At 38.0% G+C, this 273076-nt stretch overlaps 19 protein-coding genes and 9 non-coding genes across 31 annotated transcripts; 17 read left to right on the top strand and 11 right to left on the bottom strand.

The window, feature by feature from the left end:
- Positions 1–3050: 3050 nt before the first annotated feature.
- On the bottom strand, positions 3051–3548 carry LOC119766478. Its single transcript, XM_038251042.1, has one exon. It carries the CDS (start codon positions 3546–3548, stop codon positions 3051–3053), a length of 498 nt encoding a protein of 165 aa, XP_038106970.1.
- A 2236-nt stretch (positions 3549–5784) lies between these two features.
- On the top strand, positions 5785–9869 carry LOC6045410 (zinc finger protein 660). Of its 3 annotated transcripts, none has more exons than XM_038255619.1 (6): positions 5785–5906; positions 5969–6451; positions 6512–6700; positions 8957–9181; positions 9237–9440; positions 9615–9869. In XM_038255619.1, exons 1-6 carry the CDS (start codon positions 5793–5795, stop codon positions 9807–9809), a joined length of 1410 nt encoding a protein of 469 aa, XP_038111547.1. In that variant the 5' UTR covers positions 5785–5792; the 3' UTR covers positions 9810–9869. The 3 variants fall into 3 exon arrangements, with proteins under 3 accessions (XP_038111547.1, XP_038111546.1, XP_038111548.1); XM_038255618.1 differs by lacking the exon at positions 8957–9181 and adding an exon at positions 6762–6986; XM_038255620.1 differs by lacking the exons at positions 8957–9181; positions 9237–9440; positions 9615–9869 and adding exons at positions 6762–6986; positions 7045–7248; positions 7311–7564.
- LOC6045409 (oocyte zinc finger protein XlCOF6) lies at positions 8054–13636 on the top strand. 2 transcript variants are annotated; one of them, XM_038255617.1, is made up of 7 exons: positions 8054–8201; positions 11779–12078; positions 12141–12617; positions 12678–12872; positions 12931–13155; positions 13212–13415; positions 13477–13636. In XM_038255617.1, exons 2-7 carry the CDS (start codon positions 11779–11781, stop codon positions 13543–13545), a joined length of 1470 nt encoding a protein of 489 aa, XP_038111545.1. In that variant the 5' UTR covers positions 8054–8201; the 3' UTR covers positions 13546–13636. The 2 variants fall into 2 exon arrangements, with proteins under 2 accessions (XP_038111545.1, XP_038111544.1); XM_038255616.1 differs by lacking the exon at positions 8054–8201 and adding an exon at positions 11679–11715.
- A 644-nt stretch (positions 13637–14280) lies between these two features.
- LOC119767305 (zinc finger protein 91-like) lies at positions 14281–15144 on the top strand. Its single transcript, XM_038255624.1, has 3 exons — positions 14281–14367; positions 14420–14744; positions 14893–15144. The coding sequence occupies exons 2-3, from the start codon at positions 14439–14441 to the stop codon at positions 15142–15144; spliced, it is 558 nt and encodes a 185-aa protein (XP_038111552.1). The 5' UTR covers positions 14281–14367; positions 14420–14438.
- A 68-nt stretch (positions 15145–15212) lies between these two features.
- LOC119767306 (zinc finger protein OZF-like) lies at positions 15213–15840 on the top strand. Its single transcript, XM_038255626.1, has 3 exons — positions 15213–15446; positions 15502–15615; positions 15676–15840. The coding sequence occupies exons 1-3, from the start codon at positions 15270–15272 to the stop codon at positions 15775–15777; spliced, it is 393 nt and encodes a 130-aa protein (XP_038111554.1). The 5' UTR covers positions 15213–15269; the 3' UTR covers positions 15778–15840.
- A 1122-nt stretch (positions 15841–16962) lies between these two features.
- LOC119766477 (zinc finger protein 425-like) lies at positions 16963–18969 on the top strand. Its single transcript, XM_038251041.1, has 6 exons — positions 16963–17109; positions 17268–17447; positions 17509–17621; positions 17925–18273; positions 18327–18600; positions 18944–18969. Exons 1-6 carry the CDS (start codon positions 16963–16965, stop codon positions 18967–18969), a joined length of 1089 nt encoding a protein of 362 aa, XP_038106969.1.
- Positions 18970–23284: 4315 nt separating this feature from the next.
- On the top strand, positions 23285–24949 carry LOC6045408 (putative zinc finger protein 840). Its single transcript, XM_001862751.2, has 6 exons — positions 23285–23332; positions 23603–23846; positions 23919–24095; positions 24153–24374; positions 24433–24621; positions 24674–24949. Exons 2-6 carry the CDS (start codon positions 23616–23618, stop codon positions 24947–24949), a joined length of 1095 nt encoding a protein of 364 aa, XP_001862786.2. The 5' UTR covers positions 23285–23332; positions 23603–23615.
- Positions 24950–26145: 1196 nt separating this feature from the next.
- Positions 26146–28501, top strand: LOC6045407 (zinc finger protein 2 homolog). The gene is made up of 5 exons (XM_038251040.1): positions 26146–26442; positions 26715–26946; positions 27022–27332; positions 27389–27592; positions 27648–28501. Exons 1-5 carry the CDS (start codon positions 26146–26148, stop codon positions 28443–28445), a joined length of 1842 nt encoding a protein of 613 aa, XP_038106968.1. The 3' UTR covers positions 28446–28501.
- Positions 28502–31422: 2921 nt separating this feature from the next.
- On the top strand, positions 31423–39992 carry LOC6045406 (zinc finger protein 184). The gene is made up of 8 exons (XM_038255610.1): positions 31423–32067; positions 32122–32259; positions 32325–32375; positions 32461–32742; positions 32799–33341; positions 38890–39318; positions 39387–39575; positions 39642–39992. Exons 1-8 carry the CDS (start codon positions 31438–31440, stop codon positions 39729–39731), a joined length of 2352 nt encoding a protein of 783 aa, XP_038111538.1. The 5' UTR covers positions 31423–31437; the 3' UTR covers positions 39732–39992.
- Positions 39993–44821: 4829 nt separating this feature from the next.
- LOC6045405 (zinc finger protein 761) lies at positions 44822–47525 on the bottom strand. Its single transcript, XM_038255611.1, has 5 exons — positions 46442–47525; positions 46173–46385; positions 45878–46093; positions 45172–45807; positions 44822–45102 (listed from the first exon to the last, which is right to left on the bottom strand). The coding sequence occupies exons 1-5, from the start codon at positions 47411–47413 to the stop codon at positions 45043–45045; spliced, it is 2097 nt and encodes a 698-aa protein (XP_038111539.1). The 5' UTR covers positions 47414–47525; the 3' UTR covers positions 44822–45042.
- Positions 47526–49425: 1900 nt separating this feature from the next.
- On the bottom strand, positions 49426–58748 carry LOC6045402 (zinc finger protein Xfin). The gene is made up of 6 exons (XM_038255608.1): positions 57590–58748; positions 57320–57532; positions 50811–51017; positions 50106–50753; positions 49659–50039; positions 49426–49588 (listed from the first exon to the last, which is right to left on the bottom strand). Exons 1-6 carry the CDS (start codon positions 58559–58561, stop codon positions 49538–49540), a joined length of 2472 nt encoding a protein of 823 aa, XP_038111536.1. The 5' UTR covers positions 58562–58748; the 3' UTR covers positions 49426–49537.
- A 162-nt stretch (positions 58749–58910) lies between these two features.
- On the top strand, positions 58911–70040 carry LOC6045404 (zinc finger protein 84). The gene is made up of 11 exons (XM_038255607.1): positions 58911–60010; positions 60066–60203; positions 60272–60364; positions 60418–60555; positions 60623–60745; positions 63561–63758; positions 63825–64286; positions 68630–69196; positions 69256–69447; positions 69512–69781; positions 69852–70040. Exons 1-11 carry the CDS (start codon positions 59090–59092, stop codon positions 69936–69938), a joined length of 3189 nt encoding a protein of 1062 aa, XP_038111535.1. The 5' UTR covers positions 58911–59089; the 3' UTR covers positions 69939–70040.
- A 10702-nt stretch (positions 70041–80742) lies between these two features.
- On the top strand, positions 80743–87428 carry LOC6045399 (zinc finger protein 709). Its single transcript, XM_038255612.1, has 5 exons — positions 80743–80919; positions 80985–81844; positions 81910–82005; positions 82066–83056; positions 87291–87428. The coding sequence occupies exons 1-4, from the start codon at positions 80868–80870 to the stop codon at positions 82984–82986; spliced, it is 1929 nt and encodes a 642-aa protein (XP_038111540.1). The 5' UTR covers positions 80743–80867; the 3' UTR covers positions 82987–83056; positions 87291–87428.
- On the top strand, positions 87429–88038 carry LOC119766476 (zinc finger protein 888-like). The gene is made up of 2 exons (XM_038251039.1): positions 87429–87548; positions 87607–88038. The coding sequence occupies exons 1-2, from the start codon at positions 87429–87431 to the stop codon at positions 88036–88038; spliced, it is 552 nt and encodes a 183-aa protein (XP_038106967.1).
- Positions 88039–88264: 226 nt separating this feature from the next.
- On the bottom strand, positions 88265–92947 carry LOC6045431 (zinc finger protein 62). The gene is made up of 2 exons (XM_038255615.1): positions 92791–92947; positions 88265–89850 (listed from the first exon to the last, which is right to left on the bottom strand). The coding sequence occupies exons 1-2, from the start codon at positions 92849–92851 to the stop codon at positions 88319–88321; spliced, it is 1593 nt and encodes a 530-aa protein (XP_038111543.1). The 5' UTR covers positions 92852–92947; the 3' UTR covers positions 88265–88318.
- A 3752-nt stretch (positions 92948–96699) lies between these two features.
- Positions 96700–101055, top strand: LOC119767302 (zinc finger protein 260-like). Its single transcript, XM_038255614.1, is given in 4 exon segments — positions 96700–96893; positions 96957–97909; positions 100301–100814; positions 100817–101055. Coding segments are annotated over 4 exon segments (1758 nt in total). The 5' UTR covers positions 96700–96841.
- Positions 101056–102723: 1668 nt separating this feature from the next.
- On the top strand, positions 102724–103454 carry LOC119767307. The gene is given in 3 exon segments (XM_038255627.1): positions 102724–102885; positions 103029–103256; positions 103259–103454. Coding segments are annotated over 2 exon segments (363 nt in total). The 5' UTR covers positions 102724–102885; positions 103029–103036; the 3' UTR covers positions 103402–103454.
- On the bottom strand, positions 103448–228638 carry LOC6034332 (NADPH oxidase 5). The gene is made up of 16 exons (XM_038255630.1): positions 227765–228638; positions 155394–155488; positions 137585–137696; positions 137363–137460; positions 128856–128976; positions 128713–128778; positions 128450–128534; positions 126630–126715; positions 112598–112722; positions 112297–112517; positions 111908–112096; positions 110444–110637; positions 110169–110290; positions 109288–110109; positions 107019–107793; positions 103448–103892 (listed from the first exon to the last, which is right to left on the bottom strand). Exons 1-16 carry the CDS (start codon positions 228545–228547, stop codon positions 103695–103697), a joined length of 4092 nt encoding a protein of 1363 aa, XP_038111558.1. The 5' UTR covers positions 228548–228638; the 3' UTR covers positions 103448–103694.
- On the top strand, positions 122613–122685 carry Trnav-cac. The gene has a single exon. It is a non-coding gene; the product is annotated as a tRNA-Val (tRNA).
- Trnav-cac lies at positions 126947–127019 on the top strand. Its single transcript has one exon. It is a non-coding gene; the product is annotated as a tRNA-Val (tRNA).
- LOC6034334 (zinc carboxypeptidase) lies at positions 140392–142019 on the bottom strand. The gene is made up of 3 exons (XM_001844612.2): positions 141881–142019; positions 141610–141819; positions 140392–141530 (listed from the first exon to the last, which is right to left on the bottom strand). Exons 1-3 carry the CDS (start codon positions 141958–141960, stop codon positions 140561–140563), a joined length of 1260 nt encoding a protein of 419 aa, XP_001844664.2. The 5' UTR covers positions 141961–142019; the 3' UTR covers positions 140392–140560.
- On the bottom strand, positions 169125–169196 carry Trnat-cgu. Its single transcript has one exon. It is a non-coding gene; the product is annotated as a tRNA-Thr (tRNA).
- On the top strand, positions 171615–171686 carry Trnat-cgu. Its single transcript has one exon. It is a non-coding gene; the product is annotated as a tRNA-Thr (tRNA).
- Trnam-cau lies at positions 197268–197339 on the bottom strand. The gene has a single exon. It is a non-coding gene; the product is annotated as a tRNA-Met (tRNA).
- On the top strand, positions 203273–203344 carry Trnam-cau. The gene has a single exon. It is a non-coding gene; the product is annotated as a tRNA-Met (tRNA).
- Trnam-cau lies at positions 210856–210927 on the bottom strand. The gene has a single exon. It is a non-coding gene; the product is annotated as a tRNA-Met (tRNA).
- An 8829-nt stretch (positions 228639–237467) lies between the features above and the next one.
- On the bottom strand, positions 237468–237541 carry Trnan-guu. The gene has a single exon. It is a non-coding gene; the product is annotated as a tRNA-Asn (tRNA).
- A 13551-nt stretch (positions 237542–251092) lies between these two features.
- Positions 251093–251166, bottom strand: Trnan-guu. Its single transcript has one exon. It is a non-coding gene; the product is annotated as a tRNA-Asn (tRNA).
- Between the last annotated feature and the right edge of the window lie 21910 nt (positions 251167–273076).

Raw genomic sequence — 273076 nt, 5'->3', positions numbered from 1 at the left:
AAATAAAAACCGCGTGTACGTTTGTCAAAGTTATATTCGAGAGTGGTTACAGCAGAGTGAAAATATCTGACAGGAGTTGAGCTACACGCTAAAGGGCGTTTACTCATTTCTTCTTGTTTACTAATCTACCACAGACAAGTGGACAGCTTAAATCTCCAACACACCTCCTTAAGCTGATCCGCTGATCCCCATCGCTGATCGGTTGCGCTCCAGCTTGATCCGTTCCAGAGACTTTGTCAGGCCGTCCGCCGTCTGCTCGTCCGTGCTGACGTAGGTCAGCTGCACGATCTTCTTGTCGAGGGCGTCACGGATATAATGGTGACGAATGTCGATATGCTTGGTACGTGTAACCTCCATTCTTGGCGATGCAGATGGCGCTTTGGTTATCGCAGCGTAGCTCGATCGGTTGCTTTCGTCCCAGTTGAGCCAACAATCCGTGCCACCACGAAGCTTCCTGAACAGTTGCAGCCAGAGCCATATACTCGGCTTCACAGGTTGACAGCGCGACAGTCGGCTGTCGTTTGCAGCTCCAAGCAACTGCACCTCCTTGCAGCATGAAGATGTAGCCACTTGTTGACTTCCGGTCGTCCAAATCCGATGCCCAGCTTGCGTCGGCGTACCCGACTAGCTCTGTGTTGCCGTGCTTCCTGTAACGCAGCTTCAACCCGCACGTGCCTCGTAGGTACCGGAACAGGTGTTTGACTGCTTCCCAGTGCTTCGGCCCAGGATTTGCGTTGAAACGACTCAGTTGGTTCACTGCGTGCATGATGTCCGGCCGGGTACAGGTGGCCAGGTACATCAGACTTCCTACGGCTTCGGGGTAGGGAACTCGTTTCATCTTCTCCGCCTCGTCCGCCGTTTTCGGCGCCATCTCCTTGATCAGCTTCACGCACGGGTTCGATGGTGTCGACACGGGCTTGGCGTTCTGCATGTTGAACCGGGTGAGCATCGATTCAATGTATGCTTGCTGGTCTAGCGCGACACAGCCTTGTCCGCGGGTGACGCGGATGCCCAGGCAGCTGCTGACAGGTCCCAAGTCCTTCATCCGGAATGTGCTGCTCAGCTTGGCCTTGATCTCGTTCTTCATCCCTTCGTCATTGGAACGATCACGACGTCGTCGACGTAGATTGCAACGAACAGTATCTTTCCGTCGGCGATCCGGTTGTACAGGCACGGGTCGTACTTCGAGGAATGCAGGCCAAAACGTTTCAGTGCGGCGTCCAACTTTCCGTTCCACACTCGACTTGACTGCTTCAATCCGTAGAGCGCTTTGTTCAAGCGGCAGACCAGGTTGCGTCTGGTCGGGTCCTCGAAACAGGGTGGCTGCTCCATGAAAATTTCCTCTTCCAACTCGCTCTGCAGGAAGGCGGTTGTGGCGTCCATCTGGTCCATCGACAAGTCATATCTGGCGGAGAGCGCGAACAGATATCGCAGGGAACTGTGACGTACGACTGGCGAGTAGGTTTCGTCATAGTCTTCCCCCTTTCGCTGCGAAAATCCTTTCACAACCAATCGCGCCTTGTGCCGATCTACATTGCCACTCGCGTCGTGCTTGGTCTTGAAGACCCACCGACACTTGATGGCCTTTCTGCCCTTCGGTAGTTCCGTCAGCGTCCAGGTATCGTTCGCCATCAGCGCCTCGTACTCGTCGAACATGGCCTTCTTCCAGCTTGCAGAGTCCTCTCGAGACAGCGCATCCTTGTGGGACAAGGGATCGCCGTCGACTGCCAGACTCCTGGCTGTGGCCACCACGCAGCTCATGTCGCGACTCGGCGGGACCGGGTCATCGGATTCCTCCGACGATTTGTCCTCGCTGGCGTCGTCGTCGCTGGTATCGGTTGGTTCGACCTCCTGTAAGGGATTGGGACGCGGCAAACCTCTGAGCGAAACATGGAAATCATCGTACTTGCCTGGAAGTTTGTGCTCCCGACCGCTGCGCCTCAACTCCGGTGACAACGGAGGATTTGAAGATGATTGCGGTGGGAGCACGGAGGTCACGTCGGTCACTGAGCCAGCTGTTTCCTCGAACCCGAGAAACTCGTCTTCGCTGTTGTCGACATCCGGGACACGGTCCGTGTCGGGATTCTCCAGCTCGTTCTCGGCGGCGTCGTCGATTTCCACAAAGCGATTCGGCGAACCACTTGCTGTCGGCGGCACGTACGGTTCGATGTCCAGCCGCACCACTTGCTCTTGACGTCGATCCTCCTGCTTCTCCAGTACGCCTTCGTTGATGAAGCGGACCTCGCGGCTGCTGAAGACTTTCCGTGACTGCGGGTCGTAGAACCGATACCCTTTAACGTGTTCGTCGTAGCCGACAAAATGTACTCGTGCGACTTCGGGTCCAGCTTCCGTCGTTTCTGTTTGGGGATTTGGACCATCGCTTTGGTGCCGAAGATTCTCAGGTGCGACAAATCCGGCTTCTTGCTTGTCCAAACCTCTTCCGGCGTCGATTCGTGACCTTGCGTGGGAGACCGGTTGAGAAGGTAAACAGCTGTGCCCACGGCCTCCGCCCAGAACTTCTTCTCCAGTCCAGCTCCGAACAGTAGACATCGAGCGCGCTCAACAATTGTGCGGTTTCCGCGCTCGGACATGCCGTTTTGTTCTGGGGTGTAGGGGTTCGCCGTCTGGTGCACGATGCCGTGCTGTTTCAGGTAGCTTCTCATACCGTTGTTCACGTACTCCTTCCCGTTGTCACTTCGCAGCACCTTCAGCTTGCGCTCGGACTGGCGTTCGACCATCAGGTGGAACTCCTTGAAGGTTCTCAAGACTTCCTCCTCCGACTTCGTCTTCAGGAAGAACACCCACATCTTCCGGGAACGGTCGTCCACGAACAGGATGTAGTATCTGCTTCCAGCCATAGATGGTACTTCGAACGGTCCGCAGATGTCGGTGTGAACCACATCGAGCATCCCGGTAGCGCGCGAACCCTTCTTGTTGAACGGCTGTCGTGTGCTTCCCCATCGGGCACACCTTGCAGTCCTCCTTGTCGGCTCCGACGATCTTGATCCCGTTGGCGAGTCCACTAGCTAGCTTTCGAACGCTTGGCAAATTCAGGTGTCCCAGGCGCTGGTGCCAGACCTCGAGATCAACCGCAGACGAGCAAGCGAGTGCGCTCTTCGTTCCTGCGATCGCAGATCGAGCTTGAACAGTTCCCGGTAACGAGTTCCAGTTGCCATGACGTCACCGTCCGAGTTCAGCACCTTCACTCCAGCGGAGTTGAAGATTACCGTGCAGCCTCGCTTCACGATCTGGTTGACTGACAGCAGGTTCGATGACAGCTCCGGGATGACTTGCACGTCATTCACGACGATCGGGGAATCCGGGCAACTTTTCGGGGTGAGCTGCATCCGCCCCTTCGCCACGACCTTCATCGCCCCTCTGTTGGCTGCAACCACGGTTCCTCCATACTGCTGAAGATCCTCCAGCATCGCGTCCGACTTCGAAAAATGGTTCGATGCGCCGGAGTCAAAGTACCAGTTGTCATCCTCCTCGTTGAGTGCCGACAACACGGTGCACCAAGCACTTCCGTCCTTCTTCGGCTCCTTCATCTTGCAATCACGAGCGATGTGACCGTAGTTGTGGCAGCGCCGACATTTCGGTCCTTTGGATGTGCTCGGGTGACTGCTGGGTGGATTGCTCTGGTGGCTTTTCGTCGACTTCTTGTGCTGCTTGTTGCTTGCGAACGCCCCTCCGACGGAACAGACACCTCCTGCAGCAGCTTCGTCTTGATTAGATCCCCTGTGATTGCTTGGCCGCAATTTTCCAAGGCCATAATCATTGGACGATACGATGCTGGCAATCCGTTGAGCAGGAACGATCCGACCCACTCATCCGTCACGTCAAAGCCGATTCCGCGCAACTGGTGTGCGGCATCCAGGATGTCGGACACAAACGCTTGCATCGACTCGCTGTTGTCCAGCCTCGTCGACGTCAATTTGTTGATAAGCGCCATCCGTCGAGTCAATCCGGAATCCTCGAAGACATTTTCGAGCTTCGTCCAAACTTCCTTCGCCGTTTGCACCCCCCTGAGGTGGTGGAAGTTCGATTTGTGGACCATGAGGATGATCCGCCCCTTGGCCAGCTTGTCCATCACCGGGTCGACCACGGCGCCTGCTGCCGGTTCAACTGCGTCCCAAAGGCCTTCAACCTCCAACATCGTCTGCACAGCGAACTTCCAATCCGGCCAGTTTTCACGGCCCATCAGGAGCTCCATCGGCGGCAGATTCGACAGGGTTTGCTTTGTGGCAGCGCGCCCGGGAGCCTCAGCTCCGTCCCCGCCCGTGGACATTTCGATCGCGAAACTTCCGAAAACTCGCGGCGAAAACTTTTTAACTCGAACAAACGCGTTCGAACAGGCCCATAACCTGTAAAAGGTGGAGCGCGCAGTAGAAATAAAAACCGCGTGTACGTTTGTAAAAGTTGTATTCGAGAGTGTTTACAGCAGAGTGAAAATATCTGACAGGAGTTGAGCTACACGCTAAAGGGCGTTTACTCATTTCTTCTTGTTTACTAATCTACCACAGACAAGTGGACAGCTTAAATCTCCAACAGTTACGTTCCCCAAGGGGTACACCAGCCTCAAGCAGCTGAGTGAAATCAAGCGCTTGAGAAGATTTCACATCCGATGGGAGGCCTACCGGAACAAGCGACCCAACCAAAGCGGTGTGCCAACTGCTTTGGTGCCCACGAAGCTACCCAAGCGCCAAGCGTGCGGAATTCATCCAGCGGCGACAGCAGGCGTCGAAATCAAAACCGTCGGCAAGGAAGGCGGAAAAGCAGAGTCCAGCAGTTCCGGCGTTCACGCCGGCGGAGTTCCCTCCGCTGCCAGGCGCAGTTCCGGACGGAAAATTGAAGGATCGCCCTCGACTCGCAGGAAGCAGTCAAGGTGCCCCGAGACGGTGGACCCACGGAGAAGGAAGCCGGGGAGGTACTCTACAGTTCGGCTGAGCTGTGGGGTATTTTCTCCGAGTACATCGGCAGGTTCAAGGCCTGCAAGACCCGCTTGGACCAAGTAACGCTCGTCAGTTACATGATCTCCAAGTATGGAATTTAAAATGTTTTTTTTTTATTATATATTGTTTTACTGATCCTCGGTCCCAACCTGGTCACAGCACCTAAAAAGACCTAATAAAAATAAGTTAAGAAAAAAAACCTCGTACAGGCTGATTTTACAAAACATTTTCTGCGTGTAGTGTGCACCCATTTTCAAAAATCATTATTGTCTGAGTTTGTTTCCCAGTTTTTCATACAATTTTTCAGCTCAACCCATACAACACTTTTACTTCTAGTGATTACACAAACTAAACCATTCGTACAGCCGCCGGTTGATTTCATTCGTCTGTTTAGCTGAAATATAATCACAAATAGGGTAGATAATATTGTCAGTGTACCTGTCATTATTATATTACCAACAACATACAATAACGCCAACAACAAAAGTTTTGAAAGTCTTCCAGTTACTTTCACTTATCTAGTAAAGACGAAACGAACGTGATAGCCAAGATTCATCTGGAATATTAACTTAAACACAGAGATATCCTGTAATCTCAATTCGGCAATGTACGTATTTTGAGCAACTTGCTTGTTCCGAATAGCATTTAGAAGCTTATAACCCCATTTTCCATTCAGATGAAAGAATTCTCAGTGAAAACGGAATCCGACTTCGAAATGAAGTCCACCCTGGAGGATAGCCAAAACCACCCAGAATCTAAAGAAACGGCCTCTTTCTGTTACGAAACTGTGGTCAAGGAGGAAGTTATCCTAGAAGACGAATGTGTTCCAACAAAAAAATCATGGTTTGCGAAGAATGCAACAAATCGTACACCAATCGAGAGCTTTTTAGATCGCATAAATATAAACATAGGATGCTTAAAGAGGGAAAGTTTACCTGCAAAATTTGCGATAAGGTAAAAGCGTATAAAATTCGTTGAGTGGCAACAATTTATTAATTTATGTTTAATGTTTACAGAGATTCAGAGATAAATATGCTTTGACCATTCACCTGCAGGGTATTCATTTAGTATCCAAGCTTATTAAACCAGTATCAAGTAAAAAGGGTGATTTGAACGAACCGGATGTTAAACAGTTTCCAAAAACCATCACGAACGAAAACGGACAATTCAAATGCACAGAATGTGACGAGAAATTCGAGTTTCTGTACCTACAGCAGCGACACATTCGACGGCATACTGCTTTGAAACAAGAGTTGTACAAATGTGAAGAATGCAATAAGGCTTTTGCCTCGAATCCGGAATTTCTCAGTCACATGAAACGAGTTCACGAGCAATATGCAAAAAAAGCTTTGCAAGTTTCCGTGAAGGAAGAGGATGGAGTCTTCATCTGCAGTAAATGTAACAAAACGTTTGAGGAGCGACACTTGTGCCAGCAACATATTTTGAAACATTTATTAGTGACGAAGGAAAGAACTGTTTCCTGTCCCAAGTGCCCTAAAGTAAGAATTTATCCAAGCAGATTTTGGTCACGTTTGTTATTAATCGATAAATATTTTCAGACTTTCATATCAGAAAAATATCTTGTAAAACACGAGGCATGGCACGAAGCATCTATCAAAAAACTAAGTGAAGTAATAAAATGCGATGAGTGCAACAAGACATTCAAAACAAAACGCATCTTATCTAGACACCTTAGAAGGCACGCGGCCATGAAGGAAGGCAAATATCAATGCAAGATTTGCAGTATGGTAAGTTTCAATGGCACTCCATGTTATTTATCAACTTTAGTTAATTCCTATCTGTATTTAGCGACACGCATCTGACCGCGAGTTGAAAATTCACACAAAGAAGCACGAAATGAACGTGGAAATGCCGTCAGTTCCACCTCCAGTTATAATTGTAAGAAATGATCACAGTGCATTCCAATGTCCCGAGTGCGGTATGGTGTTCACCGTCCGGCGTGCCTACAACAACCATGCGCAAAGACATATAAATATACGAAATGGCATGTACAAGTGCGATATTTGCGAAAAGGTAGGAATAAATTAGTTACAGCGCTGTTTCACCATTAAACGAATATGTTTCTTTTTAGCTTTGTGGATCTGCCCAAAACCTTGACACGCACATGCGGAGACATCGAAAGGGACAGATTAAAGAAGTCACTCAACCTAGAGAACTGTCGTATGAATGCTCAAAATGTGATAAAAAATTTGGCAAGAAGCTTCTGTTAGCCAGGCACGTCAAAATGCACGAGGCTATCGAAAAAGGTCTTTACAGGTGCAAGTTATGTGGAAGGGTAATACGAATTTACTTCTTTTATTGATAAAGTTATAATAACATTTTATTTCATTTTTGCAGTATTTAGGATCACCCAAATCGCTCGCAGTACACGAGCAGGGACATGACGACGATAAAAGCAAAAATGTACATAAATGTACCGAATGTGACCGCACGTATTTTCGCAAGGATTCCTACCTCACTCATGTTAAGGCGAAACATGGTGAAAACAAACCGAAACAACATGAAAATGTAAAAATGGAGGAAAGTTGATATTTTGTTACTTCAGTTTTCGTTATATGGAATAAAACAGGAGATTTATGTAAAATAAAAAAGTCAGCCGACTTTCTTGTAACAGTGTGAATGTTTATTTGTTAGTTTATAAGTTTGCATGTCATCCCAGTCAATTTAATTTTAACTTGATTTGACGCACGTTAACGCATTCCGTTTAAAAAGCAACAACCGATTCCGTGTTCTCTGAACATAACACATTTTTGGTTCTAGTACTGAAGCCCCGATGGTTTGTCACCATTGGTTTTAAAACAAACGGGGTAACTTTTTAGTTTGATCCCGTGTAAATAAAAACAGTTCGTCACATTTTGAATTAACTTTGTCAAACCAATCGGGTATAAACTGTAAAGTGTAAAACGAAGAAGCGATCAATCACCGGGGGTTGAGTGTACTAGAACTCCAAAATTCGAATATGAAAAAGTGTGAAAAATCTTTCAGTGAATCGTGATCCATTTAGAGTGTAATTTGTTTTGTGCAAAAAGCTCATTTTCCTTTTACTGTGTATCACACATCTTTTAGTTTTGACATTTCTATTTGTTTGTAAACATTTAAACACAACAGTTCGCTTATCGTTTGGGTTTTTTTTTGTGCAAAATAACTTTGTAAGACGGCACTATTCATCACATAAACGAACATATTTCGTTTCTTTCTGACGACTTTACTTGAAAATCAACCTCCACTGTAAGTATTTACTCATTTCAAAAGAGCGTTTAACAAAACCTTTCCCATACAGATGGCCAAAATCACGGTGAAAACGGAACCCGATTACGAAATGCACTCCACCCTGGAGGATCAGCAAACGCAGCAGGAGGGATCTGAGGATATGACTTCTTTCTGTTACGAAACTGTGGTCAAGGAGGAAGTTATCCTGGAAGACGAATTTATTTCACCAGAAGAGGAGAGCGCCAGAGAGTGTAATAAGGCATTTGCCACGGAAAACAAAAGCCACATCAAACGAGCTCACGAGAAACATGCACAGAAGAGCTCGGAGGTTTCCGTGCTGGAAGAGGATGGAGTCTTCATCTGCAGTAAATGTAACAAAACGTTTGAGGAGCGACACTTGTGCCAGCAACATATTTCGAAACATTTTTCATTGACGAAGGAAAGAACTGTTTCCTGTCCCAAGTGCCCTAAAGTAAGAATTTATCCAGACAGATTGTGGTTACGATTGTTATTGGTCGATAAATATTTTCAGAAATTTTTATCTGAAAAACATCTTGCAAAACACGAGGCATGGCACGAAGCATCTATCAAAAACAAAGTGAAGTAATAAAATGCGATGAGTGCAACAAGACATTCAAAACCAAGCGCATGTTAACCCGACACCTCAAAAGGCACGAGGCCATGAAAGAAGGCAAATATCAATGCAAGATTTGCAGTATGGTAAGTTTCAACGGAACTCCATGTTATCAACTTGAACTAATTCTCTATTTTAGCGACACGCATCTGACTACGAGTTAAAAATTCACACAAAGAGGCACGAAATTAACGTGAAAATGCCGTCAGTTCCACCTCCAGTTATAATTGTAAGAAATGATCATAGTGCATTCCAATGCTCCGAGTGCAGTATGGTGTTCACCGTCCGACGGGCCTATAAAACCCATGCGCAAAAACATATAAATATACGAAATGGCATGTATAAGTGCGATATTTGCGAAAAGGTAGGAATAAATTAGTTACAGCGCTGTTTCACTATTGGACGGATTTTTTTTTCAGATATGCGGATCTTCCCATAATCTCGACACGCACATGCGGAGACATCGAAACGGAGAGATAAAAGAAGTTACTCAACGTAGAGAACTGTCGTATGAATGCTCAAAATGTGATAAAAAATTTGGCAGGCAGCTTCTGTTAAGTAAACACTTCAAAATTCACGAGGCTATCGAAAAAGGTCTTTACAAGTGCAAGTTATGTGGAAAGGTAATACAAATTTATTTCTTTTGGGACCATCCATAAACCATGTGGAAAATTTGTGGGTTGACGGTTGTGTACGCCTCATACAAAAAAGATCTTGTTTGTATGAAAGTTGTCCAAGGAGGGTGGTCCCATTGTTGATTAAGTTATTATAACAACTTTTTTATTTCCTTTTCGCAGTATTTAGGGTCACCCAGATCGCTCGTACTACACGAGCAAAGACATGATGCCAATAAGAAAGCAAGAAATGCACATAAATGTATCGAATGTGACCGCACGTATTTTCGCAAGTATTCCTTTATCTGCCATGTTAAGGCGAGGCACGGTGGAAATGAACCGAATCAACGAGAAAATGTAAAAATCGACAAATGTTGAACATATGTTACTTCAGTTTTTCTTCTTATGAAATAAAAAGGAGATTTATGAAAAGAAAAACAAATCCACCTTCTTTCTTGTAACAGTGTTTATTTGTTAGTTTATAAGTTTGGATGTCATCCCAGTCAGGTTAATCAGAATTCTGAACACGCATCCAATTTGAATTGTTTACGCAATCCGTTCTAAAACCAACAACCGATTCCGCGTTCCCTGAATTTTTCAATTCAATCAAAACACATCTCCACCAACCGGACAGGGGCAGAATGGGCCATCCTTGGTTTTGGGCTTTAGAATGGATTTAGACCTACTGTAAGGCAAGAGTCTTATAAAGGACGTCAAATACCATCACCACACGGAAAACGACGTTTGAATTAAGTGTATTTTTCGAATAACATTTTTGCTCAAAATTAGAAAAATGTTGTTTATTTCGAGGTTCTTATATAAGCTTTCTCAAAAGTTAGATTGTTTGAAAAAGTTTGTTGAATGTTTAGAATGTTACCAGGAGCTATTACGAAGGTAATCAAACAACAACGGAACCTTCAAATCATTTAGAGGCTTGGTGGAGGAAGTGTTAAATTAAAATCCACTTGGGGGCAGAATGGACCACCCTTTTCCTGCCTTGTAAAACAATCAAAAGTTACGAAATTCGAGCTATTATTTCACTCCTGGTAGCTTCGCAAAACACGTTTAATGCAACATTAGTTGATTTTTTAGTTGTTTTGATGTTTATTTGTAAAAATAGTGTCTTATTTAAACATATTAACACTTTTTTCAAAAATGTTTGTTTTGGAAAGTGATTTTTTTTATAAAAGTGGTCTAACTTCATAGAAACTATGTTAGAAAGGGACATTAACGTGAAGACTTCCATCATTGTCATGATTTTTCGTTCAAAGATATAAATTTTGCGTCGCTTTCAATATTTTGACAAAATTCCTTCAACAAGTTGTTTAGAATAGTGCCCTACACATGCTGATTCCTTTTGGTAACGATTATCCCATTCCTTGTAAAGTTATGCAAATCGTCATTAATCAATGATTGCCAACTAGGACGTCAATGACTGTGCCACAAAAGTATATAAATTTTGAAGCACAATAGATTTAGATCAAACATCCTTCGGTGGCCTCGAGAAGGCAACAACCGGCACACGCTGATTCCTTTTGGTGCTGAAATTCGTTAAATTGAATTTTTATACAGAATTTTTTATAGTGATGATCAATTTTCTTCGAAAATGATCAACGGCTTCACCTTAAGTCATTTATTATCTCCCTTCAACGTTGTATTAGACGAAATGGCTTGTTTTCTTAAGGTGGCCCATTCTGCCCCGCACTCTGAAAAGTAGTCGAAAAACATTTTTAAATTGCATCAAAAATAGTTTTCAGCTAAAATTTTCATCAACCAAGCATACAACACTTCATGTTCCCTTCAGGGAACATCCCAAAGCATAGGCCTACTATGCTGAATTTATAAATTTGTATGTTTTTATATCATTTTGCTTGGGCGGGTCATTTTGCCCCCTGCCCCTATTAACTAAAAATGTAAAACGCAAAAGTGACCAACCACTGGAGGTTGAGTTTACTTGAACTCAAAAAATCGTATGACAAAGTGAGAAAACGCTTCCAGTAAATCGTGATCCATTTAGGGTGTAATGTTCGGTGCAAAAAGGTTATATTCCGTTTACTGTGTATATTATAAATCTTATGTTCTCTGACAGTTATATTTGTTTGTAAACAAATAAGCACTGCAGTTCTTTAATCGTAACGATCGTAACTATTTGTTACAATTTGTTTGTGAAAACTGATCGCAACAGTTCAGTTTTTACAATCTTCCTTGCTAAATAACTTTGTAAGTCGGCACTGGAACATATTTCGTTTCTTTTGACAACTTGACTTAAAAAACAACCTCCACTGTAAGTATTTTACGCATTTCAAAATAAGGAGAACTTTTAATAAACTATCTTTTTCCCATTAAGATGGCCGAAATTACGGTGAAAACGGAGCCCGGTTACGAAATGCACTCCTCCCTGGAGGATCAGCAAACGCAGCAGGAGGAATCTAAGGCCACGACTTCTTTCTGTTACGAAACTGTGACGAAGGAAGAAGTAATACTGGAAGACGAATTTGTTTCACCAGAAGAGGAGAGCGCAACCAAGCAAGATATGTTTTGCGAAGAATGCAACAAATCGTTCACAAATCGAGCGCTTTTCAGAACTCACAAGTATAAACATAAGGTTGTCAAAGAGGGAAAGTATACCTGCCAAATCTGCGATAAGGTAGAAGCACCGATATTCATTAAGTGGCAACAATTAATTAATAATATTTGTAATATTTACAGTGCTTTAGAGACAAATATGCTCTGACCATTCACCTGCAGGGCATTCATCTGGTGTCCAAGCTCACTAAAAACAAAAAGAACGAAGAATTGAACGAACCGGATGTTAAACAGTTTCCAAAAACCATCACGAACGAAAATGGACAATTCAAATGCACCGAGTGTGACGAGAGATTTGAGTTCCAGTACCTGCAGCAGCGACACATTCGAAGGCATTCGGCATTGAAGCAAGGGTTGTACAAGTGCGAAGAGTGCAATAAGGCCTTTGCTACGCCCAGTGAAATCAAAAGTCACCTCAAACGAGCTCACGAGAAACATGCACAGAAGAGTTCGGAAGTTTCCGTGCAGGAAGAGGATGGAGTGTTTATCTGCAGTAAATGTAACAGGAAGTTTGAGGAGCGACACTTGTGCCAGCAACATATTTTGAGACATTTGGCACTGATGAAGGAACGGGTTTTCACTTGCTCCAAGTGTCCTAAGGTGAGAACTTATCAGATTTTTTTTTTGTACGTACGTGAATCTAATTGTTTCAATTTTTAGAAATTCATATCAGAAAAATATCTCGAAAAACATGAAGCATGGCACGAAGTTAAAGCAGCTCGTGTCGAACAATGTGAAATGGTGAAATGCGACGAGTGTAACAGGGAATTCCGAAATAAGCTCCTGTTGTCTCGACATATTCGCAGGCACAAGCTCATAAAAGAAGGCAAATTCCTTTGCGAGATTTGTGACGCGGTAATTCTTGAGAACGACAAAGATTAAGAATCAATGTTAATTTGTAGCGTTATTTTAGCGATACACAGCCAAGCGGCAGTTGATGAAACACGCAGAGAAGCATAAGAAGAATCCGTACCTGCCGTCATTCGAGCCTCCCGTTGTAATTGAACGGAACAACCACAGCGCGTTCAAGTGTCCGGACTGTGGCATGGTATTCACCGTTCGACGTGCGTATGACAATCATGCGCAGAGGCATGTAAATTTACGAAATGGCACGTACAAGTGCGACATTTGTGAGAAGGTAGGAATATGTTTATGGTCTTATAATATTAAATCTAACAAATATCTGCCTTTAAGGTGTGCGGATCAGAAAACAATCTGTACAATCATATGCGGCGCCACCGAATTGGCGAAATAAAGGAAATTTCTGAGCCGAGAGATCTTCCGTTTGATTGTCCCAAGTGTGATAAGAAGTTTGGCAAGAAGCATCTTTTGAAAAGACACACCAAAGTGCACGAGGCGATAGAAAAGGGTCTCTACAAGTGCAAGACTTGTTTGAAGGTAAAAGGTGGACGGTTTAATCTTTCAAAGTAGTTTTTATAATGTCCTTTTATTCTTACAGTACCTAGGATCATCTGCCTCGCTTGCGATACACGAACAGGGACACACTGGCAAGACCGCAAAGGATTAACACGTTCTGGATGTTACTGAATCTCAGTCGCTCAAAGAATTACGTCGAAATGCAAACTTAATTAAAAATAAATATAATTCATTGAGATCAATCTTTTTTTTTTTTAATTTAAACTAACGCCAACTTATGTTCTATTTAAAAAATAACAAGGCATAGGCATAAAGTGGATGACGGGTAAAAGGGTGGAAGTAACCCTCAAAAAGGGTTTGTCTACCTTATTTTGACAGATAAAGCGAAGACAGAACCCTTTTTGAAGGGTACTTCTGATTTTGAGTGTAGGGTGTAAACAAAATCATGGCTAAATTCGTTATCCCACCTTTCCAAAAAAGTTCGTATGAAAAAGTGGGAAAACGAACTCAGCCAATCGGGATTTCGGTTGGGTTATTTGCGGCGAACTCGCAAACAAGGCAAAATGTATACAGGCTGACGTTTGTACAAACAAATCCAGGCAAACATACAAAGCTGGGAAACTGTCAGAGAGTGCGAGCTTGTTTGCCGTAGTGTAATAGCTACTTAAATTTTGTTTTATGGTCGTGACCTTATATCAACCTTATATCACAAATGGTAGCCATACCAGAAATAATTCCCTTATGATTTCGACAGTTTCACCTTTGGTATTTGATTATGCGGGTTGTTTAGCATAAACACACTTATTTATTCTTCTTTTGTGGTAAAGTGAACTAAAATTTATTTAATAATCTGTAATGCTGATTCTAAGTGTAGGTTGTTCAAGCACGCAGCCAAGAACCTGACAAGAACAACGGACAAAAAAGTTGTTTGTAAACAAAGTTGTTTGGTTGTCACGAATTTGTTTAAAATCAGGTAGGGAACGGCATGTGATTCCGTCGGGCACCTAACGCTGGCATAGCACTAGCATAACACGTTCATTCTAGATGTCGAACACACAAAAGTCAGAAAACTCGAAGGAGAAACCCGAAGGCTCGTCGTTCTCCTACGAAACCGTTGTAAAGGAAGAGCTGATCATCGAGCACGAGGATGGACCGTTCGGCGAACCGGATTCACCGGAGCCGGACAATTCCAGCGAGGAAACTGCAAAGATTGATAGACGACGAAAGTTTGAAACCTTGCGCTGTGAAGATTGCGACAAAACTTTTACAAACAATTTCACGTTTTACACGCACACCCTGAGGCATAGGAATCTCAAGGCTTGCAAATATTTCTGTGAATATTGCAAACAGGTTAGTAAAATTTGTTTTTTTTTTTTTTAGCAGGGGTGAGTGTTGTGGTACCTCAATGTGTTAATTCAAGGTCTATCAACTTTGAGGTAACCGCAACGTTGAGTTGCAAACTGTCAAAAAGGCGTTTAACGACTCCTATCATTTCTAGCCTTTTATATCGGGATTTGCGCTTAAAAAACATGAACGAAATTTCCACGCCATGCACCAAGATGACGATGAGCCTGCTAAGGGGAAACGTTCGGCAAAATCAATTTCCCCCAAAGTTGTGGTAAAACGCAACGAGGACGGTCTTTTCAAATGTAGCGAGTGTGGCAAGAGTTTTGAGCAGCGCTGCCAGTACACGCGACACTTGAATTCACACGCTGCCAAAAAACTGGGCAAATTTCAGTGTGAAATGTGAGAGAGTAGGTCATGGTGGACCGTAAAAATTAAAATTTCACTCAAATGTTTCTACACTTTTAGTGCTTCGGATCACGTGCCGATCTGGGCAATCATAAGCTGACCCACGAAAAGAACGAGGCCGCCATGACGGATTACACGCTCGCGAAGCAACGCCCCTCTATCGACGTCCGGGAAGAGGGTGGCCTGTTCAAGTGCTCCGAATGTGGCAGCGTCTTTGAGCAACGGTTCATGTGCGTGCGGCACATCTGGAGGCACAATTTGCAGAAGCCGGAGTTTTTTGTGTGTGGGACGTGTCAGAAGGTTTGTCACTTTTTAATTCATTTGGATGAAGTTGTTTAATGTTGCGTCATTTTAGCAATTCAATAAGAGGTCCAATCTGGTGCGGCACGAAGCAATGCACGAGAGAGAAAAAGCGGAACCTCCGAAGCCGAAGAAACCGCCCAAATTTCATTGTGATAAATGTCAAAGGGTAAGCTTATAAATTTCAGTACATGATGGCTCCGAAATTTCAATGTTTATTCATTTCTAGCCATTCTGGAAAAGACACAATCTCAACAGACACCAGTTGGTGCACGATAAGGAGGAGGCCAATTCGAAAGGGCAAACAATTGAAGCATATTTGAAATCTTGAAACGATTACTTATTTCAAACAGTACATGCATTCCAGCGTCAATAAATGAGTAAACAGTGAAAACTTTGACATTGCTTTACATTTACGAATTAAGAATGCAACAATTAGGTCCTAAAATTATGCATACATTTGTGTTATCACAACGATAAAGCTTATTTTTCTGAGTAAGTTCAATGACCCTTTAAACGACCTCAAAAGATTAAAATTGATTTTTTTATAAACTTCACGGCTCTTCTTGATGAAAAAGGTCCTAGGGAGCGTTCTTTTATTACGTAACGCAAAAATTTGATTTTTAGACCCCCCCCGCTCGTAACAAAATTTCCATATAAATTTAAAAAAATGTATGGAGCGTAACACGGCCTCCGACCCCCTCCCTCATCAGCGTTACGTAATAAAAGAACGCTCCCTACTTGACAGCTTGTTTCAAGGGGACCATATTTGATCCATAAAAAAATATGTCTTGTCTATTTTTCTTTTTTTTTATTTTCATCAAAATGAAAGTTATTGGTCAGAAGTGGTTTTTAATCGTGTTTTTTATCATTTTACATAAACATTTGCATAGGGCTTTAGTACCCAATTTCTGATTTTTTTTCTAAGCGCAACGAATGACCAAGAAGGTTAAAGCTGCCAGAGGCTGAACAAATAAAAGAACAAAACATTTTTTAAACTTTGAATAAAAATGTTGAATTGGGTCCTAAAATGAAGCTTAGATTGCTGATATTATTGTTTACAGCGATAAAGCTTATTTTTCTGAGTACAATGACCCTTTGTACGACCACAAAGAGTTTAAAATTGATTTTTAAATCAATTTTGAAAAATTATCCTCGTGGTCCCTCTTGACAGAAAAGCTCCTACTTGACAGCTCGTTCCATAAAATGGAAAAAAGTGATTAAAAATGGTTTTTAATCGTGTTTTTTACCGTTTTACATAAAAATTTACATAGGGCTTTAGTACCCAATTTAGATCACCCAGGTTCAAGTAAGTTTGGTTTTGACGAAATCATAGTATTTTTTGAGGTGCGTGTACATTTTTGCAAACTAACAAAAGGGCAAATTTTTTTTAGAGTGTGGGGAAAGAAATGTAATCAAAAAAACAACTTTTGAGTCGATTAAATTGCAAGGATTTCAGTATTTGGCTGGAATTCAGTTGGAATATTTTCAAACTTGATGAAATATGGACCAGAAAATGCCGGGAGACGAACCAGAATTTGAAACAGAAGTCATTGTTAAGCAAGAGCTAATTCTTGATGACGATGAGTTGGTTCCTTTGGAAGGAGAAGACGAAATTCCACCTCCAAAGTGTCCATTAAATGTGTTCAAATATCGGTGCAAAGTTTGTGATATATCATTTGCAAACAAAAATCAACGGAAGTCTCACGTACGAACCCATCATAAACCATCAATTTTTACGTGCGCTATTTGTCCAAAGGTAATTTTTGTAAATTTCTCAAATTTTTAAGTTACAATTTTTAATAGTTGGTTTTACTTCAGACCTTCAAGGAGAGGTACCTGCTCGCCAAGCACGAAAGAGCTCACGAACGATCCAACGAAAAGGTCATCTCTGAATTCCCGTGCCAACATTGCAACAAAGTCTTTCAGGTCCTCTATCTCTACAAGCGACACTTGAGGACGCATGGTGCGGTCCGTTTCCGGTGCAGCGTCTGTCCAAAGGTAAACTTTTGAATCGGCGTTTATTGAGAATTGTTGCTCACAGTCTAACTTTAATTTACAGTCCTATAAAGGCCGTACAACGCTGAAGAATCACGAGCAGGTCGTTCATAACATTGTTGCACCAGTAGCTGACAGTCCTAAGCCCGATCCGGATGATCCGAATCACTGTAAAGAGTGCGGTAAAACTCTTCTAACGAGAAAGAGTTTCGTTGACCACATGCGAAGGCACAAAACCTTAAGGAAGGTGTTTTCAAATGTATTCCATGCAAGAGGGTGAGTTATTTTGGTTTAATTGTAGTTACTTACTCTCATCCTAATTGTACCAATTTCAGTCCTTTAGTAAAACTACTTACTGGTGCTGCACGAGAATCGTGTTCATAATAAAACTAACGCTGAACTGGACGAACTCGTGGAGATTCAGTGTAAGCTATGCAACGTAGTGTTCCGTTCTCAAACGCCCCATTCCGACCTGAGCAGGCATCAGAAGGAAGTTCATAGGGTTTTGAAAGGAACTGTGAGGAACGTGGAAGGGCAGTTCGTGCCAAACCAAGACTTCCAACCCGAAGCAATCGTGAAGGAAGGGCAGTTCGTGCCAAACCAAGACTTCCAACCCGAAGCAATCGTGAAGGAAGAATTGATCATCGACGATGTGTTCCAGCCCTGTGAAGAAATTGAAGATCAGGAGTTGCCACAGGTGGATGGTCCCACGGAACCGCAATCATTTCACTGCCCGGTATGTGATAAATCATTTACGTGTAACAGAAAGTACTACACGCACCAACGAAGGCACAGGGATCAAGCTTACACGTGTATCACTTGCAAGAAGGTATTCACCGTAAAGTAACAATCCAACCCAAACCTAACTCATTTCCGTTGCAGTCCTTCAAGGAAAAGTTCGAGCTCGATCGGCACGTCAAACAGGTGCACCGGGAGCGACCGAAGCGCGCGCCTCCAGCGATGAAATTCCACTGCTCCGAGTGTGACAAAACGTTTACGCTGGAAAAGCTGTACAAGAACCACATGGTGCGACATGGGGAGCGCATTTTCAAGTGCACCCTTTGTCCCAAGTCGTTTGTCCTAAAATGTGACCTGCGAAAGCATGAGAAAAGTGGTCATAAAATTTTCAATAAAGAAACTACGGATTGCGCTGAAAGTAAGATGGTGGATCCGGCTCTTCATTGTGTGGAATGTAATAAATATTTTATCCAGAGAGATACCTACTTGAATCACGTGAGAAGGCATAGAAGGCGGAAGGAGGGCGCGTTCAGGTGTGAAGCTTGTCAGAAGGTGAGATGTCTTGTATTATTTATCCATCGTCTTGTTAAAGACAGTATTATTTCAGGTATTTACTAATAACTACGAGATGACTCTACATGAGAATGGAATTCAGCATAAGAATAACGTGAATGATCCGGTCAAGTGTGATATTTGTCAATTGGTATGTGTTTATAACGTATTTCGATTAGAGAGTTCTATAGATGTATTTGTCTTTTCAGATTCTTTCATCAAGACGCAAGCTTGAACGGCACAAAAAGGAATTCCATCCCCGCTCCCCCTCTGCCAGGGGGTCGACATCTATATCTCACTACAGGTAGCTTCGGCACCAGAACAAAAGGGAGCTGTCAATTACGGCGCCAGCACAAAAGAACAGCTGTTCGTTACGGAACCAAAACAAAGCAACTGCGCACTGCAAAAACTGCAGGCATAAAATGGAAATAAAGTAATTATTGTTTTATGTAAAATTTTACCGCAATGTACGTTTAAAAATTAGTGTATGTTTTTGAGGTGATTTTTTATAAATTTATTTGCGAAATAAACTCCTAAAGTTGGGTTGGGATTATTAAGCACACATCGGGCCGATAACCTCATTTAGAGTTGTACTTTTATCACATGAAACGTTTAACTTATCTAATGTGTAATTTGACTTTTACTACAGTAATTCTTATAACAAAAATGGAATTATAAATAAAAAAATATTTGTGTTTTCACTGTGCGTAGTTTGCGCGCGTTATTAATCTCAATCACTCAAGATGGCGGCCTTTAGCATCCCCCTGTCCTCTGCATTGAATGATGATATCAAGCAAAAAGACGTGCTGATGCCGATGTGCAACAAATTGGTGTTAAAAAAGAGCCAGATGAATCACCTTTCAATCCAACGTAAATTCTAAAATGATTTCTAATAAAATAAAAACAAGATTCGAGGTCTCTAAGTCTCTTAATTTATTGATTTTTAAAGTTGGAAAAACTTTTAAATCTTATGGTGTGGTTAAAGTTAAATCAAGAACTAAGCACTGTGCTCAGATGGAACGCGGTGAAGATAAAAATAATAACAAGATTTAAAAACTGATGCAAACAAACAGAAATTGTAAAATGATTTAATTGTAACAAAAAAAAAATAAAAACATAAAATTTAAAATTAAATAGTTTTCAAATTCAGAAATTAAAATTTCTTAAGTTCGATTAAAGAAATCCTGCATTCGAAAATTCACACATTTCAAATTAACTTAATTCAATTCCTGATTTTTAAATTAAAAACTTCTTAACAAATTAAATTAAATGCTTTCGAAAATTCTTTGAAAAATAGAAAAAATCATAATTTTAAATTATCTAAATTCAATTTCTAAAGTTTTGAATGCTGAAATCCTTAACAAAATAAATAAAATGCTTTAAATCTAGAATTTTGTTTCATTTCAGAAACTTATGACCTATTGAATTTGGGGGGAGGTGTCCACGTGCTTCCATCCCGCCAGTCCATATTAGAGAGCCTATATGGAGAGGCGAAATGTTTCTCTCAGGGTTCCAATCGAACTGTCAAATCGGGGTTCCAATCGAGCAACAAGACCATGCAAGAACAAGGTCAGAATCAATTTAAAATAATTTTGGGCAGAAAAATGAGATTAATACCATTTACAAACATTGTAACACTGTTGTTTTTACTAAAATGATCGTTTTTGTTAAGTTTGTGCTAGTTCGGTACAAGAAACGTGCCAGCACCAAAAAAATACTACAAGTTTTTCAACCTTAAATTTGAATGACTTTGGGTGTTTAGAATTTCTCCCAGAACATTTCATTTCCCTATGTAGGTCCCTAGTCCATATGTATAGCCTTAGTGTTGTGTTTGCTGTATTTGATATTTTGTGAACCACACCGTATGCTGTACTCGACAGATATGGACTGGTTCCCGGCCGGGCTGATGGGTCTCGCAGCTGGCTAGTTGAACGTACCTGTTAGAACATCAAATCATGATGCTTTATCCTTTTGTTTCCTTAGTAACAGTAGCATAGTTAGTTCAGCAAGGGAAGCAACAGTTTGGTCCGTTCAGCTGTTCAAGCAATTGCTTTCGATTCAAACTTGTGCTGAACATTGTTGGACTACCTAGACTACTGTTCAAAGGAAACAAACACGAGGAACAAAGGGATAAGCTCCCCCCGGATGGGGCTAAATTGTGGAACGCTCCCAGTGTGTTTTACTGAGCTGCTTTGGACATTTTAGGTAATAGTTGTACAAAAAAAAATAGTTAAAGCTCGGTATTAATTCACTGGGAGGTCGTATGCAAATTCCCGTGCTTGTGAAGTTCTGTTTCTGTGTCACGGTTGTGTTAACTAGTAACATGTTCGACATGACACTAATAACCAGCAGTGATTAGTTATGCGGAATTCTTCAAGTGCGGGAACACGACGAAAATTAGACGACCCGAAGAAATAGTGAAAGTGATAGTGATAGTGAAAGCTAACTAAATAAAGTGTCAATAAATAATCGTGAAGTGAAAATATTATTATAAATATATTTAATATTATATAACACTTTATATCTGTGTAAAACTCATTATCAGAATCTAATGTTTTCTTGTGTTCTCTTTTGTTCTTTTCGTTTCAAACTGAATGAGCGAGCATCTGACTTGCTACACAGCTGCAGGACAAGTTAACATCAGCTGTGATCAATACCACACCGACTGACGAGGTTTGCTACCAAGCTTGGTGTCCACGGCTATATGTCCAACCGAGAGACCTCCAAGGTCGCAGGAAGTATTAATTAGTATCGCCTTTTCTATTTTTGACCATTTTGTTAATACAAATTTCTTTGCAGATACCACTTTAAAAGTATGGCTCGCGCTCTGCTTTGATGTTTTGCTTATTCTATCCGCTTTCTACCCCCAATGTGTCCTGCACTGGGGTGCCTGGGGTAACTTCGAGTTGACCTGGGCCGCCCGAGGAATTATGTCGTAGGTGGCTCGTGTACAGGTTCACTCACCTCTCCTCGCGGCAAGGTTTTCCGTAGGTCTACACTCGAACATGCAACATGGGACAGCATGAATCTTCAGCTGAAGCCGGACGAATGTATTCCGAAATTACAGAATTACAGAATTACAGAAACTTATGACCTATTGAATTTGTAGTTTTTTTTGATTATAATTTTGTGACTTTTTTAGTTTCAAATTCTCACAACATAACTTTTTTTTTTTTAATTTTGGAGTTTACTTTTATTTTTTGAGATTTTTAGGCTGGTACACATATTTTTAAAAGTTTTGTCACCCCCTTCAAAATTGGCCCGAAAAATCAGGGGCAAAAAATATTTTTACAATAAACTTCAAAATTTCAATGAAAATTCAAGTGCAGCCAGCTGAAATCAAATTAAAATACATTCTTCTGCGTTTAAAATCATTTTTAGCATGTTTGGGTTTATTAAAAAATGTTAAGATTTTTGAAAATTTTCGAAGCAAAATCTTTTTTCGATACAATTTTTGTTTTTGACAGATCTTAGATTTTTGAAAACTAATGATTGCAAAACAACTGAACTAGTGTAAAATGCATTTTAAAACACTTTTTCATTTAAATGTGAAGACTATGGATTGTTATTTAAATTTTTATTTTTTTAATTTTTGCCCCCTTGACCTCGGCCAGGGCCGAGGGACAAAAACTTTTTTAAATATTTGCATCGGCCTAATCATGATTTTTAATAAGTAACATAAACAAAATCTCTGCCATTCGCAGTCCCTGTTTATATAGCCCTGTCAACCTGTCAAATAAAAGACTACATGAACCTCGTGATGAAAAAAAAGCATCTTGAAAAAAGCGCCATGTACATTCGGCGAAGAAAAACGAATCATAACAAAGCGCCCCCCTCAATGACAGCAGGGTGATATCGACGTTGGTGATTTCCAAAGACTTTATGTTTGTTTTTCTCAAATATAATGACGGAAATAATGTTTTATTGAATATGGATGATCAAGTATCAATAAAAGCAACGTTTTTAATCGTTTGTTATCATTAGAACTTCTTCTTTTGATTTTATATTAAAATGGGAATTGAAAAATGATGCCTGACATTCAAATCTAGACTTTTTGATTAGGTCCTATAAACAAATGTAAACATTGAGTGTATCCCGCTTACTCCGATGGGCATTGACGTATGGTGTGAAAGGGATACACTCAATGTTTACATTTGTTTATAGGACCTAATCAAAAAATGTCAAGAAATGCGTTTTTCTCAAAATGGATGGTTTGTACATGATGCTTTTGAAATGTTGGCATCGAAATATGTCTCTCAAACTAATTTCTGAGTATCTGAATCTGAGTAATTATGGATAAGTGTGTACTGATAAATTGGCTACACCTTAACGAAAAATCATGATTTTCTGAGTTTGATATCCCACTTTTTCATACGATTTTTTGAGTTCAGGTACTACAAACATAAAAATGGTTACATGGGTTGAAGTGAAAAATTCGTTTGTAAAGTAGGATGAACTCAGAAAATCATGATTTTTGGTTAGTATGCCATGTTGTATGAGCATGTACGCAGCCAGTGCCGATCTGTCAGAAAGGTAAACAAAACAATCCTGGAAATAAAGGCTAGGAGTAGCATTGATTCGGACTTTAATTTTAAAAAGTAAGTTTAATATAGCTTTTATTAAAAAAAGCCAAAGTAGTTAAACACATAACCACAATGCCTTTGAATAATGTAGTTATTGTCAATTTAGTATGGGTTAGGAGACCACCGTGGCACTTGCGAATTTGACGATATTTACTTAACTGGAATCAGACTAGCTGAAAGTAGTTGTACAATAAGATATCTTGAAATAAAATTATGTGTTTGGAAAGCTTGATTTTCTGTAAAAATTTATATAAATTTAATTAACTTGATTTTTCTCTAAAATAGGAAACAAAAAACGATGGCTGAACAGGCTGCAACTAGCTCATGTTATGAGATTGTTGTAAAGGAAGAGTTAATCATTGAGGATGAGCTGGATGTACATGACGAAGGTCAACATTCGATTGTCCACGAGGAGTTGATCATTAAGGATGAGCTGGATCTGCCGGAAGAACAAGAGGAAGAAACGGTTAAAGATTTGACCCCAGCGGAGAGTAAGGTTCCCCTATTTGCTTGCAACATTTGTCATGAAGTAAGTTATTCCCAGAATACATTCCAAAGAATCATAAGTTTTAAATACTTTTTGATGTTTTTCTTTTCACAGGCATTTGAACATACTTATGAGCTTGCAAGACACATCAAAGCTCACAAATATGAGTCCAATCAGCAGAAAGAGTTTCACTGTGAATTTTGTGGAAAAGTGTTTGAAATGAGAACGATCTACAACAAGCATTTGAGGCGGCACAGACCGCACACCTTCAAGTGCCATCTTTGTCCCAAGGTGAAAAGAATAAAATAAATATTTTAATTTCTCAATTTATCAAACATTTACTTGCAGACTTTTCCAGAAAATTGTAACTTGACGCGGCACCTTAAACTAAATCATAACATTCAAACACCAACCGTGAAGGTGGAGCGCGTTAACCAGAGTGAGATAGATCCTACCCGTTACTGTGAGCAATGCAACCAAACCTTCAAAACGAGACAGAATTGTGACAATCATAAGAGGAAGCACAAAAGCGTCGAAGAAGGACGTTTTAAGTGTATTCCTTGTGGGAAAGTATGTGTGTTTGTGTGTGTGTAAGTTAGAATGGTGCTGATTGCATTTTTATTTTCAGTCCTTCAGCAATCACTTCGCCTTGGTTCTCCACAAGAAAAGTGCTCCTCACAAGAAGATGGTAGAGCCGAAGAAGGACGTCGAGTTTCACTGCACTGTCTGTGATAAGGTGTTCCAAGCGAAAGTACAATTCACCAAGCATCTGAAGCGGCACAGGCCACCAAACTTTCACTGCAGTCACTGTCCAAAAGTGAGTAGAGATTTGTGGTTTGAAAAATTCTTTTCCAACAATTGGTTTGCAGTCTTTTCCAGTTAATTGCGATCTGACACGACATCTGCGACTCGTGCACAAGGTGTCGAGTCCGGATTTGGGTGGATCAAATGATGCAAGGCAGGACGAGCCAACCAGCCAGTCGGAAACTCTTGTAAAGGAAGAGCTCGAAGATGGGTCGAGTTCTCTGGATGAGGTGAAGAACTGCTTGCGGAAATGGCCCAACCATGCGAGGAATGTAATTAAGTTTATCCGTGATCATCCTTCTCATGCCTTCAGAGGGCATATTTTGTACCGTAAGCCTTAGAAAAAATAAACTTTAAAATTTAATTTTCTCCACTCAACGAACTGCTTCCATCTGTTGCTTTTCACAAATTTTGTGGATCAGCTCTTAGTTTGTCACATTCCCGACAATACCGGTCCTTAGTTTTAACCGCCGATTTATGGGGACTCTCGTGGACTATTATGACATGTTTGACCAGCAAACTTTTCTCCTTAGAAAGCTGAATTTATAAATTAGGGGAAATTCTCGTAGGTTCGACAGGTTAAGCACTCGCTCCTAATTCCAACCAGTTTGCTGATTTTCACTATTTAAACAACTAATTTTGCAAAACTTTTGGTAGAAACTTGCTTGCTCACTTCTTATTGAGCTATTTATCACTCGATTTCAGTTGAAAACGCTTTTAATTAGCTTTAATTGCATGTCAAAGTTCTGACCTGCCAACATTAGAGGCACGCTGGAATTAGATGCTGTTCCCCTAATGATCAGTTACAATTTTAACTGATTTTGTTGAATAAACCTTGTGACAAATGTAACACTCGATTGTGGCCGGATTGTGCGCCCTTCCGTGATCGTTTAAGGCTCTTCTACTCGGATACGATTTGAGGCAAATTTGGCAAAAATATCCAAAATATTAAAATTTGGTTCTATTTTTTTGGAATTACTTCGTCGTTGAACGCTGAGGTTTTCAAACTCAAGGACCTATTAGACTATGACAAACAAACTTGCACTTTTTGTGTGTATGACAGTTTGCCAAACTCGCAAACAAGTTTGGTTGCCATAGTCTATTAGCTCCTTCATACTGGGCGATTGGTTTTATTTTAACAGCAATTTCACTGCTGATGACAGAACTATCCTCCATTTCAATCGGTTCCTGCTTAATTGTATTAAATTAAAGGTAATATTCCTAGAATTTCTAATAAAATATACTGCATTAAGAGAGATTTCTAGCTCAGACGATCTTGCTACGGGTTGTTTACTTTTTTGTGTACGTTGAAATGAAGTTGCGCTTAACTTTTTATTCGTTTAATTTCTTTGAGTATTTCCAGTTAAACGTGTATTGTAACAATTTTTTTTGACATCCCTGACATCCCTAGTCGCAATCTGTCAAAAGCACAGTAACTGTTTCTTTTACATTTGTTTACAAACAAACGACTTGGTCCGGTATCCAAATGTGGATCGATTTGATAAATTTAATTTAGTTTCAAATTTCTTCACAAGAAATGGAACCCGAACCTTTGCAGTCATCAAATTTGGAACCAGTTCCGGAACGTTGCTCTCCCGTGCCCTGCGAAGGCGTTACCGTAAAGGAGGAACCGCACAAGGACGACGACACATCGAACGAGAGCGTTTCCCGGCAGATTAAGCTGGAACCGGAAACGGTGATATCCGAGGATACGTCGTGCTCGTTCCAGTTCGAAACAGTGCAAAAGGAAGAACTGGACATAGCAGACGATGAGCTGTTCGAAGAGGAAGAATGTTCCGAATCGTCCAGCGATGATCAGGATTCGGCCGGAGAGGTACGCAATTTTGATCGAATTTTAAATGTTGTAGGATAAAAAAGGTCTTTTTGAAAAATTGGTGAGGAAACAATAATATTGTTTATAAGAAAAGGCAGTTTGGCAACACTGGTTTTATGCAAAATCAGAATTTGACGTAGGACTACGTTTTTTGGGCATTTTTCTGGCTAAAGATTTGTTAACAAAAATATTACTGATTAAAAATACCAGCTTAAAAATGTACAGAATTTTGATAATAATCAGCAATAAATCAACACCTAAAATACTTCAAGGGCTTCGAATCGCACGTGAACTTTGTGCTGCACCAGCGCTGGCGAAAGCAACTGATAGTGAAAAAATCAGCACGAGAACCAGCTCAGACCAAACAACCGCTGCAAAAGACTGCAAAGGAGCAATTCTTCACCTGTCACAAATGTGACGCGACGTTCACGTCCTGGAAAGAGTACCGCATACACCTGCGGAAGCACCAAATGCAGCACATTATCGCCCAAGGCATCTACAAGTGTGAGCGCTGCGAAATGGTAAATTTAAAAGGGAAGGTGATGTGGTACTCGGAAGTTAGTTTTTCTATTTTTTAAGGCGTTTGCATCGCGAGCAAGCTTGACGCGGCACACCGAGCGGGGAACCGCCGAAAAGTGTCGGAAGAACGTGCTAAGTTCATCTGTGGTGAGTGCAAGAGGTCATATTACTCGCGAATTTTGTACGAAAAGCACGTTTTGCGACATCAGAAAGCAAAAAATAAGGTTAGGGTTGAAAAGAAGGCAGGGGCATCGGATTGGGAGTGTGAAGAGTGTGGCAAGAAGTTTCCGGTCGTGGACTATTTCCGCAAACACCAGCGGATGCATGATGCCATAAAAAATGCCAAGTACAGGTGCGATGTATGCCAAAAGGTAAGGTTCGCCAGTTTATTTCAGCTTGACGCAATTTAAAAAATCGTCTCTTTTAGTTGTTTGCAGAGCAAAGATCGCTGTGCAGACACGTTAAAAGTGTGCATAACAAGAGTCAGAAGAAAAGAGATCTCAATTCATCAAGGGAAGCTGTTGATTGTCCCGTGTGCAACAAATCCGTCTATAAGGACGGGTTGACAACTCACCTGCGATATCACAAGTATCTCACAACGGAGAGATATAAATGTAACGAGTGTAGTAAGGTACTTTATATTAAAACTTTTTCATTGCCAAAGCTTTAATCAATTGTTTCACCAGGTATTTTCAAATAAAGCCGGCTTAGCTGCCCACCACCTGCGTACAGCTTGTGCACCGCCCAGCAATGTAGTGCAACTGCACGACGAGCGAAAACCTTATACTTGCGCTGAATGCGACAAATCGTTCTTCAAAAAAACGTATCTCAACACGCACATCAAGCGGATCCACGAAAATAAACGGCAAGGCGTATTTCAGTGCGGAACCTGCCACAACGCTTTTGGCTCCAAGTCACACCTAGCGACACACGAGCTGACCCACGCCCCACGGGAACAACGAGCACCAACAGCTAGACAGGAGAAACCGCCGGAAGAGCCGCTGAACCTGGTTTGCTCGGAGTGCGGCAAGGGCGGCTTTCCCACCCGCAAAAGCGTCATAACGCACCTCAAGCGCGTTCACGAGAACAAGTCCAAGGGAAAGTACCAGTGCCAAACGTGCCAGAAAATTTTCGGCTCACGATCCAACCTGTTGGCACACGAACAGACGCACGACCCTCAGCAAACGGAAAGGCGGTCCACCAAAAAGAAGAATCCACCGGATGACGCCGCCGAGCAGACGAATCACGTCTGTACGGACTGTGGCAAATGGTTACCGAACCGGAAGAGTCTCCTAACACATAGGAAGCGGGTTCACGAACATAAGCGGAACGGCACGTTTCGGTGCCAAACGTGCAGCAAGGTGTTCGGGTCGCGGCGAAACTTGGTGAATCACGAACGGAGTCATGTGGGGAAGGGGAGGGAGACTAGCGCGGACGGTGATTCGGATGATCTCTCGGGAGCGTTGTTGGTGTCGGGTGTGTGAGGGTTTGGGAGCTGGGCCGAAAGTGAATTAAAATTGGCTTCAAGATGTTAAAAAGATTATTGGATATTTTGCTGCATCCGAAAAAAGAATAGATATCCACTAGGGTGGTCCAAATCCGGGATTTCTCGGGGCTACCCTCTGATATCAAAGATTGACCCATCACTAGGCTAAATTCCAAATTTGAGCTCATTCTGACCACGGGAAAAATGTATCGAGAAAAGTCACTGTTTCAGTTTTTTTTAGCTGAGGAGGGCGCAATAGTCATCCAATATTTATCAATTCTTAGATGTAGCCCCTTCATGAATTTTTGAAAAACTTTCTCCAAGACACCATATTTTCAGGATTTTTTTTTTTGCTGAAAAGTTATTAGCTTCCGAAAATGACCATTTCTGCGCAGCAACATAACAGGCGCACTGCCAGGCAGGCACCCAGTCAAATCAATCCGGATTCTGAAACGGAATCTAATTAGAATCGTATACAAATTCCGTTTCAAACGCAACAACCGGTTCGAACACGGAACCGGTAGTTGCGTTTGAAACGGAATTTGTATACGATTCTAATTAGATTCCGTTTCAAAATTCGGATTGAGTTAACTGGGCAGGCAAGCGCGCACGCACGTGCATTTAAAAATCATTGTTTCTAGGTAGCCCCTTAGAGCCGTCTGTGCAAATACGGTCCTTTTCGGAAGCTAATAACTTCTCAGCAAAAAATCCTAAGAATATGGTGTCTTTGGAAAAGTTTTTCAAAATTTCATGAAGGTCCTATACATCTGAGAATTGACAAAGATTGGACGACTAATTCGCCCTCCCCAGGTAAAAAAACTGAAACATTTTGAGGATTTCTAGAATAAATATTATTGTGCTGCTATCGAATTCTTGATTTCACATGTCTAATTAAAAAATGTTAAAAATGGATGATCGTAGTAATCGGGGCGCGCGGGCGTGGAAAATTTTTGCTGCGTCATGTTTTTTTCCTTCAATTTCAATTTTTTTTTTTTCGACATTGTGAGTGAATTTACAGGAATTCAGGATCCGTTGGCCATCGATACCGGTAGTGGCAGAAGAGAATAACTGGTAGTTTTGGTGAAATTGAAAAAAAAAACTTTCACGGTTTGTCGTTAGCGGGAAGGAAGAGACAACTAAAAACAGTGACCATCGGCGAAGGCATTTTGTGGTTCTAGCCTGGTGCAGCCCGAATTCAGTGAACAGCTGCATTTGTTTGAGGAATGGTTTCAGCAGTTCGCTTCCAAGAACTGCTTCCCGTTTGCATAATCGCCACAAATCCTAGCAGCAGAAGAAATTGCCGAGTGATGACCATCTAACGGGTGATGCATGCAGTCGATCGTGCAGTACGAACCAGATGAGCTGCAGGAACTGCAGATGGAATTGGATATTTCAACCTTGAACATTTGAAGATTCTGGCAAAATGTGACGACATGTGACACGAGACGATCAAATGGGCTGAAGTCAAAGATTCCTGATTTGGTGAGATCTTTCCATTTTGAATATCAGAATATTCTTTTATTTACACTGACATACACGCATTCCATTTAAGACAATATTTCTATCATTTCAAATGAATTGTTGAATATTTTTCTATATCTTTGTGAGTGGAGATTGCAATTTGCTCTCCATTCGCATTTACTATTTCTTTTTACTGATTTTCTGTTCTTCTTTTTCTCTCCCTAACTTCTGTTTCTTTTATGTCCTTGTGAGGGGAACATCGATCCATCCGCATTGACACACTATCTTTTCCTTTTTTCTTCTTGTCTTTCTTCTTATTTTTCATTGTTTTTTCACACTTACTACCAGTCTTTGTGAGGGGATACTGAGCTCGATTTGCTCTCCATCCGCATTGACCTTTCCTCATCTATGATTTTCCTTTTAAATAGTAGTTAGAACCAAAGCCGGGGATTGGGGAGGGAGCATCAGGGCAGTGGACGGTATGCTGTAATGGCGGAGACTGGATGTGGATAGTGGAAGACCAAAACTACGTCACAAGGGAAAATAGTTTATTAATTGTACAATTCTTAAGGATTGTACAATTACTAAGTCTATTGACCTCTGTCAGTCTCCAGCTGTCTGCCGCGCCCTTTTAGGCCCCCAACAGGGTGCGAGCCCTGTTTTTCAGCTTTGTCAGACTTTTTTCGGAGTTATTGGAGGTTACTGTCGGAAGGAGTTTCTCTTCCCCTGAGGACACCGTGAGTGATTTTGCTTGTTCGCGTCCAACCACCCCCTTTTGGCCCTTCATACGGCAGTAATTTGAAGATGCACTCTTTAAGTCTGAGCCACTGTAATTCTAGGCAACCGCTACATAGGTCATCCTTGTGGCCCTGTTGGTTATCTCATCAAATCAAATCAAATCTAATTAAAAAATGTTAAAAATTCATTAACGTAGTCATACGCCACACAATTGTTTTGTTTCGAAACACGCAATCTGCCAGCACTGATGCATCGAATTCGCTACACGCAAAACCAAAAACATGTTAATATTTGAGATCGACTTTCTTTTTTTAGATTTTAACCAAAACTTAACAAAACCTCCTTAAACGTGTAATCTTTGTTGTTTTGAACTTGAACTGTCAAAAAATGCGAGAAAGCGAAATTTATAAACAAACAATCCTTGCTCAGCGGCTTGTGAATTTGATTATCTTCTTCTATAAATATAAAAAATTTCGACGTTTTTGTTCGAACGGAGCGTCGGATCGAGGTGCTCTTTATTGGGTTGGGTTCGTGTAAGTCCAAGGAAGGTTCTTACGCCAAATAGTGACAACTTTGGCCACTCTGGAACCGATTCCGGAAAATCTGCAGATTGTATGGGAAAAGTTGCGTAAAATCAAATTTTGATCACAGGTGGCTGAATAAGCAAAAGAGCTAAAAACGTCAACAAACTAAAAAAGGGCAGGACGAAGTTTGCCGGGAAAAGCTAATTTTTTATGTTTCTGTAGTTTGAAGCGTTTTGAAATAAATTACAAAAATACTCATCACGGGTGATGGAAAATCCACCACCTACCCGGGTGAAACCTCCCCAGCTGGATGACTTTTGCCGCATTTGTATGCTGCGAAAGCCTTCGCTCCGTCCGCTGGCGGTCCCGCTCTCCGGCGTAATGGTTCCGGAGATGTTGTACAAGGTAACCGGCACGATGCTCAACTTGCAGGAACAGCTGCCGCGGGTCATTTGCGAGCGGTGCCTCGTGAAGCTTGAGCTAGCGTTCAGCGTCGCCGAAGAGTTCCGCCGGCAGGAGGAGAAGCTACGACTGTTTTGGTTTAAGGGGGGTGTGCTAGTGGATGAGTTGGTGGCGTACCAGCGGACGGAGGAGTCACGGGTGAAGGGGCACTCGGAGGAAGTTATAGAGAGGTTGACGGTTGGCCGATTGGATCCGGTTGACAATGATACGATTCTTAAGCAAGACCTGGAAGTAAAACAAGAAGCATCGGAATTTTGTATTGAGATCCTGTCGGATGATTCTGCGGACGAACAGCAGCAACCCGATGTTGGCGACCCTCCGTCCCCAGCGGAATCCGAACTGGAACAGGACGATAATGTCAACGATTCGGATTACGTACCTGATGACATGGTCCAGCTCGATGAGGACGGTTACTCCGACTCTTCGCATGCCGATGTGAGTTAAAAATTGGTTTGATTCGAAGTGGGTCACAATTATTCTTCCCAACAGGTACCGAGACTTGGAAAAGAGGCAACGAAATGTCCGGTGTGCAGTAAAGAGTTTAGTACGACGTTGTCTTTGAAGCGCCATTACAGACGGCACGTTATCCGAGCGAAAGAGAAATTCAAATGCACAAAGTGCGATAAAGTTAGTAAAAATCATTGGTGTTCTGTAAATGAGATAATTTTAAGTTATTTCTGTTATCGTTCAAGGCATTAGCATCCCAACAAGAGCTGGAACTCCATCAATTGTCTCACTCAAACGTAAACAAGAAGACATTCTATGAGTGCAAATACTGCCAAATTTAATTTTTAATTTTTTGATTGGCTAAAAATATTTATTTTCCAGCCATTCAAGTCCCAACCACGCCTGCGAGCGCATCAGAAGATTCACGAGCAGCGGAAGGTTCCGTTGCCGTCTCCATCCTTTACCGGAAAGAAGAAATTTTGGTCCTGGTGCAAGTTTTGTGGGAAGGGCTTTGGCCGGGAAGATCGTTTAGAGCAGCACGAAGCAACGCACGAAAAAGGGCGGTCCGACGGAAACGCCCCGGTAAACGTTTATCACAAGTTGGAGCAAATACTTGCGAAGCAGAGACAAAAGCAGCAAATGGAGTGCGAGTTTTGTCCAAGGGTAAGTTTGAGAGTTTGAGAAAGAAAAGAGTACCTAAAACTATTCTTCTTTCCAAGACACTCCGGAACGAAACTGAACTGGCGCAACACTTGGAAAAGCGTCATAACGACCAGTTGTACGAAAAGTCTGACAACGCTGACGGTCGCCTAAAATGCTCCAGATGTGGACGAACATTCGAGAACGATTATAAATTCGGGATGCACATGAAGAAGCACGCAAACGTTGACAGTGGTAAATTCAAGTGCGTTAATTGTGACCACGCATTCGGAACCAAATTCGAACTGCTGAGACACATGCTCCGGTACGAAAAACAATCGGAGTGGCAAAAGGCTTGTGAGAAGATGACGCCCCCGCTCACGATCGACACAGGCGGAAAACCCTTCTTCAAGTGCCCCGTCTGTGACAACGTGTTCGTCTCGCGATCGAACTACTTCCAGCACGCGCAGACTCACACCGAGGGCTGGCCGAAAGCGCAAAGAAAGTCCAACTCGGTTGGGAAAGCAGAGTCATCAGGCGCCACGACGGTTCTGTTTTCGTCGCAGGAGAGCTACGAAATCCATCTGCAGCAGGGACATCGGGACGAAGGAGCACCTGGAGAGGTTTGTTTCTTTATGTAAGGTATGCACTTCGGAAGAAACCGGTCAAGAAAAATTTCAAATGGGAAGCAGCGGCAGCGCAAGCAAGTCAGAGAGGGTGAAGAAAAGCCCCAAGAAATCACTCCCTCTCCTTTGTTCTGCTGTTCGTAAAGCTGTTTCTTGACCCCTTTCCTTCCGATCTGCAGACTAGCCTTTAGTCTTGGTCGATTGAAATTTATGAAGAGATCTTAATTTTTCAATCTATCATCATCTATGTTCGAAGCATAAACATTTCAAAAATTAAAGAAATTGCAAAGTTCAACCATTTTAACTTTGTGAATTTTTAAAAAAATATGAAATTTTCCCTATACCTTAAAAAATTAGATGAACAATCTCAAATATTTTTAAAATTGTTTTTTCGTAAGTAGGCCGAGTGCGGTTGCAAAAGGGCTTTGTTAACCAATGGCTCTTACGTCTTTTTGAAAACTTATCCGAGAAATATTAAATTTAGTTTTAAAATTTGGGAAAATTAAAAAAACATTTGAATTTAAAAATAAAATTGCTTTAAATTTGGAAAATAATAATCTAATTTTAACCTTCTAAAATATATTTTTGTGTTAAAAGTCAAATTTAAAGAAATCAAATTGTTTAAAATTTTGAATGTTTTAAAACATTTTGAAGTAAAATTTCCAAAGTTTTAACTTGTTACAAATTTGTGATATTTCAAAACGTTCTTTTTGGGTCTCAAAGTTTGTGTTCTAAAATTAGGATCTCTTTTTAATTTTTTATAAAAATAAAAGTTTTAAGAGTCAAAATTATATATTTTTATTTTTTTAATTTGCATGATTTTGGGTTTTTTATGTGTTGGTTTTTTTTAATAACAAGTTTTAAAATTTAGGAGGTTTTTTAATTTTTTATAAATTTTAAAATAAAAAATAAAACAAAATTTTAAAATATTTTTTTTTGTTTTGACAAATTTTAAAATTAAGAAAAAGTAAAATTTTAGAGAACTATTATTTATTTTATATTCAAGTTTTTTTTTTTTTAAATAAAACAGGTTTTAAAATTTGTTGATTTCAAAATTTAGAGAGAGCTTTACATTTTTTTTTATAAATTTGAAAATTTGAAAAGCCTCAAAATTATAAAAAAAAATATTTTTTTGATCTTTTTTTTTTTGTTTTTTAAAGCTTGTGTTCTAAGATTAGGATTTTTTTTTTAAATTTTTATAAACTTAAAAATTTTAAGAGTCAAAATTATATATTTTTTAATTTTTTGAAAATCTGCATGATTTTGGGTTTTTTTATGTATTGGTTTTTTTTAAATAACAAGTTTTAAAATTTGGGATTGATACCTAAGAGCATACAATGGCACTGACCTTGTTACGTGCTCTTCGGTTGACGTCCACGTAAGGAACATCCTGGAAGGAGCGTAACTAACTACATCCGTAGTTCTGTTAGATCATCCGAATTATCTTGATCAGAACAGTATAGCTCTGGTTCCTTGCGAGTGTCCTATTTTCTTACCTCCACGTTGGCTTGGTTTTCATGATGACCTAGCTGGTGGCCTGTGGAAACGGATCGTAAACCCACAGACAAACAGACGTAAAACATTGATCAAATTTAACGAAAATCCATCAATCACAAAAAAAATGGAAAAAGGTTAGCTAGTAGCTCGATCTGGTGGCCAATACTAGCATTAAGCATCACTGTATATGAGAATTGGTAAGTGTGTGAGTGAACGCGGTCACTCGTGTTGTAGTGAGAGGAGGGAGATTTGTTTACTAACATTTACATTTGTTTACCAACATGTGAGAAGAATGCAAGAAGTTCAAATTCTTAACTCACGCAGACGGTCCACGTCTGCGTCCGATTGCGGCCATGCACTAGGTAAATCTTGTCGAGGAAACATTCGTGTAGGCTGCAGAGGTTGATGGAAAGATGCACCAGTTTGAGGGTGGTTTGGGTATTACTGCGCTGTTTGTGAACAATGCCCACAAATTGGCCATGGGTTTAAATAATAAATTTCTTGGCGTGAGGTTAAGCTACCTTCTCGGCAAGCAATTTAGTCCACTTGCAAGCAACCAAATAATCGTATGAGACCAGGTTGACCTTGTTGTCGACGGTCTATACCTACATCTTCAACCTTACCAGTGGCCAGTTTCTGCCATCCAGCTTTCCTGGAGACCAACATCGGCGATTTGGCGTTGAACGTGAAAAAGCACAGCCTGCTGCTTAGTTTTAAGTGACCGTAAACGACTTGCACTTTTGAGTTTTTCATATCGTAATGAGCCCTTTAGATGTTTAACATTCCGCTGCAATTCACGATTGTGGCGGCTTTTCATGTTGTACAATTGTTTGTAGTTTATTGGGCCGAAGTCATCATAAAGAGTGGGGTCACGAGGTGGCTCCGCGTGGTCTCGTTTGATGATATCAACACGGTTCGGAGATTGCGGGGATGGCCATACGATGCTGTAAACGATCGACTCTTCACGAGGAACGCTGTTTGGTAGACTCGTGCTCGAAGCCGGCCGGGTCGCGCAATTGCCATCGCTGGACAACCGTTCATCCATGAGGGACGGATTTGAGGGCCACGACGGAGTCAACATTCTCGAGGTCGGCCGGGTTGTCAATACCGAGTTGCTGAAATCGTGGTAAGCGCAATCGCCATCGCTGGACACCGCGTCATTCACGAAGGCCGGATTTGAGAACCACGACGGAGTCAAGATTCTCGCGGTCTCTTGCGTGCTCGAGGTTGGCGAGGCGATTCCGGTGGACACTGCATTGCCTAACCCATTCACCTGGTCAAGTTGGGGTACACCATCTATAATGTAGACCAAATTCAGTTTCTAATTGCATTCATTCAAGATCTAGTTGAAATTTACCAACGCCGACGGATGAAATAACAAAATCAGCTGAATGGGACGGCGTCTCGTTGTTGGAATTGCCTAAGAATCTTCCGATGTTCAGAACACCGGAATCGTTACAAATAGCTTCCGGCATTTCTTCGTCCAGTGGCTCGTGTCGGTCTAGCAGTAGACTTCCGCAGTTCGCATCCGGCATATCTTCATCCTGTAGCTCGTATTTTGTGATAAAACTTTCAAACCAATCCGGCGTCTCTTCTTCTAACGGTTCGGCCGGGAAGGATTGAGGATTATCTAAATGCTCAACAGACCATTCAGCGGAATCCACACCCGGAGGCGGGTCCGGATCCAAAAATTCCACCGACCAATCTTCTCCAAACTGGTCCATCCTCACACTCAAGTAGCAGCAGAAAAAAAAAACAAAACTTTTGGCGCGCTAGCTTAAACGTCATTTGAAAGTGTGCCTTGATTGCAGCGCCATCCTATTCTGGTGGATAATTCGAGAACTAAGTTTAAATTCAAATCAGCCGTTATATTCCTGATTGATGGAATTAAAAAGAGATTTACGTCTGTTTGTCTGTGGTAAACCTTTGACCACTGCGGGTCAGAGTCGAGACGGCTAAAAGAAAGGGGCGCGACAATGTGATACTTGATTTATATAAAATAAATTTTCTTTTACTGTCTAATGTTTTCAATCTTCACCCTTTTTTCAAACAAGTGAGGTTTGAGCCCTTACTCAATTTATGGAATGGTTAAAGGATTAACACAAATATCACTATTGCATTTTCGTAAACTTTTATAACATGCTTAGGACCAAAAATTGTAACAAAACACCGCGACAATAGAAATAGCAACAGATAAACAGACTCAACAATAGGGAAGATTTCAGGAGAAAACAATACACAGTAAAATAACAACTAGTTTTTGAATTCAAACTAAAAATAAAACAGTTTTTGCTTTAATGAAAGTTGATAGGCACACTATAAATGGTTAGGCGCTTATACTTACATCAAACCCTACTTAATGTACCACCCCCGGCCGAGTTAAAATGCGTAACCGGAAAAGAAGGTGTGCATGCCTGGCACGAACACTCAAAGCGTGTTCTAGCGTGCTGCTCGTACTGACTCAGAGCAAGGGTGAGATGTAGGTGTAAGGGCAGTGCGTGTTCGTCGGGAACCTAGTGCATAAGATCGGTCAAGGCCCGTTCTTACACTGAAAATTGCGAATTGCGAATTTTTTATAAACTTAAAAATTGTAAGAGTCAAAATTATATATTTTCTGTTTTTAATTTTTTTTGAAAATTTGCATGATTTTGGGTTTTTTTATGTGTTGTTTTTTTTAAATAACACGTTTTAAAATTTAGCAGGTTTTTTTATATTTTTATAAATTTTAAAATAAAAAAAAATCAAAATTTTTAAAATGTTTTTTTTTTTTTGGTTTTGACAAATTTTATGATTTAGAAAAAGTAAAATTTTAGAGAACTTGTATGATATTATTTTTTTTATATTTAAGTTTTTTTTAAATAAAACAGGTTTTAAAATTTGTTGATTTTAAAATTTAGAGAGAGATTTACATTTTTTTTTATAAATTTGAAAATTTTAAAATTCTCAAAATTATTAAAATTAATAATTTTCTTGATTTTTTTGGTTTTTTAAAGCTTGTGTTCTAATATTAGGATTTTTTTTTATTTTTATAAACTTAAAATTTTTAGAGTCAAAATTATTATTATTTTTAATTTCGATTTTTTTTGAAAATTTGCATGATTTTGGATTTTTATATGCTGTTCTTCTGCATGTTCGTTCGTAGATCGCAATATGTTTACACTCTAGACCAGGGTGGGTAAACCATCACCATCGCACTATCATTGATGCATATATCGATGCGTTCCTCGTCTCTTAACATTTCTCTTCTCTTTCGCAACCGAGTGATGGTCGGCTTGCTATCGCGAATGCCGAAAGCCCATCACATCGACAAGAAATATACTATCGCTGGCTCCGATGGAACTATCGTTCCAACCGGAGAGACACGCACACGAAATTGCTCACGCACACAAATGAACGCAATTTCTACAGGGCTTACGGGCGAGAGAACTTTACGATTGCTCTTTCTCTTGCTTTTTGAGCGAGGGGACTGGCTGTGTGAGAGATTTTTTTCCGTCTTACGCATCGGTTTGTTCGTTGCTCGCTATTTTATCGGCGTCGTTTTCGCTTCGCTCTCTTGATGCAGTTTTGGGAGAACGCCGAAAATTTGATGATTTGAGCGAGGGACGACATCTAATAGCCCTCGCCATCGGCGAGGAAACGAGAAAATACCAGCCCTGCTCTAGACTAGATTATCCGAAGGTTTTTATGGGACTTTGAATAATGGAACGACGAACAAAGCTTTTTTTTTTAATTTTTCTATATTCTTACTTATAACATCATTTTTGAATTCTAGGACCCCATTTTAGTCAAATTTGAATTGATGACTGTCAATTATCAAATGTATTTTTTCAATATATCTTCACCGCCATTCGCCATCAATTGATTTAGATTCCATACCGTCATCAGGGGTGACATTGGGTTTGGGGGGTGAGATTGGGTCATACAAATTGCTGCAATTTTGTATGACCCAATCTCATCCCCCGGATACAATGTCACCCCTGTTGACGGTACCTTCAACATCTTTACTAAACAGGATTTCGTAAACTGACAAAAAATTTAAACTTTCTAGCCGGCCAACCAAGAATCTGACCATCCCTCCGATCTACCCATCATTCGAGAAGTGGCGGGTTCTTACGTCAAGGAGGAAGTACCTATCGAAGAAAGTCACACTGCTCACGAGATCCTCCCAATGGCTGAGTATGAGCGGGAACCGCCGAAACCGGAGCAAATCGTTAACAAAATGGAAACCGATCACGACGAGGTCGATAACCTAGGTTCAGAATATGCGACCGAGTTTAGCATCGAAATGCTGTCGGATGATTCGGACGATGAAGCGCTCGAACCGCCCACCAGTGGCGCCGAGTCCACGTCCAAATCATGGAAGTGCAACATCTGTGGCATTGTAATCAACACGACAACGGACGCTTCCGTCACGAGGCACATGCTGATGCACGAAAACATCCAGAATGGGGCGTACGAGTGTGAAGTTTGTAACAAGGTACGTCGGCGTGGTTGAAGCAGGTCGGTAAGATCAAAATAATTAATTAAATTTACTTGTTTCTTCAGCGATATGGTTTCAACCCGGGCCTTCAGCAGCATAGACGAATTGTTCACAATTTGAAGCCACAAGCGTCGGATGATTCCTTTGAGTGTGAGCAGTGTAAGAAGTACATCAAGAAGACTAAGTACACCTTTCATCTCAGTTGTCATAGAAATATTAAGTTGCGTACTATCGTGTGCGAAAAGTGTGATAAGGTAGGGCCTGATTTAAAGATTACGGATGATCCTCAATACTCAAGAAAATCTTTCCAATCTAAATAGGCGTTTGGCGCGAAGCAATATCTGCAGAGCCACATGATGACAAGAGCGTGCGAAAAAATCAGCCGAAGTCAGAGCCGGAACACGCTGTAGATGGTGCATTGGAGGAGGGCTCTCACAGGGAGTTTATTGCCGTGCAATAAACTGCATTACCAAGAATTCCATACAAGGTTAATGCAAAGTTGAATATTCCCAAGCAAAATTTACTTGAGGATACCGTGGAGATTTTCCCTTAACCTCTTAAAAAAGTGGTGCATCAATCAATGCAATTCTGAAACGAAATTCAATTGGCCTAACGACATGCGACACCTACGTGGTGATTATTGCATTCGATTGTAATTACGATCGTTATTTTTAATACCATTTTTTGAATATAATAGCATTTTTTAAATATATATATTTTTTAAACTTCATCATTCCGGTACGAGAATTGAACTCACGACCTCTGGATTGGAAATTCAGCACGTCGCTAGTCGAAACACATCCCATAGGGACGTGGCGTTACATCGTGCTGCCATCTGGTTTTTTTAAGCGCAAGAGTGGAAAAGTGCTGAGTCATCGTCTAAAAATAGACGGCGTCCTATCTCGCCCAGCAAAATGAAGTCGATAAAGTAGTCGGTTTCGATGAGAAAAAGTGGAAAACGTGGTCTAAAAATAGCGACGCCATCCCCCTATACCGGTAAGTATTCCCAGTGAGTGGATTTACTCTTTTAAGGGATCTGACTTTGCCGAGCCAGACAGGAATCGAACCCATCACCTTCCGCTTACAAGGCGAAATCCGTAACCTCACGGCCATGGTAGTTCAGCAACTTTAAAAGGAATATTAAAAAAAATACCAGGTTAATTTGTTTTAACGTAAAAAAAATAAAAACAAACAAATTAATTTCTTTTTAATTTCAAACCATCAAAATTTTTTTTTTTAAGTTTCAAAGTTCAAAAATTAATGAAATGTTTAAAATTATAAAGAAAATCATAAATTGGAAAAATTGAAAAAAAAAATGATAAATTGAGAAAAAAAATCCAAAATTTAACAAATTGAAAAAATAAATAAATAAATTATTGCAAAAAAATAAAAATTTTAAACATAAAAAAAATAAAAATAAAACAATCCAAAAACCTTTAAAAATTCAAAAAATAGTATTCTTATGCTATGAATTATGTTCCACCAGTGCAAGCGGATGGTTGTGTTTGTGTGCTGTATTCGCGATCGTGAAAATCAGAAGTGAGTTGCGCTGTAGCTATGAAACAAGATCGATCTTGGAATTTATTTATATAAATCGGTGAGTTATTGTGTGCTCAAAGTCCTTTCTTCATCAACGCTGGTTGGAAGGCAATTTGACGGTTGAGCTCGTTAGGTTTATCGCGAAAAAAATTATTTTGGTTCATCAAGAACGTTGTGTGGTGCGCCATCTTTTTTTTTGTGTTGAAAGGACCTTCCCATAGCTCCGTAGCTTGGAGGGCTCGACGTCGGTTGTTTGTGTGTAAAGCCCTCTCCATAGCATCGTAGCTCGAGAAACAACGAAAATCAATACCTCATTTAGCTAACAGAAAGAAGATCGGAAGGCACTTGATGGTTGAGTTCGTATCGTCTATTCCGTAACAAATTTATGAATTAAATGATTATATAATTACAAATCAGACTACGCTATCGTTGCAGCATTGCGTTTAACACCTCATTTTATAAATAAATATTATTTGGTTTTATCTTTCCACAGCCAGCTGTATAATATTAAACCATTTCATTAAAAATTTAACAACAGTTGAACGGGAAATGTCTCATCCGCAGCATCCGATTGTATGCCTTGAGAATAATACAGCAATTCCCCACGAAAACAGCATGATTCGAAAAAAAGGTTCTCCGATCGGGCTCAAAATTTTTCTGGGGGTTCCTTGGTCGAAATGATTAGACCCGTATTTTTTTTTGTTTGGCCATTAGGGTGACCTACGCCGTGTTAGGGTGGTCCGAAAAATGACAATTTTCGTTGATTTTCGCAAAACGCACTTTTTTCAAAAAATCATATCTCCGCGCCATTTCATCCGATGTAAGCTGTCTTAGACGCAAAAGAAAGGTGATTAGTTTGACTATTTAGGAAAAATAGCAAGAGTTTCAAAAATCTAGCTTAACATTTGAAAAGGTCGTATGAAAACATAATATGCTGTTTTGAAGGTCTCGGGACCAAAGGACCTATGTCTAAAAATATTTTTATAATCCGTAGTGCTGAAAGGATATTACGGTTCGGTTCAGCAACGAAGGGGCAACCATGGGTGGTCTCTCAAAAAATAGTATCCTTTTAATCTTTTAATTTTTGAAAAAAAAAATCAGCATTTAAAGTTTTTGCTATATTTGCAATTTATTAATTTTTAGGAATTTTAATCTCGAAAAAAATTATAATTCTTTTTATTTCATTTTTTTTTATATTTCAAGCATAACATTGTAATAGGGCCGAACCAAAGTGTTAACAAAGATTCTATCCTGCTCACGTCAGTATATGTTTACATTAGGAACGAGCAGGATAGATTCTTTATTTACATTTTGGCTTCGGCCCTATTACGACGTTTTGCTTGATTTTTAAAATTTCATTTTTTTACATTAAAAAAAATAAATTTCTGAAATTTAGAAATTTAAAAGAAAAATTTTAAGTTTTCAAATTTCTAATGTTTTTGAAATTTTTAAAAGATTTGAAATTAAAATAAAATTGAGAATTTTCTAATGTTTTTAAATTTTTAAAATCCTTAAGGGGTTACATAAATGTTGAAATTCAAAAATTTCATATTTCAGAAAATTTAATAAATCCACTAAAAATATGATTTTCAATCACTCCAGAAAGTTTCATAAAGATATTTCATGATTAAACTGAGTAAGAGACGATTTACGTTAAAAATTTTGCTATGCGCAAATCGAACTGTCGAACTTTGTGAGCGTTTTTCTCTCAACTCCGAGTTGATTTACGGGTGCCACGATATCTCGAGATGGGATGGACCAAATTGGCTGAAATTTGAGGTGAAGACTTACAAGACATATTCCGTGTGCATGACAAAGCCTGATTTTGAAATGTTGCCTTTAAAAAAATACAAAAATAAAAAAACTAGCGATTTTTTATATGAAAACACAGAAATATTTTTATCTTTTTTTCAAACAAACTTTTTGAAAATCGGGCTTCATCAGGACCGGTTTAACGAGGCTTCACCAAAAATTTGAGCCAATTTGGTCAAAGCAGTGTGGAGATTTCGTGGCACCCGTTTTTTGAAACTGCTAACTTAAAATGGCTATATCTCGGCAATGATACAACCAAATATCTTCAAATTTATTTTGATATTAGTTGAAAATGTGTATTTTAATGCCCTTAAAACATAATTAAAAAAAGATTAAGTGTGTGCCCAAACCAACCTCTTACATTTTTGTCGATTTACATATATGTAACCCCTTAAATTTTTTAAAATTAAAAAAAAATATTTTTTTCAAGATTTGAACTTTTTTTTGAATACTTGAATTTTTTAAACACATCGAGATTTTCGATCGTCATTCGTAATTTCCGTTGTATCATTTCAATAGGTAGAATCTGCGTTTGTAAACAAGCAGTCTATCCCTTTTGCTCAAGTGACAGTTCACGTAAAGTAAGAGAGGGATGGACTGCTTGATTACAAACGCAGATTCGTCCTATTGAACTGTTACTACGGATTTGTCAATGGTAGATCGAGAAATTACGGTCGAATGATCGACAAATTACGATCGAGACATTGAGTAGAATAGAGCAATGCGGAACGGTTGAAATTTTCGCCTTTTGAGGTTATGTATGCGAATTCTGTTTTGTTAAACTCCCGCGTTCAAAACAACTTTCGAGCAAAAATTTGAGCTAATCCTGTTTAGACTTATGATGCTTTTTTATTTTACAAATTATTTATCAGATTTTTTTCAAAATCTTATTTTATTGCGTTAATTTATAGAGGGCAAAAAGTTCAAACTCGAGCTACTTGTATTTTTTCTCAAAAGTTCTTCTAAGAGCTGTAAATTCAATTTTAAGTATTCATTCCTGTCACCAAACAGCGAAAATTTTCATTCTTCGACGCTTCGCGCCATCTGGCGGAATTATGAAGCATTTAATCGCGAATTCGAATCGTATACGTATTCCGTTTCAAACGCAACAACCGATACGTACAGTATGTAAAAAAAGTATTTACACCCCTCGGGCACTATGCACATTTTGTGATGAAACATGTAAAAAATTTAAAGTTTGACAGGAACCTAGTACTACGTTTTGTTCAGAAACTCATGCCAAACATTTTGCTACAAAAAGCTCATGAAAAGATGATTTCCATAAAAAGTTATATAACAAATACTATTACGAAAATAAAAAAGGTGCAAAAAAGTTTGTACACCTATCGAAAAATTAACATAAATAATGTTATTTGTTGACAAATCACCATAAATCCAGTCTTCCAACTCCAAATAGGCATCCTTGACTGGTTAAAAAAATAATTTGGATTGAATATAAAGTTTACTAACTACTTAGTATAAAAGTTTATGTAGTTTATATAAATCTAAACTTAATTTTGCAAACTTTTAATTCAACTAAATGTCAATATATTACCATAGAATTGCTAAATAAACATTTTGGAGTGGGTATAACACCATTTTGGGGGTATTAGTATCGATAGAATAGATTTTTCGTTGGAATTTCGTACCAACCCGGAATTACGTCGTCGGAAAATCCGCCGACATCCGAACCGGTCCACAATTCACAAGTCAACCTATGTGGAATCGGAAAGGCAACTATGAAAAACACCCATTGAGTGAAATTTTAAATCAAATTACATGAAGTATTTTGTCAAAAAATCGTTAAAATCAGAAAAATGTTGAAAAGTGTTACTTTTCGAAACAAGTGCTGAAAAGTTCAACTTTTCAGCACCCATTTCAGTTCTGAAAAGTGGAACTTTTCAACATTTATTTTGAAAATTGTTGCAATTCGATTCTGTTAATTTTGGTACAGGAAAGTAGGCTATTTTGCCGTCTAAGAATGACAAGAAAAGTAAGTAGTTTCACGACGGAATTGCAAAAATACTTTTTTTACATACTGTACGTTGTTGCGTTGAAACGGAATACGTAAACGATTCGAATTGAATTCCGTTCGAGAGTTCCGATCGAGTAGACTGGGTTGTTTGAATCAGGACACTGTGACGAGAAGTTCGCCTTTTTTGGGTTAAATTATATTTTTTCACTGAAACTTTTTATCTTTGAAATGATTTGCTTTTGTTTTTCTAAAAACGGCATAGTCGCAAAAAGCGGAAAAAATCAACAATTTCAATTAAGGCTGGACGTTGTCGTACGCCTTGATGTGTTGTTCCATCATTTCTATTTCGATGGGCTTGTTACACAGTGGACACTCTTCCGTGTCTGCCAAGGTGGTCAATTTAATTCATGGGTTCCTCTTCGATGCCTTCTAATTTCCCAAGGTGCTGAAAATGCCTGCAAAAGAACAACGCGTTAGCATCACACTTGTGTTTTTTTTTTAAGATCATAAGAAAGATTTCTTACAATTTTACAAACTTCACACTTGTACTTGAGCAGTTGGAGATTCGTGTGTTTACGGTGGTGCGCTTTGTGATTCCTGTAGGAGGACGAAGTAACGCCACAATCGTTGCAATTCCACAGACCTTTGCTGGGATCTGCCGTTGGTTGATCATCTTCGGACATTCCATTGGGCGACGACTCTTGGTGGGTTAGGACTTTGTGGGCTCGCATGTGCAACCCGTAGTCTAGCTGGTTCATAAAGTACGCATCGCATTGACCACAGTGAGGAAGTCGTTTCGTGATATCCACCGGAGCAGGTTCAGCGTTAGTTTCATCCTCCTTTTCGTCGTCGGGTTCAACCTTGATGAACAGCTTGTGAACCGTCCGCTGGTGATGTCGCAGATTATTCTTGATCATGTAACGCATCCCGCAATCCTGACACTGATAAGGACTAGCTCTGGGAACGATGTGTTTTTGGGCATGTTGGAAGTATTTCAATCGGGACGCGTACACGTTTTGACAATCGCCACATTTGTACATGACTTTATCGTTCTTTTCTACCACAATCGGTTGCTTAATCTTGTCTCGAACGTTCCGCCACACCGGATCGGTCTCATGTATGCGCTCGTGTCTTCTTTGATCAGACCCTTTACCACATGGCTAAAAAAAAAATAAACAAAGTCTCATTAATACATCAAACACACAGCAGGTCAACAGGCCCCCCTCTTACATGGCCGCAGATTCTGCAAGCGAATCTTCCGTGCGCTACATCCTTGTGCCTTCGCACGTGGTCGGAGAGTTTGTTACGCCTTACGAAGCTCTTTCCACAAATTGGGCACTTGTAACGACCAGCTTCATTGCGCTGCTTGTGCACCGGAAATCCGGCCGCACGCCGCTGCTCGTGGTATTGGACGTGCCTCTTGAGAACAGACAACCACTGGAAGCTCTGAAAGAAAAAAAAAAACAAGTTTTTCGGGTTAAGCTTTTTCGATGATTAATTTTAAAAACATAATTTGAGAACTCACTTTTTGGCAGTGTTCGCATTGGAATTTGCCTTTTCCTTTTTCAAGATTATCCTGGTGGTCCGATTCTAGTTCTTTCGGCTCCTCCAGGGATGCAGAGAACTGTCCTTCTTTGCGCGCATTGTGCTTTTTGGCATGCACGTACAAGGTACGCCTCGAGAGGAAAACCTTTCTGCACACTGAACATTCAAAATCGCCCTTTTGGTGCCAATATCGCTGAAAAGCGATAAACTTGACGAGTAAAATCAAAAGATAAAACAGTCGCCATTTACCTTCTTGGCGATAACTCGGGCTCGATCCGGATGAAAATCAACATCGGCCACGTCGACAGCCAGATCAGGGTCGGACGCGACAGATTCGTCGTCGCGAAGTTCGACTCTTTCATCAGCCCCGCTCGGTTCTAGCTCGGATCGCATCGAGAGCAGCAGAAATTCGTCATCCTGGCCGTCTAACTCATCTGGCACGTAATCCGTATCCTTGTCGTTGTCGGTTTGGTCGTACTCCGAATCCGACGGAATAAACGTGACGCTGTAGGTGGGCTCATCTTCGGGGATTCCATACCAGGCTAGTTGTTCTAGTAGTTCAGCTGAAAGGGCTCCGATAGTCTGCAAATCTTCTAGTTCCAGAACCATTTCGAGTCCATTATCGAAAAACTGGTCTGTTGGCTCCTCCTCCTGACCATCCGAAAGCATTTTAATTTCGAAGCCTCTTGCACCGAGCGATTCTGGCTTAACCAACGGTACAAGCTGTTCTACTGGCAGTATCGTTTCCTCCTGATCCGCTCCAAAGTCCTCGTCCAAATCCGCGAGGCCGGACCCGACACTTGCATGGTCCTGCTGCTCCACTTGCTCAACCAAAACCTGCTTCCGCCGCTCTCCAGCCAATCGCTCGATAATCTCCTCCGAGTGCGGCTTCCGACGAGAATCCTCCGTCCGCGAGTACGCCACCAAATGGTCCACCAGCGCGCCCTTCCACCAAAGACTTCGCAGCAGCTCCTCCTGCCGGCGGAACTCCTCCGTAACGCTGTACGCCAGGTCCAGCTTCGTGAGGCAGTCCTCGCAGATGACCCGCGGCAGCTGTTCGTTCAGGTTGAGCATGGTTCCGGTCAGTTTGTACAGCATCTCCGGAATCATAACGGGTTCGATTTGAGCCGAAAGTGGCCGGAGCTGGGCCTTGCGGAGTAGGCAAATGCGGCAGAAGTCATTGAGCTGGGGCGGATGGTTTGAGGGACAGCTTTTCATCATCTCGAAGATATATTTTTTGCCCAATTTGGTAGTGCGAAGTCGGTAGGTTATCTCATAAAATTTAGAATTTTAAAAAGAATGTTGAACACAGCATTTTTCGATTTTTTGTTTGTTTACATTCAGATTTGATTTCACTTTTTGAAGCATCTGATTACACGCAAAACTAGAATCATAGTTTGGCAAGTTCAAAAAGAATCACTACACGCTAACCGAGGGAATGTCATTTTGGGGTGATATCGTTAAAAGGTTCTTTTACTGATAATCAACATTACACACTTTTCAGTTCACTTTTACACACTTGTATGGGATTTTTCAGTTCAAGTATGATTACACGAAAGTGTGTAAACAGTGTTCTAGAAAAAAAAATAAAGCCCACACTTTTTTGTGTAATCGCAGTCGAACTGAAAAAATCGTATGAAAAAGTGCGAAAACGAACTCAGCAAAGTGCGATTTTCAGTTACAGTGCAAGAGAGCGTTCTTTTGGGAGCGTTCTTTTATCACGTAACGCAGTAGGGGGGGAGGGGGGGGGGTCGGAGGCCGTGTTACGCTCCATACAATTTTTTTAAAAAACGTTTGGTTTGATAATATATGTGAGCTCCGCGCAAAAAGTGACAGACACTTCTTAGTTTGACTTTGTCAAACCAACGAGGTTCAAACTAAAAAGTGACCAACCACCGGGAGTTTAGTGTACGTACGTTCGTTCCTCATGTCCTCGTGTTCGTTCCTCATGTAAACATTACACCCGAATCCCAGAGAATCATGATTGGCTGAGTTCCAGAGCCGTTAAATTCTTAAATTCTTTCAATTTTGTAATTCGGTTTTATTAGTGAATAATCATGTTACAATAAGTTCTTTTGCAGTTCATAACAGAGTTTTGGAGTTCCTTTTTAAGCTGTGTGTTGAATCTCAATCCATTTTGGAAACGATTTTTGCTTATGACTAAGAGATTATCAAGAGTAAGAAAAAATGTAGAAAAAACTTGCTAAATTTTCAGTGTGATCACTTGCACTGCCGACTTACCGATTTTCAGACAATATCCGAGGCCTTCCAGCAACTCGTCAACATCGTCCGCCAACGTGTCCATAACAAAAATTGAGGTGGTCTTGGTTCCGTTGGAGAATTATTCTTTTTGGCGTCGGCACTTTTTCCGTGCACGACCATCGTCGTCGTCGTCGGTAGTGCTGCTACCGTCGGTGTTGTTGTTGTTTTCTTCGTCGTCGCTCAGCATCTGGAACTCGTTCCTGATGGGAATGTTGGCGGATGTTGATGTGCCACTGGTCGTGGCACCGGAGGTACCCGAACGGGTTCGCACTGGTGATCTTGGAACATATCCGGGGTGTAGTAACTTTTGACGATTCCTTCTGCGCTCACGCTCCCTGCGCAATGGCGGTCGACACGGCGTTGGTTTGTTTACCTTTTGCACAGGGCCGGTAGACGAACTTCGCGGGTTTTTCGAGGCCGCACTCGAACTGCCACGGCCGGCCGGCCTTTGGCATGCTGGAGAGGCAAACTCGCGGGTAACCACAATCAATTACGGCGAAAAAAAATCGAAAAAACGATGGAGCACTGAGCACTAGCTGCATGCTCTCGTGCGTACACGGAGGGAGCTGATATTTTCAATATTATTATATCGAATACAAGATTATTGAAACGTTTGTAATTTTCACGCCACTGTGTGTCAAAATCGCGCAGTGTTACCAACATAAGAAAAAAAGTGTGGCTGTCATGCCATGGGACACTTTTTTGTAAGATTGGTACCACTGCGTAATTTTGACATTTCGGTCGTGCACCATTCGTAACGCCCTCCTCGCTTAAAAATCTGGATATGGATTTTTGCGTTCCTTCCGAGCTGCATATTAGCCTTAACCCTTTAAAAATTTATGTTAAAAAAAACCAAGTTCGGCCCAGATGCTAGTTTTATATGTACAAACAACCCCTGAATATTTCAGGCAGATTAGCGAGGTGAGGATTAGTGGAATTCGGACTTTGTATTGAGAAATTAAAAAGAGAGATTGGATAACTTCACAGAAGCTTGACGGGAAGAATCATTTCCTTGGTTTGATCACCCTTTAATAAATGGTGCAATAAATGCTGTCATAAACAGGAACACCATTGGGCTCGGTTCTAATGTGCATTCTTCATGTGATTTTCTCGTTCAAGTCGTGCACCAAATGCCTGATGAAAAGGAAAAAAAAAAACAGTTTAATTAGTTAGAACGTAAGAACATAAGCTCAAATCACCCAACCTGCTGGCACACTTCGCAGGTGTAAATGCCCGCTTCAATGATTTTGTGCCGTCGGGCGTGCGTCGCAGCGCTCTGGATACTGTTGAACGTTTTGCCGCACTTTGTGCAGTGGCACGAGCCGTCTTCGAGCTGCTCCAGCATCGTCACTGCTTCCGCCCTCGTGGGAATTACTGGCGGTCTATCACTGGCGGAATCCGGAATCGGTTTGCGCTGATCTTCCCAGGCGAAGTACGCGTTCAGATTGGCTTGTGGCAGCGGTTTGGCTGGCTTGAGAATGTATTTGGAACGTTCACACGTTTTCGTGACACCGTAACCCCGCCAGGTAGTCATTTCATGGGCTCCTCTTAGATGTCTTAAAAGAGCCAAACGTGATGGAAGTGCCTGAAAAAGAACATGGCATTAGCATCACGTTTGTGTTTTCAAGATTCCATGGGAAAGGTTTCTTACAATTTTACAAACATTACACTTAAACTCGACGGTTTGGAGATTCGTGTGTACACGCCGGTGCTGGAAGTAAGCTTTTTTGGTGGATGAAGTAACGTCACACTCTTTGCAATGCCACGGACCTGACGATGTCTGGCCACTGGTTGGTTGATCATCTTCGACAATTTGGACTTCGGACTTTACATTGACTTCAATGGGTGACGACTCTTGGTGGACTCGCATGTGCAAGCCATAGTTGAGCTGGTTTAAGAAGTACGCATCGCATTGAGCACAGTAAGGAAGTCGTTTCCCAATATCCACCGGAGCAGGTTCAGCGTTAACGTCAGCCTCCGTTTCGTCGTCGGGTTCAACCTTGATGAACAGCTTGTGAACCGTCCGTTGGTGATGTCGTAGATGCTTCTTGATCACGTAACGCATCCCGCAATCCTGACACTGATAAAGACCAGCTTTGGCAACAAGGTGTCTTCGGGCATGGGTGAAGTAGCTGGCTTGGGACACGTACACGTTTTGACAATCGCCGCATTTGTACATGACTTTATCGTTCTTTGTGACCAAAATCGGTTGCTTTATCTTGTCTCGATCAGCCCGCAACACCGGATCTTTTTCATGTCTGCGCTCGTGTTTTACTTTTTCAAGTCTAGCACCAAATCGCTAGAGAAAAAAACGAATTCTCATCAATACTTTAAACACACAGCCCCCTCCTCTTACATGGCCACAGATTCTGCACGCGAATGTTCCGTCCTGTATTGCCTCGTGCCGACGCATATGCTGGGTCAATCTGCCAGCCTCGGCGAATCTGCTTCCACAAATTGAGCACTTGTAGCGACCGGTTCGATTACGCTCCGGAATACCGGCCGCCCGAAGCTGCTCGTGGCGTTCGACGTGCTTCTTGAAACGGGACAACAACGGGAAGCGCTGTAGGGGTGATGGTTTTTTTTTGGAAAATTGATGAATAAAACCGTGATGAATAAAATCGTCTTTTTAAATAAATGCATGCATTTTTGTTTAAATTTGTATAAATAGAGTATTTGTCCCTATTTTGGGCCTACTAAGCCGAACGCACATTTAATAGGCTCCTAAAGCCCTAAGCAAATGTTTATACACTCAAACCCTGATGGTTTGACACCAACTGATGTCAAACGACCGGGTCACTTTTTTAGTTTGACACCCCTTTTACACGGTTCACACAAATTACCAAACGTTGGTTTTGATAGGGTGCGTGAGCTCCGTGTAAAAAGTGACAGTTCGCCAAACAGTTCAGTTAGTACAAACTAAAAAAGTTTCAAACGAAAAAGTGACCAACCACCGGTTGAGTGTATACAACGGTAAAAAAAAAATACTAGACAATATTTTTTCGATGCTTAAACTATGGTCCCCTAGGAACGAGCTGTCAAGTAGGATCTTTGCTGTCAAGTAGGGCCGCGAAGTTAATTTTTTTAATTGGTTTAAATTTGTGATATTTTTGTTCACAACGATAAAGCTTATTTTAGATTAGATTAGATTAGACAACGATAAAGCTTATTTTTCTGAGTACAATGACCCTTTGAACGACCGCAAAGGATTTAAAATGGATTTTTAATTCAATCTTAAATTAACTTCACGGTCCTCTTGACAGAAAAGGTCCTACTTGACAGCTCGTTCCAAGGGGACCATAAATTTTTGTGTACAACGGTAAAAACACGGTTAAAAACCATTTTCTGATCACTTTTTTTCATTTTAATGCAAGAAAAGTTATTGACAAGACAACATTTTTTAATGGATCATCTATGGTCCCCTTGGAACGAGCTGTCAGGTAGGACCGCGAGGTTAATTTTTCAAAATTGTTTTTAAAATCCATTTGTGGTCGTACAAAGGGTCATTGTACTCAGAAAAATAAGCTTTATCGTTGTGAACAATAATATCAGCAATCTAAACTTAATTTTAGGACCCAATAGATATAAAAATCCATTCTAAATCCTTTGCGGTCGTAAAAAAGGTTATTGTACACAGAAAAATAAGCTTAATCGTTGTTAACAATAATATTGCGCGTATAACCCAAAAGGACACGCGGCATACCAGCCTAAAAAAGACGCGCCGCACTTTCAGCCTTTTTGTTTTTGTTGATCTTCTTCTTCGAATCGCTTGCCATTGTTGCCAGGAATGATTTTTATTGCACTAAAAGTGCAGAAAGTCGCTAGTAACAATGTGAGTTGGCAGCACTGGTTCCAGCTAGTCGACCGTCGCGGGTGCTCCGAGATTTTTAGTAAATTTTCGTGTATTTTGCCATTCTGTAGTGCTGGAGATGTTGTGAAGATATAGTTAGTGACGCGCCTTCCCCGATAGAAGTGTTTTCCAGATATGTTTTGCTGTTTTAAAAGGCATTCCATGCATTTTTTGTTTTTGCAGCATGTGTTGTTTGTTTTTATTTACGCGTAGCTTTTTCGCTACGTTTCATTTCCACCGTTCCTTCGAGTTGGCTATTTGACAACAAGTCAATGAAAGCTTCTGCTCTGTTTGCTGAGAGTGAGCTTTTGTGCAGTGGTGTCAGATCGATTTAGTGAGTTCATTTTGCTTGAAAAGGTGAAATCGGTGAGTTAGCAGTCCTACAGAGTGAAGTTTGATGAATGTGCGACATGCTCCATTCAGGCTTTTGAGTGTATTAAAAATTATATTAAGGAAGAACCGACGCAGTTTGGAAAAATATAGTGATAAAGAAGAAGAAAAGAAAGTTTCGCACTGCCAGGGGTAATGAAAATAGGTGAAGCTTTTTCTTTTGTTGGTATACGTTGGTTCAATATTGGTGCAAGGAGGAGCACCCGAGAGCTGTAAGCGGTGCTGGCGCGGTTCCGGTCGACGGGAGCATGACTTGCTGAGGTTGGAGAGAGAAGTTTTTGCTCTCTCTAGCGAGCTTTGCAGCGTGTTCGTGGATGCCAAATCATTGATGTGGAAATCTGCATCAATGAGGAAAAAGTCTGCAAATGCCTTGAAGCCGTCTTTGCAGACTCAGCTGTATTAACATTATTCCTGGTGAGTTTGTTCCATTTAAAGCCCAGTGTGTGTGTGGATGTGAATGACTGTATGTGTGTATGGAAGTGTGTGAAAATGGAACTGTTGTGGTAATTTAAATCATAATGCTAATGTTCTTCTTCATCATTTTCTTCTTTTCTTATTACTATAAACTTTTAATTGTATTCTATACTAATACGAAGTTAGGAAGCGTTCTTTTATTACGTAACGCAATAACGGGGGGTAGTAGGGTGTCAGTGTCTGCTACGAAATGTTACGAAAATTGGGTAGGGGAGAGTGACGAAAAATGCTGTTACGTAACGCAAAATTTTCATATAAGTACTCATAAAAATTTGCAAAAAGACCTTTCGTTACGCGTTACAAGGGGGGTAGGGGATCGCTCATCTGTTACGATTTGTTACGCAGGGGGAGGGGGTCAAAAATAAAATTTTGCGCTACGTTATAAAAGAACTCCGGTCATGCTTGCTCATACTTGGCTAAGGGAGGGTTCTTTTATTACGTAACGCAGTTGGGGGGGGGGGTCGGAGGTCGTGTTACGCTCCATACAAAATTTTTAAAATCTGTATGGAAATTTTTTACGAGGGGGGAGTCTAAAAACCGATGTTTTGCGTTACGTAATAAAAGAACGCTCCCTAATCATCCCAATTTATTACGTCACTCTTTAATTTCTATTTAACAATAATTTCTCCGCTAAAAAAAATTCTTTTCTTTTGATTATAATTTTTCACAAAGTTGTTTTTAAGAAACTATCTCGTGTAGAATCGAGTCTTTAATGCTCTTCTATTTTCTTAATTTTCTTTCTCTATCAAATGTTTACCTTTGCCTACTGCCGGTTCGCGTCGCGTCCGTCGCGCTTGATTTTCGTCGTCGTCGACTTGTTTGTTGTCTCCCCTTATATGTGCGTGCATTTTTATTTTCATTTTTTGAGTGTTCCTTCCGGGCGGTTTGCGTGATTTGACAATAGAGCTTTATGACGTTTCGCGTACACACACTAGCGCACCATTTGATTTTGCTGGCCGGACAAAATTTAACCTCACTTTTTTTCGTGTACGTACACGCAATACATGCGCACGTAAATAACTCTATTGATTTTGTGCATTCTGCCGGTTTCGCCGTGACCGTCGGGTTTGTAGAATTTTAAGTTTATTACAGATGAAATTCGTTAAATACAGACATCTCGTCATCGCCGCGTTTTTGATTAAAGATCGATCGTTAAATAAAAGATATTTTTGATATTATAGCCTTTGTTTTCAATTATATCTTCACGATTTCGCGATTTCAATAGATTCCCTTCCGTTATGTAGCATTTATGTCGCATCGCAGATTGTCACGATAGTACGCTTTACGTTTAATTAAATAATCAAGTATGTAGCTCGCTCCAAATCACTCACTGAGATTAATATTTTACCCTCTTTTACATATCGCTTTGGTTTTATCTTTCCACAGCCGGCTGTCTAAGATCAAACCGTTGATATAAAATTCAACATATAAACGGGAATTGTCTCAACAGCAGCATCCGATTGCTTGCCTTGAGAATAATACATCATCCCTCCAAACAAAACATTCGATTTTGGGTCGCATCATCATCTTCTATGATGAATCCTGACCAAACACCCTATCCTACTAACCAATTTTCAGGTTCCTGGCGCTCGTGGGGTGTAAGCACAGAGTAAATCAGCTGCCCTAGTAGCAACCTGCGCTAACTAACATTCCCGTCCCTTAAACTCGAGGTCTACAAACTGACATGGCGGGCGCCGTTGGTGGCCAATGACTGTTACCTATTCGCAACTGATCTAGCTTTGGCAATCATGGTGTTTTATCTTTTCAGCGCATTCATACATGCTGTTGATAAGGGAAACACCACTAGATCGTCGAAGCCAATGATCAGTAGTGCTGAAAGGATATTACGGTTCTGTTCAGCAACGGAGGGGCAACCATGGGTGATCTCTCATGCTCATGCTCATGCAGAAAGTCGCTAGTAACAATGTCTACGGCACGTTCTGAAATGCCGCGTGGCGTGTACCTTTGAAAGAAACGGACAATATCACAAATTTAAGCTTCATTTTAGACCCCAATTTTATGTATTCGCAAAGGCTGCTATAGCAGGCAGCCTTGATAATATTACATGAATAAGTTGGTTTTTTAATGCTATTGCTCGTACTTAATCACATCTCCCGAAAACCTAAAAAAATTGTCCTTATTTTGGGTCTATTGCTCCTAGGATACGACCTTTTTTGTGCCTTTTTTCGACCTAAATCTCGAAATCTCGAAGCACGTGGTGAACTTTTTTGACGAACGGTTCAGCCCCAGCTCGTACAGTACAGCCGCAAAAATTCGGTCGACAAACATGCTAAATCATTGTGGTGTTTTAAGCCACAAATCAACATTAGAATGATTGATTTCACTTACATTACGTGCATAATTAGCATGGACATCGTTTTTATCATGCATTTATGACTTTAAACATAATTAAACATTTGTTGCGTAGCCAAACAACAAGTCCGTAGTATACAAGACAGACTGTAATATGTGAAAAGCGCACACACACACTGTCACTGTTTGTAGAATTGGGTCCTAAAATGAAGTTTAGATTGCTGATATTATTGTTTACAGCGATAAAGCTTATTTTTCTGAGTACAATGACCCACAAAGAGTTTAAAATGGATTTTCAAATCAATTTTGAAAAATTAACGTAGCGGTCCTTCTTGACAGAAAAGCTCCTACTTGACAGCTCGTTCCAAGGGGACCATAGTTGATCCATCGAAAAAATGTTGTCTTGTCATTATTTTTTGCATTAAAATGAAAAAAAAAGTGATCAGAAATGGTTTTTAATCGTGTTTTTTTACCGTTGTACATAAAAATTGACACAGGGCTTTAGTACCCAATTGTCAAATGTACCGTAAATATATCCATGCTCTCCGAGATGGACGGAGTAACTTTAAACAGTTATTTTATTGATTTGGTGGCAGTTTAGGGATTGTTTTTGCAACGGGATTGTGCAACCCACCAATAAAAACATATTGCCGGTGATTGCTTGGCTGGTTGGAACGCCGTGACGCTGAGTGTCAAGAAGCTGCAAGCAAAAGTGGTGAACATTTTGGACCTAATGGGCAACTAGCAATATATTTATAGCATTATTTCCAATTTAACCCTCTACAACCTAACCCCGCCTCTAGACGGGCTTCAATCTAAAATATCGCCAAAAATCAATTTTCCAACCGATTTTTGATCTTTAAAAAGCATTGGAAAGAAGTACTCTTAAAATTTTAGAAAATTTCATGGTTGGGAGTTTAACTTGTTTTATGTGACTTAGCCAGTGTTTTTAAAAATGTATTTTTTTTAGGGGTCAACTTTGGCTGTGTTTTTTACTAACATTTCCTATACTTTCAGTAAAAAGAAGTATGCAGTAATTTTTGTAGTGTCCCAGACTATGCCTCTACGCATTTTTTCGCAATTTAAATGATGATGGTGCCATTCTATAGCAGAAAATGTGAAAAACATGCAAAAAATTGAAAAAAATGACTGTAAAAACGTGAAAAATTAGATAGGCAAAATGTAATTATATTAGATGGTAGAATAGGCCAAATACTACCAAAAACAAACAAACTAAACAAGATAAATGCAAATTAAAATACAAAAAATAAAACAAGAAAAACATAAAACAAGAGAAGTAAAGTTTTTCGTAGAACAAAAGTTGCTCAAAATTACCTCCTGAACACGGGAAAAATAAATATTTTCGAAAAAAAAATTTGGGCAGTAGAGGGTTAAGAGGAAAAAATGAATTATTCTTGCCCACCAAAATGAAGAAAATGACAGCACGAATCATTCTCAAGTGGCAGATTCCTGCCAGATTTGGTGAAATACACAATTTCGTTGAATAAAGTTTGGTAAAAGGCTCAAAATAGGGACAAGTACCTACGCTTTTTAAGTGACCAATATCTTATATTTTTTCAATAGTTAAACTATTTTGCCAGTGATGAAGTTTTAATAGTAAGTAGCTGAATAAATCTCGAACCAAAAATGGTGTAAAAATTGAGAACGAGAACGACGTTATTCAACATCATTTTTTAAGTAAAATGAAACGTCTAAAAACTTCTCTATTCAAGGCAGCATATCCGTTGTAGATATACTTCATCATAAGCTCACTTAGAGCTTGGAATTCCAGAGTATATTTTTTTAAAGTACCAACAAATTGGAATTTGAAAACTCACCTTTTGGCAGTATCCGCATTGGAATTTGCCTTCTCCCTTTTCAAGCTCATCGTGTTGGTCCGATTCTAGTTCTTTCGGCTCCTCCAGGGATGCAGAGAACTGTCCTTCTTTGCGCGCGTTGTGCTTTTTGACATGCACGTACAAGGTACGCCTCGAGGGGAGAATCTTTTTGCACACGGGACATTCAAACTCGCCCTTTTGGTGCCAGTATCGCTGAAAAGCGATAAACTTGACGAGTAAAATCAAAAGATCAAAACAGTCGCCATTTACCTTCTTGGCGATAACTCGGGCTGGATCCGGATGAAAATCAACATCGGCCACGTCGTCAGCCAGATCAGGGTCGGACGCGTCAGATTCGTCGTCGCGAAGTTCGACTGTTTCATCAGCCCCGCTCGGTTCTAGCTCGGATCGCATCGAGAGCAGCAGAAATTCGTCATCCTGGCCGTCTAACTCATCTGGCACGTAATCCGTATCCTTGTCGTTGTCGGTTTGGTCGTACTCCGAATCCGACGGAATAAACGTGACGCTGTAGGTGGGCTCATCTTCGGGAATTCCATACCAGGCTAGTTGTTCTAGTAGTTCAGCTGGAAGGGCTCCGATAGTCTGCAAATCTTCTAGTTCGAGAACCATTTCGAGTCCATTATCGAAAAGCTGGTCTGTTGGATCCTCCTCCAGACCATCCGGAAGCATTTCAATATTGAATTCTGTTGCTTCGAGCGATTCTGGCTTAACCAACGGTACAAGCTGTTCTACTGGCAGTATCGTTTCCTCCTGATCCGCTCCAAAGTCCTCGTCCAAATCCGCGAGGCCGGACCCGACACTTGCTTGGTCCTGCTGCTCCACTTGCTCAACCGAAACCTGCTTCCGCCGCTCTCCAGCCAATCGCTCGATAATCTTCTCCGAGTGCGGCTTCCGACGAGAATCTTCCGTCCGCGAGTACGCCACCAACTGGTCCACCAGCGCGCCCTTCCACCAAAGACTTCGCAGCAGCTCCTCCTGCCGGCGGAACTCCTCCGTAAGGCTGTACGCCAGGTCCAGCTTCGTGAAGCAGGCCTCGCAGATGACCCGCGGCAGCTGTTCGTTCAGGTTGAGCATCGTTCCGGTGAGTTTGTACAGCATCTCCGGAATCATAACGGGTTTGGTTTGAGCCGACAGTGGCCGGAGCTGGGCCTTGCGGAGTAGGCAAATGCGGCAGAAGTCATTGAGCTGGGGCGGATGGTTTGGGGGGCAGCTTTGCATCATCTGGGAGATTTGGTGGGTCGATTTGGTAGTGCGAAGTCCGTAGGTTTTGCTGACACTTTTTTATATCTAACGATAAAACTTAGGTAGGTATGTTATTCAATTTATAAGAGAAATTTGGATACAAATTTGTTTTGAGAAAGTGTTGTGTTTGCGTTCAGATTTGATTTTGTTTTCGATTTCTTTGTTGACAGTTGAAAGCAGCTGATTACACGCAAAACTAAAATCAATGCTGAACCAAACTATAACGTACACGCTTACTGAGAAAAGGTCTTTTTTTGGTGATATCGTAGAGAAAAAGGTTTTTCGCGGTTACAGGAAAGAGTGTACGCTGCCAACACTGGACTTGTTGTTCATCTGTCAAAATTTACGGGACGAGGACGCAGCATTTATAAATAAACTAATTATCTGATAATTGCCTTGTCAATTTGATTTTTCAGCAAGATTTCGCTATTTTTTCAATGAAACGCTATCAATAAGTTGAACAGTAGTGCGCCTTACTGTGGAATTACAAATATCTCCTCACAAGCGATGGAATTCCCACGATCCAGCCAAAATGATCCATTCCAGCAAGTGTCGCTTTCTCTCCCCAATCCGGCGGAGAAATCTCCCCAACTGGATGACTTCTGCCGCATTTGTCTGCTCCGGAAGGTCCAGCTGCGCCCGCTGGCCACCCCCTATGCCGGCGTTATGATTCCGGAGATGTTGTACAAGGTGACCGGGACGCTGATCAACATGCAGGAACATCTGCCGCGGGTCATCTGCGACCGGTGCCTCGTGAAGCTGGACCTGGCCTACAGCGTGACGGAGGAGTTCCGCCGGCAGGAGGAGAAGCTGCGCCGGTTCTGGTGGAAGGGAGGAGTGCTGGTGGATGAGCTGGCCGCGTACCAGCACACGGAGGAGTCGTGGCGGAAGACGCACGCGGAGGAGGTCATGGATCGGTTGGCTTCGGGTCGATTGGATCCGGTTCCGGTTGCTTTGGCGGCTGCAGTGCCGGAACAACCTGTTGCGTCGGTGGATAACAAGCAACTGCTGGTTCGGAAGGAAGAACCGGAAGTTAAGCAGGAACCAATCGATGCGTCATCGTTCTGTATCGAAATCCTGTCGGATGATTCTGCTGACGAAGCGGGCCCAGAGACGACGCTGCAGGACAAAATTGACAACGTGATCGAGATGGAACTGAAACACGATGTTCCGGCAGCCGAGTCGCAAGAAGAGTTGTTGGTCGAGCAAGAGTTCCCTGAACAGCAGCATGAACACGAAATGGACACTTTCAATGCGGAAGCTCCACCGTCTCCGGTGGAATCGCTTTCAGAGCATGACGATAACGACAAAGATTCAGATTACGTTCCGGATGGCGCCAAAGACCGGGAAGGGGGCCCTCGCTCGTCTTCGGTGGCTTCTAGGACCAAGCAGACCGAAGAGGCGAACGATGCCTCACTCTATGACTATGTGAGTTTCGATTGATGTGATGGCCATAAATTCATACTTATTTCCCACCCCGCAGGATGAGAAGCTCGACAAAAACGCGACGGAATGTCCCGAGTGCGGTAAAAAGTTCGGCAGTTGGGCGAATTTGAAGCGGCATCACAATCGGCACGTTCAGATAGCCAAAGGAAGATACAAATGCAGTAAATGCGTCTGCGTTAGTTGAAAACAAAAAGTTTGCACAAATGATATTGCTGTTTCAATGTTTCGTTGTTACCTTTCTAGGTGTTTGCCACTAAACAAGAAATGAGAGGCCATACGTTGAATCACATTAGAGCGGAAAAGCTCAACTACTTTGAGTGCAAATTTTGTAAAATGGTAAGATAGTTGCTACTTGCTGCTGTTCACGAAAATAACCCTTCCTTCTCCAGCCATTCAGATACAGATCACGTTGGATAGCGCATCAAAGGATGCACGAGATTCAGAAAGACCCGTTGCCAATTCCAGCCGAACAGCAACAGAAGAATGAGGCGCCAAAAGTATACTTTGAGTGCCGATATTGTGAGATGGTGAGAAGACCTGCGTCGATCGTCGTGGAACAAAAACTTTAATCCTAATAAACATCGCTTTTTTCAGGTCTTTGAATGGGAATGCCGTTTGAAGCAGCACGAAGCAGCGCACCAAAAACGGAATCCCGACGGCGGTAAGGACCTGGAACCGAAGAAAAAGCCAACCATCCAGTGCCAGTTTTGTCCAAGAGTAAGTTCACACCCTGTTTATCGTTTAATTGCATTTCAAAAAAACATAATTTCATGGTTTGAAGAAATCAATAATATTCAGTTTTGTTAACCCTCTACTGCCCAAATTTTTTTTTCGAAAATATTTATTTTTCCCGTGTTTTACGAAAAACTTTACTTCTCTTGTTTTATGTTTTACTTGCTTCATTTTTAGTATTTTAGTTTGCATTTATCTTGTTTAGTTTATGTTTGTTTTTGGTAGTATTTGGCCTATTCTACCACCTAATATAATTACATTTTGCCTATCTATTTTTTTTTTTTACGTTTTAACAGTCAATTTTTTTAATTTTTTGCATGTTTTTCACATTTTCTGCTATAGAATGGCACCATCATTATTTAAATTGCAAAAAAAATGCGTAGAGGCATAATCTGGGACACTACAAAAATTATTGCATACTTCTTTTTACTGAAAATATAGGAAATGTTAGTTAAAAACACAGCCAAAGTTGACCCCTAAAAAAATGACATTTATAAAAACATTGGCAAAGTCACATAAAACAAGTTAAACTTCCAACCATGAAATTTTCTAATATTTTAAGAGTTCTTCTTTCCAATGCTTTTTAAAGATCAAAAATCGGTTGTAAAATTGATTTTTGGCGATTTTTTAGATCGAAGCCCGTCTAAAGACGGGGTTAGGTTGTAGAGGGTTAAGAAGGTATTAGACTATAAGTTTGGCTACATTTGGCTTTGTTTGCTAGTTTTTTTTCAAACTGTCAAAAAAGAAAAAGTGCGTGTTTATTTGTTTGCCATAGTCGAATACCTCCTTGAGTGATTTTTAAAAGATTTTTTTACAATTATCTTGGGAAATGGGATGTGAACAAACCGAGCAAGAAAGCATAACAGGAAAAAAATCAAAAAAGCAAAAACAATAAAACAAAAAACATGAAAATGAAATTAAATTATTTGAAATTTTTAACTTGTTTGTTTTTTTTTGTTTAAAATTAAATTTCTGAATTTGATCAAGTTTTCTGCAATCTAAGATGGTAACAAAAATGGCAGCATTCAAGAATGTAGGACTTCAAGAATTTAAGAATTTGAGAATTTAAGAATTTAAGAATTTAAGAATTTAAGAATTTGAGAATTTAAGAATTTAAGAATTTAAGAATTTAAGAATTTAAGAATTTAAGAATTTAAGAATTTAAGAATTTAAGAATTTAGGAATTTAAGAATTTAAGAATTTAAGAATTTAAGAATTTAAGAATTTAAGAATTTAAGAATTTAAGAATTTAAGAATTTAAGAATTTAAGAATTTAAGAATTTAAGAATTTAAGAATTTAAGAACTTAAGAACTAAAGAACTTAAGAATTTAAGAATTTAAAAATTTTAGAATTTTAGAATTTTAGAATTTTATAATTTTAGAATTTTAGAATTTTAGAATTTTAGAATTTTAGAATTTTAGAATTTTAGAATTTTAGAATTTTAGAATTTTGGAATTTTAGAATTTTAGAATTTTAGAATTTTAGAATTTTAGAATTTAAGAATTTTAGAATTTTAGAATTTTAGAATTTTAGAATTTTAGAATATTAGAATTTTAGAATTTTAGAATTTTAGAATTTTAGAATTTTAGAATTTTAGAATTTTAGAATTTTAGAATTTTAGAATTTTAGAATTTTAGAATTTTAGAATTTTAGAATTTTAGAATTTTAGAATTTTAGAATTTTAGAATTTTAGAATTTTAGAATTTTAGAATTTTAGAATTTAGAATTTTAGAATTTTAGAATATAACAACTTCAGAATTTAAGAATTTAAGAATTTGAGAATTTGAGAATTTAAGAATTTAAGAATTTAAGAATTTAAGAATTTAAGAATTTAAGAATTTAAGAATTTAAGAATTTAAGAATTTAAGAATTTAAGAATTTAAGAATTTAAGAATTAAGAATTTAAGAATTTAAGAATTTAAGAATTTAAGAATTTAAGAATTTAAGAATTTAAGAATTTAAGAATTTAAGAATTTAAGAATTTAAGAATTTAAGAATTTAAGAATTTAAGAATTTAAGAATTTAAGAATTTAAGAATTTAAGAATTTAAGAATTTAAGAATTTAAGAATTTAAATTTAAGAATTTAAGAATTTAAGAATTTAAGAATTAAGAATTTAAGAATTTAAGAATTAAGAATTAAGAATTTAAGAATTTAAGAATTTAAGAATTTAAGAATTTAAGAATTTAAGAATTTAAGAATTTAAGAATTTAAGAATTTAAGAATTTAAGAATTTAAGAATTTAAGAATTTAAGAATTTAAGAATTTAAGAATTTAAGAATTTAAGAATTTAAGAATTTAAGAATTTAAGAATTTAAGAATTTAAGAATTTAAGAATTTAAGAATTTAAGAATTTAAGAGTTTAAGAGTTTAAGAGTTTAAGAATTTCAGAATTTCAGAATTTCAGAATTGAGGAACTTAAGAATTTAAGAATTTAAGAATTTAAGAATTTAAGAATTTAAGAATTTAAGAATGTAAGAATTTAAGAATTTAAAAATTTAAAAATTTAAGAATTTAAGAATTTAAGAATTTAAGAATTTAAGAATTTAAGAATTTAAGAATATAGGAATTTAAGAATTTAAGAATTTTAAAGTTTTAGAATTGAGGATTTTTAGAATTAAAAATTTAATTTTTGCATTTTGAATATCCCATTTCGTTGATTTGTTAGGTTTTGTTATTTAGATCGCCGATCCAGATATTCAGGTCGCTTAAACATTTAGATCGGTAATCTAAACAAAACGATCGTTGAAGTACCAACTCAATGTGATCGCCAATTAATCAAGGTTTTTTTTTTCTCAAGAATTTCCGGAAACAAAACGAGCTGGATCGTCACATGCTTCGGCATAAGGATTTGAATGAACCAAAAAATACCGATGATAACTTTTATGAATGCGCTAAATGTGACCTAAAGTACGCAAATCCCCATCATCTCGTTCAGCACATGAAAAAGCACGAAAACATCGAAAATGGTAGATTCCGGTGCAAGAATTGTGACCATGTAAGTGAACCGAACCGCTCAACGACCCTTGGACCTTCATTACATAAACCCCTTTCCTCCTCGCAGGCATTTGGAACCCACTACGAGCTGAAACGGCACATGATCAAGTACGAAAGAAACCGATCCGAATCGCTGAACCCGTTCGACAGGGTGCCGCCTCCGGTCACGATCAGCCGCGACGACAAAACGTTCTTCAAGTGTCGCGAGTGCGCCAAGGTGTTTGTCTCGCGACCCAACTACGTCCAGCACGCCCGTACTCACGGCGTGCCCAAGTCCGAGTCGTTCCACTGTCCGGACTGTGGCAAGCGGTACGCCCAGCGGATCAACCTTCGGGTGCACCAGCAAGAGGCGCACAACTTGTTCATCAAGCCGGAGCCGGGCGGGGATGGTGTCGCGACCCTGGGTGCGGAGCTGCACTGCGCCAAGTGCGACACGCTGTTTTCGTCGCAGGAAAGCTACGAGCTGCACATGCAGAGCCATCTGGACGAAGTGCCGGTGGTCACTGCGGACGATGGCTTATCTCAAGAGGTATGTAAGAATATTACACAGTGCGAAAGTAGTTCGTTGTCAAGACGTTTTTTTTTTTCGAGTTCGAATCGGTGGAAATGATTTTTTTTCTAATTGTCACCTTATTTTAGTCTGTAATTTTGAACTGAACATATACCTATCTAGAAAACTATTGGTTCAGTTTTCAATGTTAAAAACTGAATGAAATTGTATGTTCTTTTCAATAAAAAATAATTTCCAAATGGATTTTTTTTTCCTAGAATTGGGTCTTTAAATGAAGCCTAATTTTGTGATATTATTGTTCACAGCGACAAAGCTTATTTTTTTGGCGACCGCAAAATTTTTATTTCTGTACGACTGCAGAGGTTTTAAAATGGATTTTTAATCAATTTTCAAATTTGAAAATTGAAATTTATTTGACAGTTCTTTCCAAGGGGACCATAGTTTACCGGTCGTTTAATGTTGTCTTGTCATTTTAATTGTTTTGCATTAAAATAAAAAAAAAGTGATCATAAATGGTTTTAAATCTTGATTTAAATTGTGTTTTTTTACCGTTGTACATAAAAATTTACATAGGGCTTTAGGGAATTTCAGAATCGGTTCGAGTTGCCAAATTTTAAGCTCAAATTTTTTTAAGCAAACGGTAGGTGAACAGCATCTAAAGGAGCTATTATACAAACTTGCACTTTTTCGTGTTTGAAAATTTGCGGCAAACTCGCAAACAAGAAAAATGTATGCAGGCAAACAAACAAAACAGGCAAACTGGCAAAAAGTGCGAGTTTGTTAGTTTGCCGTAGGGTAATAGCTCCTTAACTCCATCGTGCCTCAAATGTTGCCATATCAGCACTTTAACGTTCAATTACAGCTCTTATAATGCGTTTTCAACTGAAATCGAGTAATAAATAACTCAATAGGAAGTGAGCAAGCCAGTTTCTATCAACAGTTTTACTAAATACAGGGTTGTTACGGACGGCGCGGATCGCGCGGATAACGCGGATTTGGCACGGATTTGCTAACTAATTTTGCTCAGGCGCGGATTTCGCGCGGACGGCAATTTTGATAAATAAATAGATAAATAGATAGAATTACTTTCAGGTTATTAAGAAAAATATTATCAATAATTACGAGAATTGTTTTTTTTTTACATTGAGTGCAATTTCAATTTTTTATTTATAGATTTTTTCTGAAAATGTTTGTTTGTATTTTCTTAATACGAACCGTCGGAAAATTAAGAGGAAGACTATGTAGATATTATTTTTAAAATGTATGGTTGAGTATTTCCTAAATAAAATTATTACTACACTTCTTAATATATCTGGCTCTGAATATGTAATTTCTTTTGAGTTTTGAGTAATGTTTTTTTACCCTTATGTATTTTTAATTTTATAGTGGATATATTCAATTTGCCTTTGAATTTTAGATGGGATTTAACAGTAGAATTTTTTTTTTTCTAAATTTAAACATTCTTGGCGAAAAATAAAAAGATCTGAACATTCAAAAATTAATGCTCCATCATTCTAAATTTAAAAAATATGAAACTTTTTTTACATTCTTATAGTTTTTTAAATCAAAATTTTTAAAATCCAGATCAATTTTTTTTCTAATTTCTAAAATTGTAATTAAAAAAACCTGAAATTTCGAAATTCCGAATTTTAAAAATGTGAAATTCAAAACTACAAAAAACTAAAAAATCAAAAATTTTAAGAAAAATTCAAAATTTTAGATAATCTAAAAAAAATCAAAATATCAAAATAATAAATATAAAACAATTTTGAAAACAACCAAAAACGGAAATCTAAAAATCTCAAATAAAATTTAAATTCTTAAATTCTTGAATTGTTAAATTCTTAAATTCTAAAATTCTAAAATTCTAAAATTCTTAAATTCTTAAATTCTTAGATTCTTAAATTCTTAAATTCTTAAATTCTTAAATTCTTAAATTCTTAAATTCTTAAATTCTTAAATTCTTAAATTCTTAAATTCTTAAATTTTAAATTTAAATTCTTAAATTCTTAAATTCTTAAATTTAAATTCTTAAATTCTTAAATTCTTAAATTTTAAATTCTTAAATTCTTAAATTTAAATTCTTAAATTTAAATTCTTAAATTCTTAAATTTTAAATTTAAATTCTTAAATTCTTAAATTCTTAAATTCTTAAATTCTTAAATTCTTAAATTCTTAAATTCTTAAATTCTTAAATTCTTAAATTCTTAAATTCTTAAATTCTTAAATTCTTAAATTCTTAAATTCTTAAATTCTTAAATTCTTAAATTCTTAAATTCTCAAATTCTTAAATTCTAAAATTTTTAAATTCCTAAATTCTTAAATCCTTAGAGTCTTGAATTCTTAGTTTTTTAGAAGAAAATATTTCAAATATTGGAAATGCAATTTGTTTCGGAATGAAATTTTGGTGAGGAATTTTGAATACAACCGGCATTAAAATTAATAGATTTTGAATTTTTAGAATTTAGAAGTCTAAAATATAATTTAATTACAATTTTACATTTTTTAAGCTAATATTTTTGAAGTTAAATTTCATTTATTAGATTTTTATATTTTGTTTGTATTGTTTTATAATTTTCTATTTTGTTTATATTGGTCAAAATTATTGTAGTGTCCCTCTGATTTGCAAAAAGATTTTTTTTTTGGTGAAACTGTTCTTGACGTCTTTTTTTGCTTTCATTCTGTTTACACACAAGACGATGATTCTAGTCAGAAACTTCTGTACTGTACTGTTTTCGTGTAGTTTTTGCCACAGTTTATGTTGTCTAGTTTTCGCACTCTACGTTACATGTAAACACACACATATTTGTAAATAACAGAACACAAACAGGACGAAAAGGTCAGTGAACTTGTCCTGACCGTACATTTTCTTGTAGGAAAACCACCTCAGAACAGTCTCATTCCCTGACAGACCTCAGAGCAGGTCAGAACAGTTAATTTACTGCCAAATACAGCCTAGTTTACGCGAATAAAGTCTTGTTGTATTAAACAGTTTTGTTCTTTGAAATCTGAGTGTTGTAATTTGTATTTACCGGGAAAGAAAGTGCGACAGGATCAACAGACGTTCTTATGTGCGCAAACACATTCCTTCAAACATAAAACGAGTTTTTTTTTTATAAAATACTTGCTGTATTAGTTTTTTTTCTTTTGAAATAGCATTTCTTGAATGTTGGCCGCGATTTTTTTTATATGGCGTTGATTGAGGTTTCGGTCGGCGCGGATTTAGCGGGGATTTTTTTTTCGATTTTCCCGTAACAAACCTGTAAATAAGTAATTTATAAAGTGAAAAAATGATCAAATTGGAAGGAGTTAGGAGCAAGTGCTTAACCGACCAAACATACACGCAGAAAAATGTTTTGTAGAATCAGCCTGTACGAGGTTTGAATCAACAAAATTTTTGTTGAATATAATCAACGCAGATTTTGCGTTGAAACAAACCTTTATTTTCTCAATTCCACAAAAGTCTTTTGTTGTTTCGAAAAAGCTGCTTTGACGTTTAGCGTTGATTCAACAAAATTAATTATTTTCAAATCAACAAAACGTTTTGTTGATTCAAATATGCCTTATTTTTCTGCGTGTACGAAAATTTCTTTTATAACAAAATTCTTAATAGCTTAATATCAATTAATTTATAGAAGTTTTTTCATATTTTTTTACTTCTTTTTTTTGCTTTAGGATACCAAAAAAAAAAAAACAAATAAAATTGGCAATGGGCTTACAGGCATTTTATGGTGAAATTTTTCAAAAAGCGTCCCTGCAAAACATTTTTCAAAAAGCTGAGAAAATTTCCTACATATTTTCTTTATTCTGACTTTGTCGGCTGGACTGCTGGACCCATCCTGGGTACATACCAACGTTTCTGTCCCCTTCTCCCGAGATCTACAAACTGACATGGCGGGCGCCGTTGGTGGCCAATTACTGTTACCTATTTACACACATTACCGAGTTTTGGCGACTTTGGTGTTTTATCTTTACGCTCATACATGCTGATGATGAAGGAAACATCACTAAACCGTTAAGGAGCTATTAGACCCTTTTTGACAGTTTGCCTGCATTTGTTTGTGGATACGTGGTCTCTCAAGCTCAAGCTCTGACAGCCTCTTAATGCTTTAATTTTGTGAATGATTGCATGGAAAACTAATTATTTTGCAACATGACTTCTTTTGGCATAGGAAATGTTCAGTGTTCTACAAAGTCTCATCCAAAAATACGAAACAATGTGAAATTCTATAGAATTACCTTGTAGTAGGGAAAACAAATAAAAAATCATTGGTTTGGCTATTCAATACCTTGATACTATGTAGCATAAAAATCTTTAAAAACAATTTCAAACATAAATAAAAAAAAATCAAATGTTTCAGCCGACCATGTCTGTGGCAGACCATCCCTCGGACTTACCCATCATCCAACAGGTGACGGGTTCTTTCTTCAAGACCGAAAGTCATGCTCAGCAGACCCTACCAATGGAAGAATCTCACCAGATACCGTACCCGGTGAGCGCTACCGAACCAATGGTCGTCGAGGAACAACAACCCGAGCAAATTCCTGCCTTCGCCACCGTGGCGATTCCAGCGGACAACATTCCGGAATGGGCGGACGACCAGGCCAGTGCCTCCGGTTCGTGCTTTTCGGAAGCGATGCTGCCGGATCGGTCCGAGCTAACACCATCCGTTGCGTCGTCTTCGGGGCCACTCGACTCGACCGGCTACAGCATCGAGATCCTGACGGATGAATCCGACGACGACAGCGAGGCGGTAATCGAACTGTCCGAGGACGATGAGACGGTGCCATCCACGAGTGGGGACACCTGGAAGTGCACCCTCTGTGATGTGGTGCTGGTCAAGAAGAAGAAGAGTGACATTCAGAAGCACATGCTCATGCACGAAAAAATCCTGAACGGAACGTACAAGTGTGAAGTTTGTGACAAGGTTGGTAGAATGCTAGATCAAGCAAAATCGTTATAAAAATGTTATTAATTTTTTTTTAGAAATTTGGTGAAAGCTTGGAACTTGCTAAGCACAGACGACTGATCCACAATCTGAAAGAACCCCACCCGGACGAGGACACGATGGAGTGCAAACGGTGTTTGAAGCGAATCAAGAAGAAGAAGTTTTCGTTCCATCTCAGTTGTCACAAGAACATTGATATGCGTGCTATTGTGTGCAAATTTTGTGATAAGGTATTCAAGCAATTTACTGTTTGATCACAGCAAATGGTTTCATACTTTAATTTCAAACCCCCAGGCGTTCGGCACGAAGCATCACCTGAACTGGCACCGAAAGTCCAAGTCATGCGGTCAAAGACAATCCGACTGCCAGAAGCAGCGTCCGCCGACGGTGGCCCTCATCCAGAACCGGAACACGCTGCAGACGCCCGAGCAGCGCCAACAGGAAGGCCGGTACAAGTGCACCGAGTGTGACAAGTCGTACGCCAACGCCCAGACCATTTACCTGCACATGCAGAAGCACCAGGCGATGCGGGAGGGCCGGTTCAAGTGCGAGGTGTGCAAGCTGGTGAGATGGACATTTTTTCTGTGTAATTGTTGTTTCTTCTAAATTTGAGCGTTTTTTTCGATATTCACAGGCATGCGCGACGCAGCGACATCTAGAAGCGCACATGCAAAAGCATCCGGAGGTGTCCCAGCAAGGTGCTGCTTCTTCGACGGAGTAACGTGTTTCGACCACGTGCACAGAATATTAACCGTAGTTATGAACTTGTATTTTTCAAGAGTGACTTTTTAAATTGAAAAAATATACCCTGATGTAGTACCAATCTCCTTCGTTTGGCATGGCAGATTTCTTTATTTTTCGAAAACCAACATACAAACAACTCATTTTTTTACCTTTTTTAATGTAAAAAGTGTCAAGAAAAATAAGCATAATTGTTGTGAGTAATTTAGGCAATCTTAACATTTAGAATTCCAGATCCTCCCCTCCCTGTCATGCGCTTTTCCTATACCTTTAAGGGTGCCTACAGAGTGGACGCTACAAGCGATGCTACAAGCGACGCGACTAATTTGACAGACCAAGCGACAACGCGCGACTGGATTTTTGCCCCAGAGTGGACGCGACTAGAAGCGACTCCAAGCAACGCGACTGAAAGAAGCAATTTCGATGCAAACATAATATCTTTTGATGTTAAATGCAGTATTTGTTGTGCTCTAGTTCCAGAAATGGTTCTCCGAAATAATTTGGTGGCCACTGGCCACTCCAGAACCGATACTGAATGTCCCCCGGGGAACCACCGAAGAGGCCAATATCTGATCAGAGCAAAACCTGTCATTATTGGAATCTTTTTTTCATTTTGGAAGGACATCTCAGACATGGACAACCTAAATAATTGAATAGCCACTGGCCACTTTGGAACCGGTTCTGAATGTCCCCCAGGGAACCACTGATATGACCAGTATCTGATCAGAGCAAAACCTGTCAAAATTGGTATTGAAATTCTTTATTTTAAAAGAACATCTCAGAAAAAAAATATTTTGGAAGAACATTCTGAAAATTTAGATTGACTTGGCCACTCCGGAACCGGTTCTGAAACACATAAATTTAGAAATTCAAAAATACAAATACAGAGCAAATGTTCGCTAACTGAAACGAATTCGAATTAAAAAGCACTCAAAAGTTATAACCAGTTGTCAAACTGGCTTCGACATTTCAACCCCATTGTTCGACGATATCCGAGCACGTTGTTTTGCTTTTTAATTATCCGCACAATCCGTACTATCCGGATATTTGTAACAAAACATAATAGTTTTGGAGATTTTGCCTAATATTTTTTACTTTAATCATTATCTGGGGTGGATATGGTAGAGCACCCAGAAATCGTCATGCTCCAGTATTCACCCACTTACAGAGTCTAAACTGTGTTTAACTAACTTATACAATTTTTGGATAGAATGCAGGTACTTAGCCGGGTCCGGTGGCGCAGTGGTTAGCGTGGTAGCCTCTCACCCCAGTATGGCCTGGGTTCAATCCCAGACGGACCCGGTGGCATTTTTCGAGACGAGATTTGCCTAATCACGCCTTCTATCGGATGTGGAAGTAAAACGTCGGTCCATTAGCGTAAAAGAGGTTTTGAGTGACTCACCACACATAACCTTCGGACGCCTAGAAATGAGTAGAAACTTGCAACAGAGCCCACAAAAGACCCGGGGGTCGTTAAAGTGGATTGCTTTTTTTTGCAGGTACTTATTTATTGATTTCCAACACTTATCAAACCTGAACTAATTAATTTATTCATGAAACCGGTAGAGGGGTAATTTATAAAACTTGTGTTAATGCAAAAATGGATATTTTATATCGAATTAACACAGCGTTGCTCAGTGGGTCAAAGTATCTCGAAAAGATTTTACAGACTTTTAAAATTTTATTTACTCCACTTAAAGTTTTTGCTTTGAAGGCACAGTCTACCTTATTTTTAAATATTTTTTTTTTTTATTTTTAAATTTACAAATAAAAAAAAATATTAAAAGAGGAGCAAAATAATCAAAAGTTTAAAATTTTCAAAAAGTTATAGGTTTAGAACATAAAAATTAAATTTTTTATCAATGCTATATAAGAATTAAAAAAACGAAGAAATTATAATTTCAAAAAAAATAACTTTTAAAAATCAATATTTAAAAAAAATTTAAGTACATTCAAATAATAAGAAATCTCAACGTTTCGTACTCCGTAGTTAATTTAAGAATTTAAGAATTTAAGAATTTAAGAATTTAAGAATTTAAGAATTTAAGAATTTAAGAATTTAAGAATTTAAGAATTTAAGAATTAAGAATTTAAGAATTTAAGAATTTAAGAATTTAAGAATTTAAGAATTTAAGAATTTAAGAATTTAAGAATTTAAGAATTTAAGAATTTAAGAATTTAAGAATTTAAGAATTTAAGAATTTAAGAATTTAAGAATTTAAGAATTTAAGAATTTAAGAATTTAAGAATTTAAGAATTTAAGAATTTAAGAATTTAAGAATTTAAGAATTTAAGAATTTAAGAATTTAAGAATTTAAGAATTTAAGAATTTAAGAATTTAAGAATTTAAGAATTTAAGAATTTAAGAATTTAAGAATCTAAGAATTTAAGAATTTAAGAATTTAAGAATTTAAGAACTTAAGAATTTAAGAATTTAAGAATTTAAGAATTTAAGAATTTAAGAATTTAAGAATTTAAGAATTTAAGAATTTAAGAATTTAAGAATTTAAGAATTTAAGAATTTAAGAATTTAAGAATTTAAGAATTTAAGAATTTAAGAATTTAAGAATTTAAGAATTTAAGAATTTAAGAATTTAAGAATTTAAGAATTTAAGAATTTAAGAATTTAAGAATTAAGAATTTAAGAATTTAAGAATTTAAGAATTTAAGAATTTAAGAATTTAAGAATTTAAGAATTTAAGAATTTAAGAATTTAAGAATTTAAGAATTTAAGAATTTAAGAATTTAAGAATTTAAGAATTTAAGAATTTAAGAATTTAAGAATTTAAGAATTTAAGAATTTAAGAATTTAAGAATTTAAGAATTAAGAATTTAAGAATTTAAGAATTTAAGAATTTAAGAATTTAAGAATTTAAGAATTTAAGAATTTAAGAATTTAAGAATTTAAGAATTTAAGAATTTAAGAATTTAAGAATTTAAGAATTTAAGAATTTAAGAATTTAAGAATTTAAGAATTTAAGAATTTAAGAATTTAAGAATTTAAGAATTTAAGAATTTAAGAATTTAAGAATTTAAGAATTTAAGAATTTAAGAATTTAAGAATTTAAAAAGAATTTAAGAATTTAAGAATTTAAGAATTTAAGAATTTAAGAATTTAAGAATTTAAGAATTTAAGAATTTAAGAATTTAAGAATTTAAGAATTTAAGAATTTAAATTTAAGAATTTAAGAATTTAAGAATTTAAGAATTTAAGAATTTAAGAATTTAAGAATTTAAGAATTTAAGAATTTAAGAATTTAAGAATTTAAGAATTTAAGAATTTAAGAATTTAAGAATTTAAGAATTTAAGAATTTAAGAATTTAAGAATTTAAGAATTTAAGAATTTAAGAATTTAAGAATTTAAGAATTTAAGAATTTAAGAATTTAAGAATTTAAGAATTTAAGAATTTAAGAATTTAAGAATTTAAGAATTTAAGAATTTAAGAATTTAAGAATTTAAGAATTTAAGAATTTAAGAATTTAAGAATTTAAGAATTTAAGAATTTAAGAATTTAAGAATTTAAGAATTTAAGAATTTAAGAATTTAAGAATTTAAGAATTTAAGAATTTAAGAATTTAAGAATTTAAGAATTTAAGAATTTAAGAATTTAAGAATTTAAGAATTTAAGAATTTAAGAATTTAAGAATTTAAGAATTTAAGAATTTAAGAATTTAAGAATTTAAGAATTTAAGAATTTAAGAATTTAAGAATTTAAGAATTTAAGAATTTCAAATGTTTAGATTTTTAAAATTTCAGGTTTTAAAATTCTATAGAATTTTAGAATGATGATCTCGATGATGGTCTGTTTTCCTTGAGAATTAGTGACGGCTTCACCTGAATTGCTTACTACATTACCACACCAGCCCTACATTTTTACCATTGAATCAAGATTTTGCATTGTGTCCAATGTCCATACAAAAATGTTTTCAAAATAAAAATTCAAAAGACGCTTACTGAAAATTTTCTGATCGATACGATTTCTTTGACAAAGTTATGCAGTCCAGCCTCGATTATCCGAAGGTTTCTATGGGATTTTGGGATTCTATGTGGACTTCCGATAATCGTATGAAATTTTTGTTTTGTTTTTTTTTTTTGTATTTTGTTACTTTGAACAAATTCAAGTTCTGCAACTCCATTTTATTAAAATTCAAATGGTTGATTGTCATCAAGTACATTTTCCTTATGAACGCCATGGACCATTTCCGAGATGTCCTTCCAAAATGAAGAATTTCGATACCAATATTGACAGGTTTTGCCCTGATCAGATATTGGCCACTTCGGTTGTTCCGGAGAACCAGTTCCGGAATGGCCAGTTTCCACCAAATTATTTCGGTGGACCCTTTTTGAGATGCCCTTCCAATATGAAGAATTTTGATACCAACATTGACTAGTTTTCTTCTGATCAGATATTGGCCACATCGGTGGTTCCCCGGAGGACATTCAGAACCGGTTCCGGAGTGGCCAGTGGCCACCAAATTATTTCGGTGGACCCATTCTGAGATGCCCTTCCAATGTGAAGAATTTTGATACCAACATTGACTAGTTTTCTTCTGATCAGATGTTGGCCACATCGGTGGTTCCCCGGAGGACATTCAGAACCGGTTCCGGAGTGGCCAGTGGTCACCAATTTATTTTGGTGGACCATTTCTGAGATGTCCTTCCAAAATGAAGAATTTCGATACCAATATTGACTAGTTTTCTTCTGATCAGATATTGGCCACATCGGTGGTTCCCCGGAGGACATTTAGAACCGGTTCCGGAGTGGCCACCAAATTATTTCGGTGGACCCATTCTGAGATGCCCTTCCAATATGAAGAATTTTGATACCAACATTGACTAGTTTTCTTCTGATCAGATATTGGCCACTTCGGTGGTTCCCCGGAGGACATTTAGAACCGGTTGCGGAGTGGCCAGTGGCCACTAAATTATTTTGGTGGACCATTTTTGAGATGTCCTTCCAAAATGAAGAATTTCAATACCAATATTGACCGGTTTTGCTCTTATCAGATATTGGTCACTTCGGTGGTTCCCCGGAGGAAATTCAGAACCGGTTCCGGAGTGGCCAATGGCCACCAAATTATTTCCGTGGACCCTTTCTGAGATGCCCTTTTAATATGAAGAATTTTTATTTTTTTATTTTTTATTTACAATTTAAAATTCATTTCGAACCATTTTGCATTTTTTTAATTAAATGTACTTTATTTATTGCATTTAACAATTCTTCTGCTCATTTTGTTCGAAATTTTGAATAGCGAAAAGCTGAACAAAACAGAACCAATTTAAATCGCTTGATTTGCAAGCGACTGACCTCGGTTTGCACAGGTCGGTCGCGCGACCAATTTGACAGTTGCTTGTTCGTCGCTTGTAGCGCAGCGAAAAATCGCTTCTACTCTGAATAGGCGAGCGATTTCTGCTGGCCGCAAATGAGTCGCGCGTAGTCGCTTCGCCTGTCAAATTAGTCGCGTCGCTTGTAGCGTCGCTTGCAGCGTCCACTCTGTAAGGGCCCTAAGGTGGTAGAAGGTGTCCTTCACTTTTGGGGCAATGACTGTGAATTTGTATTTGTATTTGTATTTTTATTTCAAAAATATACATAAGGGCAAGCCTTTTATCGTATACAGAGACATCATTTAGTTCGAATATGATAAAACTACAAACAAAAAAAACTTAAAACTAACTAAAAATTAGGTTAGAGTACATGAAATGATCATTGTATAAACAAAGAGAAATAATTTAACCTAAAAACAAATGAAAATGACTTCAACAAGAAGAATTTAGGTGAGAAAATAAACTGGTCAAGAAACTGTTTCTATCAAGTGTTCCTTAAATATTCCCTACACTGTTGCTTGAAATCACTAATAGAAGTAAGATTTTTCAGACGATGAGGCAAAGCGTTCCACAGGCGTGCGCCACGGACTACGAATGAATTCCCCAGATAATTAGTATGATGAGTTGGAATTAGAATGTTATGTGTACGTTGTGATCTACTAAAGGAAAGTTCTTCATATAGATAAGTTGGCTCTTTGAATTTAATAAGTTTAAACAAAAAAACAAGAAGCTGCAAATGAAAATATTTTTGTAAAGGTATGCCAAGAATTGACGACTGATATTGAGAAACATGGTCATATCTGCGTAAATTGTAAATGAATCTAATACAACTATTGAAACAAACTTTTAAATGACGTTCAGTTTCTGCTGACAAATGAGAGAAAATTACATTACCGTAAATAAAGTGAGGTAAAAGAAGAGTTTTTACTAGTTTTGTTTTAGTATCAATTGATAAAGTGTTTCTATGTTGGTTTAAAATTCGTAAAGTTGTATAAACCTTCCTAATAATAAAAGATACATGATCGTTCCAGGTTAGGTGTTTGTTCATAACTATTCCAAGATTGTTTACTTTATCAACTATTTCAATTATATCGTTGTCTATTGTAATGGGCGGTAATACAGGTAGATCAGAATTAGGACGAGTAAAAATTATGGCTTTTGTTTTAGATGCGTTAAGTACTAGACCATTATTGCGACAAAAATTTAAAATGGATAAAAGATCAGCGTTTAGCAAAGAAATATAGTGAGGAAGTTCTGAAATAGGACAAGATAAATAAACTTGGGTGTCATCGGCAAAAGATTGTATACTACAATAACGAACATGTCTTGGGAGATCATTAATTGACATTGTAAAGGCTAAGGGACCTCCAACGGATCCTTGTGGAACCCCTCGTTCGTTTTGTCTAAATTGTGATCGACTTCCATTGATTTCAACCAGTTGATGTCTTCCTCCTAAATAACTCTTAAACAAATTACAAGCTTCTGCTGAGAAATTATATTGCTTTTCCAGTTTAGCTACAAAAATGTTATGGTCAATCAGATCAAAAGCTTTCGTGAAATCTATGAGGACAAGTATTGTTGCCATGTTACTGTCTAAAGCTTTATTTATGTCCTGACAAACTTTAATAACGGTTGAAGATGTACTGTGATGTTCCCGGAAACCAGATTGAAAAGGGGTTATAAGCTTTTGAATGTTAAATATTGTACTATTTGATCCTTAAAAGATTCTCACATGCCTTCGATAATGTTGGTAAAATGGAAATTGGTCTGAGATCATTCGGTGTTGCTGGAAATTTAACTTTGGCTAAAGGTCTAACTATAGATAATTTGAAAACTAAAGGAAAAGAACTTGTAACAATGATTTTGTTGAAGATTAACGTAACATAAGGCAGTAATATATTAATGAACATTTTAACAAATTTAAGTGGGATGCCATCATAACCTATTGCATCAGATTTTATTTTTAATTTTTTTTTTTATTTTTAATATGGCTTTATGAACTTCATCGGCTGAAACTGCTCTAAACTTAAATTTATCATCATCGTCATCATAAATGGGTGAGTTTGCAAGAGCTGCTTGTAGATTTCCAGATGGGTAGCTGTTGACTTTATCAATAAAAAAATTATTAACTAAATCTGAATTGAACTGATCGTCTAAAGGGCTGATTTCCTCTTTGTAGCCAAGTTTTTTAAAATTGTTCCAAAGTGCTTTTGCTGACAGGGAAGGATCAAACATTTTTGCTGAATGACTAACTTTGGCATCTCTGATTAACTGGTTGGCTCTGTTACGAAAACGTCTGAAAATAATTTTATTTTCAACTGTCCTGTTATGTTTCCAATTCCTGTATGCAAGATCACGATCAACACATGCGTTGTAAGCTTCATGACTATACCAAGGACAATCATTTGAACGGATGCGTTTCGTTTTAATGGGAGCATGTTTATCAATTAAATTCAGTAATTTGGAATTAAAATGAGCTACTAAAATCATGAGTCTGAATTCAGGGTCCAGAAATAGTAAATTGAAATAAATAAAAAAAATAATAATGACTATATGTAAAATGCTTCTACAAACCACAGAAACCCACTTTTTGATTGAACAATTCTGAATCAAGATTTGAATGTTTTTCTAAAACAAACATGGCCGTCAAATGTCCGATTGAGAATGATGCCTTCCAGATCCTTAAAGCTGATACGCAGACCGGAAAGGAACGCAAAACTACATGTGAAAAAACTATTAGGTTTTACAGCGTGACGTCACGAGCGCACACGCACACACATTTTTACAGAGACACACGTGCAAAAAATGTAAACAGTGCAGCCAAGCTGTCAATTTTCTAACCTCAAAACCGAGTCGGCGTAAAACCTAATTGTGATGAAATTTATACAATAACTGAAAAGAACTAAACCGGTAGAGTGCCTTCTGGTCAACGATGATAAAAGAAGGACGTATGAAAAATAAAATATCAAATAAAAGGCTCCGAAAAACACGATACAGAGTAACCCCGGGGTCCCGCTATTCACAATCCAATCTTAACAGCAATACAACGAAAATAAAAGAGATTGAAATGCAAAAACGAGACTTGGCGTCTCCGTGACCAGCGCACTAATTTTCTATCCTAAATGTCAGCGTGTCTTTCGATAAACGATCCTATAGAAATGACTTTTTTCATTTAACACATTATTTGAATAATTAATGCACAATTTACCCGACGCCGTGCCTTCTGATCAACGATGATATAGGAAGGGATTTGAAAATCACAAAACAATCAATATAATTTTAATTAAAGCACAAAAAAACCAATCACTGAAAAAATGACGCCCGGAACACGAATAATCATGCCATGCGTGCGCGCTCCTCCAACGTCCATAATCGCCTCACACAAAAACTTATAGGACCTTTTTTTCAAAAAAAAAAAAAAAAAACTCTGGAATTCAAAAATAAAAATTCGAAAAAAAAAACAAACATAAAAAAATTTAGAAATTTTAAATTCAAAATAAATTTAAAAAAAAAAAGTTTCTTAATCCACCATTAGCTGGGTGGTGCCTTCCTCACATTTACAAAGTAATAATGAAAATAAGTTTATGAAAAAAAATATATACCTGATACAGACTTTTCCAGAAAACATGTAGACTCTCATTTGAAGCAATATGGCAACCGGGCGTTTCGCATCTGGCGCGACTCTCGCACGTAAACAAAAAGACCCGGCCTTTTGAGGTTAGGCAAAAAATAGCCCTTTTTTGTATCTATAAAAATCTTTTTCTAGGCATAGCTTTTTAAATACTTAACTAAACAGAATAAAATTTAATAGGATCTTAGGGGACCCCAAAACGAACAGAATAAGGCGGATCCGGCCAAAATCGGTTCAGTCAGTTCTGAGATAATCGTGTGGAAAAAATCGTGTCTACACACATCCCCACAGACATTTGTTCAGAATTTGATTCTGAGTCGATTGGTATACGTGAAGGTATATATAGGAGTCGAATTTAAGAAGTTCATTTTTCGAGTGATTTTATAGCCTTGCCTCAGTGAGGTGAGGAAGGCAATAATAAAGGAAAGAGAAAATTTCAACAATTTTTGACATCTGAAATATGGAAATTCAAAATAAAAAATATGCAGAGTTGAATAATAATTTTAATGTGAAATTATTTACAAATTATTTATTTTTTTCAAAAGCTCAAAAAATGCAAAAATTCGGAACATGAAAAATGTCAGAAATATCAAATTGTCATTCCAAAAGTTTTGAATATCTGACATTCAGAAATTGAAAAACACAAATTTACGAAAAACACGTTATTCTATCATTCAAAATCTCTACACAGTTAGATTTGTTTTACCGAATTCGGTAGTTGAAAAATCAGTAAACTTTAAATCGATAAACATCTGTCAACAAGAACAAAATTTCACCGCATTTCGGTTGTACGTTGAACAATAATGAACTTAATTACCGAAGCTTTTCCGAATTCGGCAATTTTCAGTTTACCGAACTGCTCAGCAATTTAAAATTCGGTTAATTTTACTGAAATCGGTAGAAAAAATCTATGTGTGTATTTTTTTCCAAAATATAAAAAAAAATCAAATCCTAGAATTTAAAATTAAGAATTTAGGAATTAAAAATTCAACAATTTAAAAATTTCAGAATTTACAAAATTTAGAAAAACTCTTAAAATTATTTGTAGGTACTAGCCTAATTTTACAGTTTAGCAGTAATACGCACTTCGGAAGGAACCAGTCAAAGCCCCAAGAAACCGCTCACTCTCCTTTGTTCTGCTGTTCGTTCTGCTTTACGTAAAGCTGTTTCTGGACCCCTTTCCTTCCGATCTGCATACCAGCCTTTTCATAATTTTATAATTTTATATAATTTTGTATAATTCTATATCATTTTATAATTTCTGATTTTATAATTTCATAATTTTGTAATTTTTTAAGCTTAAAATTTTATAATTTTAGTATTTCAAGTTTTAAAATTCAAGGTTTATTAATTATTGTTTATTCTTAGTAAAGTTTTGTTTAATACTAAACTAAAAAAAAACCTTAGTTTTTGCTTTTGAGTATTTTTGTCGAAAGTTTTCAAAAACAGTCTGTGTGATGTGTCCCTACACCTGTTACAAATTTCCGTTGCTTTGGGGGGTTAGAAAATTTCTTTTGATATAAGCACTGGTATTTGTAACAACAAAATTCGTACAAAAAAACATATGTACGAGGGTGTACAGATTACTGAACATAAGATGACGATTTGTTTGATCAAGCGTACACCTGTGAACTGGACCAAGCCGCCGGCGGGTATGAGAATTATTCATTCATTCATTCAAGTTTTCAAAAACAGCCAAAATAAAAAAAAATATTGAAAAAAAAAAAACAGAAACGTAGTTCTACGACATTCCAACTTCCAATTCTTGCTGCAGGTCTGCCAACACTGGCTTTGTTTTTGTTATCGCAGCATCTGTCAAAATTTGTGCAATCAAATTGGTAAACAAGGGCGAACTTTCTTTTCGCGTTCTGATCACAATTTTTTGCTTAAACAAGTTTTAAAAACTAATTTCATGTGAAATTTTCAAATTATTTGGTTTTCTCCCATTAAAATGATGCATGTTGCACAATGTAGCAGAGAACCAGCCCGTCCGAATTCCCTCGGTAAGTCCAGCAATCCGAATTGCTTACGTTGCGCGACAACAAAAACCTACCTCCACCTTCCCCAGATGACTTTTGCCGGGTCTGTCTGCTGCGGAAGCCTTCGCTGCGCCCGCTGACGGGCCAGTCGTCCGGCGTCATGATCCCGGAGATGCTGTACAAGCTCACCGGCACGATGCTGAACGTGCAGGACCAGTTGCCGGCGGTCATCTGCGAGCGCTGTCTCGTGAAGCTGGACCTGGCGTACAGCGTAACGGAGGAGTTCCGCCGGCAGGAGGAGCTGCTGCGTCAGTTTTTGTGGAAGGGAGGCTCGTTGGTGGGGCAACTGGTGGAGTACGGGTCGGGGGTGGAATTGCGGCCGAAGTTGCACTCGGAAGAGGTCATTAGGAGGTTGGTGGAAGAGAGTAGAACTGTGGATGAGCCGAAGCCTACCATCAAGCGAGAGCCGCTGGATGTGGTCGACGACTTTGTCGAGCACCGCTCGGAGGAAGATTCGAATCTCAATGACGGAATGGCCGTGAAGGAGGAATTACCCGATAAGGAAGCTGATGGGGCCACTTCTTTCGAGGTGAAAATTCATTCCTCGCCGATGGAGTCCGAACAGGACGATGGCGACAAGGATTCAGATTATCGTCTGGGTGAAACTGAAACCCGGGAAGATGGATTTATTCAATCGCCGATGGAGTCCGGCGCGGACGATGATGACTTTGAAGAGGAAGATGACGAACGGGACGTTGATTTTCAACCCAATCGATCGACAGTTTCTGTTACAAGTGTAGAAGATGAGATATCCGAGGTTCTCGCGGATGATGCGACAAAGTGTCCGGATTGCGGTAAAGAGTTCCCCACTCCGTTATCGTTACGACGACACTACAGAAGGCACATTGTCAGGAAGAAGGGAATGTTTCGGTGCGAGAATTGTAATAAGGTGAGGGTAATTGGTTTCATATTTGATCGAGCGTTTTGTTTGAATTGTTTTGTTATATTTTCAAGAATTTTGCCTCGAAAGCCGATCTCAGACTACATGATGTGACTCACATTAACAAGGCTAAAAAGAGCTCGCTTTATGAGTGCAAATATTGTTGGAAGGTGAGTGAACTAAACGCTCTTGTTTGGGTAAACAGATTTTCAAAAAGAAACTTCTTCCAGATCTTTACACGTAAATATCGCTTGGGTTTGCATCAGAAACGTCACGAGCAGGAGAACGATGTGGCAATCAAACCGAAGCTGGTCGAAGAGCTTAAAGCAACTCCACAGGAAACCGAAAGTGAACCATCTGCTTCTGGCAGCAGTTCAAAGCAAAAAATCTACGAATGCAAGCATTGTCAAAAGGTTTTCGCCTGGCAATGTCGCCACAAACAACACGAAGAGCAGTGCGAAAAGCAGAGACCATCTGAAACCCACCAACAGGAAGCTCCAACAACCGACCCAGCCTCCACCATCGCTCATCCGCCCTACTTCGAGTGCGCCCTCTGCCCGAAGATCTTCCTCTCGGGAGCTCGCTTCCGGCACCACCTAAAATTGCACGAAAAGAAGCAAGCCGACGAGGCGGCAAACCCCACCCCGGCAGCCCGCTTCCCGTGCCCCAAGTGCAAATGCTCGTACGAGGAAGAGTGGAAGCTCGAGCTGCACCTGCAAAGGCACGCCACCGTCGAAAGTGGCAAGTATCGGTGCAAAACGTGCGACCACGCGTTCGCCACACCGATGGACCTGCGAAGGCACGAAAAGAAGCACGCCTCCCGGCCGGAGTGGCGAACCCCGCCGGAGGAAATCCCCGCCCCGCTGATGATCGTCAAAAACGAGCGCAAGTTCTTCAAGTGTCGCAAGTGCGTCAAGATATTCGTCAACAAGTCCACCTACTTCTCGCACGCGCAGATCCACGTGGCGATCAAAACGGGCGCGTTCAAGTGTCCGCACTGTCCGAAGCGGTACGGCCAGCGGTGCCGGCTGCGGATGCACCTGCGGGAAAAGCACGACGTGTACTTGCCGAAACAGGGGAGGGGAGGAGGAAGAAGAAGGGGAACCTTCCGAAGAGCAGGACGCGATGTTTTCGACGGAGGAGAGTTATGAAGTGCATTTGCGGGAGCATCAGAGCGAAGGTGGGGCGGAAGGGGGATCCGGAGGGGAGCTGAAGCAAGAGGTAAGAGACGTTTGAGCAAATCGATTTTTTTTATGTATTTTTTATTTGGATGAAACTTAGTTTATATTTTCCCTTTGTCAAAAGCCCATTTTATATCTTTGTTTTCCCATAAAAGTCTCCATACAATATTGGAGGCTGGTCATCCAAATAGGCATGGAACTATACGAAAAACTGTCGTGGTGATTATTGCATTCGATCGTGATATTAGTAAGATTACGATTTACCATCAACAAATCTCGATCTACCATCGACAAATTACGACTTACCATCGAGAAATTACGATCGTAATTTAACTGTTGAGAAATCTCGATCGTGGATCGAGAAATTACGATCGTAACTTGTAATATTTTTTTTTTGATTTTTTTATTTAAACGGAATATTGAAATAAATCCTAAGTTATTTTTTTAATGTGAAAAAATAACAAAATTAAAAAATCGAAACGACTTTCTTTTTGATTTGAAACAATTTTAAACATTTCAAAAATTTAAAAAATTTCAAAAATAAAAAAAAATTAAAATTTCAAAAAAAAAATTTAAATTTCAAAAATTAAAAAAAAATTGAAAATTTCAAAAATTTCAAAAAATTTGAAAATTTAAATTTTTTAAAATGATCAATATTTCAAAAAATTTAAAAATTTTAAAAATTTCAAAACTTTCAAAAATATCAAAAATTTAAAAAAATAATGTTTCAAAAATATTAAAAATTTAAAAAATTTCAAAAATTTAAATTTTTTTAAAAATCTTTTAAATTAATTTTTTTTTAATTTCTAAAATTCAAAAAAATTCAGAATTTTTGAATATTTTAACAATTTAAAAAAATTCTAAAATTTCAAAAATTTAAAAAAATTACAAAATTTCAAAATTTAAAATTTTTAAAAAAATTCTTTGATTTCAAAAATTTAAAAAAAGAAATCAGCTTATACTTTTAATGTAGTTATTTTTAAAACCTTTAAAATTTTTAAATTAAAAAAAAATAAATTTTTGAAACTTTAAAAATTTCTAAACATTTTGAATTTTCGGAAATTTTTGAAATTTTTTGAAATTTTTGGTATTTTTGAAATTTTTAAAATTTTTGAAACTTGAAATTTTTAAAATTTTTGAAGGCGAGTTTCAAACCCATATCGAGATTTTCTCGATCGTCGGTCGTAATTTGTCGATAGTAGATCGAGAAATTACGATCGAATGATCTCAATCTACTATCGACAAATTACGACTTAGCATCGACAAATTACGATCGTAATATTACGATCGAGAAATCTCGATCGTGAGTCGAGAAATTACGATCGAAATATTACGATCGAATGCAATAATCACCACGTGTATCTTCAGATTTTCTAATCCAGTCTTCGGCTTGCAGGCCAAGGATTGATACCTAAGAGCATGCAATGGCACTGACCTTGTTGCGTGCTCTTCGGTTGACGTCCACGTAAGGAACATCCTGGAAGGAGCGTTACTAACTACATCCGTAGTTCTGTTAGATCATCCGAATTATCTTGATCAGAACAGTATAGCTCTGGTTCCTTGCGAGTGTCCTATTTTCTTACCTCCACGTTGGCTTGGTTTTCATGATGACCTAGCTGGTGGCCTGTGGAAACGGATCGTAAACCTTTGACCACCGCGGGTCAGAGTCGAGACGGCTAAAAGAAAGGGGCGCGACAATGTGGGAAAGGGAAGTAATTTGTGATTGTAGACGGTATTGTTTTGATTCGCAGTATGTTGAGTCAACTGCTGTGGATGTACCTGAAACATCGCACAACGGGGTTGCTCTTCTCTTCATTCTCAGCTATCACCTATCTCCTATTTTTATTTTGCTCTTCTGATTCTCAATTCTTCACTGATTCTTCTATTTAATATCCAACATTTGATTTTAATTTTACTAACTTTTGATTCTCTTATCTCTCAAAGCTTTTCCACTCTTTTCTATCAATTGATGCTGCTGTAACAAACTTTGTTTTGTCTTTTTTTTTTCCTTAAAAATATACTTTTCCTTAATGTACTACACTCAGAAAAAAGTACTGGCAAAATCCATAAGAACGTCTTATGACCTTTCGACATCAGGATTTTATTCGGATGTCATAAGATTTTCTTATGGCTGGGGGGGAAATTTTACAAAGCCGTCAATTAAGATTTCCATTGAGTTATCTTATGACATTCATAAATGGAATTGTGTACAGAATATATGGCAATGCTCATGGAGATCATATTAACAAACATCGTTTTTCATAACCATTTTTCCTTATTTTTTATTGAATGAAAACAAAAATTAATTTCAATTATAAACGTATATATTTTTAAATTATCGTATTATACCCAAAACTTCATTTCCTTTTTTGCTTCGAGGAGATGTTTTCTCTAACCTTCGACCAGTCGCTGCACGGAACTGTCCTCATCGATGCTATTTTCCGGATCCTTCCGGAGGATGCTGAGGAGGGCCGCCGTCGGAACCAACGGTTGTTAATGTTACCTGAAAATACCAAAATAAAATATTCAACTTCGAACCAAAACCCACGAAACACCCGCCACAGAACTTACCTGAGTCTTGGAGGTCGCGGTAAACAAGAAAATTGATTCGTCCGATCAGAAACTCATAGCGGCGGCAGCAGCTTTGTGTAGTTGTTACCGGAACGGATTACGGGGCGATTTGAAGTCGCGAGGGTTTAAAATTGGCTGCACGAGACCGTCCGTCCTTTCGCCATCTTGAAATGTCAAAAAATTTCACACTAGCATCTTACGCGAAAACCATTGACAAATTATAGATGAATTCCATAAGAATTTCTTATGAAGTCCATAGTCTATCAACAGTGGACCAAATACATAAGTAAAGTTTAGTTATAATCATATGAATTTATAGTGACGGTCATAAGATTGTCTATGAAAATCGCGAGAGGCTAGTGGATCAGGCAGCACATAAGATGTGTACTTATGAAAATCTTACATTCTTTTTCCTCAGTGTAGTAATATCAAGTCTATTTATCATTCGCCTAATCTTTTTTGATTTTATTGCGAATTTATATATTTGAATAATTCTTTATCTGTCCTATAAATTATCATTACTGTAATCTAAGCTTGTTTTGTATCTCTATTTATAAACTATTGTTTAATTTTACATCTAATACATCTAGCTCCTCATTTTTATTCTTCAAAATACGCTCATCATTCTCTTACTATTGATACTTGATTTTTATAAAATAAATTCTTTTTTACTGTCAATTGTTTTCAATCTTCACCCTTTTTCACACAAGTGAGGTTCGAACCCTTACTCAATTTATGGAATGGTTAAAGGATTAACACAAATATTACTATTGTATTTTTGGTAAACTTTTATAACATGCTTAGGACCAAAAATTGTAGCAAAACACCGCGACAAAAGAAATAGCAACAGATAAACAGACTCAATAATAGGGAAGATTTCAGGAGAAAACAATACACAGTAAATAACAATAAGTTTTTGAATTCAAACTAAAAATAAAACAGTTTTTGCTTTAATGAAAGTTGTTAGGCACACTATAAATGGTTAGGCGCTTATACTTACATCAAACCCTACGTAATGTACCACCCCCGACCGAGTTAAAATGCGTAACCGGAAAAGAAGGTGTGCATGCCTGGCACGAACACTCAAAGCGTGTTCTAGCGTGCTGCTCGTACTGACCCAGAGCAAGGGTGAGATGTAGGTGTAAGGGCAGTGCGTGTTCGTCGGGAACCTAGTGCATAAGATCGGTCAAGGCCCGTTCTTACACTGAAAATTGCGAATTGCGAATTGCAAAACACGATTAAAAACCATTTCTAATCACTTTTTTTTCATTTTAACGCAAAAAAAAATAAAAAAAATATGACAAGACAACATTTTTTCGATGGATTAACTATGGTCCCCTTGGAACGAGCTGTCAAGTAGGACCTTTTTTGTCGTGAAGTTAATGTTTAAAAATTGAATTAAAACCCATTTTAAATCCTTTGCGGTCGTTTAAAGGGTCATTGTACTCAGAAAAATAAGCTTTATCGTTGTGAACAATAACATCACAAATTTAAGCTTAATTTTAGGACCTAATTACCCCAAACAAAGTTTCACTGAAATTGAAGAGGAGTCGGGGCAACTGCTGTATGAGTTGTCGGAGAATCACGTCCTTCGACGGCGTGCCTCCCGAGTTACGATGCTATGCTGTAGGCCTGATATCGAATTATTGCTTAATAGACATTGCAATAATTTCTATAATTCTAAAATATTTGTTTTGCTTTAGTCACCTACCAGCGCATCTGATCAACACTCAATCGCCATCGAAGAAGTGAAGGTTCCTTGCATCAAGCAAGAGCCAACAATCGATGATGACAGCAGCCAAACGCAAGACAGCTTTACGCGGGTAAAGACCGAGTCCCCGATGGTCGTGCTACCAATACAAAATGTTGAAGTGGTTCAACAACCTACTCCCGGCAGTAGCGCTTTTGGCAACGAAACTTTCGACGAGTCAAAAGAGTTCAAGTGTGAACTGTGCGGAAAGGTAACACCTTTATTTAAATATTTATTGTACAAATATTTAACCAGTTTGATTTTTCCAGTGTTACTCCCAGCGAGGCGTCCTCAACCGGCACATCCGACACGTGCACAAGCTGGACGGGTCGACTGCCGTCAGTGCCGAAGGTCCTCCGGCCGATACGCGCGAGTGTGACGAGTGCAAGAAGTACATCAAACGGAAGCTCTTTAGCGAACACCGCAAACACCACGAGAACGTGCGGCTGAGGAAGTTCGTGTGTCCCTTGTGCGATAAAGCGTTTCGTACAAACCATCACCAGAAGGAGCACGTGGCAACGCGAGCCTGTGAGAAAACGTCCGAGGTGGCGAAATACGGTGGTGCTGATGCCAAGTACAAGTGCGTCGAGTGTGGCAAAGCGTACAACAACAGCCAGAGCATTGATTCGCATATGAAGCGGCACAAGGTGCTGCGGGAGGAGCGATACAAGTGCGGTATTTGTCAAAAGGTAGTGCGTTAGAATTGTGTTGGATGATTTTAAATTTTGACATCTTATTTTCATCAATAGGTATTTGGAGCGAAACGGGAACTAGAAGTTCACAATATGAGAATGCACGAGACTGTCCTTTGAAGAGTTGATTATCGATAGATGCAGCGTAATGCATTTTTTGCATGCCAAATACCCTATTTAATAATGTTTACAGTTTAGGCCACTGTCATCGAATAAATGAAAATAATCTTACAGATTCAATCATATTGTAGTGCAATTTAATAGAGTACGTTCACATACCTCCCACCTTCTACTGCTTCTCATCAACGACCTCCACTTCGTACTCCAGCTTGAGCTGCTCCTCGTCCAGATATTCAACCACCACTTCATTCTCCCCTTCACACAGCTCCGAATCTTCCTTCACCGTCGCTCCCGTTTCCGCCTTCGTCGTCGTCGTCGTCGTCACTCTCCTCCTAACCTTCCCACTGTGCATCGCCTCCTGATGCTTCCGGACCAGGTTCGGCTCGGCGAACCGCTTGCCACAGTCCCCGCAAGAGTACCGCTTGACGTGGCGTGCCTTGTGTCGGGAAATTGAGGTGTTGCTTGTGGTCGTGTAGGAGCAACCTTCGAATTTACAGCAAAACTGCTTCCGTCCGTCGTCGGTCATGGTGAACGGATTGCGCTCGACTTTCGGAACCGGGGCTGGTTTTCCCAGGTGGAACCGTTCGCGGTGTTTGCGCAGCGTGACGCTGTCCCGGAAGGTGTTGCTGCAGTCCGGGCATTTGTGGCACCGTTCGTTGGTGTGGATTCGTTTGTGGGTCAGCAGATTGCAAGCCCGGCTGAAGGACTTTCCACAGAAGTTGCAGGTGAATGCCTTTTCCCCTGTGTGTTTGAGCCGATGACGGTTCAGCAACAAACTGGAACCGCACGTTTCGCCACAGGTTTCGCACTTAAACTTTCCGGTTGTTTTGTATTTGTGGCGGCGGACGTGCGCCTGGAAGGACCGCTTTTGGGTGAAGCTCTTGCCGCAATAATCACAGGTCATGCCATCTGTTGCGCCCATGTGCATGCTCCACACGTGAGTGTACTGACTTCCGGTTGAGATGAACCGCCGGAAGCAAAAGTCACACTTGTACGGCATCCGGTGCATCAGCAGGTGTCGATTCAGCGTGAGGACACTTTTCAAGATGACCGGCACGGCGTCCGAACTGCAGTCATCACACCGATGCGGAACCATCGGAACGTGACAGTTCAGGTGGTCATCCCGTTGTTCCAACGTTTCGTGCGGTGTATCGCAAATGTAGCACGTCGTCTGCGGAAACTGAGCCAGCAACTGTTCGTCTGCACGAGACTTCCGGTTGATGCCGGTCAGCGCATTCGGCGGCCGTTCCTTCTTTATTCGTTTCGGCTTGACCAGTTCCTTCCACGAGTAGACAAACTTTTCCTTAACCACCTCTTCCCCATCAACCTCTTCTTTCAACGTTTCCTGAACTTCCGGTTCATCCACCTCATCCTCCGGTAAAATCTCATCCTCCACCACCCCGTAATACGCCGGCAATCGGTCCTCCACCGCCATCTTCAGCAGCAGTTCCGCGCTGTTCAAAAACTCCTGCCGCGCCCCGTACGCCTTGTCCAGCTTGGTCATACAGTCCGGGCAGACCCGGGTCGGATAGAGCGGATTCACTTCCAGCTCGAGCCCCGTGATGGCATCGAGCATATCCATCACGGACACGTGCTCCAGCTTGGCCGCCAGTGGAATCAGGAACGCGTCCGACTGCTTCAGACAGAGCCGACAGAAGCGGTCACGGGCTGCTAGGAGAATGGGCGAGTAGGTCATCGTGGCTATTCGGAGATTTGAGAGTTTGGCAAAATAAAGAGAAACGATGAGCTTACAATTCTTGAATTTAAAATTCGGAAACTCTAAAATGTAAAATTTTAAAATTCTGGAAATAAAAAAAACTAAACCATTGTATTCTAAAAAATGAAATTCCTATGTTCTTAAAGACCTAAAATTCGTTTTTTTTATTTCTCAAAAATATTAAATAAAATCCTAAAATTCTAAAATTCTTAAATCCTTAAATTCTAAGATTTTAAAATTCTGAAATTAATAAATTCTTAAAATTTTAAATTCTTAAATTTTTAAATTCCTAAATTCTTAAATTCTAAAATTCCTAAATTCTAAAATTCTAAAATTCTAAAATTTTTAAATTCCTAAATTCTTAATTCTAAAATGTTTAAATTCTAAAATTCCTAAATTCTTAAATTCTAAAATTCTAAAATTCTAAAATTCTAAAATTCTAAAATTCTAAAATTCTGAAATTCTAAAATTCTAAAATTCTAAAATTCTAAAATTCTAAAATTCTAAAATTCTAAAATTCTAAAATTCTAAAATTCTAAAATTCTAAAATTCTAAAATTCTTAAATTCTTAAATTCTAAAATTCTAAAATTCTAAAATTCTGAAATTCTTAAAATTCTAAAATTCTAAAATTCTAAAATTCTAAAATTCTAAATTCTTAAATTCTTAAATTCTAAAATTCTAAAATTCTAAAATTCTAAAATTCTAAAATTCTTAAATTCTTAAATTCTTAAATTCTTAAATTCTTAAATTCTTAAATTCTTAAATTCTTAAATTCTTAAATTCTTAAATTCTTAAATTCTTAAATTCTTAAATTCTTAAATTCTTAAATTCTTAAATTCTTAAATTCTTAAATTCTTAAATTCTTAAATTCTTAAATTCTTAAATTCTTAAATTCTTAAATTCCTTAATTCTTAAATTATTAAATTCTTAAATTCTTAAATTCTTAAATTCTTAAATTCTTAAATTCTTAAATTCTTAAATTCCTTAATTCTTAAATTATTAAATTCTTGTTAAATTCTTGTTAAATTCTTAAATTCCTGAATACTTGTATTACTAAATCCTCAAAATCTTAAGTTTTCAAATTATAAAATTCTTAAATTCTTAAAATCTAAAATTCTTAAATTCTTAAATTTTTAAATTCTTAAATTATTAAATTCATAAATTCCTGAATGCTTGTATTCATCAATTCTAGATTAAATTTTCAAAAGGTTCTATCTGCATAGAAAACCCATGTCTTATAGGTTGTTCTGAAAATTGACTCGAGAATTCTTAAAATCTTAAGTTTTCAAATTCCAAAATTTTTAAACTCTTGAATTCTAAAATTCTTATGTTTTAAAATCTTAAATTCCAAAATTTTTAAATTAAACTAAATTCTTCATTAAAAAAGTTTGAAATTATAAAAATCACGAAATTTCAAATTCTTCATAAAATTATTATATTCAGAAATTCTCAATTTAAAAATTCTCAATCTAATATTCTTAAATGCCACAATATTTAACGTTATTTCAAATTACAGAAAATCAGATGACTTTGGAAGTTATATTAAATATCATTTTCAGGACAGAAACCTAAATTTTGACAATGATAAAAATTTCGTGATTTGATTATCCAAAGTGAAATTTTGACAAACAATTTGGTTTATTGAGTAGGAACTGTTTTGCATTTTTCAAATCTCTAGATTTTTTAATTTCGATTTTTTTTCATTTTATATAATTCTAGATTAAATTTTCAGCATAGAAAACACATGACTCAATTGACTCATAGGTTGTTTTGAAGATTTACTCTAAAAATCAAAGTTTTTAGGTTTTTAATACAGTCGACTCTCTGGCTGTCGATCTTCTCGATATCAATAATGCTCCATGTACCGATGAATTCTTCAGTCCCTTCAAACTGCATACTTCGATTGTCTTTATTCCTCGATATTTTCTCTTGCTTGAAGGATCTTTTCCTCGACGGTCCCTTGAATTCTATTTGCTTTAAATATCTATTCCGGTTGTCAATAATTTTACTTTCTCATGGCTTGCATAGACATTTTTCTTTGAGAAACGAAGATTTGAAGGGTGTTTGACATTTATTTGTTTTTGTTTGCTGGACGTTGCCATGATTCTTCCCTATAGCTGGTCAGCAAGAAAAAACAAATTTCAATCGAGTCTTCATTTTGCATCGTTCTGTAAACTGATGATTCTCTTCCTCGACGGTCCCTTGGATATTGACAACCAGAGAGTCGACTGTATCTTAGTTTTAAAATTGCAATATTTTAGATTTTTTAATTTTTGAAATTAATTCAATATTTAAATTTGTGTTTATTTGTAAATTTTGATATCTTAATTTTCCGATTTTTAAAATTTCTAAATTTTGTTTTATCTATGCAAATTTTTGAATTTCTATTCTTCTGTTTTCCGAATATTACAATTTATGATGATAATTGTTATGCTATTCCCTTTCTTTTCTTTCATAAAAAAAGTTCGCGTCTTTCAACTCGAGTATTACAACAAAAACTGAATATTTTACACAAAAAAATCTGTACAAAATCGCGACGTTTGAAATCCATATTGAAAAAAAATTATGAAAACAAGAGTGTTTATTAAAAAAGGTATCTTTTTCAAAATACAAAAAAATGATTTGCTAGGCAAAAAAAAAAACGTAACTTATGGGACCCGTTTAAAAAACTCTAGAAATGATGAAAAACTATAAACCTAATTCTGAAGTAACATTTGAACGCGTGTAATGAAAGGCCGTAAGAGCAATGTCGTACCGCCCCTTTCAAATGTTGCTCCAGTAATGTTCTCAAACCTTATTTTTATGTCACCAAACAAAACCCACATTGTGATTTAGAAAAATGTAGTCCTACGTCAAATCAATTTCTGACACACAAATTTCGAACACAAAAATAATTTATTTTATTTTGCGAAAATCAGCTCACCATCAACAGAGTTCACGTTAACTTCAGTGGAATAGCTTGAGGCAACATCGTGACTTTGCATAATTCACAAAACACTTTTTAAAACTTGGTAATTTCACTACAATTTCAGCAGAAAATTGATTTTCCATCCGAAACGGTCATCTGCCTTGCTCCAAACATAAACATTGTACGGTGTGGCGAAATTACCCAAGAAATGGGTGAATCGCCGGATTAGGACGACAGCTTTCGACCTCGGAAGCCGACGCCTCTCCTTGAAACGTCATCTGCAGAGTCGACCCAAATCGCTTATCACGCAAAGCCGACATTAGTCTTTTAAGACTTAAAATTAGGCTTTATCGAACCTAACCGTGTTAAGTCTTTTTAAGCCTAATGATGGGTTAGTCTTTAAAAGACTAGTTTCGTTTTAGTACGAAAAAGCCTAAATTTTAGGCTTTGTGTTATCGTCAAAAGCCTAAATTTTAGTCTTTTCGAGAATGCGAGGGGATCAGAGCGGACATAATCCAAGATGGCGGAACTTGATTAGGACTTATTTTTAGGCCTAAAAAGACTTATTTAAAGGTTTAAAAGACTAATTTTTAGGCTTTTGCTGGAAATGGGAGGGGTCAAAGCGGACAAAATCCAAGATGGCGGAACTTGATTAGGACTTAATTTTAGGCCTAAAAAGACTTATTTATAGGTTTAAAAGACTAATTTTTAGGCTTTTGCAGGAAATGGGAGGGGTCAAAGCGGACATAATTCAAGATGGCGGAACTTGATTAAGACTTATTTTTAGGCTTAAAAAGACTTATTTATAGGTTTAAAAGACTAATTTTTAGGCTTTTGTAGGAAATGGGAGGGGTCAAAGCGGACATAATCCAAGATGGCGGACTTGATTAAGACTTATTTTTAGGGTTAAAAAGACTTATTTATAGGTTTAAAAGACTAATTTTTAGGCTTTTGCAGGAAATGGGAGGGGTCAAAGCGGACATAATTCAAGATGGCGGAACTTGATTAAGACTTATTTTTAGGCTTAAAAAGACTTATTTATAGGTTTAAAAGACTAATTTTTAGGCTTTTGCAGGAAATGGGAGAGGTCAAAGCGGACAAAATCCAAGATGGCGGAACTTGATTAAGACTTATTTTTAGGCTTAAAAAGACTTATTTATAGGTTTAAAAGACTAATTTTTAGGCATTTGCAGGAAATGGGAGCGATCAAAGCGGACAAAATCCAAGATGACGGAATACTTTTTTCATGCCTGAAAAAGCCTAGGGGATCAAAATAGCAGGAATAAACAGTAGAAAATAAAATATTGTTATATATTATTTAAATAAATATAAAAATGTTTTTATTCGGTAATTCGGTAATTTTAAAATACGACAGATTCACGATGCGTTCAGCTTTAACCTGAAAATAAAAAATCAATATTTTGAGGATGAGTTGCGAGAGTTTGATAGTTATTTAAAAATTGGGTGATATCATTTAAGAGTTTATCTCAGAACTCGATTTGCGTAGTTAGGCAAGTTCGATTTTTAAGAAATTTTTAGAATTTAAGAATTTAAGAATTTAAGAATTTAAGAATTTAAGAATTTAAGCATTTAAGAATTTAAGAATTTAAGAATTTAAGAATTTAAGAATTTAAGAATTTAAGAATTTAAGAATTTAAGAATTTAAGAATTTAAAAATTTAAGAATTTGAGAATTTAAGAATTTAAGAATTTAAGAATTAAAGAATTAAAGAATTTAAGAATTTAAGAATTTAAGAATTTAAGAATTTAAGAATTTAAGAATTTAAGAATTTAAGAATTTAAGAATTTAAGAATTTAAGAATTTAAGAATTTAAGAATTTAAGAATTTAAGAATTTAAGAATTTAAGAATTTAAGAATTTAAGAATTTAAGAATTTAAGAATTTAAGAAATTAAGAATTTAAGAATTTAAGAATTTAAGAATTTAAGAATTTAAGAATTTAAGAATTTAAGAATTTAAGAATTTAAGAATTTAAGAATTTAAGAATTTAAGAATTTAAGAATTTAAGAATTTAAGAATTTAAGAATTTAAGAATTTAAGAATTTAAGAATTTAAGAATTTAAGAATTTAAGAATTTAAGAATTTAAGAATTTAAGAATTTAAGAATTTAAGAATTTAAGAATTTAAGAATTTAAGAATTTAAGAATTTAAGAATTTAAAAATTTAAGAATTTGAGAATTTAAGAATTTAAGAATTAAAGAATTAAAGAATTAAAGAATTTAAGAATTTAAGAATTTAAGAATTTAAGAATTTAAGAATTTAAGAATTTAAGAATTTAAGAATTTAAGAATTTAAGAATTTAAGAATTTAAGAATTTAAGAATTTAAGAATTTAAGAATTTAAGAATTTAAGAATTTAAGAATTTAAGAATTTAAGAATTTAAGAATTTAAGAATTTAAGAATTTAAGAATTTAAGAATTTAAGAATTTAAGAATTTAAGAATTTAAGAATTTAAGAATTTAAGAATTTAAGAATTTAAGAATTTAAGAATTTAAGAATTTAAGAATTTAAGAATTTAAGAATTTAAGAATTTAAGAATTTAAGAATTTAAGAATTTAAGAATTTAAGAATTTAAAAATTTAAGAATTTAAGAATTTAAGAATTTAAGAATTTAAGAATATAAGAATTTAAGAATTTAAAAATTTAAGAATTTGAGAATTTAAGAATTTAAGAATTTAAGAATTTAAGAATTTAAGAATTTAAGAATTTAAGAATTTAAGAATTTAAGAATTTAAGAATTTAAGAATTTAAGAATTTAAGAATTTAAGAATTAAAGAATTTAAGAATTTAAGAATTTAAGAATTTAAGAATTTAAGAATTTAAGAATTTAAGAATTTAAGAATTTAAGAATTTAAGAATTTAAGAATTTAAGAATTTAAGAATTTAAGAATTTTTGAATTTCTGAATTTTTAAATATTAGAATTTTTGAATTTTTAAATTTTTGAATTTTTGAATTTTTGAATTTTTGAATTTTTGAATTTTTAAATTTTTGGATTTTTGAATTTTTGAATTTTTGAATTTTTGAATTTTTGAATTTTTGAATTTTTGAATTTTTGAATTTTTGAATTTTTGAATTTTTAAATTTTGAATTTTTGAACTTTTGAATTTTTGAATTTTTAAATTTTTGATTTTTTTTTAATTTTTGAATTTTTGAATTTTTGAATTTTAAAATTTTAAAATTTTTGAGATTTTGACATTTTTAATTTTTGAATTTTTAAATTTTTGAATTTATGAATTTTTGAACACACACACACACACATACATACGGAGTAGCACACACGCAAATTTTCAAAATTTCGCTCATAAACACACACACACACACACACACACAACCACCACCACCATAATTTTCACCGCCACCGTCGGTTGTCCACTCCCGCTTCGTTGCCCTTTTCGCTTCCACTTTGGATTTCAATCCCCGGCGGATTCATTCCGCGATTTTCTGTCCACACGTCCACGCCGTCCACAAAAAAAAGTTGCTTCCCTCCTGCATCCGCAAAAAACACTCCTTCCCGTCTTCCTCCACCGAACCGAGAACCAGAATTTGGGAACCCGGTAAACAGCAGACATTCCGTTCGGCCGCCGTCTCACTCCGGCCGAACCTTCCGGCAGGAAAAACACAAAAACTTACCTGCAAACCGGCCCAAATCCTGCCCCTTTCCGACGAACAGCAACCACCACCGGCAACTTCAACTTTTCTGATTTGACAAGTCAAATCGTGAACCAAAGTTTATAGTACAGAAAAGCCTTAAATTTAGTCTTTTTCTAAGTTTTGCACTAAGTTATAAAAAAAGCCTAAAATTTAGGCCCAAAAAAAGACTAATTTTTAGGCCTTTTTCTGACAATACTGACCGAACTTCAAAAAAGGCTAAAAATAAGTCTTTAAAGACTAATGCCGGTTTTCCGTGTATCAGCGTTGTTTACATCAACAAGTTGCAATTTCGAGTCAAAACAGCTTCAAAATTTTAGTTTTCCGCGTAGAATATTCTCCAAAATCCCCGTTTTCCTCCCCTCGTGCTTTGTTATGTTCAACTGGACCTCGCAGCGATGAATCCTATAGTGGTAAGCGTCCCGGGTTTGCCCCGGGACAATCCTCCCGGTAAGTTGCGTTCGTCTTCTAATTTAGAGTTTGACCTTAACTCGCTTGACCCCTCCCGAACAGCCAAACTGCCCCAGCTGGACGATTTCTGCCGCGTCTGTCTGCTCCGGAAGCCGCAGCTCCGTCCGCTGACCAGCCAGTACGAGGGCGTCATGATTCCGGAGATGCTGTTCAAGGTTTCCGGCACGTTGCTTAACATTCTGGAGCAGCTGCCGCGGGTCATTTGCGAGCGGTGCCTCATGAAGCTGGACGTGGCGTTCCACATCTCGAACGAGTTCCGCAAGCAGGAGGAGCTGCTGCGAAGCTTCTGCTGGAAGGGCGCGCTGGTGGACCAGCTGGTGGAGTACCAGCAAACGGAAGAATCTCACCGGAGGTCGCACTCGGAGGGCGTCATTGACAAGTTGGCAACTCCTGCTGCTGCCGCGACCGAACCGGCCCCAATCGAGCAGGTGGAACTATTGTCCGAGGAACAGTTTGACGAAATGATCGAAACAGAGAGCGTCGGTTCCGAGCCGCCAGCACCGGCCGCCGTCGATTCCGAGGAGGTGTTCGAAATGGTGCTGGAGGTGGACCACCTGGAAACGGTCGACCAGTCGTCATCGTCGTCGTTGTCGCAGCCACCGCAGATTAAGGGCGAAAAGTCCCCCGCGGAAGATCCGCCCGAAGCGACCACTTTTAGCGTGGAACTGCTGCCGTCCACGGTGCCTTTGAAGGCGGAATGGGTTGAGGAGGAGGAAGCGGAGGAAGACGGGGACGTATCCTGCTCGGAGCAGGGAGAAACGCAACAAAATCACGACGAAGATGGAGAGGAGTCGTGTGGGACGGTAGATTTCGAAAGCCGGAAGGGCCGCGTCAGATTTTATCCTAGAAAGTACAAAAGTGTGCCGAATGAAAATGGCGAGTTTGAGTGTAAGGAGTGCGGGAAGAGTTTTGCGGTGCGGAAAACGTTTCTGAATCATCTGCGACGGCACGAGCAGGTGCAGGCGGGGACGTTCGAGTGTTTTAGGTGTAATAAAGTGAGTTGGTTCATCTTATTTCCACTTTCAGACGGAGTAAATATTTCTCTAAAATTTGATAATAATTTCAACCAAAATAAGCATTTAACATATAATTTTCTCTGCTCCCTAAAACTTAAAAAAAATCTTGGATTAGTAATTTTATTTTTTTTAATATTTGAGTTTTAAAATCTAAGGAATTTCAAGAATTTTAAGAATTTTAAGAATTTTAAGAATTTTAAGAATTTTAAGAATTTTAAGAATTTTAAGAATTTTAAGAATTTTAAGAATTTTAAGAATTTTAAGAATTTTAAGAATTTTAAGAATTTTAAGAATTTTAAGAATTTTAAGAATTTTAAGAATTTTAAGAATTTTAAGAATTTTAAGAATTTTAAGAATTTTAAGAATTCTAAGAATTTTAAGAATATGTCAAAATTTTAAGATTTCGAAAAATTTCAAAAATTTTAAGAATTTAACAATTTTAAAAATTTCAAGAATTTCAAGAATATCAAGAATTTCTGGAATTTCAAGAATTTTAATTATTTTAAGAATTTTGAGAATTCAAGAATTTTAGAAATTTCAAGATTTTTTAGAAATTAAAGAATTTTTAGAATTTTAAGAATTGTAAAAATATTATATATTTCAAGAATTTTAAGATTTCAAAAAAAATCAATAATTTCAAGAATTCTAAAAAAAAATCAAGAATTTCAAGAATTTAATGAATTTCAAGAATTAAAAGAATTTCTAGAATTTCAATTTTATGAATTTCAAGAAGAATTAAAAGAATTTGAAAAATTTCTGGAATTTCAAGAATATTTGGAATTTTACAATTTTAAAAATTTCAAGAATTTCAAGAATATCAAGAACTTTTGGAATTTCAAGAATTAATTTTAAGAATTTAAAGAATTTCATAAATTTTAAGAATGTCATACATTTTAAAAAATTTAAGAATTTTACAAATTCAAAGACTTTAAAAAATCAAGAATTTGAAAAATTTTAAAGATTTCAGAAATTTCAAGAATTTTAAAAATTGAAAAGATTTCAAGAATTTTAAAAATTTCAAGAATTTTAAGAATTGCAAGAATTTCTGGAATTTGATTAATTTAAAAAAATTCAGAATTTAAGACTTTTAAAAATTTCAAGACTTTTAAAAATTTCAAGAATTTTAAAAATTTCTGGAATTTCAAGAACTCTAACGAATACAATAATTTTAAAAATGTTAAGAATTCACGAATTTTATAATTTTTAAGAATTTCAAAAAATTAAGAATTTTGCGAATTCAAAGAGTTTCAAGTATTTTAAAATTTTTAAGAATTTCAAAAAATTTTAAGATTTTAAGAATCTTAAAAATTTTAAAAATTTCAAGAATTGCAAGAATTTAAAGAATTTTAAGAATTTCAAGAATTTTAATAATTTTAATAATTTTAAGAATTTTTAGAATTTGAGGGGTTACATACAAATAGATCACAAAATTTCATATTACAGAAAAATTATTAAATAATCTCAAAAGATGATTTTCGATCACTCCTGAAAGTTTTGTGAAGATATTTTATGATTATAGTTATTTACGGTTGATTTAAGCTGCAAATGTTGCCATGCGTAAAGCGAACTTTGCGAGTGTTTTCTCTGATCACCGAGTTGATTTACGGGTGCCACGATATTTCGAGATGGGATAGACCAAATTGGCTGAAATTTGGGATGAAGACTCGCAAGATATATCCCGTGTGCATGACGAAGCCCGATTTTGAAATTTTGCATTAAAAAAAAATATATACAAAAATCGAAAACTTTCGATTTTTTATATGAAAAACATAACAATGTTTTCTATCTTTTTAAAAAATAAACTGTTCGAAAATCGGCCTTCGTCATGCAAACGGAACCGGTTCAACGAGTCTTCACCAAAATTTTGAGCCGATTTGGTCAAGGCAGGGTTGAAATAGCGTGGAACCCGTTTCATATAGCTGTATCTCGGCAATGATACATCCAAATGTCTTCAAATTTATTTCGTTAATAGTTGAAAATGTATTGTTTTATGTACATTTTTGCCGATTTACATGTATGTAACCCTTTAAGAATTTCAAGAATTTCATAAATTTCAGGAATTTCAAGAATTTCAAGAGTTTTAAGAATTACCAATTTTTTTTGAAATTTCAGGAATTTCAAGAATTTTAAGATTTTTATGAATTTCTGGAATTTCAAGAATTTTGATAATTTCAATAATTTTAAAAATTTCAAAAATTTAAAAATTCAAGAATTTCAAAATATTTAAGAATTTAAAATTTTCAAAAGTTTTTAAAATTTCAAGAATTTAATTGTTTTTGTTTTGAATAAAAATTAAAATATATTTTTTTAAAGAATTGTAAAAATTTCAGAATTCCATGAATTTTAAGAATTACCATCTCTTTTATCCAGTGCTTCGGCACGAAGGAACGTCTCGCGCGCCACGAAACCATCCACGAGCGCGACCTGGTGTGCGGCGAGTGTGGCCACGAGTGCCGCAACGGGTACGACTACCGGGCGCACATCCGGTCGCATCAGACGGGCAACTTCAAGTGCCGCCGGTGCCTGTTTTCCTGCTCGGCGCGGAAGGACCTGCTGCGGCACAACGCCGAAGAGTGTCCCCGGCGGGGTGAGCCGACCACCGTTACGAGTAAACCTGCGGAAAAGGTGAAGAAAACGCACAAATGTCCCGTCGAGGGCTGCGACTACGTGGCGTCCTCCTACTCAACCATGTACGTCCACAAGCGGTCCAAACATGCGCCCAAGCTAACGTGCGAAATTTGCGACAAGAGTTTTGCGTTTGCGAATTTACTTCGCGAGCACGAGAAACTGCACACCGGAGAAAAGCCCTACCAGTGTGAATGGTGCGACAAATCATTCCGGCGGTTGTTCAGCTACAAGGAACACATTGCCGTCCACGAGGGGCGACCTCGTACGATTGCCAGGTGTGCGGCAAGGGCTTCAGCAGGCCGCGCTATCTGACCGCCCACATGCTGACGCATTCCGAGGAGCGCAACTTTGTTTGCTCGATTTGCAGCAATCGGTACAAAACGAACGGAGAGCTGACGAAGCACGTCCGGTCCAAGCACGAATTGCTCGACTACGGGAAGGGGGACGACCTGATCGAGGAGGACTACAACTATTTTGAGGATGACATTGTAATGTAAGTGTTTGGGATTTTATTTTTAAATGTTTTTTTTTTTAAATGTGCTTAAATGTATGTCTACAAATGTTTTAACAGCTGAATTGTATTGTGTTTTGCCTTTTGTTAACAAATTTCTTCGAAATTCCTGTTTTTTGTTGTTTGAAGTTTGAATTTTTATCAAAATGTAAAAAAATCTAAAAATCTAAAAATCTAAAAATCTAAAAATCTAAAAATCTAAAAATCTAAAAATCTAAAAATCTAAAAATCTAAAAATCTAAAAATCTAAAAATCTAAAAATCTAAAAATCTAAAAACCTAAAAATCCAAAAATCTAAAAATCTAAAAATCTAAAAATCTAAATATCTAAATATCTAAAAATCTAAAAATCTAAAAATCTAAAAATCTAAAAATCTAAAAATCTAAAAATCTAAAAATCTAAAAATCTAAAAATCTAAAAATCTAAAAATCTAAAAATCTAAAAATCTAAAAATCTAAAAATCTAAAAATCTAAAAATCTAAAAATCTAAAAATCTAAAAATCTAAAAATCTAAAAATCTAAAAATCTAAAAATCTAAAAATCTAAAAATCTAAAAATCTAAAAATCTAAAAATCTAAAAATCTAAAAATCTAAAAATCTAAAAATCTAAAAATCTAAAAATCTAAAAATCTTAAAATCTAAAAATCTAAAAATCTAAAAATCTAAAAATTTAATCTAAACATCAAAAATCTGAAAATCTAAAAATCTAAAAATCTTAAAATTAAACACAACACTAAAACTGTAAACAATAAACACTGAAAAACTTTAATATAATAAATAAAAATGAACGGATTTTTAAACTCCCTGCCCCTTGGTAAAAAAATTTCCATACATTTTTTTTCAAATATATGGAGCGTAACATAGCCTTCAACCCTTTCTCCCCCCCCCCCAACTCTTTTCCGTATTAGGAGAAAGCTAAAAAAAACATTTCCTGAAATAATTTAACCGGAGTTTTTTTTTAAAAGGTCCAATGAACCAAATTTCCATTTTTAGTGTTCAAGCAAAACTGAAGCAAAAACTGAAAAATTGGTTTATTGGACCTTTTTTTTTTTAAAAAAAAAAACTCCAGCTAAAAACAATAATGAAAGAATAATTTAAACTTTGCCCCATCTAGAAGAGACGAAAAAAACTTATTCGTGTTGGTCCGAATTTAATCTTTAATTGGGTACTAAAGCCCTATGTCAATTTTTATGTACAACGATAAAAAACACGATTAAAAACCATTTCTGATCGCTTTTTTTTTTCATTTTAATGCAAACAATGCAAACAAAATTTTGATAAGACAACATTTTTGCGATGGATCAACTATGGTCCTCTTGGAACAAGCTGTCAAGTAGGAGCTTTTCAGTCAAGAAGGACCGCGAGGTTAATTTTTCAAAATTGATTTAAAAACCCATTTCAAACTCTTTGTGGTCGTACAAAGGGTCATTGTACTCAGAAAAATTAAGCTTTATCGCTGAAAAAAATAATATCAGCAATCTAAGCTTCATTTTAGGACCCAATTTCCCCAAAACTTTTGATTCACTTTTCTCCGTGCAGCGAGCACATTGGTGGGATTTCCCAAACTGGTCGAATTCAAACGCGTCAAAGAGGACGACTCATCTGAGAGGCCCCTCCCTTTGTCTGTTTTGCAACGACGCTCATGATTCGCTTCGAAAAGGTGGAGAACTGTCATTCAGTCAAAACAAAAACACGGTCCTTGAGCGGTGTTCAGGTTACCTAATCTGGGGCGTGTTTGGTGGGAGGTTTTTTGGATTTTTGACCGGAGATTCCAGGTGGAATTCGATTTTGAACAGTGCATTTTCATAGAATACAGGTATGTTAACATTTTACGTTTATGTTTGTCTCGTTTTGATTTGAAATCTATTTAAATTGCTGCATAAAAAAGTGGTGTTGTTTCTTTAAACCGCAATATTTATTTATGAAATTTCTTTCATTCAAACTTCTTTAACATTCTAGCGCTAAAGATGCGAACGACGCTGACGGTGCTGAAATCGCGCCTCCCCCAGATCGAAAAGGCCGTCCCGTTCCAGGAGATGCTGCCCCTGCAGCTAAAGGGCTCCGTAAGCGGTAAAACGGACAAAACCAGCGATGTGGCCTGCCTGCAGGAGATGGCCGTCATGTTCTCGTGCCTGAAGGCGAACGAATTCAACGAGAGTCTCTGCCCAAAGGAGGTGACGACGTTCAAAAATGTTACAAAGGCTACATCGACAAGAAAGCCACGAAAAAGGAAACCTCCAGCAAGGGCATTCTCGTGCCCGGCAAGGACCTGAACTACAAACAGTTGAACAAGGTGCTGAAGCAATATCCCAATCAGAGTCAGGGAAAGTAGGTTGATTTCTTTTTTTTAGTTCCTTAATAAAAATACGCGATGCCACAACATGTTCACATTTGTGTATTTAATTCATTACAATATCATAAACTTCGCAGATTCGTTCAACGCTAAGGGAAAGATCAATAAATTAAATTGTGTTTATTACAGTTACATACATATCAATTTACATCATACAATTAGATCAACGAACACAAGGTCACAATAATTTACACAGCAAGAGAGAAAATTAAAAACAAAAAAACAATTTCAAATAAATAAAAAACGCACAAAACTAACAAACAAAACGACGCTCAGAAGACCTCCTTGCGGAACTGGAAGCCAAACTGGTCGCACTTGTAGCGTAGCGTTTTGGCGAGCTGGGGCGGCCCGCAGTAGAACACGGTCACCTTGCCCTTTTTCTGGTCCTGGATCTGCTTGAACACCTTGTCCCAGTTGGGCCGACCGGCGTTGGTGCGCGTCTTGAGGCCGGTGATCAGGTCGCGCTTTTCCTGGGCGAGGGAGAGGAAATGAGAATGTGAGTGTTTTTACTGGAGAGCTACATCTGGATGTGAAGGCAGAAAGCTTTGCTTCGTTGGTTCGGATGTAGAGGGCTTGTTGAACGAAATATTTATTTTTAAATATCAATCTATTTGTAAACAAATTGTTAAATTTTGAAGTGTTGCTGTGAGTTTACATTTTTTCAAAATTTATTTTGAGGATAGCAACAGTTTTTTCTAAATCTAGAAATAATTATTCGAGGTTGGATTTTTTTAAATGATCAAAAAAAAGTTTCACAAGCGTTGATAGAAATTTCAAAATTTAGTTTTCAGCTAAATTGAATAAAGCGTTTTGATCATTTTTTATACCCACCAACGACAAATTTCTATGTACCATCAAAAATTTTAAATAATCGAAATTTTACTTTCGAGAAATCTCGATCGTATCTCAAGGAAATCAATGTTTTTGAAATCTTCAAACAAAAATAAAAATTTCTGAAAAATCAAAAACTAACCCGCTTAAAAAAAACAATTAACAATTTTTAACACTTTTTAACAATTTTTTTTACAATTAAAAAAAATGCAATTTTTAACAATTTTTAACAATTAAAAAAACATCATTAAACAATTTAAAAAAATTAAATGTTAAGCACCTTTTTGCAATTTTTAACAATGTTTTACACATTTTTTTTACAATTTTAAAGAAATTAAAGAATTGTAAAAAGTTTTAACAATTTTAAAAAGTTTTAACAATTTTTTAACAATTTTTAACAATTTTTAACAATTTTAAACAATTTTAAACCATTTTGAACAATTTTAAACAATATTGAACAATTTTAAACAATTTTTAACAATTTTAAACAATTTTAAACAATTTTAAACAATTTTAAACAATTTTGAACAATTTTAAACAATTTTAAACAATTTTAAACAATTTTAAACAATTTTAAACAATTTTAAACAACTTTAAACAATTTTGAACCATTTTGAACCATTTTAAACAATTTTTAACAATTTTTCAACAATTTTTAACAATTTTTAACAATTTTTAACCATTTTTAGCAATTTTTAACAATTTTTAACCATTTTTAGCAATTTTTAACAATTTTAAACAATTTTTAACAATTTTAAACAATTTTAAACAATTTTAAACAATTTTAAACAATTTTAAACAATTTTAAACAATTTTAAACAATTTTAAACAATTTTAAACAATTTTAAACAATTTTAATTAATTTTAAACAATTCTAAACAATTTTAAACAGTTTTGAGCAATTTTGAGCAATTTTAAACAATTTTAATCAATTTTAAACATTTTAAAACAATTTAAAAAAATTAGACAATTTTAAACAATTTTAAACAGTTTTAAACAATTTTAAACAATTTTAAACAATTTCAAACAATTTTAAACAATTTTAAAAAATAACAGTTTTAAACAATTTTAAACAATTTCTACACTTTTTAGCTATTTTTTCAATTTTAAGCATTTTTTACAATTTTTGATAATTTTTGTCAATATTTAACAGTGATCAACAATTATTAATAATTTTTAACATTTTTCTTAAATTTTTAATAATTTTTGGCAATATTTAACAGTGATTAACAATTGTTAATAATTTTTAACAATTTTTGTCAATTTTTAACAACTTTTTACAATTTTTTTACAATTTTAAAATTTTATTAACAACTTTTAACAATTTTTAATAAATTTTGACAATTTTTTACAATTTTAACATTTTTTTACAATTTAAACATTTTTTTTATCAAAGTTATCAATTTTTAACAGTTTTTAACAATTTTCTACAATTTTAACAATTTTTAACAATTTTTAACATTTTTAACAATTTTTAACAATTTTTAACAATTTTTAACAGTTTTTAACAATTTTTAACATTTTTAGCAATTTTGAACAATTTTTGACAACTTTAACAATTTTTAACAATCTTTAACAATTTTAAATTTTTTTTTAACAATTTGCTAAATATGATTATAAATGCAGAAAAATGCATTTTAGATTGTTTTCAGTTCAGTTCAGACTTCTATTTTCATCAAAATTATGATGTTCGACAAAAAAATTTGTTGCCCACTGATTTTTTGGACCATATGTTACATAACCTTTGAAAAATATTCGCAACGGCCTAATTAAAAAAATATAATTCTTAACCATTTAACAACTTTAAACAATTTAAGAAAATGTAGCAATTTAAAAAAATACAATTAAAAAAAAAATACAATTTAAAAAAATACTATTTAAGAAATACAATTTTAATTTATTTTTAATATTTATTTCTTGTTGAATTTAACAAATTTTAACAATTATAAACAATATAAATAATTTAGAAAAAAAATTAACCAGGCAATTTAAATCAATTTTAAACAAGTTTTTTTTTTTCAATAATTTAAATTTTACGATTTTTTAATTGAACCAATTTTTTAAGGTTTTGTACATTTTGAACAAATTGGGAAAAAGAAACAATTTTTGTCAGTGTTTATGAAATTTGAAACGATGTGAATAAATTTTAATCAATTTAGTTTTATACATTTTCTTTCAACAATTTCAAATTATTTTAACAATTTCAATACATTTTTGACAATTTTAACATTTTTCAAAAAAACATTGACATTTTTCAGCAGCAAAGAATTTTTAACAGTATTGTCAACAATATTATAAAATTTTTCAATATTTTTAATTTTTTAATAATTTTTGGCATTTTTCAATTATTTGGCAAGTTTTGCTAGTTTCTAACAAATTTTAGCAATTTATAGCAATTTTCACAATTTTGAAGATGTTTAACAATTTATAATATATTCATGTTTTAATTCATTTTTAATTATCGAGAATCGAAATTTGAAACAGCATTTTTGAATATATTTAATTGAAACGATTAAAGTACGGAACTTTATATCCACAGAATTAGAATATTTTCAAAAGTTCCAGGAAATCAATGTTTTCGACCTTTGAATTGAAATCAAAGAAATCTTTAAAAAAAAAAAAATTAATAACTGTCCTACCCACTCTTGGCTATATTGGAAATTTCAACGAAACATCCATTTGACACCTTTGACACCTAAAATTCAACAATTTAGTAGTCGTAACTGCATTTATTTGTATGTAATCACCACGCTGAATCTACCAACCTTCTGGTGCAGCAAATCGAGCGCCAGCTGCAGCCCCACCGCCTTCATGTCGGTCTTCTGCAGCGCACTGGTAATGTACATGTGCATCTCCAGGAACCGCTCCATCGCCCCGCCCAGCTCGGCCTGCTCGATCTCCAGCTGCGAGAGCAGATTCACGAACCACTCGAACGACTGCTGGTCCCGGTTGATCCAGAAAAAGTCCACCTTGCGCAGGTTCATGATCGTGGGCGGAATTTCGCTGGACCACTCAAAGTTACAGCGCGGGCAGCAGTGGCGGGCCTTCCAGTACCGGTGCATGATCGACTGGAGGATCGAGGCGAACGGTGTGACGCCGATGCCGGTGGCGATCAGAATGGCGTGCTGCGCCTGGAAGATGTGACTCGAGGGTGCGCCGTACGGTCCGTCGATGTAGATCTCGAGCGGTTTGCCGACCGGGTAGTTGACCGGTCGCTGCAGCTTGTCCTCGTCGGTGGCGCCCGGTTTGTGGTGCGGGGAGACGGTGCGCGGAAGGATCTTGCCCTCTTCGGCTTCCTTGGCGGTGAAGACGCCGGGCGAGACGACCATCGAGTTGGTCGAGTCGCGCGGTTCGCAGTTTTCGAGGCTGGGCGTTTTGAACGCGATGATCGTGGGCTTGTTGCGCATGTAGCGGAAGCTCTGGGCGAGCGATTTGTTCTGCGGACTGAGGTAGGCTAGGCCGAGCGACTGAAGACGTGCCTTGCGGATCTGAACTTCGTCGAAGGAGCGCTCGGATTCGGAGCGCATGTACTCGCGGAGGCTGGAAAGAGGGGTAAATAGACCATTTTTTATAATTTCAAACAATTTTTAACAGTTATGTAATAATTTTAACAATTTTGAGCAATTTTTAACAATTTCTGATAATTTCTAAGAATAAAAAAAAATATTAAAAAAATGAAAATTTTAACAATTAAAACAAAAATTACAATTTAAGCAATTATTCTAACAGTTTTTAACAATTTTTCACAATTAAAATAAAAACAACTATAAAAAAACAATTTAAACAATTTTAAACAATTTTAAACAATTTTGAAAAATTTTAAACAATTTTAAACAATTTTAAACAATTTTAAACAATTTTAAACAATTTTAAACAATTTTTAACAATTTTAAACAATTTTAAACAATTTCATACAATTTTAAACAATTTTAAACAATTTTAAATTTTTTTAAACAATTTTAGACAATTTTAAGCAATTTTAAACAATTTTAAACAATTTTAAACAATTTTAAACAATTTAAAACAATTTTATACAATTTTAAACAATTTTAAACAATTTTATACAATATTAAACAATTTTAAACAATTTTAAGCAATTTTAAACAATTTTAAACAATTTTAAACAATTTTAAACAATTTTAAACAATTTTAAAGAATTTTAAACAATTTTAAACAATTTTAATTTTTTTTTAAACAATTCTAAACAATTTCGAAACATTTTAAATAATTTTTAACAATGTTAAACAGATTTATACAATTTTAATCAAATTTCCACAATATTAAACAATTTTAAACAATTTCAAACAATTTAAAACAATTTTAAAACATTTTAAACAATTTTGAGCAATTTTAACAATGGTTAACAATTTTTAACAATTTTTAACAACTTTTAACAATTTTTGACAATTTTTAACAGTTTTTAACAATTTTCAACAATTTTTAACAATTTTTAACAATTTTTAACAATTTTTAACAATTTTTAACAATTTTTAACAATTTTTAACAATTTTTAACAATTTTTAACAATTTTTAACAATTTTGACAATTTTGAAAAATTTTAACAATTTTTAACAATTTTTAACAATTTTGACAATTTTGAAAAATTTTAACAATTTTTAACAATTTTTCACAATTTTTAACAATTTTTAACAATTTGTAACAATTTTAAACCGTTTTAAATTTTTTTTAACAATTTTAAACTTTTTAAAAGCAATTTTAAACATTCTTGAACATTTTTTAACAATTATAACGATTTTGAACAATTTGAGCTGGTTTAAACAATTTAAGACAAATTTATACAAATTTGTACAAATTTATACAAATTTATGCAAATTTAAACAAATTTATATAAATTTATACAAATGTATACAAATTTATACAAATTTATACAAATTTATACAAATTTATACAAATTTATACAAATTTATACAAATTTATACAAATCTATACAAATTTATACATATTTATATAAATTAAAAAAAAAATAAACAAGTTCAAACAATGTTTCATGAGTTTGTTCACAGCGGTACTTACACCATCATCCGCTCGCGCTTTTTGACCTTGTTCTGCATGTCCGGCATCGAGAGCGACTTCTCCAGCGGTACCTTCTGCAGCAGCAGCTTGTGGGCCAAGTTGTGTTCCGGAGTGACCTTCCGTTTGGGTCCTTCCTCCAGGCCATCGTCCCCGGTGAAGGCCTCGTTCGAGACTCCACCATTGCTGCGGAGCGCGTCTTTCCGGGAGAAGGTCCGCTGCAGGGTTGCTTGGATCTTCTTTATGGCTTTGTTTTCCGAGAGCTGGCGGTCGAACTTGGGCGGAGAGTGCGGTTGTGGTGCCGTGTAGCTCTCCATGGCCAGTTTGGAGGTTCCCGGGGGTAGTCGTTTGTTGATGAGCGGTTTGTCGAAGGTGTTGTCGGGGGTTTTCGCTAGGGGGGATTCGACGGTTTTGATGATTCCGGTGTTGAACTTGAGCGGGAGTTCCTTGGGCTTTTCCTGTACCACTTCGGTGGTCGGTGAGGACGAAGAGCAGGGTGAAGTGGAGCAGCCCGCGATGACTGCGGGGATCTCGCCGTTGTGCAGTCGTTCCTGTTCCTTCTCGAAGAAGCCGTGGAGGCGGTTGGTCCATTCGCCGACGCCTCGGATGTGCAGCCAGATGTAGTCCTCCTGTTCGGGGGCGCTACTCAGCGTAAACGGATGCCACTCGTACTGGGCAATGGCGGGAATGTTGACGAAGACGTAGTCCCCAGGACGGAAGCAAAAGTGCAGCGGCCGCTTGATGACCAGGTGGGTAACCTTGGACGGGAGCAGCAGCCCGGACGAGATGTACGTCTTGCCATGCTCTGTACGCATCCAAACTAATCTTTGGTGAATGGTTTATTACGTGTGGCCCGGTCGGAAGGGAGTGCTGTGCGGACTTACCTTACGGTACGCTCCACGAGGAAGATGGTACCCGGCACGATGAACCACTTCCAGAAGTTCGGTCCGTGGAAGATTACCAGAATCCAGAACGGGATGTACAGCAGATGCGTCCAGTAGAACACCTAGAGAGATTCGTGAGAAAGATATTCCAAGTTGTGTGTCATGAAGAGTCAGTTTCGAGAAGAGGAAACAGAAAGAACAGAGAGAAATCGGTTAGTTGGATAGCTGAAGGTTCCGGGACGGAACGAAGACAAGTTCGGGACTAGCGGGTATACTTCGAAGCTGCCTCCTCGGCGCACGAACGGCTGCGAGCAGATGAACATCACCAGCAGGATCACGAACAGGGCGATTCCGGTTGGGTTTGCGCAGCCTCCGACGAGCCCAAAGAGACCAGGTCGGGCCGTGAACAACCACTCGGCCGTGGTGTAGTTGTTCGCGTTGATGACCGGATCGTTGACGACGATCGTGGCTGGTTAGTGTGGTCCCGGGGTTTTTATGTACACAGAGTAGTTGTATTTACAGCAGGATCGGTGAAGATCGGAAGAATATACACATAGGAGAAGAAGAGGTGGTGGTGTAGAAGTGGCAGGCAGGTTGGAGATCAGTTGCAGGTGCGGTTTAATTAAAAAGAAATGCAATAAAGAAAGATTACTTAGAGGTTAATCCAAATTTACGCGACGCGCGGCTAGGTTAAGTCAGTTTAGTGGAAGAGTCATGTGTACAAGAGGAAAGGTATCTGGTTTATAGCAGGAATTCTAGTTACAATGTTGGCTGTCAATGCCCGGTCATAACTTGGACTTTCGCAAATCGTAGCAGGCCGCTTGAAGTCGCACCGCGTTAAGGGCATCTCCACCGCGCAGTAGAGCTAGTTTTTTAGACATCTGTCAAACCATTTTATGACGCTTGCCGCGGCAGCGTTCTACCTTATGGCATGTTTCCCACCAAATTACACAAACTCTGCAGCACTGCGATGCAATTTTCCCACACAAGAACCGAAAAGGGGATAAAAACAGAGCGCCGCCGCCGGCGACATGTCAACAAATCTAATCCCCATGTCCAAATCCGGCTGGTCTGGTTGTCCCGCGGGACTGTATTATTCAAATGTCTTGCCGGGTTGCACATTCAACTGGCATCCGCCGAGCTTCGGAAACTAGCTTCTGATGGTAGAGGAAGCTGCAGTGGAAAATAAAAATGGAAATCCGTCCTTCTCAAGAGAGTCTCTTGTTCTGTAGCTTCGCAGAACAGTGCGGAGATGATTTTCCCTGTGCGACCGGGTATGTCCAATTTTGGGAAGCGCAACCCAGATTCCCCGTAATGTATGCTGGATTAGACCAGTGGTTCCCAATTAAATAGCGCATTTGCTGTAGAATTTTGCCATAATGGCTGCTTGTTACGTTGAACTTGACAACCCCTGGCCACGTTTTGGACGATTTGCTGCACACGATGCACTGCGAGAGTTGACAATTCGCCGAGAGAGAAGAAAAATGCAATTACGTCCAAAAAGGCTGCCAAGGGGCATATGAACGTAACAATGATACCGTGGGGGGTACTCTGAAATGGACAAGTGTCTCTGTCTGTGGCAGATTCTAAACCTAGAGGAGCGTTGTAATTAGAGCAACATGAAAATGAAATAAGCCCTCGAGGGTTTTGACAGTTGCGCCCTGCTATAAAGTTAGGGTGGTGTCTAATTTAAAATATTTACAGCAAATTTAAATTTTCCAAACGGAGGCAACACTTACTGAAGTTGAACAGATGCATGATGGTGTGGAGCAGACTGTAGGCGGCCACCGCCACCCCGGTCAGCTTGTGCAGGTAGATGTGCTGGTCCAGCGGCAGGACGGCGGTGAAGCCCCGCGTCCGGAGAAACGTGATACACTGGCGCAGCATGAGCACCAGGATGAAGGCACAGTTAAAGTTGAGACATTGTCCTGTGGGAGTTCATGGGGAGAGACGAGAAAACAAGATGATGGGCGATTGCATCGGACTTGAAGAGATAAGATTCAGGGTGGCACATGTTGGGAGCATTTTCTTAACGCCTCGGAAAAGCCGTCAAACAGCTTTGTTTACACCTTGCGCCATAATGGCGCCCCCCTTTTTGTGACAGCTCGTGCCATAATAACTCGCTTACCGCACGCTCGCGCCAAAATAACGAATCCGTTGCTCTTGCGATACTGAATCGCACGCGAGATAAACAGGCCCACGTTGATCAGCGTAAACACGGCCAGAAATGACAGGTACACGTAGTTGTTCTTGATGTACGGCGCCGTCAGCTGGTGGGGCAGCGGTTTCTTCTTCTGTTTCTTCCGGACCACGTTCTCCTGGGGCAGCGGCACCAGCCACCGGTCGATGCTGGGAAAATCAAACAAAAAGTAAGGTTATGTCTAGCGGCGTTTCTATAAAAAACCTAACCTAACCTAACCTAACCTCACCTTATGCTAAGATTCTCCAGCAGGCCGCCGTGCTTTTCCAGCTGACTTTTGAGCGCCTCGTAGGTGATCGCGCCCCGGTTGAACTTGTCGGCGTCCTCAAACATGGCCATGGTCAGATCTTCGATCTACATCCGGGCGCCCGTCAAACGTCATCCATCATTGCGCGCGAGCCGGTGACAGGTTCATGAAAGTTGTTTTTTTTCGCAATTTGAAGAAAAAAAGGGTTAGTTGGAGAGAAGAAAATGAAATAATTAACAATTAACGCTCATTTGCAGAAACACACAGTCGAGGACGGAGCAGGCCTTGGCAAAACTATCTCAAATATTGCATCAAAGTGGGCGAGGAGGGGCCTCCTTGGATGTTGTTGTTGTTGTTGTTGTCGTATAGCTAGAGGAGTGCTAATGAGCGCCGAGTAAGAGGAGAGGCCGTCGGCCAATTAATCTTGCCACATGGACTGAAGGGAACAGTGGACATTTGACGCGAAACATCCGCGGCCCCCAGACGTACTCCTCACTTCCCTCTCCCTCTTTTCATAATGGAATTATTTGTAGTAATCGGTTCAAGTATGGGGCCGCGCGTCGATACCGCGATGAGTTATAATTTATTCCTGCAGTCTTAACTTATGATACAAATTATGCTCCGGATGGTGCGAGTGACTTGTTTATGTTTCCGGCTGCTGGCCGGAGGTTCTGCGACATAGGAGATTTATTGCCGGAAGGTTCCGACAACTGCGCAGTGCGGAGTTTGAAAAATAAACTTCATGAAGCAGATTGGCGTTTTTATAGCATGATTGTCAAAATGTCAAAAAACTTACAGGGTTGTCAAACAATCGAATTTTATAGCATTCGTCATTATGGCGAATACTTCAAAGTGTCAAACGTGACAGCGGCAGCCAAACATTCCAACACTCCCGCCGCAGCGAGTTCTGTAAAAGGGCAATAAAATTATGCTAACATTTTTTTCTCCTTTATTTGATGAGTCTCGTTTGTCCCTTCACCATCGCTTAAACCCTAATGAATGTTAATGGAATGGAACGCTTTTTTTACCCTCTTTGGGAGATAGCAAAATTAGCACTTTGCCCCGCATTGCTTTGCACTCGATGTATACGTCGACGTTAGCCAATAAGACACATTGATTTAATCCCACGTGAAGATCCCTAGAGGAGGAATTCTCAATGAAAAGCTTATTTTTTCTGCTTCTGCTTTTAAGATGCATTTAATATAGATCAGAAAAAACTTCAAACAATAATTGAGAAATTGTTAGTTTATAATTATTTAAATTTTGTTTAAATTGACCATTTAATTGTTGATTTGAAGCAATTTACGATCATTTGTCAGTTATTCTCATGTATGTTTTAGTTTTTTGTTTTGTTTTTTAAATCTTTTTTTTGTTTTATGATGTTTTTGAATTCGCTACTAGAAAGTTCCAGAACTTTAACATCAAATTTGAGTTCTGCGACCCAATGTTGGTCAAATTCGAATAGTTGATTGTCTATTAAATTACAAAAAGCATTTTTTTCATTATTTCATCAACGCCATTTTGGTCACCCTATTGGATTTAAAAAAATCAAAATCACTTTAGCGTAGTTTACTGGTCATTAAAAATATGACAACAATTTTTTTTCGTGATTCGATTACCCGAAGTGAAATTTTTCCGAGGCCTTTGAATAATCGAGTCTGGACTGTATTGCAAATGCTGGTTTGAATATTTTGAAAACTGGTTTGAAAGGAATATTTCTTTCAAAAATTGCTCAATATTTGAATTATTCTACAATAAATAATCTTTTACTCTATTTCAATGCTTGAAACAATTTTCATTATATTTTTAATTGTATTGATTCTATTTATTGGTAATCATTAAGTAATTATTTTGAGAATGTTCTAGCATAAGAATGTGAAATATTTCAAATGTAATATTTATGTAGAATTTCGCTATTTTTTGAGATTTTGATTTGTGTATTTAGAAGGTTTGTCCACGATTTATGTTTAATTCTTATTTTTGTAAAAATCAAAAAAAAAATCGGAAATCAGTTTTAGAGACAACATCGAATTTGCAATCGAAAATGACTTGACACATTTTGCCTTCCTCACTGAGGTAAGGCTATAATCCTGCTCGAAAAAGTAACTTTTGAAAAACAGCTCGTAGACCTATATTCATGTATACCTATCGACTCAGAATCGAAAACTGAACAAATGTCTGTGTGTGTGTGTGTATGTGTGTGCGTATTCCCCTTGGTGCTCAAAATTCTTGCCAAGTTTTCTCGGCACTGGCTGATCCGATTTGAGTCAAACAAGTTGCATTCGGTCCGGTTTGATGCCCCATACTGCACTATTGAATTGTTTGAAGATCCGATAAGTAGTTCAAAAGTTACGTATAAAAAAGTGTCAAAGTTGCGAATCGGATCTCACATAAATGCATGTAAACTATATCCAGACCCATCACCCGACCCATCGTTGGTTAGGTTATCAAAAGACCTTTCCAACGAGTCCAATAAATTGAAGATCTGGCAACCCTGTCTCAAGTTATGACCACTTAAGTGATATTTATGTACTTTTTTGAAGCCGGATCTCACTTAAATGTATGTAAACTATGTACGGATCCATCATACGACCCATTGTTGGTTAGGTAATCAAGAGACCTTTCCAATGAGTTCAAAACATTGAAGATCTGGCAACCCTGTCTCGAGTTATGACCACTTAAGTGATATTTATGTACTTTTTTGAAACCGGATCTCACTTAAATGCATGTAAACTATATCCGGATCCATCATCCGACCCATTGTTGGTTAGGTAATCGAAAAACCTTTCCAACGAGTCCACAACATTGAAGATCTGGCAACCCTATCTCGAGTTATGACCACTTAAGTGATATTTATGTACTTTTTGAAGACGGATCTCACCTAAATGCATGTAAACGATGTCCGGAACCATCGTCCAACCCATCGTTGGTTAGGTAATCGAGAGACCTTTCTAACGAGTCCACATCATTGAAGATCTGGCAACCCTGTCTCGAGTTATGACCACTTAAGTGATATTTATGTACTTTTTTGAAGCCGGACCTCACTTAAATGCATGTAAACGATGTCCGGATCCATCATCCGACCCATCGTTGGTTAGGTTCTAACGAGTCCACATCATTGAAGATCTGGCAACCCTGTCTCGAGTTATGACCACTTAAGTGATATTTATGTACTTTTTTGAAGCCGGATCTCACCCTAAATGCATGTAAACGATGTCCGGATCCATCATCCGACCAATCATTGGTTAGGTAATTGAGAGATCTTTCCAACGAGTCCACATCATTGAAGATCTGGCAACCCTGTCTCGAGTTATGACCACTTAAGTGATATTTATGTACTTTTTTGAAGCCGGATCTCATTTATATGCATGTACCCATCTAACCAACCCATCGTTGGTTAGGTAATCGAAAGACCTTTCCAACGAGTCCACAACATTGAAGATCTGGCAACCCTATCTCGAGTTATGACCACTTAAGTGATATTTATGTACTTTTTTGAAGCCGGATCTCACCTAAATGCATGTAAACGATGTCCGGATCCATCATCCAACCCATCGTTGGTTAGGTAATCGAGAGACCTTTCTAATGAGTCCACATCATTGAAGATCTGGCAACCCTGTCTCGAGTTATGACCACTTAAGTGATATTTATGTACTTTTTTGAAGCCGTATCTGAGGAAGGCATCAACCACATAGGTGGATTAAGTTAGTTTTTTGATAAAGCCTTTGTCAAGTTATAGACATTTTAAGGTTATTTTTATTCGAAAATATTTAGTTTTTAACCATACAAAAAAAAAATGCAGGAAAAGCGCCTCTTCAAAAAATATTTTTGAAGAGTTGAGCAAATTTCCATCAATTCTATTGTTTTGATTGGACTTCAAAGTTTAAATTTGATGAAAAATGAGTTTTTCTCGGTGTCATCTAATAAGCCCTCCTTTTTGAACTCGGAAAGTATTAGTTCGATTTTAAATGCTAAAAATTGAACAATGGTGAATTTTCCGCTCTTTGTCTAAAAAAAACATTTGAATTTTATAAATCCAGCCCAACTTTTGAAAACATCGAAAATAAGTGTTTTAGCCATTTCAAAATGTTACTCTTTGTTCAATAAAATTATTTTTATTGAAAGGTGCAGAAAATTTCACACAAGTGAGATATCGCGAGTTGAAAAATTTGGAGTTGCCACTAAGATAATTTATTTAAAAAACTTAACATATTTCGAAACATTTCAGCCATAAATGAATTACTAATTAATAGTAGGTAAAAAATCAAATAAAAAAATCGGATTTTTTTCCGGGTATCTATTTTTTCTGAAAAGTTCCTAAAACTTTGCCAAATCTCACTTCTCAAGATACAGATTTTGGAATATGTATTTAAATTCCTATTTGGTATGACCAACCTGCACGGAGACTGGACACTAATTATGCCAAATGGCTTTTTTGACATAGGGAATGCATAGACAAAGATTCATTTAAATTAAAAAAAAGAAGAATTACTCTAAAAACGGAGTATATCTGCATAAATTAAAACAACAGAATTTTCAAACTTCTTTAGACTTTTTTTAAACTGCATCGTTTCTTCTAACTTATTTTCATTAACCAATTTCTTGGAGAACTTCCCAATAGAAAATAATGAGATAGTGCCGCCAGTCGGTGGCATCTTCCCGCCCTAATACAACCAACCTGTCGTTATCGGTTTTCTGGTCTGGGCTGAATGTGGGATCCAATAAAAGCCTGCCACATCAACAACAACAACAACGCGGTGAAATAAAATAAATAATTTATTTTTCTCATTACGAGTTTAATCCAATTTCTGCACGGGGCCCGCTGCGGGAGGAATTTCTTCGCGGAACCACTTTTTTCTTTACTTGACGACGTCGACGAGTTTGGAGCTGCCACACAGAGAGCGAGGGTAGTCGTCATCGTCCTGGCTGGGGTTTGGTTTTTCTTCCATAGACGAGATTGGATTTGTTTTAATTTAATTATAAAAGTAAATTGGAAGCAATTTTTATTCGCATCGATTACCGGGGAGGGAAACGGGACTAATGAGCGACAACTTGTCACATGTTGTTGAATGATTTGTGGGCGAAACTGAAAATATGTGGGACTTTTTTGTTGCTATCTTAGTTGTTTTATTTGATGAAAGTTACATTTTGTTTAACAAGGCAAAATATCCCACTGAAACTTGGGGTCGTCTTTCGGTGCAATACCTCGAACCTTGATCCGATACTGGCGGTCCCGTTTGACAATGGTCCACACCTGGCTCGGATCGATACCCGGAACGACACGACGGTGCTGCTGGCTGACGAGTTCCGCTCGGTTCAGGTAGCGGCCTTCGTACCCGTTGATTAGCACCACACAACCGGTGGGAACTTCCGCGAACGTTAGTTGGTCATTCTCAGGTATATTTTTTAGGATTTTTTTTACAATTTACATATTATTTCGTGAAGGAAAAGCAAATACTTTTTTTTACATTCGTGTACTTATCTTGTTGTTGAAAAGTCCTAATCATTTTCTACAACTTTGCCAAAGACACCAAATCGATCAGAAAATCCCTCCTCAAGTAAAGTAAAAAAAAGGATTTTTTCCCATGACCCACAAAGAGCATCCGGGCGGGCCCCACATATTTTGTCCAAAAACTCATAGAAAAACGGTAATTGAACATAATGCTTCGGTTTTAACTTTATTTGAAATCTTTTGTTGTGATCTTTCGACTGATGTATCGAAAAACTGCATATTTTAATGTTAAACTTAAAGAAAAAATAACCCATGAAATCCACAATTTGGGGTTCTCTCCAGAAGTGCATATTTTCATGAAAATGATGAGTATTAACGCTGAAACCAATAAATTCAAACATTAACTATGGTTTTGTAAATAGTTTGATAATTTCTTAGAGCAATTTTTAGTTAAAATACGGTGTTTCGTAATTGTGGGATGTCATCCAAAAATCATGGAACAGGTAATTTGGAGGCAGTGTTTCGCTGCTCTTGATAAAATAGTCTTAAAATGTAGAATTGTGTTCAATAGAATCACTGGTACTAGTGGAACAGCAAGATATTGTCCGTTTCTCTCCAAGGTACACGCCGCGCGGCATTTCAGAATGAGCCGCAGACACTGTTGCCAGCGATTTTCTGCACTTTTGGTGCAAAAAAAAAAAAAAATTCCCGGCAACAATGCCATGCAATTCTAAGAAGAAGATAAACAAAAACAAAACGCACAGTATAGGATTTGACAGCGCGCATTTGCCGAAAGTGCGGCGCGTCGTTTCGAGGCTGGTATGCCGCGTGTCCTTTTCGGGAACACGCGCAATAATGGACAACACAAGGTCTTAAAATTAGTACCAACTGTTGTCAAACTAACGGGGTCTCTTTTTAGTTTGACACCCCTTTTAAACGGAGTTCACGCACACTATCAAACGTTTGTTTTGATAGTGTGCGTGAGCACCGTGTAAAAAGTGACAGTTGCTGACTTTTTGACTTTGACCAACCAACTAAAAAAGTGTCAAACGAAAAAGTGACCAACCACCGGGGGTTGAGTGTAGTTCGAATGTTGGGATGACCGATTTTGGCAACACCCAACACGGCGTCTTTTTCAGGGGGGTAGTATTTTTTGAGAAATAGCAAGAAAACTGTCATACACATATGAAAGTGTGGAACATCCCCGTTCATTTGCGGGGCGAACGAAAATCTTTGGTCGGGAAAAATCAAAGTTATCCTCATTTGAAGTTTTTGAACTTTTTTCCTATGGGGCCAAATTTCGTCTATTTAAATTTAGTATTGTTATAAGTCTACATGGGCATGATTTATGGTTCAGATCATATGATTTCTTATGGGAAATGATGCAAGGAACATTTTTCCTGAAGCACGCAAAGTGATTGAAAATAAGGGAAAAAAGTTATAAAGGTTTTGTTGGAAATTTGGGAGATTTTCTGATAAAATTGCACACCCCTTTCCCAAAAACCGCAATGTTTTTGATATTCAGATCATTATTTTGATTAATTCTTTTTTGAGAAATGTTTCTGGGCCCATTGAGTATATAAATCACTACAGAAAAGTGTAATTGGTTGGGTTTATGCTCAACTGTAAGCCACTTTTATGAATTTTGGATTTCAACCGAATCAACATATTTTTGTTTGTTTTTGTTATAAAATGTACCGTTTCCATTAGATTTTCACATTTGTATTAGTCTTATTAAACCTCACAAGAGATCTCGTACTTATTTTGAGGTCAGGTGATAATATTGTAAATCAAAATCAAATCAAACCATCCACATTAACGACCCCAGGTCTTTTGTGGCCTCTATTCCAAGTTTCTGTTCGAACCTAGGAGTCCGAAGGCTTGAATGGGGAGAGCAGCCAAACCTCTTTCTACTCCAAAGAACCTTCTACCCCAGTGTTTGAACTGACGACCTTTGGATTGCGAGTCCAACCGCCGCCAGCGATTCCACCGGAGTAGGCTTGGTTTGGTTTGTTTGTAATTATGGCATGGAGACGACTCCTACACCTGGAATAACTTAACGGCCTAACAACAACCAAGGCCGGGACCGACGTTTTACTTCCTCATCCGATGGAAGGTTGGAGCAGATGGGAATCGAACCCAGGATCATCCGCTTACAAAGCGGACAGCGTAACCATTCGGCCACGCACTGCCACTGTGATCAATTATTTGTGTGTTTTTAGCAAAACAATTTAATTGTTGTATTGTTCGTTGTTTCAAATTTGGATGCCAGACTTGTTTAGTATGTTAAGCTCAATTATTTGAGATTAAATTAATAGATTTACATACATTTAAACTTTTTAATGATTTTTACGCAATATTTATGTTATAACCAATAATTGCAAGTTCAACTCTGTAGTTTCAATACAAATAATATAGCCCAAATGGAAATACAAATTAACAAAAGGCATAGAAATAGAAACTCTGTGATTGTATTTACACTGCATGTCTCAATTAGATACAAAACATATCATGTGGACCATGTACTCACAAAAAAAAGTGAAAATTTAATGTAAACGGTACATTTTATAACCAAAACACACAAAAATATGTTGATTCGGTGAAATCCAAAATTCATAACTGTGACATACAGTTGAGCTTAAACCCAACCAATTACACTTTTCTGTAGTGATTTATATACACAATGGGTCCAGAAACATTTCTCAAAAAAGAATTCCTCAAAATAATGATCTGAATATCAAAAACATTGTGGTTTTTGGGAAAGGAGTGTACAATTTTATCAGAAAATCTTCCAAATTTTCAATAAAACCTTAATAACTTTTTTCCCTTATTTTCAATCACTTTGCGTGCTTCAGGAAAAATGTTGCTTGCATCATTTCCCATAAGAAATCATATGATCTGAACCATAAATCATGCCCATGTAGACTTATAACAATACTAAATTGAAATAGACGAAATTTGGCCCCATAGGAAAAAAGTTCAAAAACTTCAAATGAGGATAACTTTGATTTTTCCCGACCAAAGATTTTCGTTCGCCCCGCAAATGAACGGGGATGTTCCACACTTTCATTTGTATATGACAGTTTTCTTGCTATTTCTCAAAAAATACTACCCCCCTGAAAAAGACGCCGTGCCAAATTAATTTGCTATTTTTGGTCTCGTAATACTTTCAAAACAAAAATTAATTAGTTATTGCTTAAAATATAATAATTTTAATGCAAAATAAAATCTTTTATCATAATTTTTTTTTTAAGTAAAAAATCATTTTTTTCATTCATTACGTGATTTATGAATATTCCCTTTACACCCGGCATTATGAAAGGTTACAATATTTAGGGATGGTTCTCACACATACATTAGTAGTTTTTTCTTAAGAATATCTTGATATCGATATCTTGAAAACTGTGCTACATATCAAAATTCTGTGAATTTTCGATTGCAAATTTTATTTTACATTAAAAACTGAAGTCAAAAAAAATCGAGGACAATTTTTAATTTTTCCAAAAAAAAACATTTAAAAAAATCATTACTCGGCGGAAACATTTTCAAGACTGTGCGGTTACAATGGTATTTTACTGAATTCGGTAGTGTTCATCAGTAAAATATTTTTTTGCAATTCTTGAACGACGAAATAGCCAACTTTTCTGTACCAAAAATAACAGAATCGAATAGAAACTCTTTTCAAAATAAATGCTGAAAAGTTCTACTTTTCAGCACTCAAATGGGTGCTGAAAAGTTGAACTTTTCAGCACTTGTTTCGAAAAGTAACACTTTTCAAAATTTTATTTGATTTAAACGATTTATTGACAAAAAAAATATGAAAATTTGACATAAAATTTCACTCGGTGTGTGTTTTTTGGAATTGCAAAAAATGTTGTACCTCGTTGGATAAATGTACGACTCGTGCTGAAAAAATCCTCTTTTTGCAACTTGTTGCATAAACTACTATTTCGCAATTCCGTCGTGAAACTAATTACTTTTCCCCTGTCATTCTTGAACGACGAAACAGTCTACTTTTCTTTACCAAAAATAACAGAATCTAATAGAAACTCTTTTCAAAACAAATGCTGAAAAGTTCTACATTTCAGCACTGAAATGGATGCTGAAAAGTTGAACTTTTCAGCGCTTGTTTTGAAAAGTAATACTTTTCAACATTGTTTTGATTTAAACGGTGGTTTGACTAAATACATGAATGTTTGACTAACAATTTCATTCAAAGGGTTTCTTTTCGGAATTGCAAAAAATCAAACGCGAAACATCAGAAGCTTTCCGTCGCCTTAATCACCCCCCTCATTCACGTGAGTTCAACTAAATTTAATCTCATTCCTACCCGGTATGTCCGACCACCCTTCTTTTTCGTCACTCCATCGCGCGCGCAAGCTAAACGCTAAGCTCGCGCTGCTGCTGCTGGATCGTCCACTTCTCCTCGCCTACTTCGAACAGGCAAAAGTTAAAAAATAAATCCTAAAACAAACTCTCCACACTCGACGACGAGAGACCGACCGACAAGCTGGTAGCGCTATCAGCACAACCCTCTTCGTCGCCGTTTCCGTAGTGTAGCGGTTATCACGTCTGCTTCACACGCAGAAGGTCCCCGGTTCGAACCCGGGCGGAAACAATTGTCTTTTTTTTTTGTTGAAAATGTAGTTGGTGTTGCGGTGGAGTTGCGTGGTGGTGGGTTATTTAAAAGGGTTTATTGAGTTTCGTTCAAGCGGATTGAGTTGTGTGTGATTAATGGTGGGGCATTTTGTTAAGCTTTTGCGCATAAAAGAGAGGTGGATTATGCTTTGCCCCCAGTCAGACTTGCATGAATTAAAGCAGCAGCAGGGGTTGAGCACAGTTTGAATAGTGCTCTCGTACAATGTAATAATACTAAATTGCGTATTCAAGCGAGTGTAAAATGGCGTTTCCAGCTGCGAGATGATCCACGCAGGGAAGGCTCTCGAACGGTAGCAGCAGCAACCGCCAGAATCGGTTTCTCGTGAAAACCCTCAAAGCCCATCGGGCTATAAAAGCCAAAGGAGGTGAATAAATGCATTTGCTGGAAATATGATTTATGCCTTACGAATCTGTCTTTGCATGATAAATACGAACCTTAATCGTGATTTATTTTATAGCCCTTGAGCTTACTGTAGGAGCAAATGGGCTCCCTGCTGGTTGAGACAGCGGTTTTGTCATGGACGACTCCTATCATTAGTTACGGGAACTACCGAGAGGAGATAATTTTCATATGGATAGAAGTTACAACTGTACAAACCAGCTGGACCAAATCACACAGACACATAATCGGCTTGAAAGGGAAAAGAAGTCAAAGCCCTGTGCCAGGGGAGAGGCATTCAACCCGGGGTAGGATGAAGAGAATGAATTACAGCAATTTAATTATAAAATATGTGCTTTCTTTGCTTGATCTACGGTGAGGTGACCCTTTTTTCTGCGAAAGGTCAGGGCATAGTTGAACGATAAAAATGTGGTCCCTTGTTTTGCAGATGTGGGTTGGCAGCGAAAAAGAGGTTCGTGAGTGAGGACATATTTTAAAGTTAGAGATTGCAAAAAGTGTGAAAAGGTAACTGGACGAGAGCGATGGACATGGTACTGAAAGTTGATGGGAGGGGTTTTGAAGGACAAACAAGTCTGCTATGAATTATATCCTTGGCAAGATTTTGCGATAAGGTTGGGCACAAAAAAAAAACTTCTCTAAAGTCAAAATTAGGGCGTCCTATTTTTTCGGCAAATTTAGTTCTACTCAAGGTCCCATTTGAAAAATATTCCGAACAAAGTGTTAAATGTTTTAATTTTTGTCTACTAAACCCTCTACTGCCCAAATTTTTTTTTTGATTTTTTTTATTTTTCCCGTGTTCAGGAGGTCATTTTGAGCAACTTTTGTTTTACGAAAAACTTTACTTCTCTTGTTTTATGTTTTTCTTGTTTCATTTTTAGTATTTTAATTTGCATTTATCTTGTTTAGTTTATGTTTGTTTTTGGTAGTATTTGGCCTATTCTAGCAGCTCATATCATTACATTTTGCCTATCTAGTTTTCATGTTTTTACAGTCACTTTTTCAATTTTTTGCTTGTTTTTCACATTTTCTGCTATAAAATCGCACAATTATCATTTCAATTGTAAAAAAATGCGTAGAGGCATAGTCTGGGACATTAGAAAAATTACTGCATACTTATGTTTACTTCAAATATATTTTAAAAGGCTTTGCTTTTGCTGAAAAAATAAATATGAAATTTAAAGTGTATACTAATACAACTAATATAAAACCGGCAAAATAGAAAAAAAACAGGAAAAAATTATAAGAAGTTAAATTTGAAAAAGGGGTTTAAACTTTATGCCGGATATTGAAGTTATAGCAGAACAGGAATTGAAAAAAAACATCAATAGAACACATTTAGAGATTCGTGAATTTTTTGTTTTTCAGGCAATTTTGTCCCGGAATGGACGCAAGATGAGACGAAAATAAGAAATACCTAAACATTTCAAAATTGATATGAAAATTCTTAAAAAAAAACTTAGAAAATTCTTCCTAAAATGTTTGTTCGATCTTTTTTTACAAATTATTCGTGTATAAAAAAAAAATATACCTTAAACATTTATTTTTAAAAACTTATCCTGAAATGATATTTTTTTTAATTTGACTAAAACTTTGTGTACCTAGTATTCATACAATTTTCATAGCTGTTTTTACAAAAAGTACATTGCGAAGAAATTTTCTGATCGACTTGGAGTCTTTTATAAAGTTTTAGGTAATGTTGGGGAATAATTATCAAAAATAGGTACGCGAAACATTCCGATTATTAAATTAATTTATTAACCAAGTTTCATTTTCCCGAATATCGATTTTTTTTTTATTTGATTTGTTCTATGGGACAAACTCTTACATTTTTGAACCATTATTGTAAATTACGGACAAAAATGATTCGGCCGAGTAATGATTTATTGAAAAAATATTTTTTTTTGGGTAAAATATATAAAATTAATTTTAAATCAAATTTTCAATTGATAAGTAATGACTTTTTTAGGTATAATTAATCATTTCAAGTATTAATTTAAGCTTAATTTATGGTTAAAATATGAATATTTTTGTTCTTTTTTAATAGTGTCCTTTTAAAATAGCTGAGAAAATTCTCCAAAAAAATTGTTCTTGGACTTTCAAAATCGGACAATAAGTTGCCTTGCAACGAATAAAAATTAATGAAATTAGTTTTTTGCTATGTTTCATCCAATAAGACTTATTTTTTTTTAAAAGAAGATTGACTATTTGTCGGATTTTCATCTCAAAACGTTGTGACCCAACATCACCCCCCAAACTCAATGTCACCCTTGACGACAGTATACTGCCCATGATCACATAAATGTCCCATATGCATTTTCATCACTTTTGAGTTATTGATGAAGTTCAAAATCGTGTGCTCTTTCTAAAGAGCCTATAACATCCAGTACTTTATTGTAGAAATGTGGAGGAAATCCATGTTTTTCGTGAAAACTTAACACGTAGCCTTATGTGTGGGACAAACTTGCCTTGCGTTTTTCTCAGCTTGCTGTTTTTGCATATGGGACATTTATGCGATCAAAGGCAGTATACCTCATGTTTGACAAGTCCCTAAACATGGATTTTTCGACCTTTTCAAACTTCAGCAACTAAATGTCTGACTTCGAGAGACCGAAGATTTGTTATTCGTCGTTATGATTTTTTTTGTTATTGGATTGTTATTGTTATAACAGACTAATAACATTTTAAGTTATTCTTCAAACAAATCTTTGTCATTATTTTTTGTTATTTTAACAATTAATCCGATCATCCCAATAACATTTTGCGGTATTCTTCCATAACAAAAAATGTTATTCTCAAGTTGTTTTTGCTTTCAATCAATATCAGACCAATTACTAGTTTTGTTTAGATAACATAAAATGTTATTCAACTCTTATGCAAAAATGGATTTTTCAAGAAAATTCCATAAAGCCCGGGTTCTTCAGAATAAACAGAATAATACAATTCAATAACATAATTACTACAATTCAGACTCAATCATCCGAAGTCTGCTTTAAAAATGTCGGGCTTAGGATAATCGAATCATGAAACAGATATTTTTTTCGCTGTCAAATTTTGGGTCGCCAAAAATGCTCTAAAGTGATTCGAAGATGATGACGGCCAAAACGATGGTGATGAAATATTTCGAAAATGAATTTGGTAATGTGGCATGCAATGAACCACTCAACCTTGACATAAATGGGTTCGCAAAACTCGAATCAGATGTTGAAAATGAGTAAATAGAAAATACAAAAAATGGCAATAATAATCCCGAAGTTAATAAAAAACCTTTGGATTATTAAGTCAGGACTTTATAAGAATTTTACCACAATTATTGATTATTTTAAACTAAAAACTTTAAACAATTTGCATGAATAATTATTTCTTCCAAACTCGAGTTGATTTTACGAGACATCTTTACCAAAGGCCATTTCACTAGTCCTACATACAGCATACAAATAAACAACTCCCCCCTGGTAGTTTTTGCTGTCGCTTTAGTTTAGTTAAGTTTCAGTTTTTCCACTCACCTGATCCTCGGAGAACCGCATGCCGTTCTCCTCCATGCAGGCTCGCATCACGTGCTGCAGCTCCCGGTGCTGTATCAGTCCGTCCCCTGGTGGTCACCGGAAGTTGAAACGGAACAAAAAAGAACAGAAAGAGAGATAACAAGGTTAGCGTTTTTGTAAAAAGGTGCAGAGACGCAAAAAGCACAATGTGGTTAAATGATGAAGGTGCGATGAGGGTGGAAGTTTAAAGTTTAAATGAATTTACTCAAGTTAGTTGTGACGAGAATGAGGTTAGGTTTGTTTTCGAAAAATATATCAAATTTGAAGTCTTCCAAGTCGTTTTCGTAGTGTAGCGGTTATCACGTCTGCTTCACACGCAGAAGGTCCCCGGTTCGAGCCCGGGCGAAAACAGGGTTTCTTTTTAACATCTACTCTCGTCGTCCAAGTGAGAAATGAGTTGGGTGAGAGTCAATTTACGCATTTTTCAACTGCCCAAAATTGATCGAAACAAGTTAATTACGGAAATTTCGCGAGTTCCTTACAGCGAATCGTTGTTATAAATTCGTTCAAACATAATTGCCGGTGTCCCCGGGACCCCCATTACTCAAGGTGACTAATGACTCGCGCGCTCTCTCTCTCTTTCTCGGGGTTCCGTCAAATTTCACCAGGGCTTGTAATTACCTTGTTTGAGCTGGAAACATCCAAATCAGTCCACCGAAGCAGGGATGGCGTCGTGTGCGTAAACCAGTTCGTTTAGTCGAGTCTCGGGGCGCTAGTTATCAATTTTGCTCTTTTGTCTTAAAAGTTTTTTTATTCCTTTTCTTGTTGAAAGCATGTAACGTTTAATGTTGACGCGCGGCCCAGGTACTCCTGATTGACAAGTCATTAATCTGTACACACGCGTGGTTGGACCCAAGATTGAGTCCAAAGTTGGGCTAATGATGACCAAAATCAAAAGGGGTTGGGAGGGTAGAGAGGGGTCATCAAAATTACCGGGAGGTTTTATTACACTTTGCCAACGGAGACCTTTGAGGAACCGTGCGGACAGAAGCTCAACACGGCTACATTGAAATTTCAACCTTTTCGATCGCTCGAAAAAGAGATATTTTTTCTCGACCTAAAAGATTATCAAAAGTGGATGTTAAATTTTTATTTTTTGGCCTTCCTCAGTTGAGGAAAGGCTATAAAATCGCTCAAAATATAAAATTCATGATTATACCTTCACTTTTCTAATTATTGAATTCTTCATGTCTGTGGAATTGTGTGTAAGCAGGATTTTTTCGCTTTATTTTCGCAAAACGGATTTTGTCCGTTTTTTTCCATTTGGTGGTGCCGTTTTAGGCCCCATAAGTCTGTTTTGATAATTATTAGGATTGGGTAAGTCCTTTAAAATTTATACGTAAAACAATTTTTGCTGATACAACATAGTGTCAGTACTTCTATAAATTTCTAACAGGTGGCAGCACTAAACTTTCTAGTATGTGTGGTGCGATGGGGAAAACAACAACTACTTCCTGTTTTTGATGAATTAAGTAACGTTTAAAGATAAAAAAGATTTTCTTTTTATTTCGAAAAAAAAAAGTGAAATTCTTAAGTGACGCGTTTAATTGTCTGTGGCCGAGAATCTACCACGTTGGTCCATGGCGTCAAAAGGATGTCCATTGTATTCACATTTTGTTTTTTGGATGAAAATAACCTGTTTCTGCCGCGGGTACATGAATCAGCAGTTGTTTGTGTTCATGAGAAAGAAAAAAAAACGCGCACGGACATGACAAGCGGGGTGATAATTAAAGCTTAATTAATATAAATTAAAATAAATAAATCAAATTATTCGTACATACCATCTAAATCATACACTTTGAATAAAAATTTAATTTTATCCTCCGGAGATTGGCCCGCAAACTGATGAATGGCATCGATAAACTCCTGTTGAAGGCGAAATAAAAATAAGAAAAAAATCTTAAATAAACACAGACGGGAAGAATGAGTAAGAAAAAACCGCAGACAAAGATAAAGGAGTGATAAGAAAATTAAAGCAATTAACGGTTAGTAAAAGGTCTCGGTTGCAGTGTTTTTTGTTGTTTGGTTCTTCTTTCAACATCACCTGTAACGAAATGGACCCGGAGTTGTCCTTATCGAAGATCTGAAAGACACGCTCCGTGAAGAAGGGCTGCAAAGAAAAAAAGAAAAGAAAACAGCCAGTGAAATTGATAAACTTGCGCAATTTTTACTTCGCGATGATCTTACGTTCTTAGACGTGACAATCTTTTTGAACTCCTCGCGGCGGATCTCCTTCTCGTTGCCCACGGTTTTGATGAAGAGCTGCTCGAGCCGCTCCAGCGAGGACTTGTCGAAGCCGGTGCGGGGTCTGGAATAAAAATAATTGCTTGTTTTTATTTGATGTTCGACTAAGGTTATAACATAACATAATGTTTAATAACACTGGCCTACAAAAAATGACAAAATTTCTGCGCAGGTTAGACTCAAGTGGAAGCATGAACTTTGGAGTCCCCAGAAACACGTGCAATTTGAATTTAAAAAAAAGTTAGACAGGGCCAAATGTTTTTTCTCCAAACATTGTATGGAGAATTAGTGCTGTTCGCTACTCCCACATATTGCATGCAATTTTTTGCTTGTATGCAACAGCGACGAACCGCCCTGTCTAACTTTTTTTTTAAAAGATCAAAGTGCACTTATTTCTGGGGTTCATGCTTCCCCTCGAGTTGAACCTGCGCAGAAATTTTTTTGGTCGGTGTAATTATTCTGACAAAGTGTATACCACTTTTTTTTTAAAATAACATTATTGAGCAGTTCCATGCATGAAACGAGCAGAATCATAAACAATAAGTCACTTTTATTTATTTACAACAATTTGTTTGTTTGTAATGAAAAGACAAAACTTTTTACATTACAAAATAAATGTCTGACAATTAGATTAGTTTCGGAAACGTGTATCAGTATTAGGAGTAGTATAACAAACCATCTCAAAACAAAATAAATAAATAGGCCATTATTTTTTATGGTCTCTCAAACCAACAGAAAAAGGGGTTTAAGAAATGTTTCTAGGGATCATCCATAAACCACGTGAGCACTTTTTTTTTTAAATTCTAGACTAGTATCTACTTTTTTTTTAACAATTAAAATTATTATTTTTTTCGTATTTTTGAGTACCGTCAAAGTTGTTGGATTTTTTTTTCGATGAAAAGTCATTAGCAATTTTCGTCGAATTTCGGATATGGATTTTATTTCTGGAGTTTTTTTTTTGAATAGGTTCTACAAAAATATGAAAAACAATATCTAACAGACCTTTTTTTCACAATAAAGGTATATTTTCATCTGTCTCACACTTTTCGAGTTAAAATTAAATTTAAACCAAAAATGAGCAGTTTTACGAACCATGGTTTCAACATTTGAATGAACAAAGTATTTAAAAATGCATTTTACACCTGCCCAGTTGTTTTGCAATCATTAGTTTCCAAAATACCTAAGTATTGACGAAAATTTATTTTTTTGCAAAAAAAAAGTTTTTGCGGTGCTAACCATTTCTAAAAATATTTTTTTTCGAAAATTTTGCAAAATTTAAAAAAAAAATCGTCTAAGATACATTGAAGATTGGACCTCTGGTTGCTGGAAACAGTAGATAAAAGAAGAACGAACATAAAATTTTAAGTTTTCAAAGCCTCACCCAAACAGCCCCCCATTATCTAATGCTTATATCTCAGGAACTAGTGGTTCAATTTTCAATGTAAAAATAACTTACTCTTTCGATTTTTTTAATAATAAAATAATATTTAATAACACCATTTTTAAATGTTACTTTTGATTCAATTTATTTTTGAAATTTAGTTTTAAGGTTATAGTTGTTTTTTAAAAAAATCATTAATTTTCTTTTGAAACATAAATTTTTACCAATAAAAAAAATGCAGTAAAAGCAATGTTCGCACTCTTGCCAGTTATTTTCTCGAAAACCTTAGAAAATTTTCAAAAATAAATAAGACATATTTTGGACGCTTTAAAAAATTGGACTCGATTTGAACATTTTGAAATAACTTTATTAAACAGAGTAGAAAATTATAAAAGAAAATTTAAAAAAAATCTAACTTTAATAAAACATGTAAAAGAGATCAATTTTAAAAAGATGTCTTATATTACCTGTTACCTGAAAGAGTAGATTCGATTGCTAATCTTATCTAATCTAACCTTAACATATAATCTGTTTAAAAGTTCATTGCTTATATTTTCAATTTGACCCAAAACTTTTTTGTTTTTAAATGAATAGCTTTGGTACTATACCTTGTTCTTCCTAGCGCAGAGAATGCATTTTTAGTCAAATAATAAAACAAAAAAACTGAAAAAATAGGATTTTAGTATTCAGTAATAAAAGACGAAATAAAAAAAATCGGAATTTTTTCCGTGAGATTCTTTTTTTCTGAAATTTCTTATATAACTTACAACTTTGTCGAAGACAATAAATAGACTAAAATCAATCCCTTCTCAAGATACAGATTTTTTGAGTTAAGACACAGGGAAAGAATGGATAAAGTTTGATAAAAATTTAAAACAAATTCTAGAGCATGACTCTGTAATGACCATTGAAATCAAATGATTGAGTGTTAAATCTGTTCAAAAAGGCAATGGCTAAATTTAAGATTTCTTGTGATGCGTTTCTCATTTCCTACTTCCAGATCAATAAACCGTTCAGAAGTAGTGCGTAGACAAATGGCCTAAAAGATATGCAAATCAGAGCTTCCCCTTGCGTCCAACTATGGACAAAATTCCCCCCACTAAACATCGCTCCAATCGCATCGATCCCATTTAAGGGAAGGCGGGAACATATCCCCAATATAATGAAGTTGTTCACTCCGCCACTCGTCGTCGTCGTCGTCGCGTTCCCAGAGCGATAAATCAATTGAGCCCCCAGCTTAGACCCATTTATCAGCAGCACAACGGCTTAGAGTTGGTTTGCCATTTGCCATTTGCTCCGACGGGTTTACCGTTCCCAACCTCACGCATCAAGATGGACTGACTTGGAGGTGGGAGTCCAAGATCTGTTGGCCATGTCACGCCTTAAATTTATTAGATTTGCATTAATGTTCCCATAAAAAAAAAAACGGTGTGTTGAGGGTAATTTAGTGCAGCCGTAAATTATGCAACCTAATGCAGCCTTTCCCATGACCTTCCCGCCAAAATTGGATCAAGATTCGCCGTCCATGTCATATTTTATTGCCTAACTGCGAAGCGCCTGATCCAATCAAAAAGTTCCGCGTGATATACAATGTCAGCCCATTCAGGCTACTCTAGAAAATGTCCAATCCGAGACGAGATCTTCCTCGGAGCACGCAACGTCGGATAGCTGGACGATCTTCGTTGTCGTGACCTGCGCGCAGTTGGCAGAAATCAGTTCTTGTTTTGCCACATGTTTACCAAACGACTTAATAGTAACAACAAATCTGCGCGTATTGAAAAAAAAGGCAAATAAATCTCGCAATATCGCCAGCTCCAGCTCCAGTGGGAGAAGAGAGAGTCTCAAATCTGTCAAAACCGATCACGAACCGCAAACGCCGCCGTCGCTTTGAAGAGAGTCTACAAATCCTAGATCACGATCCTGGCCAACAGAGTCGGTCTGGCCTGGTTGCAGCATTCAGATTCAGATTAGGTCCACGGCGGATTTATAGCTGCATCACGCAAAAGTTTGCGACTTTGAAGCAAATTAGAAGCCAATTGGAACGACTCCGGGGAAGTCGTGGAGTCCGTGGAGATCCTCAACTTTTTGGTCGCACGCAGAGCTTGAAGCAGCAGCAGCCAGTTGTAGATTGACATCGCGAGATTAGATTTGTACGCGCAGGTGTCGGTTTAGTTTGGCGTTATGACTATATTCAGGGCTCATTTATTAAAACTATTAGGGCATTATAGGCATAAACAACGCTCGCGAGCACGAAATTTTCGAATCTAAGATAACGAATCGTGAGCGCACGACGAGAAAAGAAGCACTTGCTGGGAGGTTGAATTAATTGGAAGTGTCATCGAAATGTTTGTTGCCAGCGTGGTCGAGATTTGTTTGGGGAGATATCTTAATTTGATCTGCATGAAAACATTCGTGAATAAGGCTTCTGCAAGCTTGTCTTGGCTATGAAAAATATTTTTTCAACCATTATTAAATATTAGGATATAACAATCAAATTTTGATTTTTTTTATTTTGATCAAATATTTTGATAAAAAAGTATTAATAAAGCATTAAAAAAAAAACCTTTAAATTTTAGTGGTCTGATATGTTTTATGTAACTTTGCTGATGTTTTTTGAGAAAATTTATGAGCAGTCCTCTACCAAAACCAGAAATGGATTATATTTTTTTTATTTGGCTCAAACTTTGTGGGGGCCTTCCCTATGACCAAAGGAGTTAATTTGTGTCGTTGGTTCACCAAAAATATTGTTTCCGAAAAGATCGGAAAATTTTACGAATGCTTCATTAGGGTGTAATATGGTTGTATGGAAAAAAATAAAGTTGTTCAAATTTAGCGAGCACAACAATTTTTTAGTTCCTTTTGGAGTCCTAAACAACTCCCCCAAAGTTTGGGAACTACTGGCTTAGACCTTTGTTTGTGCAAAGCGATTCAATTTTCTTTGAGAATTTGTATGAGAAAAACAACTTTTTTGATTTTGATATTTACAAAATCCACGTTTGACGCTGTACTAAAACCGGATTCATATTCGGATGCTCTGGAAGGTGATCCACAACTTTCCCGAAGACAGTATGGTGCTAACTTGCTCATAAAAAAGATGCAGCTTGTTCAAAACTCGTCTTAAACATGTTTTTTGCTCGAAAATCACGTTTTAGACGAGTTTAGAGGACGCTGTATTTTCTTTCAGGGGTCACTCATGGTCACTATTTTACAAAATCGAAAAACTGCAAAAATTTCGCTAAAATCAAACTTTCGGTAACAATATCTTGAAAACAGAGCCCCTTATCAAAAAATCTGTTAAGTACTTTTTGATTGCAAATTCAATTTTACATAAAAAAAAACTAAGTCAAATTTAATTTTGCACGCCATTTCGATTTTTTCCAAAAAATATTTTTTTCAAAAATGCGTAACTCGGCGGCAGATTTTTTATCACACTTCTCTTTAGCTCAAAAGTTAAAAAAATCGTATTTTGGGAAATTGAGTTTTTGTGAAAAAAAAAAAATGATTAAAAATCTGCTATTTTTTTTCCGTGTACCTATTTTTTCTCAATAGTCCTTAACAATACCTACAACTTTGCCGATCAGAAAATTTACTCAAAAGTAACAGCTGTATGATTATTTGCGTATTATTTTTGTATGGACAGCAGCCAAAATTGTATGGAAACTTGTATGGGTGAACCAACGACATATAATAGCTTCTTTGGTCAAAGGAAAGGTCCCCACAAAGTTTGAGCCAAATAACAAAATTAAAAAAATTAAGATGGTTAAAATCGGCCGATTTGGTAGATAATTACTCACATTTATTTGATTTATTTTAAGATAAAATTTTATTTACAGAAAAAATAAAAGAAAATAATACTAAAATAATTGGCTGAAAAATTGAAAAAAGATTGTAATTTCTGTAAAAAATACATAATACTAGCCTGGTTTATTTGGGCTTCATTTTGCGTGTAGTTTTTAGTTTTTAGTTTTTAGTTTTTAGTTTTTAGTTTTTAGTTTTTAGTTTTTAGTTTTTAGTTTTTAGTTTTTAGTTTTTAGTTTTTAGTTTTTAGTTTTTAGTTTTTAGTTTTTAGTTTTTAGTTTTTAGTTTTTAGTTTTTAGTTTTTAGTTTTTAGTTTTTAGTTTTTAGTTTTAGTTTTTAGTTTTTAGTTTTTAGTTTTTAGTTTTTAGTTTTTAGTTTTTAGTTTTTAGTTTTTAGTTTTTAGTTTTTAGTTTTTAGTTTTTAGTTTTTAGTTTTTAGTTTTTAGTTTTTAGTTTTTAGTTTTTAGTTTTTAGTTTTAGTTTTTAGTTTTTAGTTTTTAGTTTTTAGTTTTTAGTTTTTAGTTTTTAGTTTTTAGTTTTTAGTTTTTAGTTTTTAGTTTTTAGTTTTTAGTTTTTAGTTTTTAGTTTTTAGTTTTTAGTTTTTAGTTTTTAGTTTTTAGTTTTTAGTTTTTAGTTTTTAGTTTTTAGTTTTTAGTTTTTAGTTTTTAGTTTTTAGTTTTTAGTTTTTAGTTTTTAGTTTTTAGTTTTTAGTTTTTAGTTTTTAGTTTTTAGTTTTTAGTTTTTAGTTTTTAGTTTTTAGTTTTTAGTTTTTAGTTTTTAGTTTTTAGTAGGACCACTGTCGTGAAACAGGGTCCCTTAAAAATTGGTATCACCGAAACCACCCAACGGGCATTTACTCACTATCCAACTCACGTCCACACGCAGAACAAGATTCCCTGTCCATAACGATCACCGTTGATGTGGCCACCGCAGCCACGCAACCCATCAAGCTACCAACCACATCTTCAGCACCACCGTATCGTGGGCCGGTTGATGGCAAAAGTACGCCCAAGACATCGAATCCGTATCGACGTCCAGACGGACGCGTGGACGCGCGGCACTTAGACAAGACACCCTCTTCTCGGTACCTCGTCTTGGAATACCGATTTCGCATTCATCTCTTGTACTATCCTGTGCCTTGGCGTGAGGCCATCAATCTCCCTATCGGCTGAAGTCGGTAGACACCTTCGGGGAAGGTATGTCGAGACCCTTGGTCAACTTGAGGAGTTGCGAAGAAGGAAGAGATGTTCTGAACGGTGAGCTTTCGCTTCCTCCGTTCAGACTCCTCACTTCAACTTGTCTCGAAGTGGCAGAGTCCACGTGACGGGCGCGATACCCGCGATCAATCTCTTGGGACTGCGCTCTTAGGAATCGATCGCGCTCGCGGCTTCCGTGCCGGCGCAAGATCGCAAGAGCGGTGCGCGAAGATGTGCTCGATCATGATCAACCGCTCTTCTGCTCCCTTCGTGAAGCTGTGAAAAGCTGATGATGATGGGTTTCAAACGCCGACGAGCAAGTGGATAAGATTGGCCGCGAAAAGCGATCCATCTCGATCTCACGAGGCTCGATCTCGTTTGTTGACTTAACCTGTTTGTGTTTGCGAGGGGGTCCCTGGAGCGAGACTGGACTCTTCAATTTATGCAATGTAATACCCTCGTGGCACACAAGTGCTACCGTTTTGGAAGCACGGCCGCCGCGGCTACCAACTGAAGAGTGGAGGGATCAAGTGCAATATTCTGCCAAGTGGTGCAAAAAAAGTGCAGTAAAGTTCAGGTCGTTAGCGAGAATGATTTTCACCTTTCAATTGTGGATCGATGGAATGTGGTTGAGGTTTAGCATCAGGGCTGAATGACGTGATAAACGGTAACAGCCTGAATGAGTAATTGTTGGGCATGAGTTGAATGTTTGAATGGAAGCAGAAAACCAGGTGTTGGATACTAAATCAGGGTTTTGAAGGAAGGCAGAAATTCATGAAAGATTTTAAATCGTGTTTTATTGATTTAATGATTAATCTTCTTTTCAATTCCTGTAATGGATACGTTATCAATCAATGTAAAATATTTATTTTTTATTTCATATTTATGCATAGAAAAGATTAAATAACTGAGTGTAACTATCTATTTTTGAAATCCATTCCCATTGTTGTGTTTTGTGTACTCTTGTGACAAGCCTTTTTAAAGCAGATAAAAATAAATGTTGTTTTGCTTCAGATATTTTTTAGATTTAACAATCTGTCATTTTAATTATCTTCTGTTGAAATGAATTTATCAACAATATCTCAGTCCTTTAAATTTTTTAGCATTTTTTCCGAAAAAGCTACATTTTCATCGTGTAAATGGAACAAGATACAAGTTTTTCCTATTATTATTGAGGTTAACTTTTACCTTAAGAAATTTTTTAAGATGCAAAAAAATGCCTTGAGGTTTGTTCTATCTAAATTCAAAAGAGCTCAAACCTTCTAGACCTTGAATGACGCCTTTACTTGAATGGATCTGGATGAACCTTGAAAAACATTCTGGAAAACAGGGAAATTTTTGTTTTATAGGCAAATATTTTGTATATAGGAAAATATTTTTTCTGCAAAAACTTGAAAACCCCAAATGGGCAATTCTGCTAATCAAACGAACGGCCCCAAATGAAGACATTTTCGCGAATCCCGAAAAAAAAATCGCAAGCCCGCAAATCAAGTCACCTGCCACAAAGATTAAGATCTGCGCCGACGATGGTGTCTGACGGACGTGTCTGGACCGTCCGCCTCTTTGTGGTGCCGGCGCGGGAGTAGGTACATTAATTGGCCACCATACCCCATGGGACTTGAGCTGGACTTCATCGATCAGCCAGCAGCCAGCAGTTTGCTTTCGCTGGTCCAGATCATTATCTCGCACGAAGTCTTGCTGGCAGTAGATTGAAGATCTTGATATGGGCTCGAAGATCGAAGGGTCGATCGGGCTTTGTTTTTTTGCTGAAAAAAGGGGGGGCTCGGTAGATAACCGTATTAGGAGAAAAGCAATTTTTAAGCCCCAACTTTAGACGACGCGACGCGTCGTGATTGCCAAGTGTTGATTGTATAATAAGTTTAATTACTGCGCGACAGTGAAACTAATTTCCAGTGTGGCGGGGGTTTTTTGTCGGAGGTCTTTAAACCTTCGTTAGAGACCTCCCCGAACGAACTCTGGAGAAAAGCGAGGGGGACTGACCAGCCGACGTGTAATGGCACCGAACTAATCCTAATGATAATTGGAGATCGGATAATTAAGCCAAGTTGGACCTACCTTGCGTTGGTGAGGTTCGAGATGAACTCCATAATTTGATTGGTCGACAGCAGGTTGGTCGAGTCGGCGTCGATCAGCCGGTACAGTTTGTCCAAGATCTGTAATCGATAGTAGCAAGGAGCGGCAGCAGAAAAGAGGAGTAATTAAAACGACGGCGTTTCGGAAAATGATTGATCCCTGTCAATCAGAGTCTCTCGGAGCTTGGAGCTCGGGATATCTTACCCCTTTGGCGTGCCATATTTGGCAGAACTTTTCGTAGGTTACCGTTCCCTCGCCGCAGAGCACGTACGCGACCGACTCCAGCTGTTCGGCAAAGTCCATCTGTTTTTCTTCACTGGAATTGGAATTGGAAAACGAGAAAAAATTTAGATTAATGATTTTGTTGGACCTAAAAAAACATGATATAAAAAAATATTTAGATTTTGTATCATTGCACAGTGGTCCAGATCGCAAAATAAAGTGGAAAACGAATTTTCCGAAAAATTGTAGAGTTTGGGAGCTTTGGTGTCTTCAGAAGAGTTGTTGCAAATGAAAAAGGGCAACTTTTGGTTTGGTTGAAAATTAGGGTGGTACACGGTTAGAGTGATTTTGAAAATCTAACTTTTCAGGAATATTTTAAGGAATTTTTTCGTCTTCTAAAAAGTTGTTGGGCTTGCTAATCCAAGCAACTTTGTCGAAGACACCAAAATTTTATCTCGTAATCTACTTCTTCTACGACCAAATTTATAGAAAGCATCTGAGCAAACTTTCAAAAATTAGTTTTTTGAACGTGGCAAATATCTTCAAATGTTTGGTCATATTTTGAGTTTAAATGGTAATTTGACATGGAAACCCAAAATAGATTTTTCGATACTTTGGTTCAGTTCTGAAAGCAGATTCAGATTCAGCGGGCAAAATTACATAGAAAAACATATATTTGGAGATTTTCGAATTTTGTTAGGGTGGTCCCATATGGTTAACCCTTGAAAATTAGACTTTTTCAAATGAAGATATCTCGAGTTCAAAGAAAAAACACCCCTGAGATTTTTTCAGCGTTTGTAGTGCTAGATTTCTTCTTCCAAATGCAATCTAACGCTTAAATTTGCATCTTTTTTACCTTTAAATGACCCTTAAGTCCAAATTGACATGTCAAAAAATAAAAATGTTCGTTTTTTAGAGCTCTTAAAGTGAACCCAATATCACTTTTCTCTAAAACTTAACCCTGAATTGTCACGTTGAAAAAAACTGATTTTTGAAGGTTTGCTCAGATGCTTTCTATAAATTTGGTCTAGAAACGAAAAAATTCCCTAAAATATTCCTGAAAAGTTAGATTTTCAAAATCACCCTAATCGTGAACCACCCTAATTTTCAACCAAACCAAAACTTGCCCTTTTCCATTTGCAACAACTCTTGTGAAGAGACCAAAGCTCCAAAACTTCACAATTTTTCGGAAAATCCGTTTCCACTTTATTTTGCGATCTGGACCACTGTGCATTGTAGAATTGTGAATATTGAACCATAAAATAGAAACTGGCGTTTATAAAATCACACAAATTGAACATTGTTCCAAATTCGATCAAATTTAATTCAAGATCTAAACAAACAGATTATGCTAATCCAAGAATCACCCCATAATCCACAATGACCTTTCAGTAATCTTCGATTCCGCCTCCAGTCCATTATTCGACCCAAGATTCACAGCACTGAATTTGTTATCTTAATTTGTACAGTCATTCGCTGTTCCGTCCCAAGTGAACGGCTTAAGCCCCTGACGCACTTTCAACGCAGGTTACAGTGCGGCGTCCCGTCCCATCCGGTCCAAGGCCAAAAGACCACCAACGGCAACGACCACCACTTCAAACGAAACTTATTGCGAAACGATACTGTTATGACAATCCACGTCCAAGTTCTGCGCGAGAACATTAAGATATTGCCGCCGTCGCCGCCGCCACGCAGTAGTGACAGTGTGCTCATATAATGTCAGTCATTTTGAGACCTCCTAGAGAGGTGTTCGGCTTCTGCGGGGCCCGCTTTTGGTCGTCGGAGGTGCCCACCAAAGTGGTAATTACAAATGTGTCTTTCTTTGATCGTTGGAACAAACCTGCGCTGAACAAGTACTCGCCGTGTTCGGAAACGCACTTGTCGCACGTCAGTCTGAGCCCCCTCCTTGGAAAGGGTTCTTCAAGTGACATGCCCAACTGACGACCTCGCGTGGGGGCCCACCAAAAGTGTTAACAGTTTTGTACATTTCTGTGGGAGATACCCGCGGCCAGATAAAGGCGAGGAAAAACAACGGATTGACGTGTCCGAAAACCGATCACTTGAGGGGTTACGCGAAATGGTCCATAATTATACCATTGTGTACCCTTAATGGTCACTAATAAAGGGCCCCCTTTTTGTTCCACGCGATCATTAATTTGACCTCACACACATCAATCCGAGCCCAAGTAGTGTGACATAATCCCCGGGGGCAAAACCCAAAAAAAAAAAACCGAACCCTCGAACTTATTTATATTATTGCGAGGAATCCTCCCACCAGGCCTCGGAACCGCCCCCCGTAAACCTCCACAGCACCCTCGGGTTAATTATCGACAACCGGACAGACGGAAGACAATTAATTTGGGTGCCAATTAAACGCCACACCACCGCGGCGTCCGTCTCCATGACGTCCGGCTGAAGGGTCTTGAGCGTTGAGCACCCCCCGAAAGAAAAACACACTCGACATGGTCAAGAAGTTGTTTTTGTGCGCGACAGCAGCAGCTTTCGACGATTGTGTCCTGAAGAAATGGTTGTTGGTTTGTGGTCAACCCACGCATCGTCGCAGCGGAGACAAACAACTCAACTCGCGCCGGCAGGGGTCCGTGAAGTCGCGCCGAATTAAGAGCTTTGTGAGCAAACATACGGTTCGGTGAGCAGATAAGGACCTTCTTGTGGCGTGAAATTTAAAGCTGGTCACTTAGCAGGTCGCGTTAATGAGTTGAATTTATTGAATTAATTATTTGTTGATCGTTACAATAAGTTTTTTTTCTTTGTGTTTGATCTTATCCCAATTCGCTTTTGCTGATTTAAGACGATTTCAATACCTTCCTGAAAAGAAACAAATTTTCGCCGAATTAACATGTCCACGTCGTAAAAATTAACACATTATTATAATCCTGCCCGATCTCATCGGCGAACAAAATACTGCAAAACGCTTTCAGGGATAATCCCACCGCACTTTTAACGACCTTTTGTGTTGGCGTTTTGCGCAAGCAGCCGTCGCATGCCGTACACCAGTTCCTTGATACCGACGAAGGTCTCCTTCACCAGCTCGTTGATCGCCTTGGCCGGAGGCTGGAAGTCGCTGTATCCGTACTCGGCAATCTCCAGCACAAACGGCAGCTGGATTCCCACCGAGTACGCGTAATCGATGCTAGTTCCGGTGGCCTGGTAGCGCAGAATCTCCGAACTCGCACCCACCTTGTACTCGTTCTTGCTGTACTGCCAGATGGCACGAGCCGCGTCCACTCCGACCTTACGAAGATTAGCCACGTTCTTGACCTGGGAGCTACTTGACGTCCACGGGTAGATCAGGTAACCTCCATAGCTGTGCAGACTGATGTACAGATTAGCCTCATCGTTGTTGTCCAGAATGCTACGAAGCGCTTTGGTCTCCGGTTCCGAAAATGCCGCAGCTCCTCGATATCCCGCATGACACTGGTTCGCGTACTCCTCTGCTCCAGCATCCCAATTATACCCGAAATTCCTGTTTATATCAACCCCACCACACGTCCCGTTATACCGCCTCCTATTCTTCCGCCAATATCGATCCGTAGACATCGAGTACATGTACCCGTCCGGATTCACCAGCGGCACAATCACCCACTTGTACTCGTGAAACATCCTATACTGATCACTGTCATCGATCAGCTTCTTGATCAAGTACAGCGCCGCCGACACCGTGATCCACTCCCTAGCGTGCACCCCCGCATCCACGATGATCGTATCCTGCTTCTTCGGGTTGATCGTGATCGCTCGTATCGGACGACCTTCCACCGACCACCCAATCACCCGAATCCGGATCCACTCAAAGTTCTCCATCGCGAGCTTCATCAGATACTCGTTGATCTCCTCGTAAGTCGGAAAGCTGTTCAGGAACGTCCCATCCCCCTCCGCAACCAAACTCTCCTTCTGACGAGCCTCGTAAACCCTAACCACCAAAAACAAAACAAACAAAAATCAGTCGGACCGCCTCGGACCCCCAAACCACGAGATGCGCGCCCACACACCTGCCAAAGTCCTCGACCTGGAGCGTGTAGTTCACGTGGTAGTCGGCGAAGAACTTCTCCACCGACTTCTGGAGGGTCGGCGGCACGAGCACGCGCTTGTGGCCGAGCTTGGAGAGCGCCCAGACGTCGCAGGAGGGACGGTGCCGCTGCAGGTACTGCAGCAGCTGGACCTCGTGGCCGGTGTCGTCGGACAGTTCGTACAGTTTGAAACTGTGTGATGGGGGGATTTGGATTAGGTACGGAGATGACACGGCAGGTCGATCGCACTTACCCATCGTAACGGTTTGCTTGGGATCTGGTTAGGATGGTCGGTAATACGACTAGAACAAGTAGTCGGTAGTTGAAGACCATTGTGGAACCGATTTTGTAAGACTATTCTATGAGGCCGAATAACTTGGGGTTTTATAAGCCGCTTGAGAATCGTTAGTATCGTGTTTACAAACATCAATCAGAAACAGCAGTATCGACTTCGGTTTATGACGACTTCATTAGTGAGAATTAGTTTAGACATTGCAATGGTTTTCTTTCTTGTCTGCAAAACTGGAAGTGTGAAAAAGGTCGAAAGCGAAAAAGCGTATCTAGGATTGTTAAAATAAGTTCAGATCACATAAATTGAATGAATTAAAAAATGCTTCACATTATTCATCTGTACGTCAATTCAATGCTCACTTCCAAAAAAACTATAAACATTATTTTTGTTTTGGAGAAAAATACGAGATTTCAAAAAAAAAAAAAAATGTCCACGTGGTTTATGGATGGTTCCTTGGCACAAACATCTCATTAACGTTTAAAGCTAGAAAACATTCAAACGTGTCTTACCAAAAATCTAGCAAAATGGAAGGGGTTGTACCTTCACTGTCACGATGAAATGAAAAATGGATTTCGACAATAGGTCGAAAAAAATACAAGTCAAAAGCGTTCGTTTTTACTATGATGAAGTAGTTTAGTGATTTCACCGTGGATTTCACGCTGAAAAATTACAAATTTCACGGGGACCTTATTTTCACGGAAATTTCGCGGAGCGTGAAAAATGTTGAAATAACCCTGAAAATCTTATGCTAAAATGAAAAAAAACTACTTTTTGTGCTTCATTATAAATTATTTTTGAACAAACTAAAAAAATCTCCATTTAATTTGAAAGTGACACAAAAAAAAACAATTTTCCTAATTTTCAAAACAAAAAAATCACAGCAATTCCCCACGAAAACAGCATGATTCGAAAAAAAAGTTCTCCGATCGGGCTCAAAATTTTTCTAGGAGTTCCTTGGCCGAAATAATTGAACCCGTAATTTTTTGTTTGGCCATTAGGGTGACCGACGCCGTGTTAGGGTGGTCTAAAAAATGGCAATTTTCGTCGATTTTCGCAAAAACCACTTTTTTCAAAAAATCATATAACCGCGCCATTCCATCCGATTTTAGCTGTATTAGATGCAAAAGAAAGGTGATTAGTTTGACTATTTAGGAAAAATAGTAAGAAGTTTCAAAAGACTAGCTTAACATTTGAAAAGGTCGTATGAAAACTTAATATGCTGTTTTGAAGGTCTCGGGACCAAAGAGCCTATGTCTGAAAATATTTTTATCGGATTCCTCGGAAAATTTCACATAACATATCAAAAAGTGGTAAAGTTATGTTTTCGATACTCTGAGATACGATTTTTTGAAGATAAAAACTGGGTTTTTCGACGCGCCATGCGCAAAAATGAGAAAATAACGAAAACGGGAAAAAATCAACTTTTTTCACTAAAACGGCGATAACTTAAAAATTTCAGCGATGACCTAGACATGTTAGGGTACCAAAATTTTCGTAATTGAAATAACAACTTTTGGTACCCTTACATTTGCTGTATATATATTTTGAAACAAAATGTGAGGCATGCGTTTTCTCATTTATTGAACTGTTTTTTTTTATATTCGGCTCATTGAACTAAAAAGTTTTCACTGATTTATTGAATTTCATGTCCCGTAAAAATATGTTTATGATTTTCATCTCATTTTTCAAAAAATAAATTTGAAATCAATAGGCAAACATAATTTAATCTGTAGCGAATTCTTCAATAATTTATTCAAAATCCAAAAAAAGTGTTTTTTATCTTCTATGTGAACCATCCACACAATTAAACAGGACTCAGAAAAAATCAGAAATGTTTTTAAAAGTTGATTTTAAAGATAAAAAATACTTTTAATTTTATCATGAATAAAACAAAGCTTGAATAGCTTAATATTTCTTTTAAGATTATACCTTCAAAATAAAAAAGTAGTCAATTTGGTTTAAAAAGCTAAAGTTTCTAGAAATTTAATTTTTCCATAAGAGAATAACTGGAATCAAATAATTGATGTTATCCTCCGTGTTGTTACTTTGAGTGATTTTTTGTTAACATGATTTAAAAAATATTCACAGCATTTACTTCTCAGAAAATGTCATCACAATTTTATGTTAATGTATGTTTTGCTAAAAATTCTTCAAATGAAAATCAATTAAATTTACTTCAATGGTCTTTATGGATCAAATATTTATTATGTTGTTGTTTCAAAGAATTGATTTGACAAAACTGATAAATTTCACGGGATTTCACGGAAATCTTAAATTTCACGCTGTCCGCGAAATCGTGAAAATTCACTAACCCTAATGAAGAGTAATGTGGTAATGTCATGGTTTCAATAACTTTTAAGTTCGAATATCGTCCACTGGAATAAATCAAGTGCAATGTGATACCACCCAAAAACTGTTTCGTCGAAGGTGGCATCGTGTAGAATCCGGATCGTGACTCAGTCTTTTCACCTGTTTTATTTTTGTTTTGGCGGTGCAAACATTAAAAAAGCCGCAGCAAAAGCTTACCTTTGGTCGGCTTCAATCACTCCTTAAACGGCTAAATTATTTTAAGTTTTTTTAGCTTTATTACCGAGCCACCTTAAGCGCGCACCACGGCGTGCACGTGCGCTCAAATTAATTTATTTAATTCGCGACCAATCTTCACCTCAGCACCCCCAACTTGGCGTAAGTTTTTTGCATTTTAAGTCCCACGACCAGCGATCGATCTGGAGCAAAAAAAAGGTGCTTTCCGAAAGGCAACTTAAATAAAAATTGAATTAAATTATTATAAAACCCATTTACAACTTTGGTCGTTTTGTGCCCATTTTTGGAATTTGGCAAACCATCGGAAGAACTGGTTCACTTTTTTTTTTCGCAGAGCGCACGTTCCCTTCATGATCATGATGTATATTATAAATTTGGTTCGAACCAAAAAAACCTTTACCAACATATCAGTCAGCGCCGCCGTAGACTTTTTCGAGCAAAATTGATACATTAAAATTGGTCGACCGGCGCGTCGGACGCATGTCGAGCGTCGACATATCACTCGCCGCCGCCGCCATGTTGTTTTCGGCGGTGGCCAACTGTCAGAAATTATCAAATTTATAGACTGTCCTGGCCGCCCTGCTGGTTGTAGCTTCAGGTTGCGCTCTTTTTATTTATTTTATGGACGTTCCGTTGTTTTCGATTATTTTGATGTTTTCCGGACCAAATATGGGCAGGGAACCCTTCTTGGTGAGACCTTCACTCTGGGTGTTACAGGGGCGTAGGGGGATGAAGGGGTGCGACTTTTGTATGTTTTTAAGGTGACAGGTACACAATCTGCGCGCGCGGTACCTTTTCGCGAGAAGTCATCACCGGGCACTTATGCGGTTTCGAGGAGGAAATCGACATTTGCTGTTAATTTATGCCGATTTTAAGTGGTTTTATCAATTAGCTGAAATTTGAAGCGCAAGCTTTTGCGTTTTTTAACGCTCTTTTTATTTTTTAATTTGTGGTCCAGCGATGAAAGCTGCACGCAAAGGTTGTTTGTTCTGCATTTTAACGTGGACAGAAAATTGTCCTGTAAAATCCGACCAAACTGACAATTTGTCGATATCGTGCTATTTTGTCGCACGTGCATTTTGGACAATTGAGTTAAGAACGCAATTTTTTGTAGCTCACAGGGAACCTTTTTGACCTTTTGACCTTCACAGATCCCCAAAATTCGATTTCAATTCTGAGATATTCAATAAAAACCGAAAAGGGATTTCAGGTCAGAGCGCGTTTGACACACGTACAAGCCCGACTATCGTGAACATTTGTAATTATAGCTCGGGACTTCGGAAACCATATTCAACCAAACTTCGGGACAATGCACAGAATGGTCAACCAAATAGCACGTGTTTTTTTATTGTTTACATTGCGTGCTCTCGTTTTTGTTTATTCAAGGTCAAACATTAAAACGCGTTTTTCCCGGAACGTCAAAAAGCAACGTACGACAAGATAGCACGACAGCGTCGAGTTGGTAAGATTTTCTTTTGTAAAAAAGAAACCTTTGATAATTTTATATCAGGTTTCAATGCCAAAATAGAATAGTAAGAACTTTTAGGACTCGGAGTCGGTAAATTTTTGAATTTCGAGGGGAAGCATGAACTTTGTGGTCCTCAAATGAATATTTTTGAAAAAATCAAAGTGCACGTGTTTTTGGAGAACCCTAAGTTCATGTTTTCCCTCAGGTTGAGCTTGCGCTGCGCAGTCATTTTTGTCAATTTGTTGAAGGGAAATTTGATGATTAGGTTACTAAGGGCATCTCCACCACGAGGATCAAATCGCACTTCAAAGCAAATCCAGAGATCTTGTTTGTTGTACACATTCTAAGAAACTCATTGATTTTAGTTTTATTTTTAATAGTTCTCTTGTCTACATTAAATTTGAGAAACGGTCGCAAACCGTAAATAACAAAGAGAGGGTAAATTTAAATTGCTCTATTGATTTTTTTTTTTAAAGAATTAAGACCAATTTTGGATACCTACCCCCAGCATTGTTCAATGCAGCCACTGATTAATCCGTACAATTGTCATCGATTAATTTCCCGCGCTCCAGAGTGCACTCCTTCGCGTTCCCAACAGCCTCCCTTCAAAGAATTTCGCAAGCGCAAAAATTGACCGCTAATCGACTGTGACGGCGATAAATTTCCACCACCGCGTCGGGTCGTGGAATTGCTCGCTATTAATCTCGCTTAAATTGTTTTCGAGTGTTCAGGGGGGAATAAAGTTCACCCGGATTGCGGCTTTGAATGGAAAACATAATAAAAAAAATCTTGGTGTGAAGGTGGGTTCGCGAATTTTATTTACGACCACTCCCTTTTTTTCGCGGGGTTGTTTTAAGGGTTGCCGATTTTTGTTGGACCTAATAAAATGCTTTTCGGGGACGGACTTGGACTTAAACTTGCCTTGGACTTAGACTTGATTAAGACTTGACTTACACTTATCTTAGAATTGATTCAGACTTGACTAAGACTTGCCTCAGACTTGACTTAGACTTGACTTAGACTTGACTTAGACTTGACATAGACTTGACTTAGACTTGACTTAGACTTGACTTAGACTTGACTTAGACTTGACTTAGACTTGACTTAGACTTGACTTAGACTTGACTTAGACTTGACTTAGACTTGACTTAGACTTGACTTAGACTTGACTTAGACTTGACTTAGACTTGACTTAGACTTGACTTAGACTTGACTTAGACTTGACTTAGACTTGACTTAGACTTGACTTAGACTTGACTTAGACTTGACTTAGACTTGACTTAGACTTGACTTAGACTTGACTTAGACTTGAACTAGACTTGACTTAGACTTGATTTAGACTTGACTTAGATTTGACTTGGACTTGGACTTGAGAAACGACTCTCAGGATTTAGAACATGAACTTGCGCAATGACAAAGACATGACTTACGGTTTTACGGATTTGATCTTTTAGGACTTTGAGTCACAATTCCAGTTTATTTTAGGACTTGAATGCAAACAATTACTGTTTGTACCTTCGTCTTCATATAATATCTCTTCGATCGGTAAATGGTCCACCGCTTTTTTGCGCAACAATACCCGAAAGCCAAGTACGCAGGGATTAAAAAATTGGAACCAAAACCATCATCATAAATCATGTTGGATTTCCAGACCGAAAAGGGCGCTCCCACCCTCTTCCCAGAAAAGGGGAAGAAGAAAGCTTTTCGCGCGGCACGAAAAACACGACGCAAGCTCATGTTTTACGAATGTGAACTGTCGTGCATTAATTTCAATATTAATTTTTCTCCTCGCCGAGATCCTTGGGACCTGCCTTCTTCCACAAAATATATGGGACCAATCGAAACTGACAAATTGAATTGCGTGTGCAGGACGGGGAGGGCGCAAACTTGCGCGCAAAAGTACACGAGAACTCGCTTGTTCTCGTTCCTCCCTTCCCGGACCATCGGTCCGGCCTTGTGGTCATCGTGGACACCGACAAGGACAGGACACGCCATCTCTCCGCGCTCACGCGGATTCTGTCCGATTTCGCGAAACTACTCGTGTTACCGGTGTGGTTTTGAGTTGGTCAAGGTAATTATCTTGAGCCGGGATCTCCGGGATTTAAGGGGTTACGCAAGGGAAGAACTGCGTTTATACGACCGAGTTTTAGTGCACAGAAAAAAATAATGTAAATTTGGAAGCTGTAATTTTGGAAGGTTGAATATTACCACTTTTTTGATGTAATTTTACCTCAATTAAGAATGAAAAAGTGACATTACACCAGGAAAGTGGTAAAATTACACATTTCCAGAGGTAAAATTACACCTTTTTTCTGACATAAAAGATGTACCCCTTCCCAGATGTAATATTATCATGTTTTTTTTTTCTGTGTGGGTTAATACTTCGCTTTTGTTTTTACAAAAAAGAGAGAGATTTACAAGGCGTAACCCCTTAAGCAGAACATTCCCCGTAACCAACCAACCAACGAACCTGAGACCTGGCCCAGATGGCACAGGCGAGATAATTCATATTTCGTTGAGTTGTCACTCGGAGGAGGGGTAGCTCGGAAGCAACTTGCCGTACAAGGCGATTACACCGCACTCTCGCGGTTGCTCCGGTTTCGGGCGCGCGAAATTCAGAAGTTCAAGTGTGTTCCAAAGATGGGCGACCGACCCAGCGCGCAGATTTGCCGGTCCAGATAACTTAATAAAAGTCGTGCCGGGAATGCAAATTGAGGTGCGTGGCGCGCGATAATCGAAATGACCTGGTTGGGGCGTACAAAACCATGCAAGTTGCAAAGAGGGAAGTTGGAGCGATTTGGGAATAAAAATTAAATCTTTATTGCGGAAAGAAACTGGTTCGGCGGATCGTTTGCGTAATCTGAATTGCATTTGTTATTTATGGTGGCCTGATCGGAACGAGTTTTGAGCGTTACGAGGTTGTGTCGATTGGTACAACTTAATCCATGTGGATTAGCTAAGGGTTTTCGGCGAATTTGGAACAGTGAAATGAAGACGAGGTTCTTTTCCCTAACATTTCTTCAATGAGTTAATGCATTTACAACAAATTGCATAGTTAGTCATGCTCATGGGGATACTAAGGGCATCTCCACCTCGAGGGGCTAATCAACGCACTCTGAAACGCTGATGATTCTATTTATTTTGCATGATTCAATAAATTGAAATTTATCTTTTTTTTTTAAATTAGTACAAAATATTTAGCAATAAGTCACTAAGGGCATTTACCACCACCTGGTGGTCTAGGAGCTAATTCAAGAACTTTGAAAGGTTTATTTGTTCTACAATTAGGTTCATAGTTAAGTTCTACGAAAAAAAATGTTTATTATTGATCGACCTTCCCAAGATAAGAACTCCAGTATTGACTCGTCAACCTCGATCGATCCGTCGGACTCCCGCCATCAACCCCCACTGGCTCATCCGACCAGCACCACCTGTCAGTGTCGCGAGCGCGATCCCCCCAAATGGAGAAAATAAAGAAATAACCCCGAGGAGAAAAGTCCCGCTGACTTGACAAACGATACCCCCCTTGCGCGAAAATGGTAATTAAAACGTGTCCGTCACTGATCGATCAACCCATACGTGGCGTAGCCGCCCAACAGGTTGTTCCTCCTCCCGTGCGGACAAATCTCCTGGGAGTCTACACCGCCGCGGGGAGGTTTTTACACACTTTACCAAACACGTTCCAGCGTGCACAGTGCGGCGTTGCTCCAATTTCGCTCCCAGCGGCGCGAGATTGATGGCTACTGGCATTCGTCAATGCCCGATCGCGCCACACATTCCAATCTGGTCGTCGCCGAGATCCGTATCTTCGGGGTGTGTGCACGATCGAAGCGCGAGCAACACTTGTCCGGACCAGCTTTCCGCGTGTGGTCCCTCGAGACTGACCTGGCCACCGGTGGTGGGCCCGATCTGATCGGATCATGCCGAGGAGATCGATCTCGAAACCCGTTACCGGTAGCGCAGAACCTGGCGAGAATCTTGAGCTGTAAGTGTTTGACATAAGGCTGAAAAGTTGTCCACGGTCTCGGGAGACTCGGACGGCTACCTGTTCAGTGACCGGAGGTCTCTAATGGGTATGCAATACGGATCCGATGTACGCCTGCGGGTTCGATCTGGGGCAGGTCTGCAGAGTGGTCGCGCGGACAAAGTCGTTAATTGACATAATTGATTCACTTTTCTAAGACTTGATTGGATTGGGAAGTCTGTGCTGAACGAGATCCAGCGACGGACGTCATGTTTTGAGTCGCAAAAATGTCACCGGTAAGCTGTTGGGACATAAATCTTTGAAGTCAGTGTATGGAGCTGTTCCCGATATATAGTGCGTCCATCCCGGGATTTTATCAAACCGGGAATTCCCTAATCCCGGGAGTTTTGTTATTTTGTCCTGGGAATTTCCGAGATTGAAAAAAAAACTAATTTTGATCTGGAAATTCAGATATGGTTGTGGAAATCAGGGCTGTGGAGTAGAGCTGGGACTTCGGATATCCGGATAATTTACATTTTTTTCTATATTAAAGCAGATATCATCTTTTTAATCAAACTAAACCAAAAAAGATACACGAAAATCGTATCAGAACTGAAAATTATTTGGAAAAAAGATTTGATGAACCCAAAATAGATTTAAAAATGATAATGTAAATGATATTCGGCCATAAATCATGTGATACAAAATAAGAGGTCTTTTGAAAACCTGTAAAATTATTTTGTTTCATCTTTATGTCACCCCACAGTCGTTTGACAAAGCTGGCTTGTATAAGTTAGTTCATTTTCTAATAGAATTAATAATTCTGCAAATTATCCGGATATCCGCAGTCCCAGCTCTACTGTGGAGTCGGAGTCGGAGTCGGTGGAGTCGGGTCTTTTTGGGAAGCCTGGAGTCGGAGTTGGAGCCGGAGTCGTAAAAACTCGAACAGCTGGAGTCGGAGTCGGAGCCGGAGTCAGCTAAATTTTATTAGCTGAAGTCGGAGTTGGAGTTGGAGCCGAAAATTTCTGATTACTCGGAGTTGGAGTCGGAGTCGGAGTTATCTTAAATTCAACCAAAAATATGTTTATTTTTTATTTTTGAGTATTTGCTTTAAAACAGATTAATTAAAGTTTTTTTAAAGTTTTGCAACTTCTTATATTTTTATTTTTTTTCAAGTTGCATGCGCTGCGTTGCCATTTTTATTTTTTTAGAGATTACTAAATGATAATCTGTTAATCAGCTCTTACCCAAGTATGTGGTATCATCATAACTAAAAAAATAAAATAAAAACAATATGTTGTGTAAAAAAAAATAAAATAAAATAAGCAATGATCTCATCATTTGAATGAAAAAAAGTGTTTTCAAGTGCATTTTACACCTGCCTAGTTGTTTTGCTATCATTAGTTTTCAAAATATCCTAGTATTGACGAAATGTTTCTTTTTCGCAGGAACAAAACTTTTTGTGGTGCTGTACATTGAAATTCCACAACAATTGAAAATATTTTTGATCGATCCCAGACATGCTAAATATGATTTTAAACGCAGGAAAAAACATTTGTAATTGTTTTTGTAATTTTGTAGTTTTTTGAAAAAGTATTTTTTTGTCCTCTGATTTTTCTAACCGATTATGAAGGAAGAGGGGAGCGGGGGGGGAGGAGCAACATAAACTTCGAATAATATTTGCAACGGCCTAAGCTTGAAAAATATAACTAATATAATGAAAAAAGAAATTTTTCGACCGTATTAAAAAATTTCCCGGGAAATTTTTTAATATTCCCGGAATTCCCGGAATTCAAAAAATATGTTTTCCGTTTCCCAGGTTTTTTTGTATTTTGTACTTTTTTTTGCATTCTTTTTGTATTTTTGTATTTTTGTATTTTGTACTTTTTTTTGCATTCTTTTTTGTATTTTTGTATTTTTGTATTTTTGTATTTTTGTATTTTTGTATTTTTGTATTTTTGTATTTTTGTATTTTTGTATTTTTGTATTTTTGTATTTTTGTATTTTTGTATTTTTGTATTTTTGTATTTTTGTATTTTTGTATTTTTGTATTTTTGTATTTTTGTATTTTTGTATTTTTGTATTTTTGTATTGAGAATTTGAACGATGTGCGTCGCGGTCCTCGCGCAGGATTTTCGTTGCCGTTTCCGTCTTTGTTGTCCCCCCGATTGTGTGTGTATTTCGATCCGGGCGGTTTCGGGATGTTTGACAGTTGAGTTGGAGAATTTGAACGATGTGCGTCGCGGTCCTCGCGCAGGATTTTCGTTGCCGTTTCCGTCTTTGTTGTCCCCCCGATTGTGTGTGTATTTCGATCCGGGCGGTTTCGGGATGTTTGACAGTTGAGTTGGAGAATTTGAACGGTGTGCGTCGCGGTCCTCGCGCAGGATTTTCGTTGCCGTTTCCGTCTTTGTTGTCCCCCCGATTGTGTGTGTATTTCGATCCGGGCGGTTTCGGGATGTTTGACAGTTGAGTTGGAGAATTTGAACGGTGTGCGTCGCGGTCCTCGCGCAGGATTTTCGTTGCCGTTTTCGTCTTTGTTGTCCCCCCGATTGTGTGTGTATTTCGATCCGGGCGGTTTCGGGATGTTTGACAGTTGAGTTGGAGAATTTGAACGGTGTGCGTCGCGGTCCTCGCGCAGGATTTTCGTTGCCGTTTCCGTCTTTGTTGTCCCCCCGATTGTGTGTGTATTTCGATCCGGGCGGTTTCGGGATGTTTGACAGTTGAGTTGGAGAATTTGAACGATGTGCGTCGCGGTCCTCGCGCAGGATTTTCGTTGCCGTTTCCGTCTTTGTTGTCCCCCCGATTGTGTGTGTATTTCGATCCGGGCGGTTTCGGGATGTTTGACAGTTGAGTTGGAGAATTTGAACGGTGTGCGTCGCGGTCCTCGCGCAGGATTTTCGTTGCCGTTTCCGTCTTTGTTGTCCCCCCGATTGTGCGTGTATTTCGATCCGGGCGGTTTCGGGATGTTTGACAGTTGAGTTGGAGAATTTGAACGGTGTGCGTCGCGGTCCTCGCGCAGGATTTTCGTTGCCGTTTCCGTCTTTGTTGTCCCCCGATTGTGTGTATTTCGATCCGGGCGGTTTCGGGATGTTTGACAGTTGAGTTGGAGAATTTGAACGATGTGCGTCGCGGTCCTCGCGCAGGATTTTCGTTGCCGTTTCCGTCTTTGTTGTCCCCCCGATTGTGTGTGTATTTCGATCCGGGCGGTTTCGGGATGTTTGACAGTTGAGTTGGAGAATTTGAACGGTGTGCGTCGCGGTCCTCGCGCAGGATTTTCGTTGCCGTTTCCGTGTTTGTTGTCCTCCCGATTGTGTGTGTATTTCGATCCGGGCGGTTTCGGGATGTTTGACAGTTGAGTTGGAGAATTTGAACGGTGTGCGTCGCGGTCCTCGCGCAGGATTTTCGTTGCCGTTTCCGTCTTTGTTGTCCCCCGATTGTGTGTATTTCGATCCGGGCGGTTTCGGGATGTTTGACAGTTGAGTTGGAGAATTTGAACGATGTGCGTCGCGGTCCTCGCGCAGGATTTTCGTTGCCGTTTCCGTCTTTGTTGTCCCCCCGATTGTGCGTGTATTTCGATCCGGGCGGTTTCGCGTTTTCGCATTTTAGTTGGTTTTATCTTTCCACAGCCGGCTGTCTAAGATTAAATCATTTATGCTAAACTCAACACCAAATAACCGGGAACAGTCTCATCCGCATACTCCGACTGTTTGCCTTGAGAATGCATAATACATCACACCATTAAACAAAATTAATCGATTATTGGGTCGCATCATCATCCTCTATGTTGAATCCTGGCCACTACCCTTACCCACTAACAAAATCCCAAGTAGAAGTAGTTTTCCGGCACACGCGGGGGTGTGGATATCGTATAGAACCCACCCTTGGTAGCAGCCTGTGCTAACTAACATTCCCGTCCCATTCCCTCGAGATCTACAAACTGACATGGCGGGCGCCGTTGGTGGCCAACGACTGTTTCCTATTCGCACCGGCTCTAGTTTTGATGATCGTGATGTTTTATCTTTTCAGCGCATTCATGCATGCTGTTGATAAGGGAAACATTATTTTATCGTTGAAGCGTGTGACCGGTTGTGCTGATGGGATATTATGGTCCTGTTCAGCAACGGAGAAAGACAACCATGGGTGGTCTCTCATGCTCATGCTCATGCTTTTGTATTTTTGTATTTTTGTATTTTTGTATTTTTGTATTTTTGTATTTTTGTATTTTTGTATTTTTGTATTTTTGTATTTTTGTATTTTCGTATTTTTGTATTTTTGTATTTTTGTATTTTTGTATTTTTGTATTTTTGTATTTTTGTATTTTTGTATTTTTGTACTTTTATTATTTGTACTTTTTATTTTTGTTTGTACCATTTCAACTCATCCCGTCGAAGAGCTTCTCCATGTCCGAGTTACATATCAATACGTCCCACCATCCATTAAAGTCCTGCATCGTGATAAACCTCTGTTTTGGGCCTGTCCGTCCCATGGACCAAATCCGGCCATCTCGCTTGGCCCAACCCCGGTGGCCAAAATCCGATGAAAATCAGCCAGCACATGTAAGTATGATTCGCTAATCGATTCACCTGCCTGCGCGCCTTTGGGCACCATTTTTGGCGCACATCGCGAGGACCAATTCTGCGAACCATATTTGTGACGTGCGCGGATAAAAAATGCGTCCCCCTTCAGGGAGGTCGATCTCACACCTCCGGCAAAATCCAGTTTTCACCTGAGGAAAAATAAGGTGCGTGCACGTGAATAACTATGAACAGTGTATGGCTTGTTAAAGGCTGACCGACGAAGCAACGGTGTCCCCACACAGACGATTATGATAATTCAAAAGTGCAACCAAGTACTAGTGGCAGCAGCAAAGTGGCTAAGGCCATCTTTACGGTACTCTCGGTGGACTTCAGAGGTCCGGAGAAGGCTCCCAACTATGCCAACTTTAGTACCGAAGCCACATAGAAACTATAATGACTGATCATAAGTTATAAAGTTTCTTGGGTGTCGTAGCAGCAGCAGCGCAGCTTTGACTTGTTTTCGGTTTTTAAATCAATTATTACTATTTAACACCTTTTATATTTGAATTAATAAGTGGTGGTGGTGGTGGACCGTCCACTTAAGCCATACCCAGCCAAGGGGGGAGACACCCGAGACACAGTTTAGTGAGGTGTTACTGGGAACTGGATTTGTGTTTATTTGATGGTTGTCGAGCGGAATGCTTGAAGACGATGAAAAATTTACACGCTCTCATAGGCCGTGCGACGTGGCGGAAAATTTTATTGACTGCGCCAGTTTTAAGTGGAAAACACTTGAAGGAGTGGTTCAGTGACAGTTTAAGGAGACATTAGTTACTTTGTTGCTTTCTTGAGGCAAATTTATTAATTAAGGCAATTTTGAATGCTTTTGTTTCGTTTTTTTTAAGTTTATCTGTCAAAAAAAATGTATTTATTCAAAATATCTGATTTTTTATAATGATGTTCTAGCTGAAAACTACTCACGTCAATCTCCCTTTGAGATGCTCGATCCACTTGTCCTGCTCGATGCAGTTTTCGTTGTCCATGTCGAACAACCGGAACAGGTTCTGCAGGAAGGTCTGAAAAGGATGAAAAGAAAACAACGCAAAACATTAGTGAGGAAGAAAACCCCGCAAAAAATGTCAATCAATCGAAATCCCCCTCACCGTCAGTCAGTTAGTCAGACTGCCACTGCGGACGGAGGGCCCACATTAATAAGCAATTTCGACCAGACCCACGAAATGCTAAATCAAACAGAGATTACCGAAGAGGGTCACACGCCGCGGCCGGTCAGACTCCAGATGTCGTTTGATTTAAAATTCAAATTAAATGTTTACCTATATAAATTACATCCACTTTCATGTCGATGTCTGTCAGCGGATTGCCCTTCGTGTTGGACTCTACCTCCCCTTCTTTCTTTTTTTTTTACCGCGGGGAGGAAATTGAAGAAACAACTCACGGTCGGCGATCTGGTTATTTCACAAACATTAGCATACGCGCGAGCTTTCAACTTCTGCGAGCTTATCTGGGGAGGGTCATTTGGGACCTCTTTTGCATGGATTCGATGGACTTTGCATATTTCGTTCGCGAATTGTGTCCGGAAAGCATCAACGGATTGGAGGTTAAGGGACGGGCAAGAAACGAACAAGGATTCAAGCAGGATTGAGGGCGAAGATTTGTTCTTGCTGACACATCGATTGCCGCTGCCTTGGCTTGTCGTTGGCTTTGGCCAATAAGTACAAAAAAAAAAAAAATGCAGAAACTGTTGGACTTGTTGCCGCGAAAAGGGATACAAAATTATGTAAATGGTGCAAAAATACCTTTTAAATTTGCTGGCAGCATGGATTGAGAGGATTTGCGGAAAGGTTCGGAGCAAAAGGAGAACATGATTTTACCAAAATGTAATGTTTTGAAGAAAAAATAATCTTTGAAGGCGATGAAAACTATTTTGCCTAGAATGGACTATATTTTTAGCCGACAATCCGTCCCACCCCACATTATGAACAGTTCCACTCTTTGAGACTCCCTTGCTATAATATAGTATAACGAAACGAAACTATTGGCACTACGCCCCCCGGGGCATGGCCTTCCTCTAACGTGGGATTTCTGCTCCAGCGCCTCTGACGAGACAGGAGAAACCGGGACCGACGTTTTACTTCACCATCCGATAGAAGCTCAGTGGATAAGGCGGGAATCGAACCCGCGTCTCATAGCATCATCGGGATCGGCAGCCGAAGCCGCTACCCCTGCGCCACGAGACCAACAGTGAAACAGGTGCATTTGACAGAGTGACTAAACTGGTGCGACTAGTTTTCGCAATTAAAAACTCTCCGATTTTAATCTAGTTTATTACGGTCCGCACGGCGCAACGTTACGTTGTTCAAGCGGCCAAGACAGCGAGCTCTCCATAGCCGGCTGACTATCAGTTACCTCCGAGGTTCTCTCTGAACGTCCTTCACCTCCTACCTCACATCGGAACCTCCACCACTAGGATAGATAAGAAAAAGGCTCTCCAACGATGCCGCCGCACAACGGCGCGGAGATCGCGCAGGTGTTATAAACCTCTCAGGTCAACGATCTGGGCTCGATTGCAGCTTCCAACCAGCGGTGAGGGTTTGAAAAATGAGTGCGTCGCTTAGGCCACAGCGGCGGTGTGGTGGCGCATCTCACCTGAGGTGCATAAAAGCACTTTAATCGAGCCACATTAAGTCTAGCGAGATTTGCATCCGATGAAGGCGGTTGGGACTGAGGAGTGTGTCGACGAAGGAGACGGAGTCTTACCGAGATTATGAAAGAAAGGTTAGAGTAACTTAAAGAACTCAGCAACTGAGTAGAGAAATTTATAGTCGCCCTTGGTTGCTTTGACATTCTTCGTATAAATTTCGAAACTTCCTCTCCTTCGTACCTGATCCTTACCTCAAACGGGTTCTGAACTCCGCAAACAAACAAACTCACCAACAAGCGGGCAATTTAAACCAGAGCCCCGGACCGGGAACGAACTGTAGACCGTGACCACCTCCGGCTTGGGGACCCGCAAAGTCCCACAGGCAGGAACACCCGTCCGTATGATCAATTATGCCATTTAGCCGGCACACGAGGTGGTCGATTTATCAGCGAATGTTCAATTAAGGTGATTAGACAGCGCGCAAGGCAACATACATGAATAGGCCGTTTTTTCCTGGACCGGACTGTCACAACATTTGCGCTGGGCACAACTGCAGAGCGTCCCAGCGATCGAGTTGGAGTCCGGCTATAAATGCACGTTTAGACGGTTATCTCGGGACGTCCATCCGCGTTCGAGACGGGCGGATGATCGCCGCATCGTTTCATTATACAGCGCGTTTATCCTGTAATACCGCGATCAGGTGAACTGGGCGGTTGTGGATGTCCGATGATCTTGCTTCAATTTCAAGTCCAGCCAGTATTTCGCCTATTTCAACTAACTTTGGATTTTTGCATTCCTCACCTTACTGAGGAAGGCTATAAAAAATGAATGAAATGACATATCAACTTAGAATCAAATTTGAGCAAATATCTGTTTGTGATGGGATTTGGATAATCCCATTTTTTTCCATTTTTACCCCCAGATTCCCTAGTAACATTTTTAAACTTACAGGTTTTATCATGGTTTTGGGAACCCTCATACGGCCTAAATAGGCTTTTATTGCCTACTTAAAACCTAAAATGATACTAGGGTTAAGACAATCTCAAAAGAATCAAAATAATCAAAATAATCAAAATAATCAAAATAATGAAAATAATCAAAATAATGAAAATAATGAAAATAATGAAAATAATCAAAATAATCAAAATAATCAAAATAATCAAAATAATCAAAATAATCAAAATAATCAAAATAATCAAAATAATCAAAATAATCAAAATAATCAAAATAATCAAAATAATCAAAATAATCAAAATAATCAAAATAATCAAAATAATCAAAATAATCAAAATAATCAAAATAATCAAAATAATCAAAATAATCAAAATAATCAAAATAATCAAAATAATCAAAATAATCAAAATAATCAAAAAAATCAAAATAATCAAAATAATCAAAATAATCAAAATAATCAAAATTATCAAAATTATCAAAATTATCAAAATAATCAAAATAATCAAAATAATCAAAATAATCAAAATAATCAAAATAATCAAAATAATCAAAATAATCAAAATAATCAAAATAATCAAAATAATCAAAATAATCAAAATAATCAAAATAATCAAAATAATCAAAATAATCAAAATAATCAAATATTCAAAATAATATTTAAAAAAACGAAATAATCAAATATTCAAAATAATTAAAAAAAAAAATGAAAATAATCAAAACAAAATAATTATTTTTAATATTATAGTATTTTAGTATTTTTGTATTTTTGTATTTTAGTATTTTAGTATTTTAGTATTTAAGTATTTAAGTATTTTAGTATTTTAGTATTTTAGTATTTTAGTATTTTTGTACAGTCCTGACTCGATTATCCGAAGGTCTAGGAAAAAAAAAACACTTCGGATTATCAATACTTCGGATAATCGAATCAAAAAAAAAAAAATACAATTTTGCCGTGAAATTACTTACTTTTCCTGTCGTTCAAGAACGATTTTCTGTACCAAAAATAACAAAATCGAATGGTTACGCATTTCAAAATAAATGCTGAAAAGTTCTACTCTTTAGCACTGAAATGAATGCTGAAAAAATGTTCAGCACTTGTTTCGAAAAGTAATACTTTTCAATATTTTTTTATTTAAACGGTTAATTTACAAAATACAAGAACATTTGTCCTATAATTCTGTTTAACATTCCAGCGACCAAGCCTCCGAAACAGTTGCTTCGTTAAATTCAACTCGCTCGCATTTGGCTCCATTTCAACCAATCTTGATCGTTCATGCAGCATTCGAACCGGTAGGATTTCAAGATTCATTTAAAACAAGAACGAACTTGATCCGACTTACCTGCTAGTAACATCGACTAAATTCGTCGAAGCAACTCTTTTTAGGCGCTCGTTTTAGGGAACACGCCATGGCCAAATCCACAAGAAAGCATTAAATTTGAAATCAACCATTCAAATTTAACTAATTTGGGGTCGCTGAACACGAATATGACACTTAGAATATTCCAAAGTATTCAGAAATCAAGCAATTCAAGATGGCGGCAAATATGGCGCCTACAGTATATTGGGAATATTTATTTGAGGTTGTAATAGTGATTCAACCACTCAAATGTAACTGATTTGAAGTCGCTAAACAAGAGTATGACACTTGGTATATTCCAAAGTATTCAGAAATTCAGAAATCCAAGATGGCGGCAAATATGGCGCCTGTAGTATTTTGGAAATATTTATTTGAGGTTGTAATATTGATTCAACCACTCAGCAACCTCATATTAGTAAGTATTCGTGTTCATTGACCCCAAATTAGTTAGATTTGAGTGGTTGAATGGCTTTTACAACCTAAAATAAACCAAATAGCTCTCGTTAATGATACAATCAAATGTCTTCAAATTTGTTTTGATAAAAGATAAAAATGTATGTTCTAATGCCCCGATAACTGATTTAAAATTAAATGAAGTGTGTGCTCACACCAACCTCTGATTTTTTGTCGATTTATATGTATGTAACCCCTTAAAGGGTGTTTTTCGGAATTGCAAAAAATGTTGTATGGAACTCGTTGCAAAACTGGATTTTTTCAACACTCGTCGTATTTATCCAACTCGGTGAACCTCGTTGGATAAATATACGACTCGTGTTTAAAAAATCTTACTTTTGCAACTTGTTGCATAAACTACTATTTTTGCTGTCTAATTTTCGATTGTCGAGCCCTAAACTACTTTTAAATGATTTAGATTTTAAAATCCAAGATTTTGGCCGTGACGAAATATTGAAAAAATGCATTTTTTTTAGCAATAAACTATTAAAATTAGTGTAAAATGGGGTTGCAGAACTAGAATTTAATGTTTAAAACAAGAGTAAAAAAAAAACGATAGAAAATGTTTTTGGTTCGATTATTCGAAGTCTTGGTCTTCTCGGTGTAATTGGTCGCTCGATAATCGACCTCCTCAATTTATTTGACCACACGCTGATCGTTCCAGGGTTCCGAAGTGCCAACTCCATCGACATATTCACAACATTTAGCAAATATTTAGCCCCCTTGCGGTCGACAACCTGCACAGGCGGGATCTCGAGGAAAACCCATTAAAAACCGTCACGTCTTGATATTGACCGTCCACGCCCGCCCGAGGAATCCAAGTTCCGTCCTGTATAAAGTCATAAGTGGCAGGCCGCGGAATACGCGTCCCGCGGCTTCGGCAAAGGTGAAAATCGATATTCCATACTTTATTGTTATTGTCAGTGACGGCCAGGGTCAGTTCGGGGCAGCAGATCGTACGCGCGCGGTCACCATGGTCCCGATCCAGAGCGGGTGCCAGAGGTTAAATTTATTGTAAAAGTTTAACTTTAATAAATTGCCAAATGAACTTACGCGGGACATAAATTAGAATTGCGTGTCGTCTCGTTCGCTCGTTTGCGCAGAAGAGGGACAGAATCGTTCGCAGATTGCTATCGAGACCTGAACCTCGCGCGCGTTGAGGCCTGACTTGTTTTCATTCGCTCTAATGACCCACCAATAAAATCACTGCAGGCCAGCACTCTATCAGGGCACATAAATAAATAAGAGGTGCACTCTCGGCCGCTCGCGAGCGGTTGATGGCTGACCAGGCCGAACAACGTCTCAACGTCTCAAGCTGTTCAGCGAGATTAAACCGGGGCCGTTTTGCACGATGGAATTGATCCACTTTGGCGATAAGGTGGCCCGGGCAAAAACAACGAGCGCCGTTTGGTGGCGCGAGCAGGTTGACGAATTTCGGACCCCCTTCTCTCTCTCTCTCCCCGGGGTGACCGTGGTGGCACAAGTGGCGGAGACATGTGCGCGCCAATTGGCCGTTACGTAACCGAGGACCGATCCGACCCGGTTTGACATTCACCATTTTTTCTCGCGCCTCACCTGCGCGTTACAGATTCTTGCGGGGCCGCCCGTGGGGTGTTTATGTACGACCGGACTGCGGCTGCGGCTAAGCCGGAGTAAACGGCCCGGGTCAATTAGCGCGCGCGAGGGTACGTTTTTAATGTCAGACAGCCCCAACATTTAGGCTCCACCCAGAAATCGATCGACTCACGTGCACGCGCGTTTGCGGGTTTTGATCGAGTTCGCGTGCGGCTTGCAGTGTTGGATTTATAAGCGCTGGCATTAAACTGCATTGAACTGTGACTGTGACTTTGTAGCACATTTAAGGGGGAGAGTCACCTGGCGTGACGGCGAAGATCGCCGTCAAGGTGTGGAACTGGAAGTGTGAGAGAAAAATTTAACCTTCATTGGAAAACATCGTTTGTTAAAAGCAGGGCCGAGGAGTTGGAGTCGGTAGAGTCGAGTACTTTTTTGGGAACTGGAATCGGAGACTTCCATCTTCAAATATTCGTAGATAGAATTTGATAGCTAATAGCTCATAAAATCAAAATGCTAACTGAGGAAAGTCATTGCAATCAAAACATGCATTAAAATTTGCACCAACTGCCATGAAAAGTGCATTTACAGCCCACACACGCTGCTGCATCCGCGGCCAAACGCCAACGGTGCTGATTGAATTAGGCCAAATAATATTCAATTGCATTAATTGCACACGTTACCGCGTGGCCCTGATATGCACTGCACATGCACCGTGCAGGCCACCCCGAGGGCCAATACCGTCATCGTCGTCGTTCCGAGACATGCTTTAATTAGCATAGTTTGAAAAATACACATACTTGGTGTCCAAGATCTTGGGGGTGGTTTAGGGGGAGGTTTGGCCGGTTTCAACCCTCCCCCCTTGTTGGAGATAATGTATTTTTAATTTAACAATCATAATTAAACCCGGCTGCTGCTGCTTCCAATCGGGCCACTTTGGCCAATTGGGGGAGACAGACCCACACGGACCTAACTGGCCATGCTCGATTTCCAAAGTTTCAGGGCTGGCCAGATCGGATTGATGTTATTATAGTGATTATCTGCTCACTTTTCTGCATAACTCGGGCGATGCCGAATGCGGGTTTGGGCTGCAGCCGTGAACCCTTAAAGAGCTGGTTTCGTGGGTCGTGTGGCCGTTTTGATCCGGATTATAGTGTTGAGGAATTGAGTTATAAGCAGTCGTCGGTAGCTACACTTGGCCTCTGCCGATTGTGGGCGGGGGGAGATGTTGAAAAGTTGGAATGCTGCTGGTCGGTTGATTGGCTTAATTTGTGCTGGTCTTTTGTGAGCGTGTTTGATTTGCAGAATGCCAATTATAAAGTTATGAATTCTTTGCGAAGTTTTGCATCACTCTTTGTCAGGGGTGACCAAAGTATAGCCCGCGGGCCAAACGTGGCCCGCGAGGTGATATTTTGTGGCCCGCGGACCCATTTTGAATGATCATGTAAAATGGCCCGTTGACCACTTGTAAAGTGATTTTATACTTTTACAAAATTAAGGTTTATTTTAAACTTTTATATGCTAATCTTTTTTTATTTTTTGTTAATAAAAAACTTTTGATTTATCAATATTTTGATCCTCACTCTAGGATACAAATAATTTCACACGTTTCAATGTGAGTGAAACTAGTAAATATCGTCAAAATTTTCATCAAACATTTTAAGAAATATTAAAAAACGTTCAAGTTTGACTTAGGTAGAATTCTGTAATAGTTGCAAAAATGTAAGTTTTATTTATTAATTTGCAAGTCATAATGACACTTTTATGAACTGACCCTCAAACTTACATTGCACTTCCTTAGGGATTCGAACTCATTACAGTTAGATAACGAATCTGATTGACTACCAACTGATTCAGGCAGACAAAATGTGGAAATCGGAGGATCAAGTTTGTTGCAAATATTTTACAAAGCTTTCGTCGATCAACCCACCCATCCACCATTATTAAAAAAAATGGCTCAAAAACCAGGAGCAAAAATTTATTTGCAAAAAATTTCAAAACTTCAAAAAAAATGAAATTTAAGTGCAATCAGCTGAAATTGATTAAATATGCATTCCTTTGTATTTAGAATCATTTGAGCATGTTTGGGTTTGAATAAAAAAGAATTTTAGTGAATTTTCGATTAAATAAATAAATGTTTTTTCGCTAAAATGTTTTTTCGAATCTTTTTTTTGTTGAAAATAATGATTGCAGTTTAACTATACGGAAGCTTAAAATATTTTCTAACATTTTTTTCATTGAAATGTTGAAATTCTGGCTCTCAACGATTTTTCATTAGCCACACTTAAATTATAGATAAACATGATAGTTCAACATGTAATGTCATCATTTTCGAAATATAAAAACAAAACTTTGTTTTTTTTTTTCGAAAACACAAGTACATTCAGCCAAAAACTTTTTTCAAATACCTGAAACAATAAAATCAACGATACCGATAGAAAACCTTTATTTTGTGGTTTCTATTGTTTTGAATTGATTTTTTTTGATAAAAAATTAAATCTTTTAAATTAAAATAATGTAATTTATTTTTTTCAATAACTTTTTTTTGTGAATTTGGCCCGCAAGCTTATTTGAGCTTCAAATTTGGCCCGGCCTCCAAAAACTTTAAGTACCTCTGCTTTATGTAGTCTAGTTTGGGTTAATTAACAATGGTGAAAATTAGGACAGAGTATTATTCTGGATTACTTTACTGGATTAATTCACCTTAATTTACAAAACCAAGATATTTTACACACACATAAGATCAATTCTCTCAGATTTCGTTCATTTGATTTTTTTGTTTTTTTTAATTTGGCTGACACTTTTATGGTGCCTTCGGTAAGCCCAAAGAAGCCCTTTTGCATCATTAGTTTGTCCATATAATTTCCATACAAATTTGGCAGCTGTCCATACAAAAACTATGTATGAAAATTCAAAAATCTGTATCTTTTGAAGGAATTTTTTGATCGATTTGGTGTCTCCGGCATAGTTGTAGGTATGGATATGGACAACACTGAAAAAAAGATACACGGTTAAAATTTTTTGGTGATTTTATATTTAACTTTTTGCCACTAAAACTTGATTTTCAAAACACTATTTTTATTTTTTTATTGTTTATTGGGACATTAAAATGACAACTTTTCAGAAATTTTATGGTTGTGCAAAACATCTTTGACCGAGTTATGAGTTTTTGAATCAATACTGATTTTTTTCAAAAAAATCGAAATATTGGTCGCAAAAAATTTTCAACTTCACTTTTCGATGTAAAATTTAATTTGCAATTAAAGTGTACTTTAGTGAAATTTTGGTAAAGTTCACCGTTTTCAAGCTAAGCCATTTTTAGGTAACTTTTTTGAACATACAGTCGACTCTCTGGTTGTCAATATCCAAGGGACCGTCGAGGAAGAGAATCATCAGTTTACAGAACGATGCAAAATGAAGACTCGACTGATTTTTTTTTTGATACTCAGCTATGGGAGAGAATCATGGCAACGTCCAGCAAACAAAAACAAACTAATGTCAAACACCCTTCAAAGCTTCGTTTCGCTTAGAAAAATGTCTATGCAAGCCATGAGAAAGTGACAATATTGACAACCGGAAGAGATTTTTAAAGCAAACAGAATCCAAGGGACCGTCGAGGAAGAGATCCTTCAAGCAAGGGAAAATATCGAGGAATGAAGATAATTGAAGTATGCAGATTGAAGGGACTGAAGAATTCATCTATAGATGGAGAATTATTGATATCGAGAAGATCGACAGCCAGAGAGTTGACTGTAGTAGCACTTTTTCATTTTTTTTAATTAGTGCACATGTTTGCCCACTTTTGAAAAAAAAAATGAACTTTGTTGATACGACCCTTTGTAGCAGAGATATTGCCATGCAAGTGTTTAAAAACAGGAAAATTGATGTTTTCCAAGTCTCACCCAAACAACCCACCATTTTCTAACGTCGATATCTCAGCAACTGTTGGTCCGATTTACAATGTTTAAATTTTTAAACATTTGTGAAATTTCCCGATCTTTTCGAAAACTATATTTTCATTTTTTTACTAACATTTCAAAAGGGGATAATATTGAATGTTTAACCCGGTCGGCTTCTGTGGGCATACTGAAGGCACCAAAAAAGTTTCAGCCGGATTAAAAAACACAAAAATTAAAATTTAAAAAATAAGCCGATCTCGTAGATAATTGCTCATAACCCTTATATTAAGGTTAAGGTGTTTTTCCCGTTCAGAAACGTCGTCTTCCCGTTTTCAACATTGGCTCAAAAAATCAGGCGGCAGAAACAAATTTGTTTCCGAAAAAAAAATCTGAGTTTCAATGAAATTAAATCAACTGAAATGAAATGAAAATGTATTTTCGTGAGTTGATTATCCTTTTTAGCATGATTGAACCAGATTTAGAATTTTTGATTTTTTTGTGAAGTTTTGAAGTGCAGTATAGAATAAAGTTTTTTCTTAATTGAAATTATTTGGTCAAAACTTTTTTGAAAACTAATGATTCTAAAAAACCTGTTCTAGTGTAAGATTCGTTTTAAAACACTTTTTTCATTTTCATTGAATTGATGAAACTATAACTTGTAATGTCATTTTTAATGTATTTTGCTCCCTCTCGAAATAGGCTACAAAGGTAAAAAAAATAATTAAAATCGGTCTCAATGGAACATATAAAAACGTTAGAATGGCCCACAATTTTAAATAACCTCAAAAACCGTGATGAAGATATTTGTTTATTTTTTTAGCTTTTTTGGTCATGATAGATTGTAAAACTGTTGCATTTATAAATGATTAATTTTAAAATGTAGTGTTTATTATAACTTTGTTAGGTTTATTTTTTACAGTGTAACAATATTCTACAAAGTTCCTACTGAGAATTTTGGCTCGAGTCTCGGTTCAAGCTCGATCTCGAGCCAGATCGACTCGAGGCTCGAGCCAAAATTCTCAGTGGGTTGCAGAGCAGTCAATTAAGGCGTTCTTTTATTAAGTAACGCAAAAAAAAATAATGTTGGTCCCCCTCCTTCTCGTAAAAATTTCAATACTAATTTTAAAAATTGCATGTGGAACGTAACACGGCCTCTGACCCCTCCCCCCCCCCAAAAGCATTACGTAATAAAAGCATGCTCCCTAACAACAAATATGATTTACACAAGTGTGGGGTTCGCTTCTAAACATTACGAGTTATCGCGGATTTACAAAAAAAAGTTTTCAAAGTTGATTGTTGTTGATCACGGTTGTTTAAGGTCCCCTCGACGAAATCAAAAGAAAGAAGATCTCCATTAAACGGACATCAAGTTTTACATGAGAGAATGAGAGTCCCTTCGACACAATGTTTCGAAATCATCACCACTTCAACCTGCAAATTGATTAACAACACTTTTTTTTACCTTTTTTCAAAATTTAAAGGGGTCGCACTGCCCCAACGACACGAGATATTCAAGAAAGGACTTTGGATTCGTGACCGGGGATCAAAATTATCGCTTGGGAAAAAGTTTCACGTAAAAATAAAAGAAGTCTGGACATCTTTTTTTATTTCTTGTGCGTTGGCAGAGAATGGCCCGTAAAAGATGGCTTAGGATTCGTGCATAAACCACGAGGCCTCCAAAAAGTAAATCTTGAGACTCCCTCCTACCGTGGTTATACTTTTTGCTTTTTGTATGAATCATGTTATTTTTTTGCTTGTGTGTACGCACACAAAAAATATTTCCGATTTATGATGTAACACTTTTGCACGTCATTAATCATTGAAATTTAAATGCAACTTGATGTAAATTTGCAACAAATTCTACGTAAAAACATGATTTTACTTGTGATTCAACCGTTTACGTCAAATCTCTAGTTTACTTCAACTGTGTTTCATTTTTTCCGTGTCGAGTAAACCTTATACCTTACCAAAAACCACCCAACTAGAGCATAACTTATTTGGGAACACCGTGGAGATTTTCCCTTGTCCCCTTAAAAAAGTGGAGCCTTCTGTCTTCCAAATGCTTTTTCTTATAGGTACTATGTTCGCGATGGAGATGTGAGCGGCCGGCAATTGACGGCTTTGTGTTGTGAATCTGGTTCAGGTGGAATTGGTTTTATTGCCAATTATATGGCGAAATCCAGTCTGCAATCGAGTAAAATCACAATCTCCAAACGAAGCGAACCTTGTTTTTGCCACCGGACCAGAAATTCCTCTCAAAACATGTAACAGCTCTCATTGCCCACAAGATCCTAATTTATCTTACAAAACCATGAGAAATTTACCAATCCATCCAGTAATATGTATTAAGAAAACCTTATGCAAACAATTACCGAAATCCATCAATCATCCCCCCCAAATGGCCCATTTTGTCTCGAGCCCCAAACAAATCGACCCATTCAGAATCCATCAGAAAATCCGCAAACTCCCACAACATACCATGGGTCGTGCCGATTTGACAAATGGATTTTCCCGCCAAATGACGTCCAACCATTCAAATTACTCGCTACTCCACCGCGACATGAAGCTCCAAATGTGGCGAGTTCAAAGCAGCAGCAAAAGCTCATTACCGGTCGTCTGTAACGGGTTGAATTTTGCGATTCAAAGTTTATTTCAATGCACAATGTCGCCGCTCCGGGAGCCCTCGTAAAACACATCCCGATAGAGGCTCGACACTAATTAGCCGCGATCCAGCAGCAGCAGTACACGTGAAATGGCACCTTCGGCTGGTCATAAGCATCATTCTTCTGTGTGGGGGCCATTAATTAGCCTTCAACATGGCTTTCGAGTGGAAACGGTTTTGCTTCGAGCTTTGGCTGCCGAGCTGTTCGAAATAGCTCAACGATACCGATAAATCACACGGGGCTGGCTCGTGGTCTTGTTAATTACCTGATGGTGAACATTTCACCAGGTCTGGCTGCACATTGCGCTGTTGAACGCCTACGTACAACATCAGCTTGAACCTGAACTGAACAGTGTGTCGTGATTTGGATCGGCTCTGATGGGAGCTTACAAGTGGGGGACTGTGGAAAGCTCAACAAGTTGGGTAAAAAATGTCCCTTTAACAGAAAAAAGGTTGTTGAATCGGTGCACTGAAACTAATTTTCTTGGACTTTAATTTTTTAACAACTTTAATGTGACTGTCTTTTTATGAATTTTCAATTCATTTTTTTTTCTAATAAGACTAATTTTATTTTAAAAAAATAAACAAGCAATCACTTCCTTCCAGTGCAAATTACCCAACAAATTCCAACAAGATCCGAAACCGTAACGGCATTTCCTTACCAACTGCAACGACCGCGACGATACCATCCATCCTGGTTCAAATTAGAGAAATGGTTTGTGCCACCGTAAAAGTACCTGCTAAACCTAGTCGCGGACAAGCCACAACCGTCGTCGATTGGAAAAGAATTGCAGCGATTCAAAGAGAGCCACACGGCGCATTCATCGGCCCATGTTAACAACTTTATTTAATTGCCACAGTCCTCTCGCTCCTTCTGGCTTAGCCCGGTTGAAACTTGCATAGTCCAACCAAGAGTGTTGCCCGGGGAATGCTACCTGCATTACACTCAACTTTAACCAGAGCAGCACTTCAAACCAGATGTCGATAAAAATGTATGTTTTCTGGTGTTAATTATTTTCGGTTTAATTACGACCATATTTATTTGAATCGAGTTTGCTGGCGGTGACGATTGAGTCATTTTCTGCTTTGGATGCCAACGCAGCTGATGAACGTGTGTCCACGAGGAGTCATTAAAAAAAGTTATATCCACCCTGCCTCCTGTGAGGATTGAACTCGCGACCGCTGGTTTACGAGACCAGCGCTCTACCACTGAGCTAAAGAGGCACTTGATGGCAGAGTGCGTGCCAAATACGGTTTTTTTATTCTTGTCGGCTACGCACAACGCAGATAACACAAACTGCAAACATCGTCTGTAGGACAAAGGTGATTATTGTCGGAAACAACACAATACCAAATTTGTCCAGAGTGACGAAGTGCTGTGCTGTTAGAGCACATGTCGGGCAGGGTTTGGCTGAGTCGGCACTTCCAGCTATGGTGATAAACCCTTCACACGACTTATCTTTGTGTTGTACATGAAGTTTCACAGCAGAAGTGATTCCTCAAAGAAATGTTTAGACATTTTGATTAATCAACGAAACCATTTATTCATAAATTTATTGTTTTTGTTTTTGTTTTTGTTTTTGTTTTTGTTTTTGTTTTTGTTTTTGTTTTTGTTTTTGTTTTTGTTTTTGTTTTTGTTTTTGTTTTTGTTTTTGTTTTTGTTTTTGTTTTTGTTTTTGTTTTTGTTTTTGTTTTTGTTTTTGTTTTTGTTTTTGTTTTTGTTTTTGTTTTTGTTTTGTTTTTGTTTTTGTTTTTGTTTTTGTTTTTGTTTTTGTTTTTGTTTTTGTTTTTGTTTTTGTTTTTGTTTTTGTTTTTGTTTTTGTTTTTGTTTTTGTTTTTGTTTTTGTTTTTGTTTTTGTTTTTGTTTTTGTTTTTGTTTTTGTTTTTGTTTTTGTTTTTGTTTTTGTTTTTGTTTTTGTTTTTGTTTTTGTTTTTGTTTTTGTTTTTGTTTTTGTTTTTGTTTTTGTTTTTGTTTTTGTTTTTGTTTTTGTTTTTGTTTTTGTTTTTGTTTTTGTTTTTGTTTTTGTTTTTGTTTTTGTTTTTGTTTTTGTTTTTGTTTTTGTTTTTGTTTTTGTTTTTGTTTTTGTTTTTGTTTTTGTTTTTGTTTTTGTTTTTGTTTTTGTTTTTGTTTTTGTTTTTGTTTTTGTTTTTGTTTTTGTTTTTGTTTTTGTTTTTGTTTTTGTTTTTGTTTTTGTTTTTGTTTTTGAAAAAATATACAATTCCAATGCAGGGTTAATCCAGGCACAACAATTTTTTCACGTTAAGTGCAACTACGCGAAAAATTGGCATTGATCCACGTTGTTCGACTAGTTGTGAATTTATTTCTGCTGCGCCGCTTATTATCGGTCCCGCTCGAAAGTCTGCCGGCAAGCCATTACTCAAGGCTCGACCTGTGGTGTGAATGAAAAATTTAACACCTTTTCGAGAGCACTCTCGGCGGACAGTGATGATGGTGTCTAGAAAAGGAGCGCTCCGTCGAGCAGGTCCAGATTGTAAACTGTCCACTGTTCTGCCACCTTCAAGGAACCTCCTCTCGACGAGCAGCAGATAATTTACGGTGCACCTTTCCGGAGAACCGGATTCGTGTAGTGCGAACCGTGTTGAAGCTTTTAATTTTGAAACGTGATACATTTCTGCCCGGTTGTATCCACCTTCACCAACCAACCTGTAATCCACCGTCTGCAGACGAAAGCTAACATTGCTGCAAACATACACGACCTGGCCTGCCTCGCCGGGACTATCTCCGTAATAGCTGAGCAAAGTTTAAAGTCTAATCTCTAACCTCCATCGGGGGACTCGTTACTCAACGCAGCACGAAAGCAAGTGAAAACCACTAAATTATGGCCTGGAACAGAGAGCACAGGGAAGCAGGTTGACCGCAGGTTGTCCTGTGTCCTGTCCTGAACTCACTCTTCTGGGTTCACTTGACTCTATAAATTTTATTTGAGAGAGAGTGTGCTTTGTGGACACCTGTGGGTATGTTCTAGTTTGGAAAAATGGACTGCATTGAAGAAGTTGGCAAATGAGTTAGAGAAAGTAAGTGGTTCAGGTTAGGGATTGTTTTGAAATGGAAACTTAAGTTAGAAACAATGAAAAACTCTTCAGGAATAATTGATGTTTTTCTCAAATAAAAACTATTTTAAGGGTAATTCGATATGGAGGCTTCGTCAATGTTCAAGTGTAGTGAACATTTGTTTCCAGAGGTTTCCACTCTAAACAGTAAAGGGTGTTTCAATGTATCTTCTTAATCTTGGATTTCAGTAAAACAATGTGTAGTTTTGGCTGTCGATGGTACGCCTGATCAACTAATACGCCAATCTACGGTAATGAACACTAAACATGTTTTTTGGCATCATAGCAAAACTTTTCGGATTGGTGGCAGGTTAGTAAATTTTTCAATATTTGTCAAAACACATTTATCAGGTGCCGTAAACTGGGGTCAATCGGGACACATGGGGCGAATTGGGACAGCAGTTTTAACCACGTTGGAGCACAATATTTTGATTTTTCTGGTTGGTTTCGGTTAGAACAGACTCAGGCCATCAAAATGTGTACATCCATTTCCAAATTTAAAAGCATTAAGTGCTCTAAAAACTGCTGTCCCTATTCAGACTGTAGTCCCGATTCACCCCAGATTACGGTGCCTCTTTAGCTCAGTGGTAGAGCGCTGGTCTCGTAAACCAGCGGTCGTGAGTTCAATCCTCACAGGAGGCAACTCAGTTGAAACTTTTTGAAATTTAAGAGTGTGCACAAGTAATTTGTGGCTCTTATTGCATTTAAATGTGTGAAATAATAATGATGTATATACTTCGTGATTTTTCAAGCTCAAAAATTGCAATTTTCACGGGAGAATACCAAAGCACAGCAACATGTTGAGATCTTGGTTTTGCAGGTTTTGATCTTCTCGTGTTATTAATAGTAAATCAATCGTATCAAAGCTTGGTATTCGACTCAGTCGCCAGCCAGCGACAAGTTAAGACGTGTTTTGCTCGTGTTGTCATCTCGCGTGCTTGGAGGAATCCTCCGAGGAGGAAGATTTTCGTCCCGTCCGCGGGAATCGGAAGCGGAAGAAGTCCAGCGAGGTCAATGGAATCGGCATCGAAGGAGAAAAATTTGAGAAGACCCTGCTCAACAACAACAAGTTCAGCCCGCTAGCGGATAACAAAAACAACAACAATGCCAGCCCAGCAGGAGGAGGGGACGCCCCGGCGGTTCCACCACCCGGCCAGTCGGCAGGTAAACAAAAGCAACCACCTTTGGTGGTGAAGAACACCACGGATTTTTACAAGCTCGTGGCGATAGTGGAAAGTTGTAAATTAGGTTTCAAACCGATTTACAAACTAACCCGATTTGGAACCAAGGTGACCTGCTTCTCTGTCAAAGATTTTGACAAGTTGCAAGAGCTACTCAAGAAGAAGAAAGTGGAATTCTACACCCACGATCGGCGGAGCGAACGAAATCATCGGGTGGTTCTTCGTGGTTTTCCTGATGAACTGAAACCGGACGAGGTCAAGTACCTTCTGAAGAGGGATCTCAAGCTGGACGCGCTGGAGGTGCATATCATCAAGCGGAAGGAAAAGTCCACCGTGGACGAAACTCCGTACATTGTGGTCTTTCCCAAGGGATACACCAATCTGAAGAAGCTCTCTGCAATGAAAGTTGTGGCAAGCACTATCATCCGGTGGGAGGCCTACCGGAACAAGCGGCCGAACGTGACCCAGTGCAGGAACTGTTTGCAGCTGGGTCATGGAACCAGGAACTGTCACCTGAAAGGGAGGTGCAACAACTGTGGGGGTTCCCACAAGACGGACGAGTGCAAAGTCCAAGAAGCCGAGCCGAAGCGAGGTGCCAACTGCTCTGGAGCCCACGAAGCCACGGACCGCAGCTGCCCTAAGCGTGCGGACTTCATCCGGAGGCGCCAGCAGGCGTCGAAACCGAAACCGCCGGCAAGGAAGGCGGAGAAGCAGAGTCCAGCAGTTCCGGCGTTTACGCCGGCGGAGTTCTCTCCGCTGCCGTGCGCAGTTCCGGACGGAAAATCCAAGGATCGCTCTCGTCCCGCAGGAAGCAGCCAAGGTGGCCCCCGAGACGGTGGAGCCACGGAGAAGGAAGCCGGGGAGGTACTCTACAGTTCGGCTGAGCTGTGGGGGATTTTCTCCGAGTACATCGGCAGGTTCAAGACCTGCAAGACCCGCTTAGACCAAGTAACCCTCGTCAGTTACATGATCTCCAAGTATGGAATTTAAGGAGTTTTTTTTGTTATTATATATATTGTTTTACTGATCCTTGGTCCCAACCTGGTCACAGCACCTAAAAGGACCTAATAAAAAAAGGTTAAGAAAAAAAAAGCTTGGTATTCTTGAGTTATTTCCAACTGCGCATTCATGGGAAGTACCGAATTCGCAAAGATACCCAAATTTCACGGATTTGGAATAAGGGTGGATATTTTTGAGAAAGTGTTGTTATGGTTTTAAATTTTTTTTAACGTTAAAAAACAACAAATTTTCTTAAATTTCAAAAATTTACTGCAAAATTCTCCGAATACAAAACCTTTTTACAGCAAGGCCACGGTCGTATATCTCCCAAACTGCACATTGCCCGGGGGTTCATCTGTCCAGTTGCAATAAAATCAGCATCCCAAGCTCACCTGTAAAATAAAAGAGGGAGAGAGAAAAAAATACGTGAAAAGAATGAAATAATTAGCTTAAGTCGAATAGTTTATAAGTTAGTTTTAAGGTATCCCTTTTGTACATGTAGAACCTCCTACATTTGAAATCACTGAATAGCGAAAGCTACAATATTTCATGAATAAATGAAAGTTGCTAGTATTTAAAATTGAGGTGAAAAGTCATCGTTTGTGATTGGACACTCAATAATATTTTAACTGAATGAATGTACATGAAAAAGAAATTTGAATAAATATAAATTAAAAAAAAAAAGCTTAAGTCGAACGTATAAATTTATGCATAATCGTTTAATTAAGGTGAAGCTCAGTCGTATGTACACGCTCGGCGCTTGTGTGCGAGTTTATTGGAGGTAAACAAAAACAAGCATCCCAAGAAATTCAGCTGAATTAATTACGAATTATGGCCACCACCGGTGCGGCGTGTGGTCGCGCCGCGCCTGTCAGCGGTGACATTTAGGCGCCATTTTTTTTTTGTTTCTCAATGGGATGCGAAACTCGAGACGCCAATTTGGCTGTCTTTGTCCAAGAGGGGAAAAGAGTCCATAAATCCACGAAAAAATCGGTAATAGGCTAATTGAGCTTAACATAATCCCGTTGCAATTAGCCGCCGCGACTGTTATGGGCACTAATTAATATTTAACTAGCGGTTTCTGGTTGTGCGTCCGTCGCTGGAACCCCTCCGTATAATTGTTAAGGTGAATTGAATAAGTGACGTTAATTGGTACTACCGGCCACACCACACTACTAAAGTGCGCCGTCGACTGTGGAGGTCCAACTCCACACGCTAAACGCTTTACGACCTGCGCGTTTAGTAGGTCAGACACATTTTCGTAAGTGTCCCTCCGCGGACGGAACTGCTCTATAATTTCCTCGCTTAAACTGCCAAACTTAATAAACTAATTCGATTATAACCAGCGGCGTGCCAAAGTCCTTATTATTTCAACATTACTCTGCGGTAACGAGGTCTACCCGCGTGTGACGGGGTCGTACGAGATAACTAGTAGATGAAACGGCTGAACATTTATTATTGCATATTAAAAACAACGACCGTGATTAATGAGATGAACTCGGCGTTGCCCCGCGTGGTGTGGTCCCTCCGACCAAACCTTAACGTCGTCAATCATCGTAAATCTTGGGGGACCAGACTCCAACTGCGGTGCCGTGCCATGTGCTAATCAAAATGTCAACTGCATCAGTACACCACACTGCGTAAGTACGTTCATCCGGTGCGTGTCCTGTGTCAAGGAGGAGGTCTCGTTTGGGGGTTTTAAATTCGATGGAATCAGTCCCAGACGATCGTGAGTGACGGTGATCGATGTTTTTTTTCTGGTTAATCGAGATTGGAGCAATTAGGTTTGGCTAATTTTGGTTTTTAAGACATACTTGACCGTAAGTAAGTAAAATTTATTAAAATAATCATTAAACTTAACAAATTTCTTTCACCAAAATTAATGAAATTGAATTAAAATTAAAGAAGATTTGCTTGAAGATATAAAGACACAAACTTTGATGACATTTTCAAGCAGCAATTATGGCACAATAATTGCCCTTTACCAGTTAATCATCACTCAACGTTCAAATTTGGTGAAAGGCAATGTACTTCAACCTTCCCGAGTACCATTGAGCTGTTCCACCACCGCCGTCTCCAAATCCATCCTAATCATCCATCTCATCAGAGAAGTGTCCAATGTAATCTGCGCAAATGACCAATCATCACCAAATAATTAGACTGCTGAGTAGCTCCTCCAAGTCATCGTTCTCTCTCATCCGGGCTCAGCTGTGAGCCTTTTCGATGTCACTCTCCACCCAAGAGGACCGACCAACCGTGTGAACCTTCCCCGCCGCCAAGAAGTGACCATCAACAAAGCATTCGCGGCGTGAATCCCGTTGAGCTTTTGAGGCAATTGAGAGGTCTGGGTAGCGCGATATAGCTCGCCATCGATTCAGCAGCTGGACAAGAGAAGAAACCTAATCTCCGACACTCGCAGCGTGTGGACTTGGCGCGGGCAATTGTGTGTACTTGCCCTAGTGTTCCGACTCAAAAATCTTCGCGTCAATCCATCATCCACGGCGGCCGGCATCTTAGGCCTAATCCGTTGTACCAGCTGGGACGCTGCCTGGGAAACGAGGGAATTCCATGAATTTGGCTACCCTTCCCAAGCAGTCTTGCTCGTGGAGGCGCTTGGAGTCTGGGACCGATGAGGGGTTGGAAAATATAGGTATTAATGCTTCCAGATCTTATCGAACGTCGTCTATCCGATACCCGATTTCGATCTGCCGAACGCAGTGCCCGAGGCCTGTGACAATTGGTGATTTATTATAGGGTTATACTCCATAGGATTGAACAGAACGTTTTTATTTTGTTTTGCTTGAGCACAGTGATTTACTGTTAATTGGGGTTTTTGTGTTAAGTGTATACACTAGCAAAAGTGTCACCCAAGATGCCATTTGAACTTCTATTGTGCAAGGAACGAAATGACATTTACAGGTACAGATCAACCACAGTCTTGTTTATCGAGTTTTCTGTTACAAAACATGTTTGTATATTTTAAACCATTGGAACTTGAATTTGTTTGACTGTTCTGCAGTTAATCATGTCCGGGTTTGGTCTGTAAAAGCAACAACTTTGAGAGAAGAAGAAGATGTGAACTCTAAACTTTCAATTTTTAAATAGAAAAATAGAAAATATAATTGAATTTTTTCGTCTTTTGCCCCAAAATTTAAATTTTGTAAAAAAGATTAAAACGTCTTTAAATGATTAAATTTACATAAATAAGCATTACGCGAGCAGAAAACTTAAAAAGTTCAAGTTCTGTTATTGTCAAAAACAACACAAAAACTTTGAATACAATTTGTACCAGCCTAAAAGTTTTGGCAAAAAGATCACATTTCGACGTCGTCGTGCTATCTTGTCACACCCGCCATTTCGACGTTGCGAGAAAAACGCGTTTTTATGTTTGACCTTGAATAAACAAAAACGAAAGCACGCAATGTAAACAATAACAAACACCTTTTTGGTTGGCTGACCATTATGTGCATTGTCCCGAAGTTTGGTTGAAGTTGGTTGCTGGAGTCCCCAGTTATAATTAAGCATGTTTACGGTAGTCGGGCTTGTACGTGCGTCAAACGCGTTCTGACCTGAAATCCCTTTGGCCAGCTGTCAGGGAGTGAAAAGATAGCACGAGAAGATTGAGGCTACTTTCATGTGTAAAAAGACAAAAATGCACGGAGTTTTTTCGTTTTTTGTTGAATATCTCAGGATTGAAATCGAATTTTGGGGATCTGTGAAGGTCAAAAGGTGAGGCATTGTGAGCTGCACAAAATGGCGTTCTTAACCCAATTTGGCCCAAAATTTACGTAAGACAAGTTAGCAACACGGCAACGATTTTGTGGCCTAAATAATGTCATTGATAAAATTGGACACAATTTTCCCATAGTTCTAGCCATAGAAAGCAAAATAAAAAGTTATAAAAAATTGGATTATGGACACTTAGAACACTTAGAAAATTTCCGGAAAAATATTTGATTTTTTTTAAGCAAAATATTAAGCAAAATAAAAAATTAGACCACATTTCGTGGCCAAAATAATGTCCTGGACAAAATCTGTCATTTTTTTTATTGTTCTGGCCATATTAAGCTAAATAAAAATAATAACAAAATGGGTTTTGCAAAATTGGTCAAAATCTACAATAACAAATAATAAAAAATGTGGTTTGGACCACTGATTGTTCTTTTCATAAATAAATAATTCTTTGTTTTGCCCCTTGAAATTTCCAATGACTTTATTAAAAAAAATGATTGACTGAGTGACTTATTTGCTAAACGAATTATTGAGTGAAAATTTTATTTAATTTATTTGTAAATTCAACATTTTTCAATCAATTAAACTATATAACATGTTTTATGGAACATTGCTAATGTTTTTTTTTAATGTTTTTTTAGGGGTCAACTTTGGCTGTGTTTTTACTAACATTTCCTGTATTTTGAGTAAAAAAAGTATGCAGTAATTTTTCTAGTGTCCCAGACTACGTCTCTACACATTTTTGTACAATTTAAATGATAATGGTGCCATTTTATTTCAAAATATGTGAAACACAACCAAATAAATGAAAAAGTGACCGTGAAAACAAGAAAAAATTAGATAGGCAAAATGTAATGATACGAGATGGTAGAATATACCAAATAGGGGAAATCTACCCTTTCCAATCAAACACCTATCTTCGTCATATGGAGAGTTTGATGCTCGATTAAAGCTCCAAAAATACTATTTGGGCTATAAACTTACCAGCAACAGCACCGCCTCGAGTAAGCACGCAAATGTATGCCACATACTGGCCAAAAAGATCACATTTAATGCACTTTTGATCATAATTTGTATTTTGCGAGACCACTTCTCATCATTTTGTTGGCACACACAGTGACACACACGAGAATCCCTCAAACGCTTAATGAATATCGTCAAAATTAACTGGGTCATTCTCTACCAACTCACACGAAATCGGGAAAAGTTGCCCCGACCCCTCTTCGATTTGCGTGAAACTTTGTCCTAAGGGGTAACTTTTGTCCCTGATCACGAATCCGAGGTCCGTTTTTTGATATCTCGTGACGGAGGGGCGGTACGACCCCTTCCATTTTTGAACATGCGAAAAAAGAGGTGTTTTTCAATAATTTGCAGCCTGAAACGGTGATGAGATAGAAATTTGGTGTCAACGGGACTTTTATGTAAAATTAGACGCCCGATTTGATGGCGTACTCAAATTCGAAAAACGTATTTTCATCGAAAAAACACTAAAAAGTTTTAAAAATTCTCCCATTTTCCGTTACTCGACTGTAAAAATTTTGGAACATGTCATTTTATGGGAAATTTAATGTACTTTTGAATCTACATTGTCCCAGAAGGGTCATTTTTCATTTAGAACAAAATTTTTCATTTTAAAATTTCGTGTTTTTTCTAACTTTGCAGGGTTATTTTTTAGAGTGTAACAATGTTCTACAAAATTGTAGAGCAGACAATTACAAAAATTTTGATATATAGACATAAAGGGTTTGCTTATAAACAGCACAAGTTATCGCGATTTTACGAAAAAAAGTTTTGAAAAAGTTACTTTTTGCGTTTCTCTTTGTTTCGTCGTCCGTGTCTGTCGCGGGTGACCATGATCGATGACGACCAACTTTTTCAAAACTTTTTTTCGTAAAATCACGATAACTCGTGATGTTTATAAGCAAACCCCTTATGTCTATATATCAAAATTTTTGTAATTGTCTGCTCTACAACTTTGTAGAAGATTGTTACACTCTAAAAAATAACCCTGCAAAGTTAGAAAAAACACGAAATTTTAAAATGAAATATTTTGTTCTAAATGAAAAAATGACCCTTCTGGGACAATGTAGATTCGAAAAGTACATTAAATTTCCCATAAAATGACATGTTCCAAAATTTTACAGTCGAGTAACGGAAAATGGGAGAATTTTTAAAACTTTTAGTGTTTTTTCGATGAAAATACGTTTTTTCGGAATTCTGAGTACGCCATCAAATCGGGCGTCTAATTTTACATAAAAGTCCGTTGACACCAATCTCATCACCGTTTCAGGCTGCAAATTATTGAAAACACCTCTTTTTCGCATGTTCAAAATGGAAGGGTCGTACCGCCCTCCGTCACGAGATATCAAAAACGGACCTCGGATTCGTGATCAGGGACAAAAGTTACCCCTTAGGACAAAGTTTCACGCAAATCGAAGAGGGGTCGGGGCAACTGCTGTGTGAGTTGGCGGAGAATTACCAAACTTTTCACTTTCGCTTACTTTTTCACGGCGCTTAAGATATGAAATTGCTTCCAACTACCGGCAACATGTTCTTTTGATCATTAGTAAGGCACTCACTTGAAGAATAATCCCGAAAAATGTAATAAATTAGCAAGCGCCATCAAAAAAACAAACGCGCCAAGTCGTTTGACGTTTCAATTTTCACTTTGCATTCCACTCGAAGGCTGAAGAAAACCGAGCGAGAGACGAAGGCAAAAAAGAACAAAGGCTGGCCGTCAACACCACCAGCAGCACAGCCAGCGATGCCAGGAAACTTTCCCTATAAATGCCACTTTTCGTGAGTGTTCGTTTGAACTGTCAGCGCAAATGGCAACACTCGACAGAGTGTTGGAAGAAAAAGAACTAAGCCGATATTAGAAAAATGGGCGTGGCCCAATGCATTCGCCTCGATTAGAATACCCTTGGGAATTTTTTTTTGTTAAATGCTTGGTAAAGAAATAGAATAACTTTTAGTGAAAGTGAAAATAAACAGAAATGTTCACAAAAACTTGCTCTACTCGTTGGTGTACTTGGTTTTAGTAAAATTCAAGGGAGACTCTAGATTATCCAGCATCATTCAAACACGACCGCTTATTAGGATTAAAATGGGTAGATTTCCCCTACTACCAAAAACAAACATAAAATAAGCAAGATAAACACAAATTATAACCTAAGGTTAAGATTTTTTGTTTTACCCTAAGCAAAGGGCAACGCGATTTCTTAATTTATCATGCTAATTCTTCAAGCCGAATGAGTACAGAAATTAACAGTGCGAGGAAAAAGCTACCGCACATCTGGCGCGCCGGGGGTTCGATTCCCCGGCGCGCCAGATGTGCGGTAGCTTTTTCCTCGCACTGTTAATTTCTGTACTCATTCGGCTTGAAGAATTAGCATGATAAATTAACAAATTATAATACTAAAAATTAAACAAGAAAAACATAAAAAAAGAAAAGTAAAGTTTATCGTAGAACAAAAGCTGCTCAAATTTTTCGAAAAAAAAAAATTGGGCAGTACAGGGTTAAAAGAGTTTGAAACTCCTCAGCCCTGCCCAATCCAATCCCCACATCACGCGACTACTCAATAGAAACTGGAACGCCAGCGGAATCGGTCACGCCGGGACTGCTCCGGCTACTACCCCCGGGAACCATGCCGCGATCAATCAGCAAAAACCACGTCCAAATTGAGCCATTCCGAATTGACAATGGGCCTGCGCAAATCACTAACAATCACAGTCCACGCGGTGCGTTGCGAATCGCTCCGTCAACTCGCAGCCTGCCAACTCCAAACTCGCGCAGATCTTAGATTTCCTTTCGGGCCTGTCTGACCGACACTGGATTGATCTGCAGTGGTGCGTATCGAAATTGATTTTCCACCCCAAACCCTCAAAGTTTTGCTTGCGCTGTTTGGCCACGGGTTTGGTCGCACTCTCTGTCAACAAGAGGTCCGGCGGATGCTGTGGCCACAAATCGCTCACGTCAAATTAGGACCGATACGCATGAATTACAAGCCGGCAGCACGGCCAGATTGGGCGATTGATTAACATATGCGCAGATGCGAGTGTGTTTAGTCCCCAGATGGGGCTAATTTGGCCGCAAAACGGACGCTCCGTGACAGGTTTCAAATTGAATTAAATCTGATTTATCCTGCCGGAGTTTCTACTTTGTTTGTTTTGCTTCTTCTGTGGCTGCATACTCCGACCCCGAAAAACCGGGAGTCATCTAAACGTGACAATTCAGCTGTGAAGAGTTTCGGACGTAATTCGATCTTCAAAGAAGCAAAAAAAAAAAAACGAGCTCGCCTTGATATAAATTTGCTAACTTCTGAGGAACCGCCGCGTCAATTTTGTTCGCCCTCGTGTAGCTTTTCGGGTTGTCTTATTAGCAAGATATTAAGTTTCACCAAATTACTGTCACTCTGAGTGTTGCTCAACCTCGTCAAATTTGAGCATTCTTCGCCTCTCTAAGACACCCCAATCTAATGTTGCGTGCCACTTGACTTTGCCAAGTTTATACCTTAAGGACCCTGAAACCAAAACACGGAAATCATACACGCATTCCTCGCAGTATCCCATGTGGTCACGCAAGTGTTGCCAGCGGACCTGGTTAGCTTTCAATTTTCCCACTCTTGTTATCCGGCGGCATCTGAGGCGGCTTCTTGACAAGTCCTAGAATAGCCAGATGGGCGTCCCCCTTGCCAAAGGGGGAGGAAGGGGTACAGTAGCTGTCGAAAGTTTGTGATAAAGCACTTGGTTGAACAGCTTAACATTTGCTTTTAACACTGCAACTAACATAGTCTTTTACATTAAATATTTTAGAACAAGAATTTAAAAACGACTTTTCATACAAGCATCCATACAATTTCGGGGGCTGATACGAAAAAAAGGTTTTATTTTTAACTTTTAATCACTAAAAGTAGAATTAAAAAAAAATCTCGAAATGATTTGATATTTTTTTGGGGATATATAAAATGACATCTTTTGAGCCATAGTGCATGATGGTGCAAAAATTCCGAGACAAAGATTTTTTTCAATTTGTTTTTTGTTTTAAAAAAGGACATTCTTAAGGATTATTTTTCAAACTTGAAATGAATTTGCAATCACAAAGTGTTGCCCTTGCTGGCAACGGGATCGAGGATTTTTCCGTATTTGTAACCACCGAAGAAATACGCTCAGTTTTTGCTTAACTAGGTTTGTATTTGGCGATTTGAGCTGGTTTTAAACGGCTAGTTACAAATTGCCTAGGAATACAATTTATTATTTATTAATTATCATTTTAGAATTATGCAAACTTACGTTTAGTAACTCGAAACAATTATTGTTCTTAAGTTCAAAAATGGTCGATCTGCGAGCTCCTTGAGCACATGCATGATGGCCTGGCAAATCTAGGTTTTAGGTAAGAAAAGCATCGCATGAAATGCTAAGTGCATAATCTAATAAAGTTAACTTACTGTTGCTTCACGGGATGCCCTGATGGGTTATAATTTCAAAATTCACTAAAATGTACTACAGAATAATATTGTTCGTGCACAAAGTGCACTTCCAATCGGTTTCCTAGCTGTTCACCGTCAATTTGCCATCGCGAGATGACTTTCAATTAATTGACAGTTTCTTCTGACGGCACGATTGCCATCTGGGATGCGCCGGTCAGGACGCGAGGTGCGTTTAGCGCTTTTCCGCGCGTAACACAAAGTATATTTTACAGTTTTAAAACACTGCTTGAAAGAAAAGAGCCTTGAATTTTTTTTCTAATGCTGGTACAAATTACACCCCTTTCAAAGTTGGCCCGAAAAATCAGGGGATAAAAAAATGTTTTCAAAGAACTTCAAAATTTCAAAGGAAATTTGAGTGCAATCAGCTGAAATCAATTTAATTTGCACTCTCCTGCGTTTAGGATCATTTTTGCATGTTTGGGTTAATTAAAAAATCATTTGAAGTTTAAAAAATGTTAGATGTTTAGCATGGCAAAAAGTTTTTTATCACTATTGTTTTTGTTTTCGTCGATTCTTACATTTTTCATTAAAATGTTAACACTATTCGTTGTAGTGCGTCCATCCCGTGAATTCCCGGGACAAAAATTCCGGGATTTTTCCAAAACCGGGAATTCCCGAATCCCGGGATTTTTTTAATAATTTGTCCCGGAATTCCCGAAATTGAAAAAATAAATCAAATTTTTGCCCGGAAATATATATATTTTTTGTAGAAAATGCAAAAAAACTTATTAAAGAAAATTTATTAAATCCACTTAAAAGATGATCACTCCTGGAAGTTTCATGAAGATATTTCATTATTAAACTGAGTAAGAGACGATTTAAGCACAAAATTTTGCCATGCGTAAAGCAAACTGTCAAATTTTGTGAACATTTTTTTCTCAAGATAGGATGGACCAAATTGGCTGAAATTGGGGATAAGACTCACAAGACCTTCCGTGTGCATGACGATGCCCGATTTTTGAATTTTGCATATTTGAAAAATGCAAGAATCAAAAGTTCTCTAGCATATTTGAAAAATGCAAGAATCAAAAGCTCTCTAGCTTTTATATGAAAAACATAAAAATATTTTTATCTTATTTAAAAACAAACTTTTTTGAATATCGGCCTTCGTCTGGCACACAGAACCAGTTCAACGAGTGTGCACCAACATTATGAGCCGATTTGGTCAAAGCAGTGTTGAGATATTGTGGCACCCATTTTTTTTAAATTGTCAACTTCAAATTGTTATTTCTCGGCAATGGCAAATATATATTTTAATGTCTTGAAAATAGATTTAAAAAAGTTTAAATGTGTTCTCATACCAACCTCTGAGATTTATGCCAATTTACATTTATGTACTGCCCATGTTCGCATAAATGTCCCATATGCAAAAACAGCAAGCTGAGAAAAACGCATTTGAAGTTTGTCCCATACATAAGGCTACGTGTTAAGTTTTCGCGAAAAAACTGGATTTCCTCCTGATTTCTAGAACAAAGCGCTGGATGTTATAGGCTCTTTTGAAAGAGCACACAATTTTGAATCAAACTGCATCAATAACTCGAAATCGATGAAAATGCATATGGGACATTTATGCGATCAGGGGCAGTGTAACCCCTTAAACTATTTAAAAGCTGTCGTCTATGTTTAGATTGAAGTGTAGATTATCACCAATTAATATAATTGAGCTGATTGTATGATTTAAAGCTTGAAAACATAACAAATATAATGAAAATATAGATTTAAGACCGTTTAAAAAAAATCCCGGAATCCCGGGATTTCAAAAATATTTTTCCCGTTTCCCGGGAAATTCAAAACCCGGGAAAATTGGACGCTCTAATTCGTTGTTATTTCAATTTTTATATTTTTTTATTCCCCGCCCCCCTCGACCCGGTTAGAGCCGATCGGCGTAAGCAAATTTCATACTTTTTTTTATTGGACATTTAGTTCCTAAGATACAGCCTCACAAAAAAATCGAATCGATAAAAATGAGTTTTTCTAAGTGTAACCTAATAAGCCTTTAATTTTCAACTAACGACATTTCGGAAACTATTGGTTGGATTTTCATTATTCAACAATGAAACATTTGTAAAATTTTCTGAAAATTGAATAAAAAACTACTATTTTAAATCAAGCATAACTTTTGAAAAAGTCTACACCTAGATTTTTCCAATTGTTTAAAAAATGGTTAAGATGTCTTACAATCATCATTTTTCAAAAATATAAAAAAAAATCAATTACAAGCCACATATTCAACATTTCAATGAAAAAGTTGTTGAAAAATGCATTATATACATTACTGGTGCAGTTGGTTTGCAATCATTAGTTTTCAAAAAAACTGACAAAAACCTTTTTTTGAGAAAAAAAAGTTTTTGTGGTGCTGTACATCGAAAATTCACTAAAATTTAGAATATTTGTATGTTAACTTAAACATGTTAAAAGTAATCACAAACGCAGTGAATGTATTTGTAATTATTTTATAGCAGACTGCACTCAAAATTTTGTTTATATTTTGAAGTATTTTGAAATGTTGTTTTTGTCCGCAAATTTTTCGGCCCGTTTTTTTGACATAATTTTGAAAAATATTTGCCTTATCATAGAAACAAATTTTTAGGTTGACAAATAAAATATTTTTGATTATTTTTAATACTCCGAACAAAAACTATTTGAACGAAAGTCATTTAAAATTTTTTAAAGATATTTTGACAAGATATGGATATTACAAAAAAAAAATATTTTTTCAGCAATGGAGCTGTACACTCACGTCAATTTTTTTTCGGAGTATTAACAAAATGTGTGCACATTCTCTTCAACTAATCAAAAATGCCAATGATGCAAGCATTTTATACAATTTCGAATAGCTGAAATAATGGATTTTGGATATTCATTTTTTAAGGGTAAAATAATAATCTAAAAAAAGTTAATCTTTTCATTAGATAGTACTTTTTTCCTAAACAGTCTTGGTCAATACCAACAACTAAGCCGATCTGAAAATTCCTTCCGCATGTACCGATTTTCGAATATTTACATACATTTTTATGGCCAGTCACTAAGCATGTTTGCAACGTTTTGCCAGAAAACAAGTAGTATACTAAATAATTGTTTAAAGATATTTTACTGAAAAAAGCACTAATCCAAGACACAAAATTTCAATGCTTAAAAATAATGAATTCAACTTTGTGAAAATTTTCAAAGATATCAGAATTATTTGCAATAATAATTTCAAAACACTTCAAAAAGCAGATTCAGTGAAATAAAAAATAATTTTCAACAAAAAGGAAATTTGATACATAAGTCCAAACGCAACACATCCTAATAAAAAATAACCAAAACTATATTCAGTGAAATAAAAATCATTGATGATTCATGAAAAGCCAAAAAAGGAGTAACCAATTTCGTTTCATTTTGTTGTAAATATATTATACAAAATTATTTTTTCTCTTATTACGCACAATTACACTTATACACATAAATTTCTAAAACTTTTGTCCCGCACTGTACCTCAACCTGATTCGTCAAGTGTATCACAAGTGCTAATTTTCGCACCTTTTTTGGTGCCGTTCAAAATGATAAATTATCACCCCTTCCCCCCGCACAATAGTGACCACCGCCAGGGTGCGTCATGTTTTTATTTCGAACAGTTTTTTCCCCCAACCTTTCAATGCAACACCTTTTTTTCACGCGAATTTTCCACGCGACGCGCTACGGGACAATTCGTTGAAGTTTTTTTTTCGAATGTTGTTATCTGCGCGCGCAATCTTTGCGTGTGCGCGGCGATTTTTTCCCGCGGTCTCACCGATAAAGAAAAAAAAAAGAGTGCCTCGGATGGATAATAATCAAAAGGATAACCAATCGCCCGCGACTTCACGCGATTTTGGGTCTGCGCGCGTGTTCAAGTCCGGGCCGAGGGGTTTCAGATAAACTTTGAAAAATGACCATTGTTGTGTGTAGTTGGTCGGTCGGTCTGGTGAAGGTGTTTTGTGTACAGATGTTTGCGATCAGTCGACCAACAAGTGTTATCGTGATTTGTTGATGATAATTGTTGTACACACGATTGAGCTGTGGAGATTGTGCGCGTAAGATCTTTGCCGATCAATGGCACTCATTGAGTGAGCGATTTGAATGGAGCTCTGAAATTGGAAATGTTTGTTCTCTTTTTAGAGTAATGGAAGTCATAAATTTTCTCAAAATTACCATGACGTAGCACTTTAATTTTTAACTAGGGATGTCGAAATTTATTTTTCAATGTCATAAAATCAAATCATCAGATCTTCAAATTTTTGAATCTTTAAATTTTCAAATCTTCAAATCATCAAATCTTAAAATCTTCAAATCTTCAAATCCTAAAATCTTCAAATGTTCAAATGTTCAAATGTTCAAATCTTCAAATCTTCAAATCTTCAAATCTTCAAATCTTCAAATCTTCAAATCTTCAAATCTTCAAATCTTCAAATCTTCAAATCTTCAAATCTTCAAATCTTCAAATCTTCAAATCTTCAAATCTTCAAATCTTCAAATCTTCAAATCTTCAAATCTTCAAATCTTCAAATCTTCAAATCTTCAAATCTTCAAATCTTCAAATCTTCAAATCTTCAAATCTTCAAATCTTCAAATCTTCAAATCTTCAAATCTTCAAATTTTCAAATCTTCAAATGCACTCTGTTTATTTAATGCTTAAATCTCTGTTTTATTTGTGTTTATTTAAAGGGCTTTTCTATCTTTTTACCAAAGTTCATACTTGAGACACCCCTTGCCCTAAACGCTCCCAGTTGGCTCCAATCGCCTCCGCAAACACAGCTTCCATACACACTGGAGCCGTATAATTAACTTAGCCATCTTTTATTAGATTGTAGCCAACACGTTGCCGACAGCGGCAGAGTTCCCCTGACTTAACGGACCACGGACACCGTCCGCACAGTAGTTTGCGGTCACTTTTATTCTTTCACCCCAGATGTAGGGATTGGTGATGGCTCCGTACAGGTTGTCTGTCTGACGGATGGGCGCCTCACGTCCTAGTCTCACCTGATTGACGACGACGACGGACTAATGACGTAGTCCGCCTGAAGGCTCCAAGTCTTCAATGGGAGATTGTGTTTGGCCAAGTTTGAGAATGACAAACAAATTTGTCCGGCGGAGACTAAGCTAATTCCGCGGCGATCTTCGGACAGGTCTAATGGGTAATTAACTGAATTTGATCAAATGCGACGATGATGGCGATTTTTTTGGCACGTCCGGTTTACACGATGCCCGTTGGGGGTTCGGTTTTTAGATTGTAGCTTGAAGATCTGGTAAGGCACCCTTGGTAGGTCAAGCGGAAATTAAGTTTTTAAACCTTACCTTTAGCTAATTTTGTAATTAAGGGGACTTCCTGTGAACCGTCAACGTGACCCTGATCGGTTAGATCACCAGATCTTGTAAGTTTTCACAAAAAGCATGAACTTTTAACATCCTTGCTCGAAATTGTTGGAATAAGCCAATCAAGGCATTTAGATTTCCAACTCAACGCCCGATCTTGTTAGACTCTAAACCCAAAATCGAAAATAGGCGTTTCCACTTGAAGTGACCACAAAGCAAGCAACAGCAGGTCGATCGATCCGGTCGATCTCACCACTGCAGCAGTAGTCACGCGTTCGAACGATCTTGGGGGAAAAAGAAGGCGTAAACGTAACTCTCTGCGCGAGGAGTTGCTGCCTGTTTACTTGCTATGTACAATATCTAGCCGATATCTGGTTCAAGCTACTAGACATTCGAGCGGTAGAAGTCATCCAATCCAATATTGAACAGCGACGTAGAGGCAACGGCGAGACCTGTAGATTTCGCGTAGGACGTTAGAAAGACCGTGGAGTTCCCTTGAGGCATCGAATGGGTACAAATTTGACATTTGCAACAAAAAAGAGTTTGAAAAAAAAATTGAGAGCAAACCCCCTTGTAAGCCGCGAGCGATGACAGTCACCGGCAGGTCAATAATTGGAACACGTAGTAATATTTTGATCGTACGACCCGCCGTGGCACCGCCAATTCCCCCCTTGTCTAATCAGACTCAGTACCCGGAGCAGGAGTATAGTGTGGGGGTGGTGGTGGTGGTGGGAACTTGCGTCGACCAGTTTTGTCTTTAGCCTCCAAGCTCGTTGAACGCAGGTTGAACACTTGTGCGTTGAGGTTCTGCTCATGGCGTCGTTCGCTCCTTTCCAGCTCACGAGATCTAATAATAATGTCATAATAAGTGAGCAGAAAATGTTCTAGTTGCATAATTTATTTTGCGCTGCAGAACACGTTGTTTAGTCGATACTTTGACGCAATATTTTGCTTTTGATATGAGTTATCGGTGTCAAATGTAGCGAAACGTGGAAACTGTGCGAATGTTCAGTTTTTTTTGGACTCAGGTGGTTAAGGGGCCGTTCACAAATTACGTCAAATCTTTTTCGAAAATTCCAAACAAATGTGAAAATCGTTCTTGGAAATATTGAAGATTTGGCATGTTTGTCTAAAGCTAAGTTGAGTAGCACTTAAAGGAAATTCACAATTCACAATAAAAATGACTTTTGGAATCAAATAAATCCCACAACCAAGGCTTGCAAAATTTCGACTTTATTTGTGATAGCTAACAGAGCACTCCAATCGTCTTCACCACGACAACCTGATTTTTACATTCTGCTTTCGTTCGTTTCACACACAAAGGAATGAGTGCTACGCAAAGTCACTCACACAATCATTGATTTCCCTCCAGGAGAAAAATCGCTTAGAGAGCGGTCGTTTGACATTCTACCGAGATTTCGATCATCTCTCCAATGATAGCAATCATTTGATTTCTGTCACCACGCACCATACACTAGAAAGAGAGAGACAAAAACGAAAGAAAGAGAAAGAGCACGTTGTCTCGTTCGGGCGGCTGCTTGAGTGGTGCTCATTTTTCGTTCGTTTCGTCTTCGTGTTTACGTTCATCGACCGTCGCCAAGCATTGACGGTCATGATAGGCGTTGTTTGTCAGCGATCAAGTATCGTTTTGGGAAATGATCGCTGACAGAAAGTTCTATCGAATATCGAGCAGTCCCGTTCAGTGATAGATCCCTTTTCAAGCATTGCCCACAACCGATGAATTGGTGTGCTAAATACACTTAAAAAATGAGTTCGCGTAAACGTGAACATAGTACATTGCACCATTAAAGTGGACAGTTTTCTTCCTGGTTCCCGTTGGCATGAACTCTGTTCACGTTTACGCGAACTCATTTTTTGAGTGTACCCATCCGTGCATGAGTGTTGTCCAATCTAATAGAGGAGAAAATCGTGACGTCACAAATGAACTCAAACCACTCAAAGTTCATTTTGTGAGTTATTTTAACATTTTGGCCTAGTTTGACAGCTACCTTGTCCCCAGTTTTTTTTGTGGGAGAGAAAAGGAGGCGAATACTTTATGAAAATCATACCTGTCAAAATTCCTAGCCTCAAAATTTTGTCGCGAGTTGTCTTTCTCCTCTATACCCGTTGGCCGGCAGCGAATTTATGGGAAAGGGTGTGCGACAAAAGGTCGATGGACAAAAGGTCGAATGGACAAAATGTCGAAAGGACAAAAGGTCAAATGTGAAAAAATGAAACAAATAAAAATAATTTTAAACTTCTAGAATAGTCTTAAAAAAACATTCTTACAAAAAAAATGATTTTTTTTCTCTAAGTATTTCCATCCTTTTAGTAAAGATAATTTTTTTCAATCATACAGAATAACTTCCTAACCATTTTTTTGAGAAGTTTTCGATTCCCTAAAAAATATAAGTTTTTATAATGATATTTTGTGATAATTTTGTGAGTTATACCACTCTTTCAAACATGAGCAGTTCTTAGAAAATGGCGTCTTCTCAAAATTTAGATTTAATTCCAAATATAACCTTTTCTTGATTCTCGTAATATTTTTGTGAGTTTTGTAATTTCTTTTTTATTATTAAAAGCAATTTATGTTTGTTTGTTGTAATATTTTTGTGAGTTTTTCTATTCTTTCAAACATGACCAGTTCTTTGAAAAAAAAAAATCGATTTCTAAAATATTTTCAAAGTTTTTTATTTTATTTTTAGAAACCTACTCTTGACTGTTGTAATGATTTTGTGATTTTTTCCATTCTTTCCAATATGAGCGGTTCTATTTAAAAATACTACGTTTAAAAATCACTAAAATATTTTTTTATAAAATAAATTAAAACTTACAAAAATGACCTTTTAAAAAATAGTGATTGGAAGTCACTAAAAAGTGACTTTTCCAATATTTCAAATATAAACAGTTCTGAAAAATGAAAAAGTCATGCTTCTTTATTGCAACTTTTCTATCCTTTTTCAAACTATCCTTAATGGTACCTTTAGAAAAATCTGACTTCAAAAACAAAGCTGTGTGCTGTGTTTATACAAAAAATTCGGTCTAATTTATTTATATTTTTACAGGTAAACCCCGCCTACCCCCTCCTCCTTTTCAAAAAGTCCCCAACAATCAAGGGGACACATAACAATCATAAGATTTCTATATTTTAAAGAATATACTAGTAAAATTAATGAAAACCGTTCCGAAAACACTTTTCAAAACTGTTCTTCAATACATATGCATCAACAGTTCTTTTTTGAAAAAATAAAAATAATTTTAAAGGTTTTGACGTTTTTGTTGTCCATTCGACCTTTTGTCCACATTTGACCTTTTGTCCATTTGGCCTTATGTCTTTCGACCTTTTGTCAGACATTCTATGAGAAATTCTCTACAAAATCGGTCTTTTTTTAGAATTTAAATTTTTGTATTTTTTAAACCGGCTGAAACTTTTTTGGTGCCTTCGGTATGCCCAAAGAAGCCATTTTGCATCATTATTTTGTCCATATAATTTTCCATACAAATTTGGCAGCTGTCCATTCAAAAACGATCTATGCAAGTTAAAAAATCTGTATCTTTTGAAGGAATTTTCTGATCGATTTGGTATCTTGGGCAAACTTGTAGGTTTGGATATCAACTACACTGAAAAAAATGATACACGGTAAAAATTTTTTTGGTGATTTTTTATTTAACTTTTGGTCACTAAAACTTGATATGCAAAAAAACACTATTTTTACATCAACTGCCAACTTTAAAGAAATTTCCAGGTTGTGCAAAAAAACTGTGACAGAGTAATGCATTTTTGAATCAATACAGATTTTTTTCAAATTAATTTTTCGATGTAAAATCAAATTTGCAATCAAAATTAGTGAAATTTTGATAAAGTGCACCGTTTTCAAGTTAAGGCAATTTTCAGATAACTTCAAAATAGTCGCAGTTTTTATTTTTTTTTTAAATAAGAGCACATGTTTGCCCACTTTTGAAACAAATATTTTTGAAAAGCTGAGAAAATTCTCTATATTTTGCTTTTTTGAACTTTGTTGATAAGACCCTCAGTTGCTGAGATATTGTCATGCAGAGGTTTGAAAACATGAAAATTAATGATTTCCAAGTCTCATCCAAAACAACCCATCATTTTCTAACTTCGATATCTCGGCAACTAATATTACGCCCTTTTAAAAAGTTAGTCTTGGTTTAAAAATTTTGAAGATATTTTTTTGATAAGATCGGAAAATTTTACGAATGTTTCATATTTTAACATTGTAAATCGGACCATTAGTTGCTGAGATATAAAAATTAGAAAAAAATATTTTCTCAGCTTTTCAAAAATAGTTTTTTTCTAAAAGTGGGCAAACATGTGCACTAATTTTAAAAATGAAAAACTGTGACTATTTTCAAAAAAGTTACTTAAAAATGGCTTTAACTTGAAAACGGGGCACTTTATCAAAATTTCACTGGAGTATTGATTAAAAAAATCATAACTCGCTTAAAGATTTTTTGTGCAACCTGGAAATTTCTGAAAAGTTGGCATTTGATGTCCTCTAAAACATATCAAAAAATGGAAAAAAAATAAAAATAGTGTTTTTTTGCAAATCAAGTGACAAAAGTTAAATAAAAAATCATCAAAAAAAATTTACCGTCCAACTTTGCCGAAGACACCAAATCGATCAAAAAATTCCTTCAAAAGATACAGATTTTTGAATTTTCATACATCATTTTTGTATGAACAGCTGCCATAAGTTTGTATCAGACTTGGGTTCTTCTGATACAGCTTATCTCAGTCCCGGGTGTTGATAGAGCACTTGGTGTTTAATTTCTAAGGTCGCTGGAACTTGTTTGGCAAGCACCTTAAGGATCCTCGATCTATATTAAGACTTCCAAACCCCTCAGGCAATTCAGGAATCTCACCATATCCGTTTTTGTTCATTTTTAAAGTTCAATTTCTTGATTCCAAATTTCAAAGGTACCGACCGGGATTTGATCCCTGAACCTTCTGCTTGTGATTAGACAGATGCCGCAACCATTAAGCCACGGAGCCGGTATGTATTCTAAATGCCTATCTTTTGAGTCATATTCGATGATCTGGCCATTCTGTCAAAAAATAAAGTTTGACGAAAAGGACGTATAAAAGTGAGGGAGTCTGAATAATTTGCCACACTTGAATTTGATAAATGTTACTTTAAAATATTCTGATAATTAGGTAATCAACTATGAAGGCGATTGAAATATCAACAAAATTGAACCAAATCAAAATTTATGGCGCTGATGTGCCAAAAATCCCAAAAATGTTGATTACCTCCCAAAACCGATCAAAGAGCCCCAGGAGCAACTCGTGACTTTCGGATGCTGCAACGATTATGACAACCTGTGCATATCGGTAAATTCGCACGGTGGCAAAAAATTTTGAATTCATTTCGCAGCTCCCGAAAAAAAAGTCTTCCCTCCGTCGTGCCTCGGAGATTTTATCGAAAACTTCAACTTTCGCGTTCCCCCAACGTGGTCGTGACCAGGCTAATGGGCCCGGGCGAAGTCTTGCGGATGACTAAACACAATTTCCTCAAGTCAGCGAACGCGAACGCGTCTTCTGGTGGCTGGTTAATAAAAATTCAAATTTCACGACCCGCGCAAATCCTCACATCAGGAGCAACAAATTCATTTACCTAATTGCGTTTACGTTGGGAAGCGCATTAAATTAAGCCCGCGCGCGAGCGCAGTACAGCGTTTAATTGGGCCACCTTGGCGCGATGGGGGTGCACAGAATCCACCGATGGCCGTGTTGAGCTTAATTAACGCAAATTAAAGCGCGTGGGTCCACGCGCAAGCAAAAAAAAGAGTGGCGGTCATAAATTGGGCGCGTAATGGCTGCTCCAGATAGGTTTCGCGGTGGCTCCAGAGGGGAGGGGAGAACGTGTGATGATCTGCAAGACCTTAACAGGAGGATATAATGTTTGCCTTTCTCTCGACTCAGATCGGGTCGGGTTATCAATTGCTGGAGGGGTCGGTCTTGTGTTAGCCAAAACCACATTTGCTTCTCGTCAGTCAACCTGTCATTTGAGGTAGTAATGGAAACGCTGTGTTGAGTTGCACTGATTTCAAGGTAGATGCCTGCCGTCTCGCTATCAACACTTATCACTTTCAAGCTTTCATAGATTGAAATGAGAACAGAAACAATCTACCACTCTAAAGCAGAGGTGCAAAACGTATTTGATAAACGAATCAACCATATTCATCCAATACCAGGTGGCCGGCAGTGAAATTATGGGAAAGTAAAGTTTTACCTAAGTTTTAATTTCTGCTAGCCATGCCTTTTGCCACCCCTGACTCTAAGGAGTCTCTTATTGATAGCTGCCCCGGGAGTCACACCCATAGCAAAAATTCCAAACGGCCATCAAAACGACACTGCGGACCTGCGATTCGCCCCAAACAGGACCATATTTGGGCAAGCTGCAAGTCCACTGCTGTGCTGTCTCAAGAGGCACCCTCCTCTCTGTCTGTGGTATCAGCAGCGTACCTATCCTAAACTGAAGCGAGGTCAGTGCGGATTGTTTTTGCTGACCACACCGTCCCAGCTGGTCCCAATTTCAACGATCAAACGCCAAAACAACAACAACAACAACAACAAGTCGTGGTCCTCCAAGAGGGCTACAATCCGCGCGGAATTGGCACAGTGGGAACCTTCATCGAGCGGCATCGTTGTCAATCAACGAGACGGTTGGTCATCTGGCACACCGCAGGACATACGGCACAGCAACAACAAGACGTTGACGAGATTGATCTGGAACATGTCTGCCAGCGGCAGTGATGACGGGGACGCGCGCGGCTTAGAAGTCAAATCCTAATCTTGGGGCGGCGTGTACAAGCATTGGCCATTGCGTAAATCGCGGTGCGTGTACAAGCGCCGACGCCGTAGTCGTCTCGCGGTAGCACTCGCGTGTCACGTAAATTGGCTTCATTTTGATATCATTTGGGGTCGGAAATTGAATTTAAGATCTCCCGGGCTCTGTCTCTGTTACGCGTGTTTCGTGCCTCGGAGGCATATACGCACCACACGGTGGTGTGGTAGGGTATTTGTCCCTATTTTGGGCCTGGTACCTATTTTGGGTCTACCAAACTTAATTGAACGAAATTGAGCATTTCACCAAATCTGGCAAGAATCCGCCACTTGCTAATGATACGTGCAGTCATTATCTTCATTTTGATGGGCGAGAATAATTTAATTTTTCCTTCTAAATTAGAAATAAAGCAATAAAAATAGAACTCTTCACTTTTTTCTTTGCAAATCGCTAGTTGCCCATTAGGGCGAAAATTTTCACCACTTATGATTACCGATTGTTGACACTCAGCGTCACGGCTTTCATCGCTCAGCAAACGAATTAGAGCCGTCCCCTGAATCTCCAACCACCGGCAATATGTTTTTTTGGTTGGTTGCACAATCCCGTTGAAAAAACAATCACCAAACTGCCACCAAATCAATAAAATAACTGATTAATAACTTCGTCCATTTCGGAGAGAATAGCTCTATATTCAGTCCATTTGACACTTCTTCAAATTGTGACAGTGTGTGTGCGCTTTTCACAAGTTACAGCCTTTCTTGCATATTACGGGCTTGTTGTTTGGCTACGCAACAAATGTTTAATTATGTTCAAAACTCGTAAAGAATGATATAAATCATGTCCAAGCTTATTATGCACGTAATGCAAGTGGAATCAATCGTTCTAATGTTGATTTGTGGCTTAAAACATCACAATGGTTGAGCATGTTTGTCGACCGAATTTGTGTGGCTGCACTGTACGAGCTGGGGCTGAACCGTACGTCAAAAAAGTTCGCCACGTGCTTCGAGATTTCAACCAATCAGCAGGTAGGCCGATAATATGTACAAAGAAGGTCGTATGCTAGAAGCAATATTCCCAAAATAGGGACAAAAAATGTTTTAGTTTCTCGGGTTTATACAGAAATATAAAGTATTTTCGTCAAAAATGTGATTAAGTAAGAGCATTAGCATTTAATAAAAACCCAACTTATTCATGCAATAAAAGCAAGGCAGCCTATAGCAGCCTTTGAGAATACATCCATTAAAAAGTGCGCTCGGCTTAGTAGGCCCAAAAATAGGGACAAATACCCTATGAGTTACGCGAATCAGTGTCAAACGATTCGATCTAAATGTTTTCTGTTGTTGCTGGAATTGGGAGGGTGGGGAGGTTCACGGTGGGTAAGAAGGGGATTATTATGCGACTTGCATGCACCTCGGAAATTCTTTCTGGAGGTTGTTGGGGGGACTATTCTGAGTCAGAAAAATCAACTTCCAAAATATTCTGTCGGTGAAAACTGATTTTATCTCGACTTGAAGTTAAAAAACCTAATATATCACCTAAAACTCAAAAATACGTCTAAAAACTTGGTCTATCTCTGGACAAAGATGTACATTTTCATCTAGATATCAATTTTTAGTTCACAAAATATATTACTGACATAGTACACCTTAAATCGATCCATTACTTGAGTCCCAGCGTCATCAGGAGGTGTAAAATAATGTTATTTCTAAAAAAATATTTTCAATTTGCTCTGGTAAATAAACTGTCATGTCTGAATTCAAAAACTAATGTTGTAGCATTGTTGCAAACGAAATGAAGAACAATTTTGCAGAAAAAAGTATGACATGTTATCCATTTAAAGTAAATTTATGTCTATTTTAGTGGGAAAATTTCTACCAACTTTCAAAATTCTTCGATATTTAACTCATGCTTGTTAAAAACAGCTACTATGATCATACTCAGGAGGATGTAACAAAAATTATAATTTGACGGTCATTCAGGGGCTGGTTACGGTGGGCATACTGAGCTCAAGTTCCAAATATGAGCTTGATTGAACTTAACAGGAGCTGGAGTTTTGCATTTGAATTTTTAATGAGATCTAACTCGTAGAAAACACTTTTTTTCAACAATGTAGATTTTTTTTTGTCACTTTGGCCACTGAAGCGTTTAGGACAGTAGGCGTGTAGGACAGATCCTTGCAGATGTTTTGACTTATATAACAAATTGAAAATATTTTTTTAGAAATAACATTATTTTACACCTCCTGATGACGCTGGGACTCAAGTAATGGATCGATTTAAGGTGTACTATGTCAGTAATATATTTTGTGAACTAAAAATTGATATCTAGATGAAAATGTACATCTTTGTCCAGAGATAGACCAAGTTTTTAGACGTATTTTTGAGTTTTAGGTGATATATTAGGTTTTTTAACTTCAAATCGAGATAAAATCAGTTTTCACCGACAGAATATTTTGGAAGTTGATTTTTCTGACTCAGAATAGTCCCCCCAACAACCTCCAGAAAGAATTTCCGAGGTGCATGCAAGTCGCATAATAATCCCCTTCTTACCCACCGTGAGGTTATCTCCGGTTACGATGACATTAGATTTTATTGAGTTTGAGTTGCTAGTAGCATGTTTAGCAGTGGATTTTGAACTAAACTTTCATATTCGCTGATAAAAAATTAGCCTCTTTTTTAGCAGAGCGTAGTTTCGATCTACGGACCTCTGGGTTATGGGCCCAGCACGCTTCCACTGCGCCACTCTGCTTGATGATTTCTCATTAGTATAGAGCTTCCAGCTTGATTTTACTAGGTTCTTGTAAGAACTGTTAAGAACGACTTATAGAATTCAGTTGTGTGATGATTATATGGTATGATTTCGTGTTAGTATAAATTTTGAATACATTCCTATTAGAACTATCACTACTGCCATATAACAAAATGTAGAAATTTAAATGACACATTCCGCCGTGACGTTGCAACGGTTTGACTTTTCTTTTTTCAGTATTTCGGCTGTAACTCAAAAAATACATAGAAAATGTATATATTTTATTACAGATTCGGAAAGGGCATTAAATTTCCTATAAGAAACAGTGTTGAAACATTATTTTAAGCAAATATTCTATTTTTGAGAGGGGAATATGTAGCGTGACGTTGCAACGCGTGACTTTTTCTCAAATCTGACCCGATTCATGTTTCGCCATTAACTCTGCTCTGTTAAACGGCAAATTTTGAGTTCTTCTTCCATTTTTAATGTAAAATTAGCTAACAAATCGAATGCAATCATTAGTTTTTCGAAAAAATCAAACCCCGATTTTTAAAGACCACTTACATTTCGTGACGTTGCAACGCTCTGTTTTTGAAAACAGGGTTTTTCGTTGCGTTGCAACGTCACGAAATTTTAGTTTCAAAATAAATCATAGTTTTTGTTAGTTTGAACAACTGTAGGATAAGATTTTATTATAAGACATTAATAGACAGTACAAGGACATGTGAATTGATTGGCCCGCCCATGTTAGACCCCCCCCCTCTCTATACCGCACAGTACTAGTACGATTTACGAAGTTTTTCAAAGCGCTTTCAAAGTAAAAATAAATATTTGTATTATTTCATTATCATGAAGGACACCCCTCCCTCCCCTCTCTCGTCCTCTATCCATGTAATGGGACGTCCATGCATTACGTAATGGCGTTGTATCAAAGGGGAGGAGGGGGGATTCGATGATTTGAACAAAAAAAATGTATCGGAAATGTATTACCAGGGGGTGGAGGGGGTCTAAAAATATAAATGTTTTGTTACGTGATGCAAAAACGCTCCCTTAATATTTTAATGTTTTTGGGCAATTTACAAAACACGTGGAAGTTTTAGAAGGGATGTAACTTCTGTGCTTTTTAAATAAAATTTGAGGAAATAGTAACAGTGTTTATCTGCGCAACATAACATTTTTAATTGCGAACAACTAAACGTTGCATACAACTTATTTAGGTAAGGGTTCGTCCAACAAAAAAGTGACAAGAGTTTGTAAAAAAACAATTGAATCACGTGGTTTTTATTGTTTAGTGAATTTCACTGTAATTTGGCCTACATAAGGGTTTGTGATGAAAAAAAAACGTTGCGTTGTATTAGAATGAACCCTCACGTAAATCAGTTTATCATAAAGGGGCCATTCAGGAAACAACGTGATTACATTTTTGAAAGTTTTTTAATTTTCCCCCCTTGTGAACATCGGTCTATTTTGATTTGTTCAACAAGTTTCGTAAAATACCTTCTTTTTCGAGTTGCATACAAGCTTAAGTGACGGAATTTGTGAATGACCCATGTACAATTCTTCTGTAAATATGCTCGGAAACATTATATAAAAAATATATAATATTTAGTATCCTTTTATCTTCAACAAACAACTACACATACACCTTTTTTGCCATGTGACCAACATGATTTAAAATTTCGTGACGTTGCAACGCAAACTTAAACCTGTTGTAACTTTGGATCTAGACAACCAATTTAGTCGCTTTACGTTGCATTTGAAAGCTCTTTCCAAGTACAAAGAGCATCCGAAATATCAAAATGATTGAATGTTTAGTTTTCTGTTGGCATAAACAACTGTCCCTTTTTCGTGACGTTGCAACGCAGTAAAATGGTAAACTTACACTAGTTTGAAAAAATACTTAACTTAAGATAAACTGCAAATCCATAACATTTCCTTTTAGTACATCTATAAACCTACAAAATGCAATCAAAAGAATAATTTTTGGATTTTATTTCGCTGAAAACCAGGAGTTTTTAGAAAAATGTTTTAAAACGATGATTTTATCACGAATTGATGCATAACTTAACCAACTTGTACAAAATTATATTCAAATGATCAATTAATGAAAACCATGATTTTTGAAGCTTCAAGTAGTCTAGAATCGAGGAAAAATATCCAAATAGCTCATACACGCTTTTCAAAATTTCATCCTGAGGTGTACATTGCCGGAGAATGTGTCAAATAACAAGCCATAGTCTCAACATTTGAATAAAAAAAGTGTTTCGAAGTGCATGTTACACTAGTTTAGTTGTTTTGAAATCATTACTTAAAAAAATGCAAGATTTGACAAAAACAAAAATTTTAACAAAAAAACTATTTGCGGTACAGTTCTTACTGGATATCCGAAGTTTCGATTATTCGAAGGTTTGTATGGGTCTTCGAATAATCGAACCACGAAAATGTTTTTTTTTGGTTTTTTTTATTTTCTTACTTTAAACATCAAATTCGTTTGTATTTGCGACCCCATTTTAGTCAAATATGAATGGTTGATTGGTTGATTCATCATCGCCAATCGCTTTAGAGTAGTTTAAGGATCATACTAAAGCTCAACAATCAAAAATTAAACAACACAAATTTTAAATAAAACGTGTACCAGCCTAAGTAAAGAAACGAATATTTAGAAATATTGCCATAAAATAAATCGTTCCAAAAATACACAAATAATCCAAGAAAAAAGCGTTGTGAAATCTTCAAACTTGATATAGGTAGACATTTTTTTTTATTTTTATGTTCTGATGCATTTGCATGGAAAAAATGTTTTAAATGCATTTTACGCTAGTTCAGTTGTTTTGTAATCAAAAGTTTTCAAAAATTTAAGATTTGACGAAAACAAAAAAAATTGTAGAAAAAAAGAATATTTTGCGATAAAAACATCTAAAGTTTTCAAAAAATCAAAAGATTTAAAAATCAATCCAAACATGCTAAACATGATTCTCAACGCAGGGGAATGCATTTTAAATTGGTTTTAGCTGATTGAAGTTGAATTTCCATTGAAATTTTGAAGGTTTTTGAAAATATATTCAAGCAAGCAGGATAATTATTACTAATTAAAATAAATCAAAACAAGCAAAAAAAATAGATTTATAAAGAAATAAATGCATTATCCGCAATTACTATTAATTTTTGATGCATCAAGATAAAATCAAATTTCACCTTTGAGCAGTTCTCTACGGAATCGGTCTTTTTTCTTTAATTTTAATTTTTGTAATTTTTAATCCGGCTGAAACTTTTTTGGTGCCTTCGGTATGCCCAAAGAAGCCATTTTGCATCATTAGTTTGTCCATATAATGTTCCATACAAATTTGGCAGCTGTCCATACAAAAATGATATGTGAAAATTCAAAAATCTGTATCTTTTGAAGGAATTTTTTGATCGATTTGGTGTCTTTGGCAAAGTTGTAGGTATGGATATGGATATGGACTACACTGAAAAAAATTAATAAACGGTAAAAAATTTTTTGGAGATTTTTTGTTTAACTTTTTGTCACTAAAACTTGATTTGCAAAAAAACACTATTTTTAATTTTTTTTATATGTTTTAGAGGACATCAAATGCCAACTTTTCAGAAATTTCCAGAATGGGCAAAAAATCTTTGACCGAGTTATGATTTTTTTGATCAATGCACCTTTTTGTAAAAAAATCGAAATATTGGTCGCAAAAATTTTTCAATTTCACTTTTTGATGTAAAATTGAATTTGCAATCAAAAAGTACTGTAGTGAAATTTTGATAAAAGGCACCTTTTTCAAGTTATAGCCATTTTTTTGTAACTTTTTTCAAAATAGTCGCAGTTATTGATTTAAAAAATAGTGCCCAATTTTAAATCAAGACTAACATACTAAAAAGACCAAACAATCAATATTACGCCCTTTTGATATGTTAGTCTTGATTTAAAATTTTTGAAAATATTTTTTTTCGAAAAGATCGGGAAATTTCACGATTGTTTCATATTTTAACATTGTAAATCGGACCATTAGTTGCTGAGATATCGACATTATAAACTGGTGGGTTGTTTGGGTGAGACTTAGAAAACATCAATTTTCATGTTTTTAAACCTTTGCAAGGCAATATCTCAGCAACTAAGGGTCGTATCAACAAAGTCCGAAAAAGCAAAATATAGAGAATTTTCTCAGCTTTACAAAAATATTTTTTTCAAAAGTGGGCAAACATGGGCACTATTTTTAAAAAATTAATAAATGCGACTATTTTGAAAAAAAGTTACATAAAAATGGCTATAACTTGAAAACGGTGCCTTTTATCAAAATTTAACATTTTTTTTTGCAAATCAAGTTTTAGTGACAAAAAGTTAAATAAAAAATCACCACATTTTTTACCGTGTATCATTTTTTTTCAGTGTAGTCCATATCCATACCTACAACTTTGCCGAAGACACCAAATCGATCAAAAAATTCCTTCAAAAGATACAGATTTTTGAATTTTCACATATCATTTTTATATGGCTGCCAAATTTGTATGGAAAATTATATGGACAAACTAATGATGCAAAATGGCTTCTTTGGGCATACCGAAGGCACCAAAAAAGTTTCAGCCGGATTAAAAAATACAGAAATAATCGAATGACCGAAATTTCAGAGAATTGCTCCATTATCATTTTTAACGCCTGCAATTTAATCCACTTGCACAGCTCTCCATTACGAACCATTACTCGATATATCTTAATGATTACAAATTGCACTCTGTCAAGCCCGCATTTACCCCATTACGTAATGATCACCCAGAGTGAACTCCATCTATCATCTCGGAGGCCCTCCCAGTTCGATGCAGATGAAATTTACCAAAAAAAAAAGACGACGAATCCGTTACCCTTAACCCTTTTGGGCACTTACGACTCCTCGCCAAAAAAGGCTAATGTGAAAAGCAATTTAAATCCATTTCCATCCGGCCGCAACTCAACGCATCAACTTCATGTACTCCAGACCCTGCGATTAGGACTTAAAGCCGTTGGTGGCCATTAAAATAAACGATCGTTCACCTCCCGAAAAAACGCTCCAATAAACGCGGGTTGGTCCGTAATGACCCTCCTTCCTCGCAAGTCACCTGAAGGAGGCAAGTGCATCGGTTTTTGCGGGTATTCCCCCAAAAAAAACCGACGACCACCTCTGGCCCGCGGGGCACTCCAAGAATTTAAATAAACAGAGCGCGAAAGCTTCAGCACCGTGCTCATTATAATTCCGTTTTCCTTCCTTGGTGCGTTCAATCTCGCCCAGAGGTTCTGATGAGTCCCAAGCCCCGTAGCGTAGCGCTGACGAAGATGGATAAATGGCCATTAAGCGCGAATTTGCTGCTGCCGCCGGACGACTACTGCGGATTCCAGCGGCGGGCCCTCCGAATGTCAGTTTAACATTTCGATAACATAACTCAATCGCCGCGGTCGAGACTTGCGCGGACGCGTCTCTTCAGGCAGACTGGTGTCCGAAGGGTCCCCAGGAGATTCGATCATCGGCACCATCTCTCGCAGGTCCTCGCAGTCGTTAAGGTGCAGGCACGATTCAATTAGCTCGCCGCGCGTTGAACTCCACAGCTTCACACACAAAAAAATGAAGCAGAAAAAAAGTGAGGCGATTGGAGCAAATACCTTTTATGGGATGAGGTGGCCCGGCTCTGCTGGAGGTGGTGGCGGCCGTGAGGAGGCGCACTTACGTGCCGGACGCAACCTGTGAGGAGTTCCGAAGAAGTTCGGTTGTGTAACCGCACCGACCGACCTGTGGTTTGATAAACGGTCGTACAAATTCGATGTTTCAACTGCGCTCTCACGCGGAAAGATCGTTAATCGATATTTGTCTTACCTGCCAAAATGTACGGTGGGAAATCGATTGTGGTAAGGTAGAGTTTACATCGTTGGAAGAGGTGCGTGACTTTGGAAAAGAGGCAGAAGCAGAGTGGCGCAGTGGAAGCGTGCTGGGCCCATAACCCAGAGGTCCGTAGATCGAAACTACGCTCTGCTATGAAGTTGATTTTTTAATGTTTAAATCTTGGCGAAGAATCCTGTTGGTCATGCACTACTGCCCGTTCTAGTAAGAATTTCAAACTTGTTCAGAGGTAATACACGGGGACGAAAAGAGGGAATGCGTAACGTGATTTTCGAATGACCCCACTTTGTTTACATACAAAAAGTAGAAGGTGGTTCAACCCTGGGTGCTGAATAGAACTTTATGACGTTTCGCGTACGCACACTAGCGCACCATCTGATTTTGCTCGTCGGACAAGATTTAACCTCAATCTTTACATGCGCACGTAGGAACCTCTATAGTAGTTCGCAAAACGGCCTCAATTTTGAACTGTCAAAGTGGAATCAATTTACTGTTCGCCAAAAGTAGAGAGTATTGTTATCGGTCATTAAAAAATGTTTTTTTTGCAAGAATGAAAAATTTGTGACTTTTGAGGACTTGGAGTTGAAGTCAAGAAATCTTTAGAAAGTTGAAGGCGAGATCTTCATTTTTATAATTATCAGGGTTGCGAATGAGCGAGCGAGCCAGAATCCGTGCTCGCTCATTCATGAGCATGAGGACTTAACAGGTAGCTCGTGCTCGCTCATGCTCAACGCATGCGATCGCGCTCAATAAGCGCTCATCAGCAAATCAGGTAGATTTTTAGTATTGTTTATGAATCTGGCACAGGCCAATTGGATTGCCACTTTTGAAGATAATTTCATCGCGAAAAAGGGACATAAACTCATCAAAGTTGCATTGGTAATTTAATTTTGGTTAACCGCGGTAAATTCATCAAATTATTCGTTGGTGTCGAACTGTCAAAAATTGTTCGCGGTGGATTGCGGGGGATACTTTTCTACCTCAGTTTTTTGTGTGATCAATGTGGTAATGGTAAATTTATGAAACTATAATGTTGTCAGTCTATATATTTTTTTCAGAGTTTGATAATTTAGAAAACTAGTTTTGATTAATTTCCCGATAAATGAAAAATGGCTGACACGCAAGTAAAGTGTCTTAATTTGATAAGAATCCCAGACACTCTTTTGAGCTTATTTCACTTTCAAATTTAGAGTAAACTGTCAAGGAACGGAATTTTTAGGTCTTAAATAAGTTGTAAATAGGATGGTAATCGATTTTTTATATTAAAACATGTTTTTACTTGTGAGCACGCTCATTTCTCATTTATTTAATTGGATCGACTCCAGCATATAAATAAAATAATTGATGTGAAAATTATCTAAGACACAGATTTGACATTTATTACGCAAAATTATGTACAAATAATTGACTAAACAAGATGAGGTGCCCAGAAATTAAAACATTACTAAACGTATTACCAAGAAAACATATTTGTATTCCTTTAAAGATACTTTTCAGCTTTATTAAATAGTTCACTTTCACGTGTCACTCTATTATCAACTTTTTTTTATTAATCGAATTATTTCTACACAGTAAAAAAGTGTACATTTGGTAGTTGTAATTTTGTAAGGTTGAATATTACCTCTTGAATGTTATAATTTTACCTCGATTTAGACTGAAAAAGTTGCATTACACCAGAAAATTACACATTTTCAGAAGTAAAATTACGCATTTTGCTTACGTAAATGACGTACTTCCCAGATGTAATATTTCTATGGATTTTTTACTGTGTACAGATCTTAATGTAACACTGTAACACCTTAACCCCTTAACTATGACTCCAAAACAAGTTTCAAAACAAAAAAATATGACAAATAACTTCATCCAATATTATTAAGATTAGCCTATTCAAGCCTCCATTAAAAAAAAACAACCTCGAAGCTCTGCTGAAAAAAGTTATTATCGTTTACCCGTTACAGGTAAAAAAATACCGCTCATTTTGCTCAATGAGCAAAAATGAGCGCGAGCGCGAGCAATGAGCATTTTTGCTCATAAAATAAATGAGCAAACACGAGCACGAGCAAACGTGAGCTAGCTCGCGTTGCGCTCCTCCTCACGAATGAGCGAAAAATGCTCGCTCATGAGCGGATGAGCGCTCGAAATCGCAACACTAACAATTATGAATGGAAGTTGTTTATTGAGTCAAGGCGGTTGTATCCATCCAGAAGTCTTAACTGTTTGATTCCGTTTGAAAACCTACTGGTATAGTGAAAATCTTCCCTGTTTTTTGAATCAGCTTCGCTAGAATTACCAGTAAGAAAAAAGTCATGCTTGTGCTTGAACAGCCTCGTACTTTGTAAATGTTAACAAAGTGAGATCATTCGAAAATCACGTTACGCATTCTCTCTATTCATCACCCAGGTTCAACCATAAGCATGACTTTTTCTTTTCACTTAAATAAGTTATTGGCAGACAAATAACTGCGTCAGAAGTGGATGAGGTTTTGCGAAGTCGGTTTGGAACAAAATGTTAGCAAGAACTCCCGGAAGTACAGTGCACATTTTGAGACAAAGTACACCGTCTAGCTTAGACCGAGCCACGTAGCCCAGTGGTAAAGCTTCCGCCTCCCAAGCGGTAGATCGGGGTTCAAATCCCGGCTCGGACCAACACAACTGGGTGATCTTTTCCCTTCTGGATTCGATTGCTTAGTAATGGGAAGGCAGTGTATCGTCACAAACTAGACCTTATCAAGACACCTTAGGAAGACAACCTCATTAACATTAACATGTTAACATTAAGTTGATAAATAAACTGTCACTGAATCCGCTTTGTAAATACCGGCCCCGATACTCTTCACGGGTGTTGTTCCCCTCAGGAACAGGGAAAGATTTTCTTTTTACACCGTCTAGCAAAGATAACATTTTGTACTACAAAAAGGGAGTCATGTCCACCATTCGAGTGGAATCAACTGATGAAGACGACCTCCAGATGGGCGCTGAAAAGAGAATTAGCCAGTAGGAAGTGGGTTCATTGGAGGAAGAATAGTTTGACGACGATTTTATGGTAATTCCGAGAAAAATCACAAAAGATTCGTTAGTTTAAAATCTTATGAAAATATTAGAAGAAAAAAGATAATCAACAAATCACATTTGCTTTTTAAAATGATTTCTCTGCTTCTGGCGAACAGTCAAATGGTTCCGCTTTGACAGTTCAAAACGGTTCTGCTTTTGAGCCGCTCTATTCACCCCCCAGGTAATACACTGAGAAAAATGGGTTCTGATAACCGTAACAAGTCTTCATGAAAATAGGAACCACGAACAAAAAGTGTTCAAAATTTCAAAAATGTGCCGTTCTAACTAGCATTTCATATCCAATAATTGCCACTCTTCCAGCGAAATTCCCAGGCCACAATTACCGTTAATCCGCATTGTTCGCCCAATAATCCCCCGAATAACTGTCCATCAAACCGTATTTTCTCAGCCAATTGTCACGATCCGCGAACAAAATGGCAAAACCAGATCGAGAGCTGTCATGTTCGACCCGGGGTCGGTCAACAATACCCTCATTATAGAAACAAGTTGGCCGGCGATCCGATCCGGCGTGTGTTCCCACTTGACGGACCACTTGTCCACTTTCGCGCGGTAGTACGCCCAGTAGACCCACGGGATTCAAGGCTGTGAGGGAAACAGGTTGGTTGGTTTTTCAAAGTGCTCAACTCACATTCGACGCCAACCTTAGCGTTCACGAGGCCTTGGGCGGTGCGTATTGGATTAGAGACAATTGGTGCGAATAACCCACGCACCCAAATCTTGTTCAAATTTGATCCCTACGGCGATTGTGGAGGTCGGTGTAATCAATCACGCAACTCGCGCGTCCACGCGGTCAGCAGCGGATTGCTTCTAATTATCACCGAAAGCTGCGGGGGCACAGCCGGATTCCGTCCGCGTTCCGTTGAGCTGAAATTCATACCGTCCAATGACAGCGCTCTTTTTCTTGCTACTTCTGCTGAGAGATTCGTTGAAATGCGGGCTACCGTGGATTCAATGGGGTAGAGTTTGGGCGGTAGCCGAAACATGTTAGCATTTTTGAGGTTGTGTCGGTTCGGTTGATAAATCACGGAGCAAGTTCAAGGAGGTGCTTCGATATGGAACCGTCATCGGTCAAGAGAAATTGATCTTTGGAACTCGTTTTGTAAGAGGACTATGCGGGGTAAAGAATGAACCATGAAACGTGGATTATCCGCTGTGCTTTGATTGATTCTATCGTCGGGCCACTTCCAGCGACGCAGATCTTGGGTGTGTGATACCCGCAGCGGATCGTGACGTTCCGTAGAGCTGCCCCACTACCAAATCTTCCATATTGGTCCCATTCAGTTGACGTATCACCTTAGTTATGGAAACTCACCGCACTTTTTCTTTTTTATTTCGTTCTGGTGTTAAATGATAGTGAAACGAAAACATGACAGCCGTGAGATATACGGAGTCTATTATGGAGCCTGGAGACGGCTCTTGAGGAGCTGACAATGGCCACCGGATTTGGGATTGAGGAGTGCGGGTGGAGGAACTCTTGTGTATTGTAATCCCGTTTGAATGGCTTAATAGACCAGATCTAATCGAGACACACGCGAACAACTACTTGTTTTCATTCGTTGTATGCCAGATACGAGCTGTGAATGCGGGGTTGCTTTTGTGTCGGGAGCCCTTTAATGTCATGGGGATCAATCATGAGCTGATGAAAATATGAGTGGTTGGAGTCAAAGAGTGAGGTTCTTTGGAAAGTTGACCTTTTAATTGGAATCAACAAGGATTTTTGAGAAAACGTTTTTAAATTCTTGCAAAATTACCGATTTGACCTTAGGAGCTCAATAAAAATACTTTTTTGCAATTCCGTTGTGAAACTACATACTTTTCCTGTCATTCTTGAACGACGAAATAGCCTACTTTTCTGTACCAAAAATAACAGAATCGAATAGCAACACTTTTCAAAATAAATGCTGAAAAGTTCTACTTTTCAGCACTGAAATGGGTGCTGAAAAGTCGAACTTTTCAGCACTTGTTTCGAAAAGTAACACTTTTCAACATTTTTTTGGTTCAAACGATTTATTGACAAAATACATGAAAATTTGACATAAAATTTCACTTAATGGGTGTTTTTCGGAATTGCAAAAAATGTTGTATGGAACTCGTTGCAAAACTTGATTTTTTCAGCACTCGTCGTATTTATCCAACTCGGTGAACCTCGTTGGATAAATGTACGACTCGTGCTGAAAAAATCCTCTTTTTGCAACTTGTTGCATAAACTACTATTTCGCTCGTAGGCTGCCATTTACACCAAAACTAAAATTTCTTCAAATTTCTTTTGACGTTTTGACGATTTGACCAAAATTTAGAATATACCCAGAATCCAGGGCTGTCTCATTGTTCCCCACTCATTTCAGCCCATCAATGAGACACTTTGATTTTTCTCCATTAAACATTTGAAAACCCATGTAAATCTTTCATAGCATGAATTGAAAGTGATTTTGGCACATTTATAGAGTTTTAACTTCATTTAACCAAACATACAAAGTTATTTGGTATAAATATATGGATTTTACAAAATTTAAATACTTTTTAGTGTAACTCTTGTTAATTAAAGTTTCATGTTGGCAAAATTGCTCTAAAATGTTCAAGGTAAGTAACCTGTAATGGAACAATGAGACAGTTGAATAATTTTGGATGAAGATGTCGGCTCGATCTCATATTTGGTCTATGTTAGAACACACTAAAAGAAAGAAAATGCAACAAAAACTCATTACAACATGCTGATGAAAAAAATAGAAAAATCGTTGAAAGATGAAAACCAAAAGTGTCTCATTGATGACTACCCTACCCTAAGACTTTGGAGTTATTCGGGAGACTCAGAATGGATTGTTGAACTGATGTTAATCAACCAAGGTTATTTTTTTTAAATATTTCGTTGGCATTAGAGGGTGACGATTCTCGAGATTTTCAATTTCCCGGGAATCGAGAGTTGAGTTTTGCCATTTCCCGGGAATTCCCGGGACCCGGGAATTTATTTAACTAGCTAATAGTGTTCCCTCAATCTACAGATACAAAATCGTTTCTCGAGCCTTTTTGGGACTCGAATTGCAGTTTAAAATGTTTACGAATCTTCATTCGCACTGATTGATTTTTCCAAAGTTGCACAAAATTTTTGTTGAACTTGTTTTAGATTTTTTGAAAGTAAAAAAATAACTAATATATAATTATCCATTTATGCAATATGGCATTCTGCAATATGATAAATAACGACTCAAAACAAAAACTTTATGTTGATTTTTTCCTTCTTAAGGTCAACTATAAATGTTCACAATTCGCGGACTTAGTGTCCGCTTACAAAAAAATGTCTGATTTTTTTTTTAATATAATTTAATATGCAAAACACAAAATGACTCGATAAAGCGAAATTGACTAACTTAGAATTAAAAAAAAATAGACTATGAGTTATGCTATGCTCGAGAGGGAATATGGAAATCATACTTATCTTGAAAAGGCTTTTCCTCTTAGAAATAAAAAAATATTTCATTTATGGTGTGTAACTGCTAATTATGCTTCAATGTTAATGTTGGGTTCCACATTTTTTGGTTACACTCAATTAAAGTTATTGGAATTTTTGAAAAGTTAAAATTCACACTTTAAGAATAAGAAGATTAGAGAAGCATTGATCAATTCAATCTTGCAAATCGAACATTGAACATCCAATGTTCTAAATAATTTCGAATTTTTCAAATGTTTTTTCTGATAAGTTTATTAATTTTGGTTCGATATTTATAAGTATAAAATTTCCCGGGAGTCTCGGCCAAATTTCCCGCGAATCGAGAGGTCAAAAAATTGCCGATTTCCCGGGAAATTTTTCCCGGGAATTCCCACTCGTCACCCTCTAGTTGGCATCAACCTGTCAAAAACTGATCGCGGTAAAAACTTTTGTACCACAGTTTTTTGTGCGATCAATGTGGTAGATGATTTTCAGATTTATTTTTTTGAAAATGTCCTATAAACTTGTCTTTCATATGTTCATAGGACCTATTAAAAAAACTCTGGATTTGGTAGATTTTTGACAGTTCGATGCTAACGAAATATTTCAAGAAAATCTACCATGGATCTACCAAAATCAGTTCAACAATACGGCTCAGGTCTCTTTCCAATAGGGACATGATGCTTAGAGCACGTTTTCCAATTTTTCACCAAAATTAACCGACTACCTTCTCGATTTAATTTTGCTGGGCGAAATAGGACGCCATCTTTTTTTTTAGCACGATGATTCAGCATTTTTCTACTTTTGCACGTTAAAAAACCTGATGGCAGCACCATGTAACGCCATCCCCCTACAGTCCATACTCGATTATCTGAGACATTAAAAATAATCACTTGGCATCGTGATAAAAAAAATGTTTTAGTTGTCTTATTTTAACTCATAGAACTCAAATAAAACCCCAAAAATTAGAAATTTTAAATTCAGGATGGCTGTGATGAAATGTTGTGCCAGTGAGAAAATAAAATACACGCTTCGGATAGTCTTAACTTCAGATAATCGAGTCTGGACTTCACTACCTCTAGAAAGCGATTATAATATGTATATTGTTGTTTTTGTTTCGCTATCCGTAGGATAGCTCGCAAAAAAAGTCATAGCAGAGCGTAGTTTCGATCTACGGACCTCTGGGTTATGGGCCCAGCACGCTTCCACTGCGCCACTCTGCTTCCACGTTCTAGTGAATTGTGATCGCTGTAGCACTCTTTTCAACTTTGGACATACGCTTGCGAAAGAGATAAGCCCTTAAACTCATTAACTTTATACAAAAGTCCACCAAATCGAACAATAATTAAAACTATTGGCAATTTACCCAAAATGGCCCGCAACACAGCAGGTTGCTCAATGCTCTAAACTACTTTTAATAGCCCCCCCAAGTTTGGTCAATACAAGTATTTGTCTACCCAGGACGTCAACGTGAAAACCCATTGAGCATGGAGGTAGAGAGAAGTCATTCGTCAACATTAGAAATCGAGAAATAAAAGAAGGCAAATGTTTGCCAAGTCAAGAGCGCTGTTTGATCTTCTCTGCTTGCCTGCTGCAGCTGCTCTGTTTGCTATTTGCTTACCCCTCGTGACTAATAATGTCATAACAAACGCCAGGCCAGGTTCCAAACCAAACAATGCTTTTCAATTATCTGTGGACCTTTGGCGTGGCGTGGTGACCCGTTGGACCTGTCATCGAACCGGGCCGCGGGGCCGGATCATTAAAATTCACACTTTTGTCTAAATAAAGCGATCTTATCCGAAAACCCGTGCGTGGCCACAGTGAACCCAGCAGCGGCAGACGTAATAGACAAATCAAATATTTAGATTTGTAACAGCTGGCAACCGGGTTCGGCGGCAACGGCGGCTTGTCAGTGGATTAGTGCTCCAGTTGTAGGTTATGTCGGCTTGTCCGGCTGTCCGGTTATCTGCGATGGCTTAGCGTCAAACAAACAGCTGGTCATCGGGGGTCACTCTTGTAACTCTGCTGCTGCTGCTGCGGGAAATTGATTGATTCCGAGTCGGCGTGTAATCAATTCTCGCTGTTTAATCACTTCATTGAGGTTAAGCTCATTGTTCGGGGCGCGCGCGGGCCCATTACCGGTTTTACAAGTTTCTCGTTAGGATTACCACCGGTTGGAGACCGTTCGACCCTGGCGACTAATGGTCATCTCGAACCAGAAAAAAAGTGGTCCAACTTGCCCTTATGGCCCAGTCGTTTTTTTTTTGTCACTTGAAACCGCACATTTCAATTTGGGCTTAAACAAACAGCGAAAAACCTGCAACCCCGGGCCAATCATTATTTGCTTCCAAGTGCCCCCGAAAGCCACTCCAAGTCCCGAGCCCAATCAATCCAAACGGCCAATGCCACTTCTAACGATGACCGTTTTGGTTCATTTACAACCGACTGGGTTGAGAGGCTCCTCCGGTCAGTCATTACCAATTTTACAATTTGCTCATCATAATTTTCTATTAGCTTGGCTGCTGCTGCTCCTCCGATCATCATCATCATCATCGTTATTATAATTAGCCGAAACGGGCGAGCGCGCGAGCTTTTTCGGTGGCCACTAACAAGCTGCCATCAGCTGTTTTCGCGCCTCCAAGAGATGTAGGAGCTTTTTAGGGTTGTGGTGGGAGGAAGCAGACGTTTAACAAGTTAACGAACCGTATGTTTTGGACCGCAGCCGGCGGTTATTTATGCTTTTGCTGTGGGGTTTAAGCAGTGAGTTGAAGAAGTGCGGGCAGTACTTGGTCGGTACCGACTGGAACTAACTAAATGGTCGTTAAATTTACGATTTGCAATGGTAATTTTGCGCAGATATTAGCGTTGGATTGGACGGAACATGCAGTTTTTCACAAGGATTAAACCACGAGAATAAATGTTATGTATCTTAGTAATAAATATATGTTATGTTACTTGGTAATGTTTGACCAATCCTAAATTAAAGTTCGATTTTCACCTATCAGATATATACTTCCTGATAATTATTCTGAGACCATCATCACATTTTATAGAAGATTTATTGATATTTTTTTTGAAATAAGGTCCACAAAGGTTTTGGCTTTTTGCGTGTTTTTGAATTCTGACTCAAGACGATTTCAAAAACACACTAAAAGCAAAAAGTATATAATGAAAATTTTGTTTATAGGACCTTTTCAAAGAAAAAACTCTAGATTTCCATGTTGAATGATCCATGAAATCGATTAACAAATCCCTTCTCAAGATATAGAATTTCATACATTTACATACTTTGTTTGACATATAATTATGTCAAATAATTTTTGAAAAACATTGCGAGTGTTTTTTATTCGAATTAATCACTTTTATTTCACTTTAAAAAAATATAATGAACTCATAATATAGAATATAGAATGTTCCAAATTGCTTATTTGGACATAAGAAATCAATGGACATAGTTTCATCCAAATAAAAAAAAACATACGCTCACATTCGATTTGCGAAAACGTAGATAATTGCTCAGTATTAATGAAAAACAGATCATTCACTCAAAATTCGTTATATCATCCCGAGACCCTCCGATCGCGCCACACATTCCGATTCCTTCGTCGCTGCGCGACCTCGCACGATCCCGAATCTAAGTCACTGGACCAAAAGCAACGACGAACCCGGTTTTCGTTTTCGTTCGTTCGTTCTCCACAGACCCCAACACGATCGACCCGCGGGCAGCCTCCGAAGAAATGCCAGGACTTTCACTTTCATTCGACTGCGCGGCCCGACGGACGATCTTCGGCCGAAGCGATCTTCGTGTCACATGAACCGCGCGCGCGGCTTTCAAATGAACTTGAACTTGTGTTGCGCGGCACATGTTGCAACGTCACGTGGTCGCGTGACATTGCAGGAGGACATATGAGACGCGCGCGTAATAAAGAGATCTCAACGACGGCGACGAACTCCGTGGACGATAATTATATCCTAAATTGTATAAATTATTTTTTATAATATAATTAACATTTTCGTCGGCACGATTTAAGAGTTGAAGAAGGGGAGGAGGGGCTCGTACGCACATTCCGGTTCACGCTCCTTTCGCGTGGTCCAGTTTTGGAGGGTTGTCCGCGGACATGTAAAAGTTGACTTTTTTTCATTCGCCAACGAAGAAGAAGTAAGACTTTGGTCGTCATCTCATAAGGTCTGAACTCGGCGAAGTCGAGAGCAGGTTGTTGGCAGTTTTTATCTATCGTCGTCGTCGGACCGAACAAGTTGTTCTCTAATCGTGAATGTGTATCTCTCCAACGAGAGTTTGCAATGCCGGCCAGCTAATTATAATTTTCGAAGGTTAACCACGAACAACATGGGTTTGCGGCTTAGACCCCGCTCTCTCCCCTCCGTTTGCGGCCGTCGGAATTTAGCCGAATTTAGGGTTCCTCCCTCTCAACCCCTTCTTGGAGATTTCGAGCAGAGATGTGGGTCGCGTTAATTCTCATGACACTCAATCCGCGTGACTGCGCGCGGTTATTCTTGGAGCAGAAACTCGAAACCTGGCCGAAATTTTGACGTTTTGGGTGGTCCGCATCCGTTCTCCGAGTTGCCGAACGGGTTGATGGCGCGGCGGGTTTAACGTGCTGACAAATTTGGGCATTTATGGCGGCGTTGATGACTGTGGAAAAGTTATCATGAAGTGTTGAACCGCCTTGAGTGGTGTCATTTTTTTCGGGGGCGGTTTTGTTGGTTTTCATGCGAGAGTTGATGCTGGATTGATCGGACATGTTTTCAAATGTGGCAGCGTTTTGTAGCTTGCTTGTCGTAAAGCTGAAATTTTGCGGTTGAAAAAACCAAAAAAAAACACAAAAATTCAGCGATTGCATATCTTATAAAAGAAGATTTTATAAAATGTCTCATCTCTCATCTCTCATCTCTCATCTCTCATCTCTCATCTCTCATCTCTCATATCTCATCTCTCATCTCTCATCTCTCATCTCTCATCTCTCATCTCTCATCTCTCATCTCTCATCTCTCATCTCTCATCTCTCATCTCTCATCTCTCATCTCTCATCTCTCATCTCTCATCTCTCATCTCTCATCTCTCATCTCTCATCTCTCATCTCTCATCTCTCATCTCTCATCTCTCATCTCTCATCTCTCATCTCTCATCTCTCATCTCTCATCTCTCATCTCTCATCTCTCATCTCTCATCTCTCATCTCTCATCTCTCATCTCTCATCTCTCATCTCTCATCTCTCATCTCTCATCTCTCATCTCTCATCTCTCATCTCTCATCTCTCATCTCTCATCTCTCATCTCTCATCTCTCATCTCTCATCTCTCATCTCTCATCTCTCATCTCTCGCCACTTAATCTTGCAACTCTTCGTGTCATCTGAGACTTGTTTCGCAGTTAATATAAATGATTTAATTAGACGTCAAAAAAATTCAAGTAATTAGTGTTAATTACCCCAAAAGAACCCAGAAACCTTCACCACTGTTTCAGACACTCATGAAGCAACCAATCTCGCGTTAAAATTACACATTTTAACGTATCTACCTTAAACTTCAGCAATATCTGCTAAAATCTACCCCGAGCTAAGGTGATAACAATCGGCTTAATCGATCGTCACCTCGTAAAATCCAGTATCGTCGGCGTCGTAAAAAAACAACCTTAATTTGATACGTCTTCCTCGCGATCATAACTAGCGATACTTTTTCTCCCGATCCCACCAAATCGGATCGCAAAACTCCGAATAAATCGCGTGCACCGTACGAAAGGTGATGATGTGCTGAACTTAAATATTTATATGAAAATATTAAAAAAAAAAGTTTGCCCACAAGTCCGCAATCGCAGAAGGTAATATCGTTAAAAGTGAGCCACCAAGTCCGTGGTGGTGGTGATGGTGGATCACATTTTACGATCTGAGCGCGCGGCCGGTGAAGATGATCATCAACTTGATGTCGCTTCTTTACGGGGGTTGTCAACCCGACGTATATGCGAGTACGTGTTTTTGTTGTTATTGTTGCTGGGGTGATCGTCATCAGAAAAAAAACATAATCAGTTTCCTCTTCAGGTCAAGCTTGAGGTGATACGCGGTGGGGTTTTGGGAAGTCAAAAGTCGAAATAAATGTAATCATCTTGATTAAGATTAAAACTTCTTCATCAAAATTTAGGATAAGGATCCATCTATTTAGGACTTTAGTGGAACGACTAAAGTCATAAATTACAAAAAATATTATTACCAACATTTAATAAATCTTCATCAAAATTGTATTTAAAGAAATTGGGTGTCTCTTCACTGGAGGAAATATTAGAGAGTTCAATTAAAATAACTTTATTTTTTGAGCCATTGACAAGTTCTGTTTAAAGTTCGGAAGATATTTTCGTTGACGCATAAAAACATGTTTGAGAGATTTAGCATATAATCTGCCCAATTTGCTGGATATCAAAGGTTTGAACTGTCAACTCTGATTCACTGTAGTATTAGATCTTTCATCCATTGGATTGTTAGTCAAATCACCGATAGTCTCGATCAAGGACAGAATTATTATCCAGACAAAACTGAAGCGATTTATCTCGCTCTATAATTATTACTAAAGGTATAACTATGACAGTACTTACTCGAAACTAATGATACTGATTGAAATTGATGATCATACCTGTAACAAAGAAAAATATCTAATTAGTTGTATTCATAAAAGCATTTTATGTAGTGTTTAAATCGTAGGAAACGAGTTCTGCTCAACGCATTGCGCTTTTCACCTTTGTGACAAAAAACTTTAAAATCAGAGATATAAATGTGAAAAAACCCTAGTCTTAGATAGAAGAAATCTTCTGCAAAATATTTGTTAACCATCTACAACCCAGCCCCACCTCTAGACGGGCTTTGATTTAAAGAATCGCCAAAAATCAAATTTTCAACCAATTGTTGATCTTTAAAAAGCATTGGAAAGAAGAAGTCTCAAAATTTTAGAAAATTTTAGGGATAGAAGTTTGACTTATTTTATGTGACTATGCCAAAAAATCTAAAAATGTTATTATGTCTATGCCTCTACAAATTGTTTGAACAACTCAAATGATAATGGTGTCATTATATAGCATAAAATGTGAAAAACAAGCAAAAAATTGAAAAAAGTGATTGTAAACATGAAAAAATTAAATAGGCAAAATGTAATGATAGGAGGTGGTAGAAAAGGTCAAATACTACCAAAAACAAACATAAACTAAACAAGATAAATGCAAATTAAAATACTTAAATTAAAACAAGAAGACATAAAACAAAAGAAGTTAAGTTTTTAGCAGAACAAAAGTTGCTCATAATGACACGGGAAAAATAATAAAAAATCGAAAAAAAAGTTTTAGCAGTATTATGTTAAAAAATTGATAAAAGTTTTTTTCAATCAATGAGCAATACCCTAAAAAATTACCATTATGAAAAAAAAACTCTCGTATTTTTGGATATGGTAGAAACATTCTTCATTCAGCAATTCTCAAAGAACCTGATATTTTCAAATTTATATGTGAAAAATCGACTGCTTGACATTTTCCGATGGATCAACTATAGTCCCCCGAGCTGTCAAACAAGACACTTCTGTCAAGTAAACATGCGATTTATTTTTTTTCACCGCATATATTGTATTAGAATAGTTATAACACATTTTTCAATATTTCAGAACAAAATATGAACTTTTCTATGAAAATAGGCTATTTTTTTCTGAATTGCATATCGCGAGTTCTAAACGATTTTTTGAGATTTTTTCATGGTATGAAAACATTGTTCTTGAGGCAAAAACCTATTAAACCTGGGTGATCCAGAAGGTTTCCGCAACATCACGTTGTTTGGGTAACACTACTAGCTAAACTTTTTTTTTCAACGAAAAAGCCTCTTCAACCACACCGTGCACCCCTCGCCAGCGAGTGAGAGTGCTTGTGAAGTTTCGTTTTGTAATCAAATCGATCGGATGAGCTCCCAGTGACGATGTCCATCGAGCCGACACGTAAGAGTGCACTGCAGCCTCAACAACACCAACCCGGCTGGTCAAGAGCTGAAAGGACTTCGGGACTCCCCTGCTGCTGACGAACGACCGCAGCTGATTGGTTTCGCGGGGTGTCGAACGGTGCGGCACCCAAAACCCGAGGGGTTTGGTGGGGGAGCGCCGACCGTCGTCTTGCGTGATAAATTATGATAAGTTTATTTCATCGGTGATTCGTACATTTATTTGAAGTTTAATTTCGCTTTTATTACTTCCACGCCGGCATGCTCAAGTACCCGGAGCCGATCCAGATCCCGCAGGGTGATCGCAGCGGTAAGCACCGCGGAGAACAAAGCAAGAGCCGGTCTCAACGGGGAGGGGAAATTCACGGCAGCAAAGCAATTAATACGGCCGAGAGCGCTTAGAAGAAGAGTTTGCCGGTTGTTGAGCTCTGCGTACTTTTCTCACCTCGGCGTTGTTGCATGATGATGATGATCGGCGGATAGTCGAGTGATACCCCAGGGTGGAACTCTTCTCTTTAGAGGTCTCTTGGCGAGATAACGAGAAAAGTGGAATTGGAAGGGGCGACTCCACCGCGCAGCTTGAGGAGGTCGCTCCGATGATTAAGGGAGAACAGTTTTCGGGGCGTTGGAGATTGAATTGATTTTGTTTTTTTTTTGCTGTGCAAAGTGTGAATCAAGCTGATTATCGCTGAACAGCGATTGATGAAGCATAATGCAAGATATGTTGGTGGAGTTTGGATTCTCGTACACAAAAAAAAAATAAATTTCCGTAATCGAGAATTGTTGTTCATGAATTTGAGAACCAAGAAGAAACTAATTCATGAGTATGGTGCATTTGCACTACAAACGTGATTATATTTCTTCGTGGGTTTGTCTTTTTTCCGTGTACTTAATAAATTTTCTAAATTGAGATTTTTTTTATTAGTCCTTTAAAATATGTTAAAAGTACAGGAAGTGATGCGGATAATTGTTAAAGTATATTCATAAATCTCCAGATTTTATGTTGTTGGCTTGTTAAGGGTTGCCTTCATCAAGCTCAACCGTTCATTATAATCTACAGAAAGCGCGCTAAATAGGCTCATTTGACTCAAACCAGATCAAGTGTCCGCGGATGACCTCGGTGGACAGGTTTCAACTCTCTCCCAACCGTCGACGTCGTCGTCGGCGCAGCAAATCAACGAGCTTTGACAAATGTGTTTTTGTTCGTGACTGAGCAGATATTTGACAGACAAATTGGCCAACCCGGGAATCAGCTCAAACAGTTGATTTTGGCGCAAATTTTCGCCAATCAAAGCCTGCTCCGCTATTAATCACCCCGTTAGTTGGTCACGGCATCAGTGTCACACCGGTAGTCGCCGTAAATTTCGCAAAAACCAACCTACGTGGGCCCAAAGTTGGCCATTTGGTCAAGAGAAACGGTCAAAGGTTGGGGATAAAATCCCCAATTCTTTACATTCTTTTTTTCACGCCGCACCAATAAGATAAATAACGGAATTAGGCTTCCCGGGGTGCACAAAATGCAGTCATTACCGGGGACGGAACCAATCGGACAAAAAAGAGAGAAATATTTGCGTTTTGCGTGCCCAAAATTGATCAATATTTCGCAATCTTGGGGCAGCAAACGACTTGGTGGTGTGCGATCGCAACAAAGTACGAGCGCGAGCTTAATCGACCTCTCTCCCTCGGCGTACGCATCTGGCGGTGGAATTAATTTAAATGCTAATTTTTTATACGCACCTCGGCCTGATGATGATGATGCTGAACGATTTTGATCGCGTAGATCGTTATCACGGTGATCGAAAAGATATTCAAATTATTAGGCCCACCGGTTGATTAGAAGGGAAAGGGAAATGATTTTGAAATTGCTTCTTCAAAAACTATTTAATTTACGACTGATTTCGTTTATCATTTGAAAGATTTTTATCAGTCGTGATTGAAATTTTGTGATTGCCTCACGGTTGAAAGCGGGGTTGCACCACGCGTAGATGTTGCTACAAATATCAATGAAATTTTATTAGACAATTTATTTTTTTCCCGATAACTACAAACAAAAATATTTAAGAACGTAATTTGCACACATTGTTCGAAGGCTACACTCGTATAGTTCCGGAATTATAAAAAAGCAAAAAAATACAAACAATTTGAAAAAATACAGTAACATCAATATCAATCTAAATGTATTTTAACTAAAATTTAAAATTTTATCAAAAATAATGCCCACGCAGGGTTGTTAAAATATCAAAATATCAGCTCTCAGCAACTACAATTATCCCGCCTGAATATTCATGCCTCAAATACAACTGCTCTTCTCTCTTCATTGAAACTCTCAGCGCCGAACATAGCCGAACACGTTTTCGTGCTTGCCCACTCGCGATTGACATTTTCCTTTTCTCTCTCATTCTCGCTTCCACGAACATCCTACCGCAAAAGCGTTTAACCACAAAAGCCGCCACAAAACCAATTTCGCAAGCGCAGTTTGACGGGACGTCATGCGCGGTCGGCTCCTAATCGCCATCTCGCGTTCTCTCATTGCAGTTTTTGGAGAGATTGAGAGACTCAGCGGTGAGAGCGCATAGTCGGGGTAAAGGGGAAGAGTGATAGAGAGAGAATGACATCGCTGGGAATCACGAGACACAAGAAGAGATCTCACAAGCTATAGTGACGGTCGCTATACTCTCGGATGTTTTTGGTGCAGAGATAATCAATTGATAGCTTTTCTATCACTCATTTGCAACACTGTGCCCACGTATAAAACCAATTTTAAATCTCGTTTTTTTTATTTTTGTAAAATAATGAAAAATTAAAAATCTGCATTTTTTGACACAGTGATATCAATGAACTTTAATGAAGCTGGATTACACTGAAAAGTATGTAAACTATGTCTGGATCCATCATCCAACCCATTGTTGTACGGAAAAAAGTCAATTCTCAAAATCGTGAATTGAATTCACGAATGCGAGAACCACGAAGAAATATATTCACGTTTATAGTGCAAATGCACCATACTCATGAATAAATTCCTTCGTGGTTCTCACATTCGTGAACTTAATTCACGATTAGGAGAATTGATTTTTTTCTGTGTGGTTAGGTAATCGAAAGACCTTTCCAACGAGTTCAAAAGATTGAAGATCTGGCTACTAGCGTGGTTCACGTTTCTATGAAAAAGACAAAAGTTGTTATTTTGTCTTGCATCAACCGGAATTTCGTTCTTTTATGTCCCCAGAAGCACTCCTGAAAATTTGAGCCCATTTGGTAAGGTCTAGGAGCTCCAGTTTTAATTTGAAATTTATATGGGATTTTGATTTATTTTCCATGGGAAACTATCTTTTTTTACATTGTATTAGGATTTTTTTTTTATAAATCGATGAAATGACTTGATTCTTATAGTAGGAGATAGGTTTTGAACTGGGAACAACTTTGTAGAACATACCAACATGCTAGGAAGTGACCCTTTAAAGATACAGATACTATTAGATGGTGGCTTTTGAAGTAAAGCCCCTTCAAAAGCCACCATCTAAAAGTATCTGTATCTTTAAAGGGTCACTTCCTAGCATGTTGGTATGTTCTACAAAGTTCAAAACCTATCTCCTACTATAAGAATCAAGTCATTTCATCGATTTATAAAAAATCCTAATACAATGTAAAAGATAGTTTCCATGGAAAATAAATCAAAATCCCATATAAATTTCAAATTAAAACTGAGCTCTAGACCTTACCAAATGGGCTCAAATTTTCAGAGTGTCTGGGGACATAAAAGAACGAAATTCCGGTTGATGCAAGACAAAATAACAACTTTTGTCTTTTTCATAGAAACGTGAACCACGCTACTGGCTACCCTGTCCCGAGATATGGCCACTGAAGTGATAATAATGTATATTTTTTATTCCAGATCTTAAAAAAACGATGAAGTTTGTGTCCAAACCCATCATATTACCCATTGTTGGTAAAGAGTGAGGAAGGCTCCAACCACATAGGTAGATTTATAAAGTTTCTTTAATACAATTTACAACCTAAAACCAAAATTTTCAAACTAATTAGAATTTCATTTAAACAAATCTACAACGCAAGAAAACTATAGGTCCAACCCGAATGTCCCTGGGGTCAACCCTTTTCCAGACAGGGGAAGGGGGTAGACCTGCGCAGAACCAATAAATTCAATGAGTTTATCTCGCGCCATCCGCGCGCGATCAACTCTCTCACGGCAGGCAGCAGCCCCAAAAACAACAACAACAACACTGCACGCAGGAAACCGCCGATTGCGCGCGATTTTTATCGATTATTAGTCGCAGCTTATTAAGTCTCGAATAAATTACACCTCGGAATGAGCATTATTTTCGTCCTCCGGAGTGTGACCCCTCCACGTGTACCGTACCGGGTCTGCTACCTTGATTAACCCTTGCGGTACCATTGACCATAACTTCGAAATTATGAAGTTTGTTTTTAGGTTATGTCCCAGCCCGAAAGGGTTAAGCAGAAGTTAAATTGGTTGAGCCCCCCAGATGGTACAGCACGCTACCTTCGCCGATGACCTTCCCAGCGGCCCAGTAGCACGGCAGTTGGCCACCGCACAAAGTGCCCTGGGAAGCCCATCAGTATTGCACCGAACTCAACCTCAAAGTGCGATCGCGAAAATTGCCGTCGCAAGACGTCACAGAGGGGCTTTGGGCCAGTAATTTGCATACGTGGGTCGTAAATTTTCAGACCAAATGGGTCCAAGAATATAGTGCACCGTGCGGCGGCGGTAATTTGACGAAAGTAATGAGCGGCCTGCGATGTGTAAAATGGGACGGGGAAAATGGAGCGAAAATAAAAATTATCGCGCAAAAAGGTTTTCGAAACAATGTTAAATGCATCACTTTGCTCGGGAGGGCCTCGCGGCGGAATTTGATCGCGATTCGATGCGTTATTGGAAGAACTGGGCCCCATAAATAACTGACACTTTTGAACTTCCAGCGTTGCAAAATGGGGGATAATGTAATTTGCATAACACTGGGTTTCAACTGGTTCACAGCTGTAATAACCAACAATTAAAGCAATTAATCGGTAGTCACGCTGAAATTGGTCGACATCAAGGATCTTGATTCATTTCAGGAAAAAAATACGCTGTAATCGAGCAAGGAAAAATATGACCACTCTAATAAAAATTCGATTTCGGCATATCAGAGTTCTGGCCTTGAACCACAGCTTTAAAAAGGTGTATTCTGAAGTCAAAGAGTAATAAATAAATAGACTTCCAATCATCTTGGATAAACATAGGATATCAGCTCCAGTGATGTCAACCATCGCGACGCTCATTTTTGGTTCGCGGCACATTTTTTGTTTGTAGTGCTTTTCAGTTACGGAATTTGACAAAGTTGTGTATGAAGGACTTGTAGAACACACCAAATCGTACAACTTTGCTGAACATAGTGTTGATTTTTGATGAATACAAAAAAAGTTACAACCAAAAATGCGTTAGGCAAACGAAAGCATCGCGAACCATTGGTCCTGAGGTCTGGAATCTTCTTGTAACTTTTTGCGTATGAATTTAACAGCTATACAATGTTCTGAAGAAATGTTGCTGTTGGTGAGTTCTACAAGTGCTTCGAACACCATTTTGTCGAATTCCGTAACTGAAAAGCACTACAAACGAAAAATGTGCCGCGAACCAAAAATGAGCGTCGCGATGGTTGACATCACTGATCAGCTCCCGAATTGCAGAGGACCGACCTAGATTCGATACCTGAACCTTCCTCTTGATACACAAAAGCCGAAAGATTAACAAAAAAATAATTGCTTGAACAATTTGAGCTCTGTTCGTTTTAATATATTTCTTCATGATTTATTAAACTCATCAGTTCATTTGTCTCGAATTAATTTCTCATTGATTTTTTGTCAAACCACACCGCCACTTTACCTTGTCATTTCTCAAAATCAATAAAAACCCTCTACCCTGATCAAGTCATCGAAATCGCGCGCGGGGTTCGAATCAAAATTTACGATTCAGGCTTCGATAACTCTCCAATTTAAGTCACATTTACTGAAAAAACCCATCAACGTGTGGGCATGTCTTAATACTGGCCCAACAAAGCAATCACAAACACAATCGCGCAAAGGACCCCCTTAAAAATAATCAACAATTATCCCGTCAAAAGTCATAAAAATAAATTGCAAAAATAATCATTGTTGAGTGGTTTCGGTGAAATCAACAAAAAAAGCGATCTTAAAACTAAAACAAACGTCGATATAATTTTACAGCTTTATTTCGTGTACCTACACGCCACACCAGGCTAAAATACTTATCATGTCCACGAGATGGAAGAAAAAAAACCGTAATTACTTGGGTTGCGTTGCTCGCGATTTCGAGGAACCAATCGCCAAAGAGAAAATATAAAATCAATAAAAATTTCCCCATAAATTCCACATTCTTTTCCGGCAGTTGGACAGTTTTTTGGCATTTTTGTTTGCTTCCCTTCAAGATGAAGCAAAAAGAAAAGATGGCGCTGCCCATTTGTTCGCGACTTCAACTTGACAAATTGACGACAATAGCGCGTTGTCAAGTCGGTGGAATTTAAGGTAAGCAGATGATAATCGAATCGAAGAAAACTGTTCCTCCCCTAATATGGCAACCCTGGGCAGTGCGAAATTCTTTCAACCAATCAAAAGGTCAAATCTTTTGCAACAACATATTAGTATTCTGTGGCAGTAATCGCCCCGTCGACCCTAGATGGGCAAAAGGGCTTTGTTTCTGGGTTGGCACCTTGGGAGCAGTGTGGCTAGTTCTTGAAGAGATGTCACGAAAACAATAAAATGATAAAGTGGCAACCCTGCTCCCGACGAAGGGGTCGTGACGGCGGCAGACTCTTTTAAAGGGTTCCGCAATTTTGATCATTTTCATTTCACCTCTCAATATGTTATTGTCACTCGCAATGTTGTTGTTGTAGTCGGGCGTTGCGGGACACAAACAACAAAAATTACACGTCTCTTGCCGGCTGTCAACGGCTTGAACTGCGCTGCGAGGACCTGTTTGCTTGTGCCATCCCGTGGCCACACTAGGGTAAATGTGTCATTGTTGGGCTTAATAAAGTTGTATTCATCTTGTAGAAATCTTTGTAAATTTGATCTGTAAATTTGAAACTAGGTCCAAAATAGGACCAACTCGCGTGAAGAAGCTGCATCGCCGTCGGGCGGCGGCCGATGACCGGGCCCAAGCCAGAGTTCAAAGCAAAACGGCGTCGCCGGTCGGGCTCGCAATAAATCGCAACTGTCGAACCCTGGCCGAGTTCAGAGCCCCGACGGCCGTCGGCTGCGTGGTGGCGCGATCAGGAAGAAATGCGCCAAAATGGCAATTGAGTGACTGCGGCGGGGCTCGGGCGTGCAACAGACAATACTTGACACTATTTTGAGGAGATTTCCCTCTGTTTTTGAAGGGGTAAGCGCAACGGGGGAGATGATCGTCGGATTGGAAGAGGAGGTTGAAGATCGGCCAGCAGGGAGCCAGCGATGAGAAGATGGTCATCAGTTGGAGGTTGAGATATGAGCGAACCCAGCGAGACGACAGTGTTTGGCATGCAGTATGTCATAACATGGTGAAATGGGCAATGTGTTGAGGGAACTGATTGGACGAAATGCGAAAATATGTTTAATATTTTAATGAATTTATGTTGTTTCGAGTTTTATCATGATGGCAAGAAACCCAATTTTTCATGATAATTAAATTCAAATAGCTTTCTGGATTTCAGAAAAATATGGGAAGTCTATTTTATTTTTTTTACAATTTTATGAGCAGTTGCCGAGGATTCAACTCAATTATTCCTTAAGGGGTTACATACATGTAAATCGGCAAAAATGTCGGAGGTTGATTGAGCACACATTTGAACTTTTTTTTAAATCTGTTTGCAGAGCATTAAAATATACATTTTCATCTACTAACAAAACATATTTGAAGCCATTTGGTTGTACCGTTGCCGAGATATAGCTATTTGAAGTTACACTAAAACCCCCGTTTACGCGCAGACGTTACGCTTTTTGTTTGGTTAATTTCTCGAAAACAGTGTAATGTTTTTACATTCTTTTGAAAGCAATTTGTAGATCTGCACAAGACCTATAAATCGCTTTAAAAAGATTGCAAAAAAAATTGCGTCGTTCCAGAGAAATCTACGAAATACAAAGCGTAACGCCTGAGCGTAAACCGGGGTTTTAGTGTAGCTGTTTCAAAAAACGGGTGCCACGATATCTCAACACTGCTCTGACCAAATCGGCTCAAAATTTTGGTGAAGACTCGTCAAACTAATCCCCTGTGCATGACGAAGGCGGATTGTCAAAAAATTTATTTTGAAAAAAGATAAAAATACTTTTATGTTTTTCATATAAAAAATCGTCAGTATTTGATTTTGTATTAAAATAAAGCAAAATTTTAAAATCGGGCTTCGTCATGCACACGGGATATGTCTTGAGAGTCTTCACCTCAAATTTCAGCAAATTTGGTCCATCCAATCTCGAGATATCGTGGCACCCGTAAATCAACTCAGTGTTTAGAGAAAAGCGCTTACAAAATTTGACAGTCCGCTTTGCGCATGGCAAAATTTTGAACATGAATCGTCTCTTACTCAGTTCAACCATGAAATATCTTCATGAAACTTTCAGGAGTGATTGAAAATCATCTTTTTGGTGGATTTACAAAATTGTCTGTAATATGAAATTTTGTGATTTTATACATGTATGTAACCCCTTAATGTGCGATTTTCATAAAGAATTTATTGTTCTTCAATTATGTCCAAGGAACTAAAGCTTTAAAAGACATTTATGCATGCAAAATAATATTGTCACCAACTTGAAGCTCGAGTATCAATGGGTTAATCTTTTCTAAATTCGCTTTTTTTGGCACTAACACAAAAAAACAAAAAAAAAAACAATTTTCCATTTTATGTCATTTTGTTCAGGCAAATGAAAGTTTAATTTTCTCTGTAGTCTTTTAGAAGATTTGAGTTTCAGAAAATATTTGTTTTATTGGTTTTTTCAGTTATAATTAAAAATAACATTTAAGCAATGTCTGATTTCATTTTCTGATATTTTGAGATGCACCACCCTTTTGGCCTCAGCATACAAATTTTATTTCAAGTTTTTGTCTCACCTATAAAATAATTGAAAAACCATTAAAAAATTCATTAATCTTTGTTAAATTATGACAGTAGCATAACTGTAAAAGTATAGTCATTTTTCAAAGGTTTTACCGTAAACTTTTAACAAGAAAATGCTTGATTTTGTTGTATTTCATCTAGAACAAAAAAAAGAAAAGAAAGAAAAGAAACAAAAAGTTCCACATTCGTAAGGGTCCAACCAATTTTTCAATGTTAGTAAAAATACAAAAAAATGTTTAATCTTGCATCAGAATGATGAATTTTCATCAGATTCTGGTGAATATTCACCAGATTCACAATGTTACACATTTTTGAGCAAAAAAGAGGTAATATTCAACCTACCAAATTTTCAACATTCAAAAATTCAACTTTTTTTGCAGTAAAATGGCTAAATTAGCTTTTCGCTCAATGTGCCGCGATTCGCCTCAGATCATGGTACAACACCTTTTTGAGAATATTCACAATATCGTTTTGTCATAACTCTTACTCTTCTACAAAACACACATCTACATGACTGATATTCGTCGCCATCGCCGAAGAAAGACTCGACGATGATGATGATGACCGACTCTGTATAGTACCCGTTAATGATGATGCGCTCAAGTTCAAAAGTCACGACTTTTACACCACAAGCGCATAACCCGACGTCTCCCTGTCTATTCCAGCCGCACGTATCGTAACCGAGCCGGTCTCGGGTCTTGGACTCGACCGACTCGTAATCGCGTACATATGCAAAACCAATGGGAAATATGAATAATAAACCCGCCCTTACGAGAGTGGGGCCCCCACTTGTGTGGCACGCGCGCGCTCGAGCTCTTTAAAAGCTACAAATAGCACTTTCCATTGTTGAACTGCTGTTAATTGTTGTTTCATAAATATTTATGACCTGCTCAACAAACACACAACACACTTTGGGATTGCCTTCACACCCCTGCCTGCTCACGCGACCTGATCTGGAACTCACCTGTTCTCGGAAGACCCGCTTGAACCCGTCCACGGTGTGCTTGTCCTCGCCGAAGACCGCACTCAGCTCGGAGATCAGCAGCCAACGGCGCTTGTCCCGGCGCACTTCCAGCTCCATCGCACTGACCGGAACCGTTCCGTTCTTCTCGATCTTGTCACTGTCGGCCAGGTTTTGCTTCTTCGTCGGAGAACCGCCCTTTGGGGTAGCTCCGAGGGCCGCATTCACCAGGTCATTTTGGGCCCGCAGGTCGTTCACTAGTCCGGCGGAAATCGGATCGAAGGTGGCCGGGTCACTGGGCTTCAAGATCGAAGCAGGCTGCGGGGTGACCTTGACGCCAAGGTCACCACCGATAGGTGGCGTCACACTTTCATCGGCCGACGAGGTCGACGGGGTCGACGCTCGGCGCTGGTTCGGGAACACGTCCGTCGTGGACAACGGCGGAGCAGGTTCCGCCCGGGCTTCGTCCATCTGGTGCATGTTGTTCAGATAGGAATCGTTCTTCTGCTGCATAAACACAAACGGGTTCACGTCAAAGTGGGACAGTTTGACACTTTCACTTTTCGGGGTCAAGGGCGCGGAAGGACCACCTTCGGTGGCGGAACTCTGGGACATCCCCGCCGATTCCTGGGGCAGTTCGTCCGAAAAGGACACCTTCTTAGGCGCCTTATGCGGGAGCTGAGGCGACGCGGATCGCGAGTTTGGCGCGGATTCACTTTCGTTTTCGTTGGTCACGCTCAAGCTGAGACGCTTCGCGCCGGAACTGGTCGACGGGACGGGATTCATGGTCAGGGGTGGGACACTTATTTTCCGTGCACTACGGACACGTTTTGCATGATTTTCCTTTAAAAACCAGATTTTTCCACAATTTTCGGTTTTTTTTTCTCACAAAAACGACGATCTTCAAACTTTCTAACCTCAAGCGCAAGTATTTCTTCACAAAAACCACAAAAAAAAATCAACCAAAAATCTCCACCACACCAGGTCACCTGACCTGACACACTTCCAGAACTGGGTCAGCAGATCACTCGGGCACACACACGCACTCGCACACGAGGGGGTTAGGTACCGCACACCAAGTCGCGACACGACTGAACAAACTGGGACTGGGAGACCGCTCCAAAGAGGCTCGTAACGCTAGCAGATCCGAAACAGAACTGAACGGAACGGTTCCAAAAGGTACCAACCAACCCAACCTGCGCGAGCGTGCGCCAAGATCAACATGTACTCCACTCAAGTTGCACCTCGTCGTCGCGTTGCAGGTCTCGATGAACTTTGAGGCGTTACGCGGAGTTCATGCGCGCGCGCGCGCTCAGCATCCAATCGACCAAGGTTCGCTGGACCAATCGTGGTTGTTGATCGAGGAGTTCACGCGAAGTTGCGCGCGTTGAGGTCTCTGCGTTGAGAGAGGTGCTAGGAAAAGGTGGCAAAAGCGTTCACAACGTGGGTTAATTTGGGGGGCCTCCGCATCGAACCGTTTCGCGTTATCAAATTCGTTTCCGGTGTGAAATTTAAGCGGTCAGTTAGGGGCTTTTTTTTTTTTTTTTTTTAATTTATATTTATTCAAATTTCTTTTCCATGTACATTCATTCAGTTAAAATATTATTGAGTGTCCAATCACAAACGATGACTTTTCACCTCAATTTTAAATACTAGCAACTTTCATTTATTCATGAAATATTGTAGCTTTCGCTATTCAGTGATTTCAAATGTAGGAGGTCCTACATGTACAAAAGGGAAAAGGGATACCTTAAAACTAACTTATAAACTATATAAAGAGCGGATCAATGCAGCTGAAGACTGCAATGATTTTTGTCGAAATGCATCAATTATCTTATTGGACATAACATCCAAAGTGTCAACTTCGGCTAATTGATGAAGTTCACTGGTGCTGAACCAGGGAGGAAGTTTCAGAATCATTTTCAGAATTTTGTTCTGAATCCTCTGAAGTTTTTTCTTCCTGGTTAAGCAACAGCTTGTCCAGATCGGCACAGCATAAAGCATGGCAGGTCTGAAAATTTGTTTATAAATTAACAGTTTATTCTTGAGACAAAGTCTAGAATTCCTGTTTATAAGTGGATACAAACATTTAATATATTTGTTACATTTAACCTGGATACTTTCAATGTGATCCTTGTAAGTAAGGTTTTTGTCAAAACCAAGTCCAAGATATTTCACTTGATCCTCCCACTTTAAATTTACCTCATTCATCTTTATAATGTGATGACTTTTGGTTTAAGAAAATCAGCCCTTGGTTTGTGAGGGAAAATAATAAGTTGAGTTTTGCAGCATTTGGAGTAATTTTCCATTCTTTCAAATAAGAATTGAAAATATCCAAGCTTTTTTGTAATCTTCTTGTGATGACACGAAGGCTTCTACCTTTGGCGGAGATGCTTGTATCATCAGCAAAAAGTGATTTCTGACATCCTGGGGGCAAATCAGGCAAGTCAGAAGTAAAAATATTGTATAAAATTGCTTCCTTGAGGGACGCCAGCACGTACAGGTAGTTGATCAGATTTGCTATTCTGATAACATACCTGCAGAGTACGATCCGTCAAATAATTTTGAATAATTTTCACGATATAAATCGGAAAATTAAACCTTTTCAATTTCGCAAACAATCCTTTATGCCAAACACTGTCAAATGCTTTTTCTATGTCTAGAAGAGCAGCGCCAGTAGAATAGCCCTCAGATTTGTTGCTTCGAATTAAATTTGAAACTCTCAACAACTGATGAGTAGTTGAATGCCCAAGGCGAAATCCAAACTGCTCATCAGCGAAAATTGAATTTTCATTAATGTGCGTCATCATTCTATTAAGAATTATTCTTTCGAATAATTTACTAATAGATGAAAGCAAACTAATGGGCCGATAGCTTGAGGCTTCAGCAGGATTTTTATCCGGTTTCAAAATCGGAATTACTTTGGCATTTTTCCAACTACTGGGAAAATATGCCAAATCAAAACATTTGTTGAAAATTTTGACCAAGCAACTTAAAGTTGCTTCTGGTAATTTTTTAATTAAAATGTAAAAAATGCCATCCTCACCAGGGGCTTTCATATTTTTAAATTTTTTGATAATAGATTTTATTTCATTCAGATCCGTATTAAAAACTTCATCTGATGAAAATTCTTGTTCAACAATATTCTGAAATTCTATTGAAATTTGATTTTCAATAGGACTCAAAACATTCAAGTTGAAATTATGAGCACTCTCAAACTGCTGAGCAAGTTTTTGAGCTTTTTCCCCATTAGTTAATAGAATATTATCACCATCTTTTAAAGAAGGGATGGGTTTTGAGGTTTCTTAAGAACCTTTGAAAGTTTCCAAAAAGGTTTGGAATAAGGTTTAATTTGTTCGACATCTCTTGCGAACTTTTCATTTCGCAGGAGAGTGAATCTGTGGTCAATAACCTTTTGCAAATCTTTTGAATTCGCTTCAGTGCAGGATCACGAGAACGTTGATACTGTCTTCGGCGAACATTTTTCAGACGAATCAGAAGCTGAAGATCGTCATCAATAATGGGAGAATCAAATTTGACTTGGACTTTAGGAATAGCAATATTCCTAGCATCCAAAATTGCATTAGTTAAAGATTCCAAGGCTGAATCAATATCAGCTTTGGTTTCTAAAACAAAATCATGATTTAAATTATTCTCAATATGATGCTGATACCTGTCCCAATTAGCTTTGTGGTAATTAAACACAGAACTATTGGGTCTGGTAACTGCTTCATGAGAAAGTGAAAAAGTTACTGGAAGGTGATCAGAATCAAAATCAGCATGAGTCACTAAAGGACCACAATACTGACTTTGATTTGTCAAAACCAAATCAATTGTTGATGGATTTCTAACAGAAGAAAAGCAAGTTGGCCCATTCGGGTATAAAACCGAATAAAGACCAGAAGTGCAATCTCTGAATAGAATTTTACCATTGGAATTTACTTTAGAATTATTCCAAGATTGGTGTTTGGCATTAAAATCACCGATGATCAAAAATCGAGATCTATGCCGAGTAAGTTTATTCAAATCCCCTTTGAAATAATTTTTATTTTCCCCAGTGCATTGGAAAGGCAAATATGCAGCTGCAATCATAATTTTCCCAAAAGAAGTTTCAAGTTCAATGCCCAAACTTTCAATAACTTTTAACTTAAAGTCACGTAACGTGCTATAAGTCATACTACGGTGGATAACTATTGCAACTCCACCGCCATTTCGATTCATTCGGTTATTAGTTATAACTTTATAATCTGGATCACTTTTCAAATAAGTGCCAGTTTTTAAAAATGTTTCGGTTATAACAGCAACATGCACGTTATGAACTCGTAAAAGTTGAAAAATTCATTTTCTTTCGCTTTTAAAGAGCGAGCATTAAAATTCATAATATTGATGGAATTACTTAGATCCATGATTAAACTTCAGGGTAAGAACAACATCATTCGCAAATTTTAATCCAATCTGGATTGCTTCCATCATGGATGTAGCATTACTCATTGTTTGAATCAAACCAAACAGTGAGTTTTGCAAAAAGTCATTTTTCAAACGTAACATCGCCGAGATCAGAAGATCCCAAAGCGTTGCCAGCAGAAAAATTTTCAAATGAGATTTGAGGTACCTGCCCAATTTCAGAAAGATTGGTAGAGGATTTAAAATTCGTGGATGAACCCGAAACGACGTTAGCATAAGAAATGCCATTGTTGTTACCTAACTTTTCCACGGTAGGGGTATTTCTAGAATTGTTCGAGTGAGACAGCACGAACGTTTGATTTAAAGATGCAGGTACAACCTGACTTTGAGAAAATTTCGGTTTGGATTTCGGCTGATGCTTAGCACGAGAATCCAAAACCTTTTTCTGATGGGGCAATCCCAGAAATTTGATTTGTGATTTCCACCACAATTTGCACATTTAAATTGGGTGACTTCTTTCACGGGACAATTGTCCTTGTCGTGAGAAGAATCCCCGCAAACCATGCATTTTGGAACCATGGCGCAATGATCAGTACCGTGACCGAATGCCTGGCAACGCCGGCACTGGGTCAGATTCTGGCCATTACCGCCATGTTTCTTAAAATGCTCCCACTTTACCCGTACATGGAACAAAAACTGAACTTTGTCCAAAAGTTTCAAATTGTTGATTTCATTTCTGTTGAAATGAATCAGATAAAATTGTGAAGTCAAACCAAAGCGAGAAATATTCCCGTTTGATTTTTTCTTCATTGGTATTACTTGGGATGGGTCAAAGCCAAGCAACACCTTAAGTTCGTTTTTGATCTCATCCACCGACAAGTCGTTGGAGAGACCTTTCAAGACCGCCTTGAATGGCCGAGCATTCTTGGTCTCATACGTGTAGAAATTGTGTTTGTGGTTTTCAAATAACCAACAAAAGTTTGGTGATCTTGTAAAGATTCCGTCAACAAGCGACATTCTCCTCTTCGACCAAGCTGGAACGAAACCTTCAAATTGCAAGTTTCCTTGCAATTCTTCAGTTGCGTTCGAAAGCTGGCCAAATCGGAGACGGAAGTCACAACAATTGGCGGAGCCTTTACTCGTTTCTCGACGGCAGAAGGCTCAGTACGAGGAGAAGGTTCCTTGTCATCAGTTTCGGATAAAACACCGAAACTGTTTGTCAATGGAATTGGAGGATTGACCTCACATTCAGAATCAGAATCAGACCTCAGAAGAGGCTGTTTTCTTTTTCTGTTTCCGTTAGCCGGTTTAGCGTTCAAACGCTTCACCGACGTAACGACCAAATCTTCAGAAGATTTGCGTTTACCTTTGTTTTGACGCATTTTGCAAGCAAAGTTCTCTTAAAAGATGGCTTCGTTTGTAAAATACAACAAAATTTCAGGCGGGGTTAGTCTTGAAAAGACTGTTTAGAATTTTGGAAAATAACTCAGGTAGTCTTTAAAAAGACTGTGAATTTTGTTTTGAAATAACTCTGAGCTTAGGTAGTAAAAAATACCGCAGCTCTAGTGTCCGTTCACCACGAAGGTTCGCAAGACACTGTCAGTTAGGGGCTTGACATCGGGTAATGCATGGGAACGGAAGTGGTTCGCGTCGGTTGGGCGAGTGGAGACATCAAAAGGTCGTGCGAACTCCCCCGGGTGAGACTAATAAATGTTATCGATGGTTTTATGGCGCATTTGGACTTGGACTTGCGCCGTCGTCTGCGGCGCGGTTTGTTGCGGATGTTGTTTTTGTTTGAAGACCGGTGGGGGCTTGGAACGTGCGAAAGTGCATCTGTACGACCAGAGAGCAGAGTGTCGAGTTGGACGTGATGTTTTGGTTAGTGGTGTTTGTTTGCGACTAATTTGCGGTAATAAAAGAGTTTCCTCAATTGACACGTGTCGGAATTAGGCTTGAACGGTGGAATGGTGCCTTGCTAAGAGTATGATGAAGACCAATGTGTTTTTGTTTGTCTCCTTTCTTCTTGAAAATGTCCCAAAAAATCACATCAAAAAACAATATTGATGAAATTTAAATTTGTATTGAACAGTCTGAATTTTTTTTTAAACTACTTGTGTAACTTTCATTTCTGGTTTTATAATATGTTAAAAAATGATTTACGGAACGCAGAACAAAAAGAACACATGAGGCGACATAAACTTTGAAAAATATTTGCTACATACTTAGATTTTTTACCGAATCCGGTAAATTTTACCGATTTTCAACTGCTAAACATTTTGGTAAACTGAATACAACCGAAATTTGTAAAGGCTTACCGAAATTCGGTAATATAGTTCATTATTGTTCATCGTACCGGTTTCAGTAAAATTTTATTCATTTTGACAGATAGTGTACCGATATAAACTTATTCTATTTTTTAACTACCAAGTTCGGTAAAGAAATGTTAGTGTGTACGTTTACTTTTCTAACACTTTTTTCATTGGAGTGTTCAATTTCTGGCTTGTAATTAAAATTTTTATATTTGACAAATAACTCTAAATGTATGAACAAGATTGTCCTTTCGGCCCAGACGCAAACGCAAAAATTTGCGCCTGTCATCATAGCCTGCCTGTCATCGAACATTGAACAAAGCAACCCCTGTAAAATGTTCGACTGACAGATCATGGAAAAATCGAACTGGCGCAAAGTTCTGCGTTTGCGTCTGCGTTAAACGGACAATCTTGTTCTTAGCTTAAAGCTAAGAACAAGATTGTCCGTTCAACGCGGTGGTGAACGCAGAACGCTGTGCCAGTTCGATTTTTCCATTAACTGTCAGTCGAACAATCTGCAGAGGTTGCTTTGTTCAATGGTCGATGACTGGCAGGCTATGATGACAGGCGCAAAATTTTGCGTTTGCGTTCAGGCCTGACGGACAATCTTGTTCTTACCTTAAGAATTGTATTGTTGTTTAATGAAAGATGAGCTATACACTTTAAATTTTCCGCTAAAATCAAAACATTCAAGGTTCTTGAACTTGACAGAATTCATTTTAATATCGGTATTTTGCCGAAATATCGATGACATGTATCCATTTATCTCCAGCCATAATGTGAAAAATCATGTTTTAATTCACGCCAATTTTCACCCCGAGTAAGGGGTTTGACATAATTATCCTGCTCATGGAGAGGGGTTCAGTACGAGCGCGAGCTCGATCCCCAAAGACCTTTCGCGTGTTCTCGCTGGCCGCGGTCAAAACCATGTATTACTCAACGGTCCTTCGAGAGCTGACACGGAGACCTCCGCGGGCCTTAAAAATCCAATTATCGAACATGTTATATTTCACGCAGAAAAACTGGTGCGATCGCGGGAAAATTGTAACAGGTCAGACCGACATTAATCAATATGTGTTTAATATAATTCTGTTTCTGAGATGTACTGAGGTCGAAGGCATCAGCTCGGTGGTCATCACATTTTTCAACACTGTGAGTTGATACGAGACTTGAGTTGCGTCGGACTGGTTGTGTTGTTCCGGGGTTGGTAATTACCTTTATTGACGGATCGTCCGAGTACTGGAACAACCGCACGGAACGCGCAAGATCGTTGTTCAGATATCGAAATATTAAGATTAATTACTGTTGTTCCTTTATTTTTGCCCCTCCGATGAGTGCCTGCCCAGGTCACGTCAGAGTCTGTCGTCGGTGCCCTCTGGCGGTCAAAAACGGTACTTAATTGAAAACAGTTTGTAAAACCACGACGCTGTCGTGACGGACCTTTAACGCCCCTCTCTGGACCAACTCCGTGTCCAGTTCTTATCAGTGCACTGGAATCAAATCACTCTTCACTCCGGCACAAACGAGACAACATTATCGGGGCTAAATGGGACAATTAATTTATGCTGGACATCGATTTTCAGGTCAGAGCGTTTCCTGCGTGAGTCGTATCGAATCAGTTATGCCTGCAGGGTGGCGGCAAAGAACGACCGGTGCGTGTGGCGAACGGCGTCAAATTTGATCCCTGGTCGCGCTGTCAGACTCCGGGAAGCTCGAGCACACCCAAGAACTCCACCGCAATTCAATTAAAGTGAGCAAATCAACCGCGATAAGAATCTACCAGGGCCGGGGATAAGCGTTGCGTCGAGACATAACCTCAAAAAATGCTCCACCGTCGAGGACATACGACACGCCGATCGGTCCTGCGCTCACGACACTTGCCTCGGAATGCAAATGTGGCGGCCAATAAGGAGGCACGGCTCGTTAAGATCAGCGCCCGATTTCGGAGAGCCTTTTGCGTGGTTCCTCTCCCGGGGCACTACACGACCAACCGGCCGCCGCGGACAACAGCGTTGTAGTTTACTTTTAACTGGCGAAATTTACATGATTATATCAATCATCGCGGCCACAAAGACCCGGCTGCTGCTTTGGAGAGCCTCCGGGGGGCACCGGATCGTTATGGGTAGACCGCAGCCAGCAGGACGCGCAGGAACAGGTTGGGGACACACGGTCCGAGTTGGCGTGATGTCTGCGTGATTGAAATGTTTGGCCAGGAATTTGGAGAGTTGCACAACCGCGGCTTGTGGCAGCTTTCGGTCATTTTTCAAATTGGCCACATGGGGAGCAGCCGCCAGTTGTTTGCTGATTTTGAGGAGTCGATTTGCATACGTGTGGTGGTTTTGGAGTGTGTTTGAGACTCAGGATTGTCGATACTTTGTGTCGAATCTCTCGGGTAATGTCTTATTATAACGACGACCGTGGTGCGCTATCGACTGCGGTCATCTGGGTTGTGGAATTGGGTCCTAAAATTAAGCTTAAATTTGTGATATTATTGTTCACAACGATGAAGCTTATTTTTCTGAGTGCAATGTTCCTTTGTACGACCATTCAGGATTTAAAATGGATTTTGAAATCAATAAAAAAAAATACTTCGCGGCCCTTCTTGACAGAAAAGGTACTACTTGACAGCTCGTTACAAGGAGACCATAGTTGATTCATCGAAAAAATGTTGTCTTGTCAATTTATAGAGCTTTATGACGTTTCGCGTACGCAGACTAGCGCACCATTTGATTTTGCTGGCCGGACAAAATTTAACCTCACGTTTTTTTCTTGTATGTACACGCAATACATGCGCACGTAAATAACACTATTATTTTGCATCAAAATGAGTAATAGTTGAATATTTATTTTGTGTAAATTTTCTCAAAATCAAACGTTTTAGACGTGGATTATAAGCTATTAAAATATTCAGATCGATCTGAGAAACATTTTAAAAATTAGATTACACAAATATCTCAATGTGGTGATCCCTAAGCTGAGGGAAAAAAATATTGCGCCCCCGGGTGGACTCGAACCACCAACCTTTCGGTTAACAGCCGAACGCGCTAACCGATTGCGCCACGAAGGCATGTTGCTTCACTGTCCTGTGAATGTGACTGTTTTTTTATGGATATGAAAACTTAAGCCCCTTCAGCAACCTCAAAGAAGATTGCTAATTGAACCGGCTCGAAAACCTTCTGGACTGACAAATCCCGCTGGGAAGCTTTTACGAGCCTGTCAACACACAGTTTGTAGCAGCACTTCTGCGCGTCACCTCATGACTCAACTGAGAAGTCCTCCGCCAAATCAGCAGTGGTCAATATGAGAGTCGCAATGAGGAAGGATTCGATTCGACCTGCCAAAATGACCAAATTTGTTCACACCGCTGAAGACACCTTCACCTAGGCATATGCGCCATGGGAACCAAACGTGTTTGAACAACTATGACAACCTGGTTGACTGACAGCGCCTCAAAAGCTAGAGGGGAAAACTCGTCGTCGAGGTTCCGTCATCATTTTGTAGTTTTTTGTTTGCCCCCGGTGGCGTCGCAAATAAGCGGATTATGAAAGGCCCCCAAGGCATCGCATCGCGGGGACGTTTTCTCACAATGGGAACCAGGTTATTGGGGGTCTACGCGCCGGGTCACGCCTCCAAAAAAGACACCTGACCGTACGCGTTGGTTGGGCGAGTTATGATTTCAATTATTTTTTACGACTGCCTTAAAGTAGATGCTTTATGCTGATTTCTGAGCTGCAAAAGTTTTGCGGGCGGAGATCTGCCAGGGCACTCCGGTTTCAACAAGGGTGCCATTTAGTGTGTTCCTCCTCGCGAAGGCTTGTAGTCGGTCGTGAGGACTTCATGGTCCAGTTTTCCTTGCACATCGAACAGCGCTCTTAATTCAATGAATTATCATAATGGCAGCATAAATATTAGTACAATTATATCAATTTCATCGCGTCTTCTTCGAAGATCTGCGGTGAACCTTCACCCATAGCGTGATCTTCGGACACTATAGCTGATGTTGTCGTCCTACCCAAGGACTCCTCCTCAATAACCGTAAAACAATAATAACATTTTGTACCTGGTCCGTCGACTTCGTCGTCCACCCCGTAATCAACGGATTCCGGCCGGGGTCATCGCCGGGAACACGGATCGTAACTTTAAATTGGATCACGAGTCCGGTGTGCAACCTGAAAGGGCGAACACCAACAACACCGGCCGTCGAAGTGGTCGATGAGATATTTCCACGAAGTGGCCATTTCGGATGCAGGGTGCAGCAGCAGCGCAGGGGAATAATAATAGCCCATACGGATTATGTCTCCATTGATGGTCCGGCGGGTGTTGTGAAATAAAAATTGGAAAATATTGCTCATGCTTATGGATTAAGGCGAAATTTGGCGCGGGTTAACCCGGAGTTCCTGGGAGAAAAAAATAAGGGAAAATTTATTTCACATTGTTGCAACGACGACGACATCGGCCAGAATCGGATGGGGTTAACAGTTTGGGGCAAATATATGACAGTGACCTTTGTTTACCTCTTTGTGGCGGTGCAGAGAGGGTCTGGGAAAGTATACGGAGGAATTTATGCCAAATCGATGCAATGTCATAAAGTGTGGATAACTCGCGGGTCGAGCGTGGACTTGACACAAGCGCGGTAGCTTTCCATTACAGGACAAAGAGGAATAAAGGGATTGTTGTTAAAATATGCAAATTTGGTTATTAAGTTATGATCAAGAGAGACATCAGCGAGATTTAAAAATAACTTGCAGTTTGCCCCTCGTTGAGTGCAAATACAATAACTAAAAAAAGACAAAAAGACAAAAAGACAAAAAGACAAAAAGACAAAAAGACAAAAAGACAAAAAGACAAAAAGACAAAAAGACAAAAAGACAAAAAGACAAAAAGACAAAAAGACAAAAAGACAAAAAGACAAAAAGACAAAGACAAAAAGACAAAAAGACAAAAAGAAAAGAAAGACAAAAGACAAAAAGACAAAAAGACAAAAAGACAAAAGACAAAAGACAAAAAGACAAAAAGACAAAAAGACAAAAAGACAAAAAGACAAAAAGACAAAAAGACAAAAAGACAAAAAGACAAAAAGACAAAAAGACAAAAAGACAAAAAGACAAAAAGACAAAAAGACAAAAAGACAAAAAGACAAAAAGACAAAAAGACAAAAAGACAAAAAGACAAAGACAAAAAGACAAAAAGACAAAAAGACAAAAAGACAAAAAGACAAAAGACAAAAAGACAAAAAGACAAAAAGACAAAAAGACAAAGACAAAAAGACAAAAGACAAAAAGACAAAGACAAAAAGACAAAAAGACAAAAAGACAAAAAGACAAAAAGACAAAAAGACAAAAAGACAAAAAGACAAAAAGACAAAAAGACAAAAAGACAAAAAGACAAAAAGACAAAAAGACAAAAAGACACGTTTTTTCCTTAAGTTCATCTCAACAACGTTATACAGTTGTTTATGATATCAAAATCACATAAAATAACCCACATTTGATGTTTCAATAACAACAGCACACACATGACTGCGATAAACCCCCAGCTGGTTCTACCCTTGAAGCAAGGTGCAACAAAATTAATTAAACTCATCAGCAACACACCGGCCGCGGCCAGGTTGCCAAATTCGACGCCAACTCCGTCACCGTAACCCATGGGGCCATGTGTTGTGTGTGATATGATACACGACCTGGCTAAACGAGATCAACACACAGGCGCGTTGATTGGGATCTTTCGGCGATCGGTCCCAAAAGTGGCACCTTTATCGTGATGGTCCCAGGGGTTCCTGAGTTGGACGACGACCGCCAAAACCTCTTAATCTCTTTGTAGTTTCACCCAAGAACGATGCTCGCGTAACTCAGCATGAACGCCGTGGCGTCGGATATCGGCTTTGGAGCGGGGCAAAACTCCACCTCTGGTGTAGCTAATTATTATTTCATTTTCAGCAAAATCATCAATCATATTGTTTTCAGGGGCTCATGGCCTCTAAGCCCCCGCCCGGTAGGTGGGCTAACTCAACCAGCTAAGCCCTCATGATCTCACTGACATGTGTGACTAACCCTCATTTTGAGCAGCCGTCAGTCAGTTCCAACGCTGAGTTCAACTGGATTCATCTCCAGCCCGATCGGTTCGAGTTCTGGTACTTAAAACTTCATTTATTACACTTTCTTGCAGAATCTCCACAGGTTACTTCACGTCACGGTAATTACACTGGAGGTCAACACAGCGCAAGCTAATATTTCATTCCTGGTAGATCGTAGCTCCAGCTTCATCACGACGACGACGACCAGCTGTCCAAACTGTCCCGGCATGCGCACAAAATTGATTATTTCTCCGAGTCGTTTAACCGTCGAGAAGATCATTCAATCTCCTTCCACTGAAAGTCATTTCTTCAGCTAAACTGCATATATCTATTACGGTTTACAAACCTGTCCTCGTGTGCAAATAAACGATCCACTGGACACATCCCCCTCCATTCCATCGTGTAGAGCAGATCAGACTCGCCACACACGCGAACCAGCGCGAAAAAAGGCATTAATCTCAATGAAACATACGTTTTGACATCTCATCATCTTGGGCGTAGCGTAGAGCCGATGGGATGGGATGTTGTTTGCTCCACAGCGTGACAAAGAACCAGGTTGCATAATTTTTTGCACCGACTTGCATTGCCTAGTGAAGTTGCACGAGAAGAAGGTCTCTAGCGATTTTTTAAAAGGTTTAATAATACTCGTTTTTTTGCCATCAAATCGGGCGTCCGATTTTACATAAGAGTCCTTTTGTCCCCAAATTTCTAATTAAGTATTTTAGTATTTTAGTATTTTAGTATTTTAGTATTTTAGTATTTTAGTATTTTAGTATTTTAGTATTTTAGTATTTTAGTATTTTAGTATTTTAGTATTTTAGTATTTTAGTATTTTAGTATTTTAGTATTTTAGTATTTTAGTATTTTAGTATTTTAGTATTTTAGTATTTTAGTATTTTAGTATTTTAGTATTTTAGTATTTTAGTATTTTAGTATTTTAGTATTTTAGTATTTTAGTATTTTAGTATTTTAGTATTTTAGTATTTTAGTATTTTAGTATTTTAGTATTTTAGTATTTTAGTATTTTAGTATTTTAGTATTTTAGTATTTTATTATTTTAGTATTTTAGTATTTTAGTATTTTAGTATTTTAGTATTTTAGTATTTTAGTATTTTAGTATTTTAGTATTTTAGTATTTTAGTATTTTAGCTTTAAGTTTTTTTTAAATCTTTTTGTATTTTTGGCTTTTGTAACAGATTCCCTCCGTGCCACCAATGCCTTCAAACTGTCGCATGCATCTACCAAAATCAGATCATGCCAGGCCATTCTGTTCGTGACGACGACATCGGGTCGTGGACCGGAATATGAAACAGTTCGTTCCGCAGGCCATAAATATCCGCGCGTTGACAGGCCGAGACGGTTCCGACAACGACGACGGTTGGCCTTAAGGGCAATGTATCATCTTTCGTCGTGGCGACTTTGGTTGTCGAACTGGTTAGTTGTCTGTCCCCAGTCCGCCGGAACAGTGGTCATTCCTCGGGGCTGGGACACGGGACACGAGGCGTTGCATTGAATGACGGGATATGAAATGTGTTTTCCGCTGCCCACGAACTCTTCGTTAGCGCCCCAAAGGAAGAAGGCAGTTGGACAAGCTGGAGATTCACAATCAATGCGGAGTGGTCACATTGTAACGCGTTGGGGCTGGTCACTTCTTCGTGAGATGAAAAACGGGCGACAAACTAATGCACGTGCGAAGTGATCACTCATGGACGGGGATCAATTAGAGTGAGTTTTCCCCTTACCTGTAGGCTTGGCAAACTAATGTCGCGTGGAGATTAATTCCGTCAACGGTCGGATCGAGATTAAATCGGATTAGAGGAAGCGCCGGAGCCTGCCCAGTTGCCTGTCTGCCCACTCACAGTCACGCAAAAGTGAAATGTTGAATGACGAGTGTTGGTCATAACAGTGCCAGAGGTAATTTATTTTAGATCGAGCGATAGGTACACTACTTTGAAAGGGGACAGATTTTCTGCAATGTGATACTTTATTATTAGCAAGTAATACGATTCATGGGTCTCGTGGCGCAGGAGTAGCGGCTTCGGCTGCCGATCCCGATGATGCTATGAGACGCGGGTTCGATTCCCGCCTTATCCACTGAGCTTCTATCGGATGGTGAAGTAAAACGTCGGTCCCGGTTTCTCCTGTCTCGTCAGAGGCGCTGGAGCAGAAATCCCACGTTAGAGGAAGGCCATGCCCCGGGGGGCGTAGTGCCAATAGTTTCGTTACGATTCATGGGAGAATCATGGTTCATAAAGTAAAATTACAATAATTTTACATGAAATAATATTGAAATAATATTGTATACACATTTCGTAGAATATTTTCACTGTGTATGAAGAAAAGCATCAGTTCATGTAGCGAATAAGTGTTGAACTTTTTCTTCCATTGCTGAAAATTCCAAAGTGTCAAAACTCATCCATCTGCACGTGAATTTTGCAGGTCGACAAAATTTCAACGTCTCACGCTTCCACTAAGGCAAGAATCACTCGCGAGAGCAAAAACAAAATAGCATTCCCCCATAATCGCTCACGTCGTCGTCGTCGTCGCCGAGCCCTAATTGCAGCGTGTTATTGTCTTAATATTTGGGCATGAATTGTGGTTTTGAAGCAGAACAAAAAAAAAAACATGCGAAACATTCTTCGACGCCGGCGGTGACGGCTCTCGCCAAAAGTGGTCCTCAAAGGCGAGCAGCAATTATGCTGAATGAGAAAAGTTTCACGATTTTTTTCACTGCGCGCGCGCTTTTTCTCAGTGGTGATATTTTATTAACCACGGCCGAGCTGACCAGCATCATTCCGTTGCGTTATGGAATTTTCATCGCGCGGAATGCCTAATTGTTGCCATCATATTTTGAGCACGTTTTTTTGAGCTGCAGGTGCCGATGGAATTATGGAGCTGAGTTGTCCAGTTGAGGAATGATGTGAAATTGTTTTAAGAGTTGCATTTTTGCCAAAACTTTGAATCCTATAAATTATTATCATTGCAAAAATATTTTACTAAGATTAGTGAAAAACTGAGAACGTTTAGTTTGCTGATTAAATTTATCTTTTGTGTTTGATTTTATACGTCCCTGCAGAGCAATTCTCCATAAAAACTAAAAACTAACTTAATCCACCTATGTGGTTGGTGCCTTCCTCACTTTTTTTCCAAAAATGGGTTTGGACACAAATTTCGTCTAATTTCGTTAAGTTTCGGAATACAAAAAAAAACACACATATTACTCAAGGGCTCATAAGTGGCATCTTAGGTGGTCATAGCTTGAGGCAGGGTTGCCAGATCATCAATGTTTTAGACTCGTTGGAAAGGTCTTTCGATTACCTAACCAACGATGGGTTGGATGATGGATCCGGACATTGTTTACATACATTTAAGTGAGATCCGGCTACAAAAAAGTACATAAATATCACTAAAGTGGTCAGAACTCGAGACAGGGTTGCCAGATCTTCAATGTTTTAGACTCGTTGGAAAGGTCTTTCGATTACCTAACCAACGCTGGGTCGGATGATGGATCCGGACGTTGTTTACATACATTTAAGTGAGATCCGGCTACAAAAAAGTACATAAATATCACTAAAGTGGTCAGAACTCGAGACAGGGTTGCCAGATCTTCAATGTTTTAGACTCGTTGGAAAGGTCTTTCGATTACTTAACCAACGATGGGTTGGATTATGGATCCGGACATTGTTTACATACATTTAAGTGAGATCCGGCTACAAAAAAGTACATAAATATCACTTAAGTGGTCAGAACTCGAGACAGGGTTGCCAGATCTTCAATGTTTTAGATTCGTTGGAAAGGTCTTTCGATTACCTAACCAACGATGGGTCGGATGATAGATCCGGACATTGTTTACATACATTTAAGTGAGATCCGGCTACAAAAAAGTACATAAATATCACTTAAGTGGTCAGAACTCGAGACAGGGTTGCCAGATCTTCAATGTTTTGGACTCGTTGGAAAGGTCTTTCAATTACCTATTCAACGATGTATATAATGATGATGTTTGGTTCAGTTTACTGCCATTTATTCAACTTCCAAAAATATGCGAAAACACATTTTTATACATAACTTTTGAACTACTTATTGAAACTTCAAACAATTCAATAGCACCGTATGGGACCCTAAACCAAGTCGAATGCAACTGGTTTGGTCAAAATCGGTTCAGCCAGTGCTGAGAAAACTGCGTGACATTATTGGTCACATACACACACACATACACACACACATACACACACACATACACACACACATACACACACACATACACACAGACATTTGTTCAGTTTTCGATTCTGAGTCGATATGTATACATCATGGTGGGTTTTCGAGCTTTAAATAAAAAGTTCAATTTTAGAGCAGGATTATAGCCTTACCTCAGTGAGGAAGGCAAAATGGATTTTATTTGGCTATTTTTTCAGCCTATTAAAAAAATCAATTTATTATAAATACATCGACTTTTGACCACTCTTAAGTTATCACGTTCTGGTAGTATAAGCAGTTAAGTGAATGAGAAAGTTTTGCTTGAATTAGCTCGGTATACCTCGTTATAATGCACAATTCGTGCTGAGAAAAATCTTCTTTGCCGATTGTTGCATAAACTAGTAATTTCCATAAGTTTTACAGGACTGGACAAGTAACTTGAATAAATGTACAGACATTTTAATTTTCAAAATGGCATCATTATTTTTCAAAAATCACATGCTGCCTATTAGACTGGCTCGTCGTTATACGGAAAATGTAAAAAATGATTAAATCATGCCTGAACAAAGTTTTGTTGATGCCTTTTGGGCCTCAAAATAACCCCCTAAAATTTGGGAGCGATTGGTTGCGTCCACGCGTTGCGCCTAGCATTTCAATGTTGTATGGGAATCAGTATGGAAAAACCCTCTTTATTACATTTTGATTTTTATAATTTTTATTTTCCACTAAATTTGTCAAATCAATACAATAGCGTTAAAATTGAGAAAATTCTCTAAAATTTTACCGAAGAAAGTATTGCGCTATCTTGCTTTTGCCAAAAGATACAGCGTCCTCAAAATTGGCCTAAAACGTGTTTTTGCTCGGAAATCACATTTTTTAATTGCAATTGGAGACCTTTATATGGTTAAATTCAGAAACACAGTTATTTTATGTTTTATTTTTCAAATAATATGAGATAGGTTGAATCGAAAATTTAGTATTGGAGTTAAGTTGGCTTAATATTTTCTCAGATTTCATAAAATCGATAGTGGTAGCAGGTTTTGTTCTAATTTTCAATTTATTTTTCAGATAAATGCACAGAATTAAATGCTCAATCATGATAAATTTTGCTATAACTTGTTAGCTAATTTTATATTTTAAGCCTGCATAATTTGATCTGATAGTATTAATGTGATTGTACAAGCAAAGAACTTTCCCAGATTCGTAAAATGATTAACTGATTTGGCTTTGGATTTCATTCCGTTAATTACAACGAAAAAGAAAAAAAAAATCTTTCTTCAAAATGAAAAAACAATAATTCGATTCCCGTGTGCTCTCTTGTTATATCTAGATATGAATCCCAGCAAGCTTAGTTCAAAAGAGCACACCGGCTTCGAAGTATAATTTTTCAACATGCAGCGGCAGAACAAAACTTCGTCAAAATCAATTTAGGCGTTTGCAAATATTTATTGATGTTTATGTCCCTCGACTCTGACCACAAAAATTAAAAAGTTAGAAAATTGAAATTACAGACCACGGATTTAACATTTGAATGAAAAATTTGTTTTAAAATGCATCATAAAGATATGAAATTTTTATTCATTTTGAGATTTGCTCATACGATATTTGAGAATATATTTCATAATTTTTAATTATAATTTGCGTTGTTTTTTTTTTATTTTCATCATTTTTTATTTGTTTATTTTTAATTAGCAAAATTAAATTTTATATTCTGGAAAAAATTGCGCTATGTAAATGTTTTCAAACCTTGATAAAATATTATTTTTTTAACTGATTTTTTTAAAATTGTTTCTCATTACCAAAGCTTTTAAGACGGTCTAAAAGTAAACAACACCGGTTAAGCTAAACTGAAAAAGTTATGTGCTCTGAAAAACGTTTTTTTCTTGAACAAATAATGTTGGTTTTATTGGTGAAAATTCACAGCAGTTTTCCAATTTCAAAACTTTCGTATTTTGAAAATGAATATGCAAATTCTTATGTACGAAGTTGATTATAAAAGGGGAAATCGAGCTGAAAATATTTCAAAGGCCATTTTTTTAACTCGAGATTTTGAAAATTTCAAAGGAAATGTATATGTTTAAATGTTAAAATAAATCCTTTTTCAAGGAAGCTCAAAATATGACCATTTTTTTCAAAATTTGGCTGATTGTGATTCACTGATTAACGTGAAAATAACATATAGTTGGACATTTTTTAGTCTGGAAGGTATGACATAAACTTCATTATACAACGGTCCAAACTCTAACGTGTATTTATTTTGAGAAGCTCTTCTAGAACTCCTTTAACACTGGAACGTCCAACGCATGTCCAACTTACACGGACGCCCAAGCCTCCCAAAAAAGGTGGAACGGTAACTTCAACTCGCTGGTTCTTGGGCATTACTCAACCAATCGGGACGATTTTGTTTCTACTAATTTGTATGAATGTCCAGATGATCATAAAAATTTGCAGAACTTGATTTGAACAAATCTGTAATTTCTGCGAACGATACATCGTTCCACCTTTTTTAAAAAGACTGCCTCCGCGGAATTTTCTGTGATTTTTTTTTTACCCTCGAAAAAAAAAGTTGGAAAGATGTTTTTGATCGCAAAAATTACAGATTTGATCAAATTAAATTCTGCAAAGTTCTAGAATCATCTAGACATCCTAGCAAATCACTTGAAAGAAGAATCATCTTGATTGGTTGAGAGAGGCCCGAGAACCAGCGAGTTGAATTTACCGTTCCACCTTTTTTGGAGCCTTGGGCGTTGGAATGTTAACTTTCCGCCACTGATTTTTTTTTATATTTTAAACCAAATTATCTAGTTATTTGTAAATCTATTTTATAATTCGGCGCCCTTTCTGTTTCAAATATCTTGGCGGTCGCCAACCGCGCCAACTCACTGATATTTGTGGTTTGGTTGAGCGTTTTAGCACAATGCATTACTGTGAATACAAAGACGAGTTGTTCCTTTTAATTTCGCTATATATTTTTAATATCTTGACAGATACGTATTTCGTCTACTACTTGCAGACTTCATCAGTGTTCTGTAGGTAATACCTCCTCGTTCTTCTTTTGTGCCTGTAAAGGTAACAGCTTAATCAGCCACGTTGAGCCGTTACCTGAATCCTTGTTGAGTAAACGTTTGTTGCCTGCCTTGAAGATTTCCAAACTTTCGGCGACAGCCAGCTTCGATGGGTTTGTGATGTGACTTAAGATGACCGCGTCGTTAGTTGTGATGTTATGTTTTTCCTCGATGATGTGTTCGGTTACTGCTGACCTGAAATGGGGGACAAATCCTTTCCGTTTTTCCTCCTTGGCAATTCTGACATATGTGTTTATATGCTCATCCAACCTGGTTTGCAGTAATCTCTTAGTTTGTCCTATGTAGCTCATATCACAGTGGCCGCAGGATACCTCGTAGATGCCAGGTTTGCCTAAAGTCGGTATGGGGCTTTCGTTGAACCTAAGATGGATTCCAACTGGCTGTTTCTACTGCTGAACACTAAATCGATGCCAAATTTAGCCAGTATTTGTCGTAATGGGCGTGTTATCCTGTATATCCTAAATACTGATATTTGTATTTACACATTTACTTCTTGAGATATAAAAGTTTATTTGCTAGAACCTAGGCAGCAAAAGCCCGAGAAAAATAATAAGATGATGAAACCTTTAAGTAAATTTTAGCAATAATAAAAATCAGATGACTTTTTTGTTTTTTTTTGGCATGTTAATTTGATAAGTTTTTTTTTCATTCATTTATTAAAAAAAAGTGAAATTTCCTTTAAAAAACTTTTTTTGTTGGTTCTTTGCATTCTTTCAAATATCAGGTGTATTTTTTTTTCATTTTTAGCGTATTATTTTGAATCAACTCTGTGAGTTTTAGGATTTTTCAAACCAAGTCATTTTAAAAAATATTTTTTTCATACAAAACAATTTTTTTCTGAAAGTTTTAGCATTCTTTAAAAAGTGAACAGTTCATTTCATTTTTAGTTTATAATTTTGTGATAATTTTAGAGTTTTATGTTTTAGCAAATTATCAAAATTATTTTTTTACGCAGTTCGGCGAAACGACCAATCGGTGAAATGACCGTCAGCGAAACGACAATTAGCAAAATGTACCAATTAAAAAAATATAATCAAATCAGCAATTGGAAAGAACTTTTGATAATGTTTAATTTCAAGTAAAAATAAGTAAAAAAATTAAAAATTTGAAAAATGTTCATGAAAGTTCATATTTGAAAATATTTTTTCCTGTTTCTGAGAAAATTCTCTAAAATTTTCAGTATTGGACTTGGCTTAAGATGCATTTTCACTATTTTATTGCCGCAATTTTGGCCGCCATCTTGGATTTTAAAGTTAAAAATCTTTTTTGCGTAGTTTATATGCTCGACAATCATAGATCAGATTCTCTGAAGGTCGTTTGTCCGAATTAAAATTATTCCAAGGCCTTTGGATAATCGAGTCTGGATAGTAGAGGTGGGCAAAAAAAGAGCGAGCCGCTCAAAGAGCCGGTTCATCAAAAAGAGCGAACGAACTATGGCTCACAAAAAAAACCGCGGTTATTTTTTAAACTCCGGTCTTTTGAAAGAATCGTTCCAAGATGGAATAATTTTCAAACGTGTTATAAATATAATTTATTGAATTTGCAACAAATTCTAGTGTCAAATTTGTTTTTGAGAATTGAAAATACAATATCAAATATTTCAGTGCTGATAAAACAAATAATCTCAACAATGTCCCTTGGTTTACTTTTTCAAGTACTTTAGGAAAAAAAATTGGCAGGTTAAAAAGGTGTCCGTAGTCACTTTCACATCAATATATATTGAAAGACTCATTGATGTCAATATGTCAATTTTTGAAAACCACTTAATAGTTTTCAAGCTTATATTTTCAGTTTTCAACTTTTTTTTATTCCAAAAGTAAATGATTTTCTAAACGAAACTTTTCATTGAACTGATCATACATTAAAGTATTACCCGAATACAAATTTGAGCATTTCAAATTGCTTGACTTGTAAATTATTACGAAACTTAGAGATTTTGCCGCTTGTCCGAATAAACTTCAGCGTTGTAGAATGTAGAAAAGAGTCAACAGAATATTTTCTCTAATAAAAATATCAGCATTAGTCCAATTTCGGCAGAAATAAACGCAATTTTAAAATTAACAGCTGCTTTTGGAAGATTCAAAAAAAATATTCATATTCGGTATTGAAAATTCAATTATTGGTCACCCAGCTATTGTGAGCTATGAATTTAAGGCTATTTGAATAGCATTTCTTACATTTTTTTTCTCAACATCAATTCTTCCTTACTTTCAAAATGAAAAAGTTGTAATTAAAAAAAAAAAACTTTGTTTAATCTTGTAAAACCTTCGATTACAAACTTTTTGCCTCAACTCATAAATTTTCAGTTGAGTTGTTCAGTTTTTTCAAATTGTCTTCAACTTTTACTTGACCCGTGAAAAAAACATCTTTTTACATGGTGTATAATCCTTTCTGGCTTTAAATTTGAAAAAATAAGGATGGTAAGATTATTTTAAGTATGGCACGAAAATTATGAGCTTGATTTAGATTTTTTTTCTTTGTGTGAATGTATTAAATTCAGTGCCATAAAAATATTTACTACTCATAAGATTGATAAATAATTGTTTCTGAAATTTTGATCAACACCAAGTTCCCACGAGGGAGTGGCATAAATTAGCAGTTCCATTAGCGATTTTTGTTTTTCTGCAGGTTCATTTCCACCATCAATCCTTCCGGCAGCCCCAATCCATCACGGAAAGCCGCACCTTTTTGGCTTGATGCCGACCGACAAAAAAAGAAACAGCCAGCAAGTGATCTGACGGATTCCTTACCGCCACGGACACCATCGGAGTGATCTACGGGTTCTTTCGGGGCCAATATTTCAAATGTGGCATTTCGCACAGCATATCGACTGCGGGATCTCGGAGCAAACAAAAGGGGGTTCCACAGAGTTGGAGTGGGGAAAAAAAATAAGGGTAGAGGTCAGATGGCGACTGAAGATCGATTTGCACCGCGATCTCCGCTAATTAATCTTTGCGCCACGGGTCTCTCTCTCGTGCGGCCGAAAAGAGGTTCAAAGGCTATGGTATCGGGGGCTGTGTTCGGTTTTTTTTGGCAAACTTTCGGACGATGAATGGAACCGTACTTTGTGTTGTGACGTTTTTGGGGGTGGGATTTGGTTTTTGCTTGATCATCAAAATTTCGGTCATGTTAATTGGATGCCTTTCATCGCCACTGAAACTTTGTTGAGACGTAAAATAATCATTTTCCTTATAAGAACTCTTGCGTTAAAGATGTTTTTGTAGTGGACATATGGATTTAATACATTATGTTAAAAAAACGCCCCCGGGTGGACTTGAACCACCAACCTTTCGGTTAACAGCCGAACGCGCTAACCGATTGCGCCACGAAGGCTTGATGCCAGTTAAAAAACGATTTTTTGACAGTATTAAGGTATTTTCATATTGTTCGAAACTTACATTATTACATTAGTTTTGAGGGATAACTTTTCGACAACTTTTGAAGCAAAAATCTGGGCCAAACAGGTGGCTCTAATCAACTCTACAATCCGCACATACCACGATACAGGTTCCAATCGACCGCGCCCGATCAAAGATTAAGATAAGCTATCATTATTTGTCGTAACCAGTTATGGGCGAAGGAGACCCCATGTCCGCCCTGCTCTAACCCTCCGATATCAGGCCAACAATCGGCGGAGTCCGCAGGTCTCCGACTTGAGGCGCACGCAACTCATGTTCCGAAATAGAAAAGATTGCTGAAAGTCACACAATGTTCCCCCACCCCGCACACATCAGGCTTAGGAGCAGTCAAAGCGAAGGGAAACGACTCATGTTTTCTCGACGACAGCGGCCAAGAACCAGACCTGAGTTCGCGCGATAATGCAATCGCGATAAGCGGAAAACTCGCCCGAACCGTTTTGGTCTTATTTTACGCCCCACTCGAAGCAGCCGTCGTTGAGTCGCAGGTCTCACGAGGGACTTGTAGCGGCATTATGTTAGCAATAGGCTAATTGCATGTTTAACGATCTCGCGAGCTGGACGCGCGCGCGGGCAAACGCACACTCTGGGAATGTCTCCTGGTGACCGCGGCGGTACCCCCGGATGAGATATCAATTTATCATTAATTCTTTGATTTTTTTTTTTCGAAAATTTCCACAAACCGTTTGAACTGACCACTTTCGTGTGCTGTCGGTATTTGGTGTCCACTGTCCACTGGTGACCACTGCTTGGAGGGCATTTGAAGGCCGTGTTGATGGTAGCCTCTGTACTACTACTGTACTGAGCAGCAAACAGCAGCAGAGGTGTGCAAGAGCATGTGTCGGACATGTGGGACAAATGGCGCACGCCGGAGGCTCGGGTTTCATCCCACGGATGATTTGGTTTTATGAGAGGGAATCACACGCAAAATATATTTGTTTAATTTTATTTGTATGTTTGATGAATATGAGTTAATATAGTTTATTTGAAAAAGGGGATTGAAATAAAAATGTGAAAAATTTATAAATAAAGCATAGCTAAATTTAAATAAACTTCACCCACAAATTCCCGAAAATTTCTCCAGAAATGCAAACAACACAATACGATTTTGCAAAATATTTTCTCTTTTACATTACTAATTCTTTTTGCAGTTTATGTTAACCCTCTTTTGTCAAATTTTTTATTCGAAAAAAAATTCCTTTGATCTGGTGGTAGTTTTGCTCAAAGAAAAGTTTTACTTCTTTTTTATATTTTCCTCATTCAATCATTTAGAATATTTTTTTATTTAAAAAAACTTATTTTTGTTTGCTGGTTGGTGGTTGTAAACCTGTTCAACTTGTTGTAATGGTATTTATTTATATTTATTTATAAACAAAAGTTATTAGCACTCTAAAAATTGTCGAAAAGCTCTGAAAAAAAATTAAGCCATTCTGTATTTCAAGAATTTTTTAACGAAAAAAAAAATCACCAATTTAATTATCACATTTCGAAGATAAAGTTGAAAAAGTTTTCAAATAAGTGAAGCCTAACAACAATCCACGATTTCTCAGTTAGTTATGGTGCAGTCCAGACTTGATTATCCGAAGTTTGTTCATCTAAAGGTTTGTATGGGATTTAGAACAATCGAATCGCAAAAAAATCGTATTTTTTTATTTTCTACTTTAAGCATCAAATTCGAGTTATACGACCCCATTTTAATCTAATTTTAATGGTTAATTGCATATAAAATAAAAAAAAAATCATCACCGCCATTTTGGCCGCCATCTTGGAGTTAAAAATTCTACATTAGTAGTTCTGAAGCTCAACAATAAAAAAATAAGCCAACGAACAAATTTCGGATAATCTACTCTGGATTGTACTGTGATTTATTTTTTTTAATTTCAATGAATTTATGAAAATACATGTTTCCTGAATCCATTTACAAGTATTTTAAATGAAAATTTCAATTTTCAACTATTATTAGTTTTAAGGATTTTCCAAAGGGGATGGGGTAAAAACATCTTGGAATTAAATCTGCATTGAACTTATTTGAAAAAAAAAAATAAGAAGCTTGATTTTGTTTTACCTTTAAAACATTATTATAAGTCTGTAGAATAGTTATTTATGCAACAAGTTGCAAAGAGCTGATTTTTTCTGCACGAGTCGTACATTTTTCCAACGAAGTTTACCGAGTTGGATAAATACGACGAGTGCTAAAAAATCATGTTTTGCAACGACTTGCTTACAACATTTTTTGCAATTCCGGAAAACGCTTTTTGAATGGAATGTTATTTCCATCATCCATGTGTTAAGTAAATTCACTGTTTAAAACAAAAAAATGTTACTTTTCGATAAAGGTGTTGAAAAGTTCAACTTTTCAGCACCCATTTCAGTGCTTGGATTAAAAGGTATTAATTTTCCATTCTATTATTTTTGGTAGGGAAAAGAAGGCCGTTTCGTTTCTCCAGAAGAACAGGAAAAGTTGACAGAATTGCTAAAACATGTTTCAAAATTTTTGTCACTCCCTAAAAAATTTATTGGGCAAAAAAATCAAATCAAAAGACTTAAAAATGTCAATGGAAATATAAGAGCAATCAGCTGAAATCAATTTCAATTGCTTTTCGCTATTTTAAGCATGTTCGGGTTGATTCAAAAGTCATTTGAATTTTTGTGAATTTTCGATGTGAGTACCGCAACAAGTTTTTTTTGTGCATATTTGTACTTTTCGTTCAATTTTTTTTTCAAACTAATTATAACAAATCATTTGTAAGGGTTCATGATGTATTTTTCATGAATTCTCATTAAAACTTTGAAATTGTGGTTTCTGGAATATACATTTTTATATTTTTTTATTTGCCCAGTAAAAATTTATCATTTTTTGATATTGCAAATAAGATCATTAGTTCCTGAGAAATTGGCATTTGAAAAATGGGGGCTGTTTGGGTAAGACTTTGAAAACTTAAATCATCCGGTTTGTTTTTGTCTTTTAGCAACCAGTCTTCATCGTTTCATCGGAAAACTGCAATTTTTTAGATTTAAAATCAAACTTTATGAAACCATGTCTCAAAAACGGTTCACCTTTTAAAAAATTCTGTGAATTACAAATTTGATATTACACAGTGGTTAAACTTAAAACATTGTTTGGGTCAGTTTTTTTTTTTTGCAAAAACACATTTAAAAAATCATAGCTCGGCGGCAATTTTTTTTTGAGTTACTTCTCTATGGCCCCCTAAAACATAAGAAAACAATATTCAGAAAAAAACCAATTTTGGGTTATTGAAAATAAATTTTAGGATTGATTTTTTTTGTCCGTGTCAGTCTCATCAATACCTACAACTTTGTTGAAGAGTATTCGATCAGAAAAATCATTTAAAAAATACAGATTTTGGATTATTTATGTACCGAGCAGTTATTTACAAAATGGGTTATCACAAAAACTAAATTTCTCAATTTCCGTATTTTTTGATTTCCGAATTTTTTTTTATGTTTTTGGAGGCAAAACCTGCCAGTCATGTTTTTTTTCGAAAGGATCTAATTTCACGAATGTTTTATATTTTAACATTGAAAATCGGACCATTAGTTGCTGAGATATCGACATCAGAAAATGGAGGGGGATTGGGTTGAAAAAAATCTGTAAAGTACTTTTAAATTGAATTTTTTTTTGCCTCCATCAAGTTTGAGCCAATTAAAATATATAAATGAAATCCATTTCTGGTTTTGGTAGAAAATTTGTCTAGCTCTTTATCAGAATATTAAACCTCAAGCCATTACAATAATGGTGTTTCAAAGCATTTTAAGTCGAAATTCAATGTTGGTGCTCAAAACCAACTCTGTTGTTTTTCAATACAATCACAAACTTTAACAAAAGAATCTAACCAATTAAAAAAGCACAAAGACCAAATTTCACAGTCTAATTTAGCGTGTCCCCCATTGATCCGTCCGATTCATCTCGGAGTGCGCTGGCTGCTGCAACCTCCACAAAACGCACCTCCGGTGGATTTGGAATAATCGAACTCCACACGATATCCGTCAACAGCCCGGCCAATGCTGAATGGAAACGCGTTGTTGCTGCCGGCCAATTCAACCCCGCACGGTCGGCATCCGTCACAAGACGGCGGGTTTGCATGCTTGCATGCAAGTTGCCGCGCTGCCGCCAGTTGTCGCAGTAGTCCCGGGCTCTTTATGTTGTTCGCACAAACGGCCAACTCAGTAGGCTTTGAAATCCCTTAATTTTCCAAAGAAAGAAATGCGCCTTCTGCGATTAAAAAAAAACCTTCGTCCTCGGCATTTCTGCCGGCGGTTATTTACAAACCAATTTACACCGTGCGGCGAAAATTTTTATTGTCCGCGGTAATAAAATGCAATTTTAAACTGGTGCGGAACGCGAGCGATTCGGCCGCCGAGGACAAGCTGACTTTAAGCGCTTGGAGGAAAGATGGATGGCGTCGTAAAAGGGTTTCCGCGAATCCTGCGAGGGCTTTGGAGGAGGTCGTAAAATGTCTTGACTGGAAATCAATGAAAATGTTCTGCGTTTGGTTTCAGGTATTATGAAGTCGTCGCGATTATTGCCTTCCTTCTTTCCTTATAATGTACTCAAGGATTTCACATAACCCAAGAATGTTCATTTAAGTTATATCTATTACAGGCCCCCGATGTAAGTTGTAATGACCATGTCCAACTTGAGGAACCATTTCCCCAACCAACTAACCTAAACACGATATCGTAGTTTATAGCCACTGTCCACAACGGTAGAAGACATGCCTCGGCGGCACTTTTGCGACCATCTGGCCCCAAAGGAAAGTAATTTTCGTTTAGGTATACAGCTCTTACGCGTTGGTCGTGGGTTCGCGATCTTCAACCCAACGCTACTATTGGCAACTATTGGCAACGCGATTTAAGATAAGGTAGAAATTTAAACGCCACTTTGAGGTTAGGTCGGTAGCCGTTTCGGGAGGAGTGTCCGAAAGAGCCATTTCCGAGGGGGGTTTAAATTGCATGTGACCGTTCAGCGGTTCCGTGGCCGGACAACGACAACTGCTTCTGGCAAGGTACATGCCTTGGCACTTAGTTTAAAGTGTAATTAATATGTTAATTGAATCGTTAGTCAAACGTGCAAGATAAATGGGGGCTGCCTTCGGTTGGTCTCCGTAGGTCCATGAACAGCGAAAAGGGCTTCTAAACGATCGATGGACTAGTCTTGAGTAAATCTCTGGGATATTCTAAACAGATTTTTTTTTCAACCTATGTTCGTAAGATCAAGAATGAGATCTCAATTCTGTGTTGATTTTTCCAGAGAATTGCTCTCCTTACCCTAGGAGTGACTCTAGAAGGGTACCTTTCGCATGCTCACACGAAAAAGGTGTCGATGTAAGGCTCTGGCTCTGGTGCGACACCGCGTTGAAAAGTGTTTTCCGATCAAAACCAGACCATCGCTCAGGTGTGTGACTCAATCAATCGTTCGTACGTCAAATTAATGCACTACTGGGGGGCTGGCAGACCTCCCCTCAAAGACCTCAAAGCACGATGACGCTGGTGTCGGAGTCAAATTCCTAATCCATCATGTCGCGTGGAGAAACTTGACGTTCGTCGTCGTCGTCGTCTAAGTCAAATGCCAACTCAGTGTGCTGACTGGCTGACTGACTGAAGGCCCGGGGTTGGCACAGAAAGCCAACCCCCAAGTGTCAAAGCTCTCGCCAAGGTGCCGGATAGAGCCCCCTCTAGATGATGCCGGGATGATGGGCCGACGTCGTCTCGTGCAAATATGACATCTTGATTTATCGCCACATTTGGCACTCTGCACCACACAGCCAAAGTGGGAGAGGGCGGGCGATGTCGGTGGCTGATCGATGTGAGAAATTGTTACAACCCAGTGTTTGCAGAGAATGAATGGGGGTAATGAGATGTAGGAGGAGGAACTGAAATGTAAAGAGATTTGATTTTAGTGATGTCTTACAAAGGTAAATAACATTAATCGTGCATAATTATAAAGATAACTGAAAGCAAACTCTTTTTGTTTACGTTTGTTTTTTTTATTTATTTGCGTTTAAGGACCACTTAACTCAAGGCTCAGCACTACGTGCAGCAGCTGGAAGCGAGCCTGCCAACGGAGGAGGAACTCGGCGCTGCCTCGCTCAACGATGGATGGAGCAGAATTTGCTCGGCCATCGGCAGTGCCGCTGAAGCCGCGCTAGGTAGTACGGTCCGAGTTGGAAAGCAGCGCTGGTTCGACGAGGAGTGCCAGCGGCTACTTGACGAGAAGAAAGCAGCTTACGCGGTGAAGCTGAGAGCCGCAACTGATGAGAACGTGGCCAGATACAAACAAGCGCTGAAACAGCAGAGAACGGTCTTCAAGCTCAAGAAGCGCCAGCTGGAAGATCGCGATCGCGCCGAAATGGAGCAGCTGTTCCGGCAGAACGAGACGCGAAAGTTCTACGAGAAGGTTAACCGGTCCCGCAAAGGCTATGCGCCGCAAGCCAACACTTGTCGGGACGCCGAGGGAAACCTTCTTATGGACAAAGGCGAGGTGTTGAACAGGTGGCAGCAGTTCTTCAACGAGCACCTCAACGGCGATGTAGCGCATGGAGACGGCTTTGAAACCCAACTTGGACCGCCCGCTGCTGACCAACAGTTCCCGGCACCTGATCTGGAGACGGTGAAGAAGGAGATCAGGCAGCTGAAGAACAACAGGGCCGCCGGTAAAGATCGGTTACCCGGTGAGCTCTTCAAATATGGAGGAGAGCAGTTGGCGAGGGCGATCCACTTGGTGATTTCTAAGATCTGGAGGAGGAGAAACTACCAGAAGAATGGATGGATGGTGTCGTGTGTCCCATCTACAAAAAGGGCGATAAGCTGGACTGCGGCAACTACCGCGCCATCACGCTTATCAACGCGGCCTATAAAATCCTCTCCCAGATCCTCTGCCGTCTGCTGACACCGTACGCACGGAGGTTCGTGGGCCCCTATCAAGCGGGGTTTACTGGCGCTCGGGCCACCACGGACCAAATTTTCTCGCTCCGGCAGATCCTCGAGAAATGTCGTGAGTACAACGTGCCCACACATCACATCTTCATCGATTTCAAGGCAGCGTACGATACAGTCGACCGCGAACAGCTATGGCAGATCATGCACGAGAACGGATTTCCGGACAAACTGACTCGGCTGATCAAGGCTACCTTGGATCGTGTGATGTGTCACGTGCGAGTGGCAGGGGAGCTAGCGGACCCCTTCCAATCGCACCAAGGGTTACGACAAGGTGACGGCTTATCCAATGCGCTGTTTAACATCGGACTTGAGGGAGTTGTGCGAAGAGCGGGTATAGACACGAGAGGCACGATTTGCAACAGGACAGTCCAACTTCTTGCTTATGCGGACGACATTGACATTATAGCAAGAGACCTAGAGACGGTGAAAAGGGTTTACACCGCCTTAAAGACGCAAGCAAGACGGATTGGATTGGCCATGAATACGACGAAAACAAAGTACATGAAAGGGAGGGGGCTCAAAGGACGTTGACCCCCCCAAGACTCACCCCTCTAGCTGTGGATGGCGATGTGCTGGAGGAGGTGAGCGAATTCGTGTACTTGGGATCGCTGGTAACGGCCGACAACGACACCAGCTTAGAGATCCGGACTCGTATCCACTCCGCGAATCGCGCCTACTTTGGATTACGGAAAACCTTGACATCTGATCGAGTGCAACGCGCCACGAAGCTGACCCTGTACAAGACACTGATTAGACCGGTTGCCCTCTATGGCCATGAGACCTGGACGCTGCGGCAAGAGGACGAACGAGCCCTTGGAGTTTTCGAACGGAAGGTGCTGCGAACGATCTACGGTGGAGTACGTACAGCTCAGAACGAGTGGCGAAGGCGCATGAACCACGAACTGCACGCGCTGCTGGGAGAACCGACAATCGTTACCCTGGCGAGAATCGGGAGGCTCAGGTGGGCCGGCCATGTCGCGAGGATGGACGAAGACCATCCTGTCAGGATGCTCTTTGACCGCGCGCGACCCGATGGCGGCACAGGCCGAAGAGCAGGAGCACAGCGTGCACGATGGGGAAATCAGATCGAGGCGGACCTAAGAAAGATCTGCAACCTAGGAGACTGGCGAGCTGCAGCCCAGAACCGAGCAACATGGAACAACCTTCTTGATACAGCACGGGCACCGCGTATGGTGTTCTAAGCTGATTGGTATGGTATGTAACTCAAGAGTCATTCGGGTCCGATGTTTAAGTTTGAAAATCACGTTATATTTATGTTTCGGTGATATTATGTGGTGGAAATACTTATTAGTGCATGCTCTGAATACTCTTTCAACAATTTTTCAAAGAAACTTGTCCAATGCCTTCCTGTAATTCGTATTTAAAAATACTGTTTTTGACGACCATATGAAACATATGCCCAAAATAGGAGAAATCAATGTTTACTAAGTAACTCAACTCTTATTAAATGTAGGATTCTGATTTTTGAGCTAAGCTTTAATGGTGTCTCCTACATCATGGCTTACTTTTTTCATGGACAAAATAATTAAGAAAAAAACGAAATTTTAAGCCTAATTTTCGAAACAAAAATTATCACAAATTATTATGATTATTACAAATTTTTCAACTATCAAAAAAAAAAAAATGAATGAACTGGACTTTTACGTCTTTTACCGATATGTGGTCTTGAAATTCAAAAGTGCATAAATCAGCGTAATACAATATCTTCAAAACAGTTTACAATCGATTTTAGAAGTTTTATCAATGATTTTTTTAAATAATTTTTGCGTTTGAGTTGGCTGGATTAATTTTAAGTCAAAATAATTTGTTTTACTATTTTTTGGAAACCTTGAAAAAAATATTCATAGAATTTAATTTGAAAATCAAGTTTTTAGATTTTAAATGGCTTTGAAAAATAGTTAATGTTACCACGCGAACGCATAGTTGTTTCACACAAAATTTTGTAGCAAATCAGATTAGAAATTATCAGAAAATGACCACTTTTTGTATAAAAATGTTTTACGTAGAAGGCATTTATAATCATCCGGAAATATTGGAAAACCGGACAATACAATTAGATCAGTTCCCATAGGAAGTAGGAAACGACAGCTAGATTTACCTGTCCACAGGGTGGCTACCAAGAACAAAGGAAATATCAAAGGGTTAATAAGATTTGGTAGAAAGTAGCCACCATGTAGGGAGGTAGACAAAGGATTACGCGACAAGGAAGGAAGTACGTAAATCCGATTAATCCGTCCTGCTTCCTCTTATACTAATTGACAATTTCGCTAAGTTAATCAATAATGCAACTCGTAGGCTTCAGGTTAAATAAAAATCAAGTTCGGAGATCACTCCCAAACCAACTGTTTAGTATCAGTTTCTAGCATCGGAGTCGTCGGCAGCCTAGTGTAAGTTCCTCAAGTAAAACGTCCCCACGCGTTTTTACAGTTAATTTTTTCAAAATCTCCTATATACATATGAAAAATATTAATCAAAAATCACTAAAAATGATGCTGTAGTTTTAACTTATTGCTTTAATCTTTTTGTATGTAGTTTTAAAGAAAACCAATGATTTTTCCACATTTTAAACTCGATTGTACGACACAAATTTTTAGTCCACAAATCTCATTGATGCATTGCAAACGTTTGTGAGTGAAAAAAGTAAATTTGGTATAAATTTCATGAAACATTTTTTGGAAAAATGTTTTAAAACGTTAAAATTTTACTCAAATAAAAAACAGAAAAGAAAGCTAAAATATAAGTATTCTACATACTAGTTTAAGACTTATAATGCAACATTTTTGTATTGGGCTGGGCTTTAAATCTATTTTGTACTTAGAACCTTGCACATCGAAATTCGAACAAACAACATTTGGATGAAGAATTTGAGTGACTAACATCTTTGTTGAGAAATTTCATTCAAATTGGAGGAATAATTGTTGAATAATTATTTCTTAACGAAATATCATGAATTTCATTTTATTTGAATTTAATATATCTCTAAAACACTACATTACAAAAAAATTTGAATTATTAATTTTTTCTAATATAAAATATTAATGTAAAAGCAAGTTGAATTCCGTTTTTCAACTTTATTTAGAATTTGAAATAATGATTGTCTGCAGACAAAAGAATATTCTCAAAGATTTTAATGACAAAAATGTCAAAAAATACCTATTATTTTCGAAATTCTTTTATGGCAGAAATGTTAAACATTTAAATAGCATTTTTTTGAAATATTTAAATATTTTCAAAAAAATATTTTTCTACATTTTCCTTATGCTTATGTAAGCCTTACAATTGGCCTGTCGTTCATAAACATAGGGCACCCCTGTTATAATCGAAGATGAACAATAAACTTCTTTTTTTGTACGATACCGTACATACCTCACTTCGTTGGTGCTTATTTTTTAACAAGAATAATAGCCTTTTAGAACAAAAATATATATTTTGGAGGAACGTTTTTCAACCAATAAATTTTTGTACGTGATATTTTTTTTCAAATCTGTGGTTTTTAAATAATTTTAATATATTTTTACAAAATTAAGAAAGAAATACTATAGTTAATAGGGAATGAAAATTAATGTTTTTGAAAAAAAGCAGATTATGTATAAATAGTTTGGCTTTATAAAAATTTTGAATCGCGAAAAGTGTGTCTCAGTATTATTTGAAATAAAATTCCATTTTGTTTAATAACATTAATTCTTACTTTACAGTAGTTTTGGATTATTTTTTTTATATTTTCAACTCTGCTCCATCTATTGAGGCTTCTGGTGATATCCTTTCATAAATTAGTACTTGCATTTTTCTGGTTTGTATTTGACACCTCCGTGATATATGCTGACAAGTCATGTAATTGCGATGTGGAGATGTTACCTTCACGATGATAATTTGCCTTACATCACTAATTCATCCATTTTCTCACCAATCTGTGACAGTGTTCAGTTCTGCAGATTCAAGTCTCCTTCAAGAAGCTTCCCTCACAAAAGCCAATCCATTCGCATCGACCGTGGAAGACCGACCTCCTAATGCCCATTAATATTCATTGATTTCTGATTGCTTCCACCTGTCTGGATCGGAATAGTGAATGGCGATGGTGGTGATGCTGATGCTAAGCGCCCCCGTTAGTCGCAATGACTAACGCGAGTAAATGCTCTCCCATGGGTGAAGATTGTATTAATGATAGTGTGTTGGGGCTCTGTGAGTGAGCGATGAGAAGCCTTTCAACATAATCGAAGCCGGGAGATGTCGATTCGATTGGAAATATGACACAGACGATTTTGCGTCTCATTATGATTGACTGCCGAGATTAGAAGCGTTCGCTGGGAATGAAATATCACTTTGGCGCGATGTCTGGTGGGGGGAATTTGTTTGATGATAACAAATGATAGCTGCAGCTCGGTAGCACTTGCAGCAAACGATGTGCAACGTGAAGATTTGCATGTTTTACATTGGATTAGTGCCGGTTGATTTATCGCGACATGATCGGATTGAGGTTAGGGTAAAATGGTGAAGCCTTCAATGCTAAAATCGGCATATGAAATGCAACTCAAAAAATCATAAAATTTTATCGACCAACACTTTCCGCCTTATCGTTTGCCATCTTATTAACTCGACTTAATAACGACGTGCCGTGCAACGCCCCAAAAAGCCACTTATTCCGCACACAGGTGACATTGATTTGACTGGCCACGAAAAGCAGATTTACTTTATTACCGTTAATAATAGTAGCTTTGCAACGCTGCTTGTCCGGCGGGAGGAAGATCAACAAAGCAGGCCGCAGCAGATCCCCTCCCAAATTACAGATAAAAAAGCAACGAGCCTTCTCGAAAACCTCGTTACGAATCGATATTAATGAGTTTAATATCACATCTGCCCAATCTTGCTCCGCTTTCGGTGCCGACCAGCAGTGCATTTTACAAGCCGATATGCACGAAATCGAGACTATTCAATAAGCAAAAACAATCTTTAAGGTGAGGGACCACACACGATGCAACGAATCAAGCAGCTTCAGGGCATTCGATTGAATTGCAGGGATGCAAAGATTTGCAATTTTCTTGATTACCTTCTAAATATTCCAATAAATTTTTAGCACGAGTCTCGTTTTAAACGTCCATTTAAGCAATTCTAGAATTTTAACTCAAAACTTACAATTTAATTTAAAAAAATAACTTGAAGTTTAGTTTTTGGAAGCAACTTTTGCAATTATTATTTTCCTTGATTATGCAATTTAGCTACCTATTCCAAAACAATTTTCAAAATATTTCTTGCTGTCAAAATGTTATTACTTTAATTATTTTTTTCATATATTTCCTCGAATTAAATTTAAATAAATCTACGATACCGTATCTGTTGTTTATTAATGATCTTTGATAAGATTGAAAAAAAAAAGAATTTGATTTGAACCATTTTGATACTTTTGCTTCTTGCGTTTCTTCTTCTTATGTCATTTGAACTCTTGTTAATCGGGAATCTTACCTCTGGAGTTTCTTTATACATTCTCTTTTTTCAGTCTCAGTCCAAATTCAACTTAAATCATATGTACCATGAAATCTCGAATCTCTTTTTGGTTTTATTTAAATTTATATCTCCAACAACATAAAGAATTAACCTCTATTCAAATTGCTCGAAATTCTTTGGATTCTTTTCTCAAACCTTATCATTTTTTTTCTTGAATCATATTTTGAGCTTCAAATCTTTACTCAGTTTTGTCACAAATCTTTTTCATATTTTGTTTGACATCTAGTAAGAAAACCGGAATCTTTTGTATAATTACCCTTTTGATTATAACTTGATCATTCTTGTATGTCTTCTAGAATTTAATTTCCAATCTCATTTCATTGACACCTAAAATTTCACATTTACCTCATAATTTATCGATCCTTTATTTTTCCTTTAAATCTTAACTTGAATTTCATATGAAATCGAATCTGATACTTGTCTTAAATCCTAATAATTTTGTGTACTGGTTCAAACTCCAAAAGTTTGTTTTTTCGCCTAAATAATTTCGAAATTTTAAAAAATTTCAAAACTTAGGTATGGCATGAAATGATTTTTCTTAAAAAGCAATATTCTCCATATAATTTGATTGTATTTTTTTGTCAAAATCCATTTGGAAATGTTGCCAGCTTTTCAAAAATATTGAAAAAAGTTGAAATTTTACCAATTCATAGGTCTAAGGTTTTCATAGATCTAGGGTTTTTTCTCAAAATTTATTTTCCCTAAAAGAGGACTCAACTAGCAAAATCAAAACTTAGAAACAAGTACCCTTCCTGTAAAGGCTTATGAATTGATCTCAGTTGAAAGGTTCTCCAGATATCCGAATTGCAAATGTAACATCCTGGAACAGAACTGCTGATTTCTAATAAAAAAACAAATTGAAAAAAATAAAAAAAAATTATGAAAATTAAAATTCACTTTTTTACCCGTAGAAAAAAAATATTTCTTCTCAAAAGGATCAGAAAATTTCATTTAAAAAATGTTTCAAAGAGATTAGACAAATGATTGCTTCTGAAAAAAAAAATCAAACAGAAAACATGACATTTTCTCTACATTACTTAACTCAGCGAATATGCATTAGAAAAAGAGAGAAACAAATTATTGTGAAATCTTCCGATCTTTTGACTAAAGTATTTTTAACATTTGATTTTGTCGAAACCAAATTATTTTTTTATCAATTTCTTGTATTCTGTAATGTTGTAGTTATAAACAGTTGTAGGTACAGTACCTGGTACACTCTTCAAAAAGATTAACCCATTTTTTGTAAGACTTATTAACACAAAAAAAATATTTGCACAAAAACACTGTTTCTAAGATTTTTGCTTTTGTGATTCTGAAAAAATGGGAAAATTTTCATATGGGATGTGTCTTAGAGAAACAAAACAGATAACTTTTGAGCAAAGACCCAGCATTGTTTTTTTAATTTGTTTAAGGCTCGGCCATTTGGCGGCCATGTTTGTTTTAGAAAATCATTCAAATCTTGATTCAGAATGTTTCAATCAAAAAAAGGTTTTCTTTGTGTTGCTTGTAGAAGCAATTTACACATACAGTACTTTTTCGGTAACTGGGCTGAGAACCCACCCGGGCAGATGGTAATAACAAAATTCATGCCATTGCAATAACAAATTCTGTTAAAATAACAAAAAGTGTTATGGAATCTTCCTGAAACATCCATTTCTGCATAATGGTTTAATAACGGTTTATGTTATCATAACAAAATTTGTTATTGGTCTGATATTGGTTAAAAGCCAAAACAACTTTGGAATAACATTTTTTGTTAAGGAAGAATAACTCCAACTGTTATTGGGATGATCGGATTAGTTGTTAAAATAACAAAAATTAATAACAAAGATTTGTTCGAAGAATAACTAAAAATGTTATTAGTCTGTTATTACAATAACATTCCAATAACAAAAAAATCATAACGACTAATAACAAATCTTGTTATAAATAACGCAAAATGTTATTGGCCTAGTATTTTCAAATATCAAAAAATGTTATTCCCAAGTTATTTCCGTCTGCTCGGGCAGTCACCAAATGCTGCTCGTTAACTGGGCTGAACAAAAAATAGCGAGGGGACCACCGATGCTTAATACTTTCCTGATGAAATATAAAAATAAAAGTTACTCAAACTTATTTACAATGCTTACTTTTTATAATCCTTTATTTATTTATTGAACATTTGCATCCATTAACCCCTCGGTCATTTCGGTTTGTTTTGGTTTTTTGACGTTGTTTTGCTTTTTAACTGGGGTACGGCCTAGTTATCGAGCGCCCACTTAAAAAAGCAGCCCAGTTAAACAACGCCCAGTTACCGAACAAGTACTGTAGTGATTTTTTTTTCATTTCAATTTACTATTTCTGGACCCTGAATTCACCAGGACACCATCTACCACCTTAAGAAACTTTGATTATTGCACCTCTAGTTGCTGACGTACAGACACAAGAGGAAAAGAAACAGGGAAAAAATGTTTTTACTCATCACTCAAAATGCTCTTATTTTCCATATACTGATTTTTATTTTTTTATTCAAAAATGAAAAAAATGTTATTGAAAATTTAAAAATGTCGTATGATGTATTTTTTCAATCAACTCAATATTGAATCATTTTTCGACTGCAATCTGGAAGTTTTGCAACTCTGTCTTTGCGTTTCTTCCGATCAACGAGGACCCCGTGACCACCACTGGCGAGCCAAGAGGTGAAAAATTAAAGGTTTTAAATCGGATCACGTACGTCTTTTCCGGTTGTATCCACCATTACGAATGTGCGAACATGTCTTCTCAGTCTCCAGCAGTTAACGAGGGCTTCTGCATAACTGAGTTCAACTTGGGTTGCCATCAGATAAGAGAAATTGGACCAAGATCACCCAGTAACTGGCTGATCTCTTCAAGGCACTGACTGGGTAAAAATGTCAATCAGGTCTTTGGTCTAAGCATGTACCTGTTTTCATTTTCTTGTCAATTTGCGGAATCTGTAGCCAATGTACGTCACCGTATCAACCGCAGATCGATCTTCATCGCCCGCTTGCTAAAAGGTCAGTTATACTTCTTGGAACAGTTTCTCTACGATTATCCAAACGGTCGGTGACGGTGGCCACATTTCACTTAATAGGGGTGTTGTCGGTGGCCCGGAGGTGATAAGATCGGCCCGCGGTCATGGGCCCCGAGGGTCCTCCGGCAACCTCCACCACGCGCTCGTATATCAATAAAATTCAAATCAATCAAAATCGCGTTTAGGTCGCGCGCGTTAAGCCTCGTTTTGCACGATCATTCATGAATAATTTATTGTGGGCTTCATTGCGCCCGGGCGATCGCGATTTTGCGGCACCTGGTTCGAAATGTGACGTTTGCAGATTTGCAGCGATAATCAAATAAGCCTTTTAGCGAGCCCAGAAAATGGCTATCGATTTGGGTGTCCGAGTTTTAACCGGCCGATAGCGATGTCTAAATTAGAATCAGCGATTAAGCGATGACGTATTCGATTGGGGTAGGGAAAGTGATTTAAGGTTGGTTGGTTTTTTTTCTTTCTGGTGAGCTTGGTGAATGGAGCTTTGGCTTGATGGTTCTAATTAAGGTGGATGAGTTGGCACTTGGCACACGTCAAGGTAGTTCGAAGTGATTGTCTTTTAGAGACATGATCGTTAACAAAACTGTTAAATTTTTAGTCAAATACATTTATGGAAAAAAATGTGTTGTGATTTGTTAAATCTTTGAATTCACTTGAACAAATATAGCGATTGATAATTGATTAGCAAACAAACTTATAAAAAAATGTTAAAATTATTCTGCCCAATTATAGTAACTGTACCTTCAAATCAGCTTTAAGTTTCTCTAAGTCAAAAAAAGAAAAAAAAAACTATCTTACATGAGGTATCAGATTCAGGCACTTTCTGAAAATGGTATTTTCTTTTTTTTTGTTTCCATAACAATGACTCTGAAGGTTTGTTTTAGAGTGATTTTTAAGAAAAGAATTTTTGAAATTTTAATCATGCATTATACAATCAACATATAATTATAATTCTAAAATATGATCAGTTCTTCAAAAAAAAAGTTGGATTTCTCAAATATTTTTTTAATTTTATTTTTAAAAATTACCTATTCTTGATTGTCAAAATGTTTTTGTGGGTTTTTCTTTTCAGTCTTTCAAAAAAAAAAAGTTCGACGAAAAGTTCATTCTTTCAAACATGAGTAGTTCCTTATAACAAAAGTTCGACTTCTAAAATAATTTGAAAGTTTCTTTTTATTTTTAATACTATGCCTAGCAAGATAAGTTAATATTCAGTGGCTCTAGAGAGCGTCAGTCGGTCTGGCTACTGCGCAAAACATAGCTGTACACATAAAATATATCGTATTTATTTATATTTTTGCCTTCCTCACTGAGGAAAGGCTATAAAATCACTCGAAAAATGAACTTCTTAATTCGACCTCGTAGACCCACCTTCACGTATACCTATCGACTCAGAATCATGTTCTGAGCAAATGTCTGTGTGGATGTGTGTAGGTGGGTGGACAAAAAAATTGTCACTCGATTATCTCCGGACTGGATGAACGGATTTTGACCGTATTAGTCTCATTCGATCCGTCTTGGGGTCCCATAGGTCTCTATTTAAAATCAGCAAGTTTAGTTAAGTACTTCAAAAGTTATGCTAAAAAACGATTTTGGCGTATGTCCGGAAGATTGTAAAAAGGGTGGTTTTTACAAGAAACCCTATTATACATTTTCAGAAAGGAATTAAAAAGACCTTTCCAATGAGCCTAAAACATTGAAGATCTGACCACCCTATCAAAAGTTATTAGCACTTAAATGTTATTTATACACGTTTTGGAGGCCGGATCTCAGATATTTCAGTAAAAATGATGTCCGGGCCCATCATGCGACCAATCCACTATGGGCCATCTCCATACAAACAGGCGGCCAAATTATTTTTTTGCTTTTTAAATGTTTTTTTGATACAAATTTAGGTAATTGTATGGTATTGAAATGATATACGTCGATTTTTATGACTTTTCATGTTTTTCAATAGTTGATTGTTTATAATAAATAGTCTTTTCATACATTTGCAAGTGAAACAGATTGCAATTTATATTATATTGCAAGTTTATATTATTAAATTATGGATAAGCTCCCACCCCACTTTAAGGACACAACCCCTCCCTCCTCTTTCTTTCACCCCCCCCCCCTCTCCTCCTCCCCACCAACAAATTTTTGTTAAGCGTAATAAATTCATTTTAAGTCAAATATTTATTATTTCCTGTTGTGTGTTTCTTTTTGTGAGTCCATGCCGTATAACTTGAGACCAAACCCCCCCCTCCCACCCTTATGGGCATAAATTGCGAATATTTTAATTATTAAATCAAATAACAGAAAAATTAATTTTATCCACAATATTAATTATGAAGTAAAACGATAAAATACAAACCATATTCTTAAAATTCATTTGATTATAGAGTTTGTGACAGCTTCAGGATATGTTAAAGGTACTTTTTATGATGTTTTGTACTAACCAACATAGAACTTAAATGTGGATCAGTTTCATGGATTGATCGCAGAAATTCATCATGCTAAGTCAACATTTTGCTGAATACTTTTTCGGTATCAAACTGAGATTCTCCAGTTTCGCTTGAGAAACTTCGGTACGAATACCTTATTTTGACTAAGGTACTCAATTTTAAATGTAGGCAACAGAAAATTCCAATAAAGTCATTTCGAACTTCTTGAAACCAGGTATTGATTTTTGAAGCGACGATGCCCACGAAGTAGGTAGCAAAGCAAGTGAAATAAACGGGCGCATATGTAGATTGCAGCAAATTTTGATAAAACGTAAATGTTCAAAATGGCATATCTCCGAAAACGCAAAAAATCGCAGGCTGGAAATTTCAGCAATGTTAGATTATAATCCAATCTTTCAAGTGATCTTAGTTTCATGTTTAGCTTCGGTTAGCAAAAAAGTACTCGATTAACAAACACAAAAAAATATGATTTGTCAAAAAAATGCTCCAATTATTCGATGAAAACTTCAGTTTTTGGTTTGGAAACAACATTTTATCTATTAATAGTTTCAAAGCTTATCTCATTACCTTTCCAACGATGTATATTTGTCCTAATAAAACATTTAAAATTGCTGAGCTATGTCAAAATTAAACAATCAGCCTTTTTTACGAAAAACGCTTGTTTTTTACTCCATTTTTTGACTTTCAGCTTGCGTATCTCCGTAATGAACAAACTTAGAGCTTTGAAAATTTGGATTTTTCTTAGTTAGAATGTTTACTTTCGAGAAAAAAATACCAAAAAATATTTGGAGAAGGTCACTTTTTTGAAACTTGGCCACCCAATGTACCATAGTGCAATCGTTAGTTAGATAATTGAAAGACCTTTCAAATGAGCCTAAAACATCAAGGATCTGACAACCCTATCAAAAGTTATTAGCACTTAAGTGTTATTTATACACTTTTTTGAGGCCGGATCTCAGATATTGTGATAAAAATATTGTCTGAATCTTCCATGTGAACTATCGTTGGATAGGTGTTTTTATCAGACCTTGCCGATGAGCCAGAAAAATAGAAGGTCATCGAACTCTATCAAAAGAAATGAGTAATAAAGTTGATTTGTTAAACATGTTAAGGGAATGTTGCTATTTTTACTGAATGTATTGACTTTATGAATGTGAGGAAGGCACCAACCACCTAAAGGTGGACTAAGTAACGTTTTTAAGATAAACCTCCTCTATTCCTCCTTTCTCCCATCCCTTTCAAAAAGTCTCCAACAATCCGAGAGCAAGTTTTTATTTAGAAGGCCTCTAATTTTTTGAATGTAGCATTGAAATTAAAAAAAAAAACGTTCAGATCACCTTTCTATAAATGCTTTTCAAAAATCAAATCAAAATTTTATTTAAACCCGCTTTTCAATATTTGTGTATTTAGGCTCACATCAAAAGTTTAGAATTGTAAAATGTTTTAATTCGACCTTTTGCAGTTTCGACCATTTGTCCATTCGACCATTTGTCCATTCGACCTTTTGGCATTCGATCTTTTGTACATTTGACCTTATGTCTTTCGACCTTTTGTCATACATTCAACTATTCGTCAGATTTAAAGTGTCTTTTAAGTTTAAATTGCTGAGAACTAATTTCAGGTTTGGAAACAGTAGACACTATCTAATAATACAGCAATTCCCCACGAAAACAGCATGGAAAAAAACAAAAGTGCTCGGATCGGGCTCAAAATTTTTGTGGGAGTTCCCTGGCCGAAATAATTAGACCCGTATTTTTTTGTTTGGCCATTAGGGTGGCCTACGCCGTGTTAGGGTGGTCTTAAAAATGGCCATTTTCGTCGATTTTCGCAAAAACCACTTTTTTCGAAAAATCATAACTCCTCGCCATTTCAACCGATTTCAATTGTCTTATACGCAAATGAAAGGTGATAAGTTGGCCTTTCAAAGAAAAATAATAAAAAGTTTCAAAAATCTAGCCTAACATATGAAAAGGGCGTATGAAACTTTAAAATGTCGTTTTGACAGTGTCTGGACCAAAGAGCCTATGTCTGGAAATATTTTTATTTTTTTCACAAAAACTGCGATAACTTAAAAATTTCAGCGATGACCTATAAATGTCTGGGTACCAAAATTTTCGTAATTAAAAGACGCAACGAGGAGTTATGATTTTTCGAAAAAAGTGGTTTTTGCGAAAATTGACGAAAATGGCCATTTTTTAGACCACCCTAACACGGCGTAGGTCACCCTAATGGCCAAACAAAAAAATACGGGTCTAATTATTTCGGCCAGGGAACCCCCAGAAAAATTTTGAGCCCGATCCGAGCACTTTTGTTTTTTTTCCATGCTGTTTTCGTGGGGAATTGCTGAATATATAAACAAATCTGAAACACAAAGTTTTGTTCTGATTTGGTCTGTTTTTTTTTTTTAATTAAAAGAAGACTTTAAAAGATTTTTTTTCGAATTTTCATTTTTAGGATTGGTTTTAGACGTAAAAATTAGAAAAAAATCATTTTTTTTTTCAAATTTTTGTTAGAAGCAAAATTGTAATGACGTCTAAAGCATTTTGTAATAGTTTTTACGACAGGTTTTAAAACTCAGGTATACAATTTGAGTTATTTTCCTTTTTCTTAGACCTGGACAAAAACTTGGAATATTTTTTTTAAAGGGCTTCAAATAAATGAAATAAATAAATGTCATCGAAGGAAACACTCTAATAAGAAGTTATTACCATTATCTGATGTTTTTGTCTTTGTATACTTATTTATCACGTATCAGAATCGCTTTAAATTTTGTCATTAGGTTTTTTTAAAAATTAAAAAAAAACCTTCGAATGCTCACAATTCACATTGCCTTACAAAAGTGGCCCAGCAAATCGCCGGAAGCCATCTGGTGGTGACGGTGGCGTTCCGTCCAAAAGTGCTCACTGGCCGTAATTAATAGTTCCAGTTCAGCTCGTTTGCATTCATGGTTTTTGGATGCAGTTTGATCGCCTGCATCCATTTCCATTCCATCTTTTGGGTTGGTTTTTTTTTGCTACAACGCTCTCTATTTCACCGAACTGGATCCATTTCTGCCTAAAGCAGTAGCAAAGCGTTGAATTCGACCATCAGAAAAGCTCCGCAAAAAAATTAGTCCTGCCACGAGGACGAGAGGAGGGCATCAAATTGGAATTTGATACAGTCGCCACCACCACCATTCGGTCGGTTAGAGACGGACTACGTTGGTTTGAAATTGAGTGGCCTGGGTCAGGGTATGAATTGGACTCCAAATCGAGTTCTTCGTTTCCGTCAACGTTGACTCTGCTGGCCAGCTGACAGTGATCCGATATTGGTCACTCTGCAAGCTCGTTTTTTTTGTGACTTTGGATAGCTCGTTTCACATCCAATTCTGGTGGTTCAAATGGAATTGCAGTTTGCTGTTTTTTGTACCATTTCTCATGGTGAACGTTTCGAATTTAGACGCGGATGCATGATGATCTATTTGATTTGGCAAATTGAGTTCGCGGACTGGTTTTGTAAATTTATTTGGCAGGTTAAATATTATGACTACGGTTTCCTCAAGTTCCATCCCCAGCTTCAACTCCACAGTCCTGATAACTAGTAGTAAAACTTGCTGACGTACTTTTTTATGCTGCCCCTAAATTACAGAGTTGGTACACGAGCTCACTAGTTTTCAAATGTTTTTGCAGACCTAATTATTCCGTGCTCATCAAGCGTCGACTCATTAGTGTGTCGTGTGGTACAAATATACGACTATTTGACATCACACAAAACTGCAAAAACGTTTATACAAACCGTTAAGTATCCCCGCCAGGGCACTTGCCTACTTGCCACCGACATGCCATAAAAATAATCATTAGGCCACATTTATAGCGAAG

This window comes from Culex quinquefasciatus, chromosome 2 (genome assembly GCF_015732765.1).
Source record: "Culex quinquefasciatus strain JHB chromosome 2, VPISU_Cqui_1.0_pri_paternal, whole genome shotgun sequence".
Lineage (NCBI taxonomy): Eukaryota > Metazoa > Arthropoda > Insecta > Diptera > Culicidae > Culex > Culex quinquefasciatus.
This window is presented reverse-complemented; position numbering and strand designations above follow the sequence as displayed.

What these genes read in the sequence shown, in the direction of transcription:
- LOC119766478 (XM_038251042.1), bottom strand. Translation starts at nt 3,548, where the DNA reads ATGAAGGAGCCGAAGAAGGACGGAAGTGCTTGGTGCACCGTGTTGTCG.
- LOC6045410 (XM_038255619.1), top strand. Translation starts at nt 5,793, where the DNA reads ATGGTTTGCGAAGAATGCAACAAATCGTACACCAATCGAGAGCTTTTT. An exon ending in CCTGCAAAATTTGCGATAAG is followed by an intron (nt 5,907 to 5,968) that starts GTAAAAGCGTAT and finishes TAATGTTTACAG; the next exon opens with AGATTCAGAGATAAATATGC. An exon ending in AGTGCGATATTTGCGAAAAG is followed by an intron (nt 9,182 to 9,236) that starts GTAGGAATAAAT and finishes TTTTTTTTTCAG; the next exon opens with ATATGCGGATCTTCCCATAA.
- LOC6045409 (XM_038255617.1), top strand. Translation starts at nt 11,779, where the DNA reads ATGGCCGAAATTACGGTGAAAACGGAGCCCGGTTACGAAATGCACTCC. An exon ending in CCTGCCAAATCTGCGATAAG is followed by an intron (nt 12,079 to 12,140) that starts GTAGAAGCACCG and finishes TAATATTTACAG; the next exon opens with TGCTTTAGAGACAAATATGC. An exon ending in CTTGCTCCAAGTGTCCTAAG is followed by an intron (nt 12,618 to 12,677) that starts GTGAGAACTTAT and finishes TTCAATTTTTAG; the next exon opens with AAATTCATATCAGAAAAATA.
- LOC119767305 (XM_038255624.1), top strand. Translation starts at nt 14,439, where the DNA reads ATGTCGAACACACAAAAGTCAGAAAACTCGAAGGAGAAACCCGAAGGC. An exon ending in TCTGTGAATATTGCAAACAG is followed by an intron (nt 14,745 to 14,892) that starts GTTAGTAAAATT and finishes TATCATTTCTAG; the next exon opens with CCTTTTATATCGGGATTTGC.
- LOC119767306 (XM_038255626.1), top strand. Translation starts at nt 15,270, where the DNA reads ATGACGGATTACACGCTCGCGAAGCAACGCCCCTCTATCGACGTCCGG. An exon ending in TGTGTGGGACGTGTCAGAAG is followed by an intron (nt 15,447 to 15,501) that starts GTTTGTCACTTT and finishes GCGTCATTTTAG; the next exon opens with CAATTCAATAAGAGGTCCAA. An exon ending in ATTGTGATAAATGTCAAAGG is followed by an intron (nt 15,616 to 15,675) that starts GTAAGCTTATAA and finishes ATTCATTTCTAG; the next exon opens with CCATTCTGGAAAAGACACAA.
- LOC119766477 (XM_038251041.1), top strand. Translation starts at nt 16,963, where the DNA reads ATGCCGGGAGACGAACCAGAATTTGAAACAGAAGTCATTGTTAAGCAA. An exon ending in GGTGCAGCGTCTGTCCAAAG is followed by an intron (nt 17,448 to 17,508) that starts GTAAACTTTTGA and finishes TTTAATTTACAG; the next exon opens with TCCTATAAAGGCCGTACAAC. An exon ending in CGTGTATCACTTGCAAGAAG is followed by an intron (nt 18,274 to 18,326) that starts GTATTCACCGTA and finishes TTTCCGTTGCAG; the next exon opens with TCCTTCAAGGAAAAGTTCGA.
- LOC6045408 (XM_001862751.2), top strand. Translation starts at nt 23,616, where the DNA reads ATGGCTGAACAGGCTGCAACTAGCTCATGTTATGAGATTGTTGTAAAG. An exon ending in AGTGTATTCCTTGTGGGAAA is followed by an intron (nt 24,375 to 24,432) that starts GTATGTGTGTTT and finishes TTTTATTTTCAG; the next exon opens with TCCTTCAGCAATCACTTCGC. An exon ending in ACTGCAGTCACTGTCCAAAA is followed by an intron (nt 24,622 to 24,673) that starts GTGAGTAGAGAT and finishes ATTGGTTTGCAG; the next exon opens with TCTTTTCCAGTTAATTGCGA.
- LOC6045407 (XM_038251040.1), top strand. Translation starts at nt 26,146, where the DNA reads ATGGAACCCGAACCTTTGCAGTCATCAAATTTGGAACCAGTTCCGGAA. An exon ending in CGCCCAAGGCATCTACAAGT is followed by an intron (nt 26,947 to 27,021) that starts GTGAGCGCTGCG and finishes CTATTTTTTAAG; the next exon opens with GCGTTTGCATCGCGAGCAAG. An exon ending in GGTGCGATGTATGCCAAAAG is followed by an intron (nt 27,333 to 27,388) that starts GTAAGGTTCGCC and finishes CGTCTCTTTTAG; the next exon opens with TTGTTTGCAGAGCAAAGATC.
- LOC6045406 (XM_038255610.1), top strand. Translation starts at nt 31,438, where the DNA reads ATGGAAAATCCACCACCTACCCGGGTGAAACCTCCCCAGCTGGATGAC. An exon ending in AATGCACAAAGTGCGATAAA is followed by an intron (nt 32,260 to 32,324) that starts GTTAGTAAAAAT and finishes TTATCGTTCAAG; the next exon opens with GCATTAGCATCCCAACAAGA. An exon ending in TGTGCGAAAAGTGTGATAAG is followed by an intron (nt 39,576 to 39,641) that starts GTAGGGCCTGAT and finishes CAATCTAAATAG; the next exon opens with GCGTTTGGCGCGAAGCAATA.
- LOC6045405 (XM_038255611.1), bottom strand. Translation starts at nt 47,413, where the DNA reads ATGATGAAAAGCTGTCCCTCAAACCATCCGCCCCAGCTCAATGACTTC. An exon ending in AATGCGAACACTGCCAAAAA is followed by an intron (nt 46,094 to 46,172) that starts GTGAGTTCTCAA and finishes TTTTTCTTTCAG; the next exon opens with AGCTTCCAGTGGTTGTCTGT. An exon ending in AGTGTGAAGTTTGTAAAATT is followed by an intron (nt 45,103 to 45,171) that starts GTAAGAAATCTT and finishes GTTCTTTTGCAG; the next exon opens with GCATTTTCAGCACCTTGGGA.
- LOC6045402 (XM_038255608.1), bottom strand. Translation starts at nt 58,561, where the DNA reads ATGATGCAAAGCTGCCCCCCAAACCATCCGCCCCAGCTCAATGACTTC. An exon ending in CGTGCAGAATCTGTGGCCAT is followed by an intron (nt 50,754 to 50,810) that starts GTAAGAGGAGGG and finishes TTTTTTCTCTAG; the next exon opens with CGATTTGGTGCTAGACTTGA. An exon ending in CCTGCGAAGTGTGCCAGCAG is followed by an intron (nt 49,589 to 49,658) that starts GTTGGGTGATTT and finishes CCTTTTCATCAG; the next exon opens with GCATTTGGTGCACGACTTGA.
- LOC6045404 (XM_038255607.1), top strand. Translation starts at nt 59,090, where the DNA reads ATGGAATTCCCACGATCCAGCCAAAATGATCCATTCCAGCAAGTGTCG. An exon ending in AATGCAGTAAATGCGTCTGC is followed by an intron (nt 60,204 to 60,271) that starts GTTAGTTGAAAA and finishes TTACCTTTCTAG; the next exon opens with GTGTTTGCCACTAAACAAGA. An exon ending in GGTGCAAGAATTGTGACCAT is followed by an intron (nt 63,759 to 63,824) that starts GTAAGTGAACCG and finishes TCCTCCTCGCAG; the next exon opens with GCATTTGGAACCCACTACGA.
- LOC6045399 (XM_038255612.1), top strand. Translation starts at nt 80,868, where the DNA reads ATGATGCATGTTGCACAATGTAGCAGAGAACCAGCCCGTCCGAATTCC. An exon ending in AGCCCGTCCGAATTCCCTCG is followed by an intron (nt 80,920 to 80,984) that starts GTAAGTCCAGCA and finishes CACCTTCCCCAG; the next exon opens with ATGACTTTTGCCGGGTCTGT. An exon ending in AGTGCAAATATTGTTGGAAG is followed by an intron (nt 82,006 to 82,065) that starts GTGAGTGAACTA and finishes AACTTCTTCCAG; the next exon opens with ATCTTTACACGTAAATATCG.
- LOC119766476 (XM_038251039.1), top strand. Translation starts at nt 87,429, where the DNA reads ATGGTCGTGCTACCAATACAAAATGTTGAAGTGGTTCAACAACCTACT. An exon ending in AGTGTGAACTGTGCGGAAAG is followed by an intron (nt 87,549 to 87,606) that starts GTAACACCTTTA and finishes TGATTTTTCCAG; the next exon opens with TGTTACTCCCAGCGAGGCGT.
- LOC6045431 (XM_038255615.1), bottom strand. Translation starts at nt 92,851, where the DNA reads ATGCAAAGTCACGATGTTGCCTCAAGCTATTCCACTGAAGTTAACGTG. An exon ending in TAACGTGAACTCTGTTGATG is followed by an intron (nt 89,851 to 92,790) that starts GTGAGCTGATTT and finishes ATCTCCGAATAG; the next exon opens with CCACGATGACCTACTCGCCC.
- LOC6034334 (XM_001844612.2), bottom strand. Translation starts at nt 141,960, where the DNA reads ATGGTCTTCAACTACCGACTACTTGTTCTAGTCGTATTACCGACCATC. An exon ending in CAAGCAAACCGTTACGATGG is followed by an intron (nt 141,820 to 141,880) that starts GTAAGTGCGATC and finishes CCCATCACACAG; the next exon opens with TTTCAAACTGTACGAACTGT. An exon ending in CAGGTCGAGGACTTTGGCAG is followed by an intron (nt 141,531 to 141,609) that starts GTGTGTGGGCGC and finishes TTTGGTGGTTAG; the next exon opens with GGTTTACGAGGCTCGTCAGA.
- LOC6034332 (XM_038255630.1), bottom strand. Translation starts at nt 228,547, where the DNA reads ATGAATCCCGTCCCGTCGACCAGTTCCGGCGCGAAGCGTCTCAGCTTG. An exon ending in TGCGGTTCTCCGAGGATCAG is followed by an intron (nt 112,723 to 126,629) that starts GTGAGTGGAAAA and finishes GCCCGGATGTAG; the next exon opens with ATCGAAGATCTGACCATGGC. An exon ending in GCCGAGGAGGCAGCTTCGAA is followed by an intron (nt 110,291 to 110,443) that starts GTATACCCGCTA and finishes GAATCTCTCTAG; the next exon opens with GTGTTCTACTGGACGCATCT.